This window comes from Podarcis raffonei, chromosome W, assembly GCF_027172205.1.
Source record: "Podarcis raffonei isolate rPodRaf1 chromosome W, rPodRaf1.pri, whole genome shotgun sequence".
NCBI classification, from domain to species: Eukaryota; Metazoa; Chordata; class Lepidosauria; order Squamata; family Lacertidae; genus Podarcis; species Podarcis raffonei.
This window is the reverse complement of record NC_070620.1, coordinates 6899262-7187619: the sequence shown is the minus strand read 5'-3', so window position 1 is coordinate 7187619 and position 288358 is coordinate 6899262. Positions and strand designations below refer to the sequence as shown.

The 288358-nt window shown below is 44.3% G+C and overlaps 1 pseudogene; it reads right to left on the bottom strand.

Moving 5' to 3' along the window:
- Positions 1 to 190031: 190031 nt before the first annotated feature.
- On the bottom strand, positions 190032 to 190621 carry LOC128406035 (E3 ubiquitin-protein ligase RNF183-like; annotated as a pseudogene).
- Between the last annotated feature and the right edge of the window lie 97737 nt (positions 190622 to 288358).

The following is a 288358-nucleotide window of genomic DNA, read 5'->3' as shown; positions in this document are numbered from 1 at the left end:
CTGCTATTCTTTACCCATGACATTTTAACACTCAGTAATTTTGCAAGAATTTTTAAGATAAAATTTAAATTTCTTCCAGTCTTCCTCCACCGTCTCTTTCCCTTGGTCATGGATTCTGCTCGTCATCTCTGCTAGTCCCATATATTCAATCACCTTCGTCTGCCACTCTTCCAGCGTGGGTAGTTCTTGTATCTTCCAATACTTAGCTAGTAGAACTCTTGCTGCTGTTGTAGCATACATAAAGAATGTCCTGTCTTTCTTTGACACCAATTGGCCTACTATGCCCAGGAGGAAAGCCTCTGGTTTTTTGTGAAAGGTACACTTAAGCACCTTCTTAATTTCATTATATATCGTTTCCCAGAAGACCTTAATCCTTGGGCACGTCCACCAAAGGTGGTAGAAAGTACCTTCAGTTTCATTACATTTCCAGCATTTGTTATTGGGCAAATGATAAATTTTTGCAAGCTTGACTGGGGTCATGTACCACTATAAATCATTTTCATAATATTCTCTCTTAAGGCATTACATGCCGTAAATTTTATACCGGTGGTCCATAACTGTTCCCAGTCAGCAAACATAATGTCATGACCAATGTCCTGTGCCCATTTAATCATAGCTGATTTAACCGTTTCATCCTGTGTATTCCATTTCAGCAACAAATTGTACGTTCTAGACAGATTCTTAGTATTGGGTTCTAACAATTCTGTTTCTAACTTTGACTTCTCCACCTGGAAGCCGATTTTCCTGTCCTGTTTAAAAACTTCATTTATCTGGTAATAATGAAGCCAGTCTCTTACTTTAAACTTCAATTTCTCATAACTCTGTAATTTCACATTTCCACCTTCTTGTTCTACAATTTCCCAGTATTTTGGCCATTTAGATTCCATATTAAGTTTTTTAACTTCCTTGGCCTCCATTGGTGACAACCACCTAGGGGTTTTATTTTCCAACAGATCTTTATAACGAATCCAAACATTGTATAATGCTTTCCTAACAATATGGTTTTTGAAACTTTTATGAATTTTTACCTTGTCATACCATATATATGCATGCCAACCAAACCTATTATTGAACCCTTCTAAGTCCAAAATGTCTGTGTTCTCAAGAAGTAGCCAGTCTTTCAGCCAGCAAAAAGCTGCTGCTTCATAGTACAGTTTTAAGTCCGGCAGGGCAAACCCCCCTCTTTCTTTTGCATCAGTTAATATCTTAAATTTTATTCTGGGCTTTTTGCCCTGCCAGACAAATCTCGTTATGTCTTTCTGCCACTTCTTGAAACAGTCCATTCTGTCCACAATCTGCAATGTTTGAAACAAAAACAGCATTCTTGGCAAAACATTCATCTTAATAACAGCAATTCGGCCTAACAAGGAAAGTCTCAAATTCGACCATATTTCCAAATCTTTCTTAATTTCTGTCCAACATTTCTCATAGTTGTCTTTAAATAAGTTCACATTCTTAGTTGTTAAATTAACCCCTAGATATTTCACTTTATTTGCTACCATTAATCCAGTTTCACTCTGAAACTTCTCTCTTTCCTCCACTGTTAATTTTTTCCCCAGTACCTTTGTTTTTTGTTTATTTAGCTTAAAACCTGCTACTCGACCAAAATCTTGTATTATCTCCAAAACTCTTTTAGTACTAGTGTCTGGCTCTTGCAAAGTTAAAACTAAATCATCTGCAAACGCTCTCAACTTATATTGTTTAGCTCCGACCTGAATCCCTTTTACCAGCTGGTCCCCTCTAATCATATTTAATAACACCTCCAGAACAGATATGAAAAGTAATGGGGATATTGGGCACCCCTGTCGTGTCCCTTTTTCAATAGCAATTTCCTCAGTAACCACATTATTTACAATTAGTTTTGCTTTTTGTTCAGAATAAATTGCACCTATACCATTCTCAAAGCCCTGGCCTACCCCCATTCCTTTGAGATTCTTTTTCATAAAACTCCAAGAGATATTGTCAAAGGCTTTCTCAGCGTCCACAAATATTAATGCTGCCTTCGTATTAATATTGTTCTCAAGCAACTCCATAATATCTATTATATTTCTCACATTGTCAGATAAGTGTCTTCCCGGGAGAAAGCCAGCCTGGTCTTTATGAATCTCACCCACCAAAACCCTCTTCAATCTTTTTGCCAAAATGTCTGCAAAAATTTTGTAATCCACATTAAGCAATGATATAGGGCGGTAGTTCTTAATCTGGTTCTTATCAGTCTCAGATTTTGGTATAAGTGTAATGTATGCTTCTTTCCACGATTCAGGTGCCTTCTTCCCCTCTAAAATTTCATTGCAGACTTCCTTAAACGGTTGAATCAACCAAACTTTCAAAACTTTGTAGTATCTGGAAGTCAAGCCATCTGGTCCTGGAGATTTTCCCAATTTCATATTTTGAATGGCTCCCTCTATCTCTTGCTCAGTTATTTTCTGGTTCAAAGTCACTTTACTTTGTTCAGATATTTTTTGTAATCCATATTTTTTAAGAAATTCTTCTATCTCTTTTTCGTCCACCGGCCCTTGTGCATAAAGTTTTCTGAAATAACTCTGAAAGCAGTTTCTAATCTCGTTTGGCCTGAAAATGTTCTTTCCTTCAACCTCTAAGCTTGTAACCATATTCAACTTTTGCCTTTTCTTCAATTGCCATGCCAGAAGTTTCCCACATTTATCTGCCGATTCAAATGTCTTTTGTCTCATTTGTTTTATTTTCCATTCTATCTCCTGGTTCATCAATTCCATATATTGTCTCTGATAAAACTTTATTTCTCTTAAAATTTCATGAGACTTTGGCTTTGATCTCAATTTCTTTTCACCTTCTTTTATTTTTTCCAAAATCTTATCTTTCTTTTCATTCTGTCTCTTCTTTTTTAAAGTATTCTGCTGTATCAAGAATCCTCTCATAACGGCTTTACTTGCGTCCCAAATTGTTCTTTTCTCCACCTCTGTTTTCAGATTTATCTCAAAACAGTCCTTAATAGTTTTCTGGGCCTTTCTGTACACCTCTTCATCTCTAAATAGGGAGTCATTCATCCTCCATCTGAAGGAACCAGCTGTTGTTGTGTTCATTTCCATCTTTACAGCGTTATGGTCGGAGCAAGTCTTTGGGCAGATTTCCACTTTTTTTATCTTGGGTGCCATCCCACTAGTTACCCAAATTTGGTCGATTCTGGTCCAAGTCATTTTTGCTTCAGAGAAAAAAGTTCCCTCTCTCTCCAGAGGGTTTCTTGTTCTCCAAATGTCGATCAAGTCCATATTATCTGTCATTTCAAAAAAAGTCTTAGGTAGTCTCCCATCCTTAGAAACCACCTGTCTTAGTGCTTTGTCCATATTTGTAGAGACCACTCCATTCATGTCTCCCATCATAATTACATTGTAATCCAAATAGTCCATTAATGTCCCATGTAGTTTCTTGAAGAACTCTGACTTCCCTTCATTCGGAGCGTAAATCCCAATTATCAATAATTTTTCTCCTTGGACTTGTATTTCAATTGCCAGGTATCTTCCTTGTTCGTCTTTAAACATCAACTTAGGGGCCAATTTTCCCTTGGCATAAATCACCACTCCTCTTTTTTTCACTTTGTCTGATGAGATAAATTCCTGTCCCAGTCTTTTGTTGACAAGTAATTTTCTATGTATTCTAGTCACGTGGGTTTCTTGCAAACAAATCAAGTCCAGTTGTTCTTTTTTTAGAATATGAAAAACCTCACGTCTTTTTCTGGGAAGGTTCAAACCGTTACAATTCCAACTTAAAAATTGTAGGGCCATCTTGTTGTTTACTTGGTTGCTCCTCCAACAGCCCCCAGCAGTTGTTCTTCCTTTGTTGGAGTTTGAAGTCCAAATGTCAAGTTCGAAATATCCGCTAAGTCCTTTGCCTCAGTAGTCAGGTCCACCACTTCCTTCACGAGGTCCTCTTGGTTTCTTTCCAGAAACTGTTCTTTATCTTGCACTGTTTTTATTTTGGTTTTTTTCCCTTTGTAATTAAAAGACAAGCCTTGTGGGTACTCCCATCTGTATATTATGTTATTCTTCTTCAACAAAGTGGTCAGGTCCTTGTAGTAAGTTCTCGCTTCCAAGATATATTTAGGAATATCCTTGTAGATCTGCACAAAGGAATTTTCAATCTCCAGAGATCTTTGATATTGTAAATTTAATATTTTGTCTCTCTCCTCCTTAGATCTCAAAGTTATCAGGCAATCCCTTGGATTCTTTCTATTTTGTCTTCTGCCCAGTCTGAAGGCCGTAACTATCTTGAATTCCTCCTCTTTCAAACTTACTTGCCAAAATTCCGAGAATTCTTTTGTGAGGAACTCTGCCAAATTGTCCTGTTCACTTTCTGGGACAGTTCTCAATCTCAGATTCCTCTCCTTTCTCTGAAGTTCCATTAAAGACAGGGCCGCCTCATGCTCCTCCAGTTTTTTACAAACTGGTTCTAACTTTACTTGTGTGGATTCTGCTATGGTTTTTGCCTCTTCAGCAGTCTTACGAATTGCAACATTTTCTTCAATTAATTTATTTATAGTCTCTGTATTGGATGCAACACTTTTAGTATTCAAATCTAGCTTCTCTGATAGCTCTGTTAATTGTTTGGAATTTTCTGTGCCTTGCTTAGTCAAAGCTTCTAAGGACTCATTAATTTTTAATAATGCTTGTGTCACTGTTTCCATCCCTTTTTCCTGCCCTTCTACACCTGCAAGGGCTAAGCCTGATATAGAACCTCTTTTCCTTTGTGCAATTTTTGTTTTAGCTCTTGTTTTTATCTCATCTTCTTGGCCACTCATGTCCCAAGGTCGTTCCCACAGGAATTATTTCCAGATGGAAAACTCCACTGACTTGCTCTTTACACACTTAAATTTTCCCTCAACCCTCTAGAGGGAGCAGCTCACAGTTCAAGGTACAGAGAAACAAAGAAAAAAAAGATGGCTACAACTCTTCCAGTAACTTTCCACTAAAAGAGCTGTCAGTTTGTATCCTCAACCAAACTCCCAACAATAGCAAATAAAGTCCCAACTTTGTATCGAACTCACAATGCACCAACTTTGTATCTAATCTCAGATGACAGTTTCCAGTCCCGGTGACTTGCTCTTCTTTTAAAGCAGTCCTTTCCCAAGGGTTTAAAACAGCAGAAAAATCTTTTTCCTTCCACCTCTTTCCGACAGGTAATACAAGTTCAAATTCTTCCCCCCCGCTCCTGCTGCTAAGGGGGGAGGTTCAAATTCAATGTCTGGGTTAAATAGTAGTAAAATTATCTTCCGTCCAATTGCAGCTTGTATGTCATTGCTTTAGCTGTCATGCAGTCCGGGAAAGGCAGACTTCCTTATTTTAGCTCTTTCCCGTTTTCGGCCAAATTTTTGACTTTCTTGCTTTAAATCCCGAAAGTTTCCCAATCCTACTCACGGGTAATTTGTAAATCCAAATGCCAGGAAGGAATCGGCGCTCTCCGTTATGGCGACGCGGCTTCACTCCACTGGCTGGGTAGCGACTCTCAGCACCGCGCTCTCACCCGATGCCGCTCCGGAGCCTTTAAAAAGGCTCCTTCACAGTAACGGGGGGCGCTTCAGGTGCCCACCGAGTCTCCTTGTTCACAGGCTTCCGCGCCTGTGATTTTAGGGGTCCCCGCTTCGCCGTAGCGGTCGGACCCGAACTCGCGGAGTAGTCTCCCTGAGCGGAGCTCAGCAGGAGACCGCCATTAAACGCTGGCGCCGACCGGAAGTCTCAGGACTGCATGTACTTCTTAATGTCCACCCAAACCCCTGGCCACCAGAAAGCTCAGGCCAGTAGCTGCAGTGTCTTCGCGTATCCCCCATGTCCGGCGGTTCACGTGTCATGGCACTGCTCAAGGACCTAGGTCCGGAGCGGCCCCTCCGGAATGTAGAGCCGGCTGCGATGGTACACACACCCATCCCAGACATCAAGTGGCGCACCCCCTGGTCCCAAAGGCACCGGGACAGTATCCAACCAGTCCTTGGTGAACAGATCCTGTCGAACAGCCAGGCAAATCTGTGCCTGAAAGTCCTGCTCCCAGGTTCCCTGGAGAAAATTGGTCGAGGTCAACATGGGTGCTGGCTCTGAACCGTCATCCCCAGAGTTCGAGTCCCTCCAGGAAAGAGCGTTGGCTTTCTGTTCTGGGTGCCAGGGCAATAGGCGATCTGGAAATTAAAACATGTGAAGAACAAAGCCCACCGTGCTTAAGGCATTTAATGGCTTGGAAATATTCGAGGTTCCGATGATCCGTGAGGACCTGAACCGGGTGCACCTGAAGCAGGTGGCACCATTCCTCGAACGCCACTTTAATGGCAAGGAGTTCACTATCCCAAATATCATCATTCCGCTCCGCATAAGTAAGCTGGCGGGAAAAGAAGGCACAGGGGTGAAGCGACTGCTGTGGCCCCTGTCTTTGAGACAGCACTGTTGGGATACTGCCAGGGAGACGGGGGCATCAGGCAGGCCCCCAACTGGCTCCGGACAATCACCGGTCTCCCGTGGAACAGCATCAGTCAATTAGCGACACGAGCCTCAGATACGTTCTGAGACTCGTGCACACTCTTCGTCAGAATATGTAAATCATCCACAACGGAAGAGGCAGACAGAGAGAGCATATTTACAGCTTTTTTCAGCGTAGTCAGGAACAAAGGAAAAACATGACTGCTTGCCTTCGTCTCCGGGAAAAACAGCAGTAATACAAAAGCAACATGCAATGAAAGTTCCCAGAGAGAGCTGGAAGTAAACAGGCATGTGATACACAAACCGTTGGTGTGTCTGCTGGGTTTGCATCAACCAAATTCAGCCTGGTTAATACATCAGCAATGTTCTGTGTTTGGTGTACCAGAAAATTACCTGCTTGGTCCTTCTCCACCTGCAGAGAAAGATAGTTGGATACCTCACCAAGTTCCTTCATGTCAAAGTGCTCCTTCAGCTGAGCTACGGTGCTTTGGTACAAAGCCTGATTCTTCCAAAACAAAAGAAGATCATCAACAAAACATAAACAATACAGTTTGTTTTGCCCCTCCTCTTTGACAAACACACATGGATCAGCTTTACCTTGGTGAAAACCTAGAGAAAGCAATGTCTCAGTGAGTTTCATGTTCCAACACCTGGCACTCTGCTTGAGACCATATAGGGATTTCCGTAGTTTACAGACTATTCCCTTCTGTACCTCCACTCCATCAGGTGGAAGCATATACAGCTCCCCCCCCCCAAATCCCGTACAAAAAAGCTGTGTTCACATTGTGTTGAGAAATGTGCAGTTTATCTTCTGCAGCAATCTTGAGCATTAGCCTAATGCTCTCATACTTGATGGTGGGTGAGTAGGTCTCATAGAAATCCTGTCCTGGTGCCTGTGAAAAACCTCTTGCGACCAATCTGGCTTTGTGCCTGGCAACCTTGCCAGTCTGGTCTGTCTTGGCCTTGAAGACCCATTTGCTGCCAACCAGACTCATTCCTGGCACTACTGGGACTAGCTCCCAGGTTTGGTTCCTATTCAAGGAATCAACTTCAGCCTTCATGGCATTAAGCCAGGGCTCATCATCTTTAGAGGTTAACTCCTGTACATCTTTGAAGCTTGCAGGTTCCCACACCTTCTCTGAGCTACCAAGAACAGCAGTTGCTGTCTTAGCAAACTCATCAGCAAATCTCTTTGGAGGTTTGCCATTTGTGGCCATTTCAGATCTGCGTACTAGATGCAAGTCTTCTGCACTCATCTCCTCTTTCTTAGGAGAAAAGTAGCCAATGGTGAACAGTGGTTCTTCCAGTTCAGTGTCAGACGCATCAGATGGTCTGATTGAGGCCTTTGCGCTCTTGTAGTCTGCTGTGTCATCACTGTCGCTGACCACAGCAGCAGCGCCGCCCACTGAGCAGGAATCCGAACTCTGATCAGCTTCCCCTTCTTCCTCATCATCTTCATTCTCCTGTGAGTGACTCTGGAAAATTCCCACATTCCCCCCCCCCACTTAGGATTGTACTCAACACTCTTTGTGAAGCTAATGGACTTTGAGTCAGTCATGAATACCCTGTATGCACCCCATGAACAAACCATGTGCCCCATGCTTCCCAGGCTTGCTGCTCTGTGGAGTGTGTACCCACATGTCAGAACCAAAGATTCTCATGTGCTTGATGTAAGGTTTCTTACCAAACATTTTCTCATAGGGAGTACAACCAATAGGTGATGACAGTCTCCTGTTGTATGAATAAACAAAAGTATTCAAAGACTCCGCCCAATAGTTCTCAGGGAGATTGGCATCATGCAACAAGGTTTTTAGTCCTTGCAGCAAAGTTTGACTTGCCCGCTCGCAAAGTCCATTCTCCCACGGAGGTCTGGGACTTGAGAGGTCGTGCTGGATTCCCTTCTCAGTCAGGAAAGCTTCAAACTGTTGAGAAGTGAATTCACCGCCTTGATCTGTAAACAAACAGCTAATGCGTTTACTGTGGGCATTTTCCAACCAAGCACAGAACGCCTTGAACCTAGGAAATGCTTCTGACTTCTGCTGGAACATAAACACATGAATGTACCTGGAAAAATAATCAATTAAAACCATTAAGTACCTCGCTCCACCCAAAGAGGGCGCAAGTGTACCAACCAGGTCTGCGTAGACTAGCTGATAGGGTTTGGAAGCCTGTCGGCTAGACACTTTGCCTTTCGGAGCAAACTTCACCTTGTTTTCTGCGCAAGATACACATTTTATGTGAAACTTACAGGGCTTGATGTCCAAACCTGAACCAACCCAGGCATCTTGGCCAGTGCCTGCCAAGATAAATGACCAAATTTTCGATGCACTTCAAATTTTGTGGCACTTCAGGAGAGAGGCTGTAATCTTCCAGAGGAGGAAAAGGTCTGCAATATTCTAAGTTCTCTCCCTGATAGCTGGGACAATCTCGTTCTCACGCTGGAAGCTATGCGTGAAGAAGATCTGACTCTGGATTATGTTACTGGCAGGCTGCTGGAGGAATGGCAGAGGCGTGACAGAAAGGAGTTGTCAGCTTCAAGTGCTTCGTCAGGCAATCGGCTTGTGAGGAGTGCAGGCAGCATTTCTGAGGAGAAGCAGCCAAAACAACGTACCCGAGCTACGGCTGGCAAAGAGGCTGCGTTTGCTGTTCGGCGTTGTTACCAGTGTGGTTCTACTCGGCATCTGAGGAAGCAGTGTCCGGAGGAGCCCAAAGCAGCGCAAGCAGCAGAAGAAGTTTGCAAAGAAGAAGCAGACGGCGCAACTTGTGATGGCCGTGGTCGAGTGTCCTGATGAGCGGCGAAACACCTGGATTATTGATTCAGGGAGTTCCCGGCATATTGTTGTTTCAGGGGCATTTTTTGCCAAGAAAGTTGCTACACCACGGAGCCTGGTGGTGTTGGGATATTTCCGTTCCACCTTAAAAGGGAGCAGGCTTTGTGAGTCACAGAGTCTGCGTATTTCCTGTTCACAGGATGTTTATGTTTTCAGTTGCTTTCGTTTCCTTCTTCTTGCCTGAACATACCGATGCAGGCGGTCATGGTTTCTTTGTTCTGACCAACGCTGAATAAACTGTAAATATGCTCTCCTGCTGTGCATCTTTTGCTGTGTGAATTCTGCTGATAGAGTGTGCACCAGCCTAAGAATGTGGCAATCTATTCTTGAGGCTTCGTGTCGCTAATTGCTGATATTGCCTGTCTATGGGAGATCGATGAATCGTCCGGCAACCGAGCTTGGGGGCTCAGATGGACTTTGTCTCCCTGCAGTATCCCAACAACAGGTTTCGGGCCCAGATTCACGGCACTTACAGGAGAGTAAGACTGCGACAGACTGCTGAAAGGTATGTGTTGGAAAAGCGAAAGCAGAGGCTTTTCTGTTTGCCGCGGAAAAGGTCTTTGAACTCCGGCAGACTAATGGGTCTGGGAGCCGAGCCAGAGAATTCGTGATTAATGGGCTGCCGAGATAAGACGTCTTTGAAGGCATAAAGGCTCACGGCTAAAGGAAAAAGCTGGAATGGAGTTTTTCCAAGCTTCTGAGGCCACTGAGTGCCCAAAGTTAAATCGGCACAATTATCAGACCTGGGCAAAATGGTGTGAGAGTTTGCTGCGTCAGTTTGGAGTCTGGCATACTGTGTCTGAAGCCCCTCCAGTTCCTCTGCCAGAGAAATGGAGAGCCCAGAATTCAAGGGCCATAGACGTAATAGTCTTGTCCGTCTCTCTGGAGGAATTAAAGACGCTAGCTGAAAATACGACGGCACGTAAGATGTGGAATGCTTTGAAAAAAGCCCATCTGCCAATCATCCCAGCCCAGAGTTTGAATGCATCGGAGGTCCTGGCTGTTTCCCAGAATGCGAGTGAATGCAGGGATGCTGAGGGCACCGGTTGCAAGCTGCAAGGGGAGCAGACTGTCACGTCATCCCAGGCAGCATTCCAGCCTCCAGGGGGAGCCAAGAAGTCGGCAGCTGTTAGCTCTGTTTCTCGTGAGAACCAAGGTCATCGCCTTAGCAGAGGCCGGAAGGCCAGAGGTAAACAGAGCAAGATGCCTGCAGATGGCCAGAAGCAGAGGGAGGGTGAAGAGCCCATGCCAGTGGAAAACAAGGCTTTGTTTGCTGGCACAGCTTCACCAAAGGCTAAAGGCACGTCTGATGGCCAGGAGCAGGGGGGGTGGAAAGCCCAAGCCAGGGAAAAACAAGGCTTTGTTTGTTGGCACAGCTTCACCAAAGGCTAAAGGCTAGCTGCAAAAGCCCACGCCGGTGGGAAACAAGGTTTTACTTGCTGGAAAACCTGCTCCAAAGGCCAAGGCCAGGTTTGTTGTTGACTCTGGTGCCAGTTGCCATCTTTCAAAGGACCGCCATCTGTTTATCTCCTTCACACCTCAAGATGGTGAGATCCACCTGGCTGATGGAAGGACTTTGCAAGTTGCAGGAGTTGGGACTGTGAAACTTGCAAGTCTGCAAACTACCATCAGAGATGTACTTTTTGTTCCAGGAGCTGCGGGCAATTTGCTTAGTGTCCCACAGCTTACTGGGCGTGGTTTTGAGATATCCTTCAAGAGGAGCGTCTGTGTCATCAGGAAAGGCAAAGAGGACATTTTGCATGCAAAGTTTATGGATGGCTTATTCTGTATAACTTATGATAACAATGCTGTTGCTGTCTCAAATGTTGATTCTTGTTGTGTTGCACAAACTAACAAGGTTCTTCATGCAGGATGTATTCACGATGCACATCGAAGATTTTGTCACATGTCTTGGCAAGCGCTGGCTTCCAAACCCTACCAGCTAGTGCACGCAGACCTGGTTGGTCCTCTTGCGCCCTGTTTGGGAGGAGCAAGGTACTTCATGGTTCTAATTGATTCTTTTTCTAGGTACATTCATGTATTTATGCTCGAGCAGAAATCGCAAGCTTTTCCTAGGTTCAAGGCATTCTGTGCTTGGTTGGAGAATGCTCACGGTAAACGTATCGGGTGTTTGTTTACTGATCGAGGCGGGGAGTTCACTTCTCAGCAGTTTGAAGCTTTCCTGACTGAGAAGGGAATCCAGCATGACTTGTCAACGCCTAGATCGCCATGGATGAATGGGCTTGCGAAGCGAGCAAATCAAACGTTGTTGCAAGGACTAAAAGCCTTGTTGCATGATGCCAACCTCCCTGAGAAGTTTTGGGGGGAGGCTCTCTCGTATTTTGTTTATTCTTTTAACAGGAGACTGTCATCACCTATTGGTTGTACTCCCTATGAGAAGATGTTTGGTAAGAAACCTAACGTCAAGCACATGAGAATCTTTGGTTCTGACATGTGGGTACACACCCCACAAAGCAACAAGCTTGGGAAGCGTGGGGCACATGGTTTGTTCATGGGGTACGAAAAAGGTGCATACAGGGTATGGATGACTAACTCTAAGTCCATTAAGTTCACAAGGAGTGTTGAGTACAATCCTAAGTGGGGGGGAAATGTGGGAATTTTCCAGAGTTACCCAGAGGAAGATGTAGGGGATGTGAAAAAAGCAGATCATGCTGAGAAAGCTGAGGATGAGGATGATGATGATCAGAGTTCGGATTCCAGTTCAGTGGGCGGCGCTGCTGCTGGTGTCAGTGACAGTGATGACACAGCAGACTACAAGAGCGCAAAGGCCTCGGTCAGACCATCTGATGCGTCTGACAATGAACTAGAAGAACCACTGTTCACCATTGGTCATTTTTCTCCTAAGAAGGAGGAGATGAGTCCAGAAGACTTGCGTCTGGTTCACAGGTCTGATACGGCGACCAAAGGCAGACCTCCGAAGAGATTTGCTGATGAGTTTGCTAAGACGGCAACTGCTGTTCTTAGTAGCTCAGAGAAGGTGTGGGAACCTTCAAGCTTCAAAGAGGTTCAAGAGTTAACCTCTAAAGATGCTGAGCCTTGGCTAAATGCCTTGAAGGCTGAAGTTGATTCCTTGAACAGGAACCAAACTTGGGAGCTGGTACCGGCAGTCCCAGGGATGAGACTGGTTGGCAGCAAATGGGTCTTCAAGGCCAAGACAGACCAGAATGGCAAGGTTGTCAGACACAAAGCCAGATTGGTTGCCAGAGGTTTTTCACAGGTACCAGGACAGGATTACCACGAGACCTACTCGCCCACCGTCAAATATGAGAGCGTTCGGCTGATGCTCAAGATCGCTGTGGAGGAGAAACTCCATGTTACCCATCATGACATTAATACAGCTTTTTTGTACGGGATTTTGGGGGAGGAGCTGTACATGCTTCCACCTGACGGGATGCAGATACAGAAGGGAATGGTCTGTAAACTGCGGAAATCCTTATATGGTCTCAAGCAGAGTGCCAGGTGTTGGAACACAAAACTCACTGAGACGTTGCTTTCTCTAGGTTTTCACCAGGGCAAAGCTGATCCGTGTGTGTTTGTCAAGGAGGAGGGGCAAAACAAACTGTATTGTTTATGTTTTGTTGATGATCTTCTGATGTTTTTGAAGAATCAGGCTTTTTACCAAAGCACCCTAGCTCAACTGAAGGAGCACTTTGACATGAAGGATCTTGGTGAGGTATCCAACTATCTTTCTCTGCAGGTGGAGAGGGACCAAGCAGGTAATTTTCTGGTACACCAAACACAGAAAATTGCTGATGTATTAACCAGGTTGAATTTGGTTGATGCAAACCCAGCAGACACACCGATGGTGACAGCTTACCAGGTAGATAGTACTGCTGAAGCGTTTTCTGACACTACGCTGTACAGATGCATTCTAGGCAAGTTGAATTTCATTGCTAGATGTTCAAGACCTGACATTGCTGTAAGCACTAACCTGCTTCGCAGACATGCTAACAATCCTACTGTTCAGGATTGGAAAGCTCTGAAGCGCATAGCCCGCTATTTGAAAGGGACTATGCACTACAGGCTGAGGTTCACCAGTCAGAAGACTGGAGGTCTTGAAATCTTTGCAGATGCGAGTTTTGGAAGTGACACCACGGATGGTACAAGCACTTCTGGAGTATGCTACATGTACAACCACTGCCTGTTTGACTGGTTGTGCAAAAAGCAGACGACAGTTAGCCTAAGTTCCTGTGAAGCAGAACTCAATGCTCTGTCATTTTCACTCATGGATTGTGAATGGTTGATGCAACTGTTTAAGGACATCGGGGTTTCTGTGAAATGTCCTATACAAGTGTATCAAGACAATAGATCTTGTTTGGCTTTGCTGAACTCGGAGAGTTGCAAGCAAAGGACCAAGTACTTGCAGATTAAGCTACATTGTGCAAGAGAGTGTATTCAGAAAGGACTCATTCAGGTGTCCTACATGCCAGGAAATGAAATTCCTGCTGATCTGTTGTCTAAGGTTGTTAACAGAGAACAACTTAAGGTTTACGTACAAAGGTTGCAATTGGGTTGAACCACAGGTACTACAGGTTACACGGAAAGGGGGAGGATGTTGGGATATTTCCGTTCCACCTTAAAAGGGAGCAGGCTTTGTGAGTCACAGAGTCTGCGTATTTCCTGTTCACAGGATGTTTATGTTTTCAGTTGCTTTCGTTTCCTTCTTCTTGCCTGAACATACCGATGCAGGCGGTCATGGTTTCTTTGTTCTGACCATCGCTGAATAAACTGTAAATATGCTCTCCTGCTGTGCATCTTTTGCTGTGTGAATTCTGCTGATAGAGTGTGCACCAGCCTAAGAATGCGGCAATCTATTCTTGAGGCTTCGTGTCGCTAATTGCTGATATTGCCTGTCTATGGGAGATTGATGGATCGTCCGGCAACCGAGCTTGGGGGCTCAGATGGACTTTGTCTCCCTGGCAGTATCCCAACAGGTGGAAGGGCTTCAGACACTGTGCCACACTCCAAACTTTCTCAATTGGCCCTCGCAGTACCTTGCCCAGGTCTGATAATTGTGGCCATTAAGCTTTGGGCACAGAACCCCATCTGAGGCTTGTAAAAGCTCCATTTCAGCTCTTTACTTCAGCAGTGAGCCTCATTCCCTTCAAAGGCTCTTTATCTCTGGCAGGTCGTAAATTAAGAGGCCTGCTTCTCTCTTGGGCCTAATTACTTGGCTTGGAGTTCAAAGACTCTCTGCCGCAACACAGAAAAGCCTTGCTTTTCTCCACATACCTCTGTCGCTGCCAGGATCTCACAGGCATCAGCAGTCTTACTCTCCTGTAAGCGCCGTGATTCTGGGCCCGAAACCATGTTGTTCGGATACTGCCGGGGAGACGGGGGCATCAGGCAGACCCCCAGCTGGCTCTGGATGATCACTGGTCTCCCGTCAGTCAGCGACACGAGCCTCAGATATGTTCCGAGACTCGTGTACACTCTGTCAGCAGAGTATGTAAATCATCCACAACGGAAGAGGCAGACAGAGAGAGCATATTTACAGCTTTATTCAGCGTAGTCAGGAACAGAGGAAAAACATGACTGCTTGCCTTAGTCTCCGGGAAAAACAGCAGTAATACAAAAGCAACATGCAACAGAAGTTCCCAGCGAGAACTGGAAGTAAACAGGCATGTGATACACAAACGTCGTGCCTGTACCCTTTTAAGGTGGAATTGAACTATATCCTAACATCCACGGCCCCAATCGCCTGGTCCGAGGCGTCCACCTCGAGTATGAAAGGTAGTTGTGAGTCCAGATGGGCCAGGATGGGGGCAGAGGTAAATGCCTCCTTCAGGAACTCAAACACCTCTTGCGCTGCCGGTGTCCACTGAAACGTGGCATCCTTCCGGACGAGGGCGCAAATGGGAGCAACCACATGTGAAAATCCCTGAATGAAGTGGCGGTAGAAGTTGGCAAACCCAATGAACTGTTGTACCCCCTTTACATCCTTGGGGGGGGCTCCAATCCAGCACCGTCTGCACCTTTCGGGGGTCCATCTGGAGACCTGCAGGGGAGATGATGTATCCCAGGAATTCCATGCGCTCCTGGTGAAAAGCACACTTTTCCAGCTTGGCGTATGTCATGGTATTGCCAGAGAATGAAGGGGAGGAGCAGAGACAGGCAGAGGAAGGGGGGCAGGAAGTGGCGATGGAGGAAAGAAGGGAATGCCAGGAGGAAGGACAGCTCACAGATGTTGGACCAGAGCCTCAACACCACACAGGAAGTTCTGGCACAGACAGCGAAACAATGCCTATTCCGTCTGCCAAAGAAAGGAGAGTGTTAAAGAGGAGGGGACAGAGACATCACATGAAAATTCCACACCTTTTCTGTTGGAGACGGGGCGGGCGTAAGGCACTCCCAGAATCTGAGCCGGAGGATTCAGATGCATGGTTGTAACGTGCTGCTTGTACATATGTAAAATAAAGACTGTATATATGTATCTCTGAGTGAGCAGAGGCATTTCTTGCAGAGAGCGTTCACAAGCCATCTCAGCATTCTGGGAGTCTCAGTTCTCTTCGCAAGGAGAGGGAAGCTGAGCCATGCAAAACCCATCGAAAGACAAAAAAGGTACTGTCAGCGCTGCCCGAGGTCCCAGCTCACAGAAGACCAACGCTGCTTCGTTCTTTAGTATAAAAGTCTTTATTGAAGTTCAGTTTCACTTCCACACGCGCAGCGTGCAACGCTACGTCTCTGACTTTAGACCGCCGAAGCTCCGTCTGAATCTCCTCCCCCCTGACACCAGTTTAAGACTCTAGCCTTACTCCACCTCTTCCTCTGTTCCTTCCTCCTCTGGGTCCGCCTGCCCGTCGGGGTCTCACCCTTCCTAGACTCTTCTGACGCTGAGTCCCCTGACTCTTCCCCCTCCCTCCTTCGGGCTTTAGGACCTGGCTCCCAATCCGGGTTTTCTGCTGTCCCGCGCTCCTGCACATTTGAACTTGGCGCGCGCGCGCAGCCTCCCACTTTCCTTCTGACCGTTACACTTGTGTCACTGCTCCCTCCTTCGGGGAGGCTAGCTGGACCTGACCTCCCCTCCGTTTCCCCACTTTCCGACGGGGGCGTGGTCAGCCCTGACTCATCTTCTCTCCCCGCTGGAGGAGAGGCTGGTCCTGACTCATGTGACTCTGAGTGGGGGAGCTGGTCCTGATCCTCCGCTGCTCCCTTGGGAGTCCCCGCTGGCCCCTTGCTTCTGGTGCGTCCCCCCTGGGACCCCCCTTGCCCTTACCATAGGCGCCCCCTTCTGGGAATCTTCTGATTCGCTGGAGAAGCTCATGGAATCTCTCGGGTCACTGTCATACTCCCCTACGCTCCCCTCGGATTCCTCTCCTTCGCTCTCTATTTGCTCTCTCCCCTGTGCTTCTGCTCCTGAGCCCCTGACAGGTACGTCCGAACAGCCGAAGGGAGCAGCTGGGGGAGCCAGAGGAGGGTTATCGATGGAGGCGGTCTGGCAGCAGAATGTTTTGTTGAATTAACAAGCTGCGGAACTTGCCAGCAAACTTGACTTGCAAGTTAAATTGTTGGAATCAGAGAGAGCCTCTTCAAAAGAAGGATTCTGGTTTTTCCAATTGCAAACATCCGCGCTTTTAAACGGCACATGTTGCATAGTAAAGGTGCGTGGGGGCCGGTTGCCCTCGGCGTTGAGCGGCTCCAAGGGGTCATACACCTGGCGGAGTGGGGCCACTAAAAAGTGGGGTTAGGCAATGCAGGGTATAATCCCACAGGAATGGGGTTTCCCCGCACAAGTTTTTCCCCCAAATACTTTTATTCATGCCTGAAAAATATTTTATATAACTTGCCCCCTTTCCATCAGCATGATCTTCACTGACACAAAGATGAAGTACGTTAACCAGGTAACACAGGTGATAATCTGGCATCTGAACTCATTCACACAAACAGAAAGCTTAAAAGCACATAAGTATTTGTTTGAGCTATTGTTGTCATCACAGCAAGTGTAAAGTCAGACGTAGTTTTTCTCATTTAACAGTATAAGGTTTCCCTGCTGAAAACATGTACAAGATGCTGGCTTTTCTCAAGGTTAAATGTGATTACAGCATATACACACACAAATTGCAGGCAGAGATTAAATCACAAAATAATGAGATCCTCTGGGAAGGTAGCATACTACTGTGATTATCCTACCTTTGCCTCTAAGATATGCTTCTGTTTTAAATTCTTTCTGCAGAATATTCACTGCAAAAGGGAGTTTTGTTGGGCTGCACTTGAAAGTTGATTGACTTTTTAAATAAACTGTAGGACAGTCTGACAGTTTCCCCCTATTATTATTTATCTGCAAGTAATTTTAATCTTGATATACATATTCATGTACTTAATTGACTTGGGACAGTGGTTCAGTTAAAATTAGGGCACTACAATAGGTTAAGTGCTACCTGCTGTATGGCTGAATTTTCTTATAAGAAAACATCTGATAACAGTTTGAAACGGTATTCCTATTAAACAGGAGGAATAAGCATCTAATGTTGACTTTCAGATAAGTGACATCAGAACTCAAAGAAACAGCAAAGAAAGAGCGCACACTGTATTCAGAATGTTTAAGAACCCACAATAGACACTGACTTGATGACCATGCTGAGTAAGTATAAACTTATTTCTGCATCTGAATGGCACACAGAAGGAAACAGAGTGCAACTCAACTTTTAACACCAACTTTTTGCATATTTACCGTATTTTTCGTCCCATAGGACGCTCCGTCCCATAGGACGCACCTAGTTTTTTTGGGGGGAAATAAAGGAAATTCCCCCCCCCCTTTATTTCCCCCCCAAAAGCAGGTCAGGGAAACCGAACCAGGTCGAGGAACAGCGGGATGGCGGCGCTGCGCCTCCCTGCTGTCCCCCGAGCTTGTGGGGCTGGCCGATGTCTGCCTGGCGCGAGGGGCGCTCTGCTTCAGGGTGCCCCGTCCGCCCGGCGGCAGGCTGCTATCCGCAGCGTGGGGAGCCCTGCGGGGAACTCCTGCAGGGCTCCCCACGCTGCGGATGTCTGTGAATTTAAATGTGAGCAAAATGATGCCAGCACATACAATAAGTTGCACCTGGCACCACAACTGGGTGCAGGTGGACGTCAACTCAGGCCCAATAACTACTACTGAACCATTAGGGCCCAACTGAATGCTTTGGTAAAGGTGTGGCAGAAGATTCTTTGCTTTCTGTCAGCGCCCTCGGCTGCTGAACAAACAAACCCCTGGTGCAGTTGGTGCATGGAGGGGGCCAAATTACTCCTCCCTCCTCTTCTTCTGGAGCTGGCAGGACCGGCGGCTTACTGCTCCAGTAACAGCCAAAGTTTTAAAAACAATAAACGGCACATTTTCCCAAGAGAACATATGTCTTGGAGTTGCATATAATCCCCACCAAGTGTCAGCAACTAGCAGATATTACTCAGAAATTTCAAAATTAATGCCCAAATAGTTCAAAGGGAAAGGGGAATGGTTGCTGCTCACAATTCCTAAAGTTACTCCAAACCAATATATTTTCCTCCCCTGGGTGGCCGCAAATATAAACTTGAAAGTCTTTTGATACATTAATATAAAGGTTCGAATTGCACACCCATTTCTTTGATTTCATTTACACCTTACATACTTCAGATAAAAATAGTTCTGGGGAAAATGCAGTTACAGTCAAAACACAAAATTCTTCCTCTTCCAATTATTCACCATGGTTCAGCAGCATACAGAATCCTAGCCAGTTTTTCAAAACTTGTATAGTTTAAATACAGAAACCAAACCAGAGATAGCTTGCATTTTGAGCATTGCAACAGCTGTGGATTAATTCTTTTAAAAGCTGTTTTTACTCATGAAAACCTCAACCAAGGATCTGAGTGTATTTTAACAGCACATGCAAGACAGTGACTAAGTGTGCTGCTGGTCACACACAGCCTCTATGCAATTCAGCTTTTACTATATTTAGTAAATTCTCTCAATAATAGCATCTGAATATATTAATTTCATTAATACTAATCAGCATAAACACTCAACCGTCTTTGCGTGGCAAGTTTCCTCCCCCAATGAAATGAAGACTCAGACACATTGTGTTAAGGTTAATGGGCGTAAAAGGCCACAACTTTATTGATTATGGAATTGAAGGTATTGGCCTTAGGCATTGGCTCCTATCGACTACCCGGCATGGTGACCGGGAAGGGTTGAACACAAACCGCGGGAGTCCTGTTGAAGTACGCCAACTAGGATCCCACGGGTGTCACCGCTCGGGGGCGTGCCGGCGGCCCTACCTCTCCAGGCTTCGGACAAGGCCACGCCCCCCCTGGGAGTCCTCTACCGGACTACCCCTTCTTCTTGGGGGAAGGTGATGGCGCTCCCTTCCCCCCTCCTTCTTCCTCGAATTGCCCCATGCCAATGCCTAGCCGCCACACGAGCAAAGCTCGCCGCCAATACCTTCAGGCCCGTAACCAGCCCCTAATCCCTGCTATGATGTCCCCCAACCAAATGTCATTTCCTGCATCTGAAAGATGCACGCCATCCCATCTGTAGAGGGCCTCATTGCTGTACTGGATGCCTGGGTGGCCGATGACACACCCGCCCAGATCCGCCACTCTACGCGCAACAGCCCGCTCCAAAACCTTTCTTGCTTTATTGATTCCTGCCGGGCTCACACAATCTCTCCATGTCCTCCTCTCAAGCAGCGAGGACCACAAAATGGTAATGTTTGGGTAAACCGCCCTCAAATCAGACAAATCATCAAAAATGCTCCATCTCAAATCGATAGCTTTGCGGTACGCCAAATCATTTTCCCCCAACTGAATTATTAATGCGTCGGGCGGCCCCTCAGCGGCAGCTCTCGCCATAACGGCTGGTTTAAATTCGTTCCAGCGCATTCCCCTACGCGCAATCCACGCCAGTTCAACATTCGACGGCAGGTTCAAATTATGCCCAATTCCGGAACTCATAGCACGGTTTTTGGCCCAGTACACTATGCTGTGGCCCACCAACCAGATGCGCACCTTCTTGGATTCTGAAAGGGAAGCATACGGAAAAGCCAAGGTCAGGATTATCACTGCGAGTCATAGGTTCTTTCTGACATAAGCTCTGTACGCATTGGATTTCCACCTCCCAAGATCCTTGATCCTTTCAGTGGAGAGTCCTAGATGCATTGCGGTGGTAGCAGCCCCGTTGCGGAAGGAGTGGGCTGCAAATTCCGCCGCGGGAAGACCGCAAGCTGTTAGTGCGGTGCGAAGCACGCGCGTGAACTGGTGTCTAGCCAAGAGTGACCCATCCGCATGTATCAGAAATGGGCCGGGGCCACTGGGTCTCAAATAGAGGAAACGCCGTGTATCTCTTACGGGACAGGGTCCACTACCCTGCATGGCCGCTAATCGTAGGAGCGCACCCTTACCATGTTGGTCTGTCTTAGAGCTCCGCACCTGGACGATTAGCTCGGACTCGGACAGGGACAAATCACTTAATAGTATACCTCTCTGGAGGTGAACCGCCCCGCGTTCGCAGACCACCTCCCCAATGCGGAGAGCGCCAAAGAATGCAATGGAATAGGTGGCCGAAAACAGGCGCGCTTCGTATTTTGACCAGCAAATTGCCCGTAACTTCTTATGAATCTGGGTCAAAATGTCTATTGTTATGGGCCTCCTCTTATCCACACTGGGGGGGTGCTGCCGACGCCAACCCTCAAGAGTCTTACGGACGATAAAAGCTGAACATGGGTCTGTGGCGAAAAAGGCTTTACAAAAGTATGCAATCCCTGCGGACTGAATGTTAAGAGTTTTTGGGGCCCTGCCCAACCCCCTCAGATGAGCCAAGTAGCAGAGAACCTCCCTCGTAGAGGGAATGGAAAACAGCCCTGCATTGGGCCTGGTGCTGCGAAATTTTAAGAAGTCGGCCCAGGCCTTCTTATATGATCTCATCGTGGAAGGGGCCACGGCACCGAATAACCCTTCCATCACTTCTTGCTCCCAATACTCCAGAGATGCTCCGGGAAAGGCATCGATGATTGCTCCGCGTCCGGCGCTAACGATCGGAAGCGCTCCATCTGAAAGCGAGATAAAGCATCCGCGATGTCATTGTTAATGCCAGGAACGAATTTGGCTGAAAAGTATATGTTATGCTCTAAACACCGAAGGACAAATAACCGCAGGAGATTCCCGACCCTGGGGGAACGCGCCGATTGTCTAGACAGAACCGCTACCACAGCTTGATTATCCGTGTTGAAACAAACCCTATGATTACGGAACTGCTCTGACCAAAGATGTACCGCTACTACGATAGGGAAGAATTCCAAGAATGTGAGGTCCCGGGTGATGGGTTGGCCCTGCCACTCTGAAGGCCACCTTTGGGCACACCACTGTCCCCGGAAGTAAACCCCGAAGCCCAGAGATCCAGCAGCGTCCGACTGAACTTGGAAGTCGGCCTTTAGGGACATAGACCCTTGCCATAAGGATACGCCGTTGTACTTGTCGAGGAATTGGAGCCACATGCCCAAATCCGCCTTTACTTCCTTGGAAAGGCGAACCCTATGCTGGGGAGCCCTAAGTCCAGCAGCCAATCTAGCCAGGCGGATGCAAAAGGGGCGGCCTGGCGCAACAACTCTACAGGCAAAATTTAGGTGGCCAAGCAGGGATTGGATTTGCCTAAGGGTGATCTTCTTAAGGGGCAGAAGCTGCTGGATCACCGTTCTAAGGGCGGACAGCTTCTCTTCCGGTAGTCGCGATGTTTGCGCCACTGTGTCCAATTCAATGCCTAAATAAACCAAGGAAGTGGCTGGACCCTCCGTTTTTTCGGCGGCCAGGGGGACCCCTAACTCCTCTGACAGGGCTGTGAAAGCCCCTAGGAGGGCGGAACAGCCCTGCCTACTGTCGGCCACTAAAATAAAATCATCGAGGTAATGGGACACGCCCACAGACCCTGTTCTGAAGCGGAGGGCCCAATCGAGGAAAGTACTAAAAGACTCAAAAGCCGCACAGGCTACGGAGCAGCCCATAGGCATCGCTTTGTCGATGAAATACTCCCCTTGAAATTTAAAGCCCAGCCAGCGAAAGTCAGCTGGGTGGACCGGGAGGAGACGGAAAGCTGACTCAATATCACATTTTGCTAGCAGCGCTCCCCTCCCGAATTGCCGAATCATTTTAACTGCTTGGTCAAAAGAGGCATATTTTACCGTACAAAGTTCCTGGGGGATGGCATCGTTGACAGAGCTTCCCCTCGGGTAAGATAGGTTATGGATCATGCGAAATTCTCCTGGAGTCTTTTTTGGAACGATGCCCAACGGGGATAGGTGAAGCCCTTCGAATGGAGGCGCAGAGAAGGGACCTGCCACCCTCCCGGCCTTAATCTCTTTCTCTATCTTCTTCCTGGCTATGTCAGGCCTTTCCCTAACAGACTTTTGGTTTTGCGGATCTCTGGGGGTAGGGGGAACAGCCACAGGGATTCTGAAGCCTTTTGAGAAACCCTCCCACAGGTATTGCGCAGCTTTTTGGTCCGGGTAAAGATCTAGCAGGGCTTTTAGTGGCTGGAGTCGGATAGGGGTATGGGCCAACCGAAGCTCGTGATTACTGGCGGTTACTAGGTCCTTGATGAGATGGTCCGGGGGCACCTCTGGCATTGTTGTGGAAGTACCCCCTGCCCCCCCGAAAGGGCTGCTGCTTATTCTTAAAGCACGAGGAGGCGGGGTGGTTTCCCCAACACCGCTCGCATTCATGGGCATACTTACAAAAGGGGCGAGAACAGACGCCCCGATTGAACTCCCAGCACTGTCGGCGCCTTTTTGCTTCAATCTTACCAGTTTTGGCCGGGTCCTGGTTTTTCTTTTCTATGTAGGGATTGACGTCCTCGCCCCAGTAATTAGGATCAGTTAGGTCCCAACGGGTGGACGGCAGGAGAGAGGCATTCCTACGAAAGTTCTCATCATACGTTAACGCAGCACTTTCTCCTGCAAGTGAGTACGCCCTTCTCACGTGAGCCAGATAGGCCACTAGATCCATGGATCGCCGGGGATAAGCGGCGCAAACGACACCCATGAAAACCTGGTACCCATCTAACCAATTCTCGAAGGTGCGCTCCGCCCTAGGCGTTCTATACAGGGCGGTCCCTGGGCGTGCCTGGCCTTAAGTAGCCCAGGCTGCGCCTCCCCTCACCCGCCGATTGGCGGGCTGGGTTGCAGGCACGCCCAGGGATTCCCCAGCTCTCGCGGGGACAAGGGAAGCCCCCGCGAATGTGGGAGGGCCCTGCCCGCAACACCCTCTCCTCTGCAGGCTCGGAAAGGGCTTTACAACACACTAAGCAACTTTTCTCCTGTTCCAACATTCTCACTTCTCTCCTGATCTGCATGATCATGGGATTTAAAATCCCCAATCATCTCCCTTTGTAGCATTCTTCCAATTATCCAGAAAACACACACACACTGCAAGGGGGTCGATTTACTGCTTTGTCCCCCCATGATTTGGGAAACTCCGTTCACCTAATGTAATTTCTCAGTCACCTTTCTCCATGTCCTGTTGGTGGCCTGGACGGACTCGCGTTGCCAGGAACCGCACTGCAAGGACCACACTTCGCTTCGCCAGTGGCCCTGAGCCCCAACGTCTCATGCACTCAAACATTCATTGGAGTGTCCCCATGCACATACAACCCCCATGCACCTCCCCCAATCACCTTTACCCACCAACTTCCCAGAACCGGCGGCACTTTACTGCTCTCTACCGGAAACCGGTGGCACTTTACTGCCCTACCAGTTGGGGCTGATCAGATCCCTGGCTCCCACAAAATAAGCGGTGGAGCTTACCTTTCCCTTGGGTACCCTTTTCCCGTGCGGCCGCTGTCTCTTTCTCTCGCCGCTGCAGCGTCTCCACTCAGGAACGGGGTGGCCGATTCCTCCTGTGAACTGGTAGGATGGAGCCGCCGACGCCGATCCGAGCTGTTCGCCTGCAGTGATGCCTCGGACCTTCATCCCTCATCCTCGGGGAACACGGATTCCCGGCCAATGCACCAAGAAATGTAGCTTTTTTAGACTCTACCGATTGGTGGGGTCTGCATTGCTCCTGGGAGGGAGAAAGGAAGTCAAATGACACCGAGGTGGATTCAGAGAAAGAGTTTATTCTGCTCTCCGGGTAGCAGAAGGCACTGCATGATAGGTTCACAGCAAGAGCACTTAAAGAGCAGTTACACACAGCTTATATACCCTTTCTGGTACCCTTGCCCCCTCCCCAAGAATCCAGCCACGTCAGCTTATACACGTAAGTTGACATCCATGACCATAAACAGATGTTCCTGTTCCTGTACTCTTGACCGTAAAAGGATGTTCCTGTATTCCTTATCTTGGGGTAAGAAGGTCACCAACTCTAAGAGCACTCCTGGCGCCATCCCTGAGTGCGGGAGTGTCTTGCAAGGTCTGTGCGTCAGTGTGTCAGGATATTTACAACCCACAAAATAAGATAAGCCCCAGCTCTGCCATCCTGTCTCCACTTCGGAACTGACAAGGCCATCCATTAAGCGTCACGGACTGATAAAGGAGAGGGCTTTGTTTATACAGCTGGGTTCATGTTTATACATTTGCTCAAGTGCTCAAGTTAATGGTTTTTAGCTAATGCACCTGTCAGGGAACTGCCATCAGTGCCGGAGGGAGAGAGCAAGCTCCAGGGGGATCCCAGAGAGCGTCCCGGGATTGGGAGAGGCAGCCCATCTTCTGGGGAAGAGAATCAGCTTTTTTTTTTTTTAATATGATATTTTATTAGGTTTAACAATAGAAAAATAGAACAATAAAAACACAGAGAAACACAGAGAAACACAGAAAAAATATGAAAGACAACAATACAAACTTTCACAATACATAAAATACAAACATTTAGCAAGAGAAATAAAGCAATTGTCACACATAAAATAAAATAAGAAAAACACAAATCACTCTTTTCTAAATATTCATTTTTACTTAACTTATTTTCCTGACTTCCTCACACCTCATTGCATGCCGTAAATTTAATCCCAGTGGTCCACAACTGTTCCCAGTCAGCAAACATAATATTATGACCCATATCTTGTGCCCATTTAATCATAGCAGATTTTACCGTTTCTTCCTCAGTACTCCATTTCAACAGCAAATTATACATTCTTGATAATATCTTAGCATTGGGTTCTAACAATTCTGTTTCCAACTTTGATTTTTCCACCTGGAAACCAATTTTTTTATCTTGGTTATAAACCTCTCTTATTTGAAAATAATGTAACCAGTCTCGCACCTTCCCTTTGAGCTTCTCATAACTCTGCAATTTCAACTTGTCACCTTCCTGTTCCAAAATTTCACAGTACTTTGGCCATTTTGCCTCCATATTAAGTTTTTTCATAGCTTTCGCTTCCATAGGTGATAACCACCTTGGAGTTTTATTCTCCAAAAAATCTTTATATCTTGTCCAGACATTAAATAGTGCTTTCCTGACAATATGGTTTTTGAATGCTTTATGCGCTTTAACCTTGTCATACCACAAATATGCATGCCACCCAAATACATTATCATAACCTTCAAGATCTAGGATGTCAGTGTTCTCAAGAAGTAGCCATTCCTTCAACCAGCAAAAAGCTGCTGATTCATAATAGAGTTTAAAGTCCGGCAGGGCAAACCCCCCTCTATCTTTAGCATCAGTAAGTATCTTAAATTTTATTCTGGGCTTTTTGCCCTGCCAGACAAATCTAGAGATATCTCTTTGCCACCTCTTGAAACAATCCATCTTGTCAATAATTTGTAATGATTGAAACAAAAACAACATTCTCGGCAGTACATTCATCTTAGTGACAGCAATCCGACCCAACAAGGAAAGCTTCAAATTCGACCAAATCTCTAAATCCTTCTTCACTTCTGACCAACATTTCTCATAGTTATCTTTAAATAAATTTGCATTCTTAGCAGTCATATTCACCCCCAAGTATTTTACCTTCTTTACTAGTGTCAGATCTGTCTCTTTCTGAAACCTCTCTCTCTCCATCGGCGTCAAGTTTTTCTCCAAAACCTTAGTTTTTAACTTGTTTAACTTAAAGCCTGCCACATGACCAAACTCCTGGATTAATTCTAAAGCCCTCTTGGTACTAGGTACTGGCTCTTGTAATGTCAATACAAGATCATCTGCAAAGGCTTTAAGTTTATATTGTTTTGCTCCGACCTGAATACCATGAATCAGCTGGTCCCTTCTTATCATATTTAGCAAGACCTCCAGGACCGAAATAAAAAGCAATGGGGAAATTGGGCAGCCTTGTCGTGTCCCTTTCTCAATTTTAAATTCTTCTGTCACTATGTTATTAACTATAAGTTTAGCCTTTTGTTCAGAATAAATCGCACCTATACCATTTTCAAAATTTTGTCCAACCCCCATCCCCTGCAGATTTTTCTTCATAAAACTCCAAGAAATGTTGTCAAAGGCTTTCTCCGCATCTACGAATATCAAAACCGCTTTTGTATTAATATTCACTTGTAACTTTTCCAAAATGTTAATTACATTTCTCATATTATCAGACAAATGTCTACCAGGGAGAAAGCCAGCCTGGTCTTTATGTATCATTTCTGCTAAAACTTTTTTAAGTCTTTTAGCCAAAATATCAGCAAAAATTTTGTAATTCACATTAAGCAGGGATATGGGACGATAGTTCTTGAGATGTGTCTTCTCAGACTCAGTTTTAGGTATAAGTGTGATGAAAGCTTCTTTCCACGACTCCGGCGCCTTTTTCCCCTCCATGATTTCGTTGCAAACCTCCTTTAGTGGTTGAATCAAATAGTCCTTCAAAGTTCTGTAATATTTGGAGGTTAATTCATCAGGCCCTGGAGATTTTCCCAATTGCATAGTCTGTATGGCACCTTCAACCTCTTGTTCTGATATTTTAGAGTTCAACAATAGTTTATTTTCTTGAGAAATTTTTTGTAATCCATTGGTTTTCAGAAATTGATCAATTTTAGTCTCTGTCTGTGGCCCTTGTGTATAAAGTTGTTTGAAATATCTCTGGAAGCAGTTTCTAATCTCCAGTGGGTTTTGTATGTTCTTTCCATTCACTTCAAGGTTAGTCACAGTATTTAACTTATGTCTTTTCTTCAATTGCCATGCTAGCAATTTCCCACATTTGTTAGCAGATTCAAAAGTCTTCTGTCTCATATGTTTAATTTTCCATTCTATCTCCTGATTTGTCATTTTCATATATTGTGCTTGGTAAAATTTGATCTCTCTCAAAATTTCCTGCGACTTTGGTTTAACTCTAAGCTTCTTCTCTCCTTCTTTTATTTTTTCCAAGATCTTTCCCTTTTTCTCTTCTTGATATCTCTTTTTTATTGCATTCTGCTGAATCAAGAATCCTCTCATAACAGCTTTACTTGCGTCCCAGATTACCCTTTTTTCCACTGATGTCTTCAAATTTATCTCAAAATAGTCTTTCACCATTTTTTGGGCCTTCCTAGTAATTTCTGGATCTCTAAACAAGGTGTCATTCATCCTCCATCTGAAGGAGCCAGTCATTGTTAGTTTCATTTCCAGTTTCACAGGGTTATGGTCAGAGCAGGTTTTGGGGCAAATTTCCACCTTTCGAATCTTTGGAGCCATTCCTCTGGTTATCCAGATTTGGTCAATTCTTGTCCAGGTCTTCTTGGCTTCAGAAAAGAAAGTCCCTTCTTTACTTAGGGGGTTCTTAGTTCTCCACGTATCAATTAGATCCATATTGTCTGTCATTTCAAAAAAAGATTTCGGTAGTCTTCCATCTTTTGTTATTATTTGTCTGTCTGACTTGTCCATGTTTGTCGATACCACTCCATTCATATCTCCAAGCATAATGATGTTATAATCCATAAAGTCCAACAACGTCTCATGCAGTTTCTTAAAGAATTCTGATTTCCCCTCATTTGGTGCATAAACACCTACTATCAAAAATTTCTCTCCTTAGGCCTGTATTTCAATTGCCACAAATCTTCCTTGTTCATCTTTAAGGACAAATTTTGGGGTAAACTTTCTTTCGCATAGATCACCACTCCTCTCTTCTTAACTTTGTCTGATGAAATAAATTCTTGGCCCAGTCTTTTGTTAATCAATACTTTCCTATGTGTTCTAATCACGTGGGTTTCTTGCAGGCAAATCAAGTCCAAATTTTCTTTTTTCAACAAATGAAAGATTGTTTTCCTCTTGTCAGGGGAATTCAGACCCCGGATGTTCCAACTTAGTGCTTGCAGAGACATTGTGTTATTATTCTGTAGTCCCTCCAACTGCTCCCGTCAGTTGTTCTTGATCAGTGGGTGGTGTAATGGGAAATGGTGTTGTTCATGCGTAAAACTCCAAACTGCTCCAAGCAGGTTATATAGCTCAAACTTTCCCTGGTTTGACAGCGCCTTGCAAACGCGACTGTCTTAATCACTGCCAGAATCCGTCAGTGGGCGTTTCCTGAACTTCTTCCAACATAAAAATTCCTTCACCCCCAATCTCCGCCTAGCTTCTCTGTGCGGAAGCCTTCTGCGCAGAGTAGGTGTGCCAAGCGGAGGTCCTGCGCTCTCCCCACTGATCTCGCTGGAAGAGTCTCGGAGCCTTCCCTCCGAAGTACTCTCAGCCTCCCCTTTCTTCCTGGTGTCACCTTGGTTTCCTTCCCCAGCGGAAGCTCTCCCTCTCTCCTTGCTGGTTCCCTCCCCTGCATCCTCGGAGCGACTTCCCTCTCTGTTGATCTTTGATGTCAGTTCCCTGACACCCACCTCCCTCCCAGGCCCCTCCCCCTCCCGTCCCGGGGACGGTGAAGCGGGAAAGCCCCGGAAAGAGCTATCCTCCTCCTCAGATGATTCCAACACCGCTCTCCACCTGCTGTTCTCTCTTTCCTCAGCCCAATCTCCCCAGTCAGATTCCTCTTCCTCGGATCTCTCCCCTTCCTCCTCTTCTGAGACCGGAAATCCCACAAACTCTTCTTCATCCTCCGTGTCCCCAAATTGCTCCTCCCAGAACCTCCCTAAGGGTTTAGGCTTCCTTGGAAACCTGCGGTGAAATTCCTCCTGCAGATACTTATCCCTGATCTCTTCTGCCGGAACCCACGTGTTCTCTGATTCGGGTTCCCCTTCCCACGCCACCAAATATTCCACCCTCCTCCCTTTCCACCTGGAATCGAGAATTTCAGCTGCATGACCACTGAGTTCCCTTTCCTCTACCCGGGGATGCCTGGGAGCTTCTCTTTCTTGTCCCATCAATCCCTCCCTGTACGGTGAGAGTAAGGACCGGTGGAACACCGGGTGCAGTTTCATGTTGGTGGGCAATTTGAGTCTAAAGGTCACAGGATTAACCTGTTGTGTGACCTCGAAAGGTCCCAAACGCCTTGGTCGTAGTTTCTTACACCCCCCTTTGAACGGTAACCCTTGGGTAGACAACCACACCTGGTCCCCCACTCTTATAGTTTCCCCTTCTCTGCGGTGCTTGTCTGCCTGCCTCTTGTACGCTTCCTTCGCCCGCTCCAGGTTAACCTTAAGTTGTTGGTGTAAAGCCTGCATTTCTTCCACAAATTGTTCGGCTGCCGGTACACTCCACCTACCCCCCTCCTCCCCTGGGAAGGCCCTGGGATGACACCCGTAATTGGCCATGAATGGACTCATCCCCGTGGACACATGTTCCGCGTTATTGTATGCAAATTCAGCCAGCGCTAGTTTGTCCACCCAATCGTTCTCCCTTTCGTTGACGTAGCAGCGTAGATACTGTTGAAGTATGCTATTAGCTCTTTCTGCTTGTCCGTTGGTCTCTGGGTGCCTGGCCGTCGAGAAACTAACTTCAACTTCCAGCAGACTCATAAGCTTCCTCCAGAATCTGGAAGTAAATTGGTGCCCTCTGTCGGATAAAATCCTCAAGGGGGCGCCATGCAACCTGAAGACGTGATCCACGAACAGCCTAGCTGTTTCCTCTGCAGTCAATGCATGCGAGCAAGCAATAAAATGGCACATTTTGGTCATCAAGTCAGCTACCACCATGACTGCTGTTTTCCCCCTGGCCTTGGGTAAATCAGTCATAAAATCAATTGAAACCCCTTCCCATGGTCTTTCTGGTGTGGGTAAGGGTTCCAGTAACCCCGCGGGTGCTGCTCTCTCCGCTTTAGCTCGCTGGCAGCACTCGCACCCCCGTACGTATTCCCGCACATCCTCCCTTACCCTTGGCCACCAGAACTGCCTGGTGACAAGCAACATGGTTTTGTGTTGACCGAAATGTCCCGCCGTGGGGTTGTCATGCAGTTGTTTGAGTATTCTTCTCCTCAAGTCTCCTTCCGGTATGTACAACGCACCCTTATAGTACAAAGCCCCCTCCTTAACCTCAAAACCCCCCTGATTTTCGGCATCTCGAATCTCCCTGATTTTGTTTTGGGCGTACTGGTCATCCCTCGTTAAACCGGCTAGTTCTTGTTTCCCTACCAACACTCCCACACCCACCCACCGGTCCTCGGGTATGACATGACGTACTTCTGGTACTTCCTCTCCTTCCAAGTACTCCGGTTTGCGAGAGAGAGCGTCTGCTCTGACGTTTTCCCTCCCCGGCACGTACCTAATTTCAAAACAAAACTTGGAAAACTCCTGTGCCCACCGCACCTGTCTTTGGTTCAGGGCTCGCGCAGTCCTCCAATATTCCAGGTTCTTATGATCCGTGCACACCTGGATTTTGTGCTGTGCACCTATTAGAAAATGTCTCCAGCGGCGAAAAGCCTCATGAATGGCCAGCAGTTCCCTGTCGTACACCGTGTAGTTTTGTTCTGACTTGTTCAGCTTCCTTGAGAAAAAGGCGCACGGCTTCCACTCTCCCCGCTTTCCCTGCTGGAGCAATACCGCTCCCACCGCTCTGTCTGACGCGTCTGTCTCCAGCCTCATTGGTTTCTGCAGATCCACGTGTAAGAGTTGCTCTTCCGAAGCGAACGCCCTCTTTAGCTTTTCGAAGGATTGCTGAGCCTCTTCCGTCCACTCAAACTTCTTCTTGCTGCTGAGGCAATCGGTTATGGGTGCTGTTAAGTGGGCGAAGTTCTTGATGAACTTCCTATAGAAGTTGCCAAACCCCAGGAACCACTGCACGTCCTTCCTGTTCTTGGGGGTCCTCCATTCAAGCACCGCTTGCACCTTGCCTGGGTCCATGGCTAAGCCTTTGTCAGACAACCTGTAACCCAGGAACTCCACCTCTCGGGCATGGAATTGGCATTTCTCCAATTTGACCCACAACTGGTGCTCCTGCAGCCTTTTCAGGACTTCCCTGACGTCCTTTATATGCTGCTCTTCGTCCTCCGAGTAGATTAGCACGTCGTCCAAGAAAGCTACGCAATTCTTGTACAGTAGGGACCCCAGCACGTGGTGCATGAAGGCTTGAAATGTGCTTGAGCCTGATTGTAATCCAAAGGGCATAACTAAGTACTCAAAGGCCCCCAGAGGGGTGAACATGGTGGTTTTCCATTCATCCCCCTCCCTCATCCTTATCAAATTGTATGCCCCCCGAAGGTCCAACTTGGTAAAGACCTTCCCTTTCCTTACTCTGGCCAAAATGTCGTCAATTCTGGGCATTGGAAATGTCACTGGTTCCGACACCAGGTTCAACCGCCGATAGTCTACGACCAACCTGGGCTCTTTAGAGTCCTTCTTGTCCACAAAGAACACTGGACTGCCCCCCACCGCCCTTGATTCTCGTATGAAACCCCTCTTCAGGTTCTTGTCAATAAAGTTCCGCAACTCCTGCATCTCCCTGTCCGACATGGCGTACAGCTTACCCACAGGCAGCTGAGCTCCTGGGAGTAGGTTGATTTGACAGTCAAAGGGCCTGCGAGGGGGTAGTTTATCAGCCTCCTTCTCACTGAAGACTTCTTCCAGATCTGCGTACTGAACTGGTATTCTACCCTTTTCTCCTACCGCCATCCCTGCCACCCTTGCTACTGCCATCCTTTGGGTCTCTCCCCCATGGCAGTGCTCCACGCAGTAAGCAGATCCAAAGGTGACTGTCCGCTGGTGCCATCCCACCACTGGGTCGTGCAGTGCCAGCCAACTCATTCCCAGTATGATTGGTGGTCCTGCTAGTGTGGCTACATGAAAGGCAATTGTCTCAGTGTGTCTGGCAACCCTCATTTTCATGGGGGGGGGGTCTGGTGGGTCACTTCCCCCCCCCCGAAGTTCTCTACCATCAATGGTCGTTACTTGCAGGGGGTGTTCTAGAGGCACTACTTGGAGTTGGTGCTCTAGTGCAAAATCCCTGCTAAAAAAGTTACAAGAGCTGCCAGAATCCAGCAACGCCTTCACCTTCATAGGATGTCCGTTAGGGAGTTCTAGTATCACCTCTATGGCTATGGCAGCTCGGGGAGGGTCTGGTTTGGGCACCTTTACTGGTTGCTCGCCTGGCTGCTGTGCCCACTCTCGGGCAGACAGGCATTCCCGTTTCCCTGCTCTTTATTTATTTCCTCCTCCCCATCCACTGCCCCCACCATTCCTTGCCCCGCCTTCTTCTGAGGGCAGACTCTGGCAAAATGTCCCGGCTGCTGGCAGAGAAAGCATTTCTTAGTCGTTTTCCCCTCCTTCTTGCGAGCCTCGCTGGAGTTTGAAACCCCGCGCGCGCGCGCTCCTCCAATCTCCATTGGTTCCGCGGGCGGCGCGGGTTGCTCAGGCACGTCCGGAATGCGGTTGTCATACCAACGCTCTGCTCTCCCTTCCCGCCCTTCTAGAGCGCGCACCTCTTGGCGTACTCCCACCGCCAACGCCATCTTGGTCAGCTGGTCCATCGATTCCGGACGGGGCGCGCGGGAGAGTTCATCTTTAACCCAAGGGGATAATCCTTCCTCAAATAGCATTTGCACTGGCGCAGAACTAAGTTCCCACCCAAGTCTATGAATCAGCATCGCAAATCGTGACCAGTACTCTCTCACTGATTGGTTCCCTTGTTTGCACCCCATCAGTTCTTTGCGGGTCACGCTCTGCTCCACATCACTCGAGAACATATGGTCCATGGCGCTAAAAAACCTTCTCAAATCCTTCAAGGCAGCATTCTCCGACGCCATCAAGGGTCTGACCCAATCTCTGGCGCGCCCTTCCAGATGCCCCACCACGAAGGCTACCCTCTCTGCATCGTCTACAAAGTCCCCGTATTGCAGGTCCAGCGCATACTGCACTTCTGTCTTAAATGCGTTATAGTCTCTGGGATTGCCCCCAAACTTCTGCACTAGTCCCGGTACCTTCCTTGTGATGGGTGTGGGCTTCCCCTGAGCATCCTGAGTGCGCCTTTCATCCAGCCGCGCCGCTAGTAGGGCGAGTTGCTGCTCCAACTCTCTGTTTCTCTCCTCGAGAGTAGGTCCTCCTCTGCCCCCCTGTTCTCCGGCCCCGGCTCCTCCAGTTTGACTCATGATGCTGCCCCTGTTTCTCTGTGCACGAGCAACTCAGAGGACTGACGGATTGCTGTAATGGGAAATGGTGTTGCTCATGCGTAAAACTCCAAACTGCTCCAAGCAGGTTATATAGCTCAAACTTTCCCTGGTTTGACAGCGCCTTGCAAACGCGACTGTCTTAATCACTGCCAGAATCCGTCAGTGGGCGTTTCCTGAACTTCTTCCAACATAAAAATTCTTTCACCCCCAATCTCCGCCTAGCTTCTCTGCGCGGAAGCCTTCTGCGCAGAGTAGGCGTGCCAAGCGGAGGTCCTGCGCTCTCCCCACTGATCTCACTGGAAGAGTCTCGGAGCCTTCCCTCCGAAGTACTCTCAGCCTCCCCTTTCTTCCTGGTGTCACCTTGGTTTCCTTCCCCAGCGGAAGCTCTCCCTCTCTCCTTGCTGGTTCCCTCCCCTGCATCCTCGGAGCGACTTCCCTCTCCGTTGATCTTTGATGTCAGTTCCCTGACAGGTGGTAATGCTTTCTCTGTTTTTTCCAAGCCTGATGTTAAGTTCCCGATGTCCAGGTCTCCTGGTCTTAATGTCTTCAGCTCTTTTTCCGTCTCTTTCTGTAGATCTTCCTCGTGATGGTTCAAGAATCTCACTTTGTCCTCCTCTGATCTTATCTTCATTTTTTTCCCTTTGTAATTAAAGGACAGACCCTGGGGGAACTCCCACCTGAAAATGATGTTGTTTCTTCTTAACAGTTGGACTAGGTCACCGTAGTTAGCTCTCAAATCCAGTAAATACTTTGGAATGTCTTTGAAGATTTCAATTCTCAAATCTTGTATCTCCAACGGATTCTTGTAATGGAGGCTCAATATTTTATCTCTCTCTTCTTTGGATCTAAGTGAAATCAAGCAGTCTCTCACTTTGTTCTTTCTTCCCCCTTTGCCAATTCTGAAGGCACTCACTATCTTGAAATCTTTATCTGACTCAAGGTCCCAAAGTTCCTCAAACTCCTGTGTGAGAAAATCACACAAGTTGCCACCTTCCACGTCCGGTACTGCCCTAATTCTTAAATTGTTCTGTTTGTCTCTAAGTTCAGTTAGAGATAGTTGGGCCTTATGTTCCTCCAATTGCTTATTAATTGGGGATATCTTTCCCTCTATCTCCGTCACCTTCTCTTTCGCTTCTTCAGCAATTTTCCTTGTCTCTTTAGATTCCTGAAGCAGCCGGTCAATAGCCTGTGTATTGGAGCTGATGGTTGTAGTGTTTAAATCAATTTTAGCTGACAATTTTTCCAAGGCTCCAAATATTTTGTCAAGTGATGCATTTAATGTCTCATCAGGGCCTACTCCCTTTGTTCCTGTCTGCCCAGTATCCTCTTTTTCTGGGAGAGATGGAACTACTATCGACTTTCTTCGTTGCTGCTGCCTAGTTTTTATCCTTGTAGATTTTTCCTGGGGTTTATCTTGATCCATAACTCTATCTTAAGGTCCCAAGGTCGTTCTTACAACTTAACTTGTTTTGTTATGAGAAAGTCTCCAAGCCAGCTGCAGTGGAAATTCCCCAGTTATATCCCAGTCCTCATCTAGGGGAGCACAATGGCAACAGTATTCTTTTCAAAGCAACTTTTGTCTAAAGGCAGCAGTATCTCTTACTTTCTAATTCTCCCATAGAATGGCAACAGTTGCAAAAGGGGGTCCTTCAAATTCAGTTCAAATGCAGGTTAAACACATAAAGTTACAATGTCACTAAACGGTGCAATACTTTCCACTTTCCTGGCAGACCAAAATCAGGGATTAAGTGGTGGTCTCTTCTTTCCTTCCACTTTTCCCTTCAAAAATACTTTCTTCTCCCCCCCCCCCACTTTGAAAGGGGTTCTTAAATCTGGCATTAAAATTAAATCTTTTTAGTTCAACTTTCACAGTTCTTAGTTCCAATAGTCTTTGCTTTAATACTGTCTATAAAACCGGAAGACGGACTTCCTTTTTACGTCTTCCCCGCTTCAGAGCCTGTGGAGTTTGGAACTGACAGGGTTAAAACTCCGTGGTGTCCTGTATCTGGGAGGAGCTTGACGCAGAGAAGTGCGTCACAGTGTGTGTCTGCATTCAGACTTGCTTTCGATTCTGACTGAGACGCAGCCCAAGCTCAGAGGCTGCGTGTGTGCTTTTGGAGCACGGAGAGATGTCGGAAAGTTCTGATGGAATTACTGCTTTGTAAATAAACGCTTCTAGAGATAAGAACCGAACTGTCTCTGGACTTGATTTATCCCTCATCTCACACGGACGCAGGACCGCTGCTACTCTGCTCTCCTGCCAGGTCAGCTCCCAAGCAGAGCCACGCAGGGAAGCCTGACTGGACGCAGGATTTATTTTCCCAAAGAGCCAAGTTCAAGTTCTTTATTCCGATTAAAGGAACAAATCCTTTGATCTTGCCAACTTTAGAAGATCTTACTCACGGGTTGTAGTTTAAAAGCCGAATTTCAAAGAAGAAAGGACAGCGCTCTCCGGCAACAGCTGCAGCGGCTTCACTCCACAGAAGTAGCGATCGACTCTCAGTGCCGCACCACCCCCGTTCCGCTCCGGGGCCCCTCGCGGGGTCCCTTTGCCACTTGGGGGGGGCGCTTTTGGCACCCGCCGAGTCCCACGGCCGCAGGCTTCCCCCGCCTGCGGTTTTTTAAAGGGTCTCCGCTGCGCCGTAGCGGATAGACCCGATTTCTGCGGAGCTTCTCCCTCGTAGTTAGAAGGAGACCGCCATTGCCGTTGGCGCCGCCTCCAGAAGTCCGCCGCCTCTGGAATCAGCTTAGCTCCAGTGGAGAAGGGGGGCAGATGGGGGAATCTGAGAGGGGGTCACATGACTCCTTGCCGGGGACCAGCAGGGGGAGGAAGGGTCCTCCGCTGCCTACGCCCTCCTTGCGCAGAAGGCTTCCGCGCAGGGAGAGTAAGAGGAGAATGGGCGTGAAAGAACTTCTTTGTTGGAAGAAGTTTAAGAAACGCCCACTGACGGATTCTTCCAGCGATTGAGACAGCCATGGGTGAGTGGCTGTCCGGACAGGAAAGGTTCACTTAGGCAACCCAGCCAGGTGTTGGCACCGGCTTACGCACGAGTAACCCCTAGAACCATTACAGCAATCCGTCAGTCCCTGACATTGCTTGTGCGCAGTCCCGGAGAGGCAGCACGATGAGCCACACAGAGCCGGCCGGAGGAACAGAGCAAGAAGCCTTGGTGCGAGGTCTGGTCGAGAAGAACCGAGACCTGGAGGTGCATGTAGCTACCTTGACGGCGCGGCTGGAGGAGAGACGGGCTCAGGATGCACAGGTCAGAGCCACCCTGATTGGGAGGAAGGTTCAGGGGCTGGTACACAAATTTGGTGGAAAGCCCCAGGACTACAATGCATTCCGAACGGAAATCCAGTACGCTTTGGAACTGCAGAAAGATGACTTTGCCGATGACGGGGAGAGGGTGGCTTACATTGTGAGACATCTGCAGGATGGGGCGCGTGAATGGATCAGGTCCCTAATGGCGACCCAGAATGATGCATTGAAAGATCTCAAGAAATTCTACCAGGCGATGGACGCGATGTTCTCCAGCGAGGTTGAGCAAAGCGTGACACGACGGGAACTGATGGGGTGCAAGCAGGGGAGCCTGTCCGTCAGAAACTACTGGTCGCGGTTCGCGATGTTAGTCCACAAGCTCGGGTGGGATCTGGGCTCTGAACCAATGCAAATGTTGTTCGAAAGGGGTTTGTCCCCTGAAGTGAAAGACGAATTGTCCCGAGCGCCCCGCCCGCGGTCGATGGATGAACTCACAAAGACTGTGGGCGGGCTCAGGAGAAGCGGGAGATAAGGGCAGAATGTTTCCATGACAACCGCATTCCTGAGATGCTGAGGGAGCCTTCCCAGGCGGCGGAGCCGATGGAAATTGATGCAGCGCGCGTGCGCGAAGTTTCAAACGCCGGTGAAGGTCGGAAAAGGGAGGGAAAGGAGTGGAAAACTACCAAGAAGTGTTTCCTCTGTCAGCGACCGGGACATTTTGCAAAGGTCTGCCCTCAACGAAAGGCCTGGCAAGGCGTGATGGGGGCTGCAGGCCACGACGAGAAGGGGGAGGAGGGGCAGGCGCAGGGAAACGCCAACGCCTGGCTGCCAACCAGCGGGGCCGGCAGCCAGGTCAGCAACCAATAGAAGTGCCCCAGCCTGACCCCCCCAAGGCAGCGGTAGCCATAGAGGTGGTGCTAGAACTCCCAAACGGGCACCCCGTCAAGGTGGAGGGACTGCTAGATTCTGGCAGCTCGTGTAATTTCTTCAGCAGAGACTTCGCTCTGGAGCACCAACTCCACCTGTTGCCACTAGATTTTCCCTTGCTGGTGACCACCATCAATGGCAGGGAGCTCCTGGGAGGGGAAGTGACACACCAGACACCACCAATGCGAATGAGGGTCGCCAGGCACACGGAAACCATTGCCTTTCACGTGGCCACACTGGCAGGACACCCAATAATAATAGGAATGAGCTGGCTGGCACTACATGACCCGGTGGTGTCATGGCATCAGCGGTTGCTCACCTTTGGGTCAGCTTACTGCTCAGAACACTGTCTGGGAGGAAAGGAACCCAGAATGACTGTAGCCAGGGTGGCGGGGTTGGCCCTGGAGCAAAAAGGGCAGGTGCTACCACAATATGCTGATTTGAAGGAGGTCTTCAGTGAAAGGGAGGCAGACAAACTGCCCCCCCCACAGGCCCTTTGACTGCCAAATCAACCTGCTTCCAGGGGCTCAGTTACCAGTGGGTAAGCTGTATGCCATGTCCGACCAGGAGATGCAGGAGCTGCGGCAGTTTATTGACAAGAATCTGAAGAGAGGTTTCATAAGGGAATCTAAGGCGGTGGGGGGCAGTCCAGTGTTCTTTGTGGACAAAAAAGAGACTAATCAGCCCAGATTAGTCGTGGATTACAGGGCCCTGAACCTGGTATCAGAACCAGTGACTTTCCCAATGCCCAGGATTGACGATATTTTGACACGTGTGAGGCAGGGGAAGATTTTTACCAAGCTGGACCTCAGGGGAGCATACAATCTGATTAGGATAAGGGAGGGGGACGAATGGAAAACGACCATGTTCACCCCCCTGGGGGCTTTTGAGTACTTAGTCATGCCATTTGGATTACAATCGGGATCGGCCTGCTTTCAAGCCTTCATGCACCATGTGTTGGGGCCCCTGCTGTACAAGAATTGCGTAGCCTTTTTGGATGACGTCTTAATCTATTCGGACGATGAAAGGCAACACGCCAGAGACATCAGGGAGGTGCTACAGAGATTGAAGAAGCATCAGTTGTGGGTCAAGCTGGAAAAATGCCAATTCCACGCCAGGGAGGTCGAGTTCCTGGGATACAGGTTGTCAGACAAAGGACTGGCCATGGATCCAGGCAAGGTGAAGGCAGTGCTGGAATGGAATGCCCCCCAAAACAGAAAGGATGTGCAGAGGTTCCTAGGCTTCAGCAACTTCTACAGGAAGTTCATAAAGAACTTCGCTCACTTGACAGCGCCCATAACGGATTGTCTTAGTAGCAAAAAGAAGTTCGCGTGGACAGAGGATGCGCAGCAATCCTTTGAAAAACTGAAGAAGGCGTTCGCCTTGGAAGAGCAGCTCCTGCACGTGGATCCGGAGAAGCCCATGAGACTGGAGACGGACGCGTCCGACCGCGCGATTTGAGCGGTACTTTTGCAACCCGGGTCTAAGGAGAACTGGAGACCGTGTGCCTTTTTCTCTAGGAAGCTAAGCAAGTCGGAACAAAACTACACGGTGTATGACCGAGAACTGCTTGCGATCTATGCGGCATTTCGGCAATGGAGACATCTTTTGATAGGGGCGTGGCACAAGATCCAGGTCCGAACTGACCACAAGAACTTGGAATACTGGCGGACCGCACGAGTGCTGAACCAGAGACAGATCAGATGGTCCCAGGAGTTCGCCAAGTTTTTCTTCGAGATATGATACGTGCCAGGAGGGGAAAACGTGAGGGCAGATGCACTCTCCAGGAAACCGGAGTACATGGAAGGAGAGGGGCCACCAGAGACCAGGCACGTGTTCCCCGAGGACCGGTGGGTGTGTGGGGGAGCGTTGGTAGGGAAACGAGAACTAGCAGGGCTCACCAGAGACGATGAGTTTGCTCAGACAAAAATCAGGGAGCTCAGGGACGGAAAGGAAGACAATGGATGGTTTGAGGAAAAGGAAGGGCTACTGTATGTACCGGGAGAGACTTTGAGGCGGAAGGTACTTAGACAGCTCCATGACAACCCAACAGCTGGGCACTTTGGACAGCACAAGACCATGCTACTTGTCACCAGGCAGTTCTGGTGGCCAAAGGTGAGGGAAGACGTATGAGAATATGTTCATGGCCAATTACGGGTGTCACCACAGGGCCTTCCCGGGGCGGGGGGAGGAAGGATGGAGTGTACCTGCGGCTGAGCAATTTGTGGAGGAAATGGAGGCCTTACACCAGCAACTCAGGCTGAACTTGGAGCGGGCCAAGGAAGTTTACAAGAGGCAGGCAGACAGGCACCGTCTATATAAAGTTCTGTTCTAAATGTTCTTTAACTTCTTCTGTTGTTTCATTTCCTTCCTTATAGATTTCTCTAAAGAATTCGAGAAATCGTTTCTCTATTTCTTTAGGGTTGTTTATTATTTTGCCTTCGCACTTAACTCTATTTATAAGCCTTTCTGCCTCTCTCTTCTTTAATTGCCATGCTAATAACCAGGCTCAGGTTCTGTTTCAGGCTGTGTCTCGGTTTCAGGCTCCGGCGCTTTATCAAACACTGTTGCAGACTCAGGCTGTGGCACTATGGCTGTAGCTGTGGCTCTGGTTCTGTTTCAGGCTCTGACACTGTATCAAGCACTGTTTCAGGCTCAGGCTCAGGCTCAGGCTCCGGCTTCTGCTCTTTATTAGGCTTTGTCTCAGTCTTTGGCTCTAGCACTTATTCTAGCTCTATTTCAGGTTCGGCCTGTGTCTCAGCCTTTGTCTCTGTTTCACGCTGTTTCTCTGTTTCAGGCTCCGACGCTGTTTCAAGCCCTGTATCTGCCTCTGCCTCTGTTTCAGGCTCTGGCACTCTATCAAGCACTGTTTCTGGCTCTGGCTCTCTTTCAGGCTCTGGTTCTGAAGTAGGGTTTTGTTCTGGCTCTGGCTGTGTCTCTGGATCTGGCTGTGTCTCTGCTTCAGGCTCCTATGCCGTATCAAGCACTGTATCAGGCTCTGCCTCTCCCTCTGCCCCTGGCTACGTTTAAGCGTCAGGCTCAGTTTCAGACAGTGTCTCTGTTTCAGGATCCAGCACTCTATCAAGCACTATTTCAGACTCAGGCTGTGGATTTCGGCTGTGGCTGTGGATCTCGGCTGTGGCTCTAGGCTCCGTCTGTGGCTCTGTCTGTGGCTCTGGCTCTCTTTCAGGGTCTGGTTCTGAATGAAGATCTGGTTCTGACTCTGATTCAGGGTCTCATGATGGCTCTTCCTCTGCCTCTGACCCAGCTATGTTTCAGGGTCTGGCTCTCTTTCGGGCTCTGGTTCTGAATTAGGGTTTTGTTCTGGCTCTGGCTGTGTCTCTGGCTCTGGCTCCGGCTCCAGCTCCGGTACTGTATCAAGTACTGTTGCAGACTCAGGCTGTGGCTCTAGGCTGTTACTGCAGCAATGTTTTGCGCTCCGGCCCTGTATCAAGCCCTATTTCTGGCTCTGGCTCTGGCTCTGGCTTTCTTTCAGCTGTGGCTCTGAATGAGGCTCTGGCTCTGGCTCTGATTCATGGTCTCACTCTGACTTTGATTCAGGGTCTGGCTCTGGCTCTGGCACTCTATCAAGGACTGTTTCAGACTCAGGCTGTGGCTGTGGTTCTGCCTCTGTTTCAGGCTCAGGCTCTGTTTGAGGCTATGTCTCTGTTTCAGGCTCCGGCACTGTATCAAGTACTGTTGAAGACTCAGGCTGTGGCTCTAGGCTGTGGCTGTTGCTCTGGTTCTGGCTCTGGCTCTGGCTCTTTCTCAGGCTCTAGTTCTGAATGAGGGCTTGGTTCTGGCACTGATTCAGGGTCTCGCTCTGGCTCTGGCTCTGGCTCTGGCACTCTATCAAGGACTGTTTCAGACTTAGGCTGTGGCTGTGGCTCTGGCTCTGTTTCCATTCTTACAATGGAATGTACACAAAACAATAATCCTTTCTATATAAATTTTCCAATACATTCTGAAAACATAATAAATCCTTAATTGTTGTCCACCTCCTTTTAGTTCCTTTATCACTCGAATGCTAGCACGGAGTCAAAACTATTATTGTATTTTTGAACATATCTTGTATAACCATTCCATTTTTCTGTAAATTTTTGCTTTGAGATTCCTCTGAGTTTGCTAGTCAATTGAGCCGTCTCCACCAATTCCTGTAATTTGATTTGCCAATCTGTTATTTTTGGAGCCTCGTGATCTTTCCATCCCTTGGCCACAAGTATACGAGCTGCTGCGGTTGCATACAAGAATACCTCTCTTAGATTTTTTGGGATCTCTTTATCTAAAATACTTCATAGAAATGCCTCCGTTTTTTTCGTAAAAGTTATCCCCATCATCTTTTTTAATTCATTGTATATTTCCCCCCCCCAAAAAAAATCTTAATCTTTTCACACGTCCACCACATGTGGCTCATGTCACCGTTATTTCCTCCACATCTCCAACAAGCATTCGCCAAATTTTGATACATTCTTGATCATCTGGAAGGAGTGAGGTACCACCTATAAGCCATTTTCATCATGTTCTCTCTTATATTATAGCTGGCTGTAAATTTCAAATTTACATTCCATCAGTTTCCCCCATCTTTTTGCATAATTGGACGGCCCACATCTTGGGCCCACTTTATCATTGAAGCCTTAACCTCCTCATCCATTACTTCATAGTCTAAAAGAAGTCTATACATTTTTGCGATTATTTTGGTTTTACTATTCAGCAGTTTTTTTCAAATCTTGAAGGCTCCTTTTCAAAACCCATCTGCTTATCCTGTCTGAACACTTCATTCACCTGGAAGTAATCTAGCCAACTAGAAAAGTGATCTTTTATTTTCTCATAACTTATCAATATTAGTTGACCCTCCACCTCCCCCCTTAATATTGTGTTATACGTTATCCAGTTCTCTTTGATGTTGTTGCTTTTTGTAACAGCGATTGCTTCTAGTGGAGAGTTCCATCTTGGGGTTTTCTGTTCCAAATATCTTTTGTATTTTCCCCATACCTTATATGTAGCATTTCTTATTATATGATTTGAAAAACTCCTATGCGTCTTTATTTTCCCATAATAAAGATAGCCATGCCACCCAAAACGGGTGTCATGACCTTCTAGCTCTAAAATATCCCAATTTTTTAATAAATACCAATCTTTCAACCAGAGAAGACATGAGGCTTCGTAATATAGCTTCAAATCCGGTAACCCGTAGCCACCTCTTTCTACAGTATCTGTTAATATCTTATGCTTTAGCTTGGTCTTTTACCCTTCCACAAAAATTTTGAAATTTCTTTTTGCCACCTGTTGATACTGCTGGTCTTTCCTGTAATTGGAATCGTTTGGAATAGAAAGAGTAGCTTCGGTAAAACTATCATTTTAATTACCGAAATACGGCCCAGGAATGATAAATTTAACCTTGTCCATGTCTCCAACTGCCTTTTGATATCTTTCCAACAATTGGTATAATTATCTTCATATAAGTTAAGATTCTTTGGTGTTATCCATAATCCTAAATACTTGATTTTGGGGTAGATTTCAATGTGTATTATTTGTTCTAATTCTGCTTTTTCAGCTGGCGACATATTTTTAACTAATAGTTTTGTCTTGTTGAAATTCATTTTGAACCCCGCAGCTTTACCGTAGCCATATATTATTTCTGTTACGAAAAAGTAGCAATGCAGAAGCAAGCACCAGGTGGCTGGAATGGTAAACAGGATGTGGATGTTATTGGATTGTACCGTGGGAACCAGGAACAGTCTATTCACTGCTCTGAGAGCCGGATGTTACCTCAGAGCAGCACATGACCCTGTACTGGAAGTACATGGGTGGAGTTTATTCTCTCTCTGCAGCTGGGAATCAGAGTGTGCAGACATGTTTTCTCTGTACTGGTGAACGACAGGAATAAAGACATGTAGATATATTTCTGTCTGTCTCATTCCCCCTCCCTGGGGGAGGAGTGGTGTGTTCTCCTTCACGTTGAGGAGAATCGCCGATTGGAGACCTCCTTTTATCTTGCCGGGAGTCGCAGACGGGAGGTCATAAGGATTCAAGCCGGGCACCTGGAGGGTGGCCAAATTCCTCTGGACTAAGAGCTAAGCTGGAGGCTCTTCTGGCTTGAATTCCGACAACTGGTAGCAGACCGATGGTTATCTGATCTATGAGAATCTGCATGAGAGGTGAGAGGTCGATGAATCGTTGCCATCCTCTGCACCTAAGGAGATAAAGAAAAGCGTCTGCCTGCAGCCAGAAAGCTGAAACAGACAGCTGGACACCGAGAGGAGTGTATTCCAAGGCAACGGAGCCCCAAGAAAAGGTATGCTGCATTTTGGGGGAGAGAGAATGAACGCAGAAAGATTAATTTCTGGTTCACAAGAGCTGCGTTTGAAAAACAAGCTCTGAAGGCAAGCTTGCATACCAGGAATTCCTGTGGTGAGATAAGGAGTTCCGTCCTGAGCAGGTTGCTAGGCAATGTCTGCCAGTTACTGAGTGGCCTAAAAAGAACCTGGGAAATCGAAAGTGTATCTGCGCAGCTGTGCAAGGGTTTTGAAAAAACAACCCAAAGGTTTGCCTGCCAGTGAAGCAGTAAACAAAGACTTTTGGAGTTTACTGACTTGAAAAGTGAAAGCTGGCTTGAGATTGAGTGTAAAGCTGACCCTTGGATTCAGCATGGATTCCAAGAAGGGGGGAGTGCCCCTGAGTGCCGTGGTTCTAGAAGAACACAGCCGGCATGCTGCACTGGAAGAAAAGGACAGGGGGAGGGAGGAACGGAGTTCTAATTCCCCCACCGATGAGGCTACTGGAAAGGATGCTGTAGCTTTGAATGTTGTCCAGTGTTACAGTTGTGGACAGGCTGGGCATCTTCAGCGGAACTGCAAGAAGCCACGTCAGCCTAAAGGAGCGAAGGGCCGCTCAGCAAAGCCTGAGGCGTCAGGCAAAGGTCATACCAAGCCTATGGTGGAACCTGCAAAGGTTTTGATGGCGAAAGGAACCACGCCAGATGTTGGGAACGCGTTTATTATCGACACTGCAGCGACGGTTCATATGTCCCCACACAGAGAACTCTTTTCAACGTTTAAGAAGCAAAGCTTCGCTGTGAAACAGGCCAACGGTCAGGAGCTGGAAGCGGCCGGCGTGGGGACTGTCTATCTTAAGAGTCTGGACTTGACAATAAACAATGTTTACTTGGTTCCTGAATTGAAGTTCAATCTGCTGAGTGTTTCGCAGATTGCAAAGAGAGGACTGAAACTGTCCTACGATGCTGAGAGCTGCAAGATCTACAAAGATGGAGAGTTATTTCTTTCGGCCAAGGAGAAGGATGGACTTTATTTGTTGACTTTTGCACAAAGTGATTACATGGAATGTAATTCATCTGTGTCTAACCTAGTTTCTCTTGCAGGTGTGAGCAAGAAGGTGACCGGAGTCAACAGAGCATTTCAGCGGGTGTATGCTGATGTGATTGGTCCTCTAGAACCATCTAGAGGCAATGCAAGATATTATCTTGTGTGTGTGGATCATTTCTCTAACTATGTCTGGGTTTATGTGTTGAGAAAGCCAAAGGAAGCCTTGGAGAGGTTTCAGGAGTTTTGTGACAAAGTTAAGAGTATGCATGATGCTAACATTGATTGTCTATTCACAGATGAAAAGCAGATTTTTCTTTTACAGGATTTCCAAAGGTTCCTGCAGAAGAAGGGGATCAGACACAAGATTTCTGTTTCAGCGGAAGCGTGGAACAGGGGTGTCTGTGTACGGGTGAACAGAGAATTGCAAAAGGGGATGGAAGCGCAATTGCTAAGTTCACATCTGCCACATGAGTACTGGGCCGAGTCTCTGATGTCGTACTGTTATACGAAAGTGAGAAAGGTTTCAAAAGAGTTGGGAAGTTCTCCTTTTGAGAAACTGTTCCACAGAAAACCTTCTGTTGCCCATTTCAAGGTTTTTGGGTCTCATGTGAGAACAGAAGCTCCAGGTGGAGTAAAGAATGCCAGAGGCATTTTTGTGGGGTATGAAAAGGGTCTCTACAGAGTAATTTTGTCTGAATCTGGTCAGGTGATTCTCACAAAATTTCTAGAGAGTGCTCCTGAACAGGAGAGAGTGATAGTACACACATTTCCCACTGAGGACGATTCAGATGATGATGATTTCACTGATTTCAGCTGTAATGAAAGTGATGACACTGATAGCTCGGAGAGCTCAGTTGTCACAGTCATTGAGAGGAAATCTCACACAATAGATAGGCCTTCACAACTGAAGGATGAACCACTGTTTACCATTGGAACTAGTTCTCCAAAGAGTCCTGAGACTGGACCAGTGAGCAGAGAGGATCAGCACCTCATACGTAGGTCTGAGAGAGTAACAAAGGGTCAACCACCCAAGAGGTACTCAAAAGAGTTTGCTAACTTAGCTGTTGCATGTGTTGCTGTTGTAAACAACCGAGGACAGGTTGGAGCTGTGTCTAAGTCAAAGACAAAGACACAACAGAGAGTTGCTAGCCAAGGTAATGCAGATGCACTCATTCCTTGGAAACCAGACAACCAGAGAGGTACACTGGGGAAACCAGTGGCGGGGAGTTCCAAGGGTGGAACTGAAACAACAGGGGAGTGTTATGTGTATAACAACTGTTTGTTTTCTTCTCTGGATCATGCTTTGCTTGCTGCAACACGCATTGATTCTTTTGGGGGAGGATGTTACGAAAAAGTAGCAATGCAGAAGCAAGCACCAGGTGGCTGGAATGGTAAACAGGATGTGGATGTTATTGGATTGTACCGTGGGAACCAGGAACAGTCTATTCACTGCTCTGAGAGCCGGATGTTACCTCAGAGCAGCACATGACCCTGTACTGGAAGTACATGGGTGGAGTTTATTCTCTCTCTGCAGCTGGGAATCAGAGTGTGCAGACATGTTTTCTCTGTACTGGTGAACGACAGGAATAAAGACATGTAGATATATTTCTGTCTGTCTCATTCCCCCTCCCTGGGGGAGGAGTGGTGTGTTCTCCTTCACGTTGAGGAGAATCGCCGATTGGAGACCTCCTTTTATCTTGCCGGGAGTCGCAGACGGGAGGTCATAAGGATTCAAGCCGGGCACCTGGAGGGTGGCCAAATTCCTCTGGACTAAGAGCTAAGCTGGAGGCTCTTCTGGCTTGAATTCCGACAATTTCCAACGCCTTTCTTAAACTCTGTTTTGGTTGCTCCGTAGTTATAAATAAATCGTCAGCAAATGCCCTCGTTTTGTAACTTCTATTTCCCAGCATAATCCCTTTTATTTCTTTTTCTTCCCTAATTTGTTTACATAAAACTTCCAATGTTAATATGAAAATTAAGGGGGATAGTGGGCAACCTTGTCTGACCCCTTTACTGATTTCACACTCCTGTGATAAATTTCCATTGATTATGATTTTAGCTTTTTGTTTTGATTATATTGCTTCAATCCCTTTTATATACTGTATACCAAAATCCATATGGTGTAATAGACCTTTCATAAATTTCCAGGATACCCTGTCGAAAGCTTTTTCTTAATCTATAGCCATTAAGACTGCCTTCTTTTCTATTCTCAAGTCTAAATACGCTAATAAGTTTATAATGTTTCTAGTGTTGCTATAAATGTGCCTCCCGGGCAAAAAGCCAGCTTGGTCATTGTGTATCATCATCTGGAAGACTTTTTTTGATCTTTCGGCTAAAATATTTGCATATAATTTATAATCGTTATTTAGAAGCATGATGGGCCTATAGTTGTTAATAAGTAGATCGTCCGTTCCCTGTTTTGGAATTAATGCAATAAGGCTGTCTTTCCAAGAATCCGGCATGGTTCCATCTTTTAAGATGTTGTTCATGATACTTCTTAATGGGTCAGACAGTAAGTCCTCAATTTTTTAATAATATATTGCCGGTAGGCTGTCTGGCTGTTGATTCAAGCCAAAAGCCAGAGGAATTGGCCACCCTCCAGGTGCCCGGCTTGAATCCTTGTTGACCTCCCTGTCAGCGACTCCCGGCAAGATCAGGCGAGGTCTAAATCGGCGATCCTTTTCAACGTGAAAAGAACACACCACTCCTCCCCCCCCCTCCATTCCCAGGGAGGGGAAAGAGACAGACAGAAATGTATTTACATGCCTTTATTTCTGTCCTTCCAGCAGTACAGAGAAATCGTGACTGCACTCTCTCATCACCAACAGCAGAGAGAGAAAACTCCTCCCATGTACTTCCAGTACAGATCATGTGCCACTCTGAGCTAACATCCGGTGCTCAGTGCACTGAATAGACTGTCCCTTGTTCCCACGGTACAGTCCCATAACGTCAACATCCTGTTTGGCTTTCCAGCCACCTGGAGCTCGCTTCTGCATTGCTCCTTTTTCGTAACATCCTCCCCCAAAAGAATCAATGCGTGTTGCGGCAAGCAAAGCGTGATCCAGAGAAGAAAACAAACAGTTGTTATACACATAACATTCGCCTGTTGTTACAGTTCCACCCTTGGAACTTCCTGCCACTGGTTTCCCCAGTGTACCTCTCTGGTTGTCTGGCTTCCAAGGAATGAGTGCATCTGCATTACCTTGGCTAGCAACTCCCTGTTGTGTCTTTGTCTCTGACTTAGACACAGCTCCAACCTGTCCTCGGTTGTGTACAACAGCAACACATGCAACAGCTAAGTTAGCAAACTCTTTTGAGTACCTCTTGGGTGGTTCACTCTTTGTAACTCTCTCAGACCTACGTATGAGGTGCTGATCCTCTCTGCTCACTGGTTCAGTCTCAGGACTCTTTGGAGAACCAGTTCCAATGGTAAACAGTGGTTCATCCTTCACCTGTGAAGGCCTATCCATTGTGTGAGATTTTCTCTCAATGACTGTGACAACTGAGCTCTCCGAGCTATCACTGTCGCTCTCAGTACCACTGTAATCTGTAAATTCAACATCATCATCTGAATCGTCCTCTGTGGGAAATGTGTGAACTATCACTCTCTCCTGTTCAGGAGCACTCTCTAGAAATTTTGTGAGAATCACCTGACCAGATTCAGACAAAATTACTCTGTAGAGACCCTTTTCATATCCCACAAAAATGCCTCTGGCATTCTTTACCCCACCTGGAGCTTCTGTCCTCACATGAGACCCAAAAACCTTGAAATGGGCAACAGAAGGTTTTCTATGGAACAGTTTCTCAAAAGGAGAACTTCCCAACTCTTTTGAAACCTTTCTCATCCTCGTATAACAATACGACATTAGCGACTCGGCCCAGAACTCATGTGGCAGATGTGAACTAAGCAATTGCGCATTCATCCCCTTTTGCAATTCTTTGTTCACCCGTGCACAGACACCCCTGTTCCATGCTTCCGCTGAAACAGCAACCTTGTGCCTTATCCCTTTCTTCTGCAGGAACTCCTGGAAATCCTGTAAAAGAAAAATTTGCTTTTCATCTGTGAAAAGAAAATCAATGTTAGCATTATGCATATTTTCAACCTTGTCACAAAACTCCTGAAACCTTTCCAAGGCTTGTTGCGGTTTCTCTAACACATAAATCCAGACAAAGTTAGAGAAATGATCCACACACACAAGATAAAATCTTGCATTGCCTCTAGATGGTTCTAGAGGACCAATCACATCAGCATACACCCGCTGAAACGCTCTGTCGACCCCGGTCACCTTCTTGGCGCTCGTTTTGGTCACACCTGCGAGAGAAATTAGGTTAGACTCAGATGATTTACATTCCATGTAATCACTTTGTGCATAACTCAACAAATATAGTCCATCTTTCTCTCTGGCAGAAAGAAACAACTCTCCATCTTTGTAGATCTTGCAGCTCTCAGCATCATAGGACAGTTTCAGTCCTTTCTTTGCAATCTGCGAAACACTCAGCAGATTGAACTTCAGTTCAGGAACCAAGTAAACATTGTTTATAGTCAAGTTCAGACTCTTAAGATACACAGTCCCTATCCCGGTCGCTTCCAGCTCCTGACCGTTGGCCTGTCTCACAGCGAAGCTTTGCTTCTTAAACGTTGAAAACAGTTCTCTGTGTGGGGACATATGAAAAGTCGCTCCAGTGTCGATTATAAACGAGTTCCTAACATCTGGCGTGGTTCCTTTCGCCATCAAAGCCTTTGCAGGTTTCACCGAAGGCTTTGTATGACTTTTGCCTGATGCCTCAGGCTTTGCTGAGCAGCCCTTAGCTCCTTTTGGCTGGCGTGGCTTCTTACAGTTCCGCTGAAGATGCCCAGCCTTTCCACAATTGTAACATTGGACAACGTTCAAAGCTACAGCTTTCTCTCCAGTAGCCTCATCGGTGGGGGAATTAGAACTCCGTTCCTCCCTCCCCCTGTCCTTTACTTCCAGTGCAGCAAGTCTGTCCTGTTCGTTCAGAACGACGGCAGACACCCTCTCCGCGGTCAAATCTTGAGCCGGTAGAGAACCAAGCTGACTGGCAACCGTTTTGTAAGTCCGATTTAGGCTGTTTATCATCATGAAGCAAAACACTTCCTCCTGCAGACGGAAATTGCGTTCCACCATCTGTTGGCGCAGATACTTCATCTCCGTCAGGTGCGCTTGAACATCTCCATCAGGCGCAAGTCTCAGATTGGTCAGCTTCTCAAAATACAGCAACGCTGAAGAACCAGCATCCCTCTGATGTGTTCTACGCAGCGTCTCCCAAATCTCTCGTGCATACTCCAAATTCTGAATATGCACCAATTGGTCATCTGACACACACAGAATTATAGCCGTCCTGGCTTTCAGATTCTGTGATTCCCAACCTCGTGTTGGTGCTGCAGGGATGGGGTTCTCAATCACCTCAAAGAACCTCTGATTCTGCAGCAGGGCCTTCATCTTTATAGACCAAGATGAGTAATTGTCATTAGTCAGGGGAGGTGGGTAGGGTAAACCTCCCCCCTTCTTGGCATCCATTCTGAAACCAAGTCTCTGCTCTCACTGTCGAGCCAGTAAAAATCCAAAAGTCTCTCCTGGGCTGTTTACAGCCTTCACTGGCAGGCAAACTTCACGCTGTTTCACAGCTGCGTAGATAGCCAAAACAAACTTTGACTTCTCACGCTCTGAGCCATTCAGTATCTTTCCACTTACTGACGGTCGTTGCCTAGCAACTGTGCATTTCTCTTCTGACAGGAAATCTTATCAACCACAAGAATTCCTGGTATGCAAGCCTTTGCTTTTCGGAGCTGTTTTTCCAACGCAGCTCTCGTGAACCAGAGAATAAATCATTCTGCGTTCACACTTTTTGGCCCGAAATTCAGCGTACCTTTTGGGGCTCCGTTGCCTGGAAAACACCCCTCTCGGTGTCCAGCTGTCTGTTCAGCTTCTGGCTGCACGCAGACGTTTCCTTCTTTCCTTTGGTGCAGAGGATGGCAACGATCCATCTACCTCTCACCTCTCATGCTGATTCCCATGGATCAGATAACCATCAGCTACAGCTACCAGATGTTGATTCAAGCCAAAAGCCAGAGGAATTGGCCACCCTCCAGGTGCCCGGCTTGAATCCTTGTTGACCTCCCTGTCAGCGACTCCCGGCAAGATCAGGCGAGGTCTAAATCGGCGATCCTTTTCAACGTGAAAAGAACACACCACTCCTCCCCCCCCTCCATTCCCAGGGAGGGGAAAGAGACAGACAGAAATGTATTTACATGCCTTTATTTCTGTCCTTCCAGCAGTACAGAGAAATCGTGACTGCACTCTCTCATCACCAACAGCAGAGAGAGAAAACTCCTCCCATGTACTTCCAGTACAGATCATGTGCCACTCTGAGCTAACATCCGGTGCTCAGTGCACTGAATAGACTGTCCCTTGTTCCCACGGTACAGTCCCATAACGTCAACATCCTGTTTGGCTTTACAGCCACCTGGAGCTCGCTTCTGCATTGCTCCTTTTTCGTAAGGTGGTGGCTTTCCTATCTTTGCTTCCTTAATTGCTCTTTGAATTTCGTACAATGTAATAGGGGCATTCAACAGTTCTTTTTGTTCTTTAGTAAGTTTCGGAAGACAGTTCTGTTCTAAATGTTCTTTAACTTCTTCTGTTGTTTCATTTCCTTCCTTATAGATTTCTCTAAAGAATTCGAGAAATCGTTTCTCTATTTCTTTAGGGTTGTTTATTATTTTGCCTTCGCACTTAACTCTATTTATAAGCCTTTCTGCCTCTCTCTTCTTTAATTGCCATGCTAATAACCAGGCTCAGGTTCTGTTTCAGGCTGTGTTTCAGGCTCCGGCGCTGTATCAAACACTGTTGCAGACTCAGGCTGTGGCACTATGGCTGTAGCTGTGGCTCTGGTTCTGTTTTAGGCTCTGGCACTGTATCAAGCACTGTTTCAGGCTCAGGCTCCGGCTCCGGCTCCGGCTTCTGCTCTTTATTAGGCTTTGTCTCAGTCTTTGGCTCTAGCACTTATTCTAGCTCTATTTCAGGGTCGGCCTGTGTCTCAGCCTTTGTCTCTGTTTCACGCTGTTTCTCTGTTTCAGGCTCCGACGCTGTTTCAAGCCCTGTATCTGCCTCTGCCTCTGTTTCAGGCTCTGGCACTCTATCAAGCACTGTTTCTGGCTCTGGCTCTCTTTCAGGCTCTGGTTCTGAAGTAGGGTTTTGTTCTGGCTCTGGCTGTGTCTCTGGATCTGGCTGCGTCTCTGCTTCAGGCTCCTATGCCGTATCAAGCACTGTATCAGACTCTGCCTCTCCCTCTGCCCCTGGCTACGTTTAAGCGTCAGGCTGTTTCAGACAGTGTCTCTGTTTCAGGATCCAGCACTCTATCAAGCACTATTTCAGACTGAGGCTGTGGATCTCGGCTGTGGCTGTGGATCTTGGCTGTGGCTCTAGGCTCCGTCTGTGGCTCTGTCTGTGGCTCTGGCTCTCTTTCAGGGTCTGGTTCTGAATGAAGATCTGGTTCTGACTCTGATTCAGGGTCTCATGATGGCTCTTCCTCTGCCTCTGACCCAGCTATGTTTCAGGGTCTGGCTCTCTTTCAGGCTCTGGTTCTGAATTAGGGTTTTGTTCTGGCTGTGTCTCTGGCTCTGGCTCTGGCTCCAGCTCCGGCACTGTATCAAGTACTGTTGCAGACTAAGGCTGTGGCTCTAGGCTGTGGCTGCAGCTATGTTTTGCGCTCCGGCCCTGTATCAAGCCCTATTTCTGGCTCTGGCTCTGGCTCTGGCTCTGGCTCTGGCTCTGGCTCTGGCTCTGGCTCTGGCTCTGGCTCTGGCTTTCTTTCAGCTCTGGCTCTGAATGAGGCTCTGGCTCTGGCTCTGATTCATGGTCTCACTCTGACTCTGATTCAGGGTCTGGCTCTGGCTCTGGCACTCTATCAAGGACCGTTTCAGACTCAGGCTGTGGCTGTGGTTCTGCCTCTGTTTCAGGCTCAGGCTCTGTTTGAGGCTATGTCTCTGTTTCAGGCTCCAGCACTGTATCAAGTACTGTTGCAGACTCAGGCTGTGGCTCTAGGCTGTGGCTGTGGCTGTTGCTCTGGTTCTGGCTCTGGCTCTGGCTCTTTCTCAGGCTCTGGTTCTGAATGAGGGCTTGGTTCTGGCACTGATTCAGGGTCTCGCTCTGGCTCTGGCTCTGGCTCTGGCACTCTATCAAGGACTGTTTCAGACTTAGGCTGTGGCTCTGGCTCTGGCTCTGTTTCCATTCTTACAATGGAATGTACACAAAACAATAATCCTTTCTATATAAATTTTCCAATACATTCTGAAAACATAATAAATCCTTAATTGTTGTCCACCTCCTTTTAGTTCCTTTATCACTCGAATGCTAGCACGGAGTCAAAACTATTATTGTATTTTTGAACATATCTTGTATAAGCATTCCATTTTTCTGCAAATTTTTGCTTTGAGATTCCTCTGAGTTTGCTAGTCAATTGAGCCGTCTCCACCAATTCCTGTAATTTGATTTGCCAATCTGTTATTTTTGGAGCCTCGTGATCTTTCCATCCCTTGGCCACAAGTATACGAGCTGCTGCGGTTGCATACAAGAATACCTCTCTTAAATTTTTTGGGATCTCTTTATCTAAAATACTTCATAGAAATGCCTCCGTTTTTTCGTAAAAGTTATCCCCATCATCTTTTTTAATTCATCCTATATTCCCCCCCCCAAAAAAAATCTTAATCTTTTCACACGTCCACCACCTCTGGCTCATGTCACCGTTATTTCCTCCACATCTCCAACAAGCATTCGCCAAATTTTGATACATTCTTGATCATCTGGAAGGAGTGAGGTACCACCTATGAGCCATTTTCATCATGTTCTCTCTTATATTATAGCTGGCTGTAAATTTCAAATTTACATTCCATCAGTTTCCCCCATCTTTTAGCATAATTGGACGGCCCACATCTTGGGCCCACTTTATCATTGAAGCCTTAACCTCCTCATCCATTACTTCGTAGTCTAAAAGAAGTCTATACATTTTTGCGATTATTTCGGTTTTACTATTCAGTAGTTCTCTTTCAAATCTTCAAGGCTCCTTTTCAAAACCCATCTGCTTATCCTGTCTGAACACTTCATTCACCTGGAAGTAATCTAGCCAACTAGAAAAGTGATCTTTTATTTTCTCATAACTTATCAATATTAGTTGACCCTCCTCCTCCCCCCTTAATATTGTGTTATACGTTATCCAGTTCTCTTTGATGTTGTTGCTTTTTTTAACAGCGATTGCTTCTAGTGGAGAGTTCCATCTTGGGGTTTTCTGTTCCAAATATCTTTTGTATTTTCCCCATACCTTATATATAGCATTTCTTATTATATGATTTGAAAAACTCCTATGCGTCTTTATTTTCCCATAATTAAGATAGCCATGCCACCCAAAACGGGTGTCATGACCTTCTAGCTCTAAAATATCCCAATTTTTTAATAAATACCAATCTTTCAACCAGAGAAGACATGAGGCTTCGTAATATAGCTTCAAATCCGGTAACCCGTAGCCACCTACAGTATCTATTAATATCTTATGGTTTACTCTTGGTCTTTTACCCTTCCACAAAAATTTAGAAATTTCTTTTTGCCACCTGTTGATACTGCTGGTCTTTCCTCTAATTGGAATCGTTTGGAATAGAAAGAGTAGCTTCGGTAAAACTATCATTTTAATTACCGAAATACGGCCCAGGAATGATAAATTTAACCTTGTCCATGTCTCCAACTGTCTTTTGATATCTTTCCAACAATTGGTATAATTATCTTCCTATAAGGTAAGATTCTTTGGTGTTATCCATAATCCTAAATACTTGATTTTGGGGTAGATTTCAATGTGTATTATTTGTTCTAATTCTGCTTTTTCAGCTGGCGACATATTTTTAACTAATAGTTTTGTCTTGTTGAAATTCATTTTGAACCCCGCAACTTTACCGTAGCCATATATTATTTCCAACGCCTTTCTTAAACTCTGTTTTGGTTGCTCCGTAGTTATAATTAAATCGTCAGCAAATGCCCTCGTTTGGAACTTCTATTTCCCAGCATAATCCCTTTTATTTCTTTTTCTTCCCTAATTTGTTTACATAAAACTTCCAATGTTAATATGAAAATTAAGGGGGATAGTGGGCAACCTTGTCTGACCCCTTTACTGATTTCACACTCCTGTGATAAATTTCCATTGATTATGATTTTAGCTTTTTGTTTTGATTATATTGCTTCAATCCCTTTTATATACTGTATACCAAAATCCATATGGTGTAATAGACCTTTCATAAATTTCCAGGATACCCTGTCGAAAGCTTTTTCTGCATCTATAGCCATTAAGACTACCTTCTTTTCTATTCTTAAGTCTAAATACACTAATAAGTTTATAATGTTTCTAGTGTTGCTATAAATGTGCCTCCCGGGCAAAAAGCCAGCTTGGTCATTGTGTATCATCATCTGGAAGACTTTTTTTGATCTTTCGGCTAAAATATTTGCATATAATTTATAATCGTTATTTAGAAGCGTGATGGGCCTATATTTGTTAATAAGTAGATTGTCCGTTCCCTGTTTTGGAATTAATGCAATAAGGCTGTCTTTCCAAGAATCCGGCATGGTTCCGTCTTTGCAGATGTTGTTCATGATACTTCTTAATGGGTCAGACAGTAAGTCCTCAATTTTTTTATAATATATTGCCGGTAGGCCGTCTGGCCCTGGTGGCTTTCCTATCTTTGCTTCCTTAATTGCTCTTTGAATTTCGTACGATGTAATAGGGGCATTCAACAGTTCTTTTTGTTCTTTAGTAAGTTTCGGAAGACAGTTCTGTTCTAAATGTTCTTTAACTTCTTCTGTTGTTTCATTTCCTTCCTTATAGATTTCTCTAAAGAATTCGAGAAATCGTTTCTCTATTTCTTTAGGGTTGTTGTTTTTTTTAAAGATATTTATTAAAATTTCCAATTTTTATACAAACAAAAAGCAAAAAAGTTTAAAAACACATATAGATCACAATACTTAGTTTTCAATGACATATTTCCCTGTCCTCCTCATACCTCCCCTTCTTGTAGTCCAATTCAAATTATTTATTCAGCAAATCTCAAAGCATTACAGCTAAAAAAACCCTTAATTTCTATCCGACATCATTCAACATTCATTAATTTTACAATATTTCTGTAAATAGTCCTTTAATTTCTTCCAATCTTCTTCCGCTGACTCTTCTCCCTGGTCCCGGATTCTGCCAATCATTTCTGCCAATCCCATGCAGTCAATCATCTTCATCTGCCATTCTTCCAGAGTGGGTAAATCTTGCATCTTCCAGTACTTTGCAATAAGTATTCTTGCTGCTGTTGTAGCATACATAAAGAAAGTTCTATCCTTTTTTGACACCAACTGGCCGACCATACCCAAGAGAAAGGCCTCTGGTTTCTTCAAGAAGGTATATTTAAATACCTTTTTCAATTCGTTATAGATCATTTCCCAGAAAGCCTTAATCTTAGGGCACGTCCACCAACGGTGAAACAATGTACCTTCATTTTCTTTACATTTCCAACATTTATTATCGGGCAAATGGTAAATTTTTGCAAGCTTGACTGGGGTCATGTACCACCTGTATATCATTTTCATAATATTTTCTCTTAAGGCATTACATGCCGTAAATTTCATCCCAGTGGTCCACAACTGTTCCCAGTCAGCAAACATAATGTTATGTCCAACATCTTGTGCCCATTTAATCATAGCTGATTTGACAGTCTCATCCTGAGTGTTCCATTTCAGCAGCAAGTTATACATTTTTGACAAAGTCTTAGTTTTGGATTCTAACAGTTCTGTTTCCAATTTAGATTTTTCCACCTGGAAGCCAACTTTCCTATCCAAATTGTAAGCCTCCATTATCTGATAATAATGAAGCCAACTTTGTTTTTTAGTTTCTCAAAACTCTGCAGTTTCAGTCTATCTCCTTCTTGTTCCAAAATTTCCCAATACTTCGGCCATCTGGCCTCCATATTGAGCTTTTTCTGAGCTTTCGCTTCCATTGGTGACAACCACCTTGGGGTTTTATTTTCCAATAAATCTTTATATCTAATCCAAACATTAAACAATGCTTTCCTAACAATATGGTTTTTAAATGCTTTATGTGCTTTAACCTTGTCATACCACAAATATGCATGCCACCCAAAAACATTGTTGAAACCTTCTAAATCCAAAATGTCTGTGTTCTCAAGAAGCAGCCAGTCTTTCAACCAGCAGAACGCTGCTGATTCATAGTAAAGTTTAAAGTCTGGCAGGGCAAATCCACCCCTTTCCTTTGCATCAGTTAATATCTTAAATTTTATTCTGGGCTTCTTGCCCTGCCAGACAAATTTAGAAATGTCTTTCTGCCACTTCTTGAAACAGTCCATCTTGTCCACAATTTGCAATGTTTGAAACAAAAACAACATTCTAGGCAATACATTCATCTTTATAGCTGCAATTCGACCCAACAAGGAAAGCTTCAAATTTGACCAAATTTCTAAATCTTTTTTCACTTCCATCCAACATTTTTCATAGTTGTCTTTAAACAAATTCCCATTTTTAGCTGTCATGTTAATCCCCAGGTATTTCACTTTCTTAACCACAGTTAAACCTGTTTCACTCTGAAACTTCTCTCTTTCAGTCAATGTTAAGTTTTTCTCTAAAGCCTTAGTTTTTGACTTGTTCAATTTGAATCCTGCCACCTGACCAAATTCTTGAATTAGTTCTAAAACTCTTTCAGTACTAGATTCTGGCTCTTGTAACGTCAAAACTAGGTCATCTATCTTAAATTTCTATCTTAAATTGTTCCGTAACCACGTTATTTACAATTAATTTAGCATTTTGTTCAGAGTATATTGCACCTATACCATTCTCAAAGCCTTGGCCTACCCCCATACCCTGTAGGTTCTTTTTCATAAAACTCCAAGAGATATTGTCAAAAGCTTTCTCCGCATCCACAAATATCAGAACTGCTTTAGTGTTTATATTCACTTCTAGCTTTTCCAAAATGTCAATTATGTTCCTCAAATTATCAGATAGATGTCTTCCCGGTAGAAAGCCCGCTTGGTCCTTATGAATCTCCTCAATCAATACTTTTTTCAGTCTCTTAGCCAAAATATCAGCAAAAATTTTGTAATCCACATTTAATAAGGATATGGGACGGTAGTTCTTAAGTTGTGTCTTTTCAGTTTCCGTTTTCGGTATAAGTGTAATATACGTCTCTTTCCACGATTCTGGTGCTCTTTTCCCTTCCAAAATTTCATTACAGACTTCCTTCAAAGGTTGTAATAACCACTCTTTCAAAGATCTGTAATATCTGGAAGTCAGCCCATCCGGTCCTGGAGACTTGCCTAATTGCATATTTTGAATGGCACATTCTATCTCCTGGTCAGATATTTTGCAATTCAACATTAGTTTGCTTTCTTGTGAAATTTTTTGTAATCCATTTGTTTTCAAAAAGCGTTCAATGTCCTTTTCATTCTGTGGCCCTTGTGCATATAATTGTTTGAAGTATTTCTGGAAGCAATTTCTAATCTCAGTTGGATTGTGTATATCTTTTCCTTCTACTTCCAAATTTGTGATGGTATTTAGTTTTTGTCTTTTTTCAATTGCCAAGCCAGTAGTTTCCCACATTTATTCACTGATTCCAATGTTTTCTGAAATTTATGAAAGGTCTATCTTAAGAAACATTGTAAAATTATTGAATGTTAGAACGATGTTGATTTGGAAATTAAGTGGTTTTTAGCTGTAATGATTATGTAATTAAGAAAAAAAAGGTCAAAAATTATATAGAAATTAGGGGAAGGATTTGCTGAATTGAAGTAATTAGAGATTGAAATACAGAAAGGGGAGGTATGAGGAGGTCGGGAAAGTAAGTTTTATGAATATAGGGGATTGAAATTATACTTGTTGTTGTATGTGTTTTGTATGTATTTTTGTTGTTTCTGTTTGTTCTTTTGTTTTTTCTATTTTATATAAATCTTTAAAACTTTAATAAATATCTTATAAAAAAAGGAAATTTATGAAAGGTCTATTACACCATATGGATTTTGGTATACAGTATATAAAAGGGATTGAAGCAATATAATCAAAACAAAAAGCTAAAATCATAATCAATGGAAATTTATCACAGGAGTGTGAAATCAGTAAAGGGGTCAGACAAGGTTGCCCACTATCCCCCTTAATTTTCATATTAACATTGGAAGTTTTATGTAAACAAATTAGGGAAGAAAAAGAAATAAAAGGGATTATGCTGGGAAATAGAAGTTACAAAACGAGGGCATTTGCTGACGATTTAATGATAACTACGGAGCAACCAAAACAGAGTTTAAGAAAGGCGTTGGAAATAATATATGGCTACGGTAAAGTTGCGGGGTTCAAAATGAATTTCAACAAGACAAAACTATTAGTTAAAAATATGTCGCCAGCTGAAAAAGCAGAATTAGAACAAATAATACACATTGAAATCTACCCCAAAATCAAGTATTTAGGATTATGGATAACACCAAAGAATCTTAACTTATATGAAGATAATTATACCAATTGTTGGAAAGATATCAAAAGACAGTTGGAGACATGGACAAGGTTAAATTTATCATTCCTGGGCCGTATTTCGGTAATTAAAATGATAGTTTTACCGAAGCTACTCTTTCTATTCCAAACGATTCCAATTACAGGAAAGACCAGCAGTATCAACAAGTGGCAAAAAGAAATTTCTAAATTTTTGTGGAAGGGTAAAAGACCAAGAGTAAAGCATAAGATATTAATAGATACTGTAGAAAGAGGTGGCTACGGGTTACCGGATTTGAAGCTATATTACGAAGCCTCATGTCTTCTCTGGTTGAAAGATTGGTATTTATTAAAAAATGGGATATTTTAGATCTAGAAGGTCATGACACCCGTTTTGGGTGGCATGGCTATCTTTATTATGGGAAAATAAAGACGCATAGGAGTTTTTCAAATCATATAATAAGAAATGCTATATATAAGGTATGGGGAAAATACAAAAGATATTTGGAACAGAAAACCCCAAGATGGAACTCTCCACTAGAAGCAATCGCCGTTAAAAAAAGCAACAACATCAAAGAGAACTGGATAACGTATAACACAATATTAAGGGGGGAGGAGGAGGGTCAACTAATATTGATAAGTTATGAGAAAATAAAAGATCACTTTTCTAGTTGGCTAGATTACTTCCAGGTGAATGAAGTGTTCATTTTTTATTTTTTTTAAATGATATTTATTAAAATTTTTCCATTTTAATACATCAAAAAATAAAAAAAACAGAACGAAACAAAAAAAATTTTAAAACACATAAAATTCACAGTCCTTATTTTCAATGACATATTTCCCTGACTTCCCCATACCGCCCCCTCTTGTATTCCAGTTCAGATTGTTGGTTCAACAAGTTCTTGTCCCCAATTTTTAACCTTTTTATATTTCATTCATTTTAGAAAAACCCATTTTAACTTATAAATTCAATATTTAAACAACAGTTCAACAAGTTCTTGTCCCTAATTTTTAACCTTTTTATATTTTATATTTTATATTTAGTTCATTTTAAAAAACTAATTTTGCCTTATAAACATCAATAATTATACATCCATGCTTATTCTTAAAGCCTTTTTCTAAAGTCGACCTAAATTCCCTTCCACGATTTCCTCAATTCTCATACAAATAACAAAACAAAATAAAAGCAAAACAAATTATAATTATGCACCCTTTGGATTCCCAAACTCCACCCCCCCTTTCCCGGTTCCGATCCCCAATAATCGTCCATCAGTCAATCTACTCTCAGCCTGGGGATCTCACGTCCGAGGCTCTTAATTCTCTCTCAATTCCTCTCTGCCGGCTTTTTGGGTAGTCCTTAGTATTAAACACCAAATCTCGGAGAAGCTCTAGTCCAATAAAGTCCATATTTCTTCCAACCAGACCTCCATACTTAAAAGTGGAGCCTAAATCTTGTTTCTTACTCCTTTTAAGTCCAAATGTCCCAAAAGCTCCAACTTCCACCTTAATCAGATTTGTAATCCTTAGGTCTTCAGATCTCCACACAAGAAGATCTCTCCATTCTTCAGTCTCCAATTCAAACCAAATTTTCACCATCGAGTTCTTATTTTCCTTTGCAGCCATCATGCCAGGCCTCTGGCTCTCCTTTATCATCTGTAAAATTACAGCTCCTCCTTCCTTTTTCTCAGGAACAACATATATCTCTTTCTTCACACTCTCAAAGCTCTCAAGTTTCTCTTCTTGTTCAGCTGCATAAGCTTCCTGAGTCAATTCCTTGTCAGATTCAATGAATTTGTTTACTGTTAAGTCCAGAGTTGTAACATTTGTAGCCAAAACATCAATTTGGCCTTGTAACTTTCCTTTTTTTAAAAAATAAATGTTTATTAAAGTTTTACAAATCAAAAAATTCATCATTTCACATAGATCATTCCATTAAATAAAGTTCACAGAAAAAACAAAAACAAAAAAAACAAAAATATATAACAAAAAAAGAAAAGGAGAAAAAAGAAAAATCCACTTTTTAAATTTACAAAATTCCATACCCCTCTGTCCTGGCCTCCTCACGTCTCCCTTTTTTGTGTTCCTCTTTATTCCAATCAAATTCAGCAAGTTCAAACCCTTATTAAAACCATGCTTAAATTATATTCTTCTAATTATTATGTCCCAAATTTTCATTATTTTAGCCCATTCCTCATCTTATATACTATGACATAATATTATTCTGTTCATAACCCCTTCTCCTTTTTAACATTCTTCTTTTCATTCACATTTAACCAAATCCCACAAGCCCTGTTACCTTCACTTCCCACATCATGTTAACACTCAAACATTTTGCAGTGTTTTTGTAAATAGTCCTTAAACTTTTTCCAGTCCTGTTCCATCAGTTCTTCCCCCTGGTCACGGATTCTGCCAGTCATTTCAGCCATCTCCATGTAGTCAATCACTTGCATCTGCCATTCCTCCACGGTGGGTAGATCTTGTGTCTTCCAATACTTGGCAAGAAGTATTCTTGCTGCTGTTGTTGCATACATAAAAAATGTTCTATCTTCCTTTGGCACCCATTGGCCAACTATGCCCAAAAGGAAGGCCTCTGGTTTCTTAGGGAAGGTAAATTTAAATACCTTCTTCAATTCATTATATATCGTTTCCCAGTAAGCCTTAACCCTTGGGCACGTCCACCAAAGGTGAAAGAATGATCCCTCAGCTTCTTTACATTTCCAGCACTTGTTGTCAGGCAGGTGATAAATTTTTGCAAGCTTGACTGGGGTCATGTACCACCTGTAAATCATTTTCATAATATTCTCCTTTAAGGCAATGCATGCCGTAAACTTCATACCGGTGGTCCACAACTGCTCCCAGTCAGCAAACATAATGTTATGACCTATGTCCTGCGCCCATTTAATCATCGCTGATTTAACCGTTTCATCCTGTGTATTCCATTTTAACAGCAAGTTATACATCTTTGACAAAAACTTGGTTTTTGGTTCTAACAGTTCTGTTTCCAATTTTGATTTCTCCACCTGGAAGCCAATTTTTTTGTCCAAATTGTAGGCCTCTCTTATTTGATAATAATGAAGCCAATCTCGCACTTTGTCTTTTAATTTCTCAAAACTCTGCAGTTTCAGTCTGTCACCTTCTTGCTCCAAAATTTCCCAATATTTTGGCCATTTGGCCTCCATATTGAGCTTTTTCTGAGACTTAGCTTCCATAGGTGACAACCACCTCGGGGTTTTGCTTTCCAGCAAATCTTTATATCTTGTCCAGACATTAAACAGAGCTTTCCTGACAATATGGTTTTTAAATGCCTTATGTGCTTTAACCTTGTCGTACCACAAATATGCATGCCACCCAAAAACATTATTGAAACCTTCTAAATCCAAAATGTCTGTGTTCTCAAGAAGCAGCCAGTCTTTTAACCAGCAAAATGCTGCTGATTCATAGTACAGTTTGAGGTCTGGCAGGGCAAATCCACCTCTTTCTTTTACATCGGTTAAAATTTTAAACTTTATTCTAGGTTTCTTGCCCTGCCAGACAAATCTAGAGATATCTCTCTGCCACTTCTTGAAACAATCCATCTTGTCCAAAATTTGCAAAGATTGGAACAAAAATAACATTTTTGGCAAAACATTCATCTTTACAGCTGCAATTCGACCCAACAAGGAAAGCTTCAAATTAGACCAAATTTCTAAATCTTTTTTTACTTCTGACCAGCATTTCTCATAATTATCTTTAAATAAGTTCAAGTTTTTCGCAGTCATATTAATCCCTAGGTATTTCACTTTTTTAACCACAGTTAAACCTGTTTCATTCTGAAACCTGTCCTTTTCAATTGGTGTTAAATTCTTCTCTAATACTTTAGTCTTTGACTTATTTAATCTAAATCTTGCCACTTGACCAAATTCTTTAATCAGTTCCAAAGCTCTTTTCATACTAGATTCCGGCTCCTGTACAGTCAAAACCAAATCATCTGCAAAGGCTTTCAATTTATATTGTTTGGCTCCGACCTGTATTCCTTTAATAGACCGGTCCCTTCTGATCATGTTCAGCAGCACCTCCAGGACCGAAATAAATAATAATGGAGAGATAGGGCAGCCCTGACGTGTTCCTTTTTCTATCATGAAATCTTCAGTCACCACATTATTTACAATCAGTTTTGCTTTTTGTTCTGAATAGATTGCTCCTATACCATTTTCGAACCCCTGTCCCACTCCCATCCCTTTAAGATTTTTCTTCATAAAGCTCCAAGAAATATTATCAAAGGCTTTCTCCGCATCAATAAAAACTAACACTGCTTTCGTATTGATATTCGTTTGCAACAACTCCAAAATGTCAATTATATTCCTTGTGTTATCAGATAAGTGTCTGCCTGGAAGAAAGCCTGCCTGGTCCTTGTGTATTACTTCAGCTAACACTTTTTTAAGTCTATTAGCTAAAATGTCTGCAAAGATTTTGTAATCCACATTTAAAAGGGAGATGGGACGGTAGTTCTTTAGTTGTGTCTTTTCAGCTTCTGTCTTGGGTATCAATGTGATGTATGCTTCTTTCCACGATTCAGGCGCCTTCTTCCCTTCCATAATCTCGTTGCAAACCTCCTTTAATGGTTGAATTAAAAAGTCTTTCAAAGTCCTATAATATTTGGAGGTTAATCCGTCCGGTCCTGGAGATTTGCCCAATTGCATGTTCTGAATGGCACCTTCAATTTCTTGTTCTGTAATTTGATGATTCAATATTATTTTATTTTCTTGAGATATTTTTTGTAATCCATTGGTTCTTAAGAATTGGTCTATATCAGTTTCTTTCTGCGGCCCTTGCGTATAAAGTTGTTTGAAATATCTCTGGAAACACCTTCTAATCTCCACCGGGTTCTGTATATTTTCCCCATCAATCTCAAGGTTTGTAATCGTATTTAACTTCTGTCTTTTTTTCAACTGCCACGCCAATAGTTTTCCACATTTATTGGCTGACTCAAAAGTCTTTTGTCTCATTTGCTTAATTTTCCATTCTACTTCTTCATTAATCAATTTCATATATTGTACCTGATATAGCTTGATTTCTCTTAGGATCTCTTTTGAGTTTGGTTTAGCTCTTAGCTTCTTCTCTCCTTCTTTTATTTTCTCCAAAATTTCCCCTTTTTTCTCATTTTGAGATCTCTTTTTTATTGCATTCTGTTGAATCAGGAACCCTCTCATAACCGCTTTGCTTGCGTCCCAGATTGTTCTTTTTTCGACCGTGGTTTTTAGATTTATTTCAAAATAGTCTTTCAAAGTCTTTTGGGCCTTCCTTACAATGTCTTGATTTCTTAATAAGGTGTCATTCATCCTCCATCTGAAGGAACCGATGGGTGTTAGTTTCATTTCCATCCTTACAGCATTATGGTCGGAGCAGGTTTTTGGGCAGATTTCCACCTTTTTTATCTTAGGTGCCAGGCCTCTAGTTATCCAAATTTGGTCAATCCTAGTCCATGTCATTTTGGCTTCAGAAAAGAACGTCCCTTCTCTACCTAGGGGGTTTTTGGTCCTCCAGATGTCAATCAAGTCCATATTGTCAGTCAGTTCAAAAAAAGTTTTTGGTAGTCTGCCCTCTTTCGTTACAGTCTGTCTTTGTGCTTTGTCCATGTTCGTAGATACCACTCCATTCATGTCTCCCATCATAATGATGTTATTGTAATCCATAAAGTCCATCAGTGTCTCATGCAACTTCTTGTAAAACTCCGATTTCCCCTCATTTGGTGCATAGATTCCTAAAATCAAAAATTTTTCTCCTTGTGTTTGGATTTCAATTGCCAAGATTCTTCCCTGTTCATCTTTAAAAAGAAATTTTGGTGATAGGCTTTCTTTTGCATAAATAACCACTCCTCTCTTCTTCACCTTATCTGATGAAATAAATTCTTGGCCTAGTTTCTTATTAATTAACACTTTCCTGTGAAGCCTAATCACATGTGTTTCCTGCAAACAAATTATGTCCAATTGTTCCTTTTTTAATAAGTGAAAGATTTTCCTCCTCTTTTCAGGGGAATTCAAACCATGAATATTCCAACTTAGTAGTTGCAGAGACATGTCGAAGCAGTTCTATTTTCCTCCTGTTGCTCCCAAAAGTGGCGTCTCTTTCTCAGGATCTTTCAATCCCCCAGGTGTAGGTATTAAACTCAGTAGTCCAGGTCCTAAGTCACTTGATTCTTCTTCAATCCCTTTCTGGAGGTCTTCTCCGTAGTCGTTCAAAAATTTTTCCTTATCTTCCACAGATTTGATTTTAACTTTTTTCCCTCTAAAGGTAAAGGATATCCCCTGGGGGAATTCCCATCTGAAGATAATCTTGTTGCTCCTCAATAGTGTCACCAGATCTCCGTAGTTCGCTCTAAGCTCAAGCAGATGTTTCGGAATGTCCTTATAAATTTCCACCCTTGTATCTTGGATCTCTAAAGGCGTCTTGAAGTGCGCACTCAGAATCTTATCTCTTTCTTCCTTCGTTCTTAGGGAGATCAAACAGTCTCTCGACTTGATCTTCCTCCCTCCCTTTCCCAGTCTGAATGCACTTACAATTTTAAAGTCCTTTTCTTCTTCCAGAGACCAAAATTCTGTAAATTCTTTTGTGAGGTAAACAATTAGATCTTCCCTCTCAATTTCTGGAATTGATCTGATTCTCAGATTATTTTCTTTATTTTTTAACTCAATCATAGACAGAAGTGCCTGATGCTCCCCTATCTGTTTACGCATAGGTTTAATTTCTCCTTGAACTTCCTCAACTTTCTGCTTTGCCTCCTCAGCTATTTTACGATTTGCAGTGGTGTCTTCCACAAGCTTTCCAATAGTTTGCGCATTTAAATTTACTTGCTGGGTCAAATTGTTAATACTGGCAGTATTTTGGTCTATCTTGGCTGACTGGTCAGTCACTTGTTTACTTAGACCCTCCAATTTTTCAAAAAATTTATTTAGCACTGCAGTAAAGTCCCCTCCTGAGGCCATTCCTTCCGGCCTAGGTTGTTCTAAATCTTCCTCTTGTGCCACAGGAATCGTGGGAACAGATGATCTGCGTAGCTGAGAAGTTAAAGTGGTCTGCAATGTTTTAGCTTTGGCTGATCTTGTCTTTCTGCTCATCCCCCTTCTTATCTATGCGTCAAGGTCAATCCCACAGTCTGTCTTTCTCATGGAAATCCCCAAATCCACAGATGGAAAATTCCCCCAGTAAGTTGTCAAATCTAGATACTCCACTAGAGGGACACTATGTTCAAGAGTGTTCAGAAATGTCGCAGTTTGTAAAAGTTACAAAGTGCCCTCGACAAGTTAAACAATATCCAGTTTCCAAAAAACCTTCAGACTCCTTTTAAGTCCATTAAATTTCCACAGAGTTACTCTTTAAAAGTTAATATGTCCCAAACGAAATGCGAGATACAAAGTGACAGTTCCAAACAGCCTTCTAGTTCCAACACTGGCAGCTCAGTAGCCAGGGATTCAGTTTTTTTTCCAAGTCCAAAAGTCCAAGAAACAAGTAGGAAAAAGCTGTTTTTCACCTTCTCCACCCCAAAATAAATTGAGGTGAGGTCTTCTGCTTAATGTGGAAGTTTGGATCTTGTTAGCTCCCAAATTCCAAAGGCTTGGGTTCTTTAAAAGTCTTTGCTTTGATCTTAAAACAAAAGCCAAGAGACGGACTTCCTGGTTGCTCGTATGCCAAATTAGTTAATTTTTAATCCTGATTCAGTCACCTACTCGCGGGTAGTAGTTTTCTTGCAGCCGAATGGTCCCCAGGAAAAGGGTCAGCGCTCACCGACAGCAGCTTAGCGGCTTCACTCCGCAAAAAGAGCGATCGACTCACAGCACCGCGCCAACCCCGACACGTTCCGGAGCCCCTTCACGCAATCGGGGAGCGCTAAAGGTGCCCGCCGAGTCCCACGACCACAGGCTATCTCCGCCTGTGGGTTTTCCAGCGAGGGTCTCCGCTTCGCCGTAGCGGACGACCCGTTTCTGCGGAGCTTCCCCTTCACGAACGAAAGGGGACCGCCATTGCCGTTCGCGCCGCCCCCGGAAGTCTCTGGCCTTGTAACTTTCCCAAGAGAACAAAGACTCTGTCCAGTTCAGCTTGGATTTCCCCTCCTTCAGCCATTCTTGTAACGTCCCAAAACCCCCTCTAGAGGGATTTTGGTTACTTAGTGTTCTTTCCAGTTCAAATCCAAAAATCAAATTAGTTTGTATCAGTTCTTCCTTGTTTTCAACATAATATAGTCAAATTGTAACAAATATAGCCAGCAGAAGCAACAGAAACAAAGTTCTCTTTTTCCGTCTGACAGCTAATTTGACAGCTGTCAAACTCTTCCAATACCTTCAACAGGCTCTCTCGCGGATCACTCCCGGGTCCAGGGGGGTGGCACTTCAGCTCCCAAAATTAGCTCTTATCCTCCAGTAAGGTTTCTTCTAGTGCCAAATCATGAAATTAATGTCTTTTGCCAAATAATAAAAGAAAAAATTCTCTCGACCTTAGTTAACAGGTCCTTGCTTTAGATTATTTACAGGAGGAGGAGGCTGACTTCCTGTTTACACCTCCCCCGATCGTACCTAATTCACCAAAAAAATTTTTCTTTAAAAGTCCAATTTCCGTACTACGGAATGAAGTGTTCAGACAGGATAAGCAGATGGGTTTTGAAAAGGAGCCTTCAAGATTTGAAAGAGAACTACTGAATAGTAAAACCAAAATAATCGCAGAAATGTATAGACTTCTTTTAGACTACGAAGTAATGAATGAGGAGGTTAAGGCTTCAATGATAAAGTGGGCCCAAGATGTGGGCCGTCCAATTATGCTAAAAGATGGGGAAAACTGATGGAATGTAAATTTGAAATAACAGCCAGCTATAATATAAGAGAGAACATGATGAAAATGGCTCATAGGTGGTACCTCACTCCTTCCAGATGATCAAGAATGTATCAAAATTTGGCGAATGCTTGTTGGAGATGTGGAGGAAATAACGGTGACATGAGCCACGTGTGGTGGACGTGTGAAAAGATTAAGATTTTTTTTGGGGGGGGGGAATATACGATGAATTAAAAAAGATGATGGGGATAACTTTTACGAAAAAAACGGAGGCATTTCTATGAAGTATTTTAGATAAAGAGATCCCAAAAAATCTAAGAGAGGTATTCTTGTATGCAACCGCAGCAGCTCGTATACTTGTGGCCAAGGGATGGAAAGATCACGAGGCTCCAAAAATAACAGATTGGCAAATCAAATTACAGGAATTGGTGGAGACGGCTCAATTGACTAGCAAACTCAGAGGAATCTCAAAGCAAAAATTTACAGAAAAATGGAATGGTTATACAAGATATGTTCAAAAATACAATAATAGTTTTGACTCCGTGCTAGCATTCGAGTGATAAAGGAACTAAAAGGAGGTGGACAACAATTAAGGATTTATTATGTTTTCAGAATGTATTGGAAAATTTATATAGAAAGGATTATTGTTTTGTGTACATTCCATTGTAAGAATGGAAACAGAGCCAGAGCCACAGCCACAGCCTAAGTCTGAAACAGTCCTTGATAGAGTGCCAGAGCCAGAGCCAGAGCCAGAGCGAGACCCTGAATCAGTGCCAGAACCAAGCCCTCATTCAGAACCAGAGCCTGAGAAAGAGCCAGAGCCAGAACCAGAGCAACAGCCACAGCCACAGCCTAGAGCCACAGCCTGAGTCTGCAACAGTACTTGATACAGTGCCGGAGCCTGAAACAGAGACATAGCCTCAAACAGAGCCTGAGCCTGAAACAGAGGCAGAACCACAGCCACAGCCTGAGTCTGAAACAGTCCTTGATAGAGTGCCAGAGCCAGAGCCAGAGCGAGACCCTGAATCAGAGTCAGAGTGAGACCATGAATCAGAGCCAGAGCCAGAGCCTCATTCAGAGCCACAGCTGAAAGAAAGCCAGAGCCAGAGCCAGAGCCAGAGCCAGAGACAGAGCCAGAGACAGAGCCAGAGCCAGAGCCAGAGACAGAAATAGGGCTTGATACAGGGCCGGAGCGCAAAACATAGCTGCAGCCACAGCCTAGAGCCACAGCCTGAGTCTGCAACAGTACTTGATACAGTGCCGGAGCTGGAGCCAGAGCCAGAGACACAGCCAGAGCCAGAACAAAACCCTAATTCAGAACCAGAGCCTGAAAGAGAGCCAGACCCTGAAACATAGCTGGGTCAGAGGCAGAGGAAGAGCCATCATGAGACCCTGAATCAGAGTCAGAACCAGATCTTCATTCAGAACCAGACCCTGAAAGAGAGCCAGAGCCACAGACAGAGCCACAGACGGAGCCTAGAGCCACAGCCAAGATCCACAGCCACAGCCGAGATCCACAGCCTCAGTCTGAAATAGTGCTTGATAGAGTGCTGGATCCTGAAACAGAGACACTGTCTGAAACTGAGCCTGACGCTTAAACGTAGCCAGGGCCAGAGGGAGAGGCAGAGCCTGATACAGTGCTTGATACGGCATAGGAGCCTGAAGCAGAGACACAGCCAGATCCAGAGACACAGCCAGAGCCAGAACAAAACCCTACTTCAGAACCAGAGCCTGAAAGAGAGCCAGAGCCAGAAACAGTGCTTGATAGAGTGCCAGAGCCTGAAACAGAGGCAGAGGCAGATACAGGGCTTGAAACAGCGTCAGAGCCTGAAACAGAGAAACAGCGTGAAACAGAGACAAAGGCTGAGACACAGGCCGACCCTGAAATAGAGCTAGAATAAGTGCTAGAGCCAGAGACTGAGACAAAGCTTAATAAAGAGCAGAAGCCGGAGCCTGAGCCGGAGCCGGAGCCTGAAACAGTGCTTGATACAGTGCCAGAGCCTGAAACAGAACCAGAGCCACAGCTACAGCCATAGTGCCACAGCCTGAGTCTGCAACAGTGTTTGATACAGCGCCGGAGCCTGAAACAGAGACACAGCCTGAAACAGAACCTGAGCCTGGTTATTAGCATGGCAATTAAAGAAGAGAGAGGCAGAAAGGCTTATAAATAGAGTTAAGTGCGAAGGCAAAATAATAAACAACCCTAAAGAAATAGAGAAACGATTTCTCGAATTCTTTAGAGAAATCTATAAGGAAGGAAATGAAACAACAGAAGAAGTTAAAGAACATTTAGAACAGAACTGTCTTCCGAAACTTACTAAAGAACAAAAAGAACTGTTGAATGCCCCTATTACATCGTACGAAATTCAAAGAGCAATTAAGGAAGCAAAGATAGGAAAGCCACCAGGGCCAGACGGCCTACCGGCAATATATTATAAAAAAATTGAGGACTAACTGTCTGACCCATTAAGAAGTATCATGAACAACATCTTCAAAGACGGAACCATGCCGGATTCTTGGAAAGACAGCCTTATTGCATTAATTCCAAAACAGGGAACGGACAATCTACTTATTAACAACTATAGGCCTATCGCGCTTCTAAATAACGATTATAAATTATATGCAAATATTTTAGCCGAAAGATCAAAAAAAGTCTTCCAGATGATGATACACAATGACCAAGCTGGCTTTTTGCCCGGGAGGCACATTTATAGCAACACTAGAAACATTATAAACTTATTAGCGTATTTAGACTTAAGAATAGAAAAAAAGGCAGTCTTAATGGCTATAGATGCAGAAAAAGCTTTCGACAGGGTATCCTGGAAATTTATGAAAGATCTATTACACCATATGGATTTTGGTATACAGTATATAAAAGGGATTGAAGCAATATAATCAAAACAAAAAGCTAAAATCATAATCAATGGAAATTTATCACAGGAGTGTGAAATCAGTAAAGGGGTCAGACAAGGTTGCCCACTATCCCCCTTAATTTTCATATTAACATTGGAAGTTTTATGTAAACAAATTAGGGAAGAAAAAGAAATAAAAGGGATTATGCTGGGAAATAGAAGTTCCAAACGAGGGCATTTGCTGACGATTTAATTATAACTACGGAGCAACCAAAACAGAGTTTAAGAAAGGCGTTGGAAATAATATATGGCTACGGTAAAGTTGCGGGGTTCAAAATGAATTTCAACAACACAAAACTATTAGTTAAAAATATGTCGCCAGCTGAAAAAGCAGAATTAGAACAAATAATACACATTGAAATCTACCCCAAAATCAAGTATTTAGGATTATGGATAACACCAAAGAATCTTAACTTATATGAAGATAATTATACCAATTGTTGGAAAGATATCAAAAGACAGTTGGAGACATGGACAAGGTTAAATTTATCATTCCTGGGCTGTATTTCGGTAATTAAAATGATAGTTTTACCGAAGCTAGTCTTTCTATTCTAAACGATTCCAATTACAGGAAAGACCAGCAGTATCAACAGGTGGCAAAAAGAAATTTCTAAATTTTTGTGGAAGGGTAAAAGACCAAGAGTAAAGCATAAGATATTAATAGATACTGTAGAAAGAGGTGGCTACGGGTTACCGGATTTGAAGCTATATTACGAAGCCTCATGTCTTCTCTGGTTGAAAGATTGGTATTTATTAAAAAATTGGGATATTTTAGGTTTTTTTTTATTTAAATATTTATTGAAATTTTCAAAAAATAAAAAGAAAACCATAAAAAAAACATAAAAGAAAAACAACAATTAAAAACACTTAAAGTTCACCTCTTACTGTCAATGACCAATTTCCTTGACTTCCCCACACCTCCCCTTCTTGTATTCCAGTTCCAATTTTAGCTCAGCAAGTTCTTGTCCCCAAACTTTATCATATTTTCTCTAATTCATTTTAGTTATCCAATTTTAACTTATAAACCTCAGTCTTTGTACATCAATACTTATTCTTAAAAATCTTTTTCTAAGTTCACCCCATCAATTTAATTAACCAACTTTAACTTAAGAACCTCAATCTTTATACGTCAATACTTATTCTTAAAAGTCTTTTTCTAAGGTCGGCCCCAATTCCCTTCCCTAAAATCCCCACTTTTATGTTAATGACAAAACCAAATTAATTAAAACAATATATAGTTATACACCCTTCGGATTCCCAGGACCCCACCACCCCCTTTTCCCGGTTTCGAACCCCAACAAAAAGTCCATCAGTCCATCTGCAATCAGCCTGGCGACCTCACATCCGAGGCTCTCAATTCTCTCTCAGCTCCTCTCTGCTGGTTTTTTTTGATAGTCCTTTATATTTAACACCAAATCTCAAAGAAGCTCTGTCCCAATAATGTCCATGTTTCTTCCAGCCAGGCCTCCATATTTAAAAGTGGAGCCAAAATCTTGTTTCTTACTTCTCTTAAGTCCAAATGTCCCAAAAGCTCCAATTTCCACTTTAACCAGGTTTGTATTCCATATATCTTCAGATCTCCACATAGGGAGATCTCTCCATTTTCCATTCTTCAATTCAAACCAAATTTTCATCATCCTGATCTTATTTTCCTTTATATCCATCTTGGCCGGCCTCTGGCTCTCCTCAACCATCTGTGGCATTGTAGCTCCTCCTTCTTTTTCCTTCAAATCATCCTGTTCCTCTTTCATCATATTCTCAGATTTCTCAAATTTCTTTTCTTGTTCGGCTGCTGAAATTTTAAGGTCAACTGCAAGACTTTCTTGTTCATCTGCAAAAACTTGAGTCAAGTCCCTCCCAGGCTCAGCAACTTTGTTTACTGTTCCCTTCAGTATTGTGACGTTATTAGTCAAAACATCAGTCTGTTTCTGTAACTCTCCCAAGAGAAGAAAAGACCTCTCCAGTTCAGCCAGTATTTTTGCACTTACAGCCATTTTTGTAATGTCTTAAATCCCCCCTAGAGGGATTCTAGTTTCTTGTTATCTTCCAGTTCCAACCCAAAAGTCAAATTAGTCTTTTCTCTTTATTTTTAACAATTTATTACCAAATTGTAACAAAAATAACCAGCAAAGATAGCAAAAACAAAGTTCTCCTTTTCCCCCAACTTTGACAGCTAGTTTGACAGCTGTCAAAGTCTTTATTTCTCTTCCGCAGGCTCTCCCATCGATCGCTCCCGGGTCTTGGGGGGGGGGTGAATTCCGTTTCCAATGTTTGCTCTTATCCTCCAGCACAATCACTTAAATTGCCCCAACGTTAATTGCTTTTCTCCACAAAGTTAATTGCTTTCCTCCACAAAGAAGAAAGGTATTCTCACAACCTTAGTAATAAAATCCTTGCTTTACGATGTTTACAAGACGGGTGGGCGGACCTCCTTTTAACACCTCACCCAATCGTGCCTAATTCCCAAAGAAAATTTCCCTTTTAAGTCCAATTTCCGTATTACTCACGGGTTGTTACTTTTAGTCCAAATGTTCAAAGAAAGAAGTTAGTGCTCTCCGTCCATGGCATGCGGCTTCACTCAGCAGGAGAAGCAGTCGACTCACAGCACCACGCCACTCTCCGTCCCCCGTTCCGGAGCCTTTAAAAAGGCTCCTTTGCGGTTCGGGGGGGCGCAAATGGTGCCCGCCGAGTCACCAGGTCCACAGGCTTCAACGCCTGTAGTTTATGAGGGTCCCCGCGTCGCCGCCGCGGCAGGACCCAACCCCTGCTGGGCTGATTCCCTCCGGATCTCGGAGGGAATCCGCCATTAGGCGATGGCACTAACAAAACAAAAAAAATTGGGATATTTTAGAGCTAGAAGGTCACGACACCCGTTTTGGGTGGCATGGCTATCTTTATTATGGGAAAATAAAGACGCATAGGAGTTTTTCAAATCATATAATAAGAAATGCTATATATAAGGTATGGGGAAAATACAAAAGATATTTGGAACAGAAAACCCCAAGATGGAACTCTCCACTAGAAGCAATCGCCGTTAAAAAAAGCAACAACATCAAAGAGAACTGGATAACGTATAACACAATATTAAGGGGGGAGGAGGAGGGTCAACTAATATTGATAAGTTATGAGAAAATAAAAGATCACTTTTCTAGTTGGCTAGATTACTTCCAGGTGAATGAAGTGTTCATTTTTTATTTTTTTTAAATGATATTTATTAAAATTTTTCCATTTTAATACATCAAAAAATAAAAAAAACAGAACGAAACAAAAAATTTTTTAAAACACATAAAATTCACAGTCCTTATTTTCAATGACATATTTCCCTGACTTCCCCATACCGCCCCCTCTTGTATTCCAGTTCAGATTGTTGGTTCAACAAGTTCTTGTCCCCAATTTTTAACCTTTTTATATTTCATTCATTTTAGAAAAACCCATTTTAACTTATAAACATCAATATTTAAACAACAGTTCAACAAGTTCTTGTCCCTAATTTTTAACCTTTTTATATTTTATATTTTATATTTAGTTCATTTTAAAAAACTAATTTTGCCTTATAAACATCAATAATTATACATCCATGCTTATTCTTAAAGCCTTTTTCTAAAGTCGACCTAAATTCCCTTCCACGATTTCCTCAATTCTCATACAAATAACAAAACAAAATAAAAGCAAAACAAATTATAATTATGCACCCTTTGGATTCCCAAACTCCACCCCCCCTTTCCCGGTTCCGATCCCCAATAATCGTCCATCAGTCAATCTACTCTCAGCCTGGGGATCTCACGTCCGAGGCTCTTAATTCTCTCTCAATTCCTCTCTGCCGGCTTTTTGGGTAGTCCTTAGTATTAAACACCAAATCTCGGAGAAGCTCTAGTCCAATAAAGTCCATATTTCTTCCAACCAGACCTCCATACTTAAAAGTGGAGCCTAAATCTTGTTTCTTACTCCTTTTAAGTCCAAATGTCCCAAAAGCTCCAACTTCCACCTTAATCAGATTTGTAATCCTTAGGTCTTCAGATCTCCACACAAGAAGATCTCTCCATTCTTCAGTCTCCAATTCAAACCAAATTTTCACCATCGAGTTCTTATTTTCCTTTGCAGCCATCATGCCAGGCCTCTGGCTCTCCTTTATCATCTGTAAAATTACAGCTCCTCCTTCCTTTTTCTCAGGAACAACATATATCTCTTTCTTCACACTCTCAAAGCTCTCAAGTTTCTCTTCTTGTTCAGCTGCATAAGCTTCCTGAGTCAATTCCTTGTCAGATTCAATGAATTTGTTTACTGTTAAGTCCAGAGTTGTAACATTTGTAGCCAAAACATCAATTTGGCCTTGTAACTTTCCTTTTTTAAAAAAATAAATGTTTATTAAAGTTTTACAAATCAAAAAATTCATCATTTCACATAGATCATTCCATTAAATAAAGTTCACAGAAAAAACAAAAACAAAAAAAACAAAAATATATAACAAAAAAAGAAAAGGAGAAAAAAGAAAAATCCACTTTTTAAATTTACAAAATTCCATACCCCTCTGTCCTGGCCTCCTCACGTCTCCCTTTTTTGTGTTCCTCTTTATTCCAATCAAATTCAGCAAGTTCAAACCCTTATTAAAACCATGCTTAAATTATATTCTTCTAATTATTATGTCCCAAATTTTCATTATTTTAGCCCATTCCTCATCTTATATACTATGACATAATATTATTCTGTTCATAACCCCTTCTCCTTTTTAACATTCTTCTTTTCATTCACATTTAACCAAATCCCACAAGCCCTGTTACCTTCACTTCCCACATCATGTTAACACTCAAACATTTTGCAGTGTTTTTGTAAATAGTCCTTAAACTTTTTCCAGTCCTGTTCCATCAGTTCTTCCCCCTGGTCACGGATTCTGCCAGTCATTTCAGCCATCTCCATGTAGTCAATCACTTGCATCTGCCATTCCTCCACGGTGGGTAGATCTTGTGTCTTCCAATACTTGGCAAGAAGTATTCTTGCTGCTGTTGTTGCATACATAAAAAATGTTCTATCTTCCTTTGGCACCCATTGGCCAACTATGCCCAAAAGGAAGGCCTCTGGTTTCTTAGGGAAGGTAAATTTAAATACCTTCTTCAATTCATTATATATCGTTTCCCAGTAAGCCTTAACCCTTGGGCACGTCCACCAAAGGTGAAAGAATGATCCCTCAGCTTCTTTACATTTCCAGCACTTGTTGTCAGGCAGGTGATAAATTTTTGCAAGCTTGACTGGGGTCATGTACCACCTGTAAATCATTTTCATAATATTCTCCTTTAAGGCAATGCATGCCGTAAACTTCATACCGGTGGTCCACAACTGCTCCCAGTCAGCAAACATAATGTTATGACCTATGTCCTGCGCCCATTTAATCATCGCTGATTTAACCGTTTCATCCTGTGTATTCCATTTTAACAGCAAGTTATACATCTTTGACAAAAACTTGGTTTTTGGTTCTAACAGTTCTGTTTCCAATTTTGATTTCTCCACCTGGAAGCCAATTTTTTTGTCCAAATTGTAGGCCTCTCTTATTTGATAATAATGAAGCCAATCTCGCACTTTGTCTTTTAATTTCTCAAAACTCTGCAGTTTCAGTCTGTCACCTTCTTGCTCCAAAATTTCCCAATATTTTGGCCATTTGGCCTCCATATTGAGCTTTTTCTGAGACTTAGCTTCCATAGGTGACAACCACCTCGGGGTTTTGCTTTCCAGCAAATCTTTATATCTTGTCCAGACATTAAACAGAGCTTTCCTGACAATATGGTTTTTAAATGCCTTATGTGCTTTAACCTTGTCGTACCACAAATATGCATGCCACCCAAAAACATTATTGAAACCTTCTAAATCCAAAATGTCTGTGTTCTCAAGAAGCAGCCAGTCTTTTAACCAGCAAAATGCTGCTGATTCATAGTACAGTTTGAGGTCTGGCAGGGCAAATCCACCTCTTTCTTTTACATCGGTTAAAATTTTAAACTTTATTCTAGGTTTCTTGCCCTGCCAGACAAATCTAGAGATATCTCTCTGCCACTTCTTGAAACAATCCATCTTGTCCAAAATTTGCAAAGATTGGAACAAAAATAACATTTTTGGCAAAACATTCATCTTTACAGCTGCAATTCGACCCAACAAGGAAAGCTTCAAATTAGACCAAATTTCTAAATCTTTTTTTACTTCTGACCAGCATTTCTCATAATTATCTTTAAATAAGTTCAAGTTTTTCGCAGTCATATTAATCCCTAGGTATTTCACTTTTTTAACCACAGTTAAACCTGTTTCATTCTGAAACCTGTCCTTTTCAATTGGTGTTAAATTCTTCTCTAATACTTTAGTCTTTGACTTATTTAATCTAAATCTTGCCACTTGACCAAATTCTTTAATCAGTTCCAAAGCTCTTTTCATACTAGATTCCGGCTCCTGTACAGTCAAAACCAAATCATCTGCAAAGGCTTTCAATTTATATTGTTTGGCTCCGACCTGTATTCCTTTAATAGACCGGTCCCTTCTGATCATGTTCAGCAGCACCTCCAGGACCGAAATAAATAATAATGGAGAGATAGGGCAGCCCTGACGTGTTCCTTTTTCTATCATGAAATCTTCAGTCACCACATTATTTACAATCAGTTTTGCTTTTTGTTCTGAATAGATTGCTCCTATACCATTTTCGAACCCCTGTCCCACTCCCATCCCTTTAAGATTTTTCTTCATAAAGCTCCAAGAAATATTATCAAAGGCTTTCTCCGCATCAATAAAAACTAACACTGCTTTCGTATTGATATTCGTTTGCAACAACTCCAAAATGTCAATTATATTCCTTGTGTTATCAGATAAGTGTCTGCCTGGAAGAAAGCCTGCCTGGTCCTTGTGTATTACTTCAGCTAACACTTTTTTAAGTCTATTAGCTAAAATGTCTGCAAAGATTTTGTAATCCACATTTAAAAGGGAGATGGGACGGTAGTTCTTTAGTTGTGTCTTTTCAGCTTCTGTCTTGGGTATCAATGTGATGTATGCTTCTTTCCACGATTCAGGCGCCTTCTTCCCTTCCATAATCTCGTTGCAAACCTCCTTTAATGGTTGAATTAAAAAGTCTTTCAAAGTCCTATAATATTTGGAGGTTAATCCGTCCGGTCCTGGAGATTTGCCCAATTGCATGTTCTGAATGGCACCTTCAATTTCTTGTTCTGTAATTTGATGATTCAATATTATTTTATTTTCTTGAGATATTTTTTGTAATCCATTGGTTCTTAAGAATTGGTCTATATCAGTTTCTTTCTGCGGCCCTTGCGTATAAAGTTGTTTGAAATATCTCTGGAAACACCTTCTAATCTCCACCGGGTTCTGTATATTTTCCCCATCAATCTCAAGGTTTGTAATCGTATTTAACTTCTGTCTTTTTTTCAACTGCCACGCCAATAGTTTTCCACATTTATTGGCTGACTCAAAAGTCTTTTGTCTCATTTGCTTAATTTTCCATTCTACTTCTTCATTAATCAATTTCATATATTGTACCTGATATAGCTTGATTTCTCTTAGGATCTCTTTTGAGTTTGGTTTAGCTCTTAGCTTCTTCTCTCCTTCTTTTATTTTCTCCAAAATTTCCCCTTTTTTCTCATTTTGAGATCTCTTTTTTATTGCATTCTGTTGAATCAGGAACCCTCTCATAACCGCTTTGCTTGCGTCCCAGATTGTTCTTTTTTCGACCGTGGTTTTTAGATTTATTTCAAAATAGTCTTTCAAAGTCTTTTGGGCCTTCCTTACAATGTCTTGATTTCTTAATAAGGTGTCATTCATCCTCCATCTGAAGGAACCGATGGGTGTTAGTTTCATTTCCATCCTTACAGCATTATGGTCGGAGCAGGTTTTTGGGCAGATTTCCACCTTTTTTATCTTAGGTGCCAGGCCTCTAGTTATCCAAATTTGGTCAATCCTAGTCCATGTCATTTTGGCTTCAGAAAAGAACGTCCCTTCTCTACCTAGGGGGTTTTTGGTCCTCCAGATGTCAATCAAGTCCATATTGTCAGTCAGTTCAAAAAAAGTTTTTGGTAGTCTGCCCTCTTTCGTTACAGTCTGTCTTTGTGCTTTGTCCATGTTCGTAGATACCACTCCATTCATGTCTCCCATCATAATGATGTTATTGTAATCCATAAAGTCCATCAGTGTCTCATGCAACTTCTTGTAAAACTCCGATTTCCCCTCATTTGGTGCATAGATTCCTAAAATCAAAAATTTTTCTCCTTGTGTTTGGATTTCAATTGCCAAGATTCTTCCCTGTTCATCTTTAAAAAGAAATTTTGGTGATAGGCTTTCTTTTGCATAAATAACCACTCCTCTCTTCTTCACCTTATCTGATGAAATAAATTCTTGGCCTAGTTTCTTATTAATTAACACTTTCCTGTGAAGCCTAATCACATGTGTTTCCTGCAAACAAATTATGTCCAATTGTTCCTTTTTTAATAAGTGAAAGATTTTCCTCCTCTTTTCAGGGGAATTCAAACCATGAATATTCCAACTTAGTAGTTGCAGAGACATGTCGAAGCAGTTCTATTTTCCTCCTGTTGCTCCCAAAAGTGGCGTCTCTTTCTCAGGATCTTTCAATCCCCCAGGTGTAGGTATTAAACTCAGTAGTCCAGGTCCTAAGTCACTTGATTCTTCTTCAATCCCTTTCTGGAGGTCTTCTCCGTAGTCGTTCAAAAATTTTTCCTTATCTTCCACAGATTTGATTTTAACTTTTTTCCCTCTAAAGGTAAAGGATATCCCCTGGGGGAATTCCCATCTGAAGATAATCTTGTTGCTCCTCAATAGTGTCACCAGATCTCCGTAGTTCGCTCTAAGCTCAAGCAGATGTTTCGGAATGTCCTTATAAATTTCCACCCTTGTATCTTGGATCTCTAAAGGCGTCTTGAAGTGCGCACTCAGAATCTTATCTCTTTCTTCCTTCGTTCTTAGGGAGATCAAACAGTCTCTCGACTTGATCTTCCTCCCTCCCTTTCCCAGTCTGAATGCACTTACAATTTTAAAGTCCTTTTCTTCTTCCAGAGACCAAAATTCTGTAAATTCTTTTGTGAGGTAAACAATTAGATCTTCCCTCTCAATTTCTGGAATTGATCTGATTCTCAGATTATTTTCTTTATTTTTTAACTCAATCATAGACAGAAGTGCCTGATGCTCCCCTATCTGTTTACGCATAGGTTTAATTTCTCCTTGAACTTCCTCAACTTTCTGCTTTGCCTCCTCAGCTATTTTACGATTTGCAGTGGTGTCTTCCACAAGCTTTCCAATAGTTTGCGCATTTAAATTTACTTGCTGGGTCAAATTGTTAATACTGGCAGTATTTTGGTCTATCTTGGCTGACTGGTCAGTCACTTGTTTACTTAGACCCTCCAATTTTTCAAAAAATTTATTTAGCACTGCAGTAAAGTCCCCTCCTGAGGCCATTCCTTCCGGCCTAGGTTGTTCTAAATCTTCCTCTTGTGCCACAGGAATCGTGGGAACAGATGATCTGCGTAGCTGAGAAGTTAAAGTGGTCTGCAATGTTTTAGCTTTGGCTGATCTTGTCTTTCTGCTCATCCCCCTTCTTATCTATGCGTCAAGGTCAATCCCACAGTCTGTCTTTCTCATGGAAATCCCCAAATCCACAGATGGAAAATTCCCCCAGTAAGTTGTCAAATCTAGATACTCCACTAGAGGGACACTATGTTCAAGAGTGTTCAGAAATGTCGCAGTTTGTAAAAGTTACAAAGTGCCCTCGACAAGTTAAACAATATCCAGTTTCCAAAAAACCTTCAGACTCCTTTTAAGTCCATTAAATTTCCACAGAGTTACTCTTTAAAAGTTAATATGTCCCAAACGAAATGCGAGATACAAAGTGACAGTTCCAAACAGCCTTCTAGTTCCAACACTGGCAGCTCAGTAGCCAGGGATTCAGTTTTTTTTCCAAGTCCAAAAGTCCAAGAAACAAGTAGGAAAAAGCTGTTTTTCACCTTCTCCACCCCAAAATAAATTGAGGTGAGGTCTTCTGCTTAATGTGGAAGTTTGGATCTTGTTAGCTCCCAAATTCCAAAGGCTTGGGTTCTTTAAAAGTCTTTGCTTTGATCTTAAAACAAAAGCCAAGAGACGGACTTCCTGGTTGCTCGTATGCCAAATTAGTTAATTTTTAATCCTGATTCAGTCACCTACTCGCGGGTAGTAGTTTTCTTGCAGCCGAATGGTCCCCAGGAAAAGGGTCAGCGCTCACCGACAGCAGCTTAGCGGCTTCACTCCGCAAAAAGAGCGATCGACTCACAGCACCGCGCCAACCCCGACACGTTCCGGAGCCCCTTACGGGGTCCCTTCACGCAATCGGGGAGCGCTAAAGGTGCCCGCCGAGTCCCACGACCACAGGCTATCTCCGCCTGTGGGTTTTCCAGCGAGGGTCTCCGCTTCGCCGTAGCGGACGACCCGTTTCTGCGGAGCTTCCCCTTCACGAACGAAAGGGGACCGCCATTGCCGTTCGCGCCGCCCCCGGAAGTCTCTGGCCTTGTAACTTTCCCAAGAGAACAAAGACTCTGTCCAGTTCAGCTTGGATTTCCCCTCCTTCAGCCATTCTTGTAACGTCCCAAAACCCCCTCTAGAGGGATTTTGGTTACTTAGTGTTCTTTCCAGTTCAAATCCAAAAATCAAATTAGTTTGTATCAGTTCTTCCTTGTTTTCAACATAATATAGTCAAATTGTAACAAATATAGCCAGCAGAAGCAACAGAAACAAAGTTCTCTTTTTCCGTCTGACAGCTAATTTGACAGCTGTCAAACTCTTCCAATACCTTCAAAAGGCTCTCTCGCGGATCACTCCCGGGTCCAGGGGGGTGGCACTTCAGCTCCCAAAATTAGCTCTTATCCTCCAGTAAGGTTTCTTCTAGTGCCAAATCATGAAATTAATGTCTTTAGCCAAATAATAAAAGAAAAAATTCTCTCGACCTTAGTTAACAGGTCCTTGCTTTAGATTATTTACAGGAGGAGGAGGCTGACTTCCTGTTTACACCTCCCCCGATCGTACCTAATTCACCAAAAAAAATTTTCTTTAAAAGTCCAATTTCCGTACTACGGAATGAAGTGTTCAGACAGGATAAGCAGATGGGTTTTGAAAAGGAGCCTTCAAGATTTGAAAGAGAACTACTGAATAGTAAAACCAAAATAATCGCAGAAATGTATAGACTTCTTTTAGACTACGAAGTAATGAATGAGGAGGTTAAGGCTTCAATGATAAAGTGGGCCCAAGATGTGGGCCGTCCAATTATGCTAAAAGATGGGGAAAACTGATGGAATGTAAATTTGAAATAACAGCCAGCTATAATATAAGAGAGAACATGATGAAAATGGCTCATAGGTGGTACCTCACTCCTTCCAGATGATCAAGAATGTATCAAAATTTGGCGAATGCTTGTTGGAGATGTGGAGGAAATAACGGTGACATGAGCCACGTGTGGTGGACGTGTGAAAAGATTAAGATTTTTTTTTGGGGGGGGGGAATATACGATGAATTAAAAAAGATGATGGGGATAACTTTTACGAAAAAAACGGAGGCATTTCTATGAAGTATTTTAGATAAAGAGATCCCAAAAAATCTAAGAGAGGTATTCTTGTATGCAACCGCAGCAGCTCGTATACTTGTGGCCAAGGGATGGAAAGATCACGAGGCTCCAAAAATAACAGATTGGCAAATCAAATTACAGGAATTGGTGGAGACGGCTCAATTGACTAGCAAACTCAGAGGAATCTCAAAGCAAAAATTTACAGAAAAATGGAATGGTTATACAAGATATGTTCAAAAATACAATAATAGTTTTGACTCCGTGCTAGCATTCGAGTGATAAAGGAACTAAAAGGAGGTGGACAACAATTAAGGATTTATTATGTTTTCAGAATGTATTGGAAAATTTATATAGAAAGGATTATTGTTTTGTGTACATTCCATTGTAAGAATGGAAACAGAGCCACAGCCACAGCCACAGCCTAAGTCTGAAACAGTCCTTGATAGAGTGCCAGAGCCAGAGCCAGAGCCAGAGCGAGACCCTGAATCAGTGCCAGAACCAAGTCCTCATTCAGAACCAGAGCCTGAGAAAGAGCCAGAGCCAGAACCAGAGCAACAGCCACAGCCACAGCCACAGCCTAGAGCCACAGCCTGAGTCTGCAACAGTACTTGATACAGTGCCGGAGCCTGAAAAAGAGACATAGCCTCAAACAGAGCCTGAGCCTGAAACAGAGGCAGAACCACAGCCACAGCCTGAGTCTGAAACAGTCCTTGATAGAGTGCCAGAGCCAGAGCCAGAGCGAGACCCTGAATCAGAGTCAGAGTGAGACCATGAATCAGAGCCAGAGCCACAGCCTCATTCAGAGCCACAGCTGAAAGAAAGCCAGAGCCAGAGCCAGAGCCAGAGCCAGAGCCAGAGACAGAGACAGAGCCAGAGACAGAAATAGGGCTTGATACAGGGCCGGAGCGCAAAACATAGCTGCAGCCACAGCCTAGAGCCACAGCCTGAGTCTGCAACAGTACTTGATACAGTGCCGGAGCTGGAGCCAGAGCCAGAGACACAGCCAGAGCCAGAACAAAACCCTAATTCAGAACCAGAGCCTGAAAGAGAGCCAGATCCTGAAACATAGCTGGGTCAGAGGCAGAGGAAGAGCCATCATGAGACCCTGAATCAGAGTCAGAACCAGATCTTCATTCAGAACCAGACCCTGAAAGAGAGCCAGAGCCACAGACAGAGCCACAGACGGAGCCTAGAGCCACAGGCGAGATCCACAGCCACAGCCGAGATCCACAGCCTGAGTCTGAAATAGTGCTTGATAGAGTGCTGGATCCTGAAACAGAGACACTGTCTGAAACTGAGCCTGACGCTTAAACGTAGCCAGGGCCAGAGGGAGAGGCAGAGCCTGATACAGTGCTTGATACGGCATAGGAGCCTGAAGCAGAGACACAGCCAGATCCAGAGACACAGCCAGAGCCAGAACAAAACCCTACTTCAGAACCAGAGCCTGAAAGAGAGCCAGAGCCAGAAACAGTGCTTGATAGAGTGCCAGAGCCTGAAACAGAGGCAGAGGCAGATACAGGGCTTGAAACAGCGTCAGAGCCTGAAACAGAGAAACAGCGTGAAACAGAGACAAAGGCTGAGACACAGGCCGACCCTGAAATAGAGCTAGAATAAGTGCTAGAGCCAGAGACTGAGACAAAGCTTAATAAAGAGCAGAAGCCGGAGCCTGAGCCGGAGCCGGAGCCTGAAACAGTGCTTGATACAGTGCCAGAGCCTGAAACAGAACCAGAGCCACAGCTACAGCCATAGTGCCACAGCCTGAGTCTGCAACAGTGTTTGATACAGCGCCGGAGCCTGAAACAGAGACACAGCCTGAAACAGAACCTGAGCCTGGTTATTAGCATGGCAATTAAAGAAGAGAGAGGCAGAAAGGCTTATAAATAGAGTTAAGTGCGAAGGCAAAATAATAAACAACCCTAAAGAAATAGAGAAACGATTTCTCGAATTCTTTAGAGAAATCTATAAGGAAGGAAATGAAACAACAGAAGAAGTTAAAGAACATTTAGAACAGAACTGTCTTCCGAAACTTACTAAAGAACAAAAAGAACTGTTGAATGCCCCTATTACATCGTACGAAATTCAAAGAGCAATTAAGGAAGCAAAGATAGGAAAGCCACCAGGGCCAGACGGCCTACCGGCAATATATTATAAAAAAATTGAGGACTAACTGTCTGACCCATTAAGAAGTATCATGAACAACATCTTCAAAGACGGAACCATGCCGGATTCTTGGAAAGACAGCCTTATTGCATTAATTCCAAAACAGGGAACGGACAATCTACTTATTAACAACTATAGGCCTATCGCGCTTCTAAATAACGATTATAAATTATATGCAAATATTTTAGCCGAAAGATCAAAAAAAGTCTTCCAGATGATGATACACAATGACCAAGCTGGCTTTTTGCCCGGGAGGCACATTTATAGCAACACTAGAAACATTATAAACTTATTAGCGTATTTAGACTTAAGAATAGAAAAAAAGGCAGTCTTAATGGCTATAGATGCAGAAAAAGCTTTCGACAGGGTATCCTGGAAATTTATGAAAGGTCTATTACACCATATGGATTTTGGTATACAGTATATAAAAGGGATTGAAGCAATATAATCAAAACAAAAAGCTAAAATCATAATCAATGGAAATTTATCACAGGAGTGTGAAATCAGTAAAGGGGTCAGACAAGGTTGCCCACTATCCCCCTTAATTTTCATATTAACATTGGAAGTTTTATGTAAACAAATTAGGGAAGAAAAAGAAATAAAAGGGATTATGCTGGGAAATAGAAGTTCCAAACGAGGGCATTTGCTGACGATTTAATTATAACTACGGAGCAACCAAAACAGAGTTTAAGAAAGGCGTTGGAAATAATATATGGCTACGGTAAAGTTGCGGGGTTCAAAATGAATTTCAACAACACAAAACTATTAGTTAAAAATATGTCGCCAGCTGAAAAAGCAGAATTAGAACAAATAATACACATTGAAATCTACCCCAAAATCAAGTATTTAGGATTATGGATAACACCAAAGAATCTTAACTTATATGAAGATAATTATACCAATTGTTGGAAAGATATCAAAAGACAGTTGGAGACATGGACAAGGTTAAATTTATCATTCCTGGGCTGTATTTCGGTAATTAAAATGATAGTTTTACCGAAGCTAGTCTTTCTATTCTAAACGATTCCAATTACAGGAAAGACCAGCAGTATCAACAGGTGGCAAAAAGAAATTTCTAAATTTTTGTGGAAGGGTAAAAGACCAAGAGTAAAGCATAAGATATTAATAGATACTGTAGAAAGAGGTGGCTACGGGTTACCGGATTTGAAGCTATATTACGAAGCCTCATGTCTTCTCTGGTTGAAAGATTGGTATTTATTAAAAAATTGGGATATTTTAGGGTTTTTTTTATTTAAATATTTATTGAAATTTTCAAAAAATAAAAAGAAAACCATAAAAAAAACATAAAAGAAAAACAACAATTAAAAACACTTAAAGTTCACCTCTTACTGTCAATGACCAATTTCCTTGACTTCCCCACACCTCCCCTTCTTGTATTCCAGTTCCAATTTTAGCTCAGCAAGTTCTTGTCCCCAAACTTTATCATATTTTCTCTAATTCATTTTAGTTATCCAATTTTAACTTATAAACCTCAGTCTTTGTACATCAATACTTATTCTTAAAAATCTTTTTCTAAGTTCACCCCATCAATTTAATTAACCAACTTTAACTTAAGAACCTCAATCTTTATACGTCAATACTTATTCTTAAAAGTCTTTTTCTAAGGTCGGCCCCAATTCCCTTCCCTAAAATCCCCACTTTTATGTTAATGACAAAACCAAATTAATTAAAACAATATATAGTTATACACCCTTCGGATTCCCAGGACCCCACCACCCCCTTTTCCCGGTTTCGAACCCCAACAAAAAGTCCATCAGTCCATCTGCAATCAGCCTGGCGACCTCACATCCGAGGCTCTCAATTCTCTCTCAGCTCCTCTCTGCTGGTTTTTTTGATAGTCCTTTATATTTAACACCAAATCTCAAAGAAGCTCTGTCCCAATAATGTCCATGTTTCTTCCAGCCAGGCCTCCATATTTAAAAGTGGAGCCAAAATCTTGTTTCTTACTTCTCTTAAGTCCAAATGTCCCAAAAGCTCCAATTTCCACTTTAACCAGGTTTGTATTCCATATATCTTCAGATCTCCACATAGGGAGATCTCTCCATTTTCCATTCTTCAATTCAAACCAAATTTTCATCATCCTGATCTTATTTTCCTTTATATCCATCTTGGCCGGCCTCTGGCTCTCCTCAACCATCTGTGGCATTGTAGCTCCTCCTTCTTTTTCCTTCAAATCATCCTGTTCCTCTTTCATCATATTCTCAGATTTCTCAAATTTCTTTTCTTGTTCGGCTGCTGAAATTTTAAGGTCAACTGCAAGACTTTCTTGTTCATCTGCAAAAACTTGAGTCAAGTCCCTCCCAGGCTCAGCAACTTTGTTTACTGTTCCCTTCAGTATTGTGACGTTATTAGTCAAAACATCAGTCTGTTTCTGTAACTCTCCCAAGAGAAGAAAAGACCTCTCCAGTTCAGCCAGTATTTTTGCACTTACAGCCATTTTTGTAATGTCTTAAATCCCCCCTAGAGGGATTCTAGTTTCTTGTTATCTTCCAGTTCCAACCCAAAAGTCAAATTAGTCTTTTCTCTTTATTTTTAACAATTTATTACCAAATTGTAACAAAAATAACCAGCAAAGATAGCAAAAACAAAGTTCTCCTTTTCCCCCAACTTTGACAGCTAGTTTGACAGCTGTCAAAGTCTTTATTTCTCTTCCGCAGGCTCTCCCATCGATCGCTCCCGGGTCTTGGGGGGGGGGTGAATTCCGTTTCCAATGTTTGCTCTTATCCTCCAGCACAATCACTTAAATTGCCCCAACGTTAATTGCTTTTCTCCACAAAGTTAATTGCTTTCCTCCACAAAGAAGAAAGGTATTCTCACAACCTTAGTAATAAAATCCTTGCTTTACGATGTTTACAAGACGGGTGGGCGGACCTCCTTTTAACACCTCACCCAATCGTGCCTAATTCCCAAAGAAAATTTCCCTTTTAAGTCCAATTTCCGTATTACTCACGGGTTGTTACTTTTAGTCCAAATGTTCAAAGAAAGAAGTTAGTGCTCTCCGTCCATGGCATGCGGCTTCACTCAGCAGGAGAAGCAGTCGACTCACAGCACCACGCCACTCTCCGTCCCCCGTTCCGGAGCCTTTAAAAAGGCTCCTTTGCGGTTCGGGGGGGCGCAAATGGTGCCCGCCGAGTCACCAGGTCCACAGGCTTCAACGCCTGTAGTTTATGAGGGTCCCCGCGTCGCCGCCGCGGCAGGACCCAACCCCTGCTGGGCTGATTCCCTCCGGATCTCGGAGGGAATCCGCCATTAGGCGATGGCACTAACAAAACAAAAAAAATTGGGATATTTTAGAGCTAGAAGGTCACGACACCCGTTTTGGGTGGCATGGCTATCTTTATTATGGGAAAATAAAGACGCATAGGAGTTTTTCAAATCATATAATAAGAAATGCTATATATAAGGTATGGGGAAAATACAAAAGATATTTGGAACAGAAAACCCCAAGATGGAACTCTCCACTAGAAGCAATCGCCGTTAAAAAAAGCAACAACATCAAAGAGAACTGGATAACGTATAACACAATATTAAGGGGGGAGGAGGAGGGTCAACTAATATTGATAAGTTATGAGAAAATAAAAGATCACTTTTCTAGTTGGCTAGATTACTTCCAGGTGAATGAAGTGTTCATTTTTTATTTTTTTTAAATGATATTTATTAAAATTTTTCCATTTTAATACATCAAAAAATAAAAAAAACAGAACGAAACAAAAAAATTTTTAAAACACATAAAATTCACAGTCCTTATTTTCAATGACATATTTCCCTGACTTCCCCATACCGCCCCCTCTTGTATTCCAGTTCAGATTGTTGGTTCAACAAGTTCTTGTCCCCAATTTTTAACCTTTTTATATTTCATTCATTTTAGAAAAACCCATTTTAACTTATAAACATCAATATTTAAACAACAGTTCAACAAGTTCTTGTCCCTAATTTTTAACCTTTTTATATTTTATATTTTATATTTAGTTCATTTTAAAAAACTAATTTTGCCTTATAAACATCAATAATTATACATCCATGCTTATTCTTAAAGCCTTTTTCTAAAGTCGACCTAAATTCCCTTCCACGATTTCCTCAATTCTCATACAAATAACAAAACAAAATAAAAGCAAAACAAATTATAATTATGCACCCTTTGGATTCCCAAACTCCACCCCCCCTTTCCCGGTTCCGATCCCCAATAATCGTCCATCAGTCAATCTACTCTCAGCCTGGGGATCTCACGTCCGAGGCTCTTAATTCTCTCTCAATTCCTCTCTGCCGGCTTTTTGGGTAGTCCTTAGTATTAAACACCAAATCTCGGAGAAGCTCTAGTCCAATAAAGTCCATATTTCTTCCAACCAGACCTCCATACTTAAAAGTGGAGCCTAAATCTTGTTTCTTACTCCTTTTAAGTCCAAATGTCCCAAAAGCTCCAACTTCCACCTTAATCAGATTTGTAATCCTTAGGTCTTCAGATCTCCACACAAGAAGATCTCTCCATTCTTCAGTCTCCAATTCAAACCAAATTTTCACCATCGAGTTCTTATTTTCCTTTGCAGCCATCATGCCAGGCCTCTGGCTCTCCTTTATCATCTGTAAAATTACAGCTCCTCCTTCCTTTTTCTCAGGAACAACATATATCTCTTTCTTCACACTCTCAAAGCTCTCAAGTTTCTCTTCTTGTTCAGCTGCATAAGCTTCCTGAGTCAATTCCTTGTCAGATTCAATGAATTTGTTTACTGTTAAGTCCAGAGTTGTAACATTTGTAGCCAAAACATCAATTTGGCCTTGTAACTTTCCTTTTTAAAAAAAATAAATGTTTATTAAAGTTTTACAAATCAAAAAATTCATCATTTCACATAGATCATTCCATTAAATAAAGTTCACAGAAAAAACAAAAACAAAAAAAACAAAAATATATAACAAAAAAAGAAAAGGAGAAAAAAGAAAAATCCACTTTTTAAATTTACAAAATTCCATACCCCTCTGTCCTGGCCTCCTCACGTCTCCCTTTTTTGTGTTCCTCTTTATTCCAATCAAATTCAGCAAGTTCAAACCCTTATTAAAACCATGCTTAAATTATATTCTTCTAATTATTATGTCCCAAATTTTCATTATTTTAGCCCATTCCTCATCTTATATACTATGACATAATATTATTCTGTTCATAACCCCTTCTCCTTTTTAACATTCTTCTTTTCATTCACATTTAACCAAATCCCACAAGCCCTGTTACCTTCACTTCCCACATCATGTTAACACTCAAACATTTTGCAGTGTTTTTGTAAATAGTCCTTAAACTTTTTCCAGTCCTGTTCCATCAGTTCTTCCCCCTGGTCACGGATTCTGCCAGTCATTTCAGCCATCTCCATGTAGTCAATCACTTGCATCTGCCATTCCTCCACGGTGGGTAGATCTTGTGTCTTCCAATACTTGGCAAGAAGTATTCTTGCTGCTGTTGTTGCATACATAAAAAATGTTCTATCTTCCTTTGGCACCCATTGGCCAACTATGCCCAAAAGGAAGGCCTCTGGTTTCTTAGGGAAGGTAAATTTAAATACCTTCTTCAATTCATTATATATCGTTTCCCAGTAAGCCTTAACCCTTGGGCACGTCCACCAAAGGTGAAAGAATGATCCCTCAGCTTCTTTACATTTCCAGCACTTGTTGTCAGGCAGGTGATAAATTTTTGCAAGCTTGACTGGGGTCATGTACCACCTGTAAATCATTTTCATAATATTCTCCTTTAAGGCAATGCATGCCGTAAACTTCATACCGGTGGTCCACAACTGCTCCCAGTCAGCAAACATAATGTTATGACCTATGTCCTGCGCCCATTTAATCATCGCTGATTTAACCGTTTCATCCTGTGTATTCCATTTTAACAGCAAGTTATACATCTTTGACAAAAACTTGGTTTTTGGTTCTAACAGTTCTGTTTCCAATTTTGATTTCTCCACCTGGAAGCCAATTTTTTTGTCCAAATTGTAGGCCTCTCTTATTTGATAATAATGAAGCCAATCTCGCACTTTGTCTTTTAATTTCTCAAAACTCTGCAGTTTCAGTCTGTCACCTTCTTGCTCCAAAATTTCCCAATATTTTGGCCATTTGGCCTCCATATTGAGCTTTTTCTGAGACTTAGCTTCCATAGGTGACAACCACCTCGGGGTTTTGCTTTCCAGCAAATCTTTATATCTTGTCCAGACATTAAACAGAGCTTTCCTGACAATATGGTTTTTAAATGCCTTATGTGCTTTAACCTTGTCGTACCACAAATATGCATGCCACCCAAAAACATTATTGAAACCTTCTAAATCCAAAATGTCTGTGTTCTCAAGAAGCAGCCAGTCTTTTAACCAGCAAAATGCTGCTGATTCATAGTACAGTTTGAGGTCTGGCAGGGCAAATCCACCTCTTTCTTTTACATCGGTTAAAATTTTAAACTTTATTCTAGGTTTCTTGCCCTGCCAGACAAATCTAGAGATATCTCTCTGCCACTTCTTGAAACAATCCATCTTGTCCAAAATTTGCAAAGATTGGAACAAAAATAACATTTTTGGCAAAACATTCATCTTTACAGCTGCAATTCGACCCAACAAGGAAAGCTTCAAATTAGACCAAATTTCTAAATCTTTTTTTACTTCTGACCAGCATTTCTCATAATTATCTTTAAATAAGTTCAAGTTTTTCGCAGTCATATTAATCCCTAGGTATTTCACTTTTTTAACCACAGTTAAACCTGTTTCATTCTGAAACCTGTCCTTTTCAATTGGTGTTAAATTCTTCTCTAATACTTTAGTCTTTGACTTATTTAATCTAAATCTTGCCACTTGACCAAATTCTTTAATCAGTTCCAAAGCTCTTTTCATACTAGATTCCGGCTCCTGTACAGTCAAAACCAAATCATCTGCAAAGGCTTTCAATTTATATTGTTTGGCTCCGACCTGTATTCCTTTAATAGACCGGTCCCTTCTGATCATGTTCAGCAGCACCTCCAGGACCGAAATAAATAATAATGGAGAGATAGGGCAGCCCTGACGTGTTCCTTTTTCTATCATGAAATCTTCAGTCACCACATTATTTACAATCAGTTTTGCTTTTTGTTCTGAATAGATTGCTCCTATACCATTTTCGAACCCCTGTCCCACTCCCATCCCTTTAAGATTTTTCTTCATAAAGCTCCAAGAAATATTATCAAAGGCTTTCTCCGCATCAATAAAAACTAACACTGCTTTCGTATTGATATTCGTTTGCAACAACTCCAAAATGTCAATTATATTCCTTGTGTTATCAGATAAGTGTCTGCCTGGAAGAAAGCCTGCCTGGTCCTTGTGTATTACTTCAGCTAACACTTTTTTAAGTCTATTAGCTAAAATGTCTGCAAAGATTTTGTAATCCACATTTAAAAGGGAGATGGGACGGTAGTTCTTTAGTTGTGTCTTTTCAGCTTCTGTCTTGGGTATCAATGTGATGTATGCTTCTTTCCACGATTCAGGCGCCTTCTTCCCTTCCATAATCTCGTTGCAAACCTCCTTTAATGGTTGAATTAAAAAGTCTTTCAAAGTCCTATAATATTTGGAGGTTAATCCGTCCGGTCCTGGAGATTTGCCCAATTGCATGTTCTGAATGGCACCTTCAATTTCTTGTTCTGTAATTTGATGATTCAATATTATTTTATTTTCTTGAGATATTTTTTGTAATCCATTGGTTCTTAAGAATTGGTCTATATCAGTTTCTTTCTGCGGCCCTTGCGTATAAAGTTGTTTGAAATATCTCTGGAAACACCTTCTAATCTCCACCGGGTTCTGTATATTTTCCCCATCAATCTCAAGGTTTGTAATCGTATTTAACTTCTGTCTTTTTTTCAACTGCCACGCCAATAGTTTTCCACATTTATTGGCTGACTCAAAAGTCTTTTGTCTCATTTGCTTAATTTTCCATTCTACTTCTTCATTAATCAATTTCATATATTGTACCTGATATAGCTTGATTTCTCTTAGGATCTCTTTTGAGTTTGGTTTAGCTCTTAGCTTCTTCTCTCCTTCTTTTATTTTCTCCAAAATTTCCCCTTTTTTCTCATTTTGAGATCTCTTTTTTATTGCATTCTGTTGAATCAGGAACCCTCTCATAACCGCTTTGCTTGCGTCCCAGATTGTTCTTTTTTCGACCGTGGTTTTTAGATTTATTTCAAAATAGTCTTTCAAAGTCTTTTGGGCCTTCCTTACAATGTCTTGATTTCTTAATAAGGTGTCATTCATCCTCCATCTGAAGGAACCGATGGGTGTTAGTTTCATTTCCATCCTTACAGCATTATGGTCGGAGCAGGTTTTTGGGCAGATTTCCACCTTTTTTATCTTAGGTGCCAGGCCTCTAGTTATCCAAATTTGGTCAATCCTAGTCCATGTCATTTTGGCTTCAGAAAAGAACGTCCCTTCTCTACCTAGGGGGTTTTTGGTCCTCCAGATGTCAATCAAGTCCATATTGTCAGTCAGTTCAAAAAAAGTTTTTGGTAGTCTGCCCTCTTTCGTTACAGTCTGTCTTTGTGCTTTGTCCATGTTCGTAGATACCACTCCATTCATGTCTCCCATCATAATGATGTTATTGTAATCCATAAAGTCCATCAGTGTCTCATGCAACTTCTTGTAAAACTCCGATTTCCCCTCATTTGGTGCATAGATTCCTAAAATCAAAAATTTTTCTCCTTGTGTTTGGATTTCAATTGCCAAGATTCTTCCCTGTTCATCTTTAAAAAGAAATTTTGGTGATAGGCTTTCTTTTGCATAAATAACCACTCCTCTCTTCTTCACCTTATCTGATGAAATAAATTCTTGGCCTAGTTTCTTATTAATTAACACTTTCCTGTGAAGCCTAATCACATGTGTTTCCTGCAAACAAATTATGTCCAATTGTTCCTTTTTTAATAAGTGAAAGATTTTCCTCCTCTTTTCAGGGGAATTCAAACCATGAATATTCCAACTTAGTAGTTGCAGAGACATGTCGAAGCAGTTCTATTTTCCTCCTGTTGCTCCCAAAAGTGGCGTCTCTTTCTCAGGATCTTTCAATCCCCCAGGTGTAGGTATTAAACTCAGTAGTCCAGGTCCTAAGTCACTTGATTCTTCTTCAATCCCTTTCTGGAGGTCTTCTCCGTAGTCGTTCAAAAATTTTTCCTTATCTTCCACAGATTTGATTTTAACTTTTTTCCCTCTAAAGGTAAAGGATATCCCCTGGGGGAATTCCCATCTGAAGATAATCTTGTTGCTCCTCAATAGTGTCACCAGATCTCCGTAGTTCGCTCTAAGCTCAAGCAGATGTTTCGGAATGTCCTTATAAATTTCCACCCTTGTATCTTGGATCTCTAAAGGCGTCTTGAAGTGCGCACTCAGAATCTTATCTCTTTCTTCCTTCGTTCTTAGGGAGATCAAACAGTCTCTCGACTTGATCTTCCTCCCTCCCTTTCCCAGTCTGAATGCACTTACAATTTTAAAGTCCTTTTCTTCTTCCAGAGACCAAAATTCTGTAAATTCTTTTGTGAGGTAAACAATTAGATCTTCCCTCTCAATTTCTGGAATTGATCTGATTCTCAGATTATTTTCTTTATTTTTTAACTCAATCATAGACAGAAGTGCCTGATGCTCCCCTATCTGTTTACGCATAGGTTTAATTTCTCCTTGAACTTCCTCAACTTTCTGCTTTGCCTCCTCAGCTATTTTACGATTTGCAGTGGTGTCTTCCACAAGCTTTCCAATAGTTTGCGCATTTAAATTTACTTGCTGGGTCAAATTGTTAATACTGGCAGTATTTTGGTCTATCTTGGCTGACTGGTCAGTCACTTGTTTACTTAGACCCTCCAATTTTTCAAAAAATTTATTTAGCACTGCAGTAAAGTCCCCTCCTGAGGCCATTCCTTCCGGCCTAGGTTGTTCTAAATCTTCCTCTTGTGCCACAGGAATCGTGGGAACAGATGATCTGCGTAGCTGAGAAGTTAAAGTGGTCTGCAATGTTTTAGCTTTGGCTGATCTTGTCTTTCTGCTCATCCCCCTTCTTATCTATGCGTCAAGGTCAATCCCACAGTCTGTCTTTCTCATGGAAATCCCCAAATCCACAGATGGAAAATTCCCCCAGTAAGTTGTCAAATCTAGATACTCCAGTAGAGGGACACTATGTTCAAGAGTGTTCAGAAATGTCGCAGTTTGTAAAAGTTACAAAGTGCCCTCGACAAGTTAAACAATATCCAGTTTCCAAAAAACCTTCAGACTCCTTTTAAGTCCATTAAATTTCCACAGAGTTACTCTTTAAAAGTTAATATGTCCCAAACGAAATGCGAGATACAAAGTGACAGTTCCAAACAGCCTTCTAGTTCCAACACTGGCAGCTCAGTAGCCAGGGATTCAGTTTTTTTTCCAAGTCCAAAAGTCCAAGAAACAAGTAGGAAAAAGCTGTTTTTCACCTTCTCCACCCCAAAATAAATTGAGGTGAGGTCTTCTGCTTAATGTGGAAGTTTGGATCTTGTTAGCTCCCAAATTCCAAAGGCTTGGGTTCTTTAAAAGTCTTTGCTTTGATCTTAAAACAAAAGCCAAGAGACGGACTTCCTGGTTGCTCGTATGCCAAATTAGTTAATTTTTAATCCTGATTCAGTCACCTACTCGCGGGTAGTAGTTTTCTTGCAGCCGAATGGTCCCCAGGAAAAGGGTCAGCGCTCACCGACAGCAGCTTAGCGGCTTCACTCCGCAAAAAGAGCGATCGACTCACAGCACCGCGCCAACCCCGACACGTTCCGGAGCCCCTTACGGGGTCCCTTCACGCAATCGGGGAGCGCTAAAGGTGCCCGCCGAGTCCCACGACCACAGGCTATCTCCGCCTGTGGGTTTTCCAGCGAGGGTCTCCGCTTCGCCGTAGCGGACGACCCGTTTCTGCGGAGCTTCCCCTTCACGAACGAAAGGGGACCGCCATTGCCGTTCGCGCCGCCCCCGGAAGTCTCTGGCCTTGTAACTTTCCCAAGAGAACAAAGACTCTGTCCAGTTCAGCTTGGATTTCCCCTCCTTCAGCCATTCTTGTAACGTCCCAAAACCCCCTCTAGAGGGATTTTGGTTACTTAGTGTTCTTTCCAGTTCAAATCCAAAAATCAAATTAGTTTGTATCAGTTCTTCCTTGTTTTCAACATAATATAGTCAAATTGTAACAAATATAGCCAGCAGAAGCAACAGAAACAAAGTTCTCTTTTTCCGTCTGACAGCTAATTTGACAGCTGTCAAACTCTTCCAATACCTTCAAAAGGCTCTCTCGCGGATCACTCCCGGGTCCAGGGGGGTGGCACTTCAGCTCCCAAAATTAGCTCTTATCCTCCAGTAAGGTTTCTTCTAGTGCCAAATCATGAAATTAATGTCTTTTGCCAAATAATAAAAGAAAAAATTCTCTCGACCTTAGTTAACAGGTCCTTGCTTTAGATTATTTACAGGAGGAGGAGGCTGACTTCCTGTTTACACCTCCCCCGATCGTACCTAATTCACCAAAAAAAAATTTCTTTAAAAGTCCAATTTCCGTACTACGGAATGAAGTGTTCAGACAGGATAAGCAGATGGGTTTTGAAAAGGAGCCTTCAAGATTTGAAAGAGAACTACTGAATAGTAAAACCAAAATAATCGCAGAAATGTATAGACTTCTTTTAGACTACGAAGTAATGAATGAGGAGGTTAAGGCTTCAATGATAAAGTGGGCCCAAGATGTGGGCCGTCCAATTATGCTAAAAGATGGGGAAAACTGATGGAATGTAAATTTGAAATAACAGCCAGCTATAATATAAGAGAGAACATGATGAAAATGGCTCATAGGTGGTACCTCACTCCTTCCAGATGATCAAGAATGTATCAAAATTTGGCGAATGCTTGTTGGAGATGTGGAGGAAATAACGGTGACATGAGCCACGTGTGGTGGACGTGTGAAAAGATTAAGATTTTTTTTTGGGGGGGGGGGGAATATACGATGAATTAAAAAAGATGATGGGGATAACTTTTACGAAAAAAACGGAGGCATTTCTATGAAGTATTTTAGATAAAGAGATCCCAAAAAATCTAAGAGAGGTATTCTTGTATGCAACCGCAGCAGCTCGTATACTTGTGGCCAAGGGATGGAAAGATCACGAGGCTCCAAAAATAACAGATTGGCAAATCAAATTACAGGAATTGGTGGAGACGGCTCAATTGACTAGCAAACTCAGAGGAATCTCAAAGCAAAAATTTACAGAAAAATGGAATGGTTATACAAGATATGTTCAAAAATACAATAATAGTTTTGACTCCGTGCTAGCATTCGAGTGATAAAGGAACTAAAAGGAGGTGGACAACAATTAAGGATTTATTATGTTTTCAGAATGTATTGGAAAATTTATATAGAAAGGATTATTGTTTTGTGTACATTCCATTGTAAGAATGGAAACAGAGCCACAGCCACAGCCACAGCCTAAGTCTGAAACAGTCCTTGATAGAGTGCCAGAGCCAGAGCCAGAGCCAGAGCGAGACCCTGAATCAGTGCCAGAACCAAGTCCTCATTCAGAACCAGAGCCTGAGAAAGAGCCAGAGCCAGAACCAGAGCAACAGCCACAGCCACAGCCTAAAGCCACAGCCTGAGTCTGCAACAGTACTTGATACAGTGCTGGAGCCTGAAACAGAGACATAGCCTCAAACAGAGCCTGAGCCTGAAACAGAGGCAGAACCACAGCCACAGCCTGAGTCTGAAACAGTCCTTGATAGAGTGCCAGAGCCAGAGCCAGAGCGAGACCCTGAATCAGAGTCAGAGTGAGACCATGAATCAGAGCCAGAGCCACAGCCTCATTCAGAGCCACAGCTGAAAGAAAGCCAGAGCCAGAGCCAGAGCCAGAGCCAGAGCCAGAGACAGAGACAGAGCCAGAGACAGAAATAGGGCTTGATACAGGGCCGGAGCGCAAAACATAGCTGCAGCCACAGCCTAGAGCCACAGCCTGAGTCTGCAACAGTACTTGATACAGTGCCGGAGCTGGAGCCAGAGCCAGAGACACAGCCAGAGCCAGAACAAAACCCTAATTCAGAACCAGAGCCTGAAAGAGAGCCAGATCCTGAAACATAGCTGGGTCAGAGGCAGAGGAAGAGCCATCATGAGACCCTGAATCAGAGTCAGAACCAGATCTTCATTCAGAACCAGACCCTGAAAGAGAGCCAGAGCCACAGACAGAGCCACAGACGGAGCCTAGAGCCACAGCCAAGATCCACAGCCACAGCCGAGATCCACAGCCTCAGTCTGAAATAGTGCTTGATAGAGTGCTGGATCCTGAAACAGAGACACTGTCTGAAACTGAGCCTGACGCTTAAACGTAGCCAGGGCCAGAGGGAGAGGCAGAGCCTGATACAGTGCTTGATACGGCATAGGAGCCTGAAGCAGAGACACAGCCAGATCCAGAGACACAGCCAGAGCCAGAACAAAACCCTACTTCAGAACCAGAGCCTGAAAGAGAGCCAGAGCCAGAAACAGTGCTTGATAGAGTGCCAGAGCCTGAAACAGAGGCAGAGGCAGATACAGGGCTTGAAACAGCGTCAGAGCCTGAAACAGAGAAACAGCGTGAAACAGAGACAAAGGCTGAGACACAGGCCGACCCTGAAATAGAGCTAGAATAAGTGCTAGAGCCAGAGACTGAGACAAAGCTTAATAAAGAGCAGAAGCCGGAGCCTGAGCCGGAGCCGGAGCCTGAAACAGTGCTTGATACAGTGCCAGAGCCTGAAACAGAACCAGAGCCACAGCTACAGCCATAGTGCCACAGCCTGAGTCTGCAACAGTGTTTGATACAGCGCCGGAGCCTGAAACAGAGACACAGCCTGAAACAGAACCTGAGCCTGGTTATTAGCATGGCAATTAAAGAAGAGAGAGGCAGAAAGGCTTATAAATAGAGTTAAGTGCGAAGGCAAAATAATAAACAACCCTAAAGAAATAGAGAAACGATTTCTCGAATTCTTTAGAGAAATCTATAAGGAAGGAAATGAAACAACAGAAGAAGTTAAAGAACATTTAGAACAGAACTGTCTTCCGAAACTTACTAAAGAACAAAAAGAACTGTTGAATGCCCCTATTACATCGTACGAAATTCAAAGAGCAATTAAGGAAGCAAAGATAGGAAAGCCACCAGGGCCAGACGGCCTACCGGCAATATATTATAAAAAAATTGAGGACTAACTGTCTGACCCATTAAGAAGTATCATGAACAACATCTTCAAAGACGGAACCATGCCGGATTCTTGGAAAGACAGCCTTATTGCATTAATTCCAAAACAGGGAACGGACAATCTACTTATTAACAACTATAGGCCTATCGCGCTTCTAAATAACGATTATAAATTATATGCAAATATTTTAGCCGAAAGATCAAAAAAAGTCTTCCAGATGATGATACACAATGACCAAGCTGGCTTTTTGCCCGGGAGGCACATTTATAGCAACACTAGAAACATTATAAACTTATTAGCGTATTTAGACTTAAGAATAGAAAAAAAGGCAGTCTTAATGGCTATAGATGCAGAAAAAGCTTTCGACAGGGTATCCTGGAAATTTATGAAAGGTCTATTACACCATATGGATTTTGGTATACAGTATATAAAAGGGATTGAAGCAATATAATCAAAACAAAAAGCTAAAATCATAATCAATGGAAATTTATCACAGGAGTGTGAAATCAGTAAAGGGGTCAGACAAGGTTGCCCACTATCCCCCTTAATTTTCATATTAACATTGGAAGTTTTATGTAAACAAATTAGGGAAGAAAAAGAAATAAAAGGGATTATGCTGGGAAATAGAAGTTCCAAACGAGGGCATTTGCTGACGATTTAATTATAACTACGGAGCAACCAAAACAGAGTTTAAGAAAGGCGTTGGAAATAATATATGGCTACGGTAAAGTTGCGGGGTTCAAAATGAATTTCAACAACACAAAACTATTAGTTAAAAATATGTCGCCAGCTGAAAAAGCAGAATTAGAACAAATAATACACATTGAAATCTACCCCAAAATCAAGTATTTAGGATTATGGATAACACCAAAGAATCTTAACTTATATGAAGATAATTATACCAATTGTTGGAAAGATATCAAAAGACAGTTGGAGACATGGACAAGGTTAAATTTATCATTCCTGGGCTGTATTTCGGTAATTAAAATGATAGTTTTACCGAAGCTAGTCTTTCTATTCTAAACGATTCCAATTACAGGAAAGACCAGCAGTATCAACAGGTGGCAAAAAGAAATTTCTAAATTTTTGTGGAAGGGTAAAAGACCAAGAGTAAAGCATAAGATATTAATAGATACTGTAGAAAGAGGTGGCTACGGGTTACCGGATTTGAAGCTATATTACGAAGCCTCATGTCTTCTCTGGTTGAAAGATTGGTATTTATTAAAAAATTGGGATGTTTTAGGTGTTTTTTTATTTAAATATTTATTGAAATTTTCAAAAAATAAAAAGAAAACCATAAAAAAAACATAAAAGAAAAACAACAATTAAAAACACTTAAAGTTCACCTCTTACTGTCAATGACCAATTTCCTTGACTTCCCCACACCTCCCCTTCTTGTATTCCAGTTCCAATTTTAGCTCAGCAAGTTCTTGTCCCCAAACTTTATCATATTTTCTCTAATTCATTTTAGTTATCCAATTTTAACTTATAAACCTCAGTCTTTGTACATCAATACTTATTCTTAAAAATCTTTTTCTAAGTTCACCCCATCAATTTAATTAACCAACTTTAACTTAAGAACCTCAATCTTTATACGTCAATACTTATTCTTAAAAGTCTTTTTCTAAGGTCGGCCCCAATTCCCTTCCCTAAAATCCCCACTTTTATGTTAATGACAAAACCAAATTAATTAAAACAATATATAGTTATACACCCTTCGGATTCCCAGGACCCCACCACCCCCTTTTCCCGGTTTCGAACCCCAACAAAAAGTCCATCAGTCCATCTGCAATCAGCCTGGCGACCTCACATCCGAGGCTCTCAATTCTCTCTCAGCTCCTCTCTGCTGGTTTTTTTGATAGTCCTTTATATTTAACACCAAATCTCAAAGAAGCTCTGTCCCAATAATGTCCATGTTTCTTCCAGCCAGGCCTCCATATTTAAAAGTGGAGCCAAAATCTTGTTTCTTACTTCTCTTAAGTCCAAATGTCCCAAAAGCTCCAATTTCCACTTTAACCAGGTTTGTATTCCATATATCTTCAGATCTCCACATAGGGAGATCTCTCCATTTTCCATTCTTCAATTCAAACCAAATTTTCATCATCCTGATCTTATTTTCCTTTATATCCATCTTGGCCGGCCTCTGGCTCTCCTCAACCATCTGTGGCATTGTAGCTCCTCCTTCTTTTTCCTTCAAATCATCCTGTTCCTCTTTCATCATATTCTCAGATTTCTCAAATTTCTTTTCTTGTTCGGCTGCTGAAATTTTAAGGTCAACTGCAAGACTTTCTTGTTCATCTGCAAAAACTTGAGTCAAGTCCCTCCCAGGCTCAGCAACTTTGTTTACTGTTCCCTTCAGTATTGTGACGTTATTAGTCAAAACATCAGTCTGTTTCTGTAACTCTCCCAAGAGAAGAAAAGACCTCTCCAGTTCAGCCAGTATTTTTGCACTTACAGCCATTTTTGTAATGTCTTAAATCCCCCCTAGAGGGATTCTAGTTTCTTGTTATCTTCCAGTTCCAACCCAAAAGTCAAATTAGTCTTTTCTCTTTATTTTTAACAATTTATTACCAAATTGTAACAAAAATAACCAGCAAAGATAGCAAAAACAAAGTTCTCCTTTTCCCCCAACTTTGACAGCTAGTTTGACAGCTGTCAAAGTCTTTATTTCTCTTCCGCAGGCTCTCCCATCGATCGCTCCCGGGTCTTGGGGGGGGGGTGAATTCCGTTTCCAATGTTTGCTCTTATCCTCCAGCACAATCACTTAAATTGCCCCAACGTTAATTGCTTTTCTCCACAAAGTTAATTGCTTTCCTCCACAAAGAAGAAAGGTATTCTCACAACCTTAGTAATAAAATCCTTGCTTTACGATGTTTACAAGACGGGTGGGCGGACCTCCTTTTAACACCTCACCCAATCGTGCCTAATTCCCAAAGAAAATTTCCCTTTTAAGTCCAATTTCCGTATTACTCACGGGTTGTTACTTTTAGTCCAAATGTTCAAAGAAAGAAGTTAGTGCTCTCCGTCCATGGCATGCGGCTTCACTCAGCAGGAGAAGCAGTCGACTCACAGCACCACGCCACTCTCCGTCCCCCGTTCCGGAGCCTTTAAAAAGGCTCCTTTGCGGTTCGGGGGGGCGCAAATGGTGCCCGCCGAGTCACCAGGTCCACAGGCTTCAACGCCTGTAGTTTATGAGGGTCCCCGCGTCGCCGCCGCGGCAGGACCCAACCCCTGCTGGGCTGATTCCCTCCGGATCTCGGAGGGAATCCGCCATTAGGCGATGGCACTAACAAAACAAAAAAAATTGGGATATTTTAGAGCTAGAAGGTCACGACACCCGTTTTGGGTGGCATGGCTATCTTTATTATGGGAAAATAAAGACGCATAGGAGTTTTTCAAATCATATAATAAGAAATGCTATATATAAGGTATGGGGAAAATACAAAAGATATTTGGAACAGAAAACCCCAAGATGGAACTCTCCACTAGAAGCAATCGCTGTTAAAAAAAGCAACAACATCAAAGAGAACTGGATAACGTATAACACAATATTAAGGGGGGAGGAGGAGGGTCAACTAATATTGATAAGTTATGAGAAAATAAAAGATCACTTTTCTAGTTGGCTAGATTACTTCCAGGTGAATGAAGTGTTCAGACAGGATAAGCAGGTGGGTTTTGAAAAGGAGCCTTCAAGATTTGAAAAAAACTGCTGAATAGTAAAACCAAAATAATCGCAAAAATGTATAGACTTCTTTTAGACTACGAAGTAATGGATGAGGAGGTTAAGGCTTCAATGATAAAGTGGGCCCAAGATGTGGGCCGTCCAATTATGCTAAAAGATGGGGAAAACTGATGGAATGTAAGTTTGAAATAACAGCCAGCTATAATATAAGAGAGAACATGATGAAAATGGCTCATAGGTGGTACCTCACTCCTTCCAGATGATCAAGAATGTATCAAAATTTGGCGAATGCTTGTTGGAGATGTGGAGGAAATAACGGTGACATGAGCCACATGTGGTGGACGTGTGAAAAGATTAAGATTTTTTTTGGGGGGGGGAATATACGATGAATTAAAAAAGATGATGGGGATAACTTTTATGAAAAAACGGAGGCATTTCTATGAAGTATTTTAGATAAAGAGATCCCAAAAAATTTAAGAGAGGTATTCTTGTATGCAACCGCAGCAGCTCGTATACTTGTGGCCAAGGGATGGAAAGATCACGAGGCTCCAAAAATAACAGATTGGCAAATCAAATTACAGGAATTGGTGGAGACGGCTCAATTGACTAGCAAACTCAGAGGAATCTCAAAGCAAAAATTTGCAGAAAAAATGGAATGGTTATACAAGATATGTTCAAAAATACAATAATAGTTTTGACTCCGTGCTAGCATTCGAGAGATAAAGGAACTAAAAGGAGGTGGACAACAATTAAGGATTTATTATGTTTTCAGAATGTATTGGAAAATTTATATAGAAAGGATTATTGTTTTGTGTACATTCCATTGTAAGAATGGAAACAGAGCCAGAGCTACAGCCACAGCCTAAGTCTGAAACAGTCCTTGATAGAGTGCCAGAGCCAGAGCCAGAGCCAGAGCGAGACCCTGAATCAGTGCCAGAACCAAGCCCTCATTCAGAACCAGAGCCCGAGAAAGAGCCAGAGCCAGAACCAGAGCAACAGCCACAGCCACAGCCACAGCCTAGAGCCACAGCCTGAGTCTGCAACAGTACTTGATACAGTGCCGGAGCCTGAAAAAGAGACATAGCCTCAAACAGAGCCTGAGCCTGAAACAGAGGCAGAACCACAGCCACAGCCTGAGTCTGAAACAGTCCTTGATAGAGTGCCAGAGCCAGAGCGAGACCCTGAATCAGAGTCAGAGTGAGACCATGAATCAGAGCCAGAGCCACAGCCTCATTCAGAGCCACAGCTGAAAGAAAGCCAGAGCCAGAGCCAGAGCCAGAGCCAGAGCCAGAGCCAGAAATAGGGCTTGATACAGGGCCGGAGCGCAAAACATAGCTGCAGCCACAGCCTAGAGCCACAGCCTGAGTCTGCAACAGTACTTGATACAGTGCCGGAGCTGGAGCCAGAGCCAGAGCCAGAGACACAGCCAGAGCCAGAACAAAACCCTAATTCAGAACCAGAGCCTGAAAGAGAGCCAGACCCTGAAACATAGCTGGGTCAGAGGCAGAGGAAGAGCCATCATGAGACCCTGAATCAGAGTCAGAACCAGATCTTCATTCAGAACCAGACCCTGAAAGAGAGCCAGAGCCACAGACAGAGCCACAGACGGAGCCTAGAGCCACAGCCGAGATCCACAGCCACACCCAAGATCCACAGCCTGAGTCTGAAATAGTGCTTGATAGAGTGCTGGATCCTGAAACAGAGACACTGTCTGAAACTGAGCCTGATGCTTAAACGTAGCCAGGGCCAGAGGGAGAGGCAGAGCCTGATACAGTGCTTGATACGGCATAGGAGTCTGAAGCAGAGACACAGCCAGATCCAGAGACACAGCCAGAGCCAGAACAAAACCCTACTTCAGAACCAGAGCCTGAAAGAGAGCCAGAGCCAGAAACAGTGCTTGATAGAGTGCCAGAGCCTGAAACAGAGGCAGAGGCAGATACAGGGCTTGAAACAGCGTCAGAGCCTGAAACAGAGAAACAGCGTGAAACAGAGACAAAGGCTGAGACACAGACCGAGCCTGAAATAGAGCTAGAATAAGTGCTAGAGCCAAAGGCTGAGACAAAGCCTAATAAAGAGCAGAAGTCGGAGCCTGAGCCTGAACCTGAGCCTGAAACAGTGCTTGATACAGTGCCAGAGCCTGAAACAGAACCAGAGCCACAGCTACAGCCATAGTGCCACAGCCTGAGTCTGCAACAGTGTTTGATACAGCGCCGGAGCCTGAAACCGAGACACAGCCTGAAACAGAACCTGAGCCTGGTTATTAGCATGGCAATTAAAGAAGAGAGAGGCAGAAAGGCTTATAAATAGAGTTAAGTGCGAAGGCAAAATAATAAACAACCCTAAAGAAATAGAGAAACGATTTCTCGAATTCTTTAGAGAAATCTATAAGGAAGGAAATGAAACAACAGAAGAAGTTAAAGAACATTTAGAACAGAACTGTCTTCCGAAACTTACTAAAGAACAAAAAGAACTGTTGAATGCCCCTATTACATCGTACGAAATTCAAAGAGCAATTAAGGAAGCAAAGATAGGAAAGCCACCAGGGCCAGACGGCCTACCGGCAATATATTATAAAAAAATTGAGGACTTACTGTCTGACCCATTAAGAAGTATCATGAACAACATCTTCAAAGACGGAACCATGCCGGATTCTTGGAAAGACAGCCTTATTGCATTAATTCCAAAACAGGGAACGGACAATCTACTTATTAACAACTATAGGCCTATCGCGCTTCTAAATAACGATTATAAATTATATGCAAATATTTTAGCCGAAAGATCAAAAAAAGTCTTCCAGATGATGATACACAATGACCAAGCTGGCTTTTTGCCCGGGAGGCACATTTATAGCAACACTAGAAACATTATAAACTTATTAGCGTATTTAGACGTAAGAATAGAAAAGAAGGCAGTCTTAATGGCTATAGATGCAGAAAAAGCTTTCGACAGGGTATCCTGGAAATTTATGAAAGGTCTATTACACTATATGGATTTTGGTATACAGTATATAGAATCATAGAATCATAGAATCATAGAATCATAGAATCATAGAATCATAGAATCATAGAATCATAGAGTTGGAAGAGACCACAAGGGCCATCGAGTCCAACCCCCTGCCAAGCAGGAAACACCATCAGAGCACTCCTGACATATGGTTGTCAAGCCTTTGCTTAAAGACCTCCAAAGAAGGAGACTCCACCACACTCCTTGGCAGCAAATTCCACTGTCGAACAGCTCTTACTGTCAGGAAGTTCTTCCTAATGTTTAGGTGGAATCTTCTTTCTTGTAGTTTGGATCCATTGCTCCGTGTCCGCTTGTCTGGAGCAGCAGAAAACAACCTTTCTCCCTCCTCTATGTGACATCCTTTTATATATTTGAACATGGCTATCATATCACCCCTTAACCTCCTCTTCTCCAAGCTAAACATGCCCAGCTCCCTTAGCCGTTCCTCATAAGGCATCGTTTCCAGGCCTTTGACCATTTTGGTTGCCCTCCTCTGGACACGTTCCAGTTTGTCAGTGTCCTTCTTGAACTGTGGTGCCCAGAACTCACATTCTGAGGCGTGGCTATGTTCACAGAGGGGAGTGTTTCTCTGTGTGTCTTTTCTCTTTCGCTTTTGCCGAGAAGCGGAGAGGATGCCTACCATTTCGCCGGGCTGAATTTACGATGTTATTCTACTCATTAAAGGCTGTTGGAGATAAGAGAAAAGCCTGCGTTGCAGTCTGAGTTATTACCCACGCAAGCAACAGCTTTCCCCGCTGTGTAAACTCTGCTAAGAGGGCCAAAGAGGCTGGAAGAGATTATTACCGGCACGGACAGCAGTGACGCAGCTAAGAAGAGTGCTGGACGCCATTTGGCCCCATAGGTTATGGAAGTCAGCCAAGCTTTGGAGCTGTTGCTGCGTTGTGCCTGCGTTTGGGAGAAGCCAGCTGAGGAGAAGCTGGAGCCAGTTGGAGCTGTGCCTAACGTTTGAGGCAGAGAGGAGCTCGCTGGGGAGGATCTGGTCTGCTGAACCGGGTGCCGGAGGAGCTGCTGTTACGTGAGTCAGCTGACCCCCGGGGAGAAGATGGCAGACAGCCAGGAATCATACTCCGTCCCTTTCGAAAAATTAAATGGCAGAAATTGGGAGGAGTGGAGCAGGAAGCTGAAGGCATGGCTGGTAGCCAAGGGTCTGTGGGAGGCGGTCCAAGGGCCTCCACAGCAAGCTGCAGCCGATGCTTCGGCAGCAGATATTGCAGCTGCACATGCTTCGCAGAGAAAAAATCACAATAATAATAATAATAATAATAATTTATTATTTATACCCCGCCCATCTGGCTGAGTTTCCCCAGCCACTCTGGGCGGCTCCCAATCAGTGTTAAAAACAGTACAGCATTACATATTAAAAACTTCCCTGAACAGGGCTGCCTTAAGATGTCTTCTGAATGTCAGGTAATTATTTATCTCTTTGACATCTGATGGGAGGGCGTTCCACAGGGCGGGCGCCACTACCGAGAAGGCCCTCTGTCTGGTTCCCTGTAGCCTCACTTCTCGCAATGAGGGAACCGCCAGAAGGCCCTCGGCGCTGGATCTCAGTGTCCGGGCTGAACGATGGGGGTGGAGACGCTCCTTCAGGTATACAGGACCGAGGCCGTTTAGGGTTTTAAAGGTCAGCACCAACACTTTGAATCGTGCTCGGAAACGTACTGGGAGCCAATGCAGATCTCTCAGAACCGGTATTATGTGGTCCCGGCGGCCACTCCCAGTCACCAGTCTAGCTGCCGCATTCTGGATTAATTGCAGTTTCCGGGTCACCTTCAAAGGTAGCCCCACGTAGAGCGCGTTGCAGTAGTCCAAGCGTGAGATAACTAGAGCATGCACCACTCTGGCGAGACAGTTCGCGGGCAGGTAGGGTCTTAGCCTGCGTACCAGGTGGAGCTGGTAGACAGCTGCCCTGGACACAGAGTTAACCTGCGCCTCCATGGACAGCTGTGAGTCCAAAATGACTCCCAGGCTGCGCACCTGGTCCTTCAGGGGCACAGTTACCCCATTCAAGACCAGGGAATCCCCCACACCAACCCGCTCCCTGTCCCCCAAAAACAGTACTTCTGTCTTGTCAGGATTCAACCTCAATCTGTTAGCCGCCATCCATCCTCCAACCGCGTCCAGGCACTCACACAGGACCTTCACCGCCTTCACTGGTTCTGATTTAAAGGAGAGGTAGAGCTGGGTGTCATCTGCATACTGATGAACACCCAGTCCAAACCCCCTGATGATCTCTCCCAGCGGCTTCATATAGATATTAAAAAGCATGGGGGAGAGGACAGAACCCTGAGGCACCCCACAAGTGAGAGCCCAGGGGTCTGAACACTCATCCCCCACCACCACTTTCTGGACACGGCCCAGGAGGAAGGAGCGGAACCACTGTATGACAGTGCCCCCAGCTCCCAGCCCCTCTAGACGGTCCAGAAGGATGTTATGGTCGATGGTGTCAAAGGCCGCTGAGAGATCCAGCAGAACTAGGAAACAGCTCTCACCTTTGTCCCTAGCCCGCCGGAGATCATCAACCAGCGCGACAAAGCCCTGGGAGCTATAGTGCTCAGTTTGGAGGGCTCACAGCTACCTTTGGTGGAGGGTCTTGACAGTGCCCAGGCTGTTTGGCAGGAGCTGGAGAGGGTTTGCCGAGAAACCACAGCGGAAGCCAAAAGCCACGTCCCCAGATGCAGTACAGCCTCAAGGAGAGCTGCTGGCAAGGTTGGGGGGGCAGAGAAGACCAAAGGCAAGTTTGCAAAGTTTTCCACCGGTTGTTTGTGTGACGTACAGGAACGCCGCCTAAGAGAGGGCCGAGCTGGCACAGTGAGCCCATCCGGTTGCAGGGGGGGGTGGGCAGGCCAGCAGAAGGCACAGTTCAGGCTTTTTCCACTCGTTGTTGTTTTGTCTGTGGATCAGTTGACCATCTGCGTCGTTCCTGCCCCCGGAGAGCCAGAGATGCTGGGCAGGATGTCTCCAAGGTCGCTTCCCATGGCAGTCAGCCAGGTTTCCATGGCAGCCAGTCCAGGAAAGGAGGCCAGCGTGGGAATGCGCAGGGAGGACGTGACACAGAGAGTGAGAAGGACAGTTCTTATCACCTAGCTGCCTCCATGGCAACGCTACGGGACAACTCCAGTGAGGAGAGAGTGCTGCGTTGGGTCATCGACTCTGGAGCGAGCCATCACCTGATGCCAGCGCCACCTAGGGGTGAAATGTGGAACTGCAGGGCTGTTTCAACTGGGAAAACAGTTGTTTTTGCTGATGGGTCACAGAGACATTTTATTTTTTTATTTTTTTATTTACGGCTATTAGCCCATAAAATATGTACAAACATAAAAACACAGAGACATAAAAACCGATATATCCGACAACAGAAGGTGAACACCACGATGCAAGGGTGGGTCATTGAGCAGAGCCAAATGACAGCTTGGGGCCAGGAGAGCTCCAAGGGACGGATCACAGAAAAAGGAAAACTGAAGACGAAATCCGACATGCACTCTCATCATAACAGTCCGATTAGTTTTGATGTTGTTGTTGTTTTTTGGTGGTTTTTGAGTGTGAGATAACCGCATTCAGGAATCTCGCCACCTGCAGAGTTACAGATGGCGACGGCTTAGCAAGCAGGCTTTGGAGCTCCGCAGAGGACGGGAATGTAGTTGGCATTGACTGCCACCCAGGGAAGTAATTTTTCCTTTTTTGCTTCTCTACTTTTTAACTTACTGAGAGTCTGGCAGCACCTTCTCGTCTATGCTGCGGGCAAGTTCTGTGAAGCATCCTGGGCAGGCCGCCAGCTGCTAGCTATTAACCGCCAACTCCCTTCTATACTTTGTCCCTGAAACTCCTGGCAGTCTCCACACAGAGAAGCTCTTAAATTGAACAAACTGAGCACTTTCTATTCTTTTCTCTCTTTTCTGGTTGGGGAAACCTCTCCTTGTTTACTCCCCACGGTGACGCTATGCCTGCTAGTAAACGCCACAGGGATCCAGAGGATGTAGCTCTCTCACCGGTTCCCAAACAATCTAAAATAGAGGACTTTTTTAACAAATCTGCTTTTACAGTTCCAACAAAAAACCGGTTTTCTCCTCTTGAAGATGATTGTGAGTGTGGGGAGAGTATTCAAGGTGAGAGCGTGGAACTGGATCCAGCAATGGAGCAAGCTGATCCTGTGCTCCTCAGAGAGGAAGGAATAACAAGTAGGGAGAGCACCCAATTAACTCTAATTGCAAGAACGGTTGAGCATATCTTCCAGCAAATTAGAGGTATTGCCTCTCAAATAACCCAGTTATCCAAAGAGGTTCACAGTTTATCAGTTAATAACAAGCAGGCATCAACAGAACACCATAGTACCAAAGGAAATTGGCGACAACAAGAGCAGACCCCTAAGCTCAACATGGAACGTGCAGAGGCTCTTAAAACAAACTCTTCTTATTTAATCTTCCAACCAAAAAAGATCTGCATGACAATTTGTGGAAGGCCAGATCAAACTCCTAGCTGGAAAGGTGCCCGGCATTCCAAACGACATTTATCAGATTTACTTGGCATTGGACTTACGGAGATCGACCTCGTTAGGACTGAACTCTTGAGTACCACAAATCAAAGCCAAAAAATTATGTTAACTTTTTCCTCTACTAGACTGCCCTCACTAATTCACAAGCTGAAATTCAGATTGTCAAGCAGAGGAGTTTTTCCAACCCGGGTATTTCGCGATTCTATTGTTGCACCCTTATGTAAGATGAGGACTGCTGCTTCAGAGGGGCTCGCAAAACCAAAGCCTGGATCCCCAATGGAAGTAATGACATCACAAAAAAACTTGGCTGGTGGGGAGGAAACAGACATGTCTGAGTTGAATCCGCAGGATCATGCCCAACATCAAAATAACCAGGTGAGCCAAAAGGAACAGCCGATTCCTCTAGACAATCATCTTCAGGAATCTGAGCACTCTGTAAATCCTTTGGAAGAGGATTTTCTCAGCTCCTTTAGGAATCTCCCTCAGGAAGAGCAACAAACAGTTATCAAGAGGCTTGATCTTATGAGCCAGACATTGAAAGAGATTAAAGAACTGGAGGCAGAGACTGATAATAGACCCAATGGCCACAACAGAATGATAACTATAGAATCACCGGAGCATTGGACAAAGATGAGATATTTAGAAGAGGAGGAGTCAGGAAATACACCCAAGAAAGCCCCATTGGCAAACAATTTGCAAAGAAAAGGCCCAGTGATTACAAATGTGAGCACTTTATGTACGACGACTGAAATAATCGAACATCTGGATTATTCCACTAGCATTAGCAATAACCTGTTGCCTCAAAAACCGGTAAACTCCGAGAGCACATTGGCCAACAATTGACTAAGAGTAAATCACTGTAAAACAATTAAACTTCTCTCATGGAATGTAACAGGGTGGACGAACAAGATCCAAGACAGTGATTTCTGTTCTTATCTACAAACACATGATATCATCTTTCTTCAAGAAACCTGGGCAAAAGAGGGCACTATGGTTGAACTACAGGGTTTTACAAGTTACACTCAACCAGCTCTTAAAACAGTAAAGTATGGAAGGCCTAGAGGGGTGCTGGCAGTGCTGGTGTCAACCTCTCTTAACGTATCAATTCAACAGTGTCCCTCGTTGACCACCCCTAATTTTTTAGTGTTGTCCCTTTCTGATAGTCTCCTGAGAAATACTTATTGCATATGTGTGTATATACCTCCAGTAAAGTCTTGTGGGGAACTGAGATCATATTGGGATAAACTTGACCAACTACTCGAAAGCATAGACTCTCTGTCACCTAACCCTCGGTTTATCTTGGGAGGTGACTTTAATGCCCGGATCGGCCTTGTTTCCCCACAAAATACAATATTTTCTGGTCTAAACTTGGAGGACGAACCTGAAATCAGTCAGAGGGCAGCAATGGACACCACCTCTAATCGCGCTGGGAAACATCTTTGTGAACTTATAATAAAGCATAACCTTTTGTTATGCAACGGGCATGGTCAAAGGGATCAAGAGGGTTATTTTACTTTTATCTCCCCCAGAGGATTTACTAGCACCATAGATTATATCCTAACATCTAATGATGTGCCAGTTAACCGAGATACCTTCAGGATAATTCCCAGAGCTGAAAGTGACCACTTTCCACTTGAGTTATCTCTGACATTATTCTTTTCTCCTGCCTTTCCTAAATTATTGGATGAAACAGAATATCTGATACTTGGAAATAGAAGGCTAAAATGGAATGCACAGGTCCAAGAAAAAATGATTCAGATCCTGGATTCCTATGAATTTGCTTTATTAAAGGGGGAAATGTTGTTAGAAACAGGAAACGTAATTGGACTTTATGAGAACATAATCAACCAAATGCGCCCACTGATGACCACAGCTAGTGTGATAAAAAACAAAAAGTTTAAGAGACAGACTTGGTTTGATAAGGAATGTCAGAATAGCAAAAAATCCCTAGCTAGGGTACTTAGAAAATTGAAGTTAAAACAGGATAAGCACAATCTTGCCCTACAAGCTGAGGTAGCCCAGTTACGAAACAACTATAAATTATTACTTAAAAGCAAGAAACAAATATATTATGAACAACAGTGGAAAGAATTGGGAGATGCAGCACTTCAGAAGGACTCACGGAAATTTTGGCATCTGGTTGCCCAAGGCACAAATGGGCTGGGCTACTCGTTAGAAGCATCTGTCCAAGGAAAGGATTGGGTGACATATTTTACAGAAATATATGGCCCCTGTCCTGACCTACCCCCACTAGTTTACTATACTCAGTTATCAGAACTGCCAGAATGGCCAGACGTCACGCCCAATCAGATTAAGAGGCTATTCGCAAGCCAACTAGCTAATAAAGCTCCAGGAGAAGACATGATCCCAATGGAGATCTATAAGATAAGACCTGATTTCTGGTCACCCATATTTGCAAAATTGTTTTCATACATTAACAGCTCAGGTCGTATACCTGAAGGGTGGAAGTTGAGTATAATTGCCCCAATATATAAAAAGGGCGATAAGAAAAACCCTGCCAATTATAGACCCATTAGTTTGTTAGATGTAGCCTCCAAACTATATGCCAGGCTCCTTCTTGGGAGACTAGAAGAATGGGCAGAAACAAATAAGGTGATATCTGAAGTCCAGGCAGGTTTCCAAAGAGGGAAATCCACATTGGACCAGTGCTTTGTGCTGAACTTTCTGCTATGTAAATACATCCATAATTTGAAGCAAAAGTTATATGTTGCTTTTATCGATCTAAAGTCAGCTTTTGATACGGTCCCAAGACACGCATTGTGGCAAAAATTGGAAAAGACAAATATAGACCTCCGTCTATTATTTCTCATCAAAACATTATATACTGACACATCAATACAAGTAAAGGTGGATCTGGCTGGCCATCTCACCGCTAGAATTAAGACCACTACTGGAGTCAAACAGGGATGCATTTTGGCACCTTTCCTGTTCAATTTTTATATTAATGACATGGTTAAAGAACTGGAGGGCCCACAGTTTGCCCCTGTCACAATTCTCGACCAAAAACTCTCAGTTTTAATGTATGCTGATGACCTAGTACTGGTATCTAGAACCCAGGTGGGCCTGAGACGGCTGCTTGCAAAATTAAGTTCATATTGCAAGAGGAATGCTTTATCTATAAACTATGATAAGACGCAGGTCATTGTATTTGGGAAGCGTTCTAAAAAGCATGTTTGGCACCTGGATGAACACATCATAAACCAAGTAAATACGTTTAAATATCTGGGATTGATTTATTCAGAAACGGCATCTTGGAATACACAGCTATCCAATATTAAATTGCAAGCCTTTAAATCAGCAAAAGCCATTCTGAAATTCGCTGCATGTAAAGGTGGAAATCTGGTCAACCCGGCTCTATCTGTGTATAAAGCAAAAACAATGGCCCAGATTTTATATGGTGCAGAGGTTTGGGGTACCTCAAAGGTCTCCGGTCTGGAACCCCCACAGAATTATTTTTTAAGAGTTCTTTTAGGTTTACCCAAAGACGTGCAATCTGCCATGGTCAGGTTGGAAACTCGCATGTTGAGCATAGAGAGCCAAATAGATAAAAGAATTCTCTGCTACTGGTTTAGAGTTCAACAGATGGATAACACTAGGCTACCAAAAAAATGCCTGATTGAGCTCTCAAATGGATTACCCCTTAAAAACTGGGTACATCATGCTGCCCAACTGATGGGCAAATATGATCTCTCAGTGACTGAGATTAAAGAACTCCCCTTATATTCACAGAAAAATATTTTTAAACGAACCATAAGGGCAGTTGCAACTAAAAACGATCTAAACTCTATGTGCACATCCACATGCGCCCCATTGTATTTTAAACTTAGAGAGGTCAATGAACACATCTCTTATTTTAATGAATTGACTTTTGCACAGCTTCGAAAAGCTTTTACAGAGCTACGACTAAATACAATAAGCTCTGCTTATAGAGATGGGAGACATAGAGGCATACCAAAAAACGAACGTGTTTGCATTACGGGATGTTCTGAAGTAGAGGACCTTATGCATTATATCTTGCACTGTCCGTTATATAATGATGCAAGAAAAAGATTTTTGGTACCTATAATGACAGGGTCCCCTGACCAGAACCCCCTTGATATGATGTTATATCTCCTTGCAGACACAGATAAGTATGTGACCTGGCGGGTAGCACTTTTTGCAACTGCTGCTAGGAAAATAGACCAAATTATATAGCCAAGGTAGCCATTAACTGTAAAGGAGATGAATTTATTTGATCCTATCTATCTACCTCAGGCTATGCTCTATCTTTGTCACCAAACTCTGAGTATAAATTGCACACTGTATTAATTGATATTGTTTTTAACATTCGTGACCATGTGATGATTTTAGCTTATGAATTTTACTGTTTAATGTTTTTATTTGTACATTGGGGTACTTTTATAGCTTTGTTTAGAGTACGTAATGTTTTAATAATATAAATGTTTTAAGTCTTTTTTTTACCAATTCAGTATATTTTCTTTTAATTGTCAAATAATTCTGTGTACATTGCGGCAGCCTTTGGCTATGTGCAATAAAACTGACTGAGACTGAGACATGTATGATGGAAGGCCAAGTGGTGGGGTTATTCCGTGATACCTGGGGGAGCAGACACCCCCACCCCTGGCGAGGTTGTGTTGATTTTCAATGTCCGCTAATCTTTGCTCAATAAGGCTTTTGGCTGAGCGCAAGTTCATCTTTAAGGAGTCCGCTGGGGAAATTCCGATGCTCAGAAGTTTGGCATGGATTTTTCCTACCCACGGATTGACAAAGACGTCCCGCCAGAGGCACTGAAAAAGGTAATGGTCGGGAAGCCTATGCCAGCTGGACAGCCAATAGCCAAAGACTCGCTTCCAGATGACAGTCTCCAATGATGCAATCCTTAACTCCAGACGTATGGCTGCGTTGCTCACACACATGGGGATTTTCAGAAGGCGACGGAGAAACTGATTCTGCAATGTCCCCAGCGATGTTAAATTGGACCCTGGGGCCCAGAGCGGGGCAGCATAACAGAGGGTGGAAACCACTTTCGCGTGGTATACCTTCAATGCAGAAGGGATGTGAGAGGCTCCGTCGACCGCAAAAAAATGGAGTAGAGTATAAAGTATTGTTTTCCCTTTGTTTAGTAAATACTGTATCTGTGGCTTCCAGCTTAGATTGTAATGAAAAAAGACTCCCAGGTATTTAAATTTGAAAACCTGTTCTAATTGGACTCCATCTAACTTCCAGCTGTAAGTTTTCCGAGACCTGGTAAAGACCAGGACTTTAGATTTCCCATGATTAATTGTCAGATGGTTAAGTTTGCAATAAGCCGCAAAAATCTTTAGAGCTCTGCATAAACCAACTCTAGAGTAGGAAAGGATCGCTGCATCGTCGGCATATAGGAGCAAAGGGCAGCGAAAATCAGCTAGGCGGGGGGCATGAATGTTGGCTTGAGACTCATTCAGAAAGAGCTTCATATCGCTAATAAACAAGTTGAAGAGGAGTGGGGCCAAAATGCAGCCTTGGCGCACACCTCTATTTATTGGGACCTCGTTGGATAGGTTTCCCGCCGGTGTGAGTCTCACTCTAGCCGACGACCCATGGTGTAATTGGGTTATAAGCCATAACAGCCTTCTATCTATGCCCCATCTCTCTAATTTCTTCCATAGGCAGTTTCTTGGGATACTGTCGAAAGCAGCCTTTAGGTCTATAAAAGCGACACATAGGCGCCCCCGACTCGGGGCAGAATATTTTCTGGCAAGATGATACATGATTACCATATGGTCAGAGGTCGAATAATTGTTCCTAAAGCCCGCTTGCTCATGGCCAATCAAATTTGAGTCGTTTGCCCAATGGGACAGCTTAGACAGCAAAAATTTTGCATAGATTTTCCCGATGATAGACAAAAGGCTGATGTTCCGATAGTTCTCCGGGTCAGCAGGGGGACCCTTTTTATGGACTGGCACGATCACGGCCTCCTTCCATGACCTAGGGATAAGCCCCGTAGAATTAATTACATCAAAGACTTTGGCCAGAATTTCACCCCACCACCTCGGTTGCGCAACAATAGCCTCAGCAGGGACTAGATCCGGCCCGGGGGCTTTGCCCGTTTTCAGATCTAATATCAAGTCCATTATCAGGTCTGGGTCGGTGGAGGGCCACAAAGGTAGATGGTCGGCTCGGAATTCCGTGGATGAGTTGGATTCCTCTGCCAAGGAGAAATATTTACTCAAGATTTTTTCCCATGTGGGCGCAGGGATAATCGTCAGTGGGTACTTCCTTCCTCTTTTGTTTATCAGAGCCCAAAATTCCTGTGGTCTGCGGGATCTCGAGGCCGCAATCAAGGCTCGCCAACGCTTTTGATACCACTCGCGTTTGGCCAGCTTTAAAGTCTGTTTGTATGCTCTTTTGGCTTGTAAATAGGAGAATGGTAGAGCCTGGGCATTAGAGTTTTTGTATTCATTATAGATGGAACGAAGAAGGGATCTTGCTTGTTTGCAAGAGGTGTTAAACCAAGGGGCCCCAGCACTGCAATGCGCCACTTTCGCCTTTTGAGGAGGTGATGTAAAAAAAGTGGTAAGGTTTGTTATAAGAAGGTTAAAAAGTTTCAAAACCGAATTGGAATCTTGTAAATCAGTAGTTATTTGAGGTAAGTAGGCAGTGATTTCCCTATGGAAAAAAACCTGGTATTTTTGGGCCACAGCCTCCGACCATTTGATCCCTCTTATTTTGAACGATGATGAGGTTTCCAGAAGGACTGAGTGTTTATTGTCGTTCTGGCACCGGAACAATGACAAAGTGTCACTATTGGGAGGTGATCACTGAAATGTTGGTTTTCAACTTGGAAGGAAAGTACATTAACGGCCAGATTTGCGGAGATCAAGAAGTAATCGATAACACTGTTAGATGTTAGTCCCAGGTGAGTGAACTCCCCCGGTATATCGGGGGGGAAGGTGCCGTTCAAAAATACTAGATTCAGGCGAATAGCCATTTGGTAAAGGGTCACTCCTGCTTTGTTTACTCTGTTGTCCTTTGAAGTTCTAATTCTGGCATGTTCCAAGTCAAAATTGTCCAAACATGGGGGAGTCCACCATTTGGACTTGGTTAGTAGGTCCCAATTTGTGGCAATACGAGCATTAAAGTCTCCCCCAATTAAGGAGTACGAGTTAGGGCATTTGGTATGACATGACAGTAGGTGATTTTCAAATGATTCCCATCTCCAATCAAGATCAGGCGCTGAGCCTTCGGGGGGGAGATAAACATTAGTAATTAGTAATGAGGACTTCCCTTCTGTGATCAGTCCAGATAGAGCAAAAGGCGGGGAAGCCCGTACCAGAGTGAATTTGGCGCGAAGTTGGAGTGAGATCCCAATCAAAAGACCCCCTTTGGGGCGTCCACCTTTCAAAGAAGGGGAGGCCGGAAGTGTTAGAAGATCAAAGCCGTCTATGGTAATCTCTTCCTCATCCCATGTTTCTTGGAATAGAATGATTTTAAATGAATTTATGTACTTCCTGAATTCGGGGTCTGATTTTTTGGTTCTCCAACCAGCAATGTTCCAGCTAAGTATTGATAATGTCGGGTCCTTGTGCTGTCCCGGTAATTGTCACTTTGAGTTGTTTAATGGGTTCTTGGAGGTAGAACGAGGACCCATAAGGAAATCGGTAATTTTAGTTTGTGCGGATAAGGTCTTCTTCTGTGTTAATTGTATCGATGATTTGGTAACATTAACAGGCAGGAAGGGCTTTGCCGGGAAGGAAGAATTAGGCAAAGTTGGTGAGGTCGGATGCTGTTCATTGAGGTGAGTAGTAACAAGTCTTTGATGGGCTACACTAGTAGATCCGTCAGAGTTATCAGTCTTAACCAGGGTAGCGCTAAGAGGTGTTCCAGCCATCACTTGTAGTTGCTGCGCAGATGGAGAAGAATTATCACGCAGATGTATTAAAGGACATGAACGTGAGGATGGTGCATGCATAGTCATTTCCTGGTGATCTTCAGGCAGGGTAGATTCTAGCTCAGGCATTGAGGCAAAGGAGTCATCAACTTCCATATTTTGATTGGGCATAAGGTCTGAGACGGGAGTATTGAGTTTATCGACTTCCTCCACGGTAGAATGGTGCTGTTGGTCAACAGGTGACTGCTGATTCAGATCAGTAGGGCGTAACAAGGTAGCAGGTTGAGAAATTATCAAGGCATTTGGTGGAGACGCCATGTGGGACGTGGAGCGCCTGCTCTCCTCTCTCATCGGTATAGAGGGGTCCCCTTGCGATAGGAGTCTTTGTTTGAGTAGATCCAATCTATCGAGAATAGCCTGCTGTTCTTCTGAAGGGAGTTTTCCATAAGAGGAGATAAGATTTCTCTCTTCAGGGATATTCCAATCTCCGCTTGCAATTGGATCATTCCTCAACGTAACTAGATGGGCACTTGGGGTCGCAGGTGGAACAGGGGATACCCGGCTAGGTGTTTTTCCCGTTATTATAGGAACAGAAGAAGGAAACGAGCGTTCATTGCCAGTTAAGATGTTGGCAAAAAGAGGTTTAACACTCGTGTCCTTAAAGACTCTTGTTGTTACAATCTCCCAGGGTGCCAGCCGATCTTTTTGTCTTGCAAGAAGATGTGGGATCCTTGCAGACTGGAAGGAGAGCATAAATTTCCTTGGCCAGGGCGTGGCATTTAGGGGTGCTACAGATATAAGATCTATCTGGAAAAAAGGAATATTTAACAAATCACGTAGGTACCCTTTAGCCATCCTCAGGTTATTCCACCTAAGACTGGGGGCGTCACGGGAAAAAATGGATAAACATATTTTATTAGGTTGAAAAATCAAAGATTGCTTATTCCTTTGGAGCAGTGGCAGCCTGCATCTTAGGCCCTTAAGGAGAGATTTCTGATCAAGTTGTCTCTTTAAGGCACTTACAAGCTGCACAGGAGATTGATGCAAATTAGATAGCTCAGTTGAGGAAGGTAGATGAGCCAGAAGGGCCCGTGAAAGTTTGTTCAATGACAAAGAAATCCCCTCCAATTCCTTGAAAATGAAGCTTAAAGTCCTGATTACCAGTTGTATTTGATCAGGTACTAATTCATGGGCAGTTTGCCCTAATGCTTCCCGTTTCAGTGACGGAGGGGTAATTAAGGTGTCGGGGAGGAGGGCTTCCCTATGGCTTCCATCCCCCGCTGGATCAGCTTGCTCCGTTTTGCTGTTATTGTTAGTAGATGGTGGGGGAGATTCAAGCTTTGACTGCTTTACTCTTGGAGGTGAACAACCTTTCTCAGCAGATCTTGGTCGCTTGCCATGACCCATTTGTCGCTGTCTCACTAACTACGGAGGTTCAAAGTAGAGGTAAACGGAGATAAAAGAGAACTTATCTTTTATGGACACAACTCCTCTGCTACTCCTCCTCCACTGCTCAACATAACCCAGTCTTCAAGGCGGCGTTACTAATCAGCAGAAGGTTTGAATATCCTTGTTGATATGTATATTGGCCAACCATAGAAGTAAAACGATTAAAACTTCTAACAGAGGTAAAATGATTTAAAAGTCTAATAAAAACAGCTATAAAGGCGGCTGTAAAAGGCTATAAAAGGCTATAAAAGGTTTGTAATCTGGAGGGTTCATGAAGGAGAAGTTGTTACAGCCGCCATCTTCGGGCTCCTCCCCCCCCTGTATTCCACAGAGACATTTAACCACTGTTGGAAATGTGTTTCTTTCTTTCTTGCAGGCGGAGCTGGAGGTCTACGTTGTGCCTGAGATGAAACATTGTCTTTTATCTGTATCTTGTCTCTTACAGGAGGGGTACAAGGTTTGCTTTGAAAACAATGTCTGTTCTATTTCCAGGGGTGGGGACCAACTGGTCAGTGTTGCATGTCAGAACAACCTCTTTGTTCTGGAGACACCTCTGGAGAGTGAGGGGGACGCTGAGGAAGCACAGGCGAAGTGTGCGAACGTTCCACCTCATGATTCATGTGCTCATTTGTGGCACAGGAGAATGTCACATGGCTGTTGGGAAGGTATCCAGAAGTTGCCCCAGTACACTGTAGGGTGCAAGATAAAAGCATGTGACCGATCCCTAGATTGTAGGGCATGCAGAAGGGCAAAGGTGAAAGGGTGCAGTTATCCCAGGTTGGAGAGGGTAACCACAAAGCCTTTTGAGCTTGTGCACACAGACCTTTTTGGGCCCATGCCAGAGATTTGCACTGATGCTGACAGATGATTTTACCCAGAACGCATGGGTCTTCTCGCTGAAACGCAAAGGCGAGGCAGCGCAACTGATCAAAGATTGGGTTGCGGCAGTGGAACTACAGTTTTCCACCAAGGTGCAGGGGTTTCAGAGTGACCGAGGCGCAGAGGTCACTGGGTCTGCTCTGAAGAGTTTCTTCCGCCAGAAGGGAATACGTCACTGGTTGACGGGTGCTACTTCTCCTCATGAGATTGGTGTGGCGGAGCACAGAAGTAGAGCACTAGCTGAAGCTACTGACATTCTACTGTGTGACTCTGGTTTGCCTCAAAGTTTTTGGGGGGAGGCGATAAAGACGGCCAATTTCACGATGAACAGGTCCTACAATTCAGTGGTAGGTGACACCCCGTATTTCTTGCTCCACGGAAAGAAGCCGAAGCTGCATTTCTTCCGTGTGTTTGGTTGCCAAGCCTGGGTGCTGGTGCCAAAGGTTCAACAAAAGGAAGGTGACCCGAGGTTCCGGAAAATGATCTTTTGTGGGTATGAGCCTGGGACAAAGGGGTGGAAGTTTGCATATCCAGATGGTGATCAGTCCAGGATTCTAGTTAGCAGAAATGCTGAGTTCTGTGAGCAGAATGGTTGGTCAAGGATCCATGCGAATCCTGACGTTCTCTCAGAATGTCTATCTGATTCTGAGGAGGAGGGAGAGGCAGAAGCTGAACCTGTTGATGAGGACCAGGTCGCTGACCAAGGTCAAGAACAGGGTTGGGCATCTCCACAGGTTGTTAAAAGAGAGCCCAAGAGTGAGCCTTCGTCTCCCGTTAGCAAAGTTCAGAAGGCCCGAAGACGCAGTAAGTCAGAGGGGGAGTCTTCTGGTACCAGTGAAACACTTGCTGGACCCAGTGGGACAGAAGGAGCACCTGAGACTGTGCTCAGACGGTCCGCACGCACCACGAAGGGGGTACCACCTGAGAGGTTTCAGGTCACCAGCGCATGGGTTGGTTTCACACAGTGCGAACCTGGGAGTTTTGAGGAGGTTCAACAGTTGCCTGAGACAAAAGCCAGGAAGGGGCAAGAGGCAATGGGAAAGGAGTTGAACTCAAAGAGGTCTGTAGATGTGTCCTCACAATTTCCCTCAGGATGCGAGACGAGAGGGGGTGTGAGGAGAATCAGAACTTACAGGGTTAAACAGTTCTGAGTGACGTCTCACATTCTGAGGCGTGGCTATGTTCACAGAGGGGAGTGTTTCTCTGTGTGTCTTTTCTCTTTCGCTTTTGCCGAGAAGCGGAGAGGATGCCTGCCATTTCGCCGGGCTGAATTTACGATGTTATTCTACTCATTAAAGGCTGTTGGAGATAAGAGAAAAGCCTGCGTTGCAGTCTGAGTTATTACCCACGCAAGCAACAGCTTTCCCCGCTGTGTAAACTCTGCTAAGAGGGCCAAAGAGGCTGGAAGAGATTATTACCGGCACGGACAGCAGTGACGCAGCTAAGAAGAGTGCCGGACGCCATTTGGCCCCATAGTGAGGTCTGACCAGAGCAGAATACAGTGGCACTATTACTTCCCTTGATCTAGATGCTATACTCCTATTGATGCAGCCCAGAATTGCATTGGCTTTTTTAGCTGCCGCGTCACACTGTTGGCTCATGTCTAGTTTGTGGTCAACCAAGACTCCTAGATCCTTTTCACATGTAGTGCTCTCAAGCCAGGTGTCACCCATCTTGTATTTGTGCCTCTCATTTTTTTTGCCCAAGTGCAATACAGTGGTGCCCCGCAAGACGAACGCCTCGCAAGACGAAAAACCCGCTAGACGAAAGGGTTTTCCGTTTTGGAGGCGCTTCGCAAAACGAATTTCCCTATGTGCTTCCTTCGCAAGACGAAAGCCCATAGGGAAATCTCCAGGACAGCGGGGAAGCTCAGCGCGTCTTCCCCACTGTCCTCGAACCTCCTCCGAAAGCTGCCGGTGGGGCGGAGAGACCTCCTCCCTCCGCCAGCCTTCGGAAGGCTGCTCCGAAGGCTGGCGGTGGGATGAGGTCTCTCCGCCCCACCGGCAGCCTTCGGATGGCTGCTCCGAAGGCTGCTCCAAAGGCTGGCGGCGGGAGGAGGTCTCTCCGCCCCACCGGCAGCCTTCGGCGGCGGGGCGGAGAGACCTCCTCCCGCCGCCAGCCTTTGGAGATCTCCTCTCGCCGCCAGCCTTCGGATCTGAAAATGCTGGCGGGCGGCAGCGAATGCTTCGCTGCCGCCCGCCAGCGTTTTAAAAGCCCCCGGGACAGCGGAGACTTCTCTGCTGTCCCGGGGCGATCTGAAAATGCTGGCGGGCGGCAGCGAACGCTTCGCTGCCGCCCACCAGCATTTTAAAAGCCCCCGGGACAGCGGAGAAGTCTCCGCTGTCCTGGGGGCTTTTAAAATGCTGGCAGTCGGGAGGAAAGCCCTCCTGTCCCCGGAGCTTGAGGGGTGGGAGGTGGGGAGAAGGGCTTTTCTTCCCACCGCCAGCCTTCAGAACAGCCTTCTGAAGGCTGGCGGTGGGAAGAAAAGCCCTTGTCCCCCCCCCCCCCCAGCCTTCAGAAGAGGTCGGGGGACAGATTGTCCCCGACCTCGTCTGAAGGCGGTTTCCATAGGAACGCATTGATTGATTTTCAATGCATTCCTATGGGAAACCGTGCTTCGCAAGACGAAAAACTCGCAAGAAGAAAAAACTTGCGGAACGAATTAATTTCGTCTTGCGAGGCACCACTGTACTTTACATTTCTCCCTGTTAAAATTCATTTTGTTTGTTTTGGCCCAGTTCTCTAATCTGTCAAGGTCGTTTTGAAGTGTGATCCTGTCCTCTGGGGTGTTAGCCACCCCTCCCAGTTTGGTGTTGTCAGTGCCGCCCGAGGTCCCAGCTCACCAAGGACCAACACTGCTTCGTTGTTTAGTATAAAAGTCTTCATTGAAGTTCAGTTTCACTTCCACAGCCGCAGCGTGCAGCACTACGTCTCAAACTCTAGACCGCCGAAGCTCCATCTGAATCTCCTCCCCCCTGACACCAGTTTAAGATTCTAGCCTTGCTCCACCTCCTCCTTTGTTCTTTCCTCCTCTGGGTCCACCTGCCCGTCGGGGTCTCTCCCTTCCTAGACTCCTCTGACGCTGAGTCCCCTGACTCTTCCCCCTCCCTCCGTCGGGCTTTAGGACCTGGCTCCCAATCCGGGTTTCCTGCTGTCCCGCGCGCCTGTACATTTGAACTTGGCGCGCGCGCCCAGCCTCCCACTTTCCTTCTGACCGTTACACTGCTGTCACTACTCCCTCCTTCGGGGAGGCTAGCTGGAACTGACCTCACCTCCGTTTCCCCACTTTCCGATGGGGGCGTGGTCAGCCCTGACTCATCTTCTCTCCCTGCTGGAGGAGAGGCTGGCCCTGACACATGTGACTCTTCCCCCCCACTGCGCTCTGGTGGGGGAGCTGGTCCTGATCCCCGCTGCTGCCTTGGGAGTCCCCGCTGGCCCCCTGCTTCTGGTGCGTCCCCCCTGGGACCCCTCTTGCCCTCACCATCGGTGCCCCCTTCTGGGAATCTTCTGATTCGCTGGAGAAGCTCATGGAATCTCTCGGGTCACTGTCATACTCCCCTACGCTCCCCTCGGATTCCTCCCCTTCGCTCTCCATTTCCTCTCTCCCCTGTGCTTCTGCTCCTGAGCCCCTGACATCCATCCCCCCCTCGAAGCCCCCCCTTCCCCCCTCCCCCTCTTCGGGTGTGGGTTCCGGGTGCTCCAGTGCTGTGCGTGTGAGTGCTGAATGCCGTTCTCTCCCCCTGGTGTGCAACCGGCCAGCGGGATCAGGCCCGCCCGCGATGGGTTCGTCGACGTCGATTTCCTCTGCTTCCATTTCTCTGCTGTCGTGCTCAAATCCAGGATCCTCCCCCAACACGTCCATGTCCTCCTCTCCACCCGGTCCCTCGGGTGAGGCTGTGTGCCCCCTCAGCAGTTCCCTGCTCCACCCCACCTCTGGTTGAGTGTCCCACCAATAGGAGCGGTCTGTGACCAACCCCGAGAGTGACCCCTCCGGGGAGCTTGTTTCTGGCGTCGGCTCCTCAGCTGATGAGAAACCCTGGAACGTACTGGCTGAAAGTGTGGGTGTGAAAAGCCAGTCGTCGAAATACTCCGCCGGCATGGGTCTGCGTGGGAAGATTGAATGGAACTCGTCTTTGAGGTAGTGCTCCTCCACGGCATAGCACGGTACCCACTCGTTGGCGCTGGCCGGGGTACCTTCCCTGGCGAGGAGATATTCCACTCCCTCTTCCCCCCATCTCGAGTCCAAAATCTCCGTGACCTCGTTGAGTGTCGTCGCCCTCTGGGACCCTCCCCCTGTTGGCGATTTGCTACGTGGGTCTGGTGCGTTCCCTGGTGCCTGAAACCTGTGGGGTGCCTTGTAGGGTGTGAGTGTCGAATTCAAGCCAGCAGAGCCAGCGAAGCTCTGAGGAATTTGGCCACCCTCCAGGTGCCCGGCTTGAATCCTTGTTGACCTCCCCTGCCAGCGACTCCCGGCAGGATCAAGGGAGGTCTCCAATCGGCGATTCTTCTCAACGTGAAGAAGAACACACCATTCCTCCCCCTCCTCTCCCAGGGAGGGGAAAGAGACAGACAGAAATATATCTACATACTTTTATTCCTGTCTTTCCAGCAGTACAGAGAAAACATGTCTGTACTCTCTCATCCCAACTGCAGAGAGAGAAAATAACTCCACCCATGTACTTCCAGTACAGGGTCATGTGCCACTCTGAGCTAACATCCGGTGCTCAGTGCACTGAATAGACCGTCCCTGGTTCCCACGGTTCAGTCCAATAACATCAGTTTCCTGTTTACCATTCCAGCCACCTGGAGCTCGCTTCTGCATTGCTCCTTTTTCGTAACATCCTCCCCCAAAAGAATCAATGTGTGTTGCGGCAAGCAAAGCGTGATCCAGAGAATAAAACAAACAGTTGTTATACACATAACACTCCCCTGTTGTTTCAGTTCCACCCTCGGAACTCCCCGCCACTGGTTTCCCCAGTGTACCTCTCTGGTTGTTTGGCTTCCAAGGAATGAGTGCATCTGCATTACCTTGGCTAGCAACTCTCTGTTGTGTCTTTGTCTCTGACTTAGACACAGCTCCAACCTGTCCTCGGTTGTTTACAACAGCAACACATGCAACAGCTAAGTTAGCAAACTCTTTTGAGTACCTCTTGGGTGGTTGACCCTTTGTAACTCTCTCAGACCTGCGTATGAGGTGCTGATCCTCTCTGCTCACTGTTCCAGTCTCAGGACTCTTTGGAGAACTAGTTCCAATAGTAAACAGTGGTTCATCCTTCACCTGTGAAGGCCTATCCATTGTGTGAGATCTCCTCTCAATGACTGTGACAACTGAGCTCTCCGAGCTATCAGTGTCATCACTCTCAGTACCACTGTAATCTGTAAAGTCAACATCATCATCTGAATCGTCCTCTGTGGGAAATGTGTGTACTATCACTCTCTCCTGTTCAGGAGCACTCTCTAGAAATTTTGTGAGAATCACCTGACCAGATTCAGACAAAATTACTCTGTAGAGACCCTTTTCATACGCCACAAAAATGCCTCTGGCATTCTTTACTCCACCTGGAGCTTCTGTCCTCACATGAGACCCAAAAACCTTGAAATGGGCAACAGAAGGTTTTCTATGGAACAGTTTCTCAAATGGAGAACTTCCCAACTCTTTTGAAACCTCTCTCATCTTCGTATAACAATACGACATCAGCGACTCGGCCCAGAACTCATGTGGCAGATGTGAACTAAGCAATTGCGCATTCATCCCCTTTTGCAATTCTCTGTTCACCCGTACACAGACACCCCTGTTCCACGCTTCCTCTGAAACAGCAATCTTGTGTCTTATCCCTTTCTTCTGCAGGAACCTCTGGAAATCCTGTAAAAGAAAAATCTGCTTCTTGTCTGTGAATAGACAATCAATGTTAGCATCATGCATACTCTTAACCTTGTCACAAAACTCCTGAAACCTCTCCAAGGCTTCGTGTGGCTTTCTCAACACATAAATCCAGACAAAGTTAGAGAAATGATCCACACACACAAGATAAAATCTTGCATTGCCCCTAGATGGTTCTAGAGGACCAATCACATCAGCATACACCCGCTGAAATGCTCTGTTGACCCCGGTCTTCTTCTTGCTCACACCTGCAAGAGAAACTAGGTTAGACACAGATGAACTACATTCCATGTAATCACTTTGATCAAAAGTCAACAAATATAATCCATCTTTCTCTCTGGCAGAAAGAAATAACTCTCCATCTTTGTAGATCTTGCAGCTCTCAGCATCATAGGACAGTCTCAGTCCTTTCTTTGCAATCTGCGAAACACTCAGCAGATTGAACTTCAATTCAGGAACCAAATAAACATTGTTTATAGTCAAGTTCAGACTCTTAAGATACACAGTCCCTACGCCGGTCGCTTCCAGCTCCTGACCGTTGGCCTGTTTCACAGCGAAGCTTTGCTTCTTAAACGTTGAAAAGAGTCCTCTGTGTGGGGACATATGAACGGTACATCCAGTGTCGATAACAAACGGGTTGCCAACATCTGGCGTGGTTCCTTTCGCCATCAAAGCCTTTCCAGGTTTCACCATAGGCTTGGTATGACCTTTGCCTGACGCCTTAGGCTTTGCTGAGCGGCCCTTAGCTCCTTTTGGCTGGCGTGGCTTCTTACAGTTCCGCTGAAGATGCCCAGCCTGTCCACAATTGTAACATCGGACAACGTTCAAAGCTAGAGCTTTCTCTCCAGTAGCTTCATCTGCGGGGGAATTAGAACTCCGTTCCTCCCTCCCCCTGTCCTTTTCTTCCAGTGCAGCATGCCGGCTGTGTTCACCCAGAACCACGGCATTCAGGGGAGGTGGACAAGGTAACGCTCCCCCCTTTCTGGCATTCATTCTTGAATCCAAGGGTCAGCTTTCACTTTCTCAAGCCAGTAAAATCCAAAGGTCCTCTTTTGGCTGTTTACTGCTTCACTGGCAGGCAAACTTTTGGGCTGTTTTCAAAATCCTTGCACAGCTGCGCAGAATTCAAAACAATTCCACTTCCCAGGCTCTTTCCCAGCCATTCAGTAACTTTCCAAGTACTGGCGGTCGTTGCCTAGCAACCTTTCTCGGGACGGGAATCTTATCTTACCACAAGAATTCCTGGTATGCAACCCTTCTTCCAGAGCTGTTTTTTTCAAACGTAGCTCTTTTATGTGAACCAGAGAATTAAACCTTTCTGCGTTCACTCTCTTTAGCCCGAAATGCAGCATACCTTTTGGGGCTCCGTTGCCTTGAAATACACTCCTCCAGCTGTCTGTTTCAGCTTCTGGCTGCAGGCAGACGCTTTCTTTATCTCCTTAGGTGCAGAGGATGGCAACGATTCATTGACCTCTCACCTCTCATGCTGATTCTCATAGATCAGAATCCATCGGCTCTGCTACCAGATGTCGAATTCAAGCCAGCAGAGCCAGCGAAGCTCTGAGGAATTTGGCCACCCTCCAGGTGCCCGGCTTGAATCCTTGTTGACCTCCCCTGCCAGCGACTCCCGGCAGGATCAAGGGAGGTCTCCAATCGGCGATTCTTCTCAACGTGAAGAAGAACACACCATTCCTCCCCCTCCTCTCCCAGGGAGGGGAAAGAGACAGACAGAAATATATCTACATACTTTTATTCCTGTCTTTCCAGCAGTACAGAGAAAACATGTCTGTACTCTCTCATCCCAACTGCAGAGAGAGAAAATAACTCCACCCATGTACTTCCAGTACAGGGTCATGTGCCACTCTGAGCTAACATCCGGTGCTCAGTGCACTGAATAGACCGTCCCTGGTTCCCACGGTTCAGTCCAATAACATCAGTTTCCTGTTTACCATTCCAGCCACCTGGAGCTCGCTTCTGCATTGCTCCTTTTTCGTAACAGTGAGCACTGACCTATGAAAGACTGGGTGCATTCTGGAGCCCTCCGGGAGTGTCAACCGGAAGGCCACTGGATTGATTTGTGCCGCAACCTGGTAAGGTCCCAGTTGCTTGTGCCTGAGCTTCTTCTTAGCTAACGTTCTGGCCGGCACTGCCTGGGCTGCTAACCAGACCCAGTCCCCCACCTGGATGTCTTCCCCGACCCTCCTGTGCCTGTCCGACTGCGTTTTGTAGGCGTGTTTCGCTAGTTCAAAGTGCCGAAAGATCAAAAAAAGTCTTCCAGATGATGATACACAATGACCAAGCTGGCTTTTTGCCCGGGAGGCACATTTATAGCAACACTAGAAACATTATAAACTTATTAGCGTATTTAGACTTGAGAATAGAAAAGAAGACAGTCTTAATGGCTAAAATCTAAAATCAATGGAAATTTATCACAGGAGTGTGAAATCAGTAAAGGGGTCAGACAAGGTTGCCCACTATCCCCCTTAATTTTCATATTAACATTGGAAGTTTTATGTAAACAAATTAGGGAAGAAAAAGAAATAAAAGGGATTATGCTGGGAAATAGAAGTTACAAAATGAGGGCATTTGCTGACAATTTAATTATAACTACGGAGCAACCAAAACAGAGTTTAAGAAAGGCGTTGGAAATAATATATGGCTACGGTAAAGCTGCGGGGTTCAAAATGAATTTCAACAAGACAAAACTATTAGTTAAAAATATGTCGCCAGCTGAAAAAGCAGAATTAGAACAAATAATACACATTGAAATCTACCCCAAAATCAAGTATTTAGGATTATGGATAACACCAAAGAATCTTAATTTATAGGAAGATAATTATACCAATTGTTGGAAAGATATCAAAAGGCAGTTGGAGACATGGACAAGGTTAAATTTATCATTCCTGGGCCGTATTTCGGTAATTAAAATGATAGTTTTACCGAAGCTACTCTTTCTATTCCAAACGATTCCAATTACAGGAAAGACCAGCAGTATCAACAGATGGCAAAAAGAAATTTCTAAATTTTTGTGGAAGGGTAAAAGACCAAGAGTAAAGCATAAGATATTAACAGATACTGTAGAAAGAGGTGGCTACGGGTTACCGGATTTGAAGCTATATTACGAAGCCTCATGTCTTCTCTGGTTGAAAGATTGGTATTTATTAAAAAATTGGGATATTTTAGAGCTAGAAGGTCATGACACCCGTTTTGGGTGGCATGGCTATCTTAATTATGGGAAAATAAAGACGCATAGGAGTTTTTCAAATCATATAATAAGAAATGCTACATATAAGGTATGGGGAAAATACAAAAGATATTTGGAACAGAAAACCCCAAGATGGAACTCTCCACTAGAAGCAATCGCTGTTACAAAAAGCAACAACATCAAAGAGAACCGGATAACGTATAACACAATATTAAGGGGGGGAGGAGGAGGGTCAACTAATATTGATAAGTTATGAGAAAATAAAAGATCACTTTTCTAGTTGGCTAGATTACTTCCAGGTGAATGAAGTGTTCAGACAGGATAAGCAGATGGGTTTTGAAAAGGAGCCTTCAAGATTTGAAAAAAACTGCTGAATAGTAAAACCAAAATAATCGCAAAAATGTATAGACTTCTTTTAGACTACGAAGTAATGGATGAGGAGGTTAAGGCTTCAATGATAAAGTGGGCCCAAGATGTGGGCCGTCCAATTATGCAAAAAGATGGGGGAAACTGATGGAATGTAAATTTGAAATTTACAGCCAGCTATAATATAAGAGAGAACATGATGAAAATGGCTCATAGGTGGTACCTCACTCCTTCCAGATGATCAAGAATGTATCAAAATTTGGCGAATGCTTGTTGGAGATGTGGAGGAAATAACGGTGACATGAGCCACATGTGGTGGACGTGTGAAAAGATTAAGATTTTTTTTTGGGGGGGGGGAATATACGATGAATTAAAAAAGATGATGGGGATAACTTTTACGAAAAAAACGGAGGCATTTCTATGAAGTATTTTAGATAAAGAGATCCCAAAAAATCTAAGAGAGGTATTCTTGTATGCAACCGCAGCAGCTCGTATACTTGTGGCCAAGGGATGGAAAGATCACGAGGCTCCACAAATAACAGATTGGCAAATCAAATTACAGGAATTGGTGGAGACGGCTCAATTGACTAGCAAACTCAGAGGAATCTCAAAGCAAAAATTTACAGAAAAATGGAATGGTTATACAAGATATGTTCAAAAATACAATAATAGTTTTGACTCCGTGCTAGCATTCGAGTGATAAAGGAACTAAAAGGAGGTGGACAACAATTAAGGATTTATTATGTTTTCAGAATGTATTGGAAAATTTATATAGAAAGGATTATTGTTTTGTGTACATTCCATTGTAAGAATGGAAACAGAGCCACAGCCACAGCCACAGCCTAAGTCTGAAACAGTCCTTGATAGAGTGCCAGAGCCAGAGCCAGAGCCAGAGCGAGACCCTGAATCAGTGCCAGAACCAAGCCCTCATTCAGAACCAGAGCCTGAGAAAGAGCCAGAGCCAGAACCAGAGCAACAGCAACAGCCACAGCCTAGAGCCACAGCCTGAGTCTGCAACAGTACTTGATACAGTGCTGGAGCCTGAAACAGAGACATAGCCTCAAACAGAGCCTGAGCCTGAAACAGAGGCAGAACCACAGCCACAGCCTGAGTCTGAAACAGTCCTTGATAGAGTGCCAGAGCCAGAGCCAGAGCGAGACCCTGAATCAGAGTCAGAGTGAGACCATGAATCAGAGCCAGAGCCAGAGCCTCATTCAGAGCCACAGCTGAAAGAAAGCCAGAGCCAGAGCCAGAGCCAGAGCCAGAGCCAGAGCCAGAGCCAGAGCCAGAGCCAGAGCCAGAGCCAGAGCCAGAGCCAGAGCCAGAGCCAGAGCCAGAAATAGGGCTTGATACAGGGCCGGAGCGCAAAACATAGCTGCAGCCGCAGCCTAGAGCCACAGCCTGAGTCTGCAACAGTACTTGATACAGTGCCGGAGCTGGAGCCAGAGCCAGAGACACAGCCAGAGCCAGAACAAAACCCTAATTCAGAACCAGAGCCTGAAAGAGAGCCAGACCCTGAAACATAGCTGGGTCAGAGGCAGAGGAAGAGCCATCATGAGACCCTGAATCAGAGTCAGAACCAGATCTTCATTCAGAACCAGACCCTGAAAGAGAGCCAGAGCCACAGACAGAGCCACAGACGGAGCCTAGAGCCACAGCCGAGATCCACAGCCACAGCCGAAATCCACAGCCTGAGTCTGAAATAGTGCTTGATAGAGTGCTGGATCCTGAAACAGAGACACTGTCTGAAACTGAGCCTGACGCTTAAACGTAGCCAGGGGCAGAGGGAGAGGCAGAGCCTGATACAGTGCTTGATACGGCATAGGAGCCTGAAGCAGAGACACAGCCAGATCCAGAGACACAGCCAGAGCCAGAACAAAACCCTACTTCAGAACCAGAGCCTGAAAGAGAGCCAGAGCCAGAAACAGTGCTTGATAGAGTGCCAGAGCCTGAAACAGAGGCAGAGGCAGATACAGGGCTTGAAACAGCGTCAGAGCCTGAAACAGAGAAACAGCGTGAAACAGAGACAAAGGCTGAGACACAGGCCGAACCTGAAATAGAGCTAGAATAAGTGCTAGAGCCAAAGACTGAGACAAAGCCTAATAAAGAGCAGAAGCCGGAGCCGGAGCCTGAGCCTGAGCCTGAGCCTGAAACAGTGCTTGATACAGTGTCAGAGCCTGAAACAGAACCAGAGCCACAGCTACAGCCATAGTGCCACAGCCTGAGTCTGCAACAGTGTTTGATACAGCGCCGGAGCCTGAAACAGAGACACAGCCTGAAACAGAACCTGAGCCTGGTTATTAGCATGGCAATTAAAGAAGAGAGAGGCAGAAAGGCTTATAAATAGAGTTAAGTGCGAAGGCAAAATAATAAACAACCCTAAAGAAATAGAGAAACGATTTCTCGAATTCTTTAGAGAAATCTATAAGGAAGGAAATGAAACAACAGAAGAAGTTAAAGAACATTTAGAACAGAACTGTCTTCCGAAACTTACTAAAGAACAAAAAGAACTGTTGAATGCCCCTATTACATCGTACGAAATTCAAAGAGCAATTAAGGAAGCAAAGATAGGAAAGCCACCAGGGCCAGACGGCCTACCGGCAATATATTATAAAAAAATTGAGGACTTACTGTCTGACCCATTAAGAAGTATCATGAACAACATCTTCAAAGACGGAACCATGCCGGATACTTGGAAAGACAGCCTTATTGCATTAATTCCAAAACAGGGAACGGACAATCTACTTATTAACAACTATAGGCCTATCGCGCTTCTAAATAACGATTATAAATTATATGCAAATATTTTAGCCGAAAGATCAAAAAAAGTCTTCCAGATGATGATACACAATGACCAAGCTGGCTTTTTGCCCGGGAGGCACATTTATAGCAACACTAGAAACATTATAAACTTATTAGCGTATTTAGACCCTTGGCACCATTGTTTAATGGCGGATTCCCTCTGAGCTCCGGAGGGAATCGGCTCCGTAGCGTCTGGGTCTGGCCGCTGCGGCGAAGCGGAGACCCTTAGAATCACAGGCGCGGATGCCTGTGAACACAGAGGCTCGGCGGGCACCATTTGCGCCCCCCCAATCCGTGACGGAGCCTTTTTAAAGGCTTCGGAACGGGGACAGGGTGAGGCGTGGTGCTGAGAGCTCTTCCTCGTCTACGGAGTGAAGCCGCAAGCCATTGACAGAGAGCGCCAACTTCTTCTTTGGATCGATTGGACTCTAAAACATCAACCCGTGAGTAATACGGAGATTGGAACTTTAAAAAATTCTATTTTGGATCTGGAACGAGCGGGAAGGGGTTAAAAAGGAAGTCCACCCCCCCTCTTTGTAAACAATCTAAAGCAAAGGATCGGGCAGCTAAGGTCGAGAGAATCTGTTTCTTGATGTTTAATAAAAGATCTTGACTTCACGGTTTTGACATTATAAGAAGATTTACTGGAGGATAAAAAGAATTTTGGGAGCTGAAATTTCACCCCCCCCTAGACCTGGGAACGTCCTGTGAGAAAGCCTGCTGTATGGAAGAGTTTGACAGCTGTCAAGTTAGCTGTCAGTCAGCTAGTTGTCAGCTGGAAAAAGAGAACATTGTTTCTGCTGTTTCTGCTGGTTTATTTGTTATAACTTGCTGAAAATAAGGAGGGCTGATACAAAATAACTGGACTTTTGGTTTTGAGCTGAAAGGAATATTAAGGAACTAAAATCCCCCTAGAGGGGTATTAGTGACATTACATGATAAAAATGGCTGGAGCATGGAAAATTCAGGCAGAATTGGACAGAGCATTTGTTCTCCTGGGAAAGTTACAAGATGAGTACAATGCTTTGTCTACAGAGGTTTCAGTACTACGCTTGACAGTAGATAACAGTTTTGAGCCGGATAAGGACTTGAAACAGGAAGCCCTTTCAACTGAACAAATAAATGAAACTGAAAGTTTAGACACGATGGAGCAATATGTTGCTTTTGAAGAAAATGAAGGAGGAGCTGGAATTCTGCAGGAGTCAAGGGAGAGTTGCAACATGAGGCCTGACATGATGACAAAAAAGGATAATAAAAATTCGATGCGGAAAGCCTGGCCTGAATGGGAGTCTGAAAAATGGAGAGATCTCCTTTGGAGGGGATCTGAAGACCTGAGGATTACAAATTTGCTGAAGGTGAAAGTTGGAGCTTTGGGGTCATGTGGATTTGAAAGAAATATGAAACAAGAGTTGGAGTACCCCATAGGCTTTGCTTTTAAGTACGGAGGTCTGGCTGGAAGCAATATGGATCCTGTTGGGCCGGAGCCTCTCCGAGACTTGGGGTTTAACATTAAGGACTATCAAAGAGACCGGCAGAAAGGAACTGAGAGAGATATAAGGGCCTCGGACGTGAGATCTCCAGGCTAAATAACATAAGGACTGATGGATTTTGGTTGGGGACTGGAACCGGGAAAAGGGTGGGTGGAGGTTGGGAATCCAAAGGGTACATAAGTATAATCTGTCTTGTTTTTTATATTTTGTTAGTTGTTTGGAAATTGGGAAAATCGTGGAAGGGAAATTTTGGTCGACTTTAGGAAAAAGGTTTAAGAATAATTAATGAGGTATAAGTATTGATGTGTAAATTTGATAAGGTAAAATTGGTTTTTGAAATTAAATAGAAATAAGGTTGGTAAAAATAAATTGAGGGAATGGAAAAAAGAAGTAAAGTAAAATAACAGTATGTTAGAACAAATGTTCAAGGTAAAGTGAAGAAATAAGTTAAGGACTTGCTGAATTGACAACTTAAATTGGAATACAAGAAGGAGAGGTGTGAGGAGGTCTGAGAAATAAGGTTAAGGAAAATAAGTATTTGAAACTTTATGTGTTTTATTTTTTTTCTTTTTTTGTTTAGTCTTGAATTTTATGTATTTTTGTGTTTTTTTTGTGTTTTTTTGTCTTTGATTGTTATATGTTTGTTGAAAATACCAATAAATATTTAATTAAAAAATAATAATAATAATAATAAACAACCCTAAAGAAATAGAGAAACGATTTCTCGAATTCTTTAGAGAAATCTATAAGGAAGGAAATGAAACAACAGAAGAAGTTAAAGAACATTTAGAACAGAACTTTATATAGACGGTGCCTGTCTGCCTGCCTCTTGCAAACTTCCTTGGCCCGCTCCAAGTTCAGCCTGAGTTGCTGGTGTAAGGCCTCCATTTCCTCCACAAATTGCTCAGCCGCAGGTACACTCCATCCTTCCTCCCCCCGCCCCGGGAAGGCCCTGGGGTGACACCCGTAATTGGCCATGAAAGGGCTCATTCCCGTGGACACGTGTTCAGCGTTATTGTACGCAAATTCAGCCAAAGCTAATTTCTCTACCCAATCGTTCTGCCTCTCGCTGACATAGCAGCGTAGGTACTGCTGGAATATACCGTTCGCTCTTTCGGCCTGTCGGTTGGTGTCTGGGTGTCTCGCCGTCGAGAAGCTCACCTCGACCTGTAGCAAGCTCATGAGTCTCCGCCAGAACCGGGAGGTAAATTGTTTCCCGCGATCCGAGATTACCCTCAATGGGGCCCCATGCAGTCTAAAAATGTGGTCCACAAACAGCTTGGCTGTCTCCTCTGCCGATACTGCATGCGAGCAAGCTACGAAATGGCACATTTTAGTCAGTAGATAGACCACTACCATGACTGCTGTCTTTCCCCTTGACATGGGCAGATCTGTCATAAAATCAATGGACACCACCTCCCAGGGCCTTTCCGGTGTAGGTAAGGGTTCCAGTAGCCCCGCCGGGGCAGTCCTTTCCCCCTTTGCCCTCTGGCATCGGTCGCACCCTCGTACATATTCTCGTACGTCTTCCCTCACCTTTGGCCACCAGAACTGCCTGGTGACAAGTAGCATGGTCTTGTGCTGTCCAAAGTGCCCAGCTGTTGGGTTGTCATGGAGCTGTCTAAGTACCTTCCGCCTCAAAGTCTCTCATACAGTAGCCCTTCCTTTTCCTCAAACCATCCATTGTCTTCCTTTCCGTCCCTGAGCTCCCTGATTTTTGTCTGAGCAAACTCATCGTCTCTGGTGAGCCCTGCTAGTTCTCGTTTCCCTACCAACGCTCCCCAACACACCCACCGGTCCTCGGGGAACACGTGCCTGGTCTCTGGTGGCCCCTCTCCTTCCATGTACTCCGGTTTCCTGGAGAGTGCATCTGCCCTCACGTTTTCCCCTCCCGGCACGTATCATATCTCGAAGAAAAACTTGGCGAACTCCTGGGACCATCTGATCTGTCTCTGGTTCAGCACTCGTGCGGTCCGCCAGTATTCCAAGTTCTTGTGGTCAGTTCGGACCTGGATCTTGTGCCGCGCCCCTATCAAAAGATGTCTCCATTGCCGAAATGCCGCATAGATCGCAAGCAGTTTTCGGTCATACACCGTGTAGTTTTGTTCCAACTTGCTCAGCTTCCTAGAGAAAAAGGCACACGGTCTCCAGTTCTCCTTAGACCCGGGTTGCAAAAGTACCGCTCAAATCGCGCGGTCGGACGCGTCCGTCTCCAGTCTCATGGGCTTCTCCTGATCCGCGTGCAGGAGCTGCTCTTCCGAGGCGAACGCCTTCTTCAGTTTTTCAAAGGATTGCTGCGCATCCTCTGTCCACGCGAACTTCTTTTTGCTACTAAGACAATCCGTTATGGGCGCTGTCAAGTGAGCGAAGTTCTTTATGAACTTCCTGTAGAAGTTGCTGAAGCCTAGGAACCTCTGCACATCCTTTCTGTTTTGGGGGGCATTCCATTCCAGCACTGCCTTCACCTTGCCTGGATCCATGGCCAGTCCTTTGTCTGACAACCTGTATCCCAGGAACTCGACCTCCCTGGCGTGGAATTGGCATTTTTCCAGCTTGACCCACAACTGATGCTTCTTCAATCTCTGTAGCACCTCCCTGATGTCTCTGGCGTGTTGCCTTTCATCGTCCGAATAGATTAAGACGTCATCCAAAAAGGCTACGCAATTCTTGTACAGCAGGGGCCCCAACACATGGTGCATGAAGGCTTGAAAGCAGGCCGATCCCGATTGTAATCCAAATGGCATGACTAAGTACTCAAAAGCCCCCAGGGGGGTGAACATGGTCGTTTTCCATTCGTCCCCCTCCCTTATCCTAATCAGATTGTATGCTCCCCTGAGGTCCAGCTTGGTAAAAATCTTCCCCTGCCTCACACGTGTCAAAATATCGTCAATCCTGGGCATTGGGAAAGTCACTGGTTCTGATACCAGGTTCAGGGCCCTGTAATCCACGACTAATCTGGGCTGATTAGTCTCTTTTTTGTCCACAAAGAACACTGGACTGCCCCCCACCGCCTTAGATTCCCTTATGAAACCTCTCTTCAGATTCTTGTCAATAAACTGCCGCAGCTCCTGCATCTCCCGGTCGGACATGGCATACAGCTTACCCACTGGTAACTGAGCCCCTGGAAGCAGGTTGATTTGGCAGTCAAAGGGCCTGTGGGGGGGCAGTTTGTCTGCCTCCCTTTCACTGAAGACCTCCTTCAAATCAGCATATTGTGGTAGCACCTGCCCTTTTTGCTCCAGGGCCAACCCCGCCACCCTGGCTACAGTCATTCTGGGTTCCTTTCCTCCCAGACAGTGTTCTGAGCAGTAAGCTGACCCAAAGGTGAGCAACCGCTGATGCCATGACACCACCGGGTCATGTAGTGCCAGCCAGCTCATTCCTATTATTATTGGGGGTCCTGCCAGTGTGGCCACGTGAAAGGCAATGGTTTCCGTGTGCCTGGCGACCCTCATTCGCATTGGTGGTGTCTGGTGTGTCACTTCCCCTCCCAGGAGCTCCCTGCCATCGATGGTGGTCACCAGCAAGGGAAAATCTAGTGGCAACAGGTGGAGTTGGTGCTCCAGAGCGAAGTCTCTGCTGAAGAAATTACACGAGCTGCCAGAATCTAGCAGTCCCTCCACCTTGACGGGGTGCCCGTTTGGGAGTTCTAGCACCACCTCTAGGGCTACCGCTGCCTTGGGGGGGTCAGGCTGGGGCACTTCTATTGGTTGCTGACCTGGCTGCCGGCCCCGCTGGTTGGCAGCCAGGCGTTGGCGTTTCCCTGCGCCTGCCCCTCCTCCCCCTTCTCGTCGTGGCCTGCAGCCCCCATCATGCCTTGCCAGGCCTTTCGTTGAGGGCAGACCTTTGCAAAATGTCCCGGTCGCTGACAGAGGAAACACTTCTTGGTAGTTTTCCACTCCTTTCCCTCCCTTTTCTGACCTTCACCGGCGTTTGAAACTTCGCGCACGCGCGTTGCATCAATTTCCATCGGCTCCGCCGCCTGGGAAGGCTCCCTCAGCATCTCAGGAATGCGGTTGTCATGGAAACGTTCTGCCCTTATCTCCCGCTTCTCCTGAGCCCGCCCACAGTCTTTGTGAGTTCATCCATCGACCGCGGGCGGGGCGCTCGGGACAATTCGTCTTTCACTTCAGGGGACAAACCCCTTTCGAACAACATTTGCATTGGTTCAGAGCCCAGATCCCACCCGAGCTTGTGGACTAACATCGCGAACCGCGACCAGTAGTTTCTGACGGACAGGCTCCCCTGCTTGCACCCCATCAGTTCCCGTCGTGTCACGCTTTGCTCAACCTCGCTGGAGAACATCGCGTCCATCGCCTGGTAGAATTTCTTGAGATCTTTCAATGCATCATTCTGGGTCGCCATTAGGGACCTGATCCATTCACACGCCCCATCCTGCAGATGTCTCACAATGTAAGCCACCCTCTCCCCGTCATCGGCAAAGTCATCTTTCTGCAGTTCCAAAGCGTACTGGATTTCCGTTCGGAATGCATTGTAGTCCTGGGGCTTTCCACCAAATTTGTGTACCAGCCCCTGAACCTTCCTCCCAATCAGGGTGGCTCTGACCTGTGCATCCTGAGCCCGTCTCTCCTCCAGCCGCGCCGTCAAGGTAGCTACATGCACCTCCAGGTCTCGGTTCTTCTCGACCAGACCTCGCACCAAGGCTTCTTGCTCTGTTCCTCCGGCCGGCTCTGTGTGGCTCATCGTGCTGCCTCTCCGGGACTGCGCACAAGCAATGTCAGGGACTGACGGATTGCTGTAATGGCTCTAGGGGTTACTCGTGCGTAAGCCGGTGACAACACCTGGCTGGGTTGCCTAAGTGAACCTTTCCTGTCCGGACAGCCACTCACCCGTGGCTGTCTCAATCGCTGGCAGAATCCGTCAGTGGGCGTTTCTTAAACTTCTTCCAACAAAGAAGTTCTTTCACGCCCATTCTCCTCCTACTCTCCCTGCGCGGAAGCCTTCTGCGCAAGGAGGGCATAGGCAGCGGAGGACCCTTCCTCCCCCCGCTGGTCCCCGGCAAGGAGTCATGTGACCCCCTCTCAGATTCCCCCATCTGCCCCCCTTCTCCACTGGAGCTAAGCTGATTCCGGAGGCGGTGGACTTCCGGAGGCGGCGCCAACGGCAATGGCGGTCTCCTTCTAACTACGAGGGAGAAGCTCCGCAGAAATCGGGTCTATCCGCTACGGCGCAGCGGAGACCCTTTAAAAAACCGCAGGCGGGGGAAGCCTGCGGCCGTGGGACTCGGCGGGTGCCAAAAGCGCCCCCCCCAAGTGGCAAAGGGACCCCGCGAGGGGCCCCGGAGCGGAACGGGGGTGGTGCGGCACTGAGAGTCGATCGCTACTTCTGTGGAGTGAAGCCGCTGCAGCTGTTGCCGGAGAGCGCTGTCCTTTCTTCTTTGAAATTCGGCTTTTAAACTACAACCCGTGAGTAAGATCTTCTAAAGTTGGCAAGATCAAAGGATTTGTTCCTTTAATCGGAATAAAGAACTTGAACTTGGCTCTTTGGGAAAATAAATCCTGCGTCCAGTCAGGCTTCCCTGCGTGGCTCTGCTTGGAAGCTGACCTGGCAGGAGAGCAGAGTAGCAGCGGTCCTGCGTCCGTGTGAGATGAGGGATAAATCAAGTCCAGAGACAGTTCGGTTCTTATCTCTAGAAGCGTTTATTTACAAAGCAGTAATTCCATCAGAACTTTCCGACATCTCTCCGTGCTCCAAAAGCACACACGCAGCCTCTGAGCTTGGGCTGCATCTCAGTCAGAATCGAAAGCAAGTCTGAATGCAGACACACACTGTGACGCACTTCTCTGCGTCAAGCTCCTCCCAGATACAGGACACCACGGAGTTTTAACCCTGTCAGTTCCAAACTCCACACCCCCTCTTGTCCTGCATCTGGGGACAATAGCCAACAATGCTTTCCCCATACTCAGACCCTCACAGAACTCCTCGTGCTTCTGGAAGGTTAATGGTTTTGTGAAACCATCAGTGAGGTTCTTGGTTGAGGGACAGTATTTCAGAGCAACTAGCCCCTCATGAACGCTCTGACATACATTCTGGAAACGTATGTCCAAATGTTTGGTCCTCGCCTTGAATTGCCCCGTCTCAGCCAATTTGAGGCATGGTTGATTGTCTTCATGCACCACAACGGGCAGACAATTCTCTCCACAGATTTCCTCAACCAAACACACATAGAACTCCAGCTCTCTGCAAACCTCTGATAGCGCACTGAACTCAGCTTCAGTAGATGAAAGCGCTATGAGACTTTGCTTCCGGGACCTCCACCCAATCACTGAGTCCCCAAACTTCACCACTAGGCCTGACACTGATTTGTGGTCCTCAAGGTTAGCCCAATCCGAATCCACCCAGGCGGTCAGCTTGACATCGCCCTCAGCTGACATCTTGAGGCAAAAGTCTTTGGTATCTTGCAGGTAACGTAGCACCCGCTTAATACCATTCCAGGCCTGCACACTAGGACTTGAAGCCTCTCTACTGAGCAGATTGACAGCAAACGCTATGTCTGGTCTGCTCCACTGTGACAGATACAACAGACTACCCAGAGCTGACTGAAAGAGTTCAGTGTTTTCGAACACCACGCGTTCTACTTGCTGACACTCCTTCACGTATCCAGCCTCCATGGGTGATCTGGCACCTGCACAATCAGACATCCTGAACTTCTCAAGCAACTGTTCAATCTTACCTTTCTGGCGAAGCAAAAAGCTTCCATCACTTGCTCTTGTGATCTCGACGCCTAAATAGGATTTGACATCTCCAAGCTGCTTCAGCTTGAACCGCTTTCCAAGCTCCTTAGCAAACTTCTCCACCTGTTCACCTGTCTGTGCCATGATCAAGATATCATCAACAAACACCTGAACCACTTGCTGTTACAAGTCTGAATCTCTAATGTAAAGACAACTGTCTGCAAGAGATCTCTTAAAACCTAGCTCTTCTAAGGCTTCATGTAGGCACATATTCCAATTCCTGGCAGATTGGCGTAATCCATAGATGGATTTGTGCAATCGCCACACGACGCCTGGCTCACTGACTTCAAATCCTGGAGGAGGAAGCATGTACAACTCCTCCTGGAGATCTGAGTTCAGGTAGTCGACATCTACATCAAAATGGTTCACCTTCCAACCTCTCTGTGCTGCTATCGCCAAAAGCGTTCTCAAAGTCTCCACTCTCGAGGTCAGCGAATAGACCTCTGTGAAGTGGACACCCTTCCTCTGTGTGAATCCTCGGGCCACTAACCTCGCTTTATACTGTGGTTCTCCTGCTTCTGTGGGTTTAAGTCGGTAAACCCACCTGCGGCTCACAGCTTGCTTGTTAGCTGGCAGCTGAGTGAGTGAGAACACACCAAGAGACTCCATTGAGTTCATCTCCTTCTGCATCGCCTCATGCCATTTGCTGGCTTCTTCCCGAGGCAACTTCTGAACATCCTCAAAGGATTCAGGTTCACATCTAGCCACACCAACCCAGACACTCGTGGCTTCATACCTTTCAGGTGGCTTCCCTTTGGTTGATCTTGCTGACCTCCTCAGCGTGAATTCTGGAACTGCGCCTGAATCACCTGGATCAACCCTACTATCCTCTGTGTCAGAAACATCCCCCTCTGACCTGCTGCACCGTTTAGGGCGTACAGCTGGTTCTGCTGGCGAGGATGGTTCACTCCTTAGCTCAGACTTGACAGAGACCTGTGGAGGGGTCCTGGGACTCCCTTTTGGAGAGATACGGAGCCTCTCCCTTGGAGATCCCGGCTCTGGACTCTGTGGCTGTGGACTGTGCACCTCAGCAACAGGTTCAGCCTCGTCCTCCTCCTCTTCCTCATCTGAGTCTAACAGAACATCCGGATTCCCGTGAAGATGCTTCCACCCACTCTGCTCGCAAAACTCAGCACTGCTGCTAATAAGCAGCTTGGACTGGTTGCCAGTAGGGTATGCGAAACGCCACGCCTTTGAACCCGGCTCATAGCCTACAAAGATCATCTTCCTAGACCTTGGCTCACCCTTTCTGCGCATGGCCTTTGGAATGAGAACCCAAGCCTCAGACCCAAAAGTGCACAGAAAACCCACTTTCGGTTGCTTCCCATGCAGCAGAAAGTACGGTGTGTCTCCCACACTTGAATTGAACACCCTGTTCTGCAGAAAACATGCTGTCTTATAACTCTCAGCCCAAAAGCGCTGTGGCAAACCCGAGTCTGCCAACATAGCATTCGCTGATTCCTGTAGTGTGCGAAATTTTCTCTCTGCAACCCCATTCTGTTGCGGAGAGTGGGGGGCCGTCAGTCGATGACTGATACCCTTCTGCCTGAAAAACGATTGCAGCGCAGAACCTGTGAACTCCCCCCCCCCCCGCGATCAGATTGAAAGGAAATCACCCTGGTAGAGAACCGTAGCTCTACCGCTGTGATCCAATCCCTGATCAGTGCAGCTGCCTCTGATTTCTGTTTAAGCGAGAAGACCCAAGAATGTCTTGAAAAATCGCCAATCAGAACCAGAACCCATTTAGACCCAGCTAAATAAGGTGTTGGCATGGGGCCTGACAAATCTGCATGCACAAGTTCAAAGGGTTTACTGGTTCTCCTCTCTGACCTGGGGTATGTGCATGTTGTGACCTTCGATTGCTTACAGGCTTGACAATCTAGGTATTTGTCACATGCCTTGAACCTACATCCAATTGTGTTGCCAGTGGCTTTCCTCACATATGACCACCCTACGTGCCCAAATCTCCTGTGCCATAAGTGTATACAATCATGGTGTGGTGGGACATTTGCACACTGCCCTTGGGCGTCTTCAATGGACTCTCCACTAGCCCCATTTTCCACCAGCCCCATTTTCCCACCAGTCCCATTTTCAATGCGCATCTCCACCAGAAAGAGCCTGTCTTTTCTCTCGACACTGTAGATCTTCTTCCCATCCCTGTAGAAGGAACACAAATTGTTAGAGAACAGAACATCGAACCCAGCAGCCATGAGAGCTGGCACACTTAAAAGAGAGTGGGCAAGCTCGGGGACCACATAAGCTTGCACCCAATGATCTATAAAAGAACAATAAAGAAACCCAGATTCAGTCAGCGGTCTTTGAGACCCATCTGCTAAGGTGACATAACGTTCAGTTTTAACTGTCTTGCAGTTCCGCAGGAGCCCTCTAGATGTCACAAGGCAATGGGAAGCTCCTGAGTCGATAATAAGAGATAAAGAGTGTCTCTGGCTGTTTTCCAAAGATGCCATGGCGTTGCTCGCACTCCCATTGGTTGCCATGGCCACAGCCTCCCCCCGACTGAGGCTTTTGCCTTTTCTCAGAGACACCATCGCAGCTGTGAGGTGATAAGACTTTGTCTTTGTTTTTTTCCTGGCCTGCTGCTTTCCCACGTTTCTGCTGGGAACCGGCACTGGGAACCTGCTTTGTTGACATTCCACGCCGGCCGGTGTCCTTGGCAGCCTGGGCCTCTAGCGGATGTTTCCCAGCGCTGTTGGACGTCGCCTCAAAGCACAAACAACTTTCAGAGCCTTTGGCATTCTCAGAGCTCTTGGATCGGCCTGCACCCCCACTCCTGGGTGCACAGCTTCCAGAGGAACAGACTGCAACTGCCTTCCTCTTCCCAGCTCTCAGCCGCTCTCCAGCACACAGTCCATCACACAGACGTGTTGAAGCATTGCAACAGCTTCCCAACACAGTCCCAGCCCCTTCTGGGCTTGGTGCTCCCTCTGGGCATCTTCTAGCCCCCTCTGGTCTGGCTCCCACTGCGGCCTGACATGCCGTCTTCAGTGCCTGCCACGCGACCCAGGGCTTGCTCCCTTGGCCCTCGGCTTCCTCCTGGCCCTTGGCTCCTGCTGAGCTTTCGCACAGACTCCTCAGCACCCGCCAGGTGGCCTGAGCTGTTTTAAGGCCCTCCAGGTGGGGCAACAGCAAAGCGTCCACACTTGCTTTCAACATGCAAAGCTCTCTCTGCCCTCTCTCACTCAGCAGAGCAGTAGCATGCATGGGTGGCGCCGGCTCCTTCTGGACTGGACTCCAGAGCCCTGTGGCCACAAACCACCCCCTTGCTCTTCTTGACCAGGCCTCCCAGTTGGCCCCATTCAGTCTCTCACCGGGGTAGCTGTCTTGGCTCTGCTGTGCCTGTGCAGCAGCCATTCTCCTCCCCCCGGGGCTTCAAGCGTACTCACAAGTTTGCCAGCAAGCTGGACTTTCGAAGCAGCCGTCCTTCTTGGCCTTTGGCTCCGCTCTCCAGCATCTCCCACTGCCCTTCCTGGCAGGAGATTACAGCAACTCAACGCTGGCAGCCTTCCTCCCTTCTCACACTTGTCAGGAAACGCGAAACTCCCATAACCTTTGGGAAAATAAATCCTGCGTCCAGTCAGGCTTCCCTGCGTGGCTCTGCTTGTGAGCTGACCTGGCAGGAGAGCAGAGTAGCAGCGGTCCTGCGTCCGTGTGAGATGAGGGATAAATCAAGTCCAGAGACAGTTCGGTTCTTATCTCTAGAAGCGTTTATTTACAAAGCAGTAATTCCATCAGAACTTTCCGACATCTCTCCGTGCTCCAAAAGCACACACGCAGCCTCTGAGCTTGGGCTGCGTCTCAGTCAGAATCGAAAGCAAGTCTGAATGCAGACACACACTGTGACGCACTTCTCTGCGTCAAGCTCCTCCCAGATACAGGACACCACGGAGTTTTAACCCTGTCAGTTCCAAACTCCACAGGCTCTGAAGCGGGGAAGACGTAAAAAGGAAGTCCGTCTTCCGGTTTTATAGACAGTATTAAAGCAAAGACTATTGGAACTAAGAACTGTGAAAGTTGAACTAAAAAGATTTAATTTTAATGCCAGATTTAAGAACCCCCTTCAAAGTGGGGGGGGGAGAAGAAAGTATTTTTGAAGGGAAAAGTGGAAGGAAAGAAGAGACCACCACTTAATCCCTGATTTTGGTCTGCCAGGAAAGTGGAAAGTATTGCACCGTTTAGTGACATTGTAACTTTATGTGTTTAACCTGCATTTGAACTGAATTTGAAGGACCCCCTTTTGCAACTGTTGCCATTCTATGGGAGAATTGGAAAGTAAGAGATACTGCTGCCTTTAGACAAAAGTTGCTTTGAAAAGAATACTGTTGCCATTGTGCTCCCCTAGATGAGGACTGGGATATAACTGGGGAATTTCCACTGCAGCTGGCTTGGAGACTTTCTCATAACAAAACAAGTTAAGTTGTGAGAACGACCTTGGGACCTTAAGATAGAGTTATGGATCAAGATAAACCCCAGGAAAAATCTACAAGGATAAAAACTAGGCAGCAGCAACGAAGAAAGTCGATAGTAGTTCCATCTCTCCCAGAAAAAGAGGATACTGGGCAGACAGGAACAAAGGGAGTAGGCCCTGATGAGACATTAAATGCATCACTTGACAAAATATTTGGAGCCTTGGAAAAATTGTCAGCTAAAATTGATTTAAACACTACAACCATCAGCTCCAATACACAGGCTATTGACCGGCTGCTTCAGGAATCTAAAGAGACAAGGAAAATTGCTGAAGAAGCGAAAGAGAAGGTGACGGAGATAGAGGGAAAGATATCTCCGATTAATAAGCAATTGGAAGACCACAAGGCCCAACTATCTCTAACTGAACTTAGAGACAAACAGAACAATTTAAGAATTAGGGCAGTACCGGACGTGGAAGGTGGCAACTTGTGTGATTTTCTCACACAGGAGTTTGAGGAACTTTGGGACCTTGAGTCAGATAAAGATTTCAAGATAGTGAGTGCCTTCAGAATTGGCAAAGGGGGAAGAAAGAACAAAGTGAGAGACTGCTTGATTTCACTTAGATCCAAAGAAGAGAGAGATAAAATATTGAGCCTCCATTACAAGAATCCATTGGAGATACAAGATTTGAGAATTGAAATCTTCAAAGACATTCCAAAGTATTTACTGGATTTGAGAGCTAACTACGGTGACCTAGTCCAACTGTTAAGAAGAAACAACATCATTTTCAGGTGGGAGTTCCCCCAGGGTCTGTCCTTTAATTACAAAGGGGAAAAAATGAAGATAAGATCAGAGGAGGACAAAGTGAGATTCTTGAACCATCACGAGGAAGATCTACAGAAAGAGACGGAAAAAGAGCTGAAGACATTAAGACCAGGAGACCTGGACATCGGGAACTTAACATCAGGCTTGGAAAAAACAGAGAAAGCATTACCACCTGTCAGGGAACTGACATCAAAGATCAACGGAGAGGGAAGTCGCTCCGAGGATGCAGGGGAGGGAACCAGCAAGGAGAGAGGGAGAGCTTCCGCTGGGGAAGGAAACCAAGGTGACACCAGGAAGAAAGGGGAGGCTGAGAGTACTTCGGAGGGAAGGCTCCGAGACTCTTCCAGTGAGATCAGTGGGGAGAGCGTAGGACCTCCGCTTGGCACACCTACTCTGCGCAGAAGGCTTCCGCGCAGAGAAGCTAGGCGGAGATTGGGGGTGAAAGAATTTTTATGTTGGAAGAAGTTCAGGAAACGCCCACTGACGGATTCTGGCAGTGATTAAGACAGTCGCGTTTGCAAGGCGCTGTCAAACCAGGGAAAGTTTGAGCTATATAACCTGCTTGGAGCAGTTTGGAGTTTTACGCATGAGCAACACCATTTCCCATTACACCACCCACTGATCAAGAACAACTGACGGGAGCAGTTGGAGGGACTACAGAATAATAACACAATGTCTCTGCAAGCACTAAGTTGGAACATCCGGGGTCTGAATTCCCCTGACAAGAGGAAAACAATCTTTCATTTGTTGAAAAAAGAAAATTTGGACTTGATTTGCCTGCAAGAAACCCACGTGATTAGAACACATAGGAAAGTATTGATTAACAAAAGACTGGGCCAAGAATTTATTTCATCAGACAAAGTTAAGAAGAGAGGAGTGGTGATCTATGCGAAAGAAAGTTTACCCCAAAATTTGTCCTTAAAGATGAACAAGGAAGATTTGTGGCAATTGAAATACAGGCCCAAGGAGAGAAATTTTTGATAGTAGGTGTTTATGCACCAAATGAGGGGAAATCAGAATTCTTTAAGAAACTGCATGAGACGTTGTTGGACTTTATGGATTATAACATCATTATGCTTGGAGATATGAATGGAGTGGTATCGACAAACATGGACAAGTCAGACAGACAAATAATAACAAAAGATGGAAGACTACCGAAATCTTTTTTTGAAATGACAGACAATATGGATCTAATTGATACGTGGAGAACTAAGAACCCCCTAAGTAAAGAAGGGACTTTCTTTTCTGAAGCCAAGAAGACCTGGACAAGAATTGACCAAATCTGGATAACCAGAGGAATGGCTCCAAAGATTCGAAAGGTGGAAATTTGCCCCAAAACCTGCTCTGACCATAACCCTGTGAAACTGGAAATGAAACTAACAATGACTGGCTCCTTCAGATGGAGGATGAATGACACCTTGTTTAGAGATCCAGAAATTACTAGGAAGGCCCAAAAAATGGTGAAAGACTATTTTGAGATAAATTTGAAGACATCAGTGGAAAAAAGGGTAATCTGGGACGCAAGTAAAGCTGTTATGAGAGGATTCTTGATTCAGCAGAATGCAATAAAAAAGAGATATCAAGAAGAGAAAAAGGGAAAGATCTTGGAAAAAATAAAAGGAGAGAAGAAGCTTAGAGTTAAACCAAAGTCGCAGGAAATTTTGAGAGAGATCAAATTTTACCAAGCACAATATATGAAAATGACAAATCAGGAGATAGAATGGAAAATTAAACATATGAGACAGAAGACTTTTGAATCTGCTAACAAATGTGGGAAATTGCTAGCATGGCAATTGAAGAAAAGACATAAGTTAAATACTGTGACTAACCTTGAAGTGAATGGAAAGAACATACAAAACCCACTGGAGATTAGAAACTGCTTCCAGAGATATTTCAAACAACTTTATACACAAGGGCCACAGACAGAGACTAAAATTGATCAATTTCTGAAAACCAATGGATTACAAAAAATTTCTCAAGAAAATAAACTATTGTTGAACTCTAAAATATCAGAACAAGAGGTTGAAGGTGCCATACAGACTATGCAATTGGGAAAATCTCCAGGGCCTGATGAATTAACCTCCAAATATTACAGATCTTTGAAGGACTATTTGATTCAACCACTAAAGGAGGTTTGCAACGAAATCATGGAGGGGAAAAAGGCGCCGGAGTCGTGGAAAGAAGCTTTCATCACACTTATACCTAAAACTGAGTCTGAGAAGACACATCTCAAGAACTATCGTCCCATATCCCTGCTTAATGTGAATTACAAAATTTTTGCTGATATTTTGGCTAAAAGACTTAAAAAAGTTTTAGCAGAAATGATACATAAAGACCAGGCTGGCTTTCTCCCTGGTAGACATTTGTCTGATAATATGAGAAATGTAATTAACATTTTGGAAAAGTTACAAGTGAATATTAATACAAAAGCGGTTTTGATATTCGTAGATGCGGAGAAAGCCTTTGACAACATTTCTTGGAGTTTTATGAAGAAAAATCTGCAGGGGATGGGGGTTGGACAAAATTTTGAAAATGGTATAGGTGCGATTTATTCTGAACAAAAGGCTAAACTTATAGTTAATAACATAGTGACAGAAGAATTTAAAATTGAGAAAGGGACACGACAAGGCTGCCCAATTTCCCCATTGCTTTTTATTTCGGTCCTGGAGGTCTTGCTAAATATGATAAGAAGGGACCAGCTGATTCATGGTATTCAGGTCGGAGCAAAACAATATAAACTTAAAGCCTTTGCAGATGATCTTGTATTGACATTACAAGAGCCAGTACCTAGTACCAAGAGGGCTTTAGAATTAATCCAGGAGTTTGGTCATGTGGCAGGCTTTAAGTTAAACAAGTTAAAAACTAAGGTTTTGGAGAAAAACTTGACGCCGATGGAGAGAGAGAGGTTTCAGAAAGAGACAGATCTGACACTAGTAAAGAAGGTAAAATACTTGGGGGTGAATATGACTGCTAAGAATGCAAATTTATTTAAAGATAACTATGAGAAATGTTGGTCAGAAGTGAAGAAGGATTTAGAGATTTGGTCGAATTTGAAGCTTTCCTTGTTGGGTCGGATTGCTGTCACTAAGATGAATGTACTGCCGAGAATGTTGTTTTTGTTTCAATCATTACAAATTATTGACAAGATGGATTGTTTCAAGAGGTGGCAAAGAGATATCTCTAGATTTGTCTGGCAGGGCAAAAAGCCCAGAATAAAATTTAAGATACTTACTGATGCTAAAGATAGAGGGGGGTTTGCCCTGCCGGACTTTAAACTCTATTATGAATCAGCAGCTTTTTGCTGGTTGAAGGAATGGCTACTTCTTGAGAACACTGACATCCTAGATCTTGAAGGTTATGATAATGTATTTGGGTGGCATGCATATTTGTGGTATGACAAGGTTAAAGCGCATAAAGCATTCAAAAACCATATTGTCAGGAAAGCACTATTTAATGTCTGGACAAGATATAAAGATTTTTTGGAGAATAAAACTCCAAGGTGGTTATCACCTATGGAAGCGAAAGCTATGAAAAAACTTAATATGGAGGCAAAATGGCCAAAGTACTGTGAAATTTTGGAACAGGAAGGTGACAAGTTGAAATTGCAGAGTTATGAGAAGCTCAAAGGGAAGGTGCGAGACTGGTTACATTATTTTCAAATAAGAGAGGTTTATAACCAAGATAAAAAAATTGGTTTTCAGGTGGAAAAATCAAAGTTGGAAACAGAATTGTTAGAACCCAATGCTAAGATATTATCAAGAATGTATAATTTGCTGTTGAAATGGAGTACTGAGGAAGAAACGGTAAAATCTGCTATGATTAAATGGGCACAAGATATGGGTCATAATATTATGTTTGCTGACTGGGAACAGTTGTGGACCACTGGGATTAAATTTACGGCATGCAATGAGGTGTGAGGAAGTCAGGAAAATAAGTTAAGTAAAAATGAATATTTAGAAAAGAGTGATTTGTGTTTTTCTTATTTTATTTTATGTGTGACAATTGCTAAGGAAACAATTGAAGAGTACTTCAAATGGAATTTAAATGGGGAAACAGCTCTAGAGGTAGTGTGGGATGCAGGAAAGGCAGTCATGAGAGGCTTCCTGATCCAGAAAAACAGTCAATTAAGAAAAGAAAAAGAGAAAAAGAAAGAGCAAATTCTAACTGAGATTATGGAAAATGAAAGAAAATTAACTATAAATCCCGGTGATGAGAACGTAAAACAAAACATAAAGATATTACAAGCCAAATTTTCAGTAATAATTAACCAGGAAATTGAATGGAAAATAAAAATGATGAAACAGAAAAATTTCGAATCAGCCAATAGGATAGGGAAATACTTGGCATGGCAAATAAGAGAAAGAAGGAAACAAAACATGATTAGCAAGATAAAGGATGGAGAAAGGATTGTAGAAGAACCAAAAGAAATAAAAAGGACTTTCCAGAAGTATTACAAAGAACTATACAAAAGAGGCAAAGAAACAGATCATGAAATAGACTGCTTTATGCAAGAACATCAGATGCCACAGATCTCAAAAGAAGAAAAAGAGTTACTAGACCAGACTATTACACAAGAAGAGATAAAAAGGGCTATAAAAAGGATGAAAATTGGAAAAGCGCCGGGGCCGGATGGCTTATCGGCTAAGTATTATAAGACATTAAGCGATCAAATATCCCCAATTCTATGCGAAGTGATGAATGGTATCTTAAAAGAGGGGAGGATCCCGAACACCTGGAAGGAAGCATATATTACTTTAATTCCTAAAAAAGAGGTCGATATGTTGGAGCTGAAGAATTATAGACCAATTTCGTTACTAAACAACGATTATAAGTTGTTCGCAGACGTAATGGCAGAAAGATTAAAAAAGGTATTAAATAATAGAATTCATAAAGATCAAACGGGCTTCCTTCCAGGGAGACAATTGAGGGACAATGTAAGAAATGTGATAAATATTATTGAATATCTGGATATGAGAATAGATAAGCAGGCCGCCCTGGTATTTATAGATGCCGAAAAGGCATTTGATAATGTTTCATGGGGGTTCATGAGGAAAAGCTTGGAAATGATGGGGATGGGAGAAAAATTTAGAAAAGGTATCGAAGCAATCTATCATGAACAAAAGGCAAAACTCATAATAAATAATACTATGTCAGAATCTTTTGATATATTTAAAGGGACTAGGCAAGGTTGTCCTCTGTCTCCTTTATTATTTATAATAGTATTGGAAATATTCAATAAGAGATTAAGGGAAACAACAGAGATTAAAGGAGTCAGAGTAGGAAAGAAGGAACACAAAATAAAAGCTTTTGCCGATGATATTGTATTAACACTGGAAGACCCAAAACACAGTGTAAAAGAAGCTTTAAAAAAATTTGAAGAGTTTGGTGCAGTGTCAGGACTTAAGATCAATAAGAACAAAACTAAAATGTTGGTTAAAAATTTGACAAAGGAAGAAATGTTAGATTTAGAGCAAAGGACGGGACTTATGATAGCTAAGAAAGTGAAATACCTTGGAGTGTGGATTACGGTAAAGAACATTAATCTCTATAAAGATAATTATGAGGTCACTTGGAGGAATATTAAGAAAGATCTTGAAATCTGGGGGAGAATGAGGCTATCCTTCTTGGGGAGGATAGCAGTGGTGAAAATGAATGTTCTCCCCAGAATGCTGTTTTTATTCCAAACTATACCCGTACTCAAAGGTTTAAGACAATGTAAAGAATGGCAGAGAGCCCTGGGGAAGTATGTTTGGCAGGGAAAAAGACCACGAATAAAAATGAAAATATTGGTTGATAGAAAGGAAAGAGGGGGCTTTGCTCTACCGGATTTGAGCATATATTATGAAGCGGCATGTCTACTATGGCTAAGAGATTGGATTAGACTGGAAAATAGAGATATATTGGATCTGGAGGGCTTCGATAATAGGTACGGGTGGCACTCGTACCTATGGTACGAAAAGGTGAAGGTGCACAAGGGCTTTCTAAATCACATTTTCAGGGGACCAATATTTCAGGTATGGGAGAGAAATAAAAACTTATTGGAAAGGAAGACCCCCTGGTGGATCTCACCAATAGAGGTGCTAACTATCAAGAAATCTAATATGGAAGAGAAAAATGCCACCTATGAAGATCTCATAAGTAAAACAGAACAAGGTATTAAACTTAGACCGTATGAAGAAATAAAAGACTCACTTACTGGTTGGTTGCAATACCACCAGGTGAATGATTTGCTAAAAGAAGACAAAAAGAAGGCAGGTTTTGAGGATAAAAAATCTAAGTTTAATGTGGAGGTTGTTGAAGGCAAGAGTAAAATACTGTCTAAAATATATGATATACTACTCGAGTGGTATACAAAAGACGAGGAGGTGAAGGAGGCAATGACCAAATGGGCGATAGATTTCGGGTATAATATTGAATTTGAAAGATGGCTGGAATTATGGAATAAAAATATAAAGTTTACAGCGTGTACGGCACTGAGGGAAAACGTATGGAAAATGATATATAGGTGGTACCATACACCGGTGAAATTGGCCAAAATGTATAGATTAAAGAACAAAAGTTGTTGGAAATGTGGTGAGGCGGAGGGCGATCTCTATCATCTATGGTGGTCATGCAATAAAGTGAAAGGTTTTTGGGAACTAATATATAATGAGCTTAAAAAAATTCTTAAATATACATTTCCCAAAAGACCCGAAGCCTTTTTGTTAGGAATTCTGGGTAAAGAAATCAAAAAAGAAGATAAGATAATATTTCTCTATGCCACTACAGCCGCAAGAATCATGTTGGCTCAAAACTGGAAAACGGAAGTTATACCTAATATAAATGAATGGCAGCTTAAAATGGTAAATTATGCAGAGCTTGCCAGGATAACAGCAAGAATACGAGATCAAGATGAACAGGAATTTCATAAAAACTGGAACAAATATTGGAAATATATTGGAAATAATTTGTAGATGATATTAGCGGGGATGGAGTAACGCTAACAGCAGCTAATATATAAGTTTAAAAACAAAGTACATGATTATAGAATTTTTATTTGATACTTACCAAAAGGGTAGAGGGGAGTCCAAAGGTTTTTTGTTTGTTTGTTTAGGGAAGGGATATAATAAACTATGTAAATGAAAGATATGTACATATATTGTAAGATTTATTAGCATGTTTATTTGTGTACCTTACATTTATAAGAATCTGTTTATTTACAAAAATTTGAATAAAAATGTATTGAGAAAAAAAAAAGACAATTGCTTTATTTCTCTTGCTAAATGTTTGTATTTTATGTATTGTGAAAGTTTGTATTGTTGTCTTTCATATTTTTTCTGTGTTTCTCTGTGTTTCTCTGTGTTTTTATTGTTCTATTTTTCTATTGTTAAACCTAATAAAATATCATATTAAAAAAAAAAAGCTGATTCTCTTCCCCAGAAGATGGGCTGCCTCTCCCAATCCCGGGACGCTCTCTGGGATCCCCCTGGAGCTTGCTCTCTCCCTCCGGCACTGATGGCAGTTCCCTGACAGGTGCATTAGCTAAAAACCATTAACTTGAGCACTTGAGCAAATGTATAAACAGGAACCCAGCTGTATAAACAAAGCCCTCTCCTTTATCAGTCCGTGACGCTTAATGGATGGCCTTGTCAGTTCCGAAGTGGAGACAGGATGGCAGAGCTGGGGCTTATCTTATTTTGTGGGTTGTAAATATCCTGACACACTGACGCACAGACCTTGCAAGACACCCCCGCACTCAGGGATGGCGCCAGGAGTGCTCTTAGAGTTGGTGACCTTCTTACCCCAAGATAAGGAATACAGGAACATCCTTTTACGGTCAAGAGTACAGGAACAGGAACATCTGTTTATGGTCATGGATGTCAACTTACGTGTATAAGCTGACGTGGCTGGATTCCTGGGGAGGGGGCAAGGGTACCAGAAAGGGTATATAAGCTGTGTGTAACTGCTCTTTAAGTGCTCTTGCTGTGAACCTATCATGCAGTGCCTTCTGCTACCCGGAGAGCAGAATAAACTCTTTCTCTGAATCCACCTCGGTGTCATTTGACTTCCTTTCTCCCTCCCAGGAGCAATGCAGACCCCACCAATCGGTAGAGTCTAAAAAAGCTACATTTCTTGGTGCATTGGCCTGGAATCCGTGTTCCCCGAGGATGAGGGATGAAGGTCCGAGGCATCACTGCAGGCGAACAGCTCGGATCGGCGTCGGCGGCTCCATCCTACCAGTTCACAGGAGGAATCGGCCACCCCGTTCCTGAGTGGAGACGCTGCAGCGGCGAGAGAAAGAGACAGCGGCCGCACGGGAAAAGGGTACCCAAGGGAAAGGTAAGCTCCACCGCTTATTTTGTGGGAGCCAGGGATCTGATCAGCCCCAACTGGTAGGGCAGTAAAGTGCCACCGGTTTCCGGTAGAGAGCAGTAAAGTGCCGCCGGTTCTGGGAAGTTGGTGGGTAAAGGTGATTGGGGGAGGTGCATGGGGGTTGTATGTGCATGGGGACACTCCAATGAATGTTTGAGTGCATGAGACGTTGGGGCTCAGGGCCACTGGCGAAGCGAAGTGTGGTCCTTGAAGTGCGGTTCCTGGCAACGCGAGTCCGTCCAGGCCACCAACAGGACATGGAGAAAGGTGACTGAGTGAGAAATTACATTAGGTGAACGGAGTTTCCCAAATCATGGGGGGACAAAGCAGTAAATCGACCCCCTTGCAGTGTGTGTGTGTTTTCTGGATAATTGGAAGAATGCTACAAAGGGAGATGATTGGGGATTTTAAATCCCATGATCATGCAGATCAGGAGAGAAGTGAGAATGTTGGAACAGGAGAAAAGTTGCTTAGTGTGTTGTAAAGCCCTTTCCGAGCCTGCAGAGGAGAGGGTGTTGCGGGCAGGGCCCTCCCACATTCGCGGGGGCTTCCCTTGTCCCCGCGAGAGCTGGGGAATCCCTGGGCGTGCCTGCAACCCAGCCCGCCAATCGGCGGGTGAGGGGAGGCGCAGCCTGGGCTACTTAAGGCCAGGCACGCCCAGGGACCGCCCTCTTTTCCCCCTCGCCCAGCAGCATAAATAAATAAATAAAAAATAAAAGCCTCATACTTACGCTCCTAACTGCTAATCAGTAAAAATCTAGAAGACAATACTAATATATATCGCATCTGCATTTGGCAGCTACTGTTTATTTCGCATTTTGGTGAACAACAAATTTCTATTTTTAGTTACGTTGGTTGGAGCTAGGTTCCCGTCTTCTGCAGTGGGTTTAAGCGAACTCATGGCGAACACTGCCATCTAGCGGCAAGAAATATATTTGCAGGGGTTTTTTTTGTTTTGTTTCTTTTGTGCAGTGCATTTCAGATCCCTTATTTACAGCAACAGCCAGTGATTGTTGGTAGATCGGGTTGCCTGTTTCCCATTGCGGTTGTTGAATATATATAATATATAATTGCCAGGTATTATAATAAATTTAATAATAAATGAACGAATAATTAAATAAATTTAATTTTAAGTGAATAAATAAACAAATAGATAAGCAGGAGAATAAATATTTAAATGCATAAATAATTATATAGCTAAATTTATATTAAAATAAATAAATAAATAAAATAAAATAATCTAAATAAGGCAATGAAAGTTTTGAATAAAAATAAAAATAAAAATAAAAATAAAAATAAAATAAAAATAAAAAATAAAATAAAAATAAAAATAAAAATAAAAATAAAAATAAAAATAAAAATAAAAATAAAAATAAAAATAAAAAATAAAAAAAAAAAATAAAAATAAAAAAAATAAAAAATAAATAAATAAATAAATAAATAAATAAATAAATATAACTAAAAAGGGGAGGAAAAGGAAGCGTATTCACTGTCAGTGTAGCCCATACTGAACTGTCCTTTGGACCGTGGGTTGTTGGCCTTGGATTTAGGAATGGCTTCAGGTGGTGACCAGCAGCCATCTACTTCTGGCACCCAGCCAGCATCCAATAGTTCTGGGGGTGAACAGTTACCAGCCATGCCATGCGACCCTCAGGCTTTCGCCCAATTTTTTGTGGCGTTCGAAACCTTTTACAGACAATGCAGGTCTAGAGGATCGCTAGCGCTTCCAGCACCCGAGCCATCAGAAGACGTGATACCTGATACGCCCCCGAATATCCAAGGGCAGCAGGGTGCTGAGGCAAATCCGGGGGTCAGCGCGCATCCCGGGCCCTCAGTAGCAAGCCGCCCTAATACTCGTGCCCAGGCAGCTATTGCTAGGAAGGCTAGCCATAACGCAGGCAGAGCGAAGGCGCCAGCGAAGGGTCCCAGTAAGGGGAAGGCGCCTACCAAAGGTACCAGCGGCAATACCCTCTCACTGGCTGCAGATATCCCTAGTGTCTTTCAGGGACAGCACCCTCAGCACAGCTCAACAGAGGACAGTGCATGTTCCGGCTCCGAGGGGGAGCAACCGGATCCTCCAAGTGCTCAGCCGGCGGCCAGCGGGAGCACGCCAATCAGTGAGGCGCAAGGGGGTAAGAGGAAAGCTAAGAAGAAACATACGTCGGCTAAGAGGAAACGGAACAAGCAGTCAGAAACCGAGGATGACTCAGGTACGTCTTCTTCCGAGTCGGACTCTGAGGACCAGATGGATGGGTACTGGGGGATAGGCGAGAGCAACCATGGGGTTCCGCTCTGGGCACATGAAAGGAGGGCTAACTCCCACCGCAAAACTTTCAATGGAGTGCTGGAATGGAGGGATGGGGCGTTGGTCGAGGATGTGAAAGTATCCACCAACCAGGCTACTGATTTCATATTAGGGAACCATTTGTCCCAAAAGAAGAGGAATAAGATCCTCAACGGGGACTATGTCGATATCTTTACCCTCCTACCCCCTGCCAAACTAACGGGAAAGGGCAAAAAGAGGCGTTCCTACGGTAAACGGAGGTATAGAACGCCTAGGGCGGAGCGCACCTTCGAGAATTGGTTAGATGGATACCAGGTTTTCATGGGTGTCGTTTGCGCCGCTTATCCCCGGCGATCCATGGATCTAGTGGCCTATCTGGCTCACGTGAGAAGGGCGTACTCACTTGCAGGAGAAAGTGCTGCGTTAACGTATGATGAGAACTTTCGTAGGAATGCCTCTCTCCTGCCGTCCACCCGTTGGGACCTAACTGATCCTAATTACTGGGGCGAGGACGTCAATCCCTACATAGAAAAGAAAAACCAGCACCCGGCCAAAACTGGTAAGATTGAAGCAAAAAGGCGCCGACAGTGCTGTGAGTTCAATCGGGGCGTCTGTTCTCGCCCCTTTTGTAAGTATGCCCATGAATGCGAGCGGTGTTGGGGAAACCACCCCGCCTCCTCGTGCTTTAAGAATAAGCAGCAGCCCTTTCGGGGGGGCAGGGGGTACTTCCACAACAATGCCAGAGGTGCCCCCGGACCATCTCATCAAGGACCTAGTAACCGCCAGTAATCACGAGCTTCGGTTGGCCCATACCCCTATCCGACTCCAGCCACTAAAAGCCCTGCTAGATCTTTACCCGGACCAAAAAGCTGCGCAATACCTGTGGGAGGGTTTCTCAAAAGGCTTCAGAATCCCTGTGGCTGTTCCCCCTACCCCCAGAGATCCGCAAAACCAAAAGTCTGTTAGGGAAAGGCCTGACATAGCCAGGAAGAAGATAGAGAAAGAGATTAAGGCCGGGAGGGTGGCAGGTCCCTTCTCTGCGCCTCCATTCGAAGGGCTTCACCTATCCCCGTTGGGCATCGTTCCAAAAAAGACTCCAGGAGAATTTCGCATGATCCATAACCTATCTTACCCGAGGGGAAGCTCTGTCAACGATGCCATCCCCCAGGAACTTTGTACGGTAAAATATGCCTCTTTTGACCAAGCAGTTAAAATGATTCGGCAATTCGGGAGGGGAGCGCTGCTAGCAAAATGTGATATTGAGTCAGCTTTCCGTCTCCTCCCGGTCCACCCAGCTGACTTTCGCTGGCTGGGCTTTAAATTTCAAGGGGAGTATTTCATCGACAAAGCGATGCCTATGGGCTGCTCCGTAGCCTGTGCGGCTTTTGAGTCTTTTAGTACTTTCCTCGATTGGGCCCTCCGCTTCAGAACAGGGTCTGTGGGCGTGTCCCATTACCTCGATGATTTTATTTTAGTGGCCGACAGTAGGCAGGGCTGTTCCGCCCTCCTAGGGGCTTTCACAGCCCTGTCAGAGGAGTTAGGGGTCCCCCTGGCCGCCGAAAAAACGGAGGGTCCAGCCACTTCCTTGGTTTATTTAGGCATTGAATTGGACACAGTGGCGCAAACATCGCGACTACCGGAAGAGAAGCTGTCCGCCCTTAGAACGGTGATCCAGCAGCTTCTGCCCCTTAAGAAGATCACCCTTAGGCAAATCCAATCCCTGCTTGGCCACCTAAATTTTGCCTGTAGAGTTGTTGCGCCAGGCCGCCCCTTTTGCATCCGCCTGGCTAGATTGGCTGCTGGACTTAGGGCTCCCCAGCATAGGGTTCGCCTTTCCAAGGAAGTAAAGGCGGATTTGGGCATGTGGCTCCAATTCCTCGACAAGTACAACGGCGTATCCTTATGGCAAGGGTCTATGTCCCTAAAGGCCGACTTCCAAGTTCAGTCGGACGCTGCTGGATCTCTGGGCTTCGGGGTTTACTTCCGGGGACAGTGGTGTGCCCAAAGGTGGCCTTCAGAGTGGCAGGGCCAACCCATCACCCGGGACCTCACATTCTTGGAATTCTTCCCTATCGTAGTAGCGGTACATCTTTGGTCAGAGCAGTTCCGTAATCATAGGGTTTGTTTCAACACGGATAATCAAGCTGTGGTAGCGGTTCTGTCTAGACAATCGGCGCGTTCCCCCAGGGTCGGGAATCTCCTGCGGTTATTTGTCCTTCGGTGTTTAGAGCATAACATATACTTTTCAGCCAAATTCGTTCCTGGCATTAACAATGACATCGCGGATGCTTTATCTCGCTTTCAGATGGAGCGCTTCCGATCGTTAGCGCCGGACGCGGAGCAATCATCGATGCCTTTCCCGGAGCATCTCTGGAGTATTGGGAGCAAGAAGTGATGGAAGGGTTATTCGGTGCCGTGGCCCCTTCCACGATGAGATCATATAAGAAGGCCTGGGCCGACTTCTTAAAATTTCGCAGCACCAGGCCCAATGCAGGGCTGTTTTCCATTCCCTCTACGAGGGAGGTTCTCTGCTACTTGGCTCATCTGAGGGGGTTGGGCAGGGCCCCAAAAACTCTTAACATTCAGTCCGCAGGGATTGCATACTTTTGTAAAGCCTTTTTCGCCACAGACCCATGTTCAGCTTTTATCGTCCGTAAGACTCTTGAGGGTTGGCGTCGGCAGCACCCCCCCAGTGTGGATAAGAGGAGGCCCATAACAATAGACATTTTGACCCAGATTCATAAGAAGTTACGGGCAATTTGCTGGTCAAAATACGAAGCGCGCCTGTTTTCGGCCACCTATTCCATTGCATTCTTTGGCGCTCTCCGCATTGGGGAGGTGGTCTGCGAACGCGGGGCGGTTCACCTCCAGAGAGGTATACTATTAAGTGATTTGTCCCTGTCCGAGTCCGAGCTAATCGTCCAGGTGCGGAGCTCTAAGACAGACCAACATGGTAAGGGTGCGCTCCTACGATTAGCGGCCATGCAGGGTAGTGGACCCTGTCCCGTAAGAGATACACGGCGTTTCCTCTATTTGAGACCCAGTGGCCCCGGCCCATTTCTGATACATGCGGATGGGTCACTCTTGGCTAGACACCAGTTCACGCGCGTGCTTCGCACCGCACTAACAGCTTGCGGTCTTCCCGCGGCGGAATTTGCAGCCCACTCCTTCCGCAACGGGGCTGCTACCACCGCAATGCATCTAGGACTCTCCACTGAAAGGATCAAGGATCTTGGGAGGTGGAAATCCAATGCGTACAGAGCTTATGTCAGAAAGAACCTATGACTCGCAGTGATAATCCTGACCTTGGCTTTTCCGTATGCTTCCCTTTCAGAATCCAAGAAGGTGCGCATCTGGTTGGTGGGCCACAGCATAGTGTACTGGGCCAAAAACCGTGCTATGAGTTCCGGAATTGGGCATAATTTGAACCTGCCGTCGAATGTTGAACTGGCGTGGATTGCGCGTAGGGGAATGCGCTGGAACGAATTTAAACCAGCCGTTATGGCGAGAGCTGCCGCTGAGGGGCCGCCCGACGCATTAATAATTCAGTTGGGGGAAAATGATTTGGCGTACCGCAAAGCTATCGATTTGAGATGGAGCATTTTTGATGATTTGTCTGATTTGAGGGCGGTTTACCCAAACATTACCATTTTGTGGTCCTCGCTGCTTGAGAGGAGGACATGGAGAGATTGTGTGAGCCCGGCAGGAATCAATAAAGCAAGAAAGGTTTTGGAGCGGGCTGTTGCGCGTAGAGTGGCGGATCTGGGCGGGTGTGTCATCGGCCACCCAGGCATCCAGTACAGCAATGAGGCCCTCTACAGATGGGATGGCGTGCATCTTTCAGATGCAGGAAATGACATTTGGTTGGGGGACATCATAGCAGGGATTAGGGGCTGGTTACGGGCCTGAAGGTATTGGCGGCGAGCTTTGCTCGTGTGGCGGCTAGGCATTGGCATGGGGCAATTCGAGGAAGAAGGAGGGGGGAAGGGAGCGCCATCACCTTCCCCCAAGAAGAAGGGGTAGTCCGGTAGAGGACTCCCAGGGGGGGCGTGGCCTTGTCCGAAGCCTGGAGAGGTAGGGCCGCCGGCACGCCCCCGAGCGGTGACACCCGTGGGATCCTAGTTGGCGTACTTCAACAGGACTCCCGCGGTTTGTGTTCAACCCTTCCCGGTCACCATGCCGGGTAGTCGATAGGAGCCAATGCCTAAGGCCAATACCTTCAATTCCATAATCAATAAAGTTGTGGCCTTTTACGCCCATTAACCTTAACACAATGTGTCTGAGTCTTCATTTCATTGGGGGAGGAAACTTGCCACGCAAAGACGGTTGAGTGTTTATGCTGATTAGTATTAATGAAATTAATATATTCAGATGCTATTATTGAGAGAATTTACTAAATATAGTAAAAGCTGAATTGCATAGAGGCTGTGTGTGACCAGCAGCACACTTAGTCACTGTCTTGCATGTGCTGTTAAAATACACTCAGATCCTTGGTTGAGGTTTTCATGAGTAAAAACAGCTTTTAAAAGAATTAATCCACAGCTGTTGCAATGCTCAAAATGCAAGCTATCTCTGGTTTGGTTTCTGTATTTAAACTATACAAGTTTTGAAAAACTGGCTAGGATTCTGTATGCTGCTGAACCATGGTGAATAATTGGAAGAGGAAGAATTTTGTGTTTTGACTGTAACTGCATTTTCCCCAGAACTATTTTTATCTGAAGTATGTAAGGTGTAAATGAAATCAAAGAAATGGGTGTGCAATTCGAACCTTTATATTAATGTATCAAAAGACTTTCAAGTTTATATTTGCGGCCACCCAGGGGAGGAAAATATATTGGTTTGGAGTAACTTTAGGAATTGTGAGCAGCAACCATTCCCCTTTCCCTTTGAACTATTTGGGCATTAATTTTGAAATTTCTGAGTAATATCTGCTAGTTGCTGACACTTGGTGGGGATTATATGCAACTCCAAGACATATGTTCTCTTGGGAAAATGTGCCGTTTATTGTTTTTAAAACTTTGGCTGTTACTGGAGCAGTAAGCCGCCGGTCCTGCCAGCTCCAGAAGAAGAGGAGGGAGGAGTAATTTGGCCCCCTCCATGCACCAACTGCACCAGGGGTTTGTTTGTTCAGCAGCCGAGGGCGCTGACAGAAAGCAAAGAATCTTCTGCCACACCTTTACCAAAGCATTCAGTTGGGCCCTAATGGTTCAGTAGTAGTTATTGGGCCTGAGTTGACGTCCACCTGCACCCAGTTGTGGTGCCAGGTGCAACTTATTGTATGTGCTGGCATCATTTTGCTCACATTTAAATTCACAGACATCCGCAGCGTGGGGAGCCCTGCAGGAGTTCCCCGCAGGGCTCCCCACGCTGCGGATAGCAGCCTGCCGCCGGGCGGACGGGGCACCCTGAAGCAGAGCGCCCCTCGCGCCAGGCAGACATCGGCCAGCCCCACAAGCTCGGGGGACAGCAGGGAGGCGCAGCGCCGCCATCCCGCTGTTCCTCGACCTGGTTCGGTTTCCCTGACCTGCTTTTGGGGGGGAAATAAAGGGGGGGGGAATTTCCTTTATTTCCCCCCAAAAAAACTAGGTGCGTCCTATGGGACGGAGCGTCCTATGGGACGAAAAATACGGTAAATATGCAAAAAGTTGGTGTTAAAAGTTGAGTTGCACTCTGTTTCCTTCTGTGTGCCATTCAGATGCAGAAATAAGTTTATACTTACTCAGCATGGTCATCAAGTCAGTGTCTATTGTGGGTTCTTAAACATTCTGAATACAGTGTGCGCTCTTTCTTTGCTGTTTCTTTGAGTTCTGATGTCACTTATCTGAAAGTCAACATTAGATGCTTATTCCTCCTGTTTAATAGGAATACCGTTTCAAACTGTTATCAGATGTTTTCTTATAAGAAAATTCAGCCATACAGCAGGTAGCACTTAACCTATTGTAGTGCCCTAATTTTAACTGAACCACTGTCCCAAGTCAATTAAGTACATGAATATGTATATCAAGATTAAAATTACTTGCAGATAAATAATAATAGGGGGAAACTGTCAGACTGTCCTACAGTTTATTTAAAAAGTCAATCAACTTTCAAGTGCAGCCCAACAAAACTCCCTTTTGCAGTGAATATTCTGCAGAAAGAATTTAAAACAGAAGCATATCTTAGAGGCAAAGGTAGGATAATCACAGTAGTATGCTACCTTCCCAGAGGATCTCATTCTTTTGTGATTTAATCTCTGCCTGCAATTTGTGTGTGTATATGCTGTAATCACATTTAACCTTGAGAAAAGCCAGCATCTTGTACATGTTTTCAGCAGGGAGACCTTATACTGTTAAATGAGAAAAACTACGTCTGACTTTACACTTGCTGTGATGACAACAATAGCTCAAACAAATACTTATGTGCTTTTAAGCTTTCTGTTTGTGTGAATGAGTTCAGATGCCAGATTACCTGGTTAACGTACTTCATCTTTGTGTCAGTGAAGATCATGCTGATGGAAAGGGGGCAAGTTATATAAAATATTTTTCAGGCATGAATAAAAGTATTTGGGGAAAAAACTTGTGCGGGGAAACCCCATTCCTGTGGGATTATACCCTGCATTGCCTAACCCCACTTTTTAGTGGCCCCACTCCGCCAGGTGTATGACCCCTTGGAGCCGCTCAACGCCGAGGGCAACCGGCCCCCACGCACCTTTACTATGCAACATGTGCCGTTTAAAAGCGCGGATGTTTGCAATTGGAAAAACCAGAATCCTTCTTTTGAAGAGGCTCTCTCTGATTCCAACAATTTAACTTGCAAGTCAAGTTTGCTGGCAAGTTCCGCAACTTGTTAATTCAACAAAACATTCTGCTGCCAGACCGCCTCCATCGATAACCCTCCTCTGGCTCCCCCAGCTGCTCCCTTCGGCTGTTCGGACGTACCTGTCAGGGGCTCAGGAGCAGAAGCACAGGGGAGAGAGCAAATAGAGAGCGAAGGAGAGGAATCCGAGGGGAGCGTAGGGGAGTATGACAGTGACCCGAGAGATTCCATGAGCTTCTCCAGCGAATCAGAAGATTCCCAGAAGGGGGCGCCTATGGTAAGGGCAAGGGGGGTCCCAGGGGGGACGCACCAGAAGCAAGGGGCCAGCGGGGACTCCCAAGGGAGCAGCGGAGGATCAGGACCAGCTCCCCCACTCAGAGTCACATGAGTCAGGACCAGCCTCTCCTCCAGCGGGGAGAGAAGATGAGTCAGGGCTGACCACGCCCCCGTCGGAAAGTGGGGAAACGGAGGGGAGGTCAGGTCCAGCTAGCCTCCCCGAAGGAGGGAGCAGTGACACAAGTGTAACGGTCAGAAGGAAAGTGGGAGGCTGCGCGCGCGCGCCAAGTTCAAATGTGCAGGAGCGCGGGACAGCAGAAAACCCGGATTGGGAGCCAGGTCCTAAAGCCCGAAGGAGGGAGGGGGAAGAGTCAGGGGACTCAGCGTCAGAAGAGTCTAGGAAGGGTGAGACCCCGACGGGCAGGCGGACCCAGAGGAGGAAGGAACAGAGGAAGAGGTGGAGTAAGGCTAGAGTCTTAAACTGGTGTCAGGGGGGAGGAGATTCAGACGGAGCTTTGGCGGTCTAAAGTCAGAGACGTAGCGTTGCACGCTGCGCGTGTGGAAGTGAAACTGAACTTCAATAAAGACTTTTATACTAAAGAACGAAGCAGCGTTGGTCTTCTGTGAGCTGGGACCTCGGGCAGCGCTGACAGTACCTTTTTTGTCTTTCGATGGGTTTTGCATGGCTCAGCTTCCCTCTCCTTGCGAAGAGAACTGAGACTCCCAGAATGCTGAGATGGCTTGTGAACGCTCTCTGCAAGAAATGCCTCTGCTCACTCAGAGATACATATATACAGTCTTTATTTTACATATGTACAAGCAGCACGTTACAACCATGCATCTGAATCCTCCGGCTCAGATTCTGGGAGTGCCTTACGCCCGCCCCGTCTCCAACAGAAAAGGTGTGGAATTTTCATGTGATGTCTCTGTCCCCTCCTCTTTAACACTCTCCTTTCTTTGGCAGACGGAATAGGCATTGTTTCGCTGTCTGTGCCAGAACTTCCTGTGTGGTGTTGAGGCTCTGGTCCAACATCTGTGAGCTGTCCTTCCTCCTGGCATTCCCTTCTTTCCTCCATCGCCACTTCCTGCCCCCCTTCCTCTGCCTGTCTCTGCTCCTCCCCTTCATTCTCTGGCAATACCATGACATACGCCAAGCTGGAAAAGTGTGCTTTTCACCAGGAGCGCATGGAATTCCTGGGATACATCATCTCCCCTGCAGGTCTCCAGATGGACCCCCGAAAGGTGCAGACGGTGCTGGATTGGAGCCCCCCCCCAAGGATGTAAAGGGGGTACAACAGTTCATTGGGTTTGCCAACTTCTACCGCCACTTCATTCAGGGATTTTCACATGTGGTTGCTCCCATTTGCGCCCTCGTCCGGAAGGATGCCACGTTTCAGTGGACACCGGCAGCGCAAGAGGTGTTTGAGTTCCTGAAGGAGGCATTTACCTCTGCCCCCATCCTAGCCCATCTGGACTCACAACTCCCTTTCATACTCGAGGTGGACGCCTCGGACCAGGCGATTGGGGCCGTGGATGTTAGGATATAGTTCAATTCCACCTTAAAAGGGTACAGGCACGACGTTTGTGTATCACATGCCTGTTTACTTCCAGCTCTCGCTGGGAACTTCTGTTGCATGTTGCTTTTGTATTACTGCTGTTTTTCCCGGAGACTAAGGCAAGCAGTCATGTTTTTCCTCTGTTCCTGACTATGCTGAATAAAGCTGTAAATATGCTCTCTCTGTCTGCCTCTTCCGTTGTGGATGATTTACATACTCTGCTGACAGAGTGTACACGAGTCTCGGAACATATCTGAGGCTCGTGTCGCTGACTGACGGGAGACCAGTGATCATCCAGAGCCAGCTGGGGGTCTGCCTGATGCCCCCGTCTCCCCGGCAGTATCCGAACAACATGGTTTCGGGCCCAGAATCACGGCGCTTACAGGAGAGTAAGACTGCTGATGCCTGTGAGATCCTGGCAGCGACAGAGGTATGTGGAGAAAAGCAAGGCTTTTCTGTGTTGCGGCAGAGAGTCTTTGAACTCCAAGCCAAGTAATTAGGCCCAAGAGAGAAGCAGGCCTCTTAATTTACGACCTGCCAGAGATAAAGAGCCTTTGAAGGGAATGAGGCTCACTGCTGAAGTAAAGAGCTGAAATGGAGCTTTTACAAGCCTCAGATGGGGTTCTGTGCCCAAAGCTTAATGGCCACAATTATCAGACCTGGGCAAGGTACTGCGAGGGCCAATTGAGAAAGTTTGGAGTGTGGCACAGTGTCTGAAGCCCTTCCACCTGTTGGGATACTGCCAGGGAGACAAAGTCCATCTGAGCCCCCAAGCTCGGTTGCCGGACGATCCATCAATCTCCCATAGACAGGCAATATCAGCAATTAGCGACACGAAGCCTCAAGAATAGATTGCCGCATTCTTAGGCTGGTGCACACTCTATCAGCAGAATTCACACAGCAAAAGATGCACAGCAGGAGAGCATATTTACAGTTTATTCAGCGATGGTCAGAACAAAGAAACCATGACCGCCTGCATCGGTATGTTCAGGCAAGAAGAAGGAAACGAAAGCAACTGAAAACATAAACATCCTGTGAACAGGAAATACGCAGACTCTGTGACTCACAAAGCCTGCTCCCTTTTAAGGTGGAACGGAAATATCCCAACATCCTCCCCCTTTCCGTGTAACCTGTAGTACCTGTGGTTCAACCCAATTGCAACCTTTGTACGTAAACCTTAAGTTGTTCTCTGTTAACAACCTTAGACAACAGATCAGCAAGAATTTCATTTCCTGGCATGTAGGACACCTGAATGAGTCCTTTCTGAATACACTCTCTTGCACAATGTAGCTTAATCTGCAAGTACTTGGTTCTTTGCTTGCAACTCTCCGAGTTCAGCAAAGCCAAACAAGATCTATTGTCTTGATACACTTGTATAGGACATTTCACAGAAACCCCGATGTCCTTAAACAGTTGCATCAACCATTCACAATCCATGAGTGAAAATGACAGAGCATTGAGTTCTGCTTCACAGGAACTTAGGCTAACTGTCGTCTGCTTTTTGCACAACCAGTCAAACAGGCAGTGGTTGTACATGTAGCATACTCCAGAAGTGCTTGTACCATCCGTGGTGTCACTTCCAAAACTCGCATCTGCAAAGATTTCAAGACCTCCAGTCTTCTGACTGGTGAACCTCAGCCTGTAGTGCAAAGTCCCTTTCAAATAGCGGGCTATGCGCTTCAGAGCTTTCCAATCCTGAACAGTAGGATTGTTAGCATGTCTGCTCAGCAGGTTAGTGCTTACAGCAATGTCAGGTCTTGAACATCTAGCAATGAAATTCAACTTGCCTAGAATGCATCTGTACAGCGTAGTGTCAGAAAACGCTTCAGCAGTACTTTCTACCTGGTAAGCTGTCACCATCGGTGTGTCTGCTGGGTTTGCATCAACCAAATTCAACCTGGTTAATACATCAGCAATTTTCTGTGTTTGGTGTACCAGAAAATTACCTGCTTGGTCCCTCTCCACCTGCAGAGAAAGATAGTTGGATACCTCACCAAGATCCTTCATGTCAAAGTGCTCCTTCAGTTGAGCTAGGGTGCTTTGGTAAAAAGCCTGATTCTTCAAAAACATCAGAAGATCATCAACAAAACATAAACAATACAGTTTGTTTTGCCCCTCCTCCTTGACAAACACACACGGATCAGCTTTGCCCTGGTGAAAACCTAGAGAAAGCAACGTCTCAGTGAGTTTTGTGTTCCAACACCTGGCACTCTGCTTGAGACCATATAAGGATTTCCGCAGTTTACAGACCATTCCCTTCTGTATCTGCATCCCGTCAGGTGGAAGCATGTACAGCTCCTCCCCCAAAATCCCGTACAAAAAAGCTGTATTAATGTCATGATGGGTAACATGGAGTTTCTCCTCCACAGCGATCTTGAGCATCAGCCGAACGCTCTCATATTTGACGGTGGGCGAGTAGGTCTCGTGGTAATCCTGTCCTGGTACCTGTGAAAAACCTCTGGCAACCAACCTGGCTTTGTGTCTGACAACCTTGCCATTCTGGTCTGTCTTGGCCTTGAAGACCCATTTGCTGCCAACCAGTCTCATCCCTGGGACTGCCGGTACCAGCTCCCAAGTTTGGTTCCTGTTCAAGGAATCAACTTCAGCCTTCAAGGCATTTAGCCAAGGCTCAGCATCTTTAGAGGTTAACTCTTGAACCTCTTTGAAGCTTGAAGGTTCCCACACCTTCTCTGAGCTACTAAGAACAGCAGTTGCCGTCTTAGCAAACTCATCAGCAAATCTCTTCGGAGGTCTGCCTTTGGTCGCCGTATCAGACCTGTGAACCAGACGCAAGTCTTCTGGACTCATCTCCTCCTTCTTAGGAGAAAAATGACCAATGGTGAACAGTGGTTCTTCTAGTTCATTGTCAGACGCATCAGATGGTCTGACCGAGGCCTTTGCGCTCTTGTAGTCTGCTGTGTCATCACTGTCACTGACACCAGCAGCAGCGCCGCCCACTGAACTGGAATCCGAACTCTGATCATCATCATCCTCATCCTCAGCTTTCTCAGCATGATCTGCTTTTTTCACATCCCCTACACCTTCCTCTGGGTAACTCTGGAAAATTCCCACATTTCCCCCCCACTTAGGATTGTACTCAACACTCCTTGTGAACTTAATGGACTTAGAGTTAGTCATCCATACCCTGTATGCACCTTTTTCGTACCCCATGAACAAACCATGTGCCCCACGCTTCCCAAGCTTGTTGCTTTGTGGGGTGTGTACCCACATGTCAGAACCAAAGATTCTCATGTGCTTGACGTTAGGTTTCTTACCAAACATCTTCTCATAGGGAGTACAACCAATAGGTGATGACAGTCTCCTGTTAAAAGAATAAACAAAATACGAGAGAGCCTCCCCCCAAAACTTCTCAGGGAGGTTGGCATCATGCAACAAGGCTTTTAGTCCTTGCAACAATGTTTGATTTGCTCGCTTCGCAAGCCCATTCATCCATGGCGATCTAGGCGTTGACAAGTCATGCTGGATTCCCTTCTCAGTCAGGAAAGCTTCAAACTGCTGAGAAGTGAACTCCCCGCCTCGATCAGTAAACAAACACCCGATACGTTTACCGTGAGCATTCTCCAACCAAGCACAGAATGCCTTGAACCTAGGAAAAGCTTGCGATTTCTGCTCGAGCATAAATACATGAATGTACCTAGAAAAAGAATCAATTAGAACCATGAAGTACCTTGCTCCTCCCAAACAGGGCGCAAGAGGACCAACCAGGTCTGCGTGCACTAGCTGGTAGGGTTTGGAAGCCAGCGCTTGCCAAGACATGTGACAAAATCTTCGATGTGCATCGTGAATACATCCTGCATGAAGAACCTTGTTAGTTTGTGCAACACAACAAGAATCAACATTTGAGACAGCAACAGCATTGTTATCATAAGTTATACAGAATAAGCCATCCATAAACTTTGCATGCAAAATGTCCTCTTTGCCTTTCCTGATGACACAGACGCTCCTCTTGAAGGATATCTCAAAACCACGCCCAGTAAGCTGTGGGACACTAAGCAAATTGCCCGCAGCTCCTGGAACAAAAAGTACATCTCTGATGGTAGTTTGCAGACTTGCAAGTTTCACAGTCCCAACTCCTGCAACTTGCAAAGTCCTTCCATCAGCCAGGTGGATCTCACCATCTTGAGGTGTGAAGGAGATAAACAGATGGCGGTCCTTTGAAAGATGGCAACTGGCACCAGAGTCAACAACAAACCTGGCCTTGGCCTTTGGAGCAGGTTTTCCAGCAAGTAAAACCTTGTTTCCCACCGGCGTGGGCTTTTGCAGCTAGCCTTTAGCCTTTGGTGAAGCTGTGCCAACAAACAAAGCCTTGTTTTTCCCTGGCTTGGGCTTTCCACCCCCCTGCTCCTGGCCATCAGACGTGCCTTTAGCCTTTGGTGAAGCTGTGCCAGCAAACAAAGCCTTGTTTTCCACTGGCATGGGCTCTTCACCCTCCCTCTGCTTCTGGCCATCTGCAGGCATCTTGCTCTGTTTACCTCTGGCCTTCCGGCCTCTGCTAAGGCGATGACCTTGGTTCTCACGAGAAACAGAGCTAACAGCTGCCGACTTCTTGGCTCCCCCTGGAGGCTGGAATGCTGCCTGGGATGACGTGACAGTCTGCTCCCCTTGCAGCTTGCAACCGGTGCCCTCAGCATCCCTGCATTCACTCGCATTCTGGGAAACAGCCAGGACCTCCGATGCATTCAAACTCTGGGCTGGGATGATTGGCAGATGGGCTTTTTTCAAAGCATTCCACATCTTACGTGCCGTCGTATTTTCAGCTAGCGTCTTTAATTCCTCCAGAGAGACGGACAAGACTATTACGTCTATGGCCCTTGAATTCTGGGCTCTCCATTTCTCTGGCAGAGGAACTGGAGGGGCTTCAGACACAGTATGCCAGACTCCAAACTGACGCAGCAAACTCTCACACCATTTTGCCCAGGTCTGATAATTGTGCCGATTTAACTTTGGGCACTCAGTGGCCTCAGAAGCTTGGAAAAACTCCATTCCAGCTTTTTCCTTTAGCCGTGAGCCTTTATGCCTTCAAAGACGTCTTATCTCGGCAGCCCATTAATCACGAATTCTCTGGCTCGGCTCCCAGACCCATTAGTCTGCCGGAGTTCAAAGACCTTTTCCGCGGCAAACAGAAAAGCCTCTGCTTTCGCTTTTCCAACACATACCTTTCAGCAGTCTGTCGCAGTCTTACTCTCCTGTAAGTGCCGTGAATCTGGACCCGAAACCTGTTGTTGGGATACTGCAGGGAGACAAAGTCCATCTGAGCCCCCAAGCTCGGTTGCCGGACGATCCATCGATCTCCCATAGACAGGCAATATCAGCAATTAGCGACACGAAGCCTCAAGAATAGATTGCCACATTCTTAGGCTGGTGCACACTCTATCAGCAGAATTCACACAGCAAAAGATGCACAGCAGGAGAGCATATTTACAGTTTATTCAGCGTTGGTCAGAACAAAGAAACCATGACCGCCTGCATCGGTATGTTCAGGCAAGAAGAAGGAAACGAAAGCAACTGAAAACATAAACATCCTGTGAACAGGAAATACGCAGACTCTGTGACTCACAAAGCCTGCTCCCTTTTAAGGTGGAACGGAAATATCCCAACACCACCAGGCTCCGTGGTGTAGCAACTTTCTTGGCAAAAAATGCCCCTGAAACAACAATATGCCGGGAACTCCCTGAATCAATAATCCAGGTGTTTCGCCGCTCATCAGGACACTCGACCACGGCCATCACAAGTTGCGCCGTCTGCTTCTTCTTTGCAAACTTCTTCTGCTGCTTGCGCTGCTTTGGGCTCCTCCGGACACTGCTTCCTCAGATGCCGAGTAGAACCACACTGGTAACAACGCCGAACAGCAAACGCAGCCTCTTTGCCAGCCGTAGCTCGGGTACGTTGTTTTGGCTGCTTCTCCTCAGAAATGCTGCCTGCACTCCTCACAAGCCGATTGCCTGACGAAGCACTTGAAGCTGACAACTCCTTTCTGTCACGCCTCTGCCATTCCTCCAGCAGCCTGCCAGTAACATAATCCAGAGTCAGATCTTCTTCACGCATAGCTTCCAGCGTGAGAACGAGATTGTCCCAGCTATCAGGGAGAGAACTTAGAATATTGCAGACCTTTTCCTCCTCTGGAAGATTACAGCCTCTCTCCTGAAGTGCCACAAAATTTGAAGTGCATCGAAAATTTGGTCATTTATCTTGGCAGGCACTGGCCAAGATGCCTGGGTTGGTTCAGGTTTGGACATCAAGCCCTGTAAGTTTCACATAAAATGTGTATCTTGCGCAGAAAACAAGGTGAAGTTTGCTCCGAAAGGCAAAGTGTCTAGCCGACAGGCTTCCAAACCCTATCAGCTAGTCTACGCAGACCTGGTTGGTACACTTGCGCCCTCTTTGGGTGGAGCGAGGTACTTAATGGTTTTAATTGATTATTTTTCCAGGTACATTCATGTGTTTATGTTCCAGCAGAAGTCAGAAGCATTTCCTAGGTTCAAGGCGTTCTGTGCTTGGTTGGAAAATGCCCACAGTAAACGCATTAGCTGTTTGTTTACAGATCAAGGCGGTGAATTCACTTCTCAACAGTTTGAAGCTTTCCTGACTGAGAAGGGAATCCAGCACGACCTCTCAAGTCCCAGACCTCCGTGGGAGAATGGACTTTGCGAGCGGGCAAGTCAAACTTTGCTGCAAGGACTAAAAACCTTGTTGCATGATGCCAATCTCCCTGAGAACTATTGGGCGGAGTCTTTGAATACTTTTGTTTATTCATACAACAGGAGACTGTCATCACCTATTGGTTGTACTCCCTATGAGAAAATGTTTGGTAAGAAACCTTACATCAAGCACATGAGAATCTTTGGTTCTGACATGTGGGTACACACTCCACAGAGCAGCAAGCCTGGGAAGCATGGGGCACATGGTTTGTTCATGGGGTGCATACAGGGTATTCATGACTGACTCAAAGTCCATTAGCTTCACAAAGAGTGTTGAGTACAATCCTAAGTGGGGGGGGGGGAATGTGGGAATTTTCCAGAGTCACTCACAGGAGAATGAAGATGATGAGGAAGAAGGGGAAGCTGATCAGAGTTCGGATTCCTGCTCAGTGGGCGGCGCTGCTGCTGTGGTCAGCGACAGTGATGACACAGCAGACTACAAGAGCGCAAAGGCCTCAATCAGACCATCTGATGCGTCTGACACTGAACTGGAAGAACCACTGTTCACCATTGGCTACTTTTCTCCTAAGAAAGAGGAGATGAGTGCAGAAGACTTGCATCTAGTACGCAGATCTGAAATGGCCACAAATGGCAAACCTCCAAAGAGATTTGCTGATGAGTTTGCTAAGACAGCAACTGCTGTTCTTGGTAGCTCAGAGAAGGTGTGGGAACCTGCAAGCTTCAAAGATGTACAGGAGTTAACCTCTAAAGATGATGAGCCCTGGCTTAATGCCATGAAGGCTGAAGTTGATTCCTTGAATAGGAACCAAACCTGGGAGCTAGTCCCAGTAGTGCCAGGAATGAGTCTGGTTGGCAGCAAATGGGTCTTCAAGGCCAAGACAGACCAGACTGGCAAGGTTGCCAGGCACAAAGCCAGATTGGTCGCAAGAGGTTTTTCACAGGCACCAGGACAGGATTTCTATGAGACCTACTCACCCACCATCAAGTATGAGAGCATTAGGCTAATGCTCAAGATTGCTGCAGAAGATAAACTGCACATTTCTCAACACAATGTGAACACAGCTTTTTTGTACGGGATTTGGGGGGGGGGAGCTGTATATGCTTCCACCTGATGGAGTGGAGGTACAGAAGGGAATAGTCTGTAAACTACGGAAATCCCTATATGGTCTCAAGCAGAGTGCCAGGTGTTGGAACATGAAACTCACTGAGACATTGCTTTCTCTAGGTTTTCACCAAGGTAAAGCTGATCCATGTGTGTTTGTCAAAGAGGAGGGGCAAAACAAACTGTATTGTTTATGTTTTGTTGATGATCTTCTTTTGTTTTGGAAGAATCAGGCTTTGTACCAAAGCACCGTAGCTCAGCTGAAGGAGCACTTTGACATGAAGGAACTTGGTGAGGTATCCAACTATCTTTCTCTGCAGGTGGAGAAGGACCAAGCAGGTAATTTTCTGGTACACCAAACACAGAACATTGCTGATGTATTAACCAGGCTGAATTTGGTTGATGCAAACCCAGCAGACACACCAACGGTTTGTGTATCACATGCCTGTTTACTTCCAGCTCTCTCTGGGAACTTTCATTGCATGTTGCTTTTGTATTACTGCTGTTTTTCCCGGAGACGAAGGCAAGCAGTCATGTTTTTCCTTTGTTCCTGACTACGCTGAAAAAAGCTGTAAATATGCTCTCTCTGTCTGCCTCTTCCGTTGTGGATGATTTACATATTCTGACGAAGAGTGTGCACGAGTCTCAGAACGTATCTGAGGCTCGTGTCGCTAATTGACTGATGCTGTTCCACGGGAGACCGGTGATTGTCCGGAGCCAGTTGGGGGCCTGCCTGATGCCCCCGTCTCCCTGGCAGTATCCCAACAGTGCTGTCTCAAAGACAGGGGCCACAGCAGTCGCTTCACCCCTGTGCCTTCTTTTCCCGCCAGCTTACTTATGCGGAGCGGAATGATGATATTTGGGATAGTGAACTCCTTGCCATTAAAGTGGCGTTCGAGGAATGGTGCCACCTGCTTCAGGTGCACCCGGTTCAGGTCCTCACGGATCATCGGAACCTCAAATATTTCCAAGCCATTAAATGCCTTAAGCACGGTGGGCTTTGTTCTTCACATGTTTTAATTTCCAGATCGCCTATTGCCCTGGCACCCAGAACAGAAAGCCAACGCTCTTTCCTGGAGGGACTCGGACTCTGGGGATGACGGTTCAGAGCCAGCACCCATGTTGACCTCGACCAATTTTCTCCAGGGAACCTGGGAGCAGGACTTTCAGGCACAGATTCGCCTGGCTGTTCGACAGGATCTGTTCACCAAGGACTGGTTGGATACTGTCCCGGTGCCTTTGGGACCAGGGGGTGCGCCACTTGATGTCTGGGATGGGTGTGTGTACCATCGCAGCCGGCTCTACATTCCGGAGGGGCCGCTCCGGACCTAGGTCCTTGAGCAGTGCCATGACACGTGAACCGCCGGACATGGGGGATACGCGAAGACACTGCAGCTACTGGCCTGAGCTTTCTGGTGGCCAGGGGTTTGGGTGGACATTAAGAAGTACATGCAGTCCTGAGACTTCCGGTCGGCGCCAGCGTTTAATGGCGGTCTCCTGCTGAGCTCCGCTCAGGAAGACTACTCCGCGAGTTCGGGTCCGACCGCTACGGCGAAGCGGGGACCCCTAAAATCACAGGCGCGGAAGCCTGTGAACAAGGAGACTCGGTGGGCACCTGAAGCGCCCCCCGTTACTGTGAAGGAGCCTTTTTAAAGGCTCCGGAGCGGCATCGGGTGAGAGCGCGGTGCTGAGAGTCGCTACCCAGCCCGTGGAGTGAAGCCGCGTCGCCATAACGGAGAGCGCCGATTCCTTCCTGGCATTTGGATTTACAAATTACCCGTGAGTAGGATTGGGAAACTTTCGGGATTTAAAGCAAGAAAGTCAAAAATTTGGCCGAAAACGGGAAAGAGCTAAAATAAGGAAGTCTGCCTTTCCCGGACTGCATGACAGCTAAAGCAATGACATACAAGCTGCAATTGGACGGAAGATAATTTTACTACTATTTAACCCAGACATTGAATTTGAACCTCCCCCCTTAGCAGCAGGAGCGGGGGGGAAGAATTTGAACTTGTATTACCTGTCGGAAAGAGGTGGAAGGAAAAAGATTTTTCTGCTGTTTTAAACCCTTGGGAAAGGACTGCTTTAAAAGAAGAGCAAGTCACCGGGACTGGAAACTGTCATCTGAGATTAGATACAAAGTTGGTGCATTGTGAGTTCGATACAAAGTTGGGACTTTATTTGCTATTGTTGGGAGTTTGGTTGAGGATACAAACTGACAGCTCTTTTAGTGGAAAGTTACTGGAAGAGTTGTAGCCATCTTTTTTTTCTTTGTTTCTCTGTACCTTGAACTGTGAGCTGCTCCCTCTAGAGGGTTGAGGGAAAATTTAAGTGTGTAAAGAGCAAGTCAGTGGAGTTTTCCATCTGGAAATAATTCCTGTGGGAACGACCTTGGGACATGAGTGGCCAAGAAGATGAGATAAAAACAAGAGCTAAAACAAAAATTGCACAAAGGAAAAGAGGTTCTATATCAGGCTTAGCCCTTGCAGGTGTAGAAGGGCAGGAAAAAGGGATGGAAACAGTGACACAAGCATTATTAAAAATTAATGAGTCCTTAGAAGCTTTGACTAAGCAAGGCACAGAAAATTCCAAACAATTAACAGAGCTATCAGAGAAGCTAGATTTGAATACTAAAAGTGTTGCATCCAATACAGAGACTATAAATAAATTAATTGAAGAAAATGTTGCAATTCGTAAGACTGCTGAAGAGGCAAAAACCATAGCAGAATCCACACAAGTAAAGTTAGAACCAGTTTGTAAAAAACTGGAGGAGCATGAGGCGGCCCTGTCTTTAATGGAACTTCAGAGAAAGGAGAGGAATCTGAGATTGAGAACTGTCCCAGAAAGTGAACAGGACAATTTGGCAGAGTTCCTCACAAAAGAATTCTCGGAATTTTGGCAAGTAAGTTTGAAAGAGGAGGAATTCAAGATAGGTACGGCCTTCAGACTGGGCAGAAGACAAAATAGAAAGAATCCAAGGGATTGCCTGATAACTTTGAGATCTAAGGAGGAGAGAGACAAAATATTAAATTTACAATATCAAAGATCTCTGGAGATTGAAAATTCCTTTGTGCAGATCTACAAGGATATTCCTAAATATATCTTGGAAGCGAGAACTTACTACAAGGACCTGACCACTTTGTTGAAGAAGAATAACATAATATACAGATGGGAGTACCCACAAGGCTTGTCTTTTAATTACAAAGGGGAAAAAACCAAAATAAAAACAGTGCAAGATAAAGAACAGTTTCTGGAAAGAAACCAAGAGGACCTCGTGAAGGAAGTGGTGGACCTGACTACTGAGGCAAAGGACTTAGCGGATATTTCGAACTTGACATTTGGACTTCAAACTCCAACAAAGGAAGAACAACTGCTGGGGGCTGTTGGAGGAGCAACCAAGTAAACAACAAGATGGCCCTACAATTTTTAAGTTGGAATTGTAACGGTTTGAACCTTCCCAGAAAAAGACGTGAGGTTTTTCATATTCTAAAAAAAGAACAACTGGACTTGATTTGTTTGCAAGAAACCCACGTGACTAGAATACATAGAAAATTACTTGTCAACAAAAGACTGGGACAGGAATTTATCTCATCAGACAAAGTGAAAAAAAGAGGAGTGGTGATTTATGCCAAGGGAAAATTGGCCCCTAAGTTGATGTTTAAAGACGAACAAGGAAGATACCTGGCAATTGAAATACAAGTCCAAGGAGAAAAATTATTGATAATTGGGATTTACGCTCCGAATGAAGGGAAGTCAGAGTTCTTCAAGAAACTACATGGGACATTAATGGACTATTTGGATTACAATGTAATTATGATGGGAGACATGAATGGAGTGGTCTCTACAAATATGGACAAAGCACTAAGACAGGTGGTTTCTAAGGATGGGAGACTACCTAAGACTTTTTTTGAAATGACAGATAATATGGACTTGATCGACATTTGGAGAACAAGAAACCCTCTGGAGAGAGAGGGAACTTTTTTCTCTGAAGCAAAAATGACTTGGACCAGAATCGACCAAATTTGGGTAACTAGTGGGATGGCACCCAAGATAAAAAAAGTGGAAATCTGCCCAAAGACTTGCTCCGACCATAACGCTGTAAAGATGGAAATGAACACAACAACAGCTGGTTCCTTCAGATGGAGGATGAATGACTCCCTATTTAGAGATGAAGAGGTGTACAGAAAGGCCCAGAAAACTATTAAGGACTGTTTTGAGATAAATCTGAAAACAGAGGTGGAGAAAAGAACAATTTGGGACGCAAGTAAAGCCGTTATGAGAGGATTCTTGATACAGCAGAATACTTTAAAAAAGAAGAGACAGAATGAAAAGAAAGATAAGATTTTGGAAAAAATAAAAGAAGGTGAAAAGAAATTGAGATCAAAGCCAAAGTCTCATGAAATTTTAAGAGAAATAAAGTTTTATCAGAGACAATATATGGAATTGATGAACCAGGAGATAGAATGGAAAATAAAACAAATGAGACAAAAGACATTTGAATCGGCAGATAAATGTGGGAAACTTCTGGCATGGCAATTGAAGAAAAGGCAAAAGTTGAATATGGTTACAAGCTTAGAGGTTGAAGGAAAGAACATTTTCAGGCCAAACGAGATTAGAAACTGCTTTCAGAGTTATTTCAGAAAACTTTATGCACAAGGGCCGGTGGACGAAAAAGAGATAGAAGAATTTCTTAAAAAATATGGATTACAAAAAATATCTGAACAAAGTAAAGTGACTTTGAACCAGAAAATAACTGAGCAAGAGATAGAGGGAGCCATTCAAAATATGAAATTGGGAAAATCTCCAGGACCAGATGGCTTGACTTCCAGATACTACAAAGTTTTGAAAGTTTGGTTGATTCAACCATTTAAGGAAGTCTGCAATGAAATTTTAGAGGGGAAGAAGGCACCTGAATCGTGGAAAGAAGCATACATTACACTTATACCAAAATCTGAGACTGATAAGAACCAGATTAAGAACTACCGCCCTATATCATTGCTTAATGTGGATTACAAAATTTTTGCAGACATTTTGGCAAAAAGATTGAAGAGGGTTTTGGTGGGTGAGATTCATAAAGACCAGGCTGGCTTTCTCCCGGGAAGACACTTATCTGACAATGTGAGAAATATAATAGATATTATGGAGTTGCTTGAGAACAATATTAATACGAAGGCAGCATTAATATTTGTGGACGCTGAGAAAGCCTTTGACAATATCTCTTGGAGTTTTATGAAAAAGAATCTCAAAGGAATGGGGGTAGGCCAGGGCTTTGAGAATGGTATAGGTGCAATTTATTCTGAACAAAAAGCAAAACTAATTGTAAATAATGTGGTTACTGAGGAAATTGCTATTGAAAAAGGGACACGACAGGGGTGCCCAATATCCCCATTACTTTTCATATCTGTTCTGGAGGTGTTATTAAATATGATTAGAGGGGACCAGCTGGTAAAAGGGATTCAGGTCGGAGCTAAACAATATAAGTTGAGAGCGTTTGCAGATGATTTAGTTTTAACTTTGCAAGAGCCAGACACTAGTACTAAAAGAGTTTTGGAGATAATACAAGTTTTTGGTCGAGTAGCAGGTTTTAAGCTAAATAAACAAAAAACAAAGGTACTGGGGAAAAAATTAACAGTGGAGGAAAGAGAGAAGTTTCAGAGTGAAACTGGATTAATGGTAGCAAATAAAGTGAAATATCTAGGGGTTAATTTAACAACTAAGAATGTGAACTTATTTAAAGACAACTATGAGAAATGTTGGACAGAAATTAAGAAAGATTTGGAAATATGGTCGAATTTGAGACTTTCCTTGTTAGGCCGAATTGCTGTTATTAAGATGAATGTTTTGCCAAGAATGCTGTTTTTGTTTCAAACATTGCAGATTGTGGACAGAATGGACTGTTTCAAGAAGTGGCAGAAAGACATAACGAGATTTGTCTGGCAGGGCAAAAAGCCCAGAATAAAATTTAAGATATTAACTGATGCAAAAGAAAGAGGGGGGTTTGCCCTGCCGGACTTAAAACTGTACTATGAAGCAGCAGCTTTTTGCTGGCTGAAAGACTGGCTACTTCTTGAGAACACAGACATTTTGGACTTAGAAGGGTTCAATAATAGGTTTGGTTGGCATGCATATATATGGTATGACAAGGTAAAAATTCATAAAAGTTTCAAAAACCATATTGTTAGGAAAGCATTATACAATGTTTGGATTCGTTATAAAGATCTGTTGGAAAATAAAACCCCTAGGTGGTTGTCACCAATGGAGGCCAAGGAAGTTAAAAAACTTAATATGGAATCTAAATGGCCAAAATACTGGGAAATTGTAGAACAAGAAGGTGGAAATGTGAAATTACAGAGTTATGAGAAATTGAAGTTTAAAGTAAGAGACTGGCTTCATTATTACCAGATAAATGAAGTTTTTAAACAGGACAGGAAAATCGGCTTCCAGGTGGAGAAGTCAAAGTTAGAAACAGAATTGTTAGAACCCAATACTAAGAATCTGTCTAGAACGTACAATTTGTTGCTGAAATGGAATACACAGGATGAAACGGTTAAATCAGCTATGATTAAATGGGCACAGGACATTGGTCATGACATTATGTTTGCTGACTGGGAACAGTTATGGACCACCGGTATAAAATTTACGGCATGTAATGCCTTAAGAGAGAATATTATGAAAATGATTTATAGGTGGTACATGACCCCAGTCAAGCTTGCAAAAATTTATCATTTGCCCAATAACAAATGCTGGAAATGTAATGAAACTGAAGGTACTTTCTACCACCTTTGGTGGACGTGCCCAAGGATTAAGGTCTTCTGGGAAACGATATATAATGAAATTAAGAAGGTGCTTAAGTGTACCTTTCACAAAAAACCAGAGGCTTTCCTCCTGGGCATAGTAGGCCAATTGGTGTCAAAGAAAGACAGGACATTCTTTATGTATGCTACAACAGCAGCAAGAGTTCTACTAGCTAAGTATTGGAAGATACAAGAACTACCCACGCTGGAAGAGTGGCAGACGAAGGTGATTGAATATATGGGACTAGCAGAGATGACGAGCAGAATCCATGACCAAGGGAAAGAGACGGTGGAGGAAGACTGGAAGAAATTTAAATTTTATCTTAAAAATTCTTGCAAAATTACTGAGTGTTAAAATGTCATGGGTAAAGAATAGCAGATTTGCAGCGATAGCGATATGATTGGATAAGAGGAAAGAAAAGGGTTATAGAAAGGAATTTATAAGTAATTCAGACCAGGGGTTGCTGAAAAAAGTTTAAAACAGGGATGCAGAAAAGGGAGGCATGGGGAAGTCGTTGAAATTGGGTATACGAAAAAAATTTATGAAATTATACATGTTTATATGTTTGTTTGTCAGTGTTTGTTGTTTGTATTGTCTTATATTATATGTTGAAAAACTAATAAAAATTTTATATATATATTAAAAAAGTACATGCAGTCCTGTGAGACTTATGCTCAGACCAAGGTGCCGCGGCAGAGACCCCTGGGGCTCCCGGATGCAGTGATCTCCGATAGGGGTCCCCAGTTCACGTCCCGGTTCTGGGCAGCCTTCCTTAAGGGACTGGGTATTGAGAGGTGCCTCTCTTCCGTATACCACCCTCAAACAGATGGCCAGACGGAGAGGGTTAATCTGTGGAGAGAATCAGAACTCACAGGGTTAAGAAGTTCTGAGTGACGTCTCACATTCTGAGGCGTGGTTTAGTATACTGAGGGGAGTGTTTTCCTGTGTCTCAGTGTGTTGTTCCGTTACTGGAGGAGAGACGGGCAAAAATGAGTGCTCTGTCACCAGGAGGGTTCTGAGTTGGTTTTCTACACGAATAAAGACTATTAGAAGATAAGGAAGGCACCGTGCGTTAAGCCTGATTTATTACACGCACACACACAGCAACAGTTTCTACGCTGCGTACACTCTGCTACAAGTCGCTGTGGGAAGTCCTGGAAGCAGAGCGCTGAGTGGAAGCGTGTGGGCTCCAGAAAGAAAAGCTACAAATCAAACATTCCATAGGTTATGGGTGGTCCGCAAACGCTTTGAAGCAGTTTGTGTGTTGCCGGTGTGTGCTAGACGCTGGAGAAACGCTGAAGCCAGCTGGAGTCCTGCCAAGGGTCTGAGGGCGGAGGAACTCGCTGGAGAAGAGCTGCTCTGCTGAACCGGGAGCTGGGAAGCTACTGCTGTTACGTGAGTACGCTGGGCCCCGGGGGAGAAGATGGCAGACAGCCATGAATCGTACGCAGTCCCATTTGAAAAATTGGACGGAGAGAACTGGGAGGAGTGGAGCAGGAAGCTGAAGGCATGGCTGGTAGCCAAGGGTCTGTGGGAGGCGGTCCAAGGGCCTCCACAGCAAGCGGCGGCCGGAGATTCGGCAGCAGATGTTGCAAACGCACACGCGTCGCAGAGGAGGAACCAGAAAGCCCTGGAAGCTATAGTGCTCAGTTTGGAGGCCTCACAGCTACCTTTGGTAGAGGGTCTTGATAGTGCTCAGGCTGTTTGGCAGGTGCTGGAGAGGGTTTGCCGAGAAACCACAGCGGAAGCCAAAAGCCACATCCCCAGATGCAGTACAGCCTCAAGGAGAGCTGCTGGCAAGGTTGGGGGGGGGGGCAGAGAAGACCAAAGGCAAGTTTGCAAAGTTTTCCACCGGTTGTTTGTGTGACGAGGAGGAACGCCGCCTAAGAGGGGGCCGAGCTGGCACAGGGAGCCCATCCAGTTGCGGGGGGGGGGGGCAGGCCAGCGGAAGGCACAGTTCAGGTTTTTTCCACTCGTCGTTGCTTTATTTGCAATTCTCCTGACCATCTGCGTCGCTACTGCCCCCAGAGAGCAAGGGAGACAGGGCAGGATGTTTCCAAGGTCGCTTCCCATGGGAACCAGTTGGGTTTCCATGGCAACCAGTCCAGCAAGGGAGGCAGGCGTGGGAAGACGCAGAGAGTACGTGGCTCAGAGGGAGAAGACGGCGCTTATCAGCTATCTGCATCCCTGGCGGTTTTAGAGGACACCTGCCAAGGCCCCAAGGACGGGGGCAGCGGGAAGTCTGTTGCTAAGGCAACAATGAAGGACAGCTCCAGTGAAGACAAAGTGATGCGTTGGATTGTGGACTCTGCTGCCAATAGGCATCTCATAACTGAGACACCTGGTGTCAAGATGTGGAACTGCAAACCTGTTTCAGCTGGGAAATCAGTGTGCTTTGCAGATGGTTTACAAAAGCCATTGTCTGATGTTGGAAATGTTTATGTTTCTGTTTTGCAGGTGCAGCTGGAAGTCTACGTGTCGCCAGGGATAAAACATTGTCTTTTATCTGTACCTTGTCTCTTACAGGAGGGGTATAAGGTTTGTTTTGAAGAGAATGTCTGTACAATTTCCAGAGGGGGGAAGCAACTAGTAAGCATTGAGAGAAATCAGAACAACCTCTTTGTTCTGGAAACACCTCTGGAGGGTGAAGGGAATGCTGGGAAAGCCACCGTTCACACTCATGTTTCATGTGCTTGCGTGTGGCACAAGAGAATGTCACATGGTTCTTGTGAAGACATCCAGATGTTACCGGAGTGCACTAAAGGGTGCAAAGTAAAGGAATGTGGTAAACCCCTAAATTGCAGGGCTTGCAGGAAAGCCAAGACCAAGGGATACAGTTATCCCAGGGTGGAGAGAGTAACCACAAAACCTTTTGAGCTTGTGCACGCAGACCTTTTTGGTCCCATGCCACAGCCAAGTCTGGGCAGGGCCAGGTTTCTGCTGACGCTGTCAGATGATTTTACTCAGAACGCATGGGCGTTCACGCTGAGAACGAAGGAGGACGCAACGCAACTGATCAAAGATTGGATTGCAGAGGTGGAACTACGGTTCTCCACCAAGGTGCAAGGGTTCAAGTGTGACCGAGGTTCAGAGGTCACTGGGTCTGCTCTAAAGAGTTTTTTTCACCAGAGAGGGATACATCACAAGGTGACTTCTCCTCAGGAGAGGGGCGTGGCAGAGCTTAGGAGTAAAGCTCTGGTTCAAGAATCAGAGATTCAGCTGTGTGACTCTGGTTTGCCTCAGAGGTTTTGGGCTGAATCGATTAAATCTGCAAATTTCACGATGAACAGGTGCTAAAATGCAGTGGTAGGTGAAACCCCGTATTTTGCACTCCACGGACAGAAACCGCAGGTGCATTTCCTCCGTGCGTTTGGTGCGAAAGCCTTGGTGCCTGTACCAAAGTTTCAGCAGAAGGAGGGTGGCCCAAGGTACCAGGAAATGATCTTCTGTGGGTATGAACCTGCGACAAAGGGGTGGAGGTTCGCATATCCAGAAGGTGATCAGACCAAGCTTCTGATCAGTAAACATGCTGAGTTCTGTGAGCAGGATGGTTGGGTAAGGCGCAAAGCGAGCCCTGACGTTCACTCAGATTGTCTGTCTGAATCTGAGGAGGAGGGAGAGCCAGAGGCTGAACCTGTTGGTGAGGACCAGGTCCATGATCAGGGTCAGGAACAGGGTTGGGCGTCTCCACAGGTTGTTAAAGGAGTGTCCAAGAGTGAGCCTTCATCTCCTGTTAGCATAATGGAGAAAGCTCACAGATGGGTCAAGTCAGAGGGGGAGTCGTCTGATGAAGAAGACACACTTGCTGGCCCCAGTGGGTCAGAAGAAGCACCCCAGTTTGTGCCCAGGCGATCATCTCGGTCAACAAAGGGAATTCCACCTGAGAGGTTTCAGGTCACCAATGCGTGGGTTGGTTTCGCACAATGCGAACCTGAGATTTGTGAGGAGGTTCAACAGTTGCCTGACAATGATGCCAGGAAGGAGCGAAAGGCAGTGGGGAAGGTGTTGAACTCTCAGAGGTCTGTAAATGTGTGTTCACAACTCCTCTCAGAATGCAATACGAGAGGGGGTGTGGAGAGAATCAGAACTCACAGGGTTAAGAAGTTCTGAGTGACGTCTCACATTCTGAGGCGTGGTTTAGTATACTGAGGGGAGTGTTTTCCTGTGTCTCAGTGTGTTGTTCCGTTACTGGAGGAGAGACGGGCAAAAATGAGTGCTCTGTCACCAGGAGGGTTCTGAGTTGGTTTTCTACACGAATAAAGACTATTAGAAGATAAGGAAGGCACCGTGCGTTAAGCCTGATTTATTACACGCACACACACAGCAACAGTTTCTACGCGGCGTACACTCTGCTACAAGTAGCTGTGGGAAGTCCTGGAAGCAGAGCGCTGAGCGGAAGCGTGTGGGCTCCAGAAAGAAAAGCTACAAATCAAACATTCCAAGTCCTGGAGCAATATCTCCGCTGCTGCTTCCTGAGCTACCATCAGGATGATTGGCCTCCTGGCTTCTGGACCCCCATTCCTGCTCCCACCCCGCCATCTTGCCCCCAGTCCTGACGTCCCCTGCTGGGACTTCAATTGCCCGTGAACTGGACCGTGACAATCGACAAACATGATGACTGCTGTGTGATGGGATGATGAGCTGCTTGTGCGTAAAGTCCTAGTCCCTCAGAGTTTGGCTAAGTCCACAAACCTCTGTCTGTGACGGAGCTCCTTAAGCATGGCTCCATCAGTCGCTCGTAGAATCGGACAGTGGGCGTTTACGGAACTTCTTCCAGCATAAAAGTTCCTTAACGGAAACGTGTCTTCTGGACTCTCGGCGTGACAGTTTCCGGCGAGGAGTAGGTGTCCCTATGGGAGGTCCTGAAACCTCCCCACTATTTTCGCTGGAAGTGTCTCTGAGCCCTCCCTCCGACTCACTTTCCCTTGGAACTCCTCCTCCTCTCCCCCTGCTGGTTCCCTCCTCAGCTGAATAGTCTCTCTCAGCCTCTGTGAGCCCTTTCACCTCCTGCTTCTCCGATGGCAGTTCCCTGACATGCTGGTTTATCAATTTTAAGATCCAAGTATTCATATATAAATTTATATATTTATACATTTATAAATATAAATGTATTCATTTATCAGTGTTCTTATATTGGATTGCATATATGTTCCAGGGAGAAAACCTGTTTGATCTTTGTGAATTGTCTCCTTCAACAATATCTTTAATCTGTTCGCGATGATATCAGCATAGATCTTATAGTCATTGTTTAGCAGAGCAAAAGGTCTATAGTTAGCAATATTTGATAGTCCTGTTCCTTGTTTATGGATGACCGAGGTATAGCTCTCCTTCCAAGAGTCCGGTAGCTTTTAGGGGTAGGGATAAAGCATCTTCTAATTTTTTTATAATAAACAGCTGGAAGACTGTCAGGACCCTGATTTTGATCTTTGAATAGAATGCTGTACTTCCATCGCTGTAATGGGGAAATTCAAAGTTATTAAATTTTTCCTTAGAAATCATTGGTAATTTACATGTCTTTAAGAATTCCTTAATTTTTTCATTCTTCTCCGGGCCTTCTTTATATAGTTTTGAATAGAAGTTGGCAAAACTTTTCCTGATCTCTTTCAGGTTTTGAATCCAAGCTTCCTCAACTTTAATTTTACTAATAATTCTGTCATCTTGCTCCTTTTTTATCTGCCAGGCCAATAATTTACCCAATTTATTTGCATACTCAAAGTTTCTATGTCTCATCGACTTTATTTTCCATTCTATTTCCTCATTTATTAACATGGAAAATTGAGTCTGTAAAGTTTTTATGGTTAGTTTAATCTGTTCATCATCTGGTTTTTGGAAGAATTTTTTTTTTCATTTAACCAAATTTCCTCCCAAATTTCCATTTCTTTCTTTTCCATTTTCTTTTGGATTGCATTCTGCTTGATAAAGAATCCTCTTAACATCGCTTTGCTCGCATCCCATACCATTTTTTTCATTTCACAACATACTTCTCTCTGCAGAAATTATTCAACATAAAAAAGAAGAAGAAGAAACAACTTCAGTTAATATCAAACGTTACTGTTCCGGTTCCTCTGAATGTCCCCAAAGTGGCAGTAGGTTCTCCAAAAATTTTCTGCTTCTGGTACAGACAAAATTTTTCTACATTTGCCCTTAAAAAAGGAGATCCCTTCGGGGTACTCCCATCTATAATCAATTGTTTTGGTTTTTAGAGCATCCGTCAGAGCCTTATATTTATCTCTTTTCCTTATCAGTTGATTTGAAATAATTTTATGTATGATTATATCTTTTCCTTCAACTCTCAGGGTTGTTTTTTTTTGTTACTTGTCTGAAGAATTTTGTTTTTTAAGTCTAAGGACTTGAAAGATACGAGACAGTCTGCCGGCCAGCTATTTTGTTTGGCTACCTTAGAGTTTACTCTACAGGCTTTTTCTATTTTTTGTGTTACCTCTGATTCCTCAAGTTCTAACCAGACAGCGAGTTCTTTGGCTATTTTTCTCTCTATAACTTCCTCTGTCTCCTCCAATAATCCACTGAATCTCAATGTATTTTATCTTCTCTGCATTTGTAAAATTGCCAGAGAGTCCCAGATTGCTTCTTGTTGTTTCCTCAAATCCACTGTTTCCTCTCGTATTTTATCGCATGCACTTTATCGCTGTATTTTTTTCTGCCCTTCTTCTAAATTCTGAGATTTCTCTTTAAGGTCATGCACGGTTTTTATTAATTCGGAATTTTTTTGTACCAAATTGTGTACCTGATCTGATAAATCCGCTGTAATTTTAACATTTTCATCTAATTTAACCTTCATTGACATAAAATTATCCTCTACTATTTTAGCATTTTCATTTACAGTTAAGATCTGCAATGTCTTTTCATAATTCCAATAATAATTCCTTGATATCCACTGTTGCATCCAGATCATAAGCAGAGCTTCTCCTTGCTTGTGTGCCTTGTGTAGCCAACGATGCAGTAGGAGGTTTTTTACCAGCCATTGCTGGGAATTTCTTTAGCCTCTTTAAATATGTAGCTCCTACCATACACTTTCTTATTCTCAAATTTATACGTGGTTCAGTCTATAATAAGATACTTCAAATTCATTCACATAAATTCTGAGTAGCAAGGTTAATAATTATAACTTCCAAATTCATTTACAATTTTTACCTGATAAATTTAAAAACTCACTAATTTAAGACTGAATTATATTGTGCAGTTTATCCAGTCAAATAATAATATAATTCCAATAATTGATTAATTAAATGAAACCATATTGATAATAAAAAGAAAAAAGAAGTAGGGGGGCTGGGAAATAAATGAACATAAATAAATAGGGACACGGGTGGTGTTGTGGGTAAAACCTCAGTGCCTAGGACTTGCTGATCGTAAGGCCGGCGGTTCGAATCCCCGCGGCGGGGTGAGCTCCCGTCGTTCAGTCCCAGCTCCTGCCCACCTAGCAGTTCGAAAGCACCCCTAAGTGCAAGTAGATAAATAGGTACCGCTTTATAGCGGGAACCTAAACAGTGTTTCCGTGTGCGGCGCTGGTGCTGGCTCGCCAGCTGCAGCTTCGTCACGCTGGCCACGAGACCCGGAAGTGTCTTCAGACGGCGCCGGCTCCCGGCCTCTTGAGCGAGATGAGCGCGCAACCCTAGAGTCGGTCACGACTGGCCCGTACGGGCAGGGGTACCTTTAAATAAGTACTAATGCGAAACAGATACTATAAGAGAAGAGAAAAAAATGGGGTGATAAGAAAAATAAAGAAAAATTAAAAGGGACAAAGTGGGGAAAAAGACAGGAAAAAGAGAGAAAGAGAGAGAGGGAAAAGAGAAAGAAAGAGGAAGACAAAAAGGAAAAAGTTTTAAGAGAGCGACAAAAAGCTAATGTTCTGCCAGTAGAGAGGAATTTTCAGTTTGAGTGCTGTATCTTCTTTTCTTCACTACGTGTCTCAACTCCGTCAGATCTTGCTGTTGAGTGAGTGCGCAGCCTTTACCTCTAGAATGAAATTTTAGTCCAGCTGAAACCGATGACAGCCAATCAACTGACAGCACATTACTGCTGAGTCTTTCTGACCCAGCACTTCCATAGAAAGTATTGCAGGCTGATTGCATAAGCCAGTTGCATCAGCTAGCAAACTCAAGCCTGCAGACTTACTATCTCTCACATTGGTCCTAGAACAATGCAGCAGTATGATTGGTCCGCAGGAGCCACCCAATCCAGCTCCAGGTGGAAGTGAATCCACAACCTGATTGGCCTACAGGAGAATCCCGGAATTAGCCAATCACGTGTGGCCCATTGTGTAAATAATGTATATAAAGCAGATATTGTGGGGGAACTTTCATTCCTCGCTAATATGAGCTTAATAAAGAGCATGAAATCCACACTCAACTCCAAGTATATTTCACTTGCCTAGATGGAGGATATGGAAGGGCGTGTGTAGAAACTGGCCTGCTGTACAGAGGTAACATTTACATTAGCTGCCCTACTCACTTTTGCCTCTGCCCCCACCTACCACCAGCATGTGGTGCTCAGAAGGTTGCCCAGAACGGAATGAGGTAATTGGGTTGGGGGAAAAGATTTTCCACCCCTGAATTGGCATTTCCTTGTAGGGAAAGGCAATGCAGCCCCCCCCCAAGTTCATTTTGTGTGTCCCTTTCCCAATCCACCCTGTCCACACTAAACCTACCTTTTTGCAAGATCCAAGAGATTGCTTTGATCCTGTTATCAGCCCCCACTCTTACAAGCTGATGCAATTTGAAACAAAACACTGCAGTGTAGATAAAAAAGTTTTAATGCCACTGCCGTTTGGCCCCCTTCTAACCAGTAGTGTGCACACTAGGAGAAAGAAACCCTTGAGCACCTGCCTTCATTGCATGCCTGCATGATGTGAGTACACAGAGGACCATCTTCAAGCCTGGACAGAGGACAGTTAAGATCTGCAGCCTTGGTGGTTCCACATTCAGCAGTGCAGTCAATGTTCTCTAGATGTTGGGAACTCTTCATTGGCTGCAGCAGAGGCATTTGGCACAGGGGAAGAGGCTGGTTTGGAGGGTCAGCATAGCTCAGTGGTAGAGCCTTACATGCAGAAGTTTCCAGGTTCAATCCTCAGAATCTCCAAGTAGGAATAAGAAAGACAGACCACTGCCTGAAACCCTTGAGAGCTGCCACTCAGCATAGACAATATGGAGCTAGATGGACCAATGGCCTGGCTGTAAGGCAGATTCCTATGTCCCTTTACTCCAAGTATGGGGAAACTTGGGCCCTCCAGATGTGGTTGTGTTACAGCTCCCATCATGACCAGAGATTATGGGAGTTGTAGTTCAGCAACACCTGGAATGAGAAAAGCTCTCATCTCCACACCTGCTATATTCCCATTATCCATTTTCACCCTCTTTAGCCAACTTAAGAAGCAGCGAGTTTGTTAGTTGAAATGCTCCCATTGCCCTGTCATGTCCTCATCCCCATCCCTATTTAAAAGCTCACAAGTAACCCTCAAGGTCAAATCCTGGGACCCAGTGGCAGTCCAAACCGTTTTGCTGTCTGGGGCGAAAGACAAGATGGCAGTCTCTCTCTTGTTCTATAGGCAGAATCTGACCAGGCTTTGAATCTTAAATCATAACTGGGCAATGTCTTCCAGCACACTTGAGCTGACTTGGAGAACTCAAGGCAGGCTGTGTGACACACACAAGCTAGTCCTCCCAACACTTTGCTGCTGCTCGCCAACCACCTCTACCCTGCCCTCAGCATCTTCCGCCTGAGGAGGCTGCTGGTCCCTCTCACCCCCAGCCCCCAAAGAGCTGCCTCGTCCAAAAGATGGAGAAGATGAGTAGTAAAGTCATGCTTAAGATGAGAGCCATCAGGTAGGTGAAAATCTGGAGCTGGGGGTTGCAGGCACACGCCCACATTGGGGAGCGGTGGTGGTTGGGCATGATTGTGGTGGCAGTGGTAGCACTAGCCGGGCGGCTTGGCTCACAGTAGCTCTCAATGCTTGGATCTCTCACTGGGCCCAGGTCCAGGGTGTAAACCCTGGGCTGGCAGAGGAAGTACCTGCTCTTGCGCTGCTCCTTCAAGCACAGCTGCCAACCCTACAGGATGATGTGGTTGGGCTCCAGGCACAGCAGGCGCAGGAGGGCTTCATTGGTGGGCAGCTCAGTGACAGGCTGGTCGGAGGGGAGGACAGTAGGGTGGCGGCAGAGTGAGCACTGCAAGCGGTTCTGGGCTGGGGACACCAAGCTGAGAAGAGCCAGGCACTTGATGCAGAAGGAATATTGGCACTAAAGGACCTTGGGGTGCAAAAAGTGTTGTCGTAAGGGTTTCAGCAGATGGGGCATTCAGCCTCCAGCCCCTGGACCTGCTTCTCAGCCATGGGGAAACCCAGTCAACAGCACAGCCTTCTTTGCTACCTAGGAGACTAAAAAACAAGGGCAGGTGGAAACCCAATGACAGTAATCATACAGCAGCATCAATGCAGTGGAACCTTTGGCCCACGAGAGGGAACGTTTGGCTTGCCATAGGGCCGTATTTACTGAGGCTGATGGGAGTTGTAGTTCTTCAACATTGGTGGGGGTGGGAGACAAGTTTCCCAACATCTGGTTTTTACAGCATCAGCAAATGCAAAGAGAGAGGTCCTCCACCCAAGGGAGTTTGCAGTATGAAGTTTAAGAGTGGAAGTAAGCCCTTCTCTTGCAAAGCAATTGATAAGGCAAGGGTGGGAAGATAAACATCCACATCAGAACAGCCTGCTGGAACAGGCCAATGGCAATCTATTTTATTTTATTTTCAATGCAAAATTACAACAAAAATTACAAACATTGAATCCAAAATGAAACAGTACAAACAAGGAAGAAAACCCCAAAACACAAGAGAGGGAAAACACACACACACACACACACACAAACAAAAAAACAAAAAAACCACCACACATCTACAAATAATACCATATCATCATTCTAATCTAATCATTACTGTCAGGGGACTGCCATCGGAACAGGGAAGGGAAGGAGAGGGGCAGTTAGGTTACAGGGAACCTCCGAAAATCTTGTGAAGCAGTTCCCCTTCCTGTGGTGGGGAAAGCCACACCTCCAGTGGGGAAGAGGGGAAGGGACCAGACGATGCTGCTGGGAGCCTCAGCACCGCTCCTGGGCAAGCCAGCCAGTAGGGAAGCACGCCTCTTCCGTCACCCACCCTGCGCAGAGGTGTAAAACGCAAAGAAGGAAGGAAAAGGCTGGGGGTGACTAAGCTATTATGTTGGGGGAGGACCCGGAAATGACCACTCCCGGATTCTGCTAGCGATTGAGGCAGACATGAACTTGTGGTTCTACACTGTAAATAGTTTTGCACCAAAATAAAACCTGTAAAAGACAGGTTGGAGTCCTGACTGGTTACTCACAAGCAACCACCATTGCCATCTGACAGCAATCCGGGAGTCATTGCGGTTGCTCAAGTGTAACAGCAGAGACACACACGATGAGTCACCTCAAAAAGGGAGCTGCAGGCGGAGGCACTGAGGGAGAGGAGGCGTGGAACGTAGCAGCCATGGTACAGAGGAACGTGGAGTTGGAGCCACACGTCATTGAGCTTGTAGTGAGGCTTGAGGAGCGCAGAGTGCAGGACCAGCAGGTCAGAACCACTCCAGTTGGGAGAAAAGTACCATTGCTGCTGAGCAAGTTTGGAGGGAACCCCCAAGAATACCTGGCATTTAAGACTGAGATTAAATACGCCCTGGACTTGCAAAAGAGGGCCACCCAATGGAAGTGCAGGTGTTAATCGATTCTGGGGCGAGTGAGAATTTTTTCAGCAGAGACTTTGCCTTGGAGCACCAGTTGCACCTGTTACCACTAGACTTTCCCTTGCAAGTCACCACCATTGATGGGAACCCTGAAACCAACCGTCTCCTTGATCTCAGACCCACTGAAAGAGGCGGTCATTAAACCGCTTCTTAAAAAAACATCTTTAGACCCAGCCAATATGGCTGTCAGCTTCGTTCCGTAGCTGACAGAGGCTGGGAATCTAAGCAAGCCAAGGGAGATAAGGACACTGGAATGTGGACTGGAATGTGAGAGGGAGGAGGGGCAGCCGAGTGGCAGAGTTTCAGAGAGCAGAGAGCAAGCAGAAGATAGCAAAGCTCTAAACACCAATCTTAGTTCAGAGACAGAAGGGGAGAGGCCGGGAATAGCTAGCCCAAAAACTTGAAGGCGCAAAAAGGTCAGTAAGAGGAGGGGAAAAGAGCGGAAGCGAAAGGTTTTTTTCCACTGTTGGAAGAAGAGGAAGGGGCGGAGTTTAGACTCGGCAACTGCTAACTTGGAGTCAGACACAGAGTGAAGGAGCTCCAGAGTGATTTATGTGTTTGAGCAATAAACCTGAGATAATTACTGCCGGTGTCTCGCTTCTGTGGGAGAGCCAAGCCATTACAATGGCCAACTATCGCCCAGTCTCCAATCTTCCATTCTTGGGCAAAGTGATTGAGCGTGTGGTTGTTGAACAATTCCAAGCTCTACCTCTCTTTCAAATCGGAACCAGTGAAGGCGGTGAAGGTCCTGTGCGAGTGCCTGGAGGCGGTTGGAGGATGGATGGTGGCTAACAGATTGCGGTTGAATCCTGACAAGACAGAAGTACTCTTTTCGGGGAACAGGGGGCGGGCAGGTGTGGGGGACTCCCTGGTCCTGAATGGAGCAACTGTGCCCCTGAAGGACCAGGTGTGCAGCTTGGGAGTCACTTTGGACTCACAGCTCTCCATGGAGGTGCAGGTGAATTCTGTGTCCAGGGCAGCTGTCTACCAGCTCCATCTGGTACGCAGGCTGAGACCCTACCTGCCTGCAGACTGTCTTGCCAAAGTGCTGCATGCTCTAGTTTTCTCCCACTTGGACTACTGCAACAGGCTCTATGTGTTAGTTTCTGTTTGTGCCACTGTGCAGCTGCTTAGAGTCACAAGACTCTGTTTACATTCAAGAGACAATCCAGGCTGTTGGAAGTCTCACGGAAGACGGATGTGATGTACTGGTTTCCTGTTCCTTTGTTTGTTTCAGTTGCTCTCTGCTCTCACAGAGAGAGAATGTGTTTTCTGTCTGCGTAGCTTAGTAATAAAACTCATAGAGATGTGGCCATAAATCTCATCACTTCCGTGTGCTGCTTTGATTCTCTGCATAATGGGAATGTGCCTGGAGGTCTCATCAAAGGCTCAGATCGTTAATCACATCGAAGGACTCAGCCGGAGGAAAATGAGCTTTATCAGCTCGGTCGAACGGAGATTTCAACATTTTTTGTTTCGGGCCCAGAAGAACATCAGAAAGAACGGAATGTAGGTTATCTTCTCTGTGTGTCAAGGGTGGACTTTGAACTTCAAGCCAAAACACTAACCGGCTGCGGCAGAAGGGTGCTTTTGGAATGCAGCTGCTTGTAAACAGACAGAGTCTGCCTTAAAGACTCAGACATGGCTAATCCAAAAGTACAGGAGGCTCTTCAAAATGCGATGGGAATTCCAAAGCTCTCAAAAGGTAATTATCAGGACTGGGTGCAGTATGCAGAGGCTCTGCTAAGAAAAGAGGGTCTGTTTAATGTGATAACAGATGCCCCCCCAGCTCCGGTGACCGAAGCATGGGAGGCTAAGGATTCCAAAGCAAGGGGGACTCTGACGCTTATTGTGTCCCCTGAAGAGTTATGTCTTTTGTGTGACAAGGACTCAGCCCAAAGAGATGTGGGACAGTCTCCAACGGTCACATTTAAGAACAGAGGCTGGTGCTTCTTTGCTCTTTTAGGCCAAGTTGCATGATATGGCACTTGCTGATGGAGCAGACGTACGTGCTCACCTCATGGAAATGCAGAATCTCAGGCATGAGTTGCAACAGCGTTGAATCACCTTTCCAGAGGCTGTGTATTCCTTCATGATTCTACATTCTTTGGGTTCAAGTTGGGAAGCGATTGCCAGCCAGCTTGCTATTTTGCCTACTGCTCTGCTAACGGTAGCGCATGTTACTGCTGTGGTGTTAAATGAAGCGGATCGGCGTAGTGCTAACTGCATCACTAAGGGGGAGTCCTCACAGATGTCATCCCAGAATGCAGTGGAACCACTAGATGGCGCCAAAGCTTTGAAGGCAGTGAAATGCTACTCGTGTGGATGTCTAGGCCACGTGAAGAGGGAATGTAACTATCCCAATGCCAAGGCAACAGAGCAGCACAGTGAAAGTTCAACGTGTGGAAAAGGCAAAGGTAAAGGCAAAGGTCAGAAGTCCAGGACAACGCAACTCAATGTTAGTTTCTGTTTGCCACTGAGCAGTGCTTTGGAGTCACAAACTCTGTTTACATTCCACACATTCCATACTGTTGGAAGTCTCACGGGAGACGGATGTGACGTTAGTGGTTTCCTGTTCCTTTGTTCCTTTGTTCAGTTGCTCTCTGCTTTCATAGAGAGAGGATGTATATTTCTTTGCTGTCTGCGTACCTAGAAAATAAACTCTTTACAATGTAGCCATAAATCTCATCACTTCCGCATGCTGCTGGAAACTCTGCTTAATGGGAATGTGCCTGAGGCCTCATCAAAGGCTCAGGTCGTTAATTATCGTCAGGGGCGACTAGGCCGGAAGATGAGCTTTATCAGTTTGGCCGAATGGAGATGCCGACATTTTGGGGTCTGGGCCCAGAAGAACAGACTGTAGGTTATCTTCTCTGCGTGTCAAGAAGATTGATGAGAGGTATGTGCTCGAGCCCCAGGAAGCCTGCCAGTCCCTAATTAAGGGTGGTCTTTGAACTTCTAGCCAAAGCTCTGACCGGTTGCTGCAGAAGCTCAGGAGCATGCAAAGGCCTCAAGAAGGGTGCTTTTGGAATGCAGCTGCTTGTAAATAGACGCAGCTTGCTTTAAAGACACAGAAGGCTAATGCCAGAATAATGGAGGCCCTTCGAAATGCCATGGCAATTCCTAAGCACTCAAAAGGGAATTATTTGGACTGGGTGTAGTATGCAGAGGCTCTGCTAAGAAAAGAGGGTCTGTTTAATGTGATAACGGACGTCGTCGTCCCCAGCTCCAGTAACTAAGAATGGGAGGCTAAGGATTCCAAAGCAAGGGGAACTCAGACACTTATTGTGTCCCCTAAAGAGTTATGTCTTTTGCGTGACAAGACCTCAGCCAGATTGATGTGGAACAGTCTGCAACAGTCACATTTGAGAATGGAGGTGGGAGCTTCTTTGTACTTTTATGCCAAGTTGCATGATATGGCACTTGCTGAAGGAGCAGACGTACGTGCTCACCTCATGGAAATGCAGAATCTCAGGCATGAGTTGCAACAGTGTGGAATCACCTTTTGAGAGGCTGTGTATTCCTTCATGATTCTATATTCTTTGGGTTCAAGTTGGGAAGCGATTGCCAGCCAGCTTGCTGTTTTGCCTACTGCTCAGCTAACGGTAGTGCACGTAACTGCTGTGGTGTTGAATGAAGCGGATCGTCATAGTGCTAGCTGCATCACCAAGGGCAAGTCCTCACAGACGTCATCCCAGAATGCAGTGGAACCACTAGATGGCGCCAAAGCTTTGAAGGCAGTGAAATGCTACGCGTGTGGACATCTAGGCCACGTGAAGAGGGAATGTAAACATCCCAAGGCCAAGGCAACAGAGCAGTGCAGCGAAAGCTCAACGCGTGGAAAGGCAAAGGCAAAGGTCCGAAGTCCAGGATGACGCAACACAAGTCAATGGTCTCACGCCTCACTCCAAAGGTCCAGAAGACGTCTAGATCTTTCTTCATCGACGACTCGGGAGCTACCAGGCACGTCTGTCGGGACAAACACCTGTTCGTGTCTGTTACTCCATAGGAAGGTGCGATTCAACAAGCAGGTGACCACACGATTTCCAGTCAAGGCTACGGAACGGTTGTTCTTCACAGCTCTCAAAATTAGCTCTTATCCTCCAGTGAAATTACTTATACAGCCAAATCGTGAAATTAATGTCTTTTACCCAATAAAGAAGAAGAAATTCTCTCGACCTTAGTTAGCTAGTCCTTGCTTTAGATTATTTATAAGACGGGGAGACGGACTTCCTGTTTGCGCCTTCCCCGATCGTGCCTGATTCAAAAAAAAATTTTTCTTTACAAATCCAATTTCCGTATTACTCACGGGTTGTTGCTTTTAGAGTCCAATTGTTCACAAGAAGAAGTCAGCGCTCTCCGACCATGGCATGCGGCTTCACTCCGCAGGAGAAGCAGTCGACTCTCAGCACCGCGCCGCTCACCCCGTCCCCCGTTCCGAAGCCTTTAAAAAGGCTCCTTCGCGGGTCGGGGGGTGCAAATGGTGCCTGCTGAGTCACCAAGTTCACAGGCTTCAGCGCCTGTGATTTCTGAGGGTCCCTGCGTCGCCGCAGCGGCAAGACCCGGATCCTGCGGAGCCGATTCCCTCCGGAGCTCGGAGGGAATCCGCCATTAGCCGATGGCACTAACCCGGAAGTGCCCAAATTCTAATATTCTTTCAATTAACTGTATTATACTTTTTGGGGGGTTTTCAACAGTCAGAATCAGATGCTTTGATCTTATATTCCTTTTCCCCTAATGAGATACCTTTTATTTTATTATCATTTCTTATGTCATTCATAAATAATTCCAGTGACAAGGGGCAACCTTGTCTTGTCCCCCTCTCTATACAAAATTCTTCTGTTATTTCATTATTAAGAATAAGTTTGGCTTTTTGTTTCCTATATATTGCCTCTCTAGCTTTAATATAATCTTCCCCCAGTTTCATTTCCTTTATGACCCTTTTCATGAAGTCCCATGACACCTGGTCAAATGCCTTTACTGCATCTATTGATATTAAAGCAGCCTTTTTGTCTGATCTTTCCTCTAGGTATTCTAGTAAATCTATTACATTCCAACACATTCAATGCCAGAGATCGTCGGTGCTGGCAGAGCTCTGAAAAAGCAATCCTCCCGGATTTACAATGCTACTCCTCCCCCCTGACCCACAGTCCACAATTGATGGAGGACAGAGAAACCTGGGGGTGTTATCCCATGTAGTGAGACTACTTCGCCTTCCCGTACCCAGGTCTCTGTCACGCAAGCCAGGTCAATCCCCTGCGAGACAAAAAAGTCATGCATGGTGGCGGTTTTGTTGCCTATGGACCTGGAATGCACAACACCAATGACAGAGGTGGGTAATCCCTGCTCGCCCTACCCTCGTTCCTTGGGATGGGGCGTAGATTGGAAGGGGTTCGAGCATCACTGCATCTCAAAACCCTTCACCAATAGTGATATCTAGCCCCACCGCCATTCCTCCCTAGCCCTTCAATAGTGGGAATCCTAGACCCCATACTAGCCTCCCCAATAGACGGGTAACATCCCCTCATTAACAAGTCATCCCTGGGCCAGGACTCCTGGGTCAAAATGGTAAGGGGAAGAGGTGAAGCTTTGATAGGGTAAGTATCCCTAGAAGATAAAACCCAACCAACCGCACCCCAAGCGGGGAGGACGGTCCCACGGTGTTTTGTTAACTGTCAATCCCCCTGCGGGAGTATTAATGAGGCATGTGCTATAAAATGGGGATTTCTGGCCAACAAAGAGCCAGCTTTGAATTCAGAAGATCTGTCCATCCTGTCTCACCAGGAGTACAGTAGAGAAGATCGATCATTCTCATAAATTTTTGGAACATTAGGCAAAGGTCCAGATATAGATTGGGTGCTGGATTTCTCCAGACTGTCAGCAACATAGAGTTATTTAGGTGCTGTTGCCATAGAAATGTCAGAGGTGCCAAATTCCTCATCTACTTCGATGTCGCTTGAAAAGGGAACAGGGAGTTGCACTGATGTCTTTCTATGGGGTAAAAAGCTGTTGGACGTCTTTAAATATTGTGCTCTAGGCTCTACTGTCCTTATATTTTGGGTAGAAATCTTAGTCTTTATACTCATTAGCCTCTTCTTCAGGTCTTGTAATTCTAGGCTTACAGAATTATTTTCTTCCTTTGGGCAGTTAGTATTTCTAGTGTTAAGCTTGAATTCCCTTGTCTGCATTAGCTTTGACTCTATGCAAGGAACCAATTGCCTCCTTGTTTCATCCTTAAATACCCTCACTGGGCGGAGAGAGTGGAATCACCATAGAGTATCCTTTATCTCCATGAGTCGAGATGGGAGGGCTGATGATCTAAAGGTCATAAATAGGCGCGCGATGTTTCCCAAGGTAGGCAGGAAGTGGAAATTTTCTAGATCTACATTTCAGTAATGGTAATTCAGGAGCTGAGACAAGGACATAGTAATTTGTCTGTGGTTCATCCATCTATGATTGTATCGGTGAATCTCAAGCATTATCTGGTTCGTTTGCAAGACTTGACAGGACCTCACTTCATCCATAGTTCGAGTTGGTGAGTTGTTAACAAAGTCATTTCTTATCATCCTTATAAGCCCTTGGGCATTTAAAGGGGATGAACTGGTATCCAGTTGTTTCTCAATGTTAACTATTTTGGTGAGGATTTCATTCAGTCTTTGGAGAACCAGATCCATAGTTTCTGCAGACAACATGCAAATCTCTTGGTAGGGATGCGTATCCGGAATCGGTTGAAAGCAGGCTCCTCTAATATCTTGTTCTAGAGACATGGGTGGGTCAGCGTTAGGAGCGTTAGGAGTGGGAGGAACCCCTCCTGCTCCTGCTGTTGCCCTCTTGGACGGATTAGCTTTTTCTGGGAGGAGGGGGGTTGGGTCATTGCCATCCTCCTTAAGGGGGGGAAGGTTACCCTAGCATTGTTACTCACTGTTTGTTCTGTTTGTTCCATTTCCTCAGCTTCCTCAACCCGCTCTGTTTCTGAGCCAAGGAAGACGGCGTTGGCTCTCTGCCAATTCTTTGTTTTAGAGGAATTATGAGTCCCAATTATACTATTCTGGCTCTTTGTACCTTGTTTTCTCCTTCTGGCAGGCATTCCGATAATTACCGTATTTTTCGCTCCATTGGACACACCAGACCATAGGACGCACCGGACCATAGGAGGGGGAGAACAGGGGGGGGGATTTTTCTTGTTCTCCCCCTCTAAAACAAGGTGCGTTCATCCCTTTTGAGGTCATTATTAGGACTTGCAAACTCTGTAAAATATGAAACAATATGTTGTGAGCTGGGAATACTGCCTTTATCAGTAAGAGCATGGCTGAGGACCTTGAAATATTGGATCTTCCTCCATTATAGAGCCCTATCCCCTAATACTATACTTTACGATCTTTTAAGTGATAGTGCAATCTACAATCTATCAGTGATTTGTAGGAGAAAACTGGATTTGATAGGGCTCACTCTAACTGATTTTGAAATCTCTGATCCCAAAGATATATGGGAAATTATCAGGAAGACCCTCACAGAAAAAAGTGTTCTCGCCATGCTTGAGGTTGCAAAGCACAGCACCTGCTCTCCTATCCACCTAAATCTCCCTTTGTGTAGAGATTTCCAAAAGGGATACATGACAAATCTGAAGAAACATGAATCGTGTAGGCTGTTTATGTTGGCCAGATTTAACATGTTTCCCTCGGCGGTAGTGAGAGGAAGATACTTAGCTATCCCAGAATCAGAGCGTCTCTGTAAATGTAGAAAACAGGAACCCGATACTCTAGAGCATATATTCTTTTCCTGTGATTTTGGCAGCTATGCCAGAAGACAATTATTTGAGGCCCTAAAATTTAATAGACAGTTTTTTACACAACCAACTGTTCAGGACCTGCTGGCGGACAGCGATGATCAAATTACTTTAATAGCGGCTGAATTTTTAAGTGCTGTCCATGAAGAAAAAATGGGCCATGATAAAGAGACTTAGTGGTTTTTAATGGTAGGTGATGTTGTTGTGTTGTATTATATTATTTATGTACATTTGTCAGAGGCTCAGGAGCAGAAGAGCAGGGGAGAGAGCAAATAGAGAGCGGAGGAGAGGAATCAGAGGGGAGCGTAGGGGAATATGACAGTGGACCGAGAGATTCCATGAGCTTCTCCAGCGAATCTGAAGATTCCCAGGAGGGGGCGCCTATGGTAAGGGCGAGGCGAATCCCAGAGGGGACGATCCATAAACAAGGAACCAGAGGGGAGTACCAAAGGAGTAGCGGAGGAGTAGGGCCAGTTCCCTCACCAGAGCACAGTGGGGGGGAAGAGTCACGTGAGTCAGGACCAGCTTCTCCTCCATCGGGGAGTGGGGAGACGGAGGGAAGGCCAGGTCCAGCTAGCCTCCCCGAAAGGGGGAGCAGTGACACAAGTGTAACGGTCAGAAGGAAAGTGGGAGGCTGCGCGCGCGCGCCAAGTTCAAATGTGGAGGAGCGCGGGACAGCAGAAAACCCGGATTGGGAGCCAGGTCCTAAAGCCCGAAAGAGGGGGGGGGAGGAGTCGGGAGAATCAGCGTCAGAGGAATCTCGGAGGGCTGAGACTCCGACTAGCAGAAGGACCCAGAGAAAGAAGGAACAGAGGAAGAGGTGGAGTAAGGCTAGAATCTTAAGCTGGTGTCAGGGGGGAGGAGATTCAGATGGGACTTCTACGGTCTGATGGATAGATGTAGCGTTGCGCGCTGCGCGTCTGGAAATGAGACTGAACTTCAATAAAGACTTTTAAACTTGAGCAAGAAGCAGCGTTGGTCTTGTGTGAGCTGGGACCTTGGGCAGCGCTGACAACATTGATTTATTTTTTGGAGTTAAGAATAGGACTGGGATAAATTGTGTTCGCTGAGCCCGTATTTTATACAGTCTGTATATGATGTTTGTTTGTTAATGTGAGGTGTGATATGCCTAATAAAGGATTTTGAATTGAATTGAACAAGGTGCGTTCAAGGTACATTCACCCAGGCTTGTGGGGCTGGTGGTGGGGGGAAGCACTGCTTTCCCCCACCGCCAGCCTCAAAGATCCCTGAAGCCTTTGGAGCGCAGCACCCGCTGCCCTGGAGAGGCTGTGTGCGCAGCCATCCCCAAGCTGGAACAGCGAGACAGAGCCCTCCGCCTCGCTGTTCTGGCTTGGGAACAACCTTGCTAGCTTCTGCAGGACAGCGGGGTGAAGGCACCCCGCTGCCCTGGAGAGGCTGTGCGCGCAGAAATCCCCAAGCTGGAACAGCGAGACGGAGCCCTCCATCTCGCTGTTCTGGCTTGGGAACAGCCTTGCTAGCTTCTGCAGGACAGCGGGGTGAAGGCGCCTCGCTGTTCTGGCCTGGGAACAGCCTTGCTAGCTTCTGCAGGACAGAAGGACAGGACAGAAGGCTGTGCGCGCAGAAATCCCCAAGCTAGAACAGCGAGACGGAGCTCTAGGCTGTGGATGTGGATGTGGCTGTGACTCTGGCTCTGGCTATCTTTCAGGTTCTGATTCTGAATGAGGGTCTGGCTCTGGCTCTGATTCATGGTCTCGCTCTGGCTGTGTCTCTGTTTCAGGCTCTGATGCTGTATCAAGCACAGTATCAGCCTCTGCCTCTGTTTTAGACTCAGGCTGTGGCTGTGGCTCTGTTTAAGGATCTGGCGCTGTATCAAGCACTGTTTCTGGCTCTATTTCAGGCTCCTGCCCAGTATCAAGCACTGTTTCAGGCTCTACCTCTGCCTCTACTTCTGCTTCTAGCTATGTTTCAGGCTCAGACTCTGTTTCAGGCTGTGTCTTTGTTTCCTGGCTCCTGCACTCTATCAAGGACTGTTTCAGACTCAGGCTGTGGTTCTAGGTTGTGGCTGTGGCTGTGGTTCTGGCTCTGTTTTGGGCTCTGGCCCTGTATCAAGTGCTGTTGCTGGCTCTGTTTCTGTCTCTGGCTATGTCTCTGGCTCTGCCTCTGGCTGTGTCTCTGTTTCAGGCTCTGACTGTGTATCTGGCTTTGGCTATGTTTTCAGCTGTTTGTCTGTTTCAGGTTCCAACATGGTCTGGAGCACTGTTTTCGGCTCTGGCTCTGGCTCTGATTCAAGGTCTAGTTCTGGCTCTGTTTCAGGCTCTGCCTCTGCCTGTGTTTTAGGGTTTTTTTCAATTTTTTTATTGTTTTTCCAAATTTGTAACAAAACAAACACAATACAAATATAAAACATACATAACATGTAACACACATAATGAAAAAAGAAACATAAAAACATTGCTTTCAATACCTAATTTAACTTCATTGTTAACTGACTTCCTCGAATCCCTCCTATCTGAATTTCATTTTATCTCCTTGTAGCAATTCTCCTAAATCTTAATTCTAATAAATTAAAATCCATTTAATTATTATATTCTACTCTTTTATTAATTCTAATCCCTATTGTTTAACAACCCATTATTATTATAATCCTCCGCCTATTTGTTACTTCCAAGTAACTTCCATTATCTTATATTACAATATTTTGCCAAATATTCTTTAAATTTCTTCCAATCTTCTTGAGTCTTCTCCTCCTTCTGATCATGGATTCTTCCAGTCAGGTCGGCCAACTCCAAAAAGTCCAACATCTTCATCTACCATTCTTCTATTGTTGGTATTTCTTGGTATTTCCAGTTTTTCGCTATTAGCAGTCTTGCTGCTGTGGTGGCATACAAAAACAATCTAACATCCTTTTTGGGCAATTCCAGACCTATTATTCAAAGTAGAAAGGCTTCTGGTTTCTTAATAAATGTATTTTTCAACATTTTTTTCAACTCATTATAAATATTTTCGACAGACTCCCCAGCGAGATGGCGACGTGAACGGCAGCCTTGTTCTATGCTCGGTAAAGCTTTGTTTTTACTATCTACTTTGGCGGGTTCTAAGGGCCCTAAGATGCCTTAAGGCGTTTATTTTAGAAGTTTTATGGTTTATGGTTCAGATTATTTCTACTTCTCCCATAAATCTGCAAGAAATTGCGGCAGATAAAGATAAACGCGGCAGATAAAGACTGTTAAAGGGAGTAGGGCTCATTAACAGCAAAACCTGCCCTGACCCTGCAATTTTGAGAAATCCTCTCCCTATTTTTCTTGCCGACATGAGAGGGAAGAAACGCTGCAGGCAGCATTCCAATGAAGCTACGAGCACGGCCAAAAAACAGACAAATATCAGGGATTTCCTGCCTGACAATGACCTAAATGAGATCTGTAGAAACTTCCCTACAGCAAACAGTTATGAGGCCCTAGCTCCCAGTACTACTCATGAGGAGCCTGCCGGCATTGTGGACGGCCTACAACTAGCCTCGAACCTGCGTATGAAGGAACAGACGGAACAGACTCTTGAGTCCCTGCAAAAAACTTCACCTGAATTATCCCAGCCACCAGTCCAGTTAAACAAGGACCGAGAGGCACTGGAACTGCTAATCTGCCAGACTGAGTTGATAACACATACCATCACTACCATCACCAACTTATATAAAAGGCTGGATGGGATTGAAAAGAAGCTTGAAAAAGTCTTTGGCTTGTTCAGTTGCCCCCCCCCCTCACTTCCTCAGCTTAACAATATTGCAAACCCCGCTCACCTCTGCCCAACTGTGCAGGCTAACCTTGCACAAAAACAAGTGAGATGCCTGCCCAACCAAGTACAAAACTCAAGTCTGCAACTCCAGAACAGCAAACTTGCAGTACTGGTGGGAAACCACCCCTTGAATCACAACAAATGGGCGGATAAACATTCGGTTGCAAATTCCCTGACCCAACTGCTGGGGCAGACACTACGCCCCGTAGATATAGTGGACATCTCATGGCTGCCTTCTGGACCTTATATGAGACGTATGGTTATTAACTTTAGATCTGCCCACTGTGCGGCAAAGATTCTAGGACTAAGAAACCGTACAAGAAAATGGCACATCTATTTCACAAGGGTATTCACCAACCTGACCCGCACACCGCTATGCACCAGGATAGGTGCTGTCTGTGCTGATGCTGGGCCTGTGCGCCATAAAGAACAAATAGGCGGGGGAATGGAGCCGGGACACATTACCCCTCAGGGAGTGGCAAGCCTGCCCGCAAATGACCTAATTGATTTTCTACACCCCCCGCTTGGTACTCTGGTCTCTACGTGCAACGAGCCTGGTATTGGACTACCCAAGCCAGACCAGTTTGAAATGCTCTCGTCCTCATATGCCTCGATGCCGGAATTGGAGGCTTCCATTATTTTAAGTCCAATACGTAATCAAGATCCACAGCATTTGTCAAATTTTGACCCGCTAGCAGTACCGACACAAGAGTCAGCTGTTGACCTGCTACCTGTACAGCCTATATGGGTCGGCAAAGCCCTCGCTCTGCATAAACCAGCTGAACATCATGATACATCAGCTGATCATCATGATATTTGTAATGGTGTCATCAAAGATCCTTTGGGCCAAATCAACCTATTGGCCCCTCAGTTAAAGCCATCACACCTACCTTGGGACCAGCGACCTCAAACCTGGAACCACCAAGCAGGGCAGAAGGAGGAGGAGCCTAACTCAGGAGCCTCAAACCACCGGAAAAGAGATTGACTGCCACTATTTCCACCATCACCCTATTTCCACATCCTATCTTGGAATGTGGCAGGATGGCTATCTAAGCAGGGTGACGTCAACCTTCTGGATTTCCTCACAAAATTTCAGATTATATGCCTACAGGAGACATGGTGTCTAGATCTCCATGTCCCTTCTCTACAGGGATACGAAGCTTTTGCTACCCCTGCGATAAAAACAAATTTTTGAGGCCGACCTAGTGGTGGCTTAGTCACTTTTGTTTCCACCAAGCTAAAGTGCAAGGTCCGGCAACAGCAGTGGGCGAAGAGTAACAATCTACAAATCCTACTTATTTCTAGCAGTGAAGGAGGAGATTTCCTTTGCTTTAATATATATATCCCTCCTATAGGCACCCCTTCCCAGTCGTCACAAACCTGGGAAGATTTAGAGCTATGTTTGGAAAAGGCTGAACTAGAATTCCCTGGCATGGATATCCTGCTGGCAGGTGATTTCAACGCCAGGATAGGAAACGACATTAATACGTACTGCTCTAAATCTCAGTTACTGCCAGAGGCAGATTGGTTTATTCCCTGGTCCTCTGATGATAAGGTCTTGAATAAGGCAGGTATTACATTAATGGAGACTGCCTTCAAACATAATCTGTATAATTTGCATGGTACCCATATGGACAGGTCAGGGGGTTTCTTTTCTTTCCTTGGGCCTAGAGGTGCGAGCGTTATTGATTATATCTTGGTCTCCCCAAAACTCTTGGAGAGGTCATAGGGCTTTAGGACTTTCAACAGAACTGAGAGTGATCACCTCCCTATATCAATTTCACTAATTCCCTGTGGTTTGGAGGATCCGCAATATCGCAATCACTGTGCAGACCCACCTCCAACTCTGGCCCTTTGCAGGCGTAAATGGAACAGCGACCTGGAATTCAAAATCAAACTACACCTGCATTCATCAGATTTACTGGCCTTGAGAGACCAGTGTATTTTATCTAATTCTGACCCCTTTCTAACATTTCAGCAGGTCTCAGAGTCGCTCTTCCCACTACTCACGAACCCCAACCCTCCCAAACAACAAAATAATTCGAGGGCCTGGTTCGATAAAGACTGTAGGAATCTAAGATCTTTGCTCAGGAAATTACAAAATAAGGTAAAACAGGAAGGGACCCTGTCCTCAGTGGAAAACCTGCACAGGTGGCGCTCTCATTATAAAAATACTCTAAAACTTAAGAAATCCCTCTATAGAAAGGAACAATGGGAGGCACTCGACAAGGCGATCAAATTGCGGGACGACAAAAAGTTCTGGGAAATAATTGCTCAGGGAATTTCACCCAAAGGGATAACTGTAACCAACAGTATTTCATCTAACTTATGGTACCAACATTTTCCCCGGCTATATACAGCTCCAAACATTGCTAAACCGAGCCAGTTTCCTCCTCTTAAAAACGATCTATTAATGGGCTGGGATCCTGTTACCGAATTAGAATGTTTACAGCTAATTAAAACACTCAAGAATGGCAAAGCTCCCGGTGAAGATATGATTCCTCCTGAGGTGCTTAAACTAAATGCCCAGTGGTGGGCTGCTTTTTTGGCCCAACTTTTTACGGTAATAAATGATACATGCAAAATCCCAGAAAACTGGAAACTGAGCCTGGTAGCCCCCATCTATAAGAAGGGCGACCCCCAAGACCCCTCAAACTATCGCCCCATAAGTCTCCTGGACATTGTGTATAAACTTTATACTCGCCACCTGCTAAATAAATTGGTTGACTGGGCTGACCACTCTAACTTGCTTAATCCGGAACAGGCAGGATTTAGAAAGGGCCATAGTACAATAGGCCATTGTTTGGTATTACAGACAATGATAGATAAGTATACAAAGACACACAAGAGCAAACTTTTTGTGGCTTTTGTAGCTCTCACATCCGCTTTTGACTCAATCTGTAGGGACAAATTATGGCAAAAACTATATGACACAGATATAGATAGACGACTTTTCAAAATACTTAGAGAGTTACATACAGACATTACAGTTAAAATTAGAACTGGGATGTCAGGCAACTATACTGACCCACTGCCAGTGGGGAAAGGGGTTAAACAGGGCTGTTTGTTAGCGCCGTTCCTCTTTAATTTCTATATAAACGACATTGTTCAACATATGGCAAAGTATAAGTCATCAGCTCCTGCCCTGGAAGGCAAACACCTGAATATACTGCTATATGCTGATGACATGGCGGTCATGGCACTCACTCGAAGGGGCCTACATAGCATGCTGGAGGGGCTCGCAGCTTATTGTTCCCAAACCTCTCTAAAGATAAATTATGATAAAACAAAAATTGTGGTATTTACTAGAGCTCGCCACACATTTAGATGGTCTTTAGATGAACACAAAATTGAACAATGTCTTCTCTTTAAATATCTTGGTATCACTTTCCAAGCTACATCTAGCTGGCTTGCCCACTTCAAGACTGTAGCCCTTCTAGCACGTAGGACAATTGGTGCTCTGCTCAGCTTTTTTTATTCGAGGGGAGGGCAACTGGTGACCCCGGCACTAAAAACTTTTGTTGGAAAAGTGATTCCCCAGATGTTATACGGAGTAGAACTCTGGGGATGGAATCAGAAGCTGTTAGAACGGCTTGAAATCTTCCAAAATTTTTATCTCAGAAGAATTCTAGGCCTCCCTCAGAGCACTCCGGCAGCTTTCCTAAGAGTGGAAGTAGGATTACCCTCTGTGTCTGCCAGGGCCCACTTAAGATTCCTGCGTTTTTTCACCAACCTCATAGATGCCCCGAACACCTTATTGGCTAAACAAGCCTTTGTATCATTACAAAATAATACCACTTGGCATAAAAATCTACTAGACATTCTATCTAGATACAACCTACCTGAGTTTAATACTCTCAAATTGTGGAGCCCTGATAAAGTTCGGGAATGGATCTTTGAAAAAGACGCCTTTTTGGACTCCACTAAGATAAAAAAACTCTGGGTTTTCCTACTGGTTCCCTCGAGTAAAAGCAGTCAAAATCTGTGCCAACTATTTGGTGGAGATCACTGATCCCACACTTCGGAGAGCTTTTACTATGGCACGGTTTCAAACATTGCCAACTGCTTATTTGACCGGTAGATACACAAAAACCCCAGTAGAACATCGTTTATGTCCTTGCCTTATGAAAATTAAAGAGGATCTTACACATTACCTCCTCTATTGCCCCATTTACTTGGGCTTTAGAGACGCATTGCTGCAAATTATACCCAACTCTATAACCAGTCCTGAAGATAGAGTAAAATGTTTGTTAGTTGATGCAAACCCACGCATTACCCATGTGGTAGCGGTTTTTGTGATGAAGGCCATGAAAGCCAGGGAAAGATTTATGGACAACAATGTAAAGACCCCTTCATCGTCTGTTTAACTCGTTTCTCGTTTTCCCTCCTTTTCTATTCTGTGGGAAGAAGGTTTTGTTGGCATAGTATGTAATGAATTTTAATATTTTTAACTATTGTAGTGTTGATGTTTGTGCACAGGCATGGTCCTCACAATAAATGGATTTTGATTTGATTTGATTTGAAATATTTTCCCAGAAGTCTTTCACCTTGGGACACGTCCACCACATATGATAAACGGTACCTTCTTTTTCTTTGCATTTCCAACATAAATTATCGTCTGTATGATAAATCTTTGCTAACTTTACAGAGGTTAAGTACCATCTATACATCATTTTCATAATATTTTCTTTTAATACAGTACATGCAGTAAACTTAACCCCTTTCTTCCACAACCTTTCCCAATCTTCCAACATTATATTGTGTCCAACATCTCTTGCCCAATCTATCATCGCAGATTTAACTTGTTCGTCCTTTGTATGCCATTCCAACAATAAGTTGTACATTTTGGATAGATTTTAACATTGGTATCTAACAACTCCATTTCCACTTTGGATTTTTCCATTGCAAAACCATTTTTCTTATCAAGCTTATACAGTTCATTGATCTGATAATATTGTAGCCAATCCAATTTATCTTTAAATCCTTCGTTGTCTTCCAACAATAAATCAGCATATTTCAACCATTTACTCTCCATATTTAACTTTTTCTGGGCCTTTGCTTCCATTGGTGAGAGCCACCTGGGTGTTTTCCTTTCTAAGAGATCTTTATATCTTATCCAAACATTGTATAAAGATTTTCTAATTACATTAGTTTTAAAACTTTTGTGGGCTGATATCTTATCATAACATAAGTATGCATGCCAACCAAATACATTGTCAAATCCCTCCAAGTCTAACACATCCACATTTTCTAATTGAATCCATGCCTTAATCCAGCAGAAAGCTGCAGCTTCAAAGTATATCTTCAGATCTGGCAAGGGAAATCCCCCTCTTTCTTTTGAATCTGTTAATATTTTATATTTAATTCTGGGTTTTTTCCCCTTGCCAGATAAATTTAGACATTTTAAATGTCTAAATGACATTTCTGCCATTCTTTAAAACATTTTACATTGCCAATAATTGGGATAGCTTGAAATAAAAACAACATCTTTGGCAATACATTCATCTTGACCACTGATATTCGGCCCATCAACAACAATTTTAAATTTGACCATATCTCAAGATCTCTCTTAATTTCATTCCATAATTTTTCATAATTATCCTTATATAAATTCAATTTTTTCACCAATAAATTCACACCCAAATATTTCACTTTTTTCACAAAGACAAGGCCAGTCTTCTCCTGAAGGACTTTTCTCTCCTCATTATCTAAGTTTTCCCCCAACACTTTGGTTTTGCTTTTATTTAACTTGAATCCTGCAACCTGCCCAATCTCCTCAATCAACTCCAGTCCCTTCACTGCACTGGAGTCTGGATCTTGTAAAGTTAACACCAAAGCATGAGCAAAGGCTTTTAACTTATATTGCTTGGATCCTACTGTTATACCTTTAACCTCTTCTTCCTTCCTTAGCATATTTAGCAAAACCTCCAGAACTGAAATAAAAAGTAGAGGGGAAAGTGGGCACCCTTGCCTGGTTCCTTTTTCAATTCTAATTTATTCTGAAACCACATTATTAACTATAATTTTTGCTTTTCGTTCAAAATAGATCACATTGATACCATTTAAGTATTCTTGTCCAACCTCAATACTTTCTAAATTCTTTTTCATAAAATTCCAAGAGACATTATCAAAGGCCTTCTCCGCATTGATAAACATTAACACCGCTTTACAATTTTTTTAAACTTCCAACCTTTCTAACACATCGATTATATTCCTAATATTATCTTTCATATGTCTTCCAGGCAGGAATCCTGCCTGGTCCTTATGGATATAATCTGTTAGTACCTTCTTCAGCCTATTAGCCAAAATGTTAGTAAAAATTTTGTAATCCACATTAAGTAATGAGATCGGTCTGTAGTTTTTTACATTGGGTCTATCTTGATCTGGTTTTGGTATCAGAGTTATAAAAGCTTCCTTCCAGGTTTCAGGTGCTTTGCCCCCTCTTAATATCTTGTTGCATACCTCAACCAATGGCTGAATCAGCCAGTCTTTCAAAGTCTTGTAATATTTTGCAGACAGACCATATGGTCCTAGGGCTTTGCCAAGTTGCATCTGGTTTATGGCCTTCTCTACCTCTTGTCTTGTAATCCATCCATTAAGTAGGATCTTTTTATTTTCGGGAATTTTTTGCAAACCATTTACTTTAATAAATTGCTCAATTTTATCTTTATCTTCCTTTCCATTTTTATACAGCTGTTTATAATATTTCTGAAAACACCTTCTTATGTCTGCGGGATTCTCTACCGACTTTCCTTCTGATACAATATTTGTAATAGTACTTTGTTTCATAGAATCATAGAATCATAGAATCATAGAGTTGGAAGAGACCACAAGGGCCATCGAGTCCAACCCCCTGCCAAGCAGGAAACACCATCAGAGCACTCCTGACATATGGTTGTCAAGCCTCTGCTTAAAGACCTCCAAAGAAGGAGACTCCACCACACTCCTTGGCAGCAAATTCCACTGTCGAACAGCTCTTACTGTCAGGAAGTTCTTCCTAATGTTTAGGTGGAATCTTCTTTCTTGTAGTTTGTATCCATTGCTCCGTGTCCGCTTCTCTGGAGCAGCAGAAAACAACCTTTCTCCCTCCTCTATGTGACATCCTTTTATATATTTGAACATGGCTATCATATCACCCCTTAACCTCCTCTTCTCCAGGCTAAACATGCCCAGCTCCCTTAGCCGTTCCTCATAAGGCATCGTTTCCAGGCCTTTGACCATTTTGGTTGCCCTCCTCTGGACACGTTCCAGTTTGTCAATGTCCTTCTTGAACTGTGGTGCCCAGAACTGGACACAGTACTCCAGGTGAGGTCTGACCAGAGCAGAATACAGTGGCACTATTACTTCCTGTTTCTGTCTCTTTTTTTAACTGCCAAGCCAGCAGTTTTCCACATTTATTTGCTGATTCAAAATTTCTCTGTCTCATCATTTTTAATTTCCATTCTATTTCCTGATTTATAATCTGGGAATATTGTATCTGTAAAGCTTTAATTTCCTTTTGAATCTGCTGATTCTTTGGATTACATTTCAAATTCTTCTCTTTATCTTTTAATTGCGACAGAATATTATCTTTTTTCTCATTCTGTATCTTTTTCTTAATCAAGTTTTGTTGTATGAGGAATCCTCTCATTACTGCCTTACTTGCGTCCCAAATGACTCTTGTTTCCACCTCTGAATTCGTATTTATCTCGAAATAGTCCTTTAGAGTCTTTTGGGCCTTCCTAATCATCTGTTCATTCCTCAACAAATCACCATTCATTCTCCATCTATAAGATCCCTGCAGAAACAATTTTGTTTCCAAAAACACTGCATTATGGTCCGAGCAAGTCTTTGGGCAAATTTCAGTTTTAGTTACCCTGGGAACAAAGTCTCTGGATAGCCATAAATAGTCGATTCGTGAAAATGATTGATTTGTATCTGAATAAAATGTGAAGTCTTTTTCTGTTGGATTTCTCACTCTCCATATGTCTGGCAGATCAAATTTATCTACCATTTCAAAGAAAGTCTTTGGTAATCTGCCAGCATTCATTATTTTCTGTCTCTGTGTTCTATCCATAAGTGTTGATGCCACTCCATTCAAGTCTCCCATCAAAATCAATTTGTAATCCAAATAGTCCAGAAGTCTTGTTTCCAGATTCTTAAAAAATTCTGCTTTGCCATCATTTGGTGCATGAATTCCCAACAACAAATATTTTTCGCCTTGTGCTTTAATTTCAACTGCGATATATCTTCCCTCCTCATCCTTAAACAACATTTTAGGGTTCCATTTTTCTTTAACGTAGAAAACCACTCCTCTTTTCTTCACTTTATCAGATGAAATAAATTCCTGACTGAGTTTCTTATTCTGAAGGACTTTTCTATGTAATCTAGTAACATGGGTTTCTTGTAAACAAATTATGTCCAAGTTCTGCTTTGCTAACACATGATAAACTTGGTTCCTTTTTGGCCAAGAGTTCAAACCATTTACATTCCATGAGTAAATTTTCAATGCCATCTTGTATTTTTAGGGAGCTCCTGCACCTGCCCCCAGTGGCTGTGGGCTATCCACTCCAAAGTCCTTGGTGTTTTTTTTCCAGAAACCTTGCTTTTTCTTCAACAGTCCTGATTCTTTGTTTTCTTCCTAAAAAGTTAAAGGAAAGGCCACCAGGAAATTCCCACCTGAAAAAGATGTTCTTCTGTCTCAAGGCACCAGCCAGATCTGTGTAATTATTCCTTAAGCTCAAAAAATGCTTTGGGATCTCTTTGAATAAAATAATTGGTTTATCTTTGATCTTCAGACTTTTTTTATAGTGTAGACCCAGGATATTCCCTCTCTGTTCTTTGGTCTTAAAAACTACAATGCAATCGGACTTTCGGTGGAGCACAAGCCTGACACGAGCGAGTGATCTCTCCGGGAGAGAAACCCTGGCTATTTCGGCCTTAAAAGGGGGGGTTTAGGGCGAAAAAACACCCCTGTCAAGCCTCTAGTGGGTGTCCAGAGGTTCAGGTTCCCGGCAGTGCCTAAAAGCTGCCCGTCCGGCCATCAGGTAGCCTCTGAAAAAGAGGTGAAGAGTGCGGCGGAACGGGATAGCAGGCTATCGGGAAGCCATTGCTACGGCTGAATAGCGAAGCCCCGAGCTTGCAAGGAACAGCGCTCCGCTCTTGAAACTAAGAAATTCGGACTTGAAACATCTAAAATTGGATTGAAAAGTATTAAGGGGAGTTCCGAATTAAAAAAGGAGAAGATTCCGAGTTCAGTTGTCATCTGAAATCAGCACAGACGCAGCACCGTAAGCAGAGCCAGAAAGCGAAAGTGAGTTGCCGCTAGCGGCTATTTTTCTGTTTCTCCCTAACTATTAGAAACTGTTTCAAACTAAGTTAAAAGTTTAAAAGTAACTATTTTTGAGGACTTAAATGGGTGAAACGTCAAGGGGGAACAGAAGGTAACTATTGAGACAAAATAGAGGTCTTAGATGCAACTGAGCATATAGAAGGATTGAACTGTCTTCCCACTTTTACTTTCAAGATTAAACTGTTACGCCAAAAGAAGAGCTTCCGACTCCATTTTAACTCAATAAAAAGGGTATAGTGGCAGAGAAAGAAGAACCAATCTATCTTCCCACTTTTTCTCTTTTGTGGATTTTGGTCACTTTTTTGGGGGGGGGGGTTTAAAATTGGAAAAGCTAAATTCAGTAGTTTAACTTTGGTTATTTGGCAATTCCTTATTGAAAAACTATTAATGTGGATTGGAGTTCCCTAGTGGATGGAATGAGACATTACAACTTGTTTTTCAGAATTTTTCTTTGTTAATGGTGTAATTCTGGACTGGAGGAATATCTGCTTCCTGTTTGGCCCCCTTCTCCTGGAATTGCTTTTTTGCCTTATTTCCTATGGGATGTCCTGTTCGGAATTATAAATCACAACACCTCATCCTCTCAGACAGCTATATTCCTCTATAAAACCTCTTGGATTATTAAACAGAAATTATTCAGTTTAAGCATTGGTTACAACTAATTTTTGGAAACAAATCAAAAATATTGGCATCACAATACACTCTTGTCATTTTTGTTTTTCTTTCTTGTAAAAATTATTTTTTGTGCCTTTTCGGGAAATAACCATTTTTGGATATTCCAGTTGGATTACAATCTAAGTCTTTTGTATTACAATTTGTATTACAATTTGGATTATAACTCAACTATCTCTATGCAAACTGTTTTTGGTTTTCTTTTTTTGTCTTATTTGAGGATTAGCCCGAGTGGGGGCAAGAAGTTTAGCAGCTATTTAAACTTTGGTACAGAAAATTGGTTACTTTATAACGTTCAGCTGTGGAAGTATTTCCTTTCATAAAGTCATTATTTTTTATTAATCCCCCCATATTGCCCTAAAAACTTTGGATCAATATTAAGAAATTGTATTTTGTCTTTTCGGGATTTTATATTGTGAAATTGTTTAAGTAATATTGGTTAACTTTGAACCAAATAATTAATAGGAGAAATTTGTTTTGTTATTGGATATATTGGGATATTTCGGGAAGGAAATGTCACACCCGCCGAAAAAAGGGGCAGAGGGGGGGACGCCAACAGATAGGAGAACTTCAAAGCAAGAAACGGAGTTTAGAACAGAAATATTGAAAATGTTTGCAGAGATAAAACAAAGTGAGAAAAATCTGGAGACAAAACTAGAACAGGTGGATAATAAAATTGGAAAAATGGACAAAAAAATTGATGAGACAGTTAATGAACTGAAAGGGCAGATAAAAGAGGTATCTAAAAGAGTGGACGAGGGGTTAAAGAGGACAAAATTGGAATGGATGAAGAGTGAGATGGTGGAAATAAACAAAACACAGGAAGAAATAAAAGATTTGATTGCTATGAACGAACTGAGACAGAGGGAAGTGAATTTGAGGCTGAGATCAGTGCCGGAAACACAGAATGAAAATATAAGAGAGAGACTGACAACGGAAATTGCGCAGTGGTTGGAGATGCCAGAGGAAGAAGTTGCCAAAACAGTACAAAATGCATTCAGAATGAAAGCAAGGACAAGTAGAGCAAAGAAATTTCCTGGAGACTGTTTGATTACATTCAAGGACAGAGAGATGAGAAATCTGATATTACAGAGAAACAGAGAAAAAAGGTTATATATAGACGGGAATTACATAATCATCTTTAAAGATATACCAATAAGGCTGTTGAAACGAAGAGACCCATACAAACCACTGGTGCAGATCCTCAAGAAAAATAAGATTGATTTCAGATGGGAATTTCCGGAGGGAGTCTCGTTCTTCTATAAAGGCAAGAAACGAAGATTGACAAGCCCAGAGGAAATAGGGAAATTTACGAGAAGGTACAAGGAACTACAGGTGGGAGAAGAAGAGGCCAAGGGAGCAGAAGGAGGAGCAGGATCCAAGGAGGAGTCCGAATCAGGAGAGGAAGATGAACAGAATGGAAAGAAACCGGAAGAAGAAGAAGAGGAAGAGGAAGAAGAAGAGGTAGATAGATTATAAGGAAACAAACTAAATTTATTTAATTGGAAGGCATTATGGCATTAAAATTATGGAATTGGAATATTAATGGGATGAATGATAAGAGGAAACGAAACAAAATTGAACAATTTCTAAAAAAGAAAAATTTGGACATTATATGTTTGCAAGAAACTCATGAGGCAAAAAGACACAGGAAAATTCTGATCAACAAAAGACTTGGGAATGAATTTATATATTCGGATAAAGAGAAAAAAAGGGGAGTTGTCTTATATATCAAAAACAAAATTGAATCTCACCAAATATTCAAAGATGAAGAAGGAAGAATTATAGCAGTTCAAATCAAATGGCAAGGCGAAAAATTAATAATTGTCGGGATCTATGCACCAAATGGAAATAAGACTGATTTCTATAAAGTATTGGAGGAAAAACTATTTGAATATATGGATCAGAAAATTATAATAATGGGAGACATGAATGGAGTGGTATCATTGGAAATGGACAGACTAAGGGATGTAAAGAACAAAGAAGGGAAACTGCCTAAGACATTTTTTACGATGACGAAGAATTGTAACCTGATCGATATTTGGAGACTTAGACACCCATTGGAGAAACAATTTACGTATTATTTAGAACTGAATCAGTCAATGTCAAGAATAGATCAAATATGGGTATCGAACGAACTGACTCCAAGAATCCAACAAATCGAAATACAAGCCAAAGTAATTTCAGATCACAACCCAATAAAAATGGAGTTAAAAGGTTTTGAAGAAAGAACTTTTAGATGGAGAATAAATGACTACTTATTGGATGATCAGAAGGTTGTAGAAAAAGCACAAAAGAAATTATCCGAATATTTTATGGACAATATCAACAAAGGTACTAAGATGAATATAGTTTGGGACGCAAGCAAAGCAGTTATGAGAGGATTTTTTATCCAGCAGAACTCATTGAAGAATAAAAACAAGGAAAAAAGGAAAAAAGAAATTCTAAGGCGGATTATGGACAATGAGCAAAAACTGATCAAAAAGCCAAACAATTTGAAAATCAAGCAGGAAATCAAGACTCTCCAAACTCAATTTGCAATGATAATAAAGAAGGAAGTCGAATGGAACATTAAAAGGTTAAGGCAGAAAAACTTTGAGTTCGCTAACAAATCAGAAAAATGGCTTGCGTGGCAACTTAAAAAGAGAAAGGAGCAGAGCACAATCAATAAAATTAGGATAAACAGCGAAGAGACAGCTAACCCGAAAGAAATTAGGAAAGGATTCTTGGACTTTTATAGGCAACTATATAGAAATAAAAAAAGGAACAATATGAAGAAAATAGAAAGATATCTAAGAGATAAAATGGTGCAGAAGATCCCGACAGATCAAAAAGACCAGCTGAATGCCCCAGTAGAAAAAGAGGAAGTAAAAGAGGTGATAAAAGAGCTGAAGAGAGGGAAAGCTCCGGGTCCTGATGGATTTACATCTAGTTATTATAAAGAAATGAAAGACGTGTTGATGTTCCCTTTGATGGAAGTTATGAATAACATTTTAAAAGAAAGAGACATTCCAGAAACGTGGAAAGAAGCATATATTACACTGATCCCCAAACAGGATTCGAATTTAACTCAAGTCAAAAATTATAGGCCTATTTCACTATTGAATACGGACTACAAGATATTTGCGGGAATCTTAGCGAAGAGATTGAAAAGGATATTAACAAGACTTATACATAAGGATCAAGCAGGTTTCCTACCAGGCAGACAAATGAAAGATAATATAAGAAATATAATTAATGTCTTAGAATATCTGACTGCTAGGAATCATAAACAAGCAATTTTAATGTTTGTGGACGCTGAAAAGGCCTTTGATAATATTATATGGGAGTTTATGTTGAAAAATTTAGAATATATGGAGGTGGGGAAAGAGTTTTTCAATGGCATATCGACTTCCGGGTTAGCGCCATCAGCTAATGGCGGATTCCCTCCGAGCTCCGGAGGGAATCGGCTCCACAGGATTAGGGTTTTACCGCTGCGGCGACGCGGGGACCCTTAAAAATCACAGGCAGTGAAGCCTGTGAACCTGGTGACACGGCGGGCACCATTTGCGCCCCACCCGACCTGCGAAGGAGCCTTTTTAAAGGCTTCGGAACGGGGGACGGGGTGAGCGGCGCGGTGCTGAGAGTCGACTGCTTCTCCTGCGGAGTGAAGCCGCGCTGCCATGGCCGGAGAGCGCTGACTTCTTCTTGTGATTTGGACTTTAAAATAACAACCCGTGAGTACTACGGAAATTGGATTTCTAAGGAAATTTTTCTTTTGTGAATTAGGCATGATCGGGGAAGGCATAAACAGGAAGTCCGTCTCCCCGTCTTGTAAACAATCTAAAGCAAGGACCTGCTAACTAAGGTCGAGAGAATTCTTTCTTTTATTATTGGGTAAAAGACATTAATTTCACGATTTGGCACTAGAAGAAATTTTACTGGAGGATAAGAGCTAATTTTGGGAGCTGAAGTGCCGCCACCCTCCGGACCCGGGAGTGATCCGCAAGAGAGCCTGTTGAAAAGACATTGAAGAGTTTGACAGCTGTCAAATTAGCTGTCAAGACGGAAAAAGAGAACTTTGTTTCTGCTACTTCTGCTGGCTATATTTGTTATAATTTGACTATACTTTGTTGAAAATAAGGAAGAACTGATACAAACTAATTTGACTTTCGGATTTGAACTGGGAGGAATACTAAGTAACCAAAATCCCTCTAGAGGGGATTTTGGGACATTACAAGAATGGCTGAAGGAGGGAAAATTCAGGCTGAATTGGACAGAGTGTTTCTTCTCTTGGGAAAGTTACAAGGCCAAATTGATGTTTTGGCTATAAATGTTGCAACTCTGGACTTAACAGTAAACAAATCCATTGAATTTGATAAGGAATTGACTCAGGAAGTCCATGCAGCTGGACAAGAAGAGAAACTTGAGAGTTCTGAGAGTGTGAAGAAAGAGATATATGTTGTTCCTGAGGAAAAGGAAGGAGGAGATGTAATGTTACAGAAAATAAAGGAGGGCCAGAGGCCTGACATGATGGTTACAAAGGAAAATAAGAACTTGATGGTGAAAATTTGGTCTGAATTGGAGACTGAAGAATGGAGAGATCTCCTTATGTGGAGATCGGAAGACCCAAGGATTACAAATTTGATTAAGGTGGAAGTTGGAGCTTTGGGGACATTTGGACTTGAAAGGAGTAAGAAACAAGATTCAGGCTCCACTTTTAAGTATGGAGGTCTGGCTGGAAGAAACATGGACCCTATTGGACTAGTGCTTCTCCGAGATTTGGTGCTTAATACCAAGGACTATAAAAAAAACCGGCAGAGAGGAACTGAGAGAGAATTAAGAGCCTCGGACGTGAGATCTCCAGGCTGATAGTAGATCGATTGATGGACTTTTGTTGGGGATTGAAACCGGGAAAGGGGGGGTGGAGTTTAGGAATCCAAAGGGTGTATAATTATAATCTGTTTTGTTTTTACTTTTGTTATCTGTCTGAGAATTGAGGAAATCGTGGAAGGGAATTTAGGCCGACTTTAGAAAAAGGTTTTAAGAATAAGCACTGATGTATCACTATTGATGTTTATAAGGCAAAATTGGTTTTTTAAAATGAACTAAATATAAAAAGGTTAAAAATTAGGGATAAGAACTTGTTGAACCAACAATTTGAATTGGAATACAAGAGGGGGAGGTGTGGGGAAGTCAGGGAAATATGTTATTGAAAATAAGGATTGTGAATTCTATGTGTTTTTAAACTTTTTTGTTTTTTCTTTTTTGATTTTTTAATGTATTACAATGGAAAATTTTAATAAATATCTTTTTTAAAAAAAGAGTTTTTCAATGGCATAAAGGCAATCTATACAGAACAGAGAGCAAAATTGATAGTTAACAATGTTATTACTGAAGATATAAAAATATCTAAAGGAACAAGACAAGGTTGCCCACTTTCACCATTGTTATTTATAACGGTTCTGGAGGTCTTTTTAAATGCAATTAGACAAAACAAGCAAATAAAAGGGGTGACAGTAGGTCAAAATGAGTATAAAGTTAAAGCCTTTGCCGATGATTTGGTAATGACCATGGAAGAACCAATAGAAAGTGTAAAAGAGGTATTGGATGAGATGGAACAATTTGGAAAGGTAGCTGGATTTAGACTGAATAAGAGAAAGACCAAAATGATTGTAAAAAATATGGAACAAACTAAGATTGAAATAATGCAGCAACAAACGGAGATAGAGGTGGTGAAAAAGGTAAAATACTTGGGAATTTGGTTATCGTCCAAGAACATTGATTTGTATCAAAATAATTATATTCCGGTTTGGAAGGGAATAAAGAATGATCTGGAGGTGTGGGGCAGAATGAAATTATCCTTTTGGGGAAGAATATCCACGGTAAAGATGAGCGTACTGTCAAAGATGTTATTTTTATTTCAGACTATACCCATTATAAAGGGTATAGGAATCTTTAAAGAATGGCAAAGAGTGATTTCAAGGTATATCTGGCAGGGGAAGAAGCCAAGAATAAAATTTAAGTTATTGACGGATGTAAAAGAAAGAGGTGGCTTCGCCCTGCCAGATATGAAACTATATTATGAGGCAGCATGCCTATGTTGGTTAAAAGAATGGATCAAATTAGAAAATAAGGAATTATTAGATCTCGAAGGTTTTGATAACAGATTTGGTTGGCACGCATATTTATGGTGTGATAAGAAGAAAGTTCATAAAGGCTTTGGAAACCACATCTTCAAGAGTTCTTTAATAGAAGTATGGGATAGATACAAAAATATATTGGAGCCAAAAGTCCCACCTTGGTTGTCTCCGCTGGAGGTAATGAGTGTTAAGAAAATGAATATGAGAGGTAAATGGAGTACATATGGTGAATTGGTAATTAAAGAAGGAGGAAAATGGAAATTGAAACCATTTGAACAAGTTAAAGATCATGTATATGATTGGTTGCATTATTTTCAAGTAAATGAAATGTTCAAAAAAGATTTGAAAGAAAAGGGTTATGTAGAATCTAATTTTCAAATAGACATAATAAACAATGAATATAAAACTCTGTCAAAAATGTATAAGATATTGTTGGAATGGCATACAAAAGATGAAGAGGTTAAATCGGTAATGATACAGTGGGCCAAAGATTTTGGGTATAATATTCAATTTGATGAATGGGAAAAATTGTGGAAAGAGAATATAAAATTTACTGCATGTACGACACTGAAAGAAAATGTTATGAAAATGTTTTACAGATGGTACATCACACCTGTAAAGTTAGCAAAGATGTATAAGATGTGCAACAAATGTTGGAAATGTAAAGAAAAAGAAGGGACGTTCTTTCATGTGTGGTGGGAATGTAAGAAAGTGAAAAGCTTTTGGGAAATGATATACAATGAAATGAAAAAAATGTTAAGATATACTTTTGCAAAAAAACCGGAGGCTTTTCTTTTAGGGATCTTAGGAAAGGATATAAGAAGAAAAGACTGTAAACTCTTCCAATATGCAGTAACGGCAGCCAGAATATTGTTGGCCCAGAAATGGAAGCAAGAGGAAATACCGACGATAGAAGAATGGAGACTGAAATTGACAGACTATGCGGAATTGGATAAATTAACTGGGAAAATCAGATACACCAAAGACCAAAAGTTCATCGAAGACTGGGGAAAGTTCGTAGATTATCTGAAAAACATATGTGGCGTGAACACAACGCTAGTGGGATTTCAAGAGGCACTGTAAAAATAGAGAAGTATTGTTAACATGAAATGGGGGGGGGAGGGAAGTATAATGGCAATACGAAAGAAGGGAATGTGTAACTAAAGTTATAAATACGGATGATTGTCAGAGACGCTGAAGGAAGTTCAAAAAAGAGATAATTTGTTGTATTTTGGATAAAAATGTATAACTGTATGGAAAATCAATAAAAAAATATTTAAAAAAAAATAAACATAAAAACTACAATGCAATCATGTGTGATTTGGGAGCCTTTCTTAGGTCCAAATCTGTAGGCCTTTTCAATCCAGGAATTTAGCTTATGTTTTTGGAGATCCCAGCACGTAGCAAATTCATGAATTAACCAATCCTTAAGGTTATCTTGTTCCAATTGAGGTGCGCCTCTCACTCTTAATTGATGTTCACGTTCTTTCATCTGCAAAAAAGCGATCACATTGAGTGCTTCCTGCTGGGTCCTTTCCACATCAGGAACTCTCACTGTTTCCAATTCCGTCAATCTTGTTTCATGAACTGAGACTTCTTCTTTCACCTCTTTTATATCGTTTTTCAAATCAACAAATTCTTGTTTCAGCTCTTCAACACTTTGTTGAGTGCCTCTTACTTCTGATTTTATTTCAGACAATAATTGCATAACAGTCTCTTCAAAGGTCAGTGCTCTGGAGCATCTTCTGTCTCTAGGCTTGCTTTTCTCAGTCTTATCTCCATTAGCCATAACTATTCTGCAGTTTCAAGGTCAGCTCACTGAAACTAAATCCACAAGGTTTTTTAATATGCAGGCAGTTCAGCAGCTCCTCCCCTTCAAAGCCTTTTTTTTTTTTAACTCTTCTTGTCTTGTTTTAAAACCTCCAGAATTTGCTTGAACTCTTGTAGCCAATTCCAGGAGGGTAGAAGATACAGTGTATAATATTTTTATAAGTTCAGGCAGCTGCAGTTACTTTATAATCCCCAAAGAGGAAAACGAAAGTTGAAAGTATCCTCTCCCTTTGTGACGTCACGATGGAGTCTAGCCTTCCCGCTCTGGGAGGTCCACTCTCAGAAAGCAAGAGTCTTTTTCCTTGTTAAATCTATCTGCTGCAGGGTCCCGATTCAATCAAATCCCCCCCCCTTCCCTCTGCAAAAAGAGGGGCTTAAAATTGCTTCTTGGAAGTTTTTAGCAAGTCTTTTAAAGTTACGGCTTCAGTCAGCTGTAACAGCTTTCACTTTTGCTTCAGCAGAAAGGGATCAACCTCCATATTTAAATCCCTTTCCATCCTATTTTAAGGTCCAAAGTTAAATCCCTTTTTACTCACAATTTTCAGGTCTTAATTTGGTCGGAGAAATTGGTTGCTCACAATCGCTGGACTCGGAGCTTCGTGCTGTGAAGAAAGCGAGTCGATTCCACAGTGCCCATGTCTCCAACCCCACTCGCTCTCGGGGCTCTTATTAGAGCTTACCGGGGCCCAGAGCACCCGCCGGAACACCAGGTCCTCAGAATGCTCGATCTGATGTTTTATTTGGGGTTCCGCGACGCTCTCGAGGTCACCCCAATCTTCACAGCGCCGGGGCTTTTTTAGCCGAAAGAGCTCCCATTCGCCATTAATCAGGCGACCAACAGGAAGTCAGACAGTGTTTTAGGTTTTGGCAATGTTTCCAGCTGTTTCTCTGTTTTACGGTCTGAAGCTTTCTCAAGCACTGTTTCAGGCTCTGGCTCTGGCTCTGGGTTTGGCCTTCTTTCAGACTATGATTTTTGGCTCTTTTTAAGGCTCTGTTTCAGGCTCTGTTTCAGCCTTTGGCTCTACTTCAGGCTCTGCCTGTGTCTCAGGCTTTGGCTCTGTTTTCAGCTGTTTCTCTGCTTCTGGCTCCGGCCCTGTATCCAGCACTGTTTCTGGCTCTGGCTCTGGCTATGTTTCTGCCTCTGGCTATGTTTCAGGCTCTGGCACTCTATCAAGCACTGTTTCAGACTCAGACTGTGAAAAAAAAAAACAACAACTGTGGATGTGGCTGTGGCTCTGCCTCTGTTTCAGGCTCAGGCTCTGTTTCAGACTGTGTCTCTGTTTCAGGCTCCGGCGCTGTATCAAGCACTGTTTCAGGCTCTGCCTCTGCCTCTACCTCTGCTTCTGCTTCTGGCTCTGTTTCAGGCTGTGTCCCTGTTTCAGGCTCTGGCACTCTATCAAGCACTGTTTCAGACCGAGGCTGTGGCTGTGGCTGTGGCTGTGGCTCTGGCTCTGGCTCTGGCTCTGGCTCTGGCTCTGGCTCTAGTTCAGGCTGTGGCTCTGGCTCTGGCTCTGGTTCTTTTTCACCTACGGCACTCTATTAAGCACTGTTTCCGACTCAGGCTGTGGCTCATGGCTGTGGCTGTGGCTGTGGCTCTGCCTCTGGCTCTGGCTGTGTCTCTGTTTCAGGCTCCTACGCTGTATCAAGCACTGTATCAGGCTCTGCCTGTAGCGTTTGGTGGTTAATGGGTTAACCTCTGGTGTGCCCTGTGCCTGGGAGGGACTTCTACGTGAAGTCACGCAATTCCTTTCTCTGTGTGTTTTAATTTCACTTTTCTCCGTGAGTTAGAGGAGAAAGACACAATGTGCTCTAGCTCTGACAGAGTTTGCTGCTTTGCTTGTAAATAAACGCTGTAGAATAGAAGTACAGTGTTTGGACTCACTTTTCCTTTCTCCTTCCACACGAAGGCAACCACTGCTACTCTGCTACCTTGCCTTAGGTGCTGATTTCCCAGAAGATTGTGCAGAAGGAAAAGCAGAGTTTTCTGCGCAGGGAAACGCACTGGAGAGGCAGAAGTTCCAAAAGGTTATGGGAGCCAAGTTCGGTTTGCCGTGTGTGAGAAGGGACCACAAGGAGAAGCCCAGGTTGAACCCCTGCTCAGGGAGAAGCAGGTGAGAGCTCACTGAAGACAGAGCTAGCTCTGGCTCTTTTGCAGGCTCTGGTTCTGAATGAGGACTTTGTACTGGCACTGATTCAGGGTCTGGCTCTGGCTCTGGCTCTGCCTTTGTCACTGGCTCTGGCTCTGGCTCCAGCTCCAGCTCCAGCTCCGGCACTGTATCAAGTACTGTTGCAGACTCAGGCTGTGGCTCTAGGCTGTGGCTGCAGCTATGTTTTGTGCTCCAGCCCTGTATCTGTTAGGATATTTCCGTTCCACCTTAAAAGGGAGCAGGCTGTGAGTCACAGAGTCTGCGTATTTCCTGTTGCACAGGATGTTTCTGTTGTGTCAGTTGCTTTCGTTTCCTTCTTGTTGTCTGAGCATACCGATGCAGGCGGTCATGTTTTTCTTTGTTCTGACCAACGCTAAATAAACTGTAAATATGCTCTCCTGCTGTGCATCTCTCACTGTGTGAATTCTGCTGACAGAGTGTGCACCAGCCTAAGAATGTGGAATACTATTTCGTGTCGCTAATTGCTGATACTGTGTGTCTACGGGACATCGATGGATCGTCCGGCAGCTGGCTTGGGGGCTCAGATGGACTTTGCCTCCCTGGCAGTATCCCAACAGTATCAAGCCCTATTTCTGGCTCTGGCTCTGGCTTCTGCTCTTTATTAGGCTTTGTCTCAGTCTTTGGCTCTAGCACTTATTCTAGCTCTATTTCAGGCTCGGCCTGTGTCTCAGCCTTTGTCTCTGTTTCTGGCTCTGGCTCTGGCTCTGGCTTTCTTTCAGTTCTGGCTCTGAATGAGGCTCTGGCTCTGGCTCTGATTCATGGTCTCACTCTGACTCTGATTCAGGGTCTCGCTCTGGCTCTGGCACTCTATCAAGGACTGTTTCAGACTCAGGCTGTGGCTGTGGCTCTGCCTCTGTTTCAGGCTCAGGCTCTGTTTCAGGCTATGTCTTTGTTTCAGGCTCCGGCACTGTATCAAGTACTGTTGCAGACTCAGGCTGTGGCTCTAGGCTGTGGCTGTGGCTGTGGCTGTGGCTGTTGCTCTGGTTCTGGCTCTGGCTCTTTCTCAGGCTCTGGTTCTGAATGAGGGCTTGGTTCTGGCACTGATTCAGGGTCTCGCTCTGTCTCTGGCTGTGTCTCTGTTGCACCTCAAACGGTGGTTTGTTGTTGTCGTTGTTGTTGTTATTTTCTTTCTGGGGTGGGACAAATGTTTAGTTGGGGCGGGGATTATTTTAAGTTTAGCATAATTGTTTCTTGCTTTGTTTTTCTTTTACTATTTTTTTAGGTTATTGTATAGTTTGTATTTTGCTTTTTAAGGGGAAAGGGTCAGGGCTGCCTGGGAGGGGGCCTCAGCCAACAGAATGGCTGGGGCAGGTTCCCTACGGGGGGATGTATTGGAACACCCAATCTCTGTTATCGCAGGTGGGAGGAGCAGTTGCGCTAAGACCAGACCACGTCTTTACCGAAGATCTGGTTCTGACTCTCTATCAAGGGCTGTTTCAGACTCAGGCTGTGGCTGTGGCTGTTGCTCTGGTTCTGGCTCTGGATCTTTCTCAGGCTCTGGTTCTGAATGAGGGCTTGGTTCTGGTACTGATTCAGGGTCTCGCTCTGGCTCTGGCTCTGGCACTCTATCAAGGACTGTTTCAGACTTAGGCTGTGGCTGTGGCTGTGGCTCTGTTTCCATTCTTACAATGGAATGTACACAAAACAATAATCCTTTCTATATAAATTTTCCAATACATTCTGAAAACATAATAAATCCTTAATTGTTGTCCACCTCCTTTTAGTTCCTTTATCACTCGAATGCTAGCACGGAGTCAAAACTATTATTGTATTTTTGAACATATCTTGTATAACCATCCCATTTTTCTGCAAATTTTTGCTTTGAGATTCCTCTGAGTTTGCTAGTCAATTGAGCCGTCTCCACCAATTCCTGTAATTTGATTTGCCAATCTGTTATTTTTGGAGCCTCGTGATCTTTCCATCCCTTGGCCACAAGTATACGAGCTGCTGGGGTTGCATACAAGAATACCTCTCTTAGATTTTTTGGGATCTCTTTATCTAAAATACTTCATAGAAATGCCTCCGTTTTTTTCATAAAAGTTATCCCCACCATCTTTTTTAATTCATCGTATATTCCCCCCCCAAAAAAATCTTAATCTTTTCACACATCCACCACATGTGGCTCATGTCACCGTTATTTCCTCCACATCTCCAACAAGCATTCGCCAAATTTTGATACATTCTTGATCATCTGGAAGCAGTGAGGTACCACCTGTGAGCCATTTTCATCATGTTCTCTCTTATATTATAGCTGGCTGTAAATTTCAAATTTACATTCCATCAGTTTTCCCCATCTTTTAGCATAATTGGACGGCCCACATCTTGGGCCCACTTTATCATTGAAGCCTTAACCTCCTCATCCATTACTTTGTAGTCTAAAGGAAGTCTATACAGTTTTGCGATTATTTTGGTTTTACTATTCAGTAGTTCTCTTTCAAATCTTGAAGGCTCCTTTTCAAAACCTATCTGCTTATCCTGTCTGAACACTTCATTCACCTGGAAGTAATCTAGCCAACTAGAAAAGTTATCTTTTATTTTCTCATAACTTATCAATATTAGTTGACCCTCCCCCCCTTAATATTGTGTTATACGTTATCTAGTTCTCTTTGATGTTGTTGCTTTTTTTTAACAGCGATTGCTTCTAGTGGAGAGTTCCATCTTGGGGTTTTCTGTTCCAAATATCTTTTGTATTTTCCCCATACCTTATATATAGCATTTCTTATTATATGATTTGAAAAACTCCTATGCATCTTTATTTTCCCATAATTAAGATAGCCATGCCACCCAAAACGGGTGTCATGACCTTCTAGATCTAAAATATCCCAATTTTTTAATAAATACCAATCTTTTAACCAGAGAAGACATGAGGCTTCGTAATATAGCTTCAAATCCGGTAACCCGTAGCCACCTCTTTCTACAGTATCTATTAATATCTTATGCTTTACTCTTGGTCTTCCCCCCCCCCCCAAATGATATTTATTCAGAGTTTCGTCAATACATATAAAAAACCCCAACCCTAACCCAAAAAGGAAAACAGAAAAAATAGAAAAAGAAAAAGAAAAAATACAAATCTCAAATTACAGTTTTTCATTTGCTTAATTCTTGAACCTCCTCACACCTCCCTTTTTGTATTCTAGTTTAATTCGTTATTTCAGCAAATTCTTCCCATATTTCTCAATTTTAGTTTAAATAGTTAATCTTCACACTCTATCTTATTTATTGATCAACATAACCTTTCCCTCTTTTAATATAATCTGTTAATCAATTTACCTTACTCTCTTTAACCTTATCTTATGTTAAAAATCTTAAAATTTCAAAATTACATCACATTCATGCATTTCTCCTTAAAAGCATTTCTATTAAAGCCAATTTAGTTCCTTTCCAGCATAATCCCTCAAATTTCAATAATATTACACTAATTCCAAAATTAACATAAGAAATTCCCTTCATGTTTCTGATTTTCATCCAACGTCCCTTCTTCCTGGTTTCGGGTCATATCAGTCCTTTCTGTCCATTACTTAGTCCATCAATCTGGTGTTCTAATGTCCGAGGCCCTTAAGTCTCTTCTAGGCCCCTTCTGCAATTTTTTTTGTTCTTGTTTGTACTTACGCAGTTCTTTGCCTATTGTTAGTTTCTGGGGAAGTGGATCTCCGGAGGGTTCCATCCAGTAATAATTTCCATTTTCCTTCATCCGATTATCCCCTTCCCCCCAGTTCCACTCCCAATCTTCATCTTTGTAGTCCAAAAAGTATTTTTCCCAATAGTTGTTCACCTGTTTCACAGTCCCACTAGAGTAAAAAGCTTCCTTGACTTCAAATGCTTCCCAGCACTCTCCAAGTTCAATATTCCAACGCAGTAGCTTTTGTTCCTGTAGAACTTTGGATCTTACCATTTGTGTTGTATAGGGAATAGCTACTACCTCTTCCTTCTCCATCTGCCCTTGGACTTGCCTTGTCAAACTGGATTCCTGAGTTGATCGCTGTGTAGCTTCTTTATCCTTGTTCCCTGTTAAATCATATTCACTGGCCACAGCACTCATGAAGTCCAATTTTTCATTCATCAGGCTCATTTTCACGGACAGCTGCTCCAGCAAAGCATTAGTCCTGTCAAGGGCAGACACCAAACCTTCCTGCCAACACATTTCTGTTCAAAAACAATGTCAAACGGCTGTTCCCACGGTCCAAACCTCACATATGTAAGCTGCAACCGCAAACTGACAGGATCCCTCAAGGGGACACAATTTCTATTTGTATCCATTTTTTAGGAAAGTATCAAACAAAGAAAGTTACTTTCGATTTCAAAGTCCTTTCGATTTCAAATACTTTGTTTCTTTAAAGAGCAAAAATGAAGAAGGTAGTGTTGAAGTTAGTTTGTTTCTCTCTTCTTTTATTTTTTCTATCTGTCAAAGTACTCCACTTTCAATCAATGGACGTCTCAAACAGTTTCTGTCCCGATACCCCGTCCCCAGGTTTGGGACGGTGGAAACTTATATTCCTTTTCTCACTTCCTGCAGGATTAAACAGTCAAATCCCCCCCCCCTTTTCTCCTGCTTCCAAGGGGGGTTTTGTTGATTATGGATGCAGGAAATTTCCAACTTTAAAAAGACTTTTTAGGCTATTAGGTTGCAAGGTCTTTGCTTCAATCTGTATACAATAACGGGAAGCGGACTTCCTGTTTACACCTTCCCGCTTCATGCCTAATTCATAAATTTGCAGGTTCTTAATCCGATTCTCCGTTTTTACTCACGGGTACTTGATTTAGAGTCCAAATGTCATCAGGAAAAAGTCAGCGCTCTCCGGCGATGGCTGCGCGGCTTCCCTCCATGGAAATAGCGATCGGTTCGATGCACCGCGCTGCTCACCCCACTTCACTCCAGAGCCCCAAAAATGGGTTTCCTCGTGAGTAGGGGAGGCGCTCTTGGTGCTCTGCCGAACCCCACGTTCCCAGGCTTCCTCCGCCTGGGATTTCTAGCGGGCCCCCGCCTTCGCCGCGGCGGGAAGACCCAATTTCCACAGAGCCCGTTCCTCCGATTGGAGGAACTCCGCCATTCGCCGATGGCGCTAACCCGGAAGTCTCTTTACTCTTGGTCTTTTACCCTTCCACAAAAATTTAGAAATTTCTTTTTGCCACCTGTTGATACTGCTGGTCTTTCCTGTAATTGGAATCGTTTGGAATAGAAAGAGTAGCTTCGGTAAAACTATCATTTTAATTACCGAAATACGGCCCAGGAATGATAAATTTAACCTTGTCCATGTCTCCAACTGTCTTTTGATATCTTTCCAACAATTGGTATAATTATCTTCATATAAGTTAAGATTCTTTGGTGTTATCCATAATCCTAAATACTTGATTTTGGGGTAGATTTCAATGTGTATTATTTGTTCTAATTCTGCTTTTTCAGCTGGCGACATATTTTTAACTAATAGTTTTGTCTTGTTGAAATTCATTTTGTGTTTTTTTTATAAAATATTTATTGAGGTTTTACAAAACATATATCACATATAACAAAACGAAAACATCAACAACGAACAGAAATACACACTTAACAACAAAAAAAAGAAAAAAGAAAGAAGAAAAATTCCACTTTTTAAATTTCAAAAATCCATATCCCTCTTTCCTGACCTCCCCACATCCCCCCCTCTGTATTCCTCTTTATTCCATCCAATTCAGCAAATTCTAACCCTTTTTCCAAACTCGTTTAAAATTATATATTTCCGATTATTATGTCTCTAATTTCCCATATCTTGAACCTTTACACCACCTTATATACTTAGACATAATATTTTTCTAGTCATACCCCCTCCTTGTTAAAATTCCTCTTTTCAGAACTCTTTTAACCATATCCCAAATGCCGTGTTGCCTTCACCTCCCACATCATTTTAACAAACATTTTACAATATTTTTGTAGATAGTTCTTAAACTTTTTCCAATCCTCTTCCATAAGTTCTCCCCCCTGGTCACTGATTCTGCCAGTCATTTCTGCCATCTCCATGTAGTCAATCACTTGCATCTGCCACTCTTCCATGGTGGGTAAATCTTGTGTCTTCCAATACTTGGCGAGAAGTATTCTTGCTGCTGTTGTTGCGTATAAAAAATGTTCTATCTTTCTTTGACACCAATTGGCCGACTATGCCCAAAAGGAAGGCCTCTGGTTTCTTAGGAAAGGTAAATTTAAATACCTTCTTCAGTTCATTATATATCATTTCCCAGTAAGCCTTAACCCTTGGGCACGTCCACCAAAGGTGAAAGAATGTTCCCTCAGCTTCTTTACATTTCCAGCACTTGTTATCAGGCAGGTGATAAATTTTTGAAAGCTTAACTGGGGTCATGTACCACCTGTAAATCATTTTCATAATATTCTCCTTTAAGGCATTACATGCGGTAAACTTCATACCGGTGGTCCACAACTGCTCCCAGTCAGCAAACATAATGTTATGACCTATGTCCTGCGCCCATTTAATCATCGCTGATTTGACCGTTTCATCCTGTGTATTCCATTTTAACAGCAAGTTATACATCTTTGACTTGTTGAAATTCATTTTGAACCCCACAACTTTACCGTAGCCATATATTATTTCCAACGCCTTTCTTAAACTCTGTTTTGGTTGCTCCGTAGTTATAATTAAATCGTCAGCAAATGCCCTCGTTTTGTACCTTCTGTTTCCCAGCATAATCCCTTTTATTTCTTTTTCTTCCCTAATTTGTTTACATAAAACTTCCAATGTTAATATGAAAATTAAGGGGGATAGTGGGCAACCTTGTCTGACCCCTTTACTGATTTCACACTCCTGTGATAAATTTCCATTGATTATGAATTTAGCTTTTTGTTTTGATTATATTGCTTCAATCCCTTTTATATACTGTATACCAAAATCCATATGGTGTAATAGACCTTTCATAAATTTCCAGGATACCCTGTCGAAAGCTTTTTCTGCATCAATAGCCATTAAGACTGCCTTCTTTTCTATTCTTAAGTCTAAATACGCTAATAAGTTTATAATGTTTCTAGTGTTGCTATAAATGTGCCTCCCGGGCAAAAAGCCAGCTTGGTCATTGTGTATCATCATCTGGAAGACTTTTTTTGATCTTTCGGCTAAAATATTTGCATATAATTTATAATCGTTATTTAGAAGAGCGATAGGCCTATAGTTGTTAATAAGTAGATTGTCCGTTCCCTGTTTTGGAATTAATGCAATAAGGCTGTCTTTCCAAGAATCCGGCATGGTTCCGTCTTTGAAGATGTTGTTCATGATACTTCTTAATGGGTCAGACAGTAAGTCCTCAATTTTTTTATAATATATTGCCGGTAGGCCGTCTGGCCCTGGTGGCTTTCCTATCTTTGCTTCCTTAATTGCTCTTTGAATTTCGTACGATGTAATAGGGGCATTCAACAGTTCTTTTTGTTCTTTAGTAAGTTTCGGAAGACAGTTCTGTTCTAAATGTTCTTTAACTTCTTCTGATGTTTCATTTCCTTCCTTATAGATTTCTCTAAAGAATTCGAGAAATCATTTCTCTATTTCTTTAGGGTTGTTTATTATTTTGCCTTCGCACTTAACTCTATTTATAAGCCTTTCTGCCTCTCTCTTCTTTAATTGCCATGCTAATAACCAGGCTCAGGTTCTGTTTCAGGCTGTGTCTCTGTTTCAGGCTCCGGCGCTGTATCAAACACTGTTGCAGACTCAGGCTGTGGCACTATGGCTGTAGCTGTGGCTCTGGTTCTGTTTCAGGCTCTGACACTGTATCAAGCACTGTTTCAGGCTCAGGCTCCGGCTCCGGCTCCGGCTTCTGCTCTTTATTAGGCTTTGTCTCAGTCTTTGGCTCTAGCACTTATTCTAGCTCTATTTCAGGGTCGGCCTGTGTCTCAGCCTTTGTCTCTGTTTCACGCTGTTTCTCTGTTTCAGGCTCTGACGCTGTTTCAAGCCCTGTATCTGCCTCTGCCTCTGTTTCAGGCTCTGGCACTCTATCAAGCACTGTTTCTGGCTCTGGCTCTCTTTCAGGCTCTGGTTCTGAAGTAGGGTTTTGTTCTGGCTCTGGCTGTGTCTCTGGATCTGGCTGTGTCTCTGCTTCTGGCTCCTATGCCGTATCAAGCACTGTATCAGGCTCTGCCTCTCCCCCTGCCCCTAGCTACGTTTAAGCGTCAGGCTCAGTTTCAGACAGTGTCTCTGTTTCAGGATCCAGCACTCTATCAAGCACTATTTCAGACTCAGGCTGTGGATCTCGGCTATGGCTGTGGATCTTGGCTGTGGCTCTAGGCTCCGTCTGTGGCTCTGTCTGTGGCTCTGGCTCTCTTTCACGGTCTGGTTCTGAATGAAGATCTGGTTCTGACTCTGATTCAGGGTTGTTACGAAAAAGGAGCAATGCAGCGGCGAGCTCCAGATGGCTGGAAAGCCAAACAGGATGTTGATGCTTGGGACTGTACCGTGGGAACAAAGGAACAGTCTATTCACTGTACTGAGCACCGGATGTTAGCTCAGAGTGTCATCTGACCTGTACTGGAAGTACAGGGGAGGTTTTTTTCTCTCTCTGCTGTTGGTGTTAAGAGAGTGCAGACACGTTTCTCTGTACTGCTGGAAAGACAGAAATAAAGGCATGTAAATACATTTCTGTCTGTCTCTTTCCCCTCCCTGGGGATGGCAGGGAAGAGGGGAGGAGTGGTGTGTTCTTCTCACGTTAGAGGAGGATCGCCGATTGAGATCTCGCCTGCTCTTGCCGGGAGTCGCAGACGGGGAGGTCAACAAGGAACTCAAGCCGGGTGCCTGGAGAGTGGCCAATTCCTCTGACTAGGCTTGATTCCTACATCATGGTAGCAAACGCCGATGGTTACTGATCCATGGGAATCAGCATGAGAGGTTGATGGATCGTTTTTCATTCTCTGCACCAAAGAAAATAAGATAACGTCTGCGTGCAGCCAGAAGCTGAACAGACGGCTGGACACTGAGAGGAGGTGTTTTCCAAGCAACGGAGCCCCAAAAGGTATGCTGAATTTCGGGCTAAAAGTGTGAATGCAGATTGATTCATTTTCTGGTTCACGGGAGCTGCGTTTGGAAAAACAGCTCTGAAAGCAAAGGCTTGCATACCAGGGATTCTTGTGGTTGATAAGATTTCCTGTTCGAAGAAAGGTATGCACAGTTGCTAGGCAACGACCGTCAGTAAAGTGGAAAGTTACTGACAAAGGGGCTGGCTCAGTGAGAGCCTGGGAAGTGAAAGTTGTTTTGGCTATCTTCGCTGCTGTGCAAGGACTTTGAGACAGCTTGCAGTTTGCCTGCCAGAGTAGGCAGTAAACAACCCAGAAAAGACTTTTGGATTTTACAGGCTCGAGAGTGAGAGCTGAGACTTGGATTCAAAAATGGATGCCAAGAAGGGGGGAGGTTTACCTTATCCACCTCCCCTGACTAATGACAATTATTCATCTTGGTCTGTAAAGATGAAGGCCCTGCTGCAGAATCAGAGGATCTTTGAGGTGATTGAGAACCCCATCCCTGCAGCACCAACGCGAGGTTGGGAATCACAGAATATAAAGGCCAGGACGGCTATAATTCTGTGTGTCTCAGATTGCCAATTGGTGCATATTCAGAATTTAGAGTATGCGCGAGAGATTTGGGAAACGCTGCGTAGAACACATCAGAGGGATGCTGGTTCTTCAGCGTTGCTGTATTTTGAGAAGCTGACCAATCTGAGGCTTGCGCCTGATGGAGATGTTCAAGCGCACCTGACGGAGATGAAATATCTGCGCCAACAGATGGTGGAACGCAATTTCCGTCTGCAGGAGGAAGTGTTTTGCTTCATGATGATAAACAGCCAAAGTCGGACTTACAAAACGGTTGCCAGTCAGCTTGGTTCCCTACCGGCCCAGGATTTGACCGCGGAGAGAGTGTGTGCCGTGGTTCTGAATGAACACGACCGGCTTGCTGCACTGGAAGTAAAGGACAGGGGGAGGGAGGAACGGAGTTCTAATTCCCCCACTGATGTTGCTACTGGAGAGAATGCTGTAGCTTTGAACGTTGTCCAATGTTACAATTGTGGACAGGCAGCGCATCTTCAGCGGAACTGTAAGAAGCCACGCCAGCCAAAAGGAGCTAAGGGCCGCTCAGCAAAGCCTGAGGCATCAGGCAAAAGTCATACCAAGTCTACGGTGAAACCTGCAAAGGCGTTGATGTCGAAAGGAACCACGCCAGATGTTGAGAACGCGTTTGTAATCGACACGGGTTGCACAGTTCATATGTCCCCACACAGAGAACTGTTTTCAACGTTTAAGAAGCAAAGCATCGCTGTGAAACAGGCCAACGGTCAGGAGCTGGAAGCGACCGGAATAGGGACTGTGTATCTTGAGAGTCTGAACTTGACTATAAACAATGTTTACTTGGTTCCTGAATTGAAGTTCAATCTGCTGAGTGTTTCGCAGATTGCAAAGAAAGGACTGAAATTGTCCTATGATGCTGAGAGCTGCAAGATCTTCAAAGATGGAGAGTTGTATCTTTCTGCCAGAGAGAAAGATGGACTGTATTTGTTGACTTATGAACAAAGTGATTACATGGAATGTAATTCATCTGAGTCTAACTTGATTTCTCTCGCAGGTGTGACCAAAACGGACGCCAAGAAGGTGACCAGGGTCAACAGAGCATTTCAGCGGGTGTATGCTGATGTGATTGGTCCTCTAGCACCATCTAGAGGCAATGCAAGATTTTATCTTGTGTGTGTGGATCATTTCTCTAATTTTGTGTGGATTTATGTGTTAGAGAAACCACAACAAGCCTTAGAAAGGTTTCAGGAGTTTTGTGACAAGGTTGAAAATATGCATGATGCTAACATTGATTGTCTTTTCACAGATGAGAAGCAAATTTTTCTTTTACAGGATTTTCAGGAGTTCCTGCAGAAGAAAGGGATAAGGCACAAGGTTGCTGTTTCAGCGGAAGCGTGGAACAGGGATGTATGTGTACGGGTGAACAAAGAATTGCAAAAGGGGATGAATGCGCAATTGCTTAGTTCACATCTGCCACATGAGTACTGGGCGGAGTCGCTAATGTCGTATTGTTATACGTGGTTGAGAAAGGTTTCAAAAGAGTTGGGAAGTTCTCCTTTTGAGAAACTGTTCCATAGAAAACCTTCTGTTGCCCATTTCAAGGTTTTTGGGTCTCATGTGAGGACAGAAGCTCCAGGTGGAGTAAAGAATGCCAGAGGCATTTTTGTGGGATATGAAAAGGGTCTCTACAGAGTAATTTTGTCTGAATCTGGTCAGGTGATTCTCACAAAATTTCTAGAGAGTGCTCCTGAACAGGAGAGAGTGATAGTACACACATTTCCCACAGAGGACAATTCAGATGATGATGATGATGATTTTACTAGTACTGAGAGTGATGACAGTGATAGCTCAAAGAGCTCAGTTGACACAGTCATTGAGAGGAAATCTCACACAATGGATAGACCTTCACAGGTGAAGGATGAACCACTGTTTACCATTGGTACTGGTTCTCAACAGAGTCCAGAGGCTAAACCAGTGAGCAGAGAAGATCAACACCTCATACGAAGGTCTGAGAGAGTTACAAAGGGTGAACCACCCAAGAGGTACTCAAAAGAGTTTGCTAACTTAGCTGTTGCATGTGTTGCATGTGTTGCTGTTGTACACAACCGAGGACAGGTTGGAGCTGTGTCTAAGTCTGAGACAAAGACACAACAGAGAGTTGCTAGCCAAGGTAATGCAGATGCACTCATTCCTTGGAAGCCAGACAACCAGAGAGGTACACTGGGGAAACCAGTGGCGAGGAGTTCCAAGGGTGGAACTGTAACAACAGGGGAGTGTTATGTGTATAACAACTGTTTGTTTTCTTCTCTGGATCACGCTTTGCTCGCCGCAACACGCATTGATTCTTTTGGGGGAGGATGTTACGAAAAAGGAGCAATGCAGCAGCGAGCTCCAGATGGCTGGAAAGCCAAACAGGATGTTGATGCTTGGGACTGTACCGTGGGAACAAAGGAACAGTCTATTCACTGTACTGAGCACCGGATGTTAGCTCAGAGTGTCATCTGACCTGTACTGGAAGTACAGGGGAGGTTTTTTTCTCTCTCTGCTGTTGGTGTTAAGAGAGTGCAGACACGTTTCTCTGTACTGCTGGAAAGACAGAAATAAAGGCATGTAAATACATTTCTGTCTGTCTCTTTCCCCTCCCTGGGGATGGCAGGGAAGAGGGGAGGAGTGGTGTGTTCTTCTCACGTTAGAGGAGGATCGCCGATTGAGATCTCGCCTGCTCTTGTCGGGAGTCGCAGACGGGGAGGTCAACAAGGAACTCAAGCCGGGTGCCTGGAGAGTGGCCAATTCCTCTGACTAGGCTTGATTCCTACAAGGGTCTCATGATGGCTCTTCCTCTGCCTCTGACCCAGCTATGTTTCAGGGTCTGGCTCTCTTTCAGGCTCTGGTTCTGAATTAGGGTTTTGTTCTGGCTCTGGCTGTGTCTCTGGCTCTGGCTCTGGCTCTGGCTCCAGCTTCGGCACTGTATCAAGTACTGTTGCAGACTCAGGCTGTGGCTCTAGGCTGTGGCTGCAGCTATGTTTTGCGCTCCGGCCCTGTATCAAGCCCTATTTCTGGCTCTGGCTCTGGCTCTGGCTCTGGCTCTGGCTCTGGCTCTGGCTTTCTTTCAGCTGTGGCTCTGAATGAGGCTCTGGCTCTGGCTCTGATTCATGGTCTCACTCTGACTCTGATTCAGGGTCTCGCTCTGGCTCTGGCTCTGGCACTCTATCAAGGACTGTTTCAGACTCAGGCTGTGGCTGTGGTTCTGCCTCTGTTTCAGGCTCAGGCTCTGTTTGAGGCTATGTCTCTGTTTCAGGCTCCGGCACTGTATCAAGTACTGTTGCAGACTCAGGCTGTGTCTCTAGGCTGTGGCTGTGGCTGTTGCTCTGGTTCTGGCTCTGGCTCTGGCTCTGGCTCTTTCTCAGGCTCTGGTTCTGAATGAGGGCTTGGTTCTGGCACTGATTCAGGGTCTCGCTCTGGCTCTGGCACTCTATCAAGGACTGTTTCAGACTTAGGCTGTGGCTGTGGCTCTGGCTCTGTTTCCATTCTTACAATGGAATGTACACAAAACAATAATCCTTTCTATATAAATTTTCCAATACATTCTGAAAACATAATAAATCCTTAATTGTTGTCCACCTCCTTTTAGTTCCTTTATCACTCGAATGCTAGCACGGAGTCAAAACTATTATTGTATTTTTGAACATATCTTGTATAACCATTCCATTTTTCTGCAAATTTTTGCTTTGAGATTCCTCTGAGTTTGCTAGTCAATTGAGCCGTCTCCACCAATTCTTGTAATTTGATTTGCCAATCTGTTATTTTTGGAGCCTCGTGATCTTTCCATCCCTTGGCCACAAGTATATGAGCTGCTGCGGTTGCATACAAGAATACCTCTCTTAGATTTTTTGGGATCTCTTTATCTAAAATACTTCATAGAAATGCCTCCGTTTTTTTCGTAAAAGTTATCCCCATCATCTTTTTTAATTCATTGAATATTTCCCCCCCCAAAAAAAATCTTAATCTTTTATTTTCTTTTTTATAATAATATTTTATTAAGTTTAACAATAGAGAAGGACATCACCAAACAAAGAGCAATAAAAACACAAAAACAAGATTTCACAATACATAAAATACATAAAATACAAACAATTAACCTAAAAAAGAAAAAAAGAAAAAGAGAGAGAAAAAAAGAACACCAGTCAAGACACCAAAGTAAAATAAGAAAAAACACAAATCACTCTTTTCTAGTTATTCAACATTGATTAACTTATTTTCCTGACTTCCTCACGTCTCCCTTTTTTGTATCCCTTTTTGACAGTTGGTTCAGCAAATTCATATCCTACCACTTTGTCCTTAAGTATCCTACCTCCCAAATTTATAATTTCAAACTTTTACTCTCGTCACTAAAACCCCTTCATTTCATTTCAATGTCATCAGCATTCATACATTTTACACTGCTTCTGTAAATAAATTTTAAATTTCCTCCAATCTTCTTCCACCAACTCTTCTCCCTGGTCTCGGATTCTGCCAGTCATCTCAGCCATTTCCATATAGTCGATTACTTGCATCTGCCATTCTTCCAAGGTGGGTAGTTCTTGTGTCTTCCAATGCTTTGCAATGAGTATTCTTGCTGCTGCTGTAGCGTACATAAAAAAAGTTCTATCCTTCTTTGGCACCAATTGGCCAACTATGCCCAGGAGAAAGGCCTCTGGTTTCTTCACAAAAGTGTATTTGAATATCTTTTTCAATTCATTATAAATCATCTCCCAGAAAGCCTTGATCCTCGGGCACGTCCACCAAAGGTGAAAGAATGTGCCTTCAATTTCTTTACATTTCCAACATTTATTATCGGGCAAATGGTAAATTTTTGCAAGCTTGACTGGGGTCATGTACCACCTGTACGTCATTTTCATAATATTCTCTCTTAAGGCATTACATGCCGTAAATTTAATCCCAGTGGTCCACAACTGCTCCCAGTCAGCAAACATAATATTGTGTCCTATATCTTGTGCCCATTTAATCATGGCAGATTTTAAAGTTTCTTCCTCAGTACTCCATTTCAACAGCAAATTATACATTCTTGATAATATCTTAGCACTGGGTTCTAGCAATTCTGTTTCCAACTTTGATTTTTCCACCTGGAAACCAATTTTTCTGTCTTGATTATAAACCTCTCTTATTTGAAAATAATGTAACCAGTCTCGCACCTTCCCTTTAAGCTTCTCATAACTCTGCAATTTCAGCTTGTCACCTTCCTGTTCCAAAATTTCACAATACTTTGGCCATTTAGCCTCCATATTAAGTTTTTTCATAGCTTTCGCTTCCATAGGTGATAACCACCTTGGAGTTTTATTCTCCAAAAAATCTTTATATCTTATCCAAACATTAAATAGTGCTTTCCTGACAATATGGTTTTTGAATGCTTTATGCGCTTTAACCTTGTCATACCACAAATATGCATGCCACCCGAATACATTATCATAGCCTTCAATATCTAGAATGTCAGTGTTCTCAAGAAGTAGCCATTTCTTCAACCAGCAAAAAGCTGCTGATTCATAGTAAAGTCTAAGGTCCGGCAGGGCAAACCCCCCTCTGTCTTTAGCATCCGTAAGTATCTTAATTTTTATTCTGGGCTTTTTGCCCTGCCAGACAAATCTTGAGATATCTCTTTGCCACCTCTTGAAACAGTCCATCTTGTCAATAATTTGCAGTGATTGAAACAAAAACAGCATTCTCGGCAATACATTCATCTTAGTAACAGCAATTCGACCAAGCAAGGAAAGCTTCAAATTCGACCAAATTTCTAAATCTTTCTTCACTTCTGACCAACATTTCTCATAATTATCTTTAAATAAATTTACATTCTTAGCAGTCAAGTTCACCCCCAAGTATTTTACCTTCTTTACCAATGTTAAATCTGTCTCTTTCTGAAACCTCTCTCTCTCCATTGGCGTCAGGTTTTTCTCCAAAACCTTAGTTTTAAACTTATTTAACTTGAAGCCTGCCACATGACCAAACTCCTGGATTAATTCTAGAGCCCTCTTGGTACTAGGTACTGGCTCTTGTAATGTCAATACAAGATCATCTGCAAAGGCTTTAAGTTTATATTGTTTAGCTCCGACCTGAATACCATGAATCAACTGGTCCCTTCTGATCATATTTAGCAAAACCTCCAGGACCGAAATAAAAAGCAATGGGGAAATTGGGCAGCCTTGTCGTGTCCCTTTCTCAATTTTAAATTCTTCTGTCACTATGTTGTTAACTATAAGTTTTGCCTTTTGTTCAGAATAAATCGCACCTATACCATTTTCAAAATTTTGACCAACCCCCATCCCCTGCAGGTTTCTCTTCATAAAAATCCAAGAAATGTTGTCAAAGGCTTTCTCCGCATCCACGAATATCAAAACCGCTTTTGTATTGATATTCACTTTTAACTTTTCCAAAATGTTAATTACATTTCTCATATTACCAGATAAATGCCTACCAGGGAGAAAGCCAGCCTGATCTTTATGTATCATTTCTGCTAAAACTTTTTTAAGTCTTTTAGCCAAAATATCAGCAAAAATTTTATAATCCACATTGAGCAGAGATATGGGGCGATAGTTCTTAAGTTGTGTCTTCTCAGACTCAGTTTTAGGTATAAGTGTGATGAAGGCTTCTTTCCACGACTCCGGCGCCTAAAAAATCTTAATCTTTTCACATGTCCACCACATGTGGCTCATCTCACCGTTATTTCCTCCACATCTTCAACAAGCATTCGCCAAATTTTGATACATTCTTGATCATCTGGAAGGAGTGAGGTACCACCTATGAGCCATTTTCATCATGTTCTCTCTTATATTATAGCTGGCTGTAAATTTCAAATTTACATTCCATCAGTTTCCCCCATCTTTTAGCATAATTGGACGGCCCACATCTTGGGCCCACTTTATCATTGAAGCCTTAACCTCCTCATCCATTACTTCGTAGTCTAAAAGAAGTCTATACATTTTTGCGATTATTTTGGTTTTACTATTCAGCAGTTTTTTTCAAATCTTGAAGGCTCCTTTTCAAAACCCATCTGCTTATCCTGTCTGAACACTTCATTCACCTGGAAGTAATCTAGCCAACTAGAAAAGTGATCTTTTATTTTCTCATAACTTATCAATATTAGTTGACCCTCCTCCTCCCCCCTTAATATTGTGTTATACGTTATCCAGTTCTCTTTGATGTTGTTGCTTTTTTTAACAGCGATTGCTTCTAGTGGAGAGTTCCATCTTGGGGTTTTCTGTTCCAAATATCTTTTGTATTTTCCCCATACCTTATATATAGCATTTCTTATTATATGATTTGAAAAACTCCTATGCGTCTTTATTTTCCCATAATAAAGATAGCCATGCCACCCAAAACGGGTGTCGTGACCTTCTAGCTCTAAAATATCCCAATTTTTTTTTTTTTTGTTAGTGCCATCGCCTAATGGCGGATTCCCTCCGAGATCCGGAGGGAATCAGCCCAGCAGGGGTTGGGTCCTGCCGCGGCGGCGACGCGGGGACCCTCATAAACTACAGGCGTTGAAGCCTGTGGACCTGGTGACTCGGCGGGCACCATTTGCGCCCCCCCGAACCGCAAAGGAGCCTTTTTAAAGGCTCCGGAACGGGGGACGGAGAGTGGCGTGGTGCTGTGAGTCGACTGCTTCTCCTGCTGAGTGAAGCCGCATGCCATGGACGGAGAGCACTAACTTCTTTCTTTGAACATTTGGACTAAAAGTAACAACCCGTGAGTAATACGGAAATTGGACTTAAAAGGGAAATTTTCTTTGGGAATTAGGCACGATTGGGTGAGGTGTTAAAAGGAGGTCCTTTTAGCTCTAAAATATCCCAATTTTTTAATAAATACCAATCTTTCAACCAGAGAAGACATGAGGCTTCGTAATATAGCTTCAAATCCGGTAACCCGTAGCCACCTCTTTCTACAGTATCTATTAATATCTTATGCTTTACTCTTGGTCTTTTACCCTTCCACAAAAATTTAGAAATTTCTTTTTGCCACCTGTTGATACTGCTGGTCTTTCCTGTAATTGGAATCGTTTGGAATAGAAAGAGTAACTTCGGTAAAACTATCATTTTAATTACCGAAATACGGCCCAGGAATGATAAATTTAACCTTGTCCATGTCTCCAACTGCCTTTTGATATCTTTCCAACAATTGGTATAATTATCTTCATATAAGTTAAGATTCTTTGGTGTTATCCATAATCCTAAATACTTGATTTTGGGGTAGATTTCAATGTGTATTATTTGTTCTAATTCTGCTTTTTCAGCTGGCGACATATTTTTAACTAATAGTTTTGTCTTGTTGAAATTCATTTTGAACCCCGCAACTTTACCGTAGCCATATATTATTTCCAACGCCTTTCTTAAACTCTGTTTTGGTTGCTCCGTAGTTATAATTAAATCGTCAGCAAATGCCCTCGTTTTGTAACTTCTATTTCCCAGCATAATCCCTTTTATTTCTTTTTCTTCCCTAATTTGTTTACTTAAAACTTCCAATGTTAATATGAAAATTAAGGGGGATAGTGGGCCACCTTGTCTGACCCCTTTACTGATTTCACACTCCTGTGATAAATTTCCATTGATTATGATTTTAGCTTTTTGTTTTGATTATATTGCTTCAATCCCTTTTATATACTGTATACAAAAATCCATATGGTGTAATAGACCTTTCATAAATTTCCAGGATACCCTGTCGAAAGCTTTTTCTGCATCTATAGCCATTAAGACTGCCTTCTTTTCTATTCTTAAGTCTAAATACGCTAATAAGTTTATAATGTTTCTAGTGTTGCTATAAATGTGACTCCCGGGCAAAAAGCCAGCTTGGTCATTGTGTATCATCATCTGGAAGACTTTTTTTGATCTTTCGGCTAAAATATTTGCATATAATTTATAATCGTTATTTAGAAGCGTGATGGGCCTATAGTTGTTAATAAGTAGATTGTCCGTTCCCTGTTTTGGAATTAATGCAATAAGGCTGTCTTTCCAAGAATCCGGCATGGTTCCGTCTTTTAAGATGTTGTTCATGATACTTCTTAATGGGTCAGACAGTAAGTCCTCAATTTTTTTATAATATATTGCCGGTAGGCCGTCTGGCTGTTGATTCAAGCCAAAAGCCAGAGGAATTGGCCACCCTCCAGGTGCCCGGCTTGAATCCTTGTTGACCTCCCCGTCTGCGACTCCCGGCAAGATCAGGCGAGGTCTAAATCGGCTATCCTTTTCAACGTGAAAAGAACACACCACTCCTCCCCCCCCCTCCATTCCCAGGGAGGGGAAAGAGACAGACAGAAATGTATTTACATGCCTTTATTTCTGTCCTTCCAGCAGTACAGAGAAATCGTGACTGCACTCTCTCATCACCAACAGCAGAGAGAGAAAACTCCTCCCATGTACTTCCAGTACAGATCATGTGCCACTCTGAGCTAACATCCGGTGCTCAGTGCACTGAATAGACTGTCCCTTGTTCCCACGGTACAGTCCCATAACGTCAACATCCTGTTTGGCTTTCCAGCCACCTGGAGCTCGCTTCTGCATTGCTCCTTTTTCGTAACATCCTCCCCCAAAAGAATCAATGCGTGTTGCGGCAAGCAAAGCGTGATCCAGAGAAGAAAACAAACAGTTGTTATACACATAACATTCGCCTGTTGTTACAGTTCCACCCTTGGAACTCCCCGCCACTGGTTTCCCCAGTGTACCTCTCTGGTTGTCTGGCTTCCAAGGAATGAGTGCATCTGCATTACCTTGGCTAGCAACTCCCTGTTGTGTCTTTGTCTCTGACTTAGACACAGCTCCAAACTGTCCTCGGTTGTGTACAACAGCAACACATGCAACAGCTAAGTTAGCAAACTCTTTTGAGTACCTCTTGGGTGGTTCACCCTTTGTAACTCTCTCAGACCTACGTATGAGGTGCTGATCCTCTCTGCTCACTGGTTCAGTCTCAGGACTCTTTGGAGAACCAGTTCCAATGGTAAACAGTGGTTCATCCTTCACCTGTGAAGGCCTATCCATTGTGTGAGATTTTCTCTCAATGACTGTGACAACTGAGCTCTCCGAGCTATCACTGTCGCTCTCAGTACCACTGTAATCTGTAAATTCAACATCATCATCTGAATCGTCCTCTGTGGGAAATGTGTGAACTATCACTCTCTCCTGTTCAGGAGCACTCTCTAGAAATTTTGTGAGAATCACCTGACCAGATTCAGACAAAATTACTCTGTAGAGACCCTTTTCATATCCCACAAAAATGCCTCTGGCATTCTTTACCCCACCTGGAGCTTCTGTCCTCACATGAGACCCAAAAACCTTGAAATGGGCAACAGAAGGTTTTCTATGGAACAGTTTCTCAAAAGGAGAACTTCCCAACTCTTTTGAAACCTTTCTCATCCTCGTATAACAATACGACATTAGCGACTCGGCCCAGAACTCATGTGGCAGATGTGAACTAAGCAATTGCGCATTCATCCCCTTTTGCAATTCTTTGTTCACCCGTGCACAGACACCCCTGTTCCATGCTTCCGCTGAAACAGCAACCTTGTGCCTTATCCCTTTCTTCTGCAGGAACTCCTGGAAATCCTGTAAAAGAAAAATTTGCTTTTCATCTGTGAAAAGAAAATCAATGTTAGCATTATGCATATTTTCAACCTTGTCACAAAACTCCTGAAACCTTTCCAAGGCTTGTTGCGGTTTCTCTAACACATAAATCCAGACAAAGTTAGAGAAATGATCAGCACACACAAGATAAAATCTTGCATTGCCTCTAGATGGTTCTAGAGGACCAATCACATCAGCATACACCCGCTGAAACGCTCTGTCGACCCCGGTCACCTTCTTGGCGCTCGTTTTGGTCACACCTGCGAGAGAAATTAGGTTAGACTCAGATGATTTACATTCCATGTAATCACTTTGTGCATAACTCAACAAATATAGTCCATCTTTCTCTCTGGCAGAAAGAAACAACTCTCCATCTTTGTAGATCTTGCAGCTCTCAGCATCATAGGACAGTTTCAGTCCTTTCTTTGCAATCTGCGAAACACTCAGCAGATTGAACTTCAGTTCAGGAACCAAGTAAACATTGTTTATAGTCAAGTTCAGACTCTTAAGATACACAGTCCCTATCCCGGTCGCTTCCAGCTCCTGACCGTTGGCCTGTCTCACAGCGAAGCTTTGCTTCTTAAACGTTGAAAACAGTTCTCTGTGTGGGGACATATGAAAAGTCGCTCCAGTGTCGATTATAAACGAGTTCCTAACATCTGGCGTGGTTCCTTTCGCCATCAAAGCCTTTGCAGGTTTCACCGTAGACTTGGTATGACTTTTGCCTGATGCCTCAGGCTTTGCTGAGCGGCCCTTAGCTCCTTTTGGCTGGCGTGGCTTCTTACAGTTCCGCTGAAGATGCCCAGCCTTTCCACAATTGTAACATTGGACAACGTTCAAAGCTACAGCTTTCTCTCCAGTAGCCTCATCGGTGGGGGAATTAGAACTCCGTTCCTCCCTCCCCCTGTCCTTTACTTCCAGTGCAGCAAGTCTGTCCTGTTCGTTCAGAACGACGGCAGACACCCTCTCCGCGGTCAAATCTTGAGCCGGTAGAGAACCAAGCTGACTGGCAACCGTTTTGTAAGTCCGATTTAGGCTGTTTATCATCATGAAGCAAAACACTTCCTCCTGCAGACGGAAATTGCGTTCCACCATCTGTTGGTGCAGATACTTCATCTCCGTCAGGTGCGCTTGAACATCTCCATCAGGCGCAAGTCTCAGATTGGTCAGCTTCTCAAAATACAGCAACGCTGAAGAACCAGCATCCCTCTGATGTGTTCTACGCAGCGTCTCCCAAATCTCTCGTGCATACTCCAAATTCTGAATATGCACCAATTGGTCATCTGACACACACAGAATTATAGCCGTCCTGGCTTTCAGATTCTGTGATTCCCAACCTCGTGTTGGTGCTGCAGGGATGGGGTTCTCAATCACCTCAAAGAACCTCTGATTCTGCAGCAGGGCCTTCATCTTTATAAACCAAGATGAGTAATTGTCATTAGTCAGGGGAGGTGGATAGGGTAAACCTCCCCCCTTCTTGGCATCCATTCTGAAACCAAGTCTCTGCTCTCACTGTCGAGCCAGTAAAAATCCAAAAGTCTCTCCTGGGCTGTTTACAGCCTTCACTGGCAGGCAAACTTCACGCTGTTTCACAGCTGCATAGATAGCCAAAACAAACTTTGACTTCTCACGCTCTGAGCCATTCAGTATCTTTCCACTTACTGACGGTCGTTGCCTAGCAACTGTGCATTTCTCTTCTGACAGGAAATCTTATCAACCACAAGAATTCCTGGTATGCAAGCCTTTGCTTTTCGGAGCTGTTTTTCCAACGCAGCTCTCGTGAACCAGAGAATAAATCATTCTGCGTTCACACTTCTTGGCCCGAAATTCAGCGTAGCTTTTGGGGCTCCGTTGCCTGGAAAACACCCCTCTCGGTGTCCAGCTGTCTGTTCAGCTTCTGGCTGCACGCAGACGTTTCCTTCTTTCCTTTGGTGCAGAGGATGGCAACGATCCATCTACCTCTCACCTCTCATGCTGATTCCCATGGATCAGATAACCATCGGCTACTGCTACCAGATGTTGATTCAAGCCAAAAGCCAGAGGAATTGGCCACCCTCCAGGTGCCCGGCTTGAATCCTTGTTGACCTCCCTGTCAGCGACTCCCGGCAAGATCAGGCGAGGTCTAAATCGGCGATCCTTTTCAATGTGAAAAGAACACACCACTCCTCCCCCCCCTCCATTCCCAGGGAGGGGAAAGAGACAGACAGAAATGTATTTACATGCCTTTATTTCTGTCCTTCCAGCAGTACAGAGAAATCGTGACTGCACTCTCTCATCACCAACAGCAGAGAGAGAAAACTCCTCCCATGTACTTCCAGTACAGATCATGTGCCACTCTGAGCTAACATCCGGTGCTCAGTGCACTGAATAGACTGTCCCTTGTTCCCACGGTACAGTCCCATAACGTCAACATCCTGTTTGGCTTTCCAGCCACCTGGAGCTCGCTTCTGCATTGCTCCTTTTTCGTAAGGTGGTGGCTTTCCTATCTTTGCTTCCTTAATTGCTCTTTGAATTTCGTACGATGTAATAGGGGCATTCAACAGTTCTTTTTGTTCTTTAGTAAGTTTCGGAAGACAGTTCTGTTCTAAATGTTCTTTAACTTCTTCTGTTGTTTCATTTCCTTCCTTATAGATTTCTCTAAAGAATTCGAGAAATCGTTTCTCTATTTCTTTAGGGTTGTTTATTATTTTGCCTTCGCACTTACCTCTATTTATAAGCCTTTCTGCCTCTCTCTTCTTTAATTGCCATGCTAATAACCAGGCTCAGGTTCTGTTTCAGGCTGTGTTTCAGGCTCCGGCGCTGTATCAAACACTGTTGCAGGCTCAGGCTGTGGCACTATGGCTGTAGCTGTGGCTCTGGTTCTGTTTCAGGCTCTGGCACTGTATCAAGCACTGTTTCAGGCTCCGGCTCCGGCTCCGGCTTCTGCTCTTTATTAGGCTTTGTCTCAGTCTTTGGCTCTAGCACTTATTCTAGCTCTATTTCAGGGTCGGCCTGTGTCTCAGCCTTTGTCTCTGTTTCACGCTGTTTCTCTGTTTCAGGCTCCGACGCTGTTTCAAGCCCTGTATCTGCCTCTGCCTCTGTTTCAGGCTCTGGCACTCTATCAAGCACTGTTTCTGGCTCTGGCTCTCTTTCAGGCTCTGGTTCTGAAGTAGGGTTTTGCTCTGGCTCTGGCTGTGTCTCTGGATCTGGCTGTGTCTCTGCTTCAGGCTCCTATGCTGTATCAAGCACTGTATCAGGCTCTGCCTCTCCCTCTGCCCCTGACTACGTTTAAGCGTCAGGCTCAGTTTCAGACAGTGTCTCTGTTTCAGGATCCAGCACTCTATCAAGCACTATTTCAGACTGAGGCTGTGGATCTCGGCTGTGGCTGTGGATCTTGGCTGTGGCTCTAGGCTCCGTCTGTGGCTCTGTCTGTGGCTCTGGCTCTCTTTCAGGGTCTGGTTCTGAATGAAGATCTGGTTCTGACTGTGATTCAGGGTCTCGTGATGGCTCTTCCTCTGCCTCTGACCCAGCTATGTTTCAGGGTCTGGCTCTCTTTCAGGCTCTGGTTCTGAATTAGGGTTTTGTTCTGGCTGTGTCTCTGGCTCTGGCTCTGGCTCCAGCTCCGGCACTGTATCAAGTTCTGTTGCAGACTCAGGCTGTGGCTCTAGGCTGTGGCTGCAGCTATGTTTTGCGCTCCGGCCCTGTATCAAGCCCTATTTCTGGCTCTGGCTCTGGCTCTGGCTCTGGCTCTCACTCTGGCTTTCTTTCAGCTCTGGCTCTGAATGAGGCTCTGGCTCTGGCTCTGATTCATGGTCTCACTCTGACTCTGATTCAGGGTCTGGCTCTGGCTCTGGCTCTGGCACTCTATCAAGGACTGTTTCAGACTTAGGCTGTGGCTGTGGCTCTGGCTCTGTTTCCATTCTTACAATGGAATGTACACAAAACAATAATCCTTTCTATATAAATTTTCCAATACATTCTGAAAACATAATAAATCCTTAATTGTTGTCCACCTCCTTTTAGTTCCTTTATCACTCGAATGCTAGCACGGAGTCAAAACTATTATTGTATTTTTGAACATATCTTGTATAACCATTCCATTTTTCTGCAAATTTTTGCTTTGAGATTCCTCTGAGTTTGCTAGTCAATTGAGCCGTCTCCACCAATTCCTGTAATTTGATTTGCCAATCTGTTATTTTTGGAGCCTCGTGATCTTTCCATCCCTTGGCCACAAGTATACGAGCTGCTGGGGTTGCATACAAGAATACCTCTCTTAGATTTTTTGGGATCTCTTTATCTAAAATACTTCATAGAAATGCCTCCGTTTTTTCGTAAAAGTTATCCCCATCATCTTTTTTAATTCATCCTATATTTCCCCCCCCAAAAAAAAATCTTAATCTTTTCACACGTCCACCACATGTGGCTCATGTCACCGTTATTTCCTCCACATCTCCAACAAGCATTCGCCAAATTTTTATACATTCTTGATCATCTGGAAGGAGTGAGGTACCACCTATGAGCCATTTTCATCATGTTCTCTCTTATATTATAGCTGGCTGTTATTTCAAATTTACATTCCATCAGTTTTCCCCATCTTTTAGCATAATTGGACGGCCCACATCTTGGGCCCACTTTATCATTGAAGCCTTAACCTCCTCATCCATTACTTCGTAGTCTAAAAGAAGTCTATACATTTTTGCGATTATTTCGGTTTTACTATTCAACAGTTTTTTTCAAATCTTGAAGGCTCCTTTTCAAAACCCATCTGCTTATCCTGTCTGAACACTTCATTCACCTGGAAGTAATCTAGCCAACTAGAAAAGTGATCTTTTATTTTCTCATAACTTATCAATATTAGTTGACCCTCCTCCTCCCCCCTTAATATTGTGTTATACGTTATCCAGTTCTCTTTGATGTTGTTGCTTTTTGTAACAGCGATTGCTTCTAGTGGAGAGTTCCATCTTGGGGTTTTCTGTTCCAAATATCTTTTGTATTTTCCCCATACCTTATATATAGCATTTCTTATTATATGATTTGAAAAACTCCTATGCGTCTTTATTTTCCCATAATTAAGATAGCCATGCCACCCAAAACGGGTGTCATGACCTTCTAGCTCTAAAATATCCCAATTTTTTAATAAATACCAATCTTTCAGCCAGAGAAGACATGAGGCTTCGTAATATAGCTTCAAATCCGGTAACCCGTAGCCACCTCTTTCTACAGTATCTGTTAATATCTTATGCTTTACTCTTGGTCTTTTACCCTTCCACAAAAATTTAGAAATTTCTTTTTGCCACCTGTTGATACTGCTGGTCTTTCCTGTAATTGGAATCGTTTGGAATAGAAAGAGTAGCTTCGGTAAAACTATCATTTTAATTACCGAAATACGGCCCAGGAATGATAAATTTAACCTTATCCATGACTCCAACTGTCTTTTGATATCTTTCCAACAATTGGTATAATTATCTTCATATAAATTAAGATTCTTTGGTGTTATCCATAATCCTAAATACTTGATTTTGGGGTAGATTTCAATGTGTATTATTTGTTCTAATTCTGCTTTTTCAGCTGGCGACATATTTTTAACTAATAGTTTTGTCTTGTTGAAATTCATTTTGAACCCCGCAACTTTACCGTAGCCATATATTATTTCCAACGCCTTTCTTAAACTCTGTTTTGGTTGCTCCGTAGTTATAATTAAATCGTCAGCAAATGCCCTCGTTTTGTAACTTCTATTTCCCAGCATAATCCCTTTTATTTCTTTTTCTTCCCTAATTTGTTTACATAAAACTTCCAATGTTAATATGAAAATTAAGGGGGATAGTGGGCCACCTTGTCTGACCCCTTTACTGATTTCACACTCCTGTGATAAATTTCCATTGATTATGATTTTAGCTTTTTGTTTTGATTACATTGCTTCAATCCCTTTTATATACTGTATACCAAAATCCATATGGTGTAATAGACCTTTCATAAATTTCCAGGATACCCTGTCGAAAGCTTTTTCTGCATCTATAGCCATTAAGACTGCCTTCTTTTCTATTCTTAAGTCTAAATACGCTAATAAGTTTATAATGTTTCTAGTGTTGCTATAAATGTGCCTCCCGGGCAAAAAGCCAGCTTGGTCATTGTGTATCATCATCTGGAAGACTTTTTTTGATCTTTCGGCTAAAATATTTGCATATAATTTATAATCGTTATTTAGAAGCGTGATGGGCCTATAGTTGTTAATAAGTAGATTGTCCGTTCCCTGTTTTGGAATTAATGCAATAAGGCTGTCTTTCCAAGAATCCGGCATGGTTCCGTCTTTGAAGATGTTGTTCATGATACTTCTTAATGGGTCAGACAGTAAGTCCTCAATTTTTTTATAATATATTGCCGGTAGGCCGTCTGGCCCTGGTGGCTTTCCTATCTTTGCTTCCTTAATTGCTCTTTGAATTTCGTACGATGTAATAGGGGCATTCAACAGTTCTTTTTGTTCTTTAGTAAGTTTCGGAAGACAGTTCTGTTCTAAATGTTCTTTAACTTCTTCTGTTGTTTCATTTCCTTCCTTATAGATTTCTCTAAAGAATTCGAGAAATCGTTTCTCCATTTCTTTAGGGTTGTTGTTTTTTTTAAAGATATTTATTAAAATTTCCAATTTTTATACAAACAAAAAGCAAAAAAGTTTAAAAACACATATAGTTCACAATACTTAGTTTTCAATGACATATTTCCCTGACCTCCTCATACCTCCCCTTCTTGTAGTCCAATTCAAATTATTTATTCAGCAAATCCTTATCTCAAAGCATTACAGCTAAAAAAACCCTTAATTTCTATCCGACATCATTCAACATTCATTAATTTTACAATATTTCTGTAAATAGTCCTTGAATTTCTTCCAATCTTCTTCCGCTGACTCTTCTCCCTGGTCCCGGATTCTGCCAGTCATTTCTGCCAATCCCATGCAGTCAATCATCTTCATCTGCCATTCTTCCAGAGTGGGTAAATCTTGCATCTTCCAGTACTTTGCAATAAGTATTCTTGCTGCTGTTGTAGCATACATAAAGAAAGTTCTATCCTTTTTTGACACCAACTGGCCGACCATACCCAAGAGAAAGGCCTCTGGTTTCTTCAAGAAGGTATATTTAAATACCTTTTTCAATTCGTTATAGATCATTTCCCAGAAAGCCTTAATCTTAGGGCACGTCCACCAACGGTGAAACAATGTACCTTCATTTTCTTTACATTTCCAACATTTATTATCGGGCAAATGGTAAATTTTTGCAAGCTTGACTGGGGTCATGTACCACCTGTATATCATTTTCATAATATTTTCTCTTAAGGCATTACATGCCGTAAATTTCATCCCAGTGGTCCACAACTGTTCCCAGTCAGCAAACATAATGTTATGTCCAACATCTTGTGCCCATTTAATCATAGCTGATTTGACAGTCTCATCCTGAGTGTTCCATTTCAGCAGCAAGTTATACATTTTTGACAAAGTCTTAGTTTTGGATTCTAACAGTTCTGTTTCCAATTTAGATTTTTCCACCTGGAAGCCAACTTTCTTATCCAAATTGTAAGCCTCCATTATCTGATAATAATGAAGCCAGTCTTGCACTTTGTTTTTTAGTTTCTCAAAACTCTGCAGTTTCAGTCTATCTCCTTCTTGTTCCAAAATTTCCCAATACTTCGGCCATCTGGCCTCCATATTGAGCTTTTTCTGAGCTTTCGCTTCCATTGGTGACAACCACCTTGGGGTTTTATTTTCCAATAAATCTTTATATCTAATCCAAACATTAAACAATGCTTTCCTAACAATATGGTTTTTAAATGCTTTATGTGCTTTAACCTTGTCATACCACAAATATGCATGCCACCCAAAAACATTGTTGAAACCTTCTAAATCCAAAATGTCTGTGTTCTCAAGAAGCAGCCAGTCTTTCAACCAGCAGAACGCTGCTGATTCATAGTAAAGTTTAAAGTCTGGCAGGGCAAATCCACCCCTTTCCTTTGCATCAGTTAATATCTTAAATTTTATTCTGGGCTTCTTGCCCTGCCAGACAAATTTAGAAATGTCTTTCTGCCACTTCTTGAAACAGTCCATCTTGTCCACAATTTGCAATTTTTGAAACGAAAACAACATTCTAGGCAATACATTCATCTTTATAGCTGCAATTCGACCCAACAAGGAAAGCTTCAAATTTGACCAAATTTCTAAATCTTTTTTCACTTCCACCCAACATTTTTCATAGTTGTCTTTAAACAAATTCCCATTTTTAGCTGTCATGTTAATCCCCAGGTATTTCACTTTCTTAACCACAGTTAAACCTGTTTCACTCTGAAACTTCTCTCTTTCAGTCAATGTTAAGTTTTTCTCTAAAACCTTAGTTTTTGACTTGTTCAATTTGAATCCTGCCACCTGACCAAATTCTTGAATTAGTTCTAAAACTCTTTTAGTACTAGATTCTGGCTCTTGTAACGTCAAAACTAGGTCATCTGCAAATGCTCTCAGTTTATACTGTTTAGCTCCGACCTGTATACCTTTAACCGACCGTTCCCTTCTAATCATGTTCAGCAGGACCTCCAGGACCGATATAAAAAGCAATGGGGAAATTGGGCACCCTTGTCGTGTCCCTTTTTCTATCTTAAATTGTTCCGTAACCACGTTATTTACAATTAATTTAGCATTTTGTTCAGAGTATATTGCACCTATACCATTCTCAAAGCCTTGGCCTACCCCCATACCCTGTAGGTTCTTTTTCATAAAACTCCAAGAGATATTGTCAAAAGCTTTCTTGTGATATCCACAAATATCAGAACTGCTTTAGTGTTTATATTCACTTCTAGCTTTTCCAAAATGTCAATTATGTTCCTCAAATTATCAGATAGATATCTTCCCGGTAGAAAGCCCGCTTGGTCCTTATGAATCTCCTCAATCAATACTTTTTTCAGTCTCTTAGCTAAAATATCAGCAAAAATTTTGTAATCCACATTTAATAAGGATATGGGACGGTAGTTCTTAAGTTGTGTCTTTTCAGTTTCCGTTTTCGGTATAAGTGTAATTGTAAAGGGAATTGGGGTTGCTTGTGCGTAAAGGGTGCTGCAGCTCTAGGCAGTGTTGCCTGGATAAACCTTTCCCTGGCTGGACAGCCCTTTCTCCATGACTGTCTCAGTCACTGGCAGAATCCGTCAGTGGGCGTTTTCTAAACTTCTTCCAACATAAAAATTCCTTCACTCCAAGTCTCCGCCTAGCCTCTCTGCGTGGAAGTCTCCTGCGCAGAGTGGGCGTGCCCAACGGAGGTCCTGGGCTCTCCCTGCTGCTCTCTGTGGAAGCGTCTTGGAGCCCTCCCTCCGCATCCTCCTCTTTCTTCCTGGTGTCCCTCCTATTTCCTTCCCCCAAGGAAGCTCTCTCTCTCTCCCTGCTGGTTCCTTCTCCTGCATCGTCAGGGAGCCTTACCTCCACCCTAGGCTCCGATGGCAGTTCCCTGACATCCACCTCCCCTCCAGGACCCCCCTCACCTCCGTTCCGTTCCTTTGGCCTAAATTCCTCCCTTTCCCCTGACGGTGATGCGGGAAATCCCCGAAAGGAGCTCTCTCCCTCTTCCGAAGATTCAAACATTTCTCTCCACCTGCTACTATCTCTTCGCAGCGGGTACTCTTCCCCATCCGATTCCTCTCCCCCGGATACCTCTCCTCCCTCCTCTTCGGAGGCCGGAAACCCCATAAAATCTTCTTCCTCATCTGTGGTGCCAAATTGCTCCTCCCAGAACCTCGATGTGGGTTTGGGCTTCCTAGGGAACCTGCCGTGAAACTCTCCCCGAAGATACTCATCCCTGATGTTTTCCGCAGGAACCGACGTGTTTTCTGATTCTGGTTCCCCCTCCCAAGCCACCAAATACTCCACTTGCCCCCCTCGCCATCTTGAATCGAGTATTTCCATGACTTGACTACTGAATTCCCTCTCCTCCACGTGTGGGTGAATGGGAACCCCTCTCTCTTGCCCCGGCAATTCCAGTCCCTCCCTGTACGGAGAGAGTAGGGATCTATGGAACACCGGGTATAGTTTCATGCTGGTTGGCAACTTGAGTCTAAAGGCCACGGAATTAACCTGCTGTGTCACCGCGAAAGGTCCCAGCCGCCTTGGCCGCAACTTCTTGCAACCTCCCTTGAACGGTAACCCCTGAGTCGACAACCACACCCGCTCCCCTACCCGTATGGTTTCTCCTTCCCTACGGTGTTTGTCGGCCTGCCTCTTATACACTTCCTTGGCCCGTTCCAAGTTCATCTTAAGTTGTTAGTGTAAGGCCTCCATTTCTTGCACAAACTGCTCCGCTGCCGGCACACTCCACCTCTCCTCCCCTCCCCCTGGGAAGGCCCTGGGGTGACACCCATGATTGGCCATGAACGGGCTCATTCCTGTGGACACATGTTCCGCGTTATTGTACGCAAATTCGGCCAACGCTAGTTTCTCTACCCAATCGTTCTGTCTCTCGCTCACATAGCAGCGTAGGTATTGTTGGAGTATACTGTTCGCTCTTTCCGCTTGCCCGTTGGTCTCCGGGTGTCTGGCCATGGAGAAGCTTACCTCGACTTCCAGCAAGCTCATGAGCTTCCTCCAGAACCTGGAAGTAAATTGCTTCCCTCGGTCTGACAAAACCCTTAAGGGGGCGCCGTGCAGCCTGAAGATGTGCTCCACAAACAGCCTAGCCGTTTCCTCTGCTGTCACCGCATGTGAGCAAGCGATAAAGTGGCACATTTTTGTTAACAGGTCGACAACTACCATGACGGCTGTTTTCCCCCTTGACTTGGGCAAATCGGTCATAAAATCTATGGAAACCACCTCCCATGGTCTTCCCGGTGTGGGTAAGGGTTCTAGTAACCCCGCTGGCGCCGCCCTCTCCCCCTTTGCTCGCTGGCAGCAGTCACACCCTCGTACGTACTCCCGTACATCTTCCCTCACCCTTGGCCACCAGAACTGCCTGGTGACCAGCAACATGGTTTTGTGTTGACCAAAATGCCCCGCCGTCGGGTTATCATGGAGCTGTTTGAGCACCCTTCTCCTCAAGTCATCCCCTGGTACGTACAGTGCTCCCCTGTAATACAGTACCCCTTCTTTCTCCTCAAAACCCCCATGGTTTTCCCCCTTGCTCCTGAGTTCCCTGATCTTGGTTTGTGCGAACTCGTCGTCCTTCGTCAGCCCGGCTAGTTCTCGTCTCTCTACTAATACCCCCCCCCCACACCCATCGGTTCTCGGGGATCACATGTCGGGCTTCTGGTGGTCCTTCCCCTTCCATATACTCCGGCTTCCGGGAGAGGGCATCTGCTCTGACGTTTTCCTCTCCCGGTACGTACCAAATCTCGAAGAAAAACTTGGAGAATTCCTGGGCCCATCGCACCTGCCGCTGGTTGAGTACTCGTGCAGTCCTCCAGTATTCCAGGTTCTTATGGTCCGTGCACACCTGGATCTTGTGCTGCGCCCCTATTAACAAATGTCTCCATCGTCGAAAGGCTTCATAAATTGCAAGCAGTTCCCGGTCATAGACCGTGTAGTTTTGCTCCGACTTGCTCAGCTTCCTCGAGAAGAACGCACACGGTCTCCAGCTGGACTGATCTCCCGGCTGGAGTAGCACCGCCCCTACCGCTCGGTCTGACGCGTCTGTCTCCAGCCTCATTGGCTTCTGCAGATCCATGTGCAAGAACTGCTCTTCCGAAGCGAAGGCCTTCTTCAGCCTTTCAAAGGCCTGCTGTGCATCTTCCGTCCAGACAAATTTCCTTTTGCTACTGAGACAATCTGTGATGGGCGCTGTCAAGTGGGCGAAATTCTTGATGAACTTCCGGTAGAAGTTCCCAAACCCCAGGAACCTCTGTACGTCCTTCCGGGTCTTGGGGGTCTTCCATTCCAGCACCGCCTGCACCTTTCCTGGGTCCATAGCTAGGCCCTTGTCCGACAGCCTGTATCCCAGGAACTCGACCTCTCGGGCGTGGAATTGGCACTTCTCCAGTTTGACCCACAACTGATGTTCCTGTAGCCTCTTTAGCACTTCCCGGACGTCTCTGACATGCTGCTCCTCGTTGTCCGAATAGATTAACACGTCATCTAAAAAGGCCACACAATTCTTGTACAGCAGGGATCCCAACACGTGGTGCATGAAAGATTGGAAGCATGCGGAGCCCGACTGTAATCCAAATGGCATAACTAAGTACTCAAAGGCCCCCAGGGTGGTGAACATAGTGGTTTTCCATTCGTCCCCCTCCCTCATCCTAATCAAATTGTACGCACCCCGAAGGTCCACCTTAGTAAAAATTTTCCCCTTCCTCACCCTGGTTAAAATATCGTCAATCCTGGGCATTGGGAAGGTCACTGGTTCCGACACCAGGTTCAAGGACCTAAAGTCTACGACCAATCTGGGCTGTTTAGTGTCTTTTTTGTCCACAAAGAACACCGGACTGCCTCCCACCGCCCTTGATTCTCTTATGAAACCTCTTTTCAGGTTTTTGTCAATAAACTCCCGCAACTCCTGCATCTCCCTGTCCGACATGGCATACAGTTTACCCACTGGCAGCTGAGCCCCTGGGAGTAGGTTGATTTGACAGTCGAAGGGTCTATGGGGGGGGTAGTTTGTCCGCTTCCTTCTCGCTGAAGACATCCTTCAGGTCAGCGTATTGTGGCGGTACCTTCCCCTTCTCCCCTACCGCCGTCCCTGCCACCCTGGCTACAGCCATCCTCGGGGTTTCCCCCCCGTGACAGTGTTCCAAGCAGTGAGCTGACCCAAAAGAAGCTGTCCGCTGGTGCCATGCCACTACTGGATCATGTAGTGCCAACCAGCTCATTCCCAGCATGATGGGTGGTCCTGCCAGTGTAGCTACGTGAAAGGCAAGAGTCTCTGTGTGTCGGGAAACCCTCATTCTCATGGGGGGAGTCTGGTGCATCACCTCCCCTCCCAAGAGTTCTCTGCCATCAATGGTCGTTACTTGCAAGGGACAGTCTAGAGGCAGGAGGTACAGCTGGTGCTCCAGGGCGAAATCCTTGCTGAAGAAATTACAGGAGCTACCTGAATCCAGCAGTGCCTTAACCTTGATTGGGTGCCCATTTGGGAGTTCTAGCACCACCTCTAAGGCTAAGGCTGCTTGGGGGTGTCTGGCTTGGGCACTTTTACTGGTTGCTGGCCCGGCTGCTGTGCCCTGGGATCGGCAGCCAAGCGTTGGCTTTTCCCTGCTCCTCCTCGCCCCCCTCCTCACAGCCCGCAGCCCCCACCATTCCTTGCCATGCTTTCCTTTGAGGGCAGACCCTGGCAAAATGTCCTGGCTGTAGGCAGAGGAAACACTTTTTGGCTGTTTTCCCATCCTTTCCCTCCTTCTTTCGAACTTCACTGGAGTTAGAAGCCCCGCGCGCGCGTGCTCCCCCAATCTCCATTGGTTCCACTGGCTGGGAAGGTTGGTCCGGTATTTCAGGAATGCGGTTGTCATGCCAACGTTCTCCTCTCCCCTCCCGCTTCTCTAAAGCGCGGGCTTCTTGGCGCGCTCCAATCGCAAGTACAGCCTTGGTCAGCTGATCCATCGATTGAGGGCGGGGCGCCCGGGAGAGTTCGTCCTTCACTGAGGGGGATAAGCCTTCCTCGAATAACATTTGCACTGGTTCCGAGCCCAGTTCCCACCCCAGTCTATGGATAAGCATAGCAAAACGCGACCAGTACTCTCTAACTGACCGGCTCCCTTGCTTGCAACTCATCAGTTGCCTGCGAACCACACTCTCCTCCACCCCACTTGAGAACATGGCGTCCATGGCGCCAAAAAACTTCCTAATGTCCTTTAGGGCAGCATTCTGGGTTGCCATTAATGGCCGGATCCATTCCCTGGCAGCGTCTTGAAGATGCCCGATGACATAAGGGACCCTCTCCCCATCATCCGCAAAGGAGTCAAACTGCAGTTCCAGCGCGTACTGTACCTCAGTCCTGAATGCATTATAATCCCTGGGGTCTCCCCCAAACTTGTGCACCAGCCCCGGTACCTTCCTTCCGATGGGGGTGTGCTTCCCCTGGGCATCCTGAGTCCTCCTTTCATCTAGCCGTGCCGCTAACAGAGCCACCTGCCGTTCCAAATCCTGGTTTCTCTCCTCCAGATTTGGCGCTGGCGCTCCCGCCTCTCCGGCACCCGCTCCTCCGGTTTGACTCATGATGCTGCCTGTCTTGTCTTTGTGCACAAGCAACGTCAGAGGCTGACGGATTGCTGTAAAGGGAATTGGGGTTGCTTGTGCGTAAAGGGTGCTGCAGCTCTAGGCAGCGTTGCCTGGATAAACCTTTCCCTGGCTGGACAGCCCTTTCTCCATGACTGTCTCAGTCACTGGCAGAATCCGTCAGTGGGCGTTTTCTAAACTTCTTCCAACATAAAAATTCCTTCACTCCAAGTCTCCGCCTAGCCTCTCTGCGCGGAAGTCTCCTGCGCAGAGTGGGCGTGCCCAACAGAGGTCCTGGGCTCTCCCTGCTGCTCTCTGTGGAAGAGTCTCGGAGCCCTCCCTCCGCATCCTCCTCTTTCTTCCTGGTGTCCCTCCTATTTCCTTCCCCCAAGGAAGCTCTCTCTCTCTCCCTGCTGGTTCCTTCTCCTGACACCATAGAATGATGACACCAAACTGGGAGGGGTGGCTAACACCCCAGAGGACAGGAACACACTTCAAAACGACCTTGACAGATTAGAGAACTGGGCCAAAACAAACAAGATGAATTTTAACAGGGAGAAATGTAAAGTATTGCACTTGGGCAAAAAAAATGAGAGGCACAAATACAAGATGGGTGACACCTGGCTTGAGAGCACTACATGTGAAAAGGATCTAGGAGTCTTGGTTGACCACAAACTTGACATGAGCCAACAGTGTGACGCGGCAGCTAAAAAAGCCAATGCAATTCTGGGCTGCATCAATAGGAGTATAGCATCTAGATCAAGGGAAGTAATAGTGCCACTGTATTCTGCTCTGGTCAGACCTCACCTGGAGTACTGTGTCCAGTTCTGGGCACCACAGTTCAAGAAGGACATTGACAAACTGGAACGTGTCCAGAGGAGGGCAACCAAAATGGTCAAAGGCCTGGAAACGATGCCTTATGAGGAACGGCTAAGGGAGCTGGGCATGTTTAGCCTGGAGAAGAGGAGGTTAAGGGGTGATATGATAGCCATGTTCAAATATATAAAAGGATGTCACATAGAGGAGGGAGAAAGGTTGTTTTCTGCTGCTCCAGAGAAGCGGACACGGAGCAATGGATCCAAACTACAAGAAAGAAGATTCCACCTAAACATTAGGAAGAACTTCCTGACAGTAAGAGCTGTTCGACAGTGGAATTTGCTGCCAAGGAGTGTGGTGGAGTCTCCTTCTTTGGAGGTCTTTAAGCAGAGGCTTGACAACCATATGTCAGGAGTGCTCTGATGGTGTTTCCTGCTTGGCAGGGGGTTGGACTCGATGGCCCTTGTGGTCTCTTCCAACTCTATGATTCTATGATTCTATGATTCTATGATTCCTGCATCGTTAGGGAGCCTTACCTCCACCCTAGGCTCCAATGGCAGTTCCCTGACAGTAATATACGCCTCTTTCCACGATTCTGGTGCTCTTTTCCCTTCCAAAATTTCATTACAGACTTCCTTCAAAGGTTGTAATAACCACTCTTTCAAAGATCTGTAATATCTGGAAGTCAGCCCATCCGGTCCTGGAGACTTGCCTAATTGCATATTTTGAATGGCACCTTCTATCTCCTGGTCAGATATTTTGCAATTCAACATTAGTTTGCTTTCTTGTGAAATTTTTTGTAATCCATTTGTTTTCAAAAAGCGTTCAATGTCCTTTTCATTCTGTGGCCCTTGTGCATATAATTGTTTGAAGTATTTCTGGAAGCAATTTCTAATCTCAGTTGGATTGTGTATATCTTTTCCTTCTACTTCCAAATTTGTGATGGTATTTAGTTTTTGTCTTTTTTTCAATTGCCAAGCCAGTAGTTTCCCACATTTATTCGCTGATTCCAATGTCTTCTGTCTCATTTGTTTAATTTTCCATTCTATTTCCTGATTCATCAATTCCATATATTGTACTTGATATAAATTTATTTCTCTCAAAATCTCCTGCGACTTTGGCTTTACTCTCAGTTTTTTCTCCCCTTCTTTTATTTTCTCCAAAATTTTATCTTTTTTCTCATTTCGACTTCTCTTTTTTATTGCGTTCTGTTGTATCAAGAACCCTCTCATCACAGCTTTACTTGCATCCCAGATTACTCTTTTTTCAACATTAGTAGTCATTTTTATTTCAAAATAGTCTCTCAAAGTTTTTTGGGCCTTTTTGTATACTTCTTCATCTCTAAATAGGGTGTCATTCATCCTCCATCTAAAGGAGCCGGGTGTTGTTTGCTTCATCTCCATCTTTACAGCGTTATGGTCTGAGTAAGTTTTAGGGCAGATTTCCACTTTCTTTATCTTTGGTGCCATTCCTCTAGTAATCCAAATTTGGTCAATTCTAGTCCATGTCATCTTAGCTTCAGAGAAGAAAGTTCCCTCTCTCCCCAGGGGGTTCTTAGTTCTCCAAATGTCAATCAAGTCCATATTGTCAGTCAATTCAAAGAAAGTTTTTGGTAGTCTACCATCTTTGGTGACTACCTGTTTTTGTGCCTTGTCCATGTTTGTAGATACAACTCTATTCATATCCCCCATCAATATTATATTATAGTCCATATAGTCCAAAAGAGTCTCATGCAACTTCTTAAAAAATTCAGATTTCCCCTCGTTCGGTGCATACACCCCTACAATCAGAAATTTCTCTCCTTGAAATTGAATTTCGATTGCCAAATATCTTCCTTGTTCATCTTTAAAAATTAATTTCGGTGAAAATTTCTCCTTTGCATATATCACCACTCCTCTCTTTTTGACCTTATCAGACGAAATAAATTCTTGTCCCAATCTCTTATTAATAAGTATTTTCCTGTGTAGCCTCATTACATGTGTTTCCTGTAAACAAATCAAGTCCAATTGTTCTTTTCTTAATATATGAAAAACACCTTTTGTCTTTCGAGGGGAGTTAAGTCCATTATAATTCCAACTTAGAAGTTGCAGAGCCATGGTGAGTTACTTAGTTTTCCCTCCAACTGCACCGAGTTGTTGTTCTTCTTCTGTTTGTGGTGTGTCTTTCCCTGGGCCAAGGAGTCCAAATGATAAGTTTGCTATGTCTAAAATTCCTTTTCCTGATGCGGTTGGCTCCTCACCAGATTCCACTTCCTTCTGTAGATCCTCCTCGTGGTCTTTCAAGAACTTGTCTTTATCATTCACTGTCCTTATTCTTATTTTTCTTCCTTTGTATTTGAAGGATAGACCTTGGGGGAATTCCCACCTGAAGAGTATTCTGTTTCTTCTCAATAGAACAACAAGATCTCTGTAGTAGGCCCTTACATCCAAAATATATTTGGGTATATCCTTAAAGATCTCCACGAATGAATCTTCAATTTCCAGAGTTCTTTGATAGTGCAAATTCAAGATTTTGTCTCTTTCTTCTTTTGTTCTTAAGGTAATCAAACAGTCTTTTGCTTTGTTCTTTCTTTGTCTTTTACCAAGCCTAAATGCACTCACTATCTTGAATTCTTCCTTCCCCAGGTCCTGTTGCCAAAAATCTGTAAATTCCTTTGTAAGGAAGTCTGCCAGGTTGTCTTTCTCGCTTTCAGGTACTGCTCTGATTCTTAAATTTCTCTCCTTTCCTTGTAATTCAATCATAGACAGTGTTAGGTCGTGATCCTCTAGTTTCTTATATACCGGTGGTATCTTCTCTTGAGCAGCGGTTGCAATTTCCTTAGCTTCCTCTGCTATCTTTCGAGTCGAGGCCGATTCCTCCAATAGTTTTTCAATAGACTGTGTGTTAGAATTCACCTTCTTTCCCAGTTCATTAATACTTGTAGTGTTCAAGTCAATTTTTGCTGAGGCCTCAGCTACTTGTTTATTTGTCTCTGCAACCTGTTTGGCTAAGTTTTCCAAAGATGCATTAATTTTGCCGAGTGCCTGAGCCAATAAATCTTCAGATGACATAGCTTTTGGTTTTGCTTGCGAAGCAGCAGTTCCTACTGTGCCTGCTGCTCCGGATGTTGAAGCCCTTCTCTGATGTGTAATATCAGTCTTGTATTGTCTACCGGACCTGGTAGTTTTTTCCTGTGCCAGCTCTATCTTCCCTTTCTCATTTGCCATAACACTCTCATGCAAAACCCAAGGTCAGTCTCATGCCTGGTAGATTTGTTTTGAAGAGGAATTTTCCAAGCTTGGTTACTTAGTGGCTTAGTTGTTGTTACAACATAGTCTCCTCTAGGGGGACACACTTCCAACTTCACTTTGCAACTTTTAAAACAAATATGGTCCTTATAGGTCCCCAGTACCCTTAAAAGCCACAAATTCAGTGTCCTTAAAAGTTACTTTTTAGTCAAAAGCAGTTCCAGAAACACTGTATCTTTCACAGAGTTGTATCAAAAATCTTTACCTTTAACGTGCTGGCAATTCTTCCCAATTAGGCTTTCCCTATCATAGGCAGTCCGTTCCCAGATTTCAGAGGCAGCAGATGTAACTTTACTTCCCTCCTTCCTTGCAGGTAAATACCTCTCAAATTTCTCCCCTCTGCTCCTGCAGGCAGGGGGGGATCGCTTTTTTGGTGCTGGATTTTAGACCTTTAAAAAGACGTCTTTCAAAGTTACAGCTTTAGAGTCTCTTTGCTTTGATCTGCTTACAAGCCGGAAAGGTAGACTTCCTGTTTTTACCTTTCCCGTTTCGGTGCCGAAATATTTTTTTTTTTTAAGTTTTTCCTCGAATTAATTGACTTAATCCTACTCACAAGTAGTTGCTTTAGAGTCCAATTGCCAGGAAGAAATCAGCGCTCTCCGACGATGGCCATGCGGCTTCACTCCACGGAAGCGGTAGACGGCTCTCAGCTCCGCGCCGTTCACCCCCGTTCCGCTCCGCAGCCTTTAAAAAGGCTCCTTCGCAGTGGGGGGGGGGGCGCAAATGGAGCCCGCCGAGCCTCCAAGTTCCCAGGCTTCACTGCCTGCGATTTCTTCGGGTCCCCGCTTCGCCGGAGCGGCAAGACCCTGTCCCGTGGAGCCGATTCCCTCCGGAGCTCAGAGGGAATCCGTCATTCGTCGCTGGCGCTGACCGGAAGCCTTTCTATTTCTTTAGGGTTGTTTATTATTTTGCCTTCGCACTTAACTCTATTTATAAGCCTTTCTGCCTCTCTCTTCTTTAATTGCCATGCTAATAACCAGGCTCAGGTTCTGTTTCAGGCTGTGTCTCTATTTCAGGCTCCGGCGCTGTATCAAGCACTATTTCAGACTCAGGCTGTGGATCTCGGCTGTGGCTGTGGATCTCGGCTGTGGCTCTAGGCTCCATCTGTGGCTCTGTCTGTGGCTCTGGCTCTCTTTCAGGGTCTGGTTCTGAATGAAGTTCTGGTTCTGACTCTGATTCAGGGTCTCATGATGGCTCTTCCTCTGCCTCTGACCCAGCTATGTTTCAGGGTCTGGCTCTCTTTCAGGCTCTGGTTCTGAATTAGGGTTTTGTTCTGGCTCTGGCTGTGTCTCTGGCTCTGGCTCTGGCTCCAGCTCCGGCACTGTATCAAGTACTGTTGCAGACTCAGGCTGTGGCTCTAGGCTGTGGCTGCAGCTATGTTTTGCGCTCCGGCCCTGTATCAAGCCCTATTTCTGGCTCTGGCTCTGGCTCTGATTCATGGTCTCACTCTGACTCTGATTCAGGGTCTCGCTCTGGCTCTGGCTCTGGCACTCTATCAAGGACTGTTTCAGACTCAGGCTGTGGCTGTGGTTCTGCCTCTGTTTCAGGCTCAGGCTCTGTTTGAGGCTATGTCTCTGTTTCAGGCTCCGGCACTGTATCAAGTACTGTTGCAGACTCAGGCTGTGGCTCTAGGCTGTGGCTGTGGCTGTTGCTCTGGTTCTGGCTCTGGCTCTTTCTTGGGCTCTGGTTCTGAATGAGGGCTTGGTTCTGGCACTGATTTAGGGTCTCGCTCTGGCTCTGGCTGTGTCTCTGTTGCACCTCAAACGGTGGTTTGTTGTTGTCGTTGTAGTTGTTGTTATTTTCTTTCTGGGGTGGGACAAATGTTTAGTTGGGGCGGGGATTATTTTAAGTTTAGCATAATTGTTTCTTGCTTTGTTTTTCTTTTACTATTTTTTTAGGTTATTGTATAGTTTGTATTTTGCTTTTTAAGGGGAAAGGGTCAGGGCTGCCTGGGAGGGGGCCTCAGCCAACGGAATGGCTGGGGCAGGTTCCCTACGGGGGGATGTATTGGAACACCCAATCTCTGTTATCGCGGGTGGGAGGAGCAGTTGCGCTAAGACCAGACCACGTCTTTACCGAAGATCTGGTTCTGACTCTGTGTTATGTACTGAGTTGAATAGAAGAAGAAGAAGAAGAAGAGTTTGGATTTGATATCCCGCCTTTCACTCCCTTTAAGGAGTCTCAAAGCGGCTAACATTCTCTTTTCCCTTCCTCCCCCACAACAAACACTCTGTGAGGTGAGTGGGGCTGAGAGACTTCAAAGAAGTGTGACGAGCCCAAGGTCACCCAGCAGCTGCATGTGGAGGAGCGGAGACGCGAACCCGGTTTCCCAGATTACGAGACTACCGCTCTTAACCACTACACCACACTGGAATAGGATCCAAACTGCAGCAGTCTGATTGGTCCTAGAACAATAGGATCCAAAAGGCAGCAGTCTGATTGGTCCTAGAACAATAGGATTCAGAATGCAGCAGTCTGAATGGTCCTAGAACAATGCAGCAGTATGATTGGTTGGCAGGAACTACCCAATCATGCTCCAGATAGAAGTGAATCCACAACCTGATTGGTTTACAGTAGAATTCCGGAATTAGCCAATCATGTGCAGCCCATTGTGTAAATAATGTATATAAAGCAGATACTTTGAGGGGACTTTCATTCATTCCTCCTCACCACTATGAGCTGAATAAAGAACATTAAATCACTTTGCGACTCTGAGTATATTTCACTCTGATTCTGCTTCTTTGATTCTGGCTCTCTATCAAGGGCTGTTTCAGACTCAGGCTGTGGCTGTTGCTCTGGTTCTGGCTCTGGCTCTGGCTCTGAATGAGGCTCTGGCTCTGGCTCTGATTCATGGTCTCACTCTGACTCTGATTCAGGGTCTCGCTCTGGCTCTGGCTCTGGCACTCTATCAAGGACTGTTTCAGACTCAGGCTGTGGCTGTGGTTCTGCCTCTGTTTCAGGCTCAGGCTCTGTTTGAGGCTATGTCTCTGTTTCAGGCTCCGGCACTGTATCAAGTACTGTTGCAGACTCAGGCTGTGGCTCTAGGCTGTGGCTGTGGCTGTTGCTCTGGTTCTGGCTCTGGCTCTTTCTTGGGCTCTGGTTCTGAATGAGGGCTTGGTTCTGGCACTGATTCAGGGTCTCGCTCTGGCTCTGGCTCTGGCACTCTATCAAGGACTGTTTCAGACTTAGGCTGTGGCTGTGGCTCTGGCTCTGTTTCCATTCTTACAATGGAATGTACACAAAACAATAATCCTTTCTATATAAATTTTCCAATACATTCTGAAAACATAATAAATCCTTAATTGTTGTCCACCTCCTTTTAGTTCCTTTATCACTCGAATGCTAGCACGGAGTCAAAACTATTATTGTATTTTTGAACATATCTTGTATAACCATTCCATTTTTCTGCAAATTTTTGCTTTGAGATTCCTCTGAGTTTGCTAGTCAATTGAGCCGTCTCCACCAATTCCTGTAATTTGATTTGCCAATCTGTTATTTTTGGAACCTTGTGATCTTTCCATCCCTTGGCCACAAGTATACGAGCTGCTGCGGTTGCATACAAGAATACCTCTCTTAGATTTTTTGGAATCTCTTTATCTAAAATACTTCATAGAAATGCCTCCGTTTTTTTCATAAAAGTTATCCCCATCATCTTTTTAAATTCAGCGTATATTTCTGTTGGGATACTGCCAGGGAGATAAAGTCCATCTGAGCCCCAAGCTCGGTGCCGGACGATCCATTGACCTCCCGTAGTCACGCAGTATCAGCAATTTAGCGGCACGAAGCCTCAAGAAAAGATAGCCACATTCTTGGACTTGTGCACACTCTTTCAGCAGAATTCACACAGCAAAAGTTGCACAGCATGAGAGCATATTTACAGTTTATTTGGCGTTGGTCAGAACAAAAAAGACATGACCGTCTGCTCCGACTGCTCAGGCAAAACAGCCAAAAACGAAAGGAACAGACAACATAAACATCCTGTGAGACAGGAAATTACGCAGGCTGTGACACAAACATCCTGCTCCCTTTTAAGGTGGAACGGAAATATCCTAACATCCTCCCCCTTTCCGTGTAACCTGTAGTACCTGTGGTTCAACCCAATTGCAACCTTTGTGCGTAAACCTTAAGTTGTTCTCTGTTAACAACCTTAGACAACAGATCAGCAGGAATTTCATTTCCTGGCATGTAGGACACCTGAATGAGTCCTTTCTGAATACACTCTCTTGCACGATGTAGCTTAATCTGCAAGTACTTGGTTCTTTGCTTGCAACTCTCCGAGTTCAGCAAAGCCAAACAAGATCTATTGTCTTGATACACTTGTATAGGACATTTCACAGAAACCCCAATGTCCTTAAACAGTTGCATCAACCATTCACAATCCATGAGTGAAAATGACAGAGCATTGAGTTCTGCTTCACAGGAACTTAGGCTAACTGTCGTCTGCTTTTTGCACAACCAGTCAAAGAGGCAGTGGTTGTACATGTAGCATACTCCAGAAGTGCTTGTACCATCCGTGGTGTCACTTCCAAAACTTGCATCTGCAAAGATTTCAAGACCTCCAGTGTTCTGACTGGTGAACCTCAGCCTGTAGTGCAAAGTCCCTTTCAAATACCGGGCTATGCGCTTCAGAGCTTTCCAATCCTGAACAGTAGGATTGTTAGCATGTCTGCTCAGCAGGTTAGTGCTTACAGCAATGTCAGGTCTTGAACATCTAGCAATGAAATTCAACTTGCCTAGAATGCATCTGTACAGCGTTGTGTCAGAAAACGCTTCAGCAGTACTATCTACCTGGTAACCTGTCACCATCGGTGTGTCTGCTGGGTTTGCATCAACCAAATTCAACCTGGTTAATACATCAGTAATTTTCTGTGTTTGGTGTACCAGAAAATTACCTGCTTGGTCCCTCTCCACCTGCAGAGAAAGATAGTTGGATACCTCACCAAGATCCTTCATGTCAAAGTGCTCCTTCAGCTGAGCTAGGGTGCTTTGGTAAAAAGCCTGATTCTTCCAAAACATCAGAAGATCATCAACAAAACATAAACAATACAGTTTGTTTTGCCCCTCCTCCTTGACAAACACACATGGATCAGCTTTGCCCTGGTGAAAACCTAGAGAAAGCAACGTTTCAGTGAGTTTTGTGTTCCAACACCTGGCACTCTGCTTGAGACCATACAAGGATTTCCGCAGTTTACAGACCATTCCCTTCTGTATCTGCATCCCGTCAGGTGGAAGCATGTACAGCTCCTCCCCCAAAATCCCGTACAAAAAAGCTGTATTTATGTCATGATGGGAAACATGCAGTTTCTCCTCCGCAGCGATCTTGAGCATCAGCTGAATGCTCTCATATTTGACCGTGGGTGAGTAGGTCTCGTGGTAATCCTGCCCTGGTACCTGTGAAAAACCTCTGGCAACCAATCTGGCTTTGTGTCTGACAATCTTGCCATTCTGGTCTGTCTTGGCCTTGAAGACCCATTTGCTGCCAACCAGTCTCATTCCTGGGACTACCGGTACCAGCTCCCAAGTTTGGTTCCTGTTCAAGGAATCAACTTCAGCCTTCATGGCATTAAGCCAAGGCTCAGCATCTTTAGAGGTTAACTCCTGGACCTCTTTGAAGCTTGAAGGTTCCCACACCTTCTCTGAGCTACTAAGAACAGCAGTTGCCGTCTTAGCAAACTCATCAGCAAATCTCTTTGGAGGTTTGCCTTTGGTCGCCCTTTCAGACCTGCGAACCAGACGCAAGTCTTCTGGACTCATCTCCTCTTTCTTAGGAGAAAAGTGACCAATGGTGAACAGTGGTTCTTCCAGTTCATTGTCAGACTCATCAGATGGTCTGACTGAGGCCTTTGCGCTCTTGTAGTCTGCTGTGTCATCACTGTCACTGACAGCAGCAGCAGCGCCGCCCACTGAACTGGAATCCGAACTCTGATCATCATCATCATCATCATCCTCAGTTTCCTCAGCTTTCTCAGCATGATCTGCTTTCTTCACATCACCTTCATCCTCCTCTGGGTAACTCTGGAAAATTCCCACATTTTCCCCCCACTTAGGATTGTACTCAACACTCCTTGTGAACTTTATGGATTTAGAGTTAGTCATCCATACCCTGTATGCACCTTTTTCGTACCCCATGAACAAACCATGTGCCCCACGCTTCCCAAGCTTGTTGCTTTGTGGGGTGTGCACCCACATGTCAGAACCAAAGATTCTCAAGTGCTTGACATTAGGTTTCCTCCCATACATCTTCTCATAGGGAGTACAACCAATAGGTGATGACAGTCTCCTGTTAAAAGAATAAACAAAATTCGCCAAAGCCTCCCCCCAGAACTTCTCAGGGAGGTTGGCATCATGCAACAAGGTTTTTAGTCCTTGCAGCAACGTTTGATTTGCTCTCTCCGCAAGCCCATTCATCCATGGCGATCTAGGCGTTGACAAGTCATGCTGGATTCCCTTCTCAGTCAGGAAAGCTTCAAACTGCTGAGAAGTGAATTCCCCGCCTCGATCAGTAAACAGACAGCCGATACGTTTACCATGAGCATTCTCCAACCAAGCACAGAATGCCTTGAACCTAGGAAATGCTTGCGATTTCTGCTCGAGCATAAACACATGAATGTACCTGGAAAAAGAATCAATTAGAACCATGAAGTACCTTGCTCCTCCCAAAGAGGGCGCTAGAGGACCTACCAGGTCTGCGTGAACTAGCTGGTAGGGTTTGGAAGCCTGCCTGCTAGACTCCTTGCCTTTTGGAGCAACCTTCACCTTGTTCTCTGCACAAGATACACATTTCATGTGAAATTTACAAGGTTTGATGTCCAAACCTTCAACCAACTCAGGCATCTTGGCTAGCGCTTGCCAAGAGAGGTGACAAAATCTGCGATGTGCATCATGAATGCATCCTGCATGAAGAACCTTGTTAGTTTGTGCAACACAACAAGAATCAGCATTAGACATAACAGCATTGTCATCATAAGTTAGACAGAACAAACCATCCATCAACTTTGCATGCAAAATGTCCTCTTTGCCTTTTCTGATGACACAGACAGTCCTCTTGAAGGAAACCTCAAAACCACGCCCAGTCAGCTGTGGTACACTAATCAAATTGTCCGCAGCTCCTGGAACAAAAAGTACATCTCTGATGGTAGTATGCAGACTTACAAGTTTCACAGTCCCAACTCCTGTAGCTTGCAAAGTCCTTCCATCAGCCAGCTGGACCTCTCCATCTTGAGGTGTGAAGGAGATAAACAGATGGCGGTCTTTGGTGAGATGGCGCGTGGCCCCAGAGTCAATAACAAACCTGGCCTTGGCCTTGTTTCCCACCAGCGTGGGCTTTTGCAGCTTGCCTTTAGCCTTTGGTGAAGCTGTGCCAGCAAACATAGCCTTGTTTTCCACTGGCGTGGGCTTTTGCAACTTACCCCCCTGCTCCTGGCCATCAGACATGCCTTTAGCCTTTGGTGGAGCTGTGCCAGCAAACATAGCCTTGTTTTCCACTGGCGTGGGCTTTTGCAACTTGCCCCCCCGCTCCTGGCCATCTGCAGGCTTTATCCTTTGTTTACAACTGGCCTTCCGGCCTCTGCATAGGCTCTGACCTTGGTTCTCACGAGAAACAGAGCTCTCAGCAGCCGACTCTTTGGCTCCCCCTGGAGGCTGGAATGCTGCCTGGGATGACGTGGCAGTCTTCTCCCCCTGCAGCTTGCAACCGGTGCCCTCAGCATCCCTGCATTCACTAGCATTCTGGGAAACAGCCAGGACCTCCGATGCATCCAAACACTGGGCTGGGATTATTGGCTGGTGGGCCTTTTTCAAAGCATCCCACATGTCACGTGCCGTGAGATTTCCAGCAAGCGCCTTTATTTCCTCCAGAGAGACGGATAAGACTATAATATCAATGGCCCTCGAATCCTGGGCCTGCCATTTCTCTGTGCGAGGAACTGGAGTGGCTTCTGATATAGTATGCCAAACTCCAAACTGACGCAGCAAACTCTCACACCATTTTGCCCAGGTCTGATAGTTGTGCCGATTTAACTTAGGGCACTCAGTGGCCTCCGAAGCTTGGAAAAACTCCATTCCAGCTTTTTACGTGAGCCGTTATGCCTTGGAAGACGTGTTATCTCGGCAGCCCATTAATCACGATGCCTCTGGCTCGGCTCCCAGGCCAATTAGTCTTTGCCGGACATCAAAGACTTTTCCGCGGCATCCAGAAAAGCCCCTGCTTTCACTTTCCCAGCACATACCTTTCAGCAGTCTGTCGCTGTCTTACTCTCCTGCAAGTGCCGTGAATCTGGGCCCGAAACCTGTTGTTGGGATACTGCCAGGGAGACAAAGTCCATCTGAGCCCCCAAGCTCGGTGCCGGACGATCAATCGACCTCCCGTAGTCACGCAGTACCAGCAATTTAGCGACACTAAGCCTCAGGCTTAGTGCACACTCTAACAGCAGAATTCACACAGCAAAAAGTTGCACAAGCATGAGAGCAGAACATGCATATTTACAGTTTATTTGGCGTTGGTCAGAACAAAGAAAACATGACCGTCTGCTCCGACTGCTCAGGCAAAAACAGAAAACGAAAGGAACTTACAACATAAACATCCTGTGAGACAGGAAATACGCAGGCTGTTATACAAACATCCTGCTCCCTTTTAAGGTGGAACGGAAATATCCTAACAAGCAGTACTATCTACCTGGTAACCTGTCACCATCGGTGTGTCTGCTGGGTTTGCATCAACCAAATTCAACCTGGTTAATACATCAGCAATTTTCTGTGTTTGGTGTACCAGAAAATTACCTGCTTGGTCCCTCTCCACCTGCAGAGAAAGATAGTTGGATACCTCACCAAGATCCTTCATGTCAAAGTGCTCCTTCAGTTGAGCTAGGGTGCTTTGGTAGAAAGCCTGATTCTTCCAAAACATCAGAAGATCATCAACAAAACATAAACAATACAGTTTGTTTTGCCCCTCCTCCTTGACAAACACACACGGATCAGCTTTGCCCTGGTGAAAACCTAGAGAAAGCAACGTTTCAGTGAGTTTTGTGTTCCAACACCTGGCACTCTGCTTGAGACCATACAAGGATTTCCGCAGTTTACAGACCATTCCCTTCTGTATCTACATCCCGTCAGGTGGAAGCATGTACAGCTCCTCCCCCAAAATCCCGTACAAAAAAGCTGTATTTATGTCATGATGGGAAACATGCAGTTTCTCCTCCGCAGCGATCTTGAGCATCAGCCGAATGCTCTCATATTTGACCGTGGGTGAGTAGGTCTCGTGGTAATCCTGTCCTGGTACCTGTGAAAAACCTCTGGCAACCAATCTGGCTTTGTGTCTGACAATCTTGCCATTCTGGTCTGTCTTGGCCTTGAAGACCCATTTGCTGCCAAGCAGTCTCATACCTGGGACTACCGGTACCAGCTCCCAAGTTTGGTTCCTGTTCAAGGAATCAACTTCAGCCTTCATGGCATTTAGCCAAGGCTCAGCATCTTTAGAGGTTAACTCTTGAACCTCTTTGAAGCTTGAAGGTTCCCACACCTTCTCTGAGCTACTAAGAACAGCAGTTGCCGTCTTAGCAAACTCATCTGCAAATCTCTTTGGAGGTTTGCCTTTGGTCACCCTTTCAGACCTGCGAACCAGACGCAAGTCTTCTGGACTCATCTCCTCTTTCTTAGGAGAAAAATGACCAATGGTGAACAGTGGTTCTTCCAGTTCATTGTCAGACTCATCAGATGGTCTGACTGAGGCCTTTGCGCTCTTGTAGTCTGCTGTGTCATCACTGTCACTGACAGCAGCAGCAGCGCCGCCCACTGAACTGGAATCCGAACTCTGATCATCATCATCATCATCATCATCCTCAGTTTCCTCAGCTTTCTCAGCATGATCTGCTTTCTTCACATCACCTTCATCCTCCTCTGGGCAACTCTGGAAAATTCCCACATTTTCCCCCCACTTAGGATTGTACTCAACACTCCTTGTGAACTTTATGGATTTAGAGTTAGTCATCCATACCCTGTATGCACCTTTTTTGTACCCCATGAACAAACCATGTGCCCCACGCTTCCCAAGCTTGTTGCTTTGTGGGGTGTGCACCCACATGTCAGAACCAAAGATTCTCAAGTGCTTGACATTTGGTTTGTTACCAAACATCTTCTCGTAGGGAGTGCAGCCAATAGGTGATGACAATCTCCTGTTAAAAGTGTAAACAAAATTCGAGAGAGCCTCCCCCAAAAACTTCTCAGGGAGGTTGGCATCATGCAACAAGGTTTTTAGTCCTTGCAGCAACGTTTGATTTGGTCTCTCCGCAAGCCCATTCATCCATGGCGATCTAGGCGTTGACAAGTCATGCTGGATTCCCTTCTCAGTCAGGAAAGCTTCAAACTGCTGAGAAGTGAACTCCCTGCCTCGATCAGTAAACAGACAACCAATACGTTTACCGTGAGCATTCTCCAACCAAGCACAGAATGCCTTGAACCTAGGAAATGCTTGCGATTTCTGCTCGAGCATAAACACATGAATGTACCTGGAAAAAGAATCAATTAGAACCATGAAGTACCTTGCTCCTCCCAAAGAGGGCGCTAGAGGACCTACCAGGTCTGCGTGAACTAGCTGGTAGGGTTTGGAAGCCTGCGTGCTAGACTCCTTGCCTTTTGGAGCAACCTTCACCTTGTTCTCTGCACAAGATACACATTTCATGTGAAATTTACAGGGTTTGATGTTCAAACCTTCAACCAACTCAGGCATCTTGGCTAGCGCTTGCCAAGATAAGTGACAAAATCTTCTATGTGCATCATGAATACATCCTGCATGAAGAACCTTGTTAGTTTGTGCAACACAACAAGAATCAGCATTAGATATAACAACATTGTCATCATAAGTTAGACAGAACAAACCATCCATCAACTTTGCATGCCACATGTCCTCTTTGCCTTTTCTGATGACACAGACAGTCCTCTTGAAGGAAACCTCAAAACCACACCCAGTCAGCTGTGGGACACTAATCAAATTGTCCGCAGCTCCTGGAACAAAAAGTACATTTCTGATGGTAGTGTGCAGACTTGCAAGTTTCACAGTCCCAACTCCTGCAATTTGCAAAGTCCTTCCATCAGCCAGGTGGATCTCTCCATCTTGAGGTGTGAAGGAGATAAACAGATGGCGGTCCTTCGAAAGATGGCGACTGGCCCCAGAGTCAATTACAAACCTGGCCTTCGCTTTTGGAGCAGGTGTGCTGGCAAACATAACCTTGTTTTCCACCAGCGAGGGCTTTTGCAGCTTGCCCCCCCGCTCCTGGCCATCAGACGTGCCTTTAGCCTTTGGTGGAGCTGTGCCAGCAAACATAGCCTTGTTTTCTACTGGCGAGGGCTTTTGCAACTTGCCCCCCTGCTCCTGGCCATCAGACGTGCCTTTAGCCTTTGGTGGAGCTGTGCCAGCAAACATAGCCTTGATTTCCACTGGCGTGGGCTTTTGCAACTTGCCCCCCTGCTCCTGGCCATCTGCAGGCTTTATCCTTTGTTTATATCTGGCCTTCCAGCCTCTGCTTAGGCTCTGACCTTGGTTCTCACGAGAAACAGAGCTCTCAGCTGCCGACTCCTTGGCTCCCCCTGGAGGCTGGAATGCTGCCTGGGATGACGTGGCAGTCTGCTCCCCCTGCAGCTTGCAACCGGTGCCCTCAGCATCCCTGCATTCACTAGCATTCTGGGAAACAGCCAGGACCTCCGATGCATTCAAACCCTGGGCTGGGGTGATTGGCAGGTGGGCTTTTTTCAAAGCATCCCACATGTCACGTGCCGTGAGATTTCCAGCAAGCGTCTTTATTTCCTCCAGAGAGATGGATAAGACTATTAAATCAATGGCCTTCAAATTCTGGCCCTCCCATTTCTCTGTCCGAGGAACTGGAGTGGCTTCAAACACAGTATGCCAGACTCCAAACTGACGCAGCAAACTCTCACACCATTCTGCCCAGCTCTGATAATTGTGCCGATTTAACTTTGGGCACTCAGTGGCCTCCGAAGCTTGGAAAACATCCATTCCAGCTTTTTACGTGAGCCTTGCGTCTTTATTTTATGCCTTCAAAGACGTCTTATCTCGGCAGCTCATAAATCACGATGCCTCTGACTCGGCTCCCAGGCCAATTAGTTTTGCCGGACATCAAAGACTCTTGCCGGCATTCAGAAAAGCTTCTGCTTTCACTTTCCCAGCACATAGCTCTCAGCAGTCTGTCGCTGTCTTACTCTCCTGCAAGTGCCGTGAATCTGGGCCCATAACCTGTTGTTGGGATACTGCCAGGGAGATAAAGTCCATCTGAGCCCCAAGCTCGGTGCCGGACGATCCATTGACCTCCCGTAGTCACGCAGTATCAGCAATTTAGCGGCACGAAGCCTCAAGAAAAGATAGCCACATTCTTGGACTTGTGCACACTCTTTCAGCAGAATTCACACAGCAAAAGTTGCACAGCATGAGAGCATATTTACAGTTTATTTGGCGTTGGTCAGAACAAAAAAGACATGACCGTCTGCTCCGACTGCTCAGGCAAAACAGCCAAAAATGAAAGGAACAGACAACATAAACATCCTGTGAGACAGGAAATTACGCAGGCTGTGACACAAACATCCTGCTCCCTTTTAAGGTGGAACGGAAATATCCTAACAATTCCCCCCCCCCAAAAAAATCTTAATCTTCTCACACGTCCACCACATGTGGCTAATGTCACCGTTATTTCCTCCACATCTCCAACAAGCATTCGCCAAATTTTTATACATTCTTGATCATCTGGAAGGAGTGAGGTACCACCTATGAGCCATTTTCATCATGTTCTCTCTTATATTATAGCTGGCTGTAAATTTCAAATTTACATTCCATCAGTTTCCCCCATCTTTTTGCATAATTGGACGGCCCACATCTTGGGCCCACTTTATCATTGAAGCCTTAACCTCCTCATCCATTACTTCGTAGTCTAAAAGAAGTCTATACATTTTTGCGATTATTTTGGTTTTACTATTCAACAGTTTTTTTCAAATCTTGAAGGCTCCTTTTCAAAACCCATCTGCTTATCCTGTCTGAACACTTCATTCACCTGGAAGTAATCTAGCCAACTAGATAAGTGATCTTTTATTTTCTCATAACTTATCAATATTAGTTGACCCTCCTCCTCCCCCCTTAATATTGTGTTATACGTTATCCAGTTCTCTTTGATGTTGTTGCTTTTTTTAACAGCGATTGCTTCTAGTGGAGAGTTCCATCTTGGGGTTTTCTGTTCCAAATATCTTTTGTATTTTCCCCATACCTTATATATAGCATTTCTTATTATATGATTTGAAAAACTCCTATGCGTCTTTATTTTCCCATAATTAAGATAGCCATGCCACCCAAAACGGGTGTCATGACCTTCTAGCTCTAAAATATCCCAATTTTTTAATAAATACCAATCTTTCAACCAGAGAAGACATGAGGCTTCGTAATATAGCTTCAAATCTGGTAACCCGTAGCCACCTCTTTCTACAGTATCTATTAATATCTTATGCTTTACTCTTGGTCTTTTACCCTTCCACAAAAATTTAGAAATTTCTTTTTGCCACCTGTTGATACTGCTGGTCTTTCCTGTAATTGGAATCGTTTGGAATAGAAAGAGTAGCTTCGGTAAAACTATCATTTTAATTACCAAAATACGGCCCAGGAATGATAAATTTAACCTTGTCCATGTCTCCAACTGTCTTTTGATATCTTTCCAACAATTGGTATAATTATCTTCATATAAGTTAAGATTCTTTGGTGTTATCCATAATCCTAAATACTTGATTTTGGGGTAGATTTCAATGTGTATTATTTGTTCTAATTCTGCTTTTTCAGCTGGCGACATATTTTTAACTAATAGTTTTGTCTTGTTGAAATTCATTTTGAACCCCGCAACTTTACCGTAGCCATATATTATTTCCAACGCCTTTCTTAAACTCTGTTTTGGTTGCTCCGTAGTTATAATTAAATCGTCAGCAAATGCCCTCGTTTTGTAACTTCTATTTCCCAGCATAATCCCTTTTATTTCTTTTTCTTCCCTAATTTGTTTACATAAAACTTCCAATGTTAATATGAAAATTAAGGGGGATAGTGGGCAACCTCGTCTGACCCCTTTACTGATTTCACACTCCTGTGATAAATTTCCATTGATTATGATTTTAGCTTTTTGTTTTGATTACATTGCTTCAATCCCTTTTATATACTGTATACCAAAATCCATATGGTGTAATAGACCTTTCATTAATTTCCAGGATACCCTGTCGAAAGCTTTTTCTGCATCTATAGCTGTCCATTAAACTTTAATTAGTTTAATGTTAAGTAAACGTCCAGTGCGCTTCCAACGCCATAAATCTTATCTCAGCAGAGAATTTTGTGTAGCGGTTGAAGAAGGCAGGAGAGACAGTACCTTTCAATGAAGAATCCTGGAGCAAGCACTTTGGAACTCAGGAAAAAACTTTATTTACAAAAGAAAAACCCTGGCGATAAAGCACACATGCCTTTATCTGCGAGTCAGGTCAAAGAGGGAGAAGGAAACACACGGGTGAACTGACTATTTATACAAACTAACTCACATTCCTGGATGCTTAATGACTTCCAGCTGCTCAGTGATTAGAGCGACTTGTTACCTCTTAACCCTTTAGTACCAACACCCCCTCTCGCTTATAACACTGAGCTGTACCAACCTCAATTCAAATTTAAACCTGAACAGAAATATTTATGAGATTGCGGACTCAAAGCTTTTGTAAAACCGTCTGCGAGATTTTCTTTGCTTGGACAATACTTTAGTTCAATTAAACCTTGTTTTACACTTTGGCATACATTTTGATAACGGATATCCAAGTGTTTTGTGAGTGCCTTGAATTGACCTGATTTAGCTAGTTTAATACAAGGTTGATTGTCTTCCCACACTCTGATAGGTAGGGAACATTCTCCAAACAATTATTGTACCAGTTGCTTATAAAATTCCAGTTCTCTACATACATCTGATAATGCATTGAACTCAGATTCAGTTGAACTTAAAGCTATAAGTGATTGCTTTCTTGATCTCCAACCAATTAGTGCATTTCCAAATTTTATCGCCATTCCTGACACTGATTTTCTATCTGGTCCAGCATCTGCCCAACTGCTGTCGGCCCAACATTCAAGTTGTGTGCTGCCCTCTGCTGATAGTTTTAAGCGAAACCTTTTGGTAGTTTGGAGATACCTTAAAACTCTTTTTACTCCTTGCCAATCATGCATTGATGGTTTTTCAGCTTGTCTACACAGCATGTTGACAGCATATGTTATATTGGGCCGAGTCCACTGTGCAATGTGGAGTAGACTGCCTATCGCTGACTGGTAAACCCGGGATTACTGAACTCTGCCTGTTGCTCGGCTTGAGCATCCTTTGTGTAACTTAACTCCATTGGGGTTTTAACACCAGCACAGTTGTCCATTTTAAACCTTTCCAGCAACTGCTGGATCTTAGCTTCTTGGCTGTGCCAATAGTTCCCATTTTCATCTTGCTGAATTTTAACTCCTAGATAAACAGATACAGTGCCTAGTGATTTTATCTGAAACTTTTCTCCAAGCTTTGTGGCAAATTGTTGTGCAAGTTTATTGTCCTTTCCACTGTATAATAAATCGTCAACAAATATCAAAACTGCTTCTTGTTCACATCCCGAGCCCTTTAGATAAAGACACGCATCTGCTGCGCTCTTTCTGAACCCCATGCTCTCTAGAGCGTCGTTTAAGCAGGAATTCCAATAACGGGCGGACTGTTTCAACCCATAAATGGATTTGTGTAGGCGCCAGACCTGGTTTGGCTTGTCTCCTTCAAAACCTGGTGGTGGTGTCATATAGACTTCCTCCTGTAAGTCTGCATTTAAATAAGCCACATTGACATCAAAATGAAACAGCTTATTTCCCTTCTTAGCTGAAGAGGCTAAAAGCATTCTTAATGACTCCGATCTTGAAGTAGGGGCATAGATTTGAGAATAGTGAACACCTTTGCGCTGCGAAAAACCTTTTGCAACTAGTCGGGCTTTATATTGCAACTCCTCAGTAGTTGTGGGCTTTAAACGATATACCCATCGACAACCTACAGCTTGTTGCCTTTTCGGAAGCTCTGTACTTGTAAACACACCGAGAGACTTCATTGAAGCCATCTCCTTTTCCATTGCTTCCTACCACTTTACGGCTTCTGAGCTTGGAAGCTGTTGTACCTCTATATAGCTATCTGGCTCACACTGTGCCATATTTACGTATACACTTGTCACCTTAAACCGCTCTGGTGGTTTGCCCTTTGTGGCACGTTTTGATCTGCGCAATTGTTCCTCTTGTGCCCCCTCTGACTGTTGGCTGTCAGAATCTGTCTCAGATTTTATATCTGGGTGCGCCCCTAGGGATAAAGACCTCCGTTTAGATACCTCCCTTGGGCTTGGTGTTGCAGGCGACCTGCTTCGCTTTTGCTGTCTGCTAGGCCTACTGACTGGCGATGTTGGAACACTCCTAGATTCTGGCTTTTCTACCTTAGGAGAAGAACCTTGTGCCTGGTCAGAATCTGCATCTGAACCATGTGCACCATCCCCTTCTGGCTCACCACCCTCTGGACTTTCATTCTCAGCATAAATGCCTAAATCATCTCTCAAAATGTCAGGGTTAGCATGTAAGTGAGTCCATCCGGATTGCTCACAAAATTCAGCGCTCCTACTGATGACCACTCTTGTAGTATCCCCATCTGGGTTCACGAACCTCCAAGATTTGGCGTGTGGTTCGTACCCACAAAAAATGAGTTTCCTAGCCCTTGGACTTCCCTTTTTCCTTAACGCTTTTGGGATAAGTACATAGGCTTGAGATCCAAACACCCAAAAGTAATTAACTTTGGGCTTCTTCCCGTATAAAGCAAAATATGGTGTAGTATCAATTACCGAATTATATACTCGGTTCAGAATATGAGTAGCCGTCTGCCAGGCTTCCGCCCAGTAACTTTGAGGGAGTTTAGAATCAAACAACATAGAGTTTGCCAACTCTTGCAGAACCCTGTTTTTACGTTCGGCCACGCCTCCTTCTTGGGGGGAGTAAGGTGTAGACAGACGATGCTTAACTCCCTTTTTCTTAAAGAAATTCTGCAACACAGACCCGGTAAATTCTGACCCTCTGTCTGAAAAGCAAGTACTTTAGTACCGAATTCAAGTTCTACTGCATGAACCCAATTTTTAACTGTTTCTGCAGTATCTGCTTTTGTTTTGAGAGGAAAAAACCATGTGACTTTTGTTTTGTCATCCGAGAGACACAGTGCATACCTCGAACCTCCCATGCTAGCAACAGGCATTGGGCCACATAGGTCCATATGCACAAGTTGGAATACTTTGTCAGATTTCCTATCTGAACTGGGATAGCTGCATCTATGAACCTTCGCCCTTTTGCATGCAGTACAATCCAAATACTTAGTACATTTGTTCATTTTGCACCCTTCTGATAATTCAGGTTGCCTTTTAACATACTGAAAATTAATATGTCCCAAACGGCGGTGCCATAAATGAACACAAGAATTATGGGTAGGCGAGTTCACACAACCAGCATGAACCTGTTCAACTTCATCTGGACTTGTCTCAAAATAATATAACCCATTTCTGCATTCCACCTGCAAAAGAGATACGTTATTCTTTGAAATAGTGCAAACCCCATTTTCAAACACAGTTTTAAACCCATCTCTATCAAGTTCTGACACAGACAAAATACACCCCTTCATTCCCTTTAGCACATAGGCATCAATTTCTGTATGCAAACAATTCAAGAACACTGTGCCTACGGCCTTTAAGGAACGTTCTGTTGAATCTGCCATTGTCACAACTTTAAGGGTTTGCAAATGACTGCAATTCTGCAAACGGACACTAGATGGCGCCACCAGGTGGTGAGATGCACCACTGTCGATCAACCAGCGTAGATTGCTGCCTTGGCCATGTTACGAAAAAGGAGCAATGCAGAAGCAAGCACCAGGTGGCTGGAATGGTAAACAGGATGTGCGTGTTATTGGATTGTCCCGTGGGAAACTGGGACTGTTTGTAAAGTGCTCTGAGAGCCGGATGTTACCTCAGAGCAGCACATGACCCTGTACTGGAAGTACATGGGTGGAGTTTTTTCTCTCTCTGCGTGGGGAAGCAGAGTGTGCAGACATGTTTTCTCTGTACTGGTGAAAGACAGGAATAAAGACATGTAAATATATTTCTGTCTGTCTCTTTCCCCCTCCCTGGGAGAGGAGTGGGAGGACTGGTGTGTTCTCCTTCACGTTGAGGAGAATCGCCGATTGGAGACCTCCTTTGATCTTGCCGGGAGTCGCAGACGGGAGGTCATAAGGAATCAAGCCGGGCACCTGGAGGGTGGCCAAATTCCTCTGGACTAAGAGCTAAGCTGGGGGCTCTGCTCTTTTGGCTTGGATTCCGACAACTGGTAGCAGAACGATGGTTTTCTGATCTATGAGAATCTGCATGAGAGGTGAGAGGTCGATGAATCGTTGCCATCCTCTGCACCTAAGGAGATAAAGAAAGCATCTGCCTGCAGCCAGAAGCTGAAACAGACAGCTGGACACCGAGAGGAGTGTGTTTCAAGGCAACGGAGAAGGTATGCTGCATTTTGGGCAAGAGAGAATGAACGCAGAAAGATTTATTTTCTGGTTCACAAGCTGCGTAAGAAAAACAGCTCTGAAAGAGCAAGCTTGCATACCAGGAATTCCTGTGGTTTAGATAAGGAGTTCCGTCCTGAGCAGGTTGCTAGGCAACGTCTGCCAGTTACTGAGTGGCCTAAAAAGAGCCTGGGAAATTGAAAGTGTATCTGCGCAGCTGTGCAAGGGTTTTGAAAAAACAGCCCAAAGGCAAGCCTGCCAGTGAAGCAGTAAACAAAGACTTTTGGAGTTTTACTGGCTTGAAAAGTGAAAGCTGGCTTGAGATTGACTGTAAAGCTGACCCTTGGATTCAGCATGGATGCCAAGAAGGGGGGAGTGCCCCTGAGTGCCGTGGTTCTGGAAGAACACAGCCGGCATGTTGCACTGGAAGTAAAGCACAGGGGGAGGGAGGAACGGAGTTCTAATTCCCCCACAGATGAAGCTACTGGAGAAAAAGCTCTAGCTTTGAACGCTGTCCGATGCTACAATTGTGGACAGACTGGGCATCTTCAGCGGAACTGTAAGAAGCCACGTCAGCCAAAAGGAGCGAAGGGCCGCTCAGCAAAGCCTGAGGCGTCAGGCAAAGGTTACACCAAGACTTCGGTGAAACCTGGAAAAGCTTTGATGGCGAAAGGAACCACGCCAGACGTTGGGAACTCGTTTGTTATTGACACGGGCGCGACAGTTCATATGTCTCCACACAAAGAACTCTTTTCAACGTTTAAGAAGCAAAGCTTCACTGTGACACAGGCCAATGGTCAGGAGCTAGAAGCGGCCGGCGTTGGGACTGTCTATCTTAAGAGTCTGGACTTGACAATAAACAATGTTTACTTGGTTCCTGAATTGAAGTTCAATCTGCTGAGTGTTTCGCAGATTGCAAAGAGAGGACTGAAACTGTCCTACGATGCTGAGAGCTGCGAGATCTACAAAGATGGAGAGCTTTATCTTTCTGCCAAACAGAAGGATGGACTTTATTTGTTGACTTTTGCACAAAGTGATTACATGGAATGTAATTCATCTGTGTCTAACCTAGTTTCTCTTGCAGGTGTGAGCAAGAAGAAGACCGGAGTCAACAGAGCATTTCAGCGGGTGTATGCTGATGTGATTGGTCCTCTAGAACCATCTAGAGGCAATGCAAGATATTATCTTGTATGTGTGGATCATTTCTCTAACTATGTCTGGGTTTATGTGTTGAGAAAGCCACAGGAAGCCTTGGAGAGGTTTCAGGAGTTTTGTGACAAAGTTAAGAGTATGCATGATGCTGACATTGATTGTCTATTCACAGATGAGAAGCAGATTTTTCTTTTACAGGATTTCCAAAGGTTCCTGCAGAAGAAGGGAATAAGACACAAGGTTTCTGTTTCAGCGGAAGCGTGGAACAGGGGTGTCTGTGTACGGGTGAACAGAGAATTGCAAAAGGGGATGGAAGCGCAATTGCTTAGTTCACATCTGCCACATGAGTACTGGGCCGAGTCTCTGATGTCGTACTGTTATACGAAAATGAGAAAGGTTTCAAAAGAGTTGGGAAGTTCTCCTTTTGAGAAACTGTTCCACAGAAAACCTTCTGTTGCCCATTTCAAGGTTTTTGGGTCTCATGTGAGAACAGAAGCTCCAGGTGGAGTAAAGAATGCCAGAGGCATTTTTGTGGGGTATGAAAAGGGTCTCTACACAGTAATTTTGTCTGAATCTGGTCAGGTGATTCTCACAAAATTTCTAGAGAGTGCTCCTGGACAGGAGAAAGTGATAGTACACACTTTTCCCACTGATGACGATTCAGATGATGATGATTTCACTGATTTCAGCTGTACTGAAAGTGATGACACTGGTAGCTCGGAGAGCTCAGTTGTCACAGTCATTGAGAGGAAGTCTCACACAATAGATAGGCCTTCACAACTGAAGGATGAACCACTGTTTACCATTGGAACTAGTTCTCCAAAGAGTCCTGAGACTGGACCAGTGAGCAGAGAGGATCAGCACCTCATACGTAGGTCTGAGAGAGTTACAAAGGGTCAACCACCCAAGAGGTACTCAAAAGAGTTTGCTAACTTAGCTGTTGCATGTGTTGCTGTTGTAAACAACCGAGGACAGGTTGGAGCTGTGTCTAAGTCAGAGACAAAGACACAACAGAGAGTTGCTAGCCAAGGTAATGCAGATGCACTCATTCCTTGGAAACCAGACAACCAGAGAGGTACACTGGGGAAACCAGTGGCGGGGAGTTCCAAGGGTGGAACTGAAACAACAGGGGAGTGTTATGTGTATAACAACTGTTTGTTTTCTTCTCTGGATAATGCTTTGCTTGCTGCAACACGCATTGATTCTTTTGGGGGAGGATGTTACGAAAAAGGAGCAATGCAGAAGCAAGCACCAGGTGGCTGGAATGGTAAACAGGATGTGCGTGTTATTGGATTGTCCCGTGGGAAACTGGGACTGTTTGTAAAGTGCTCTGAGAGCCGGATGTTACCTCAGAGCAGCACATGACCCTGTACTGGAAGTACATGGGTGGAGTTTTTTCTCTCTCTGCGTGGGGAAGCAGAGTGTGCAGACATGTTTTCTCTGTACTGGTGAAAGACAGGAATAAAGACATGTAAATATATTTCTGTCTGTCTCTTTCCCCCTCCCTGGGAGAGGAGTGGGAGGACTGGTGTGTTCTCCTTCACGTTGAGGAGAATCGCCGATTGGAGACCTCCTTTGATCTTGCCGGGAGTCGCAGACGGGAGGTCATAAGGAATCAAGCCGGGCACCTGGAGGGTGGCCAAATTCCTCTGGACTAAGAGCTAAGCTGGGGGCTCTGCTCTTTTGGCTTGGATTCCGACAGGCCACGCCCTTGCATCAACGCCATTGCTGAAGCCATGTGCTGTGTGCTGTGGGAGTAGCCACGACCTCCTCCTCTTCTTCGACGTCCCCTGGAACTCCTTGTCTGGTAACTAGGGGTAACGGCCTTGGTGCTGTCTTGACCAGGTTCACGTGTGCAGTTCCTGATTAAATGGGAAGAGGAACCACAGCGAAAACAGTGTCTAGCTGCAAAAGCATTTACTGTGTTCTCAAACTCAGCATCCCCACTCTTAGGCACAGCACAACTCCCCTTTGAAGACAAACCTCTTTCTCTTTGCCTTTTATCCTGTTCATCTGCAAGCCGAGAAGAAATGTATTCAAGGGTTAATTCAGCTGAAGGCATAGCTTCCAAAGTTAAAGCTAGAGTCTCATAGCTTTTATCAAGAGAAGACAACAATATGTATGACTGCTGCTCCATAGAGAAAGGAATGCCCAGCTGTCTTAGTTGATTAAAGGCAGACACCATTTTGGCAATATGTTCTTTCACACACGCTCCCGGTTGGAGACGTAAATCAAACAAACATCTTGTAGCATGGATCTTGGCCCCCGCAGTGTTTCTGGAATTTAGCCGCTGCAGAACCGTCCAGACCTCATGCGTGTTCTTTAACTCAGAAACATAAGGCATTTGCTCTGGTCCCACTGCCAAAACTAATAGACCTTGGGCTTTCCTGTCACGTTTCTGTGAAGCTGCTGCTGCTGCTTTGTCTTCTGCAGACGCGTCTGCAGCTGCCTGCAAAGGCGGTGCTTCAGTACAACTCCACAACTCTTTTGCTTGCAACCAAACCCTTACTCTAGCCTTCCAATCTTGCCAATTTTTCCCATTGAGTCGCGTAAACGGGACAGCAAAACTTTCCTGGGACTCTGCCATCCTCCCTGGGGCTTAGGAACGATACTCACACACCTGTAGACCGTCTCCCAGCTGCTGAGGTGGTTCCTTGAGGAATAAGACGTCTTCCAGCGAATACAAACTGCGCAGTGCCTGTTTAAAACTTTTTTCTAGGCACGTTGCAGGACTCAAGCTGCTTTGAAGGCTTTCGTTGTCGGCAACCGGTTCTGTCTTCGCTCCAATCCTTTCATAAATTACTCTGAACTGCACTCCTTATCTCCTTCTTGACGTACAAACACCCATAACCTGTCCATTAAACTTTAATTAGTTTAATGTTAAGTAAACGTCCAGTGCACTTCCAACGCCATAAATCTTATCTCAGCAGAGAATTTCGTGCAGCGGTTGAAGAAGGCAGGAGAGACAGTACCTTTCAATGAAGAATCCTGGAGCAAGCACTTTGGAACTCAGGAAAAAACTTTATTTACAAAAGAAAAACCCTGGCGATAAAGCACACATGCCTTTATCTGCGAGTCAGGTCAAAGAGGGAGAAGGAAACACACGGGTGAACTGACTATTTATACAAACTAACTCACATTCCTGGATGCTTAATGACTTCCAGCTGCTCAGTGATTAGAGCGACTTGTTACCTCTTAACCCTTTAGTACCAACAATAGCCATTAAGACTGCCTTCTTTTCTATTCTTAAGTCTAAATACGCTAATAAGTTTATAATGTTTCTAGTGTTGCTATAAATGTGCCTCCCGGGCAAAAAGCCAGCTTGGTCATTGTGTATCATCATCTGGAAGACTTTTTTTGATCTTTCTGCTAAAATATTTGCATATAATTTATAATCGTTATTTAGAAGCGTGATGGGCCTATAGTTGTTAATAAGTAGATTGTCCGTTCCCTGTTTTGGAATTAATGCAATAAGGCTGTCTTTCCAAGAATCCGGCATGGTTCCGTCTTTGAAGATGTTGTTCATGATACTTCTTAATGGGTCAGACAGTAAGTCCTCAATTTTTTTATAATATATTGCCGGTAGGCCGTCTGGCCCTGGTGGCTTTCCTATCTTTGCTTCCTTAATTGCTCTTTGAATTTCGTACGATGTAATAGGGGCATTCAACAGTTCTTTTTGTTCTTTAGTAAGTTTCGGAAGACAGTTCTGTTCTAAATGTTCTTTAACTTCTTAAAGGCAGGCAGGGCCTGACGGGCCTCACTAGGACAGTTGCTGTTACTGCTGGAGGGGTGCAGAGTGCTTTTAAAATGTTTTTAAAATTTTCTTTTGAATTTTTTGTATGTGGGGGGGTGGGGGTGGGATGGGATGGATGTTTATTGGGCCTGGGAATTTGTTTGATTTTATGTTTTTGTAATTTTTATTGTTTTTCGTTTGTATTGTTTTATTTGGTTTTTTTTTAAGGTGTTATTTTGTTCTTAAGGGGAGGGGTCAGGGCTGCTGGGGAGTAGGTCCCAGCCAACAAAATGGCTGGGGCATGTTCCACATGGGGGGATGCACTGGGACAACCGATCTCAGTGATCACGGGTAGGAGGAGGAGTTACGCTAAGACCAGACCATGTCATTACAGAGGAGGCAGGTTTAGTCGTTGTCTGAGGACTATCCCTGCCTCCGGGTCTGGTCCTGACTGGATGGATACTAGAATCAGCAAGGGATACCCACATGACCTGAAAGTGTTGCTGTGCAATGCCAGGTCAATGATTCATAAGACCACTGCCATCCATGACTTGATCATGGATGGAGGACTTGACCTGGCATGTGTAACAGAGACTTGGTTGGATGAAGCAGATGGGCCTGTCCTTGCCGCTGCTTGTCCACCAGGTTTCTTTCTATCAAGCACTGTTTCTGGCTTTGGCTTTCTTTCAGGCTCTGGTTCTGAAGTAGGGTTTTGTTCTGGCTCTGGCTGTGTCTCTGGATCTGGCTGTGTCTCTGCTTCAGGCTCCTATGCCGTATCAAACACTGGATCAGGCTCTGCCTCTCCCTCTGCCCCTGGCTACGTTTAAGCGTCAGGCTCAGTTTCAGACAGTGTCTCTGTTTCAGGATCCAGCACTCTATCATTTTTTTAAAAAAGATATTTATTAAAGTTTCCAATTTTTATACAAACAAAAAGCAAAAAAGTTTAAAAACACATATAGTTCACAATACTTAGTTTTCAATGACATATTTCCCTGACCTCCTCATACCTCCCCTTCTTGTAGTCCAATTCAAATTATTTATTCAGCAAATCCTTATCTCAAAGCATTACAGCTAAAAACCCCTTAATTTCTATCCGACGTCATTCAACATTCATTAATTTTACAATATTTCTGTAAATAATCCTTGAATTTCTTCCAATCTTCTTCCGCCGACTCTTCTCCCTGGTCACGGATTCTGCCAGTCATTTCTGCCAATCCCATGCAGTCAATCATCTTCATCTGCCATTCTTCCAGAGTGGGTAAATCTTGCATCTTCCAGTACTTTGCAATAAGTATTCTTGCTGCTGTTGTAGCATACATAAAGAAAGTTCTATCCTTTTTTGACACCAACTGGCCGACCATACCCAAGAGAAAGGCCCCTGGTTTCTTCAAGAAGGTATATTTAAATACCTTTTTCAATTTGTTATAGATCATTTCCCAGAAAGCCTTAATCTTAGGGCACGTCCACCAAAGGTGAAAAAATGTACCTTCATTTTCTTTACATTTCCAACATTTATTATCGGGCAAATGGTAAATTTTTGCAAGCTTGACTGGGGTCATGTACCACCTGTATATCATTTTCATAATATTTTCTCTTAAGGCATTACATGCCGTAAATTTCATCCCAGTGGTCCACAACTGTTCCCAGTCAGCAAACATAATGTTATGTCCAACATCTTGTGCCCATTTAATCATAGCTGATTTGACAGTCTCATCCTGAGTGTTCCATTTCAGCAGCAAGTTATACATTTTTGACAAAGTCTTAGTTTTGGATTCTAACAGTTCTGTTTCCAATTTAGATTTTTCCACCTGGAAGCCAACTTTCTTATCCAAATTGTAAGCCTCCATTATCTGATAATAATGAAGCCAACTTTGTTTTTTAGTTTCTCAAAACTCTGCAGTTTCAGTCTATCTCCTTCTTGTTCCAAAATTTCCCAATACTTCGGCCATCTGGCCTCCATATTGAGCTTTTTCTGAGCTTTCGCTTCCATTGGTGACAACCACCTTGGGGTTTTATTTTCCAATAAATCTTTATATCTAATCCAAACATTAAACAATGCTTTCCTAACAATATGGTTTTTAAATGCTTTATGTGCTTTAACCTTGTCATACCACAAATATGCATGCCACCCAAAAACATTGTTGAAACCTTCTAGATCCAAAATGTCTGTGTTCTCAAGAAGCAGCCAGTCTTTCAACCAGCAGAACGCTGCTGATTCATAGTAAAGTTTAAAGTCTGGCAGGGCAAATCCACCCCTTTCCTTTGCATCAGTTAATATCTTAAATTTTATTCTGGGCTTCTTGCCCTGCCAGACAAATTTAGAAATGTCTTTCTGCCACTTCTTGAAACAGTCCATCTTGTCCACAATTTGCAATGTTTGAAACAAAAACAACATTCTAGGCAATACATTCATCTTTATAGCTGCAATTCGACCCAACAAGGAAAGCTTCAAATTTGACCAAATTTCTAAATCTTTTTTCACTTCCATCCAACATTTTTCATAGTTGTCTTTAAACAAATTCCCATTTTTAGCTGTCATGTTAATCCCCAGGTATTTCACTTTCTTAACCACAGTTAAACCTGTTTCACTCTGAAACTTCTCTCTTTCAGTCAATGTTAAGTTTTTCTCTAAAACCTTAGTTTTTGACTTGTTCAATTTGAATCCTGCCACCTGACCAAATTCTTGAATTAGTTCTAAAACTCTTTTAGTACTAGATTCTGGCTCTTGTAACGTCAAAACTAGGTCATCTATCTTAAATTTCTATCTTAAATTGTTCCGTAACCACGTTATTT